General features: G+C 36.8%; 12 protein-coding genes and 1 long non-coding RNA gene across 22 annotated transcripts in view; 6 read left to right on the plus strand and 7 right to left on the minus strand.

Annotated features, from left to right (window-relative positions):
* The window catches only part of magi2b (membrane associated guanylate kinase, WW and PDZ domain containing 2b), a 144,832-nt gene extending 115,389 nt beyond the window's left edge, over positions 1-29,443 (minus strand). The window contains exon 1 of the mRNA XM_048157920.1: positions 28,702-29,443. Coding sequence (XP_048013877.1) covers positions 28,702-28,999 — 298 coding nt within the window. The 5' untranslated portion in view covers positions 29,000-29,443. The remainder of the gene's footprint in view (positions 1-28,701) is intronic.
* Positions 29,444-36,078: 6,635 nt separating this feature from the next.
* Positions 36,079-48,766, minus strand: gnaia (guanine nucleotide binding protein (G protein), alpha inhibiting activity polypeptide a). The gene is made up of 9 exons (XM_048158447.1): positions 48,284-48,766; positions 43,350-43,392; positions 39,837-39,978; positions 39,548-39,705; positions 38,193-38,321; positions 37,935-38,064; positions 37,679-37,832; positions 37,201-37,408; positions 36,079-37,104 (listed from the first exon to the last, which is right to left on the minus strand). Exons 1-8 carry the CDS (start codon positions 48,399-48,401, stop codon positions 37,218-37,220), a joined length of 1,065 nt encoding a protein of 354 aa, XP_048014404.1. The 5' UTR covers positions 48,402-48,766; the 3' UTR covers positions 36,079-37,104; positions 37,201-37,217.
* Positions 48,767-63,989: 15,223 nt separating this feature from the next.
* Positions 63,990-69,154, plus strand: chrm2b (cholinergic receptor, muscarinic 2b). Of its 3 annotated transcripts, none has more exons than XM_048158778.1 (2): positions 63,990-64,924; positions 68,341-69,154. In XM_048158778.1, the coding sequence occupies exons 1-2, from the start codon at positions 64,102-64,104 to the stop codon at positions 68,949-68,951; spliced, it is 1,434 nt and encodes a 477-aa protein (XP_048014735.1). In that variant the 5' UTR covers positions 63,990-64,101; the 3' UTR covers positions 68,952-69,154. The 3 variants fall into 3 exon arrangements, with proteins under 3 accessions (XP_048014735.1, XP_048014734.1, XP_048014733.1); XM_048158777.1 differs by having other exon boundaries at positions 68,374-69,154; XM_048158776.1 differs by having other exon boundaries at positions 63,990-64,862; positions 68,294-69,154.
* Positions 69,155-71,059: 1,905 nt separating this feature from the next.
* Positions 71,060-73,272, minus strand: fbxl14a (F-box and leucine-rich repeat protein 14a). The gene has a single exon (XM_048158747.1). It carries the CDS (start codon positions 72,845-72,847, stop codon positions 71,612-71,614), a length of 1,236 nt encoding a protein of 411 aa, XP_048014704.1. The 5' UTR covers positions 72,848-73,272; the 3' UTR covers positions 71,060-71,611.
* A 2,903-nt stretch (positions 73,273-76,175) lies between these two features.
* On the minus strand, positions 76,176-96,850 carry prr5a (proline rich 5a (renal)). Of its 2 annotated transcripts, none has more exons than XM_048159320.1 (10): positions 96,781-96,850; positions 86,631-86,811; positions 81,938-82,048; positions 81,774-81,854; positions 79,690-79,738; positions 79,510-79,567; positions 79,287-79,378; positions 79,061-79,201; positions 78,672-78,810; positions 76,176-77,063 (listed from the first exon to the last, which is right to left on the minus strand). In XM_048159320.1, the coding sequence occupies exons 2-10, from the start codon at positions 86,789-86,791 to the stop codon at positions 76,525-76,527; spliced, it is 1,371 nt and encodes a 456-aa protein (XP_048015277.1). In that variant the 5' UTR covers positions 86,792-86,811; positions 96,781-96,850; the 3' UTR covers positions 76,176-76,524. The 2 variants fall into 2 exon arrangements, with proteins under 2 accessions (XP_048015277.1, XP_048015275.1); XM_048159318.1 differs by lacking the exon at positions 96,781-96,850 and adding an exon at positions 91,037-91,293 and having other exon boundaries at positions 76,179-77,063.
* On the plus strand, positions 76,660-77,251 carry LOC125247818. Its single transcript, XR_007180182.1, has 2 exons — positions 76,660-76,801; positions 76,889-77,251. It is a non-coding gene; the product is annotated as an uncharacterized LOC125247818 (long non-coding RNA).
* Positions 95,722-101,871, plus strand: rad52 (RAD52 homolog, DNA repair protein). 2 transcript variants are annotated; one of them, XM_048159316.1, is made up of 11 exons: positions 95,723-96,116; positions 96,266-96,367; positions 96,454-96,547; positions 96,661-96,728; positions 96,811-96,929; positions 98,467-98,542; positions 98,635-98,912; positions 98,996-99,183; positions 99,299-99,376; positions 101,133-101,378; positions 101,671-101,871. In XM_048159316.1, the coding sequence occupies exons 1-11, from the start codon at positions 96,057-96,059 to the stop codon at positions 101,733-101,735; spliced, it is 1,374 nt and encodes a 457-aa protein (XP_048015273.1). In that variant the 5' UTR covers positions 95,723-96,056; the 3' UTR covers positions 101,736-101,871. The 2 variants fall into 2 exon arrangements, with proteins under 2 accessions (XP_048015274.1, XP_048015273.1); XM_048159317.1 differs by lacking the exon at positions 99,299-99,376 and having other exon boundaries at positions 95,722-96,116.
* A 104-nt stretch (positions 101,872-101,975) lies between these two features.
* On the minus strand, positions 101,976-126,773 carry wnk1a (WNK lysine deficient protein kinase 1a). The gene is made up of 24 exons (XM_048159315.1): positions 126,053-126,773; positions 123,096-124,219; positions 116,418-116,590; positions 116,095-116,315; positions 114,510-114,667; positions 113,308-113,396; positions 111,690-111,909; positions 111,190-111,472; positions 110,952-111,082; positions 110,761-110,829; positions 110,537-110,641; positions 109,134-109,213; positions 108,901-109,045; positions 108,564-108,680; positions 107,697-107,810; positions 107,549-107,603; positions 107,323-107,463; positions 106,491-107,236; positions 105,857-105,958; positions 105,327-105,766; positions 104,945-105,144; positions 104,757-104,852; positions 104,507-104,658; positions 101,976-103,826 (listed from the first exon to the last, which is right to left on the minus strand). Exons 2-24 carry the CDS (start codon positions 123,804-123,806, stop codon positions 103,539-103,541), a joined length of 4,836 nt encoding a protein of 1,611 aa, XP_048015272.1. The 5' UTR covers positions 123,807-124,219; positions 126,053-126,773; the 3' UTR covers positions 101,976-103,538.
* Positions 126,774-129,558: 2,785 nt separating this feature from the next.
* Positions 129,559-164,945, plus strand: erc1a (ELKS/RAB6-interacting/CAST family member 1a). 3 transcript variants are annotated; one of them, XR_007180001.1, is made up of 19 exons: positions 129,559-129,739; positions 131,059-131,899; positions 136,898-137,275; positions 138,494-138,568; positions 141,926-142,081; positions 142,165-142,332; positions 142,412-142,579; positions 144,135-144,272; positions 144,462-144,602; positions 145,524-145,664; positions 148,606-148,799; positions 149,115-149,126; positions 150,084-150,171; positions 150,293-150,424; positions 151,683-151,843; positions 155,527-155,674; positions 155,962-156,063; positions 159,447-159,613; positions 163,880-164,945. XR_007180001.1 is itself a non-coding variant. In XM_048158123.1 (19 exons), exons 2-18 carry the CDS (start codon positions 131,213-131,215, stop codon positions 156,815-156,817), a joined length of 2,916 nt encoding a protein of 971 aa, XP_048014080.1. In that variant the 5' UTR covers positions 129,559-129,739; positions 131,059-131,212; the 3' UTR covers positions 156,818-156,847; positions 159,447-159,584. The 3 variants fall into 3 exon arrangements, 2 of the variants coding, with proteins under 2 accessions (XP_048014080.1, XP_048014081.1); XM_048158123.1 differs by lacking the exon at positions 163,880-164,945 and adding an exon at positions 156,791-156,847 and having other exon boundaries at positions 159,447-159,584; XM_048158124.1 differs by lacking the exons at positions 149,115-149,126; positions 163,880-164,945 and adding an exon at positions 156,791-156,847 and having other exon boundaries at positions 159,447-159,584.
* tmem60 (transmembrane protein 60) lies at positions 151,685-176,605 on the minus strand. 4 transcript variants are annotated; one of them, XR_007180003.1, is made up of 8 exons: positions 175,297-175,749; positions 175,055-175,134; positions 167,793-167,939; positions 167,655-167,705; positions 167,480-167,561; positions 157,466-157,525; positions 155,122-155,235; positions 151,685-151,820 (listed from the first exon to the last, which is right to left on the minus strand). XR_007180003.1 is itself a non-coding variant. In XM_048158126.1 (2 exons), the coding sequence occupies exon 2, from the start codon at positions 175,710-175,712 to the stop codon at positions 175,308-175,310; it is 405 nt and encodes a 134-aa protein (XP_048014083.1). In that variant the 5' UTR covers positions 175,713-175,749; positions 176,442-176,605; the 3' UTR covers positions 174,176-175,307. The 4 variants fall into 4 exon arrangements, 1 of the variants encoding a protein (XP_048014083.1); XR_007180002.1 differs by lacking the exons at positions 151,685-151,820; positions 155,122-155,235 and having other exon boundaries at positions 157,143-157,525; positions 175,055-175,749; XR_007180004.1 differs by lacking the exons at positions 157,466-157,525; positions 167,480-167,561; positions 167,655-167,705; positions 167,793-167,939.
* Positions 168,949-174,677, plus strand: fgl2b (fibrinogen-like 2b). Its single transcript, XM_048158122.1, has 2 exons — positions 168,949-172,131; positions 173,204-174,677. Exons 1-2 carry the CDS (start codon positions 168,978-168,980, stop codon positions 173,905-173,907), a joined length of 3,858 nt encoding a protein of 1,285 aa, XP_048014079.1. The 5' UTR covers positions 168,949-168,977; the 3' UTR covers positions 173,908-174,677.
* A 10,293-nt stretch (positions 176,606-186,898) lies between the features above and the next one.
* The window catches only part of immp2l (inner mitochondrial membrane peptidase subunit 2), a 124,019-nt gene continuing 22,559 nt past the window's right edge, over positions 186,899-288,358 (minus strand). The window contains exons 4-6 of the mRNA XM_048158132.1: positions 200,135-200,200; positions 197,764-197,866; positions 186,899-187,315 (exon numbers count right to left, since the gene is read on the minus strand). Coding sequence (XP_048014089.1) covers positions 187,172-187,315; positions 197,764-197,866; positions 200,135-200,200 — 313 coding nt within the window. The 3' untranslated portion in view covers positions 186,899-187,171. The remainder of the gene's footprint in view (positions 187,316-197,763; positions 197,867-200,134; positions 200,201-288,358) is intronic.
* lrrn3a (leucine rich repeat neuronal 3a) lies at positions 205,863-217,930 on the plus strand. The gene is made up of 2 exons (XM_048158131.1): positions 205,863-206,218; positions 214,391-217,930. The coding sequence occupies exon 2, from the start codon at positions 214,746-214,748 to the stop codon at positions 216,813-216,815; it is 2,070 nt and encodes a 689-aa protein (XP_048014088.1). The 5' UTR covers positions 205,863-206,218; positions 214,391-214,745; the 3' UTR covers positions 216,816-217,930.

Here is a 288,358-nt window from a genome sequence, read left to right on the forward strand (position 1 = left end):
ATAACAAAAGGAAACATCTCACATGTAGACTTCTCCAGTCAGCAATCCTAAATAAATATCTCACTTGTCATCATCCATAATTATAATGGCTCTCTCCTCCCCCTCTTTCCCATAAAACAACTGTATCCCAATCGTAATTCCAGCGGTCCAGATGATGTGCTCCTCTGTCACTAGCATGGATCTACTCACCCCTTCCAAAATCCTTTTTGCTATTCCCCTTTATGCGTTCAGTCCCATTTTTTAACTAGTCCTTTTTATATCAATGGATGCAGCAGTGATGGAGTCTCCTGTTCTGCAGCTAATTTAATCCAGAGGAGAAAGGGAATGCAGGAGGAGGAGGAAAAGAAGAGACGGAGTCGTCGACAGTCAGGAGACAACAGAGAGAGGGAAAAAAGGTTCTGCAAGCGGAGAGCCTATCACAATGAAGCCTGTATTCTCATTTGCTGGACAGATAGTGAGGTCTGATATCGCCCCCTGACCGCAAACAGCGGTACTGCAATGGTTGAGAGTGAGTGTGCGTGATACAGATGCTTTTGGACACACCACCAAAAAGGCCAGCTTGTTCACACCAGATGCTTCCTGCTAGTTGGCATCGTGTGAACTTGTTGACCTTGTGAACACATCAGTGTCAAGAGTGAAGACGGCAAGTAGCAGCGTGCACTTTAAGAGCACAATGACCAGCCAAGTCTAGCTGGAAATGAATAAGCTATTTAAAAATGACTTAAGCTGTTATGTTGGAGTCTCAATAGCAGTACCCTAAAATTGGTAAGTTATACCCTTTGTCTACAGAGTAACATTTGTTAAGAAGTTATATTAAAGTAATATATTTACAAAAATATATCTTTTGTTACAAGCAAAGTTATATTGCTTAACTAAACATGAATCATTATATTAAAGGGATAGTTCACCCAAAAATGAAAATTTGATGTTTATCTGCTTACCCCCAGGACATCCAAGATGTAGGTGACTTTGTTTCTTCAGTAGAACACAAATGATGATTTTTAACTCCAACCGCTGCTGTCTGTCAGCCGTATAATGCGTGTCAATAGGAACTTCGTCTATAAGAGTCAAAAAAACACGCACAGACAAATCCAAATTAAACCCTGCGGCTCGTGACGACACATTGATGTCCTAAGACACGAAATGATCGGTTTGTGCGAGAAACCGAACAGTATTTATATAATATTTTACCTCTAAAACACCACTATGTCCAACTGCCTTGAGCATCCAGTGTGTGAGGTCTAGATGCACTCTGATGCCGGAGGTGATCGCTCGCACTCATAGATATACACGCGAAAGATCATTTCTGTCATCTGAGCGCGTTTTCAGACCTCACCAACCGATGCTCAAGGCAGTTGGACATAGTGGTGTATTAGAGGTAAAAAATGATATAAATACTGTTCGGTTTCTCACATAAATTGATTGTTTCGTGTCTTAGGACATCAATGTGTCGTCACGAGCCGCAGGGTTTAATTTGGATTTGTCTGTGCGTGTTTTTTTGACTCTTATAGACGAAGTTCCTATTGACACGCATTATACGGCTGACAGACAGCAGCGGTTGGAGTTAAAAATCATCATTTGTGTTCTACTGAAGAAACAAAGTCACCTACATCTTGGATGTCCTGGGGGTAAGCAGATAAACATCAAATTTTCATTTTTGGGTGAACTATCCCTTTAAACATCATATGTTTATATACATGCCTTATTGTATATGGGTCATTGACGAATAAGGGTTTTAAAAGTGTAAACACAATGGAGAAATAATTAATTTTGACGTTTTATTAAGTGTTAACAATGACATTATGTGGTTTTTATAATCAATTATCATTGTTTTTGTTATTTTTTACAAGATGGACAAAATTTGTCACCAAAAAAGTCATTTGGTTTAACCAAAATTTCAGTTTTACCGAATGACGATATTTTCAAACAATGCTAACAGGCTGATATCTAGCTATCTAGCAAAAAGACAATTAAACATTTTATATTTAGTGCAAGTTTTTAAAATATTACAACATTTTCCATGTTTTACAGCTGTAATACCGAATGTTTCGGGACATGCGTATGAGCAAGTGAAAACATGAATGGTTAAATTCATATAATTATAGTTAGAAATAGTTAAGAGAGAGTTAGTTACTTTGCTTCATGACCATATGGTCCTTTGCAGGTGTCTGAATGATGTCACATCCTGTCACATGATACTGACCACATGACTTGATCCAAAATGGTCCCTTTATATTGGTTACTGAATTGAATGACATCAATGAAATTCATTTTTCCGGACATTCTTTCTCATGACCCATATATAGGCATGTTCTGGAGTCACGCTAAATCTTAAGATGTTTTAAAGACCCCATAAAATCTAAAATAATTTTTTGGTGATTTTAAGCCATGTTTAGTAAGTACATTATATTGTTTTTGTTAATATAAAAATATTTAAAATAACAAAAATTATCATTAGAAGCATAAAGAAGCAGAAAAAAATAATGGAATTTTATTAGACTGTTTTTGCTAATGTACAATAAATTGACAAAAAACTTCTAGCAAATATTAAAATTAGATAATTTTTTTAATAATATTCATTATTTTACTGTCTCTAGAGTGTTATTTATTGAAAACTGAGTTATCTTTTACATTTAGGCATATACATTCAATAAACACCAGCAATAAATACTAGCTAGAAGACTAATGGCAAGTAGTGAACAGTATTGGGTAAGTTAAAAAATACGTAAATTAAAACTTAATTTAAAAAATGTAATCAATTACTAGCTACTAATTACATCTTCAACAGAGTAATTAGATTACTGTACTAATCACTCTATTAAATCAACTCTTTTTTTGGTCATCAAAAAGCTTGAAATTCTGATTGTTTGGAATGTGAGGATGAAAATTATACAGCAGACAGGAGTAACAATAACCCATAGTTATGGTGAAGCAGAGGTGACCTTGATATAACCCTTTAGAAATGAAATTCGTGTGGGTGAATGAAAAAACAGCAGCATCCAAGATGGTATGTGAAAAATCTGCACGCAACGGCTGCGGAGAAAATTATTAAGTGCCGAAATTGGGTTGAGGAATGCACAGGAGGCGTTTCAACTGATCTCAGATCACTTATCTGTGTTGCTCGGCCTGTGAAAAAACAGCCATATCTGCTGAGAATACATCTTCATGACTCAGTCAATATTACAAGGAGAGAGTCTGAGGTCACAGCTGAGATTTTGTGGAGGAGGACGAACCTTTGACTCATGAGAGAACACTGTCACTTCATTTGTCAGCACGACGGATGACACAGTGGGCAAAGGCATGACGTGAGGGTGAGAGCGAGTCGGACAGCTGTTAAAAACACTCTCTCTTTCTCACGCTCTCACTTTCTCTCAATCCCAGAGGACGCCGCTTTGTGTCATCTCTCAGCCACTTCTCCACAAGTGATGACAGATGCTTGTTGATTAACCGGTCAATAAATTCAAAGACACACGTACATAAACAAACAGGCACAGAGATGAGATGGGACATGGTGATCGTGCGTGATCGGGTTTAGTCTCATGTGACCTAAAGGGGTCTGTATGGAGGCCCGTTTAAAAAAATGTAAAAAATTATTCTGAGATAATATTTTAAATTAAAAAACAGTCACATTTAGAGACACAAAGTCACAATTACTACTGGAAGTACTCAATTGTGAGATATAAATTTAGATATAAAGATATAAAGTCAAAATTACAAGATTTGGTCACACTGTGAGATATAAAGTCACATTCATAGTCACATTTGAGATATTCCTGCTGGTTTCACAGAGAGGGCTTAGATTAAGCCAGGATTAGGCCTTAGTTCAAATAAGGTATTTAAGTAGCTTTTATAAACATACCCTAGAAAAAACATTACTGGTGTGCATCTTAAGACAAAACAATGACTCTGACATATTTTAAAATATGTCAGTATAAGTTGCTTTTAGTTAAAACAGCTCAAATATGCATTTTAGTCTAGGACTAGGACTTAAGCCTTGTCTGTGAAACCGGGGGTTAATGTCACAATTCTGAGAAACTAAGTCATAATCATGAGATAAGTCACATATTATAAAGTCACAATTACAGGAAATTCATATTTATGAAAATTAAAAACACATTGTGATATAAAAACTCATTAGCAAAACAGTCACATTTTGAGATGACATTTAACCCTTAAATGCATGACTGTTTCGCCAATCATTCTTACATATTCGGGTCTTTATCGACCCAGATCTATATCTAACACGTAAGGATCTCTACCTGTCGCGATAATATAAAACTCTTCTGATATTACAGTAACAATTACAGAAGAATAAAATAAAGCATATTTTGTTAACTTTTGGAGCTTGAAAGGGCTCTGTTTGAGCAGATGTTTTATGCCATCACCACTGTCCTCGTCAGAGCTCATTTCCCAGTAAATTCAGCAAATAATAGGCTAGTTTTATGTTTGAGGTCACGAATATGAGCCCTTTTGCGATCTCAAACGTATTCTCAAAACTATATAATTTTCAACATCTTCAAAATCAATATTTCGATTGCTAACAGCTTCACCAGATCCATCCAGTGACAGTCATATTTGATTGCGTTCAGTACTTGCTCTGCAGTAAATCACTGAGCCATTTCATGTTTTTCTTATTATTTCGTTTTCTGTCTGAATGAGTCGTCACTTCAGCATTGTGTTTCAGACATTGCCACCTTGTGGAATAAAGGTGAATTGCACTTATTCCGTCATCTAAGATTCAATTATTGTTGGGCAGAAAAAATATACTTACACTCATACACACCTCGGGTCGTTTGCGACCCTATACAACTTTTACAAAAAATGAATACAAAAATAGGCATTCTTTTATATTTTTATGATTTTTTTCTTGTCATATTTTTTATAATGAATTGATTGAGGAATACCAAGAAGGTTGATGTCTAACTTTAAAAAAATGAACGAGGAGGAGGGTAGTGAATGACGTCCCGGGTCACTAAAGACCCGAGGTATGCATTTAAGGGTTAAAGTCACAATTATGAGAAACAAAGTCTCAATTGTGAGATATTGTTGTGTTATGAGACATAGTCACATTTTGAGATATAGTAACAATTACAAGAAACTAAGTCATAATTACAAGATATAAAGTCACAATGTGTGATATAAAGTCACAATCACGATAAACAAGTCACAATTACGCAATATAAAGTCACATACTGAGATTTAAAGTCACAATTATGAGAAACAAAGTCTCAATTGTGAGATACTGTTGTGTTGCGACAGTCACATTTTGAGATACAGGTAAAATTACAAGATATAAAGTTACATTGTGAGATATAAAGTAACAATTATGATAAACCAAGTCACAATCATGTGATATAAAATCACATATTGAGATTTAAAGTCACAATTATTTATCAATTGTGAGATATAGCCGTGTTGTGAGATTACATTTGCAAGTTGCAATTACAAGAAACTAAAATAATTACATGGTATAGTCACAATTACGAGAAACTAAGTCATAATTACAAGGTATAAAGTCACAATTACGAGAAACTAAGAAACTAGTCACATATTGAGATTTAAAGTCATAATTATGAGAAACAAAGTCTCTATTGTGAGATATAGTCGTGTTGCAAGATATAGTCACATTTTGAGGTATTCAGTTGCAATTACAAGAAACTAAGTCATAATTATGAGATACATATTAAGATTTAAAGTCAGAATCATGAGAAACAAAGTTACAATTACAAGAAACCAAGTCATAATTATGAGATATAGTCACACTGTGAGATATAAAGTCACAATTACAAGAAATTAAAACACAACTACCTTTATTTTTAACTCTGAGGCAGAAACAAGCTTTCATAGGTCTGACCCACAATTTCCTCCATACGATATGGTTAATACTCTCTGATAAGGTGGGAATATGTCACCATATTGATTTGTTCTCACTGGAGAGGAGGTTAATAAAACATTCCAATGAGTTTCAGCAGTTTCTTTTTGACAGCATAATCACAGCTGACACCACTGCCCTCGCTGAGGACAGCTGAGCACCGTATCGATCGCCTGAAAGTTTTCCTCCCGTGGAAAGTTGTTTGGTGCTAGAGGCCTTCGGCTCAAATAGACTGATGCGGAGAGCCGTGATAAAGCTCTGGACATAGAGAGGGAAACCACGTGTGATGCCAGCCAAGAATCAATATCTCCTATTCGCTGCCACCGACTCCTACGAGAGGTCAGATTCTACATCTTCTTTGAGTAGATACAAACAACACACAATATTCCTCTCGCAACTCTTTGTTTCTTTCTTCAGAGGTAGAGATAGCCAATCACTGTGCTTCTTACCTCTGTTTATTTCATTTTAGAAAGCCGAGTAGCCTGGCACATTAAGCCATGGTGCTTAATTGAGTGACATGGGTTTGAATCTGGCTCTTTTTGCTATCTATATCAATATAAAAAAGAAACAAAAAGGCCAAATAAAATGTCTCAATTCATCTTGTGTGGCAAAAAAAAAAAAAAAAAAAAAATATATATATTTATATATATATATATATATATATATATATATATATATATATATATATATATCTATCTATCACAAAGCACACTGGAGCACAGTGTACTTCTTTGGCACAATCAGTGTCGCCACGACCTCGTCACTGTGCCCCCTCACCTCTGGTCGACCACCCCACTGATTTTAATTTGTGAGCAAGGCAGGCTAATGGCCTTGGAAGATCTCCCACTCTGAAGTTCCAGATGGGGCGTGGATGGTCTAACGTAAACTTAGGCGTCTCTACTGGAAGCAAAAGGAAGGGGGAAAGGGGGAATCTATCACATACCTGCTTAAAAAAGACTGTTTTCTTTTCGGTTCATTCTAAGCAAAAATATTTTTTTGTTCAGGTTCCAGACCAAAATAAAAGAACAGAATGTTGTTTGCTTTATAATGAAAGTATTATGCTAATAATCTTAGAAAATAAAAATCAATCACTGCTGTAACCTAAACATATTATTTGCGTAGCTATTAGGGGTGTGACGAGACGGGTATCTCATGAGACGAGACGAGACGAGATTGAGTTCACGAGAACAAGACAAGACTTTTGCACACTATTTTTAAGAAATCCTCAATACATGACTAGAAAAAATATTCTGCAGGTGCATTTGAAATGTTTAAACTAATCATCTTGTAATGAATGTCATTTCAGTTCTACTTTCTGAGTATGAATTATCATATGCGGTAAAAGACAACAATACTCAAGTAATGTAAAAGGTTTTGCCACTAACTCAACTGACTGACTTCTCTTCTGTATGATTTCAGTCTCTTCAGATCTTACTGTACATGATTTATGAGCTTCTACAACTTTTGACCTCTTAACTGAACTACTTTCCACAAACTGATCATAAAAACAGTATAAATAAAAAAGGAAACACTTTACAATAAGGTCTCATTTATTAACATTAATGTATTAACCAACATCAACTAACAATGAGCAATATATTTGCTACAGTATTTATTAATCTTATGTTAGTTAATAAAAATAGTCATTCATTGTTAGTTCATGATAGTTCACAGTGCATTAACTAATGTTAACAAATGAAACCTTACTGTTTGTGCTTAATAAGATTAAGAGAAAACTGTTATTCATTTTTTATGGTAACACTTTACAATAAGTGCAACCATAATCGCACCCTTTCAATATTCAAAGTGCAAATAAGACCAAATTTTTCTTTGATACAGAGCTGAGAGATGTTTACAACTACACTGCCCAGCCTAAAATAGCTTTCATATTGAGAGCATTCATCAGGGAGCCGCTTTCAAAATGCGGGGTATTCGGTTGTTAAGTCTGACGTCACGCGGCAGCGCTTCTGGGTCCAAACACTCGATCTCATACCACAAGAAAACAACAAATGGTGCTAATATACTCACACGATGTGGTGTAATACTACAAAAAATATATAATTATAACCTTTATCTCCATACCAAAATTCCAGATCTTTTATAAATCGTTAAAATATTAATGTCTGTGATGCTGTGAGCACGGAGACTGTTGTGTAGACTGTAAGTATTTAAAGTGTTTAACTTTTTAAAATGATTGATGTATAATATGAGGCTTGGACCCGGACACGGCGTTCCTTACGTCATGGCTTAACAATCGGATTGAAATCGCGTTTGAATGCGCGCTCGCGTTTACTTTCACTTTCACGATCGCGCGTAACTCTGTAAATATGGAGCGGCGGCGACCGTTATCCAACTGAATTAAATTATTTTTATTTAAATACAAAGCAAAACGACAGTGGAGGCGTAATGTAAACTTAGCGGTAGCATATTCTTTCCTAATCATCTTAACACTCTGTCATGGCAACATCACGAGACTATTTTTCGCCTCAATGAGAAATCTTGTCACATTTTAATCTCGTGTCACACCCCTAGTAGCTATGTAACATATTTAAAGCAGAACTAAGTAACTTTTTTTACCTTCATAAATAGTTTTCTAAGTCCTTACGATGGTTAATTGACTTGTAGTGGTGTGTTTGAGGCGTGCACTAACCCCCTCTGGCACGTCTACGCCAGAATAGAGCACTTGCACTTCGACCTGACACAATCTCTCCTCATGTTCAAGTTCACGCGAGAGTGACAAAATGCTTTACGGTAATTCAAAAATAATGTATATTATTATGACTTTATAAGACAATTTCGACAATTACCCACCTCCATCGAGTGTACTGTATTTGCAAATTACCCACCTCCTCTTTCTTGTACTGTATTTGCAAAACTACTGCGCTGGTGAGCGTTGTAGTCCAGAGCTGCGCTTGGAGTATTTACGACAGTGTGATTCACTGAAGGTAACTGTAGGGGGAACTTTGCAAATCTTACTGAGTTCCGCTTTAAATGGTCTGGGATTTTCAAAGTGTGAGGCGTGCCTCCCAAGGGTGGCGTCAGAGGGGAAGTGCGCAGAGTGGTAAAAAAAAAAAAAAACATTTAATGATTAATAATTTAAATCAATACATTATAGCCGAAACAATACTTTAAAAAGTGAAAAGAAGCAGGTTTTTGGACAAGAGATGTTATGTTTCCGCTCCTGTTTTCGATCAGATCACCTAGAAAGTTTTCAGTCTAAAGGGTTAGTTCACCCAAAAATGAAAATTCTGTCATTAATTACTCACCCTCATGTCGTTCCACACCTCACTGAGGCATCGGATTTTATCAAAAATATCTTAATTTGTGTTCTGAAGATGAACGAAGGTCTTACGGGTGTGGAACGACATGAGGGTGAGTACTTCTTTTTCATGTTTGGGTGAACTAGGGCTGTGACGGTGGCAAATTTTTACTACCATGGTGGTAAATCACCAACAACCGCCGGTGTTGCGGTGGTGGGGTCCGAAAGGGGGCGGGGTTTGGTTTATATATTATGACAGAGAAACGTGGTGTATATATATATATATATATATATATATATACACACAGGATCGTAAAAGAAAATCCATCATAATCAATAATTACCCATCATTTTAATTTTTATATTTTAATGATAAGACATTTAATAGCTTCTGATTTCGTCCACATTTTCATTTTTATTCACGAACTTACAGGATAAGCAAATAGGCATAGGCTATGCATTTATTTATATTATGAGAAGAAAGTTGTACAAAGACTGTCACTTTTCAGTTTTCATCTTGACTTGTCATGGATTGTGAGTGAATGCGATCATCCTTTCCTCTTTACTACTGTACAGAACGATATAAACATGAATGAAAATAAAAAATATATTGAAAGATACAGTAGCTTACCGAAATCTGTATCACGTCAGTCATCAGTGTTGCAAACAATGTCACGTAACATTATACCTCAGAAAAGCCATTCGTTGACCATAAACTTATAGTCAGCAAGAAAAATAACAAAACTTAATTATGTAAGGAAGCATAAGTAACTTCATTATTATAAAATTGACTTAAACTGGGTGCTCGTCTGTGTGTAACCAAGCGCATCGTTTTCATTTTGTTCTGGAGACTGAACTCGCGCTCTGCTGCCACACTGGAGCGCACTCACCACCTACTGGACAGGGGTGGGAATTACAGTTACAAGCTACATAATATGTCAAAATGACGGACGGGCTGCAGATTTTTTCTGTCACTGATAAAAAAATTACATCAATGACGGAAAATTTTAGGTTAACACGACCTCTGAGATTATATATATAACACTACCACCGGTGACACTCCACGACCGCGGTGGCGCGGTTGTCATGCCTACCGTCACAGCCCTAGGGTGAACTAACCCTTTAAGGATGCAGTAAGCAAATACACTTAAACAGTCAGTCCAAAACAACCCTAATGCAGAGAAAACCCGGTCGATGTCATCAGAGATTGGCTTCAAAGCATAATCTTTGTTCTATTCTGTGATTGTGATGAAACAGACTGAATGGCGGCTCAAAACACCCAACCTCTGCATAAGCATAATGATATGCAAACTACACTTGGGTAAAGTTGGTTTTATATTCGAACATTCAGACTTTTGATAAATTCAGACTTTCCAATAAATGTGCAATAAATTAATGTTTGCGAATTTTAAGCAGCGACCTAATATTGACAACCAACGATTGTCAACTTACAACATTTTTCACAGTCGATCAAAATAGGCGAGTATTGTTTTAATGGCATATTTACTTGTGAATGTCCACTGAATGTCCAATGTAGTGTGATTAACAAGGCTATTGAATACTGATGTCCGAATGTGCGAATATAAAACCAACTTTACCCAAGTGCAAACTACTCGGTTGGATAAAGCAAACCAGTGTCGCGCTAGTAAAGTTTTGATGGATGACGACTGTAATCAAGGTAAAGACGATTACGGTGGCATACAGGAGTTGAGAATTAGGCACACAAGAAGAGAGTCCGTTATTGATGTGCAAACAAACAATGTGTCTGTGGTGCTCTTGGTCCACTGATCGCCACTGAATATTGAATTAGTAAAAATTGGGGGGGCACCATTATGTACATTGTGTCAAAAGGGAGGCCCACACTTCTCTTTGACTTTGAAAACCCCTGGTCTACAGCGACAGAACCATCAACATAAGAGTGCGTCTGGCATGCCACCAGTTGACGAACACCCCGTTTATATATAAAACTATATATTGTATACATAAAATTATTTTATTTACAAGTTTCGTGCTGGTTCTTTTTCGTTTGATTCACTGCACATGTTTCTAGTAGTCTACACTATTTAGATCAATCAATATTCAGAAACAAGTGCAGTTATTTTAATTTTTATTTTTTTCTGTTGATTAAAATAAAAGATTGCTTGGTAATATTATTTATAATATGAGAAAAATCATTGCCTACCACTACCACTGCATTTCTTTTTTCTTTTTCTTTTTTTTTATTCTTTGTAGAACAAAGTGAATAAAATGGTTTAACTTCTCTGAGGGGGTACCAACATCCATCCCCCAGCCCCGGAACGTGGCCCCCCAAAAAAATTTACATGCCACCTTATTTTGTGCACTCTGGTGCCGACCTTGGGCACAATGTAGCTTGAAAGCCTACAATCAGCAAAAGGATGGAAAAATGACCCAGACAGCTGCATTTGAAATCATAAGGCATGACATCCTTTTGTCTTTTTGACTCAAACAATCCACATTAACAACTAGGAATCCAAAACGCATAGCCAGAGCTATCAATCTCTTCCCTTTGTTCAATGAAGAAAAGAGAAAACTGCTAATTATGGTTCTGAGATCTCGGTCTGACTCACTATGTTTGTCCTGTGAAGATGATTCATATTACAAAATCACTCGCACCTCTAACTGTAACAACCCAAAGGCAGCAAAATTATGTTTATGTGTTGACACATAGCTATATACAACAATTGCTATATACAAAGTGCTGGAACCAACAACTAAAATCTGATAACTATGTCCATGTTATGACCTATATAACCAATGCAAAAAATAAATAAATAAAAAAACTAAAACCAACCATTTTAAAGGCTACAAGTAAATTTAGGCATCACAACATTATAATGTACAGTATGAAAAATGGATATTCATTTTGAGATTTGCTGAAGATTACATTAAATTTTTTTAAATTTAAAGGTGCAGTAAGCGATTTCTTAGAAGCACTGCTGATATTTGAAATCGACACCCAAACAAACACACCCCTCCCTTCATTGCTCCGCCCCCTAAATAAACACGCAATTCAACACAGGCAACAAATAACAGCTGGCGCATCGTTATGTATGAATGAATCAGCCGTTTCTCAACAACAACTGCATACAACAGTATATCTTGATTCTATGAAACATAGCAAAAACCAATGTTACTTACATATCGAGCAGAAACAAAGCAACTTCAGCATCCATTTTTTCAGGCCTTCTCGCTCTCTAACGTCTCTCCATCGTTGGAAAGCTTTTCAAATATTAAAAATGTTCTCTTTGACAAAATCTCAACTATCTCCGTTTCTACAGTCTTTCTTCAAATCTTCCTCTTGCTCACTCTCTCTCCTCCCCCATCATGAGTGTATACGCACCCTACTGCCACACCTAAAAGAGTGTTTATAGGTGCTATGATCCCCTTTGTTTTTTTCTCCTATTTATACACAGCCAGGACTATGCACACACACAGAACAGACATCTAGCAAATATTCACAAAATTGTTTGTTTAGGTGTTGATTTAAATTTTCAACAGCGTTTCTCAGAAATCACTTACTGCACCTTTAAATGAGCGTTAAATGGCAGTAAAGGTAATCTAAAGTTTAAAAAAGTGGTTAAAAAAACCCATTGAATTGAATGAGGGACAGAATCAGAGGTGGGTTCTTTTTTGTAAGCAACCTTAAAGGTCCCGTTTTTCGTGGTTTTTTGAAGCTTTGATTGTGTTTATAGTGTGCAATATAACATGTGTTCATGTTTCGCGTGTAAAAAAAAAAACAGTATTTTTCTGTAAATTTATTTATCTGTATACCGCTGTTTCCACTGTCATAAAAACGGGCTGATGACTTCCTTGTTCTATGAAGTCCCTCCTTCAGAAATACGTAACGAGTTCTGATTGTGCCAGCAGTTCCTGTGTTGTGATTCGACAGCAGCTTAGCGCTCCTTGCCCGGAAAGGTCACGCCTCTTACCATAACGTGGAGATGCACGCGCTCAGTGTTATTGTAAACATGTCTTTAATTTTATCCTATCAATTTGAGCCGGAATCAGACCCGGTGATTGGACTGCGGGATGAAAATAACAGCGTTTCGACGACATGGCGACAAACACACTCTACAAACGCAACTCTTGTGTATTCCTGTGGGCGGAGGTTAGTCAAAAAACTGTTTTAGTGACGTCATTAAAGAAGGAAGTAGAGGGATGTAGTCCAAACTGGCCGTTCGATGTAGGCGACTTCTGTTAAATAAAATATCTCGCTTGGCATTGAACTTTGAGCTTTAAAATTGTACAGATTTTATTTATACTCTAACAACAACATTACACACTAACTAAAGTTTGAAACATGGGATCATTTAAGTTTTAGTACTCCAGACCAGAACACAACCAGCATCTGACAATAGACACAACAGGAAGATAAAGATTTCATTTATGTCATACTGAAAAGTGTATCCTGTAAAAGTGATGAGAAAATGTCTATGATGTCTGTACCCCATCAAAGACTTTGGTCGGAATTAGCCTTTTTGAAAATGAATGAGCTTTTTCCTTTCCACTGACTCTACAAAAGATCTTGATGAGCTCAGGTTGGTTCATCTAAATATAGAAATTGAGTCTTTGTGCGTCACTTCAAGGTTTCCATTCCTTAAATTACGACAGTGAGAAATTTGGCCTGGAACTTGAAGTGGTTAAAATCGAGATACCAAAAAAAAAAAAAACAACCAACCCATTTTCGGAAAGTATTATTAGTGTTGATTCCTATTGCTCATACTTTTGTTTTCTTTAAATCCCTAAATCAAAAGTATTAAAATTCTTAGCGAACTTCTAAGTGATTTTAGCCTGGTAGACAATATATGTTCTATGTTCACTGCTTTTGTTTGTCAAGCATTGCTCGGATGACTGGCCCTTGATTCATAAAACCAGGCCCAGAATATAAATGCAATGATGTCACGTCAAATATGCGTCTTCGTCATGCAGAATCATCTGGGACCCTGTCCCACCCAAACGGTGCTGCAATCTCCCACCATCTGCTGGATGAAGGTCTGTTATTTTTCCTCGAAAAACATCTTGAATTTGCATGTTGCAATATGTGACTTCTCTATGACCAACACTACTGGCCTAATTTCATGCCATTGACACAATTCTCCCTTCTCCCAAAGCATCTATAGTTTATGGTGTTCTTTTACTGTGTATATAGTGTCTGTATAGCATGATTTATCTGTCTATCTTTCTTTGGTGAGGTGTGAAATAGATACTTTGGTATCAAGTTCAATACAAGTTAATGGGTTAGTTCACCCAAATATTAAAATTCTGTCATTATTTACTCACCCTCATGTCGTTCCAAACCCGTAAGACTTTCATTCATCTTCAGAACACAAATGAAGATCTTTTTAATGAAATCTGAGAGCTTTGTGTCCATCCATTGACAACCTACGCAACTACCACTTTCAAGCCCCAGAAAGGTAGTAAAGACATCATTAAAGTAATCCACGTGACTCCAGTGGTTTAACCTCAATTTTATGAAGCGACGGGAGTACTCTGTTTGCAAAAATTTTACCACTTTATTTACAAAATATCAATCTCCAACACGCGTTCATGCAACAATGTCTGCTCATGTTGATTCCGGTTTTATTACAAGTAGGGTTTCTTGTCCAGAACCTGTAGTGTTTTCTGAAAAGTACTGGATTCAAAAACGGTTCTGGTGTGATGGGTGGGCGAAGTGCGAGGAGCGTATCCTTTAATAGAGACGTCTCACCTCATGAATATTGAAAAGCCCTCGCGGTACTCATATAGGCTATGACAGATATCAACGCACAAAGCTGCACGATTAATCTTTAAAAGATTGCGTTCTTGATTTCATCACCCATGTGACCTAATTCCTAAATGACAACGATTCGCCCGTGTATATTAAACCTTTGACAAAAATAAAATTGTGACATTCAAATCTCCGTTCGCACTTCCGCTGATCTAGAGAGAGCAGTGGTCATGTTTAGATAAAAACAGCTTCACAAACAATCTTTTCAAACACACAGTATCATGATTTTTGTTACAAATATTCCAATTATCACAGAAGTATACAAAAGTTTATTATTCAGATATAAACGCTAATGTCTACGTTACCGATCAAAATAGAATAAATCACCTTTTGAAAGTAACTTGGTGCTTCAAATAACGACTGTATTGGTTGCATTGTTACAACACTAGGTGGCGACAAATTAATTAATGTTAACTAATGAAAGTGTTAGCGAATTTGTTGAGATTAGCAGTCTGTTAAACTCATTTTACAAGTATAATAAACACAAAAAGGACTGTTTGAGTTAAGTATTGTGCATTTTTCCCCTTTCTACTATTTTTTATTGGTTGTTTAATAATTTTAATGGAACCGGAATCGGAAATGGAATCATTAGACAGAACCGGAAACGAAACCAGAACCAGATCATTTCTTACGATTCCCAACCCTAATTACGAGCTCGGTCACGTTCTCTTTTTGCTTGCAGACTCTCCTGTTTTTTTTTTAAAAAAAGGTGATTCCCGTGTGTTTGAGATTTAGTTGCTCCATGTCAAACTTTCTCGCTCACTGTGACAACTAACCTATGCCACTCCCACATAATACACGCGTCAAAGTTGCCAGAGCAACTTTTCTTTATTTACGGATATGAAGAGACACGCATGGGCAAGTAGGGTTGCAAAATTCCGGGAATTTTCAAAGCTGGAAACTTTCCATGGGAATTAACGGGAATAAATGGGAATTAACGGGAATATATGGGAATTAACGGGAATTAATGGGAATAAACAGAGAATTTGCAAAATTACAGGTTAGCCTATAACAGGGTACTTAAATGTAGTTGAAAAGAACATCTTGCTGCATAGTTTTGGTTAAACAACCATATTTAATGCAATTTTAGTTCAATTTTTACCCTGCACATTCCTCAATCACAGTCAAATGACTTATTGCAGGGCTATTGAGGCCATGCCCCCTGCATGCTCTGTGCATTCCCCCAGTCCATAACATGCACATTTGATCAGAAATACAGAAAAAAACAGTAATATTGTGAAACATCAATACAATTTAAAATAATGGTTTTCTATTTTGATATACATAAAAATATAATTTATTCCTGTGATAAAGCTGATTTCAGCATCATTACTCCAGTCTTCAGTGTCACATGATCCTTCAGTTATCAATGTTTGAAACAGTTGTGCTGCTTAATATTTTTTATAACCTGTGATACTTTTTCAGGATTCTATAAAAATTTAAAGAACAGAATTTTTTAATAGAAATCTTTTGTTACAATATACACTACCATTCAAAATTTGGGGGGTCAGTTGATTACTTTTATTCAAGGATGTGTCAGATTGATAAACAAAAAGTGATATTAAAGTGATATTGTTAGAAAAGATTTTGAATAAATTCTGTCTTCTTAACTTTTTGTTAATCAGTGAATCCTGAAAATAGTATTACAGGTTCCAAAAAATATTCAGCAGCACAACTGTTTCCAACAATGTTAAAAACTGAGTATCAGATCAGAATATTAGAATGATTTCTGAAGAATCATGTGACACTGAAATAAATAACACATAACAATTGCTGCAATAAAAATATATTTATTTTACATATTTACTAAATTAGAATTAATTGAATGCGAAAAATAAATAACTGTTATTTCATGTTATGACCAAATAAAATTAAACATTTTTTTATTTGGTTTTTATATGATACTTTTTATATAAATATTATAAATTTAAATAAATTTCCCAAAATTTCCAATAAATTCCCATAAATTCCCATAAATTCCCATGAATTCCTGTAAAGTTTCCAAATTGGAATATTTCCAAAATTCCCCAGCTTAAGTTTCCATGGAAAGTTTCCGGAAATTTACCGGAAACTTTCCGCCCCTTTGCAACCCTATGGGCAAGTGACATACGCAATTTCTCGCAAAAACCATCCCGCCAGGTCTAAAATATAAATGCTTATAATAGTCTTACCATTGTGAATCAGGGTAAGACAAAACAAGTTTTGGAAGAAGGATTGATGATGATTTGACTCATTTAAATTTTGTTAAATTTTGAACAAACAAAAAAAAGTTACATATTGTCCTTTTAAATGGCTCAATTTGAAATAAAGCAGTGTGTAACTTTTTACTGAATGATAGCCGGAATATATTTTCCACGCCCATCCCGTCCAACATAACCAAAGACAAAAACAACAACAGTTTGAATTTCAAGTAAATAAATAAATACGCTCTGGGGGTCAATTCTGGATCTCTGTGACAAGGCGCACGCTCTGGGGCATTGAACAAGACATTAAAGCCTACAGCCACATAGCGATTACCGCACAAATAGACCTTTCTTTGCCAGCCTCTATGACTTCAGGCTCTTAAAGCATCGTCTTTGTTTTGTATCCCGCTGTTGAGTAATTCCACACAAGCAGGCTACACCTCTTTAATTTGCCTATGCATCTCTAATCCAAAAACAAACACTTTGCTCATCTTCATGTTCTCCACAGCAAAAATACGGAAACTGTGGGCTGCAGAGCAAACACTGAATGCAAACAGTTCATACACAATGTATTACATTGATACGCTTTAAGACAGTACTACACGGTATACTGAAATTAAAGCTGATTTCAAAAGTCTAGCATTTATAGTAGGCCACGGACATTTATTTATTTTGCAGACACTGTATTTTAGATCCTGTAGCTAAAAAATTAGTCTGAATGCTGTATGTACTCTCTTGACTAAGAATATTTCTCATTTAAAAGCAAAGAAAATCTCATTTTCTATTCATTTTTATTTGATTATTTATTATTATTAAGATTTGACGCACTTCTCACTGATTCAAACATTACAATATGAAGAGTTTTTTGTGTGTGTGTGTGTGTGTCCGTATCAATGAATTTATTTAAAAATACAATAAAAACTAAATTTACACATAAAATTACTTAAATTAGCATGTCATGTGGTGCAACTCCCCCCCCCCAAAAAAACATTATTTTATAAGAAAATAATGATTAATTGAAGTTGTAAGCAAAAAATATTTAGTTTTACTTAACACAACATTTTTAGAGTCATTAAAATGCTGAAAAAAAAAATGTTTTTCAAAACCACATAAAACCAACCTGTTTTAAACTACATTTTTCAAAGATCTTTCCTTTACCATAGACACACCATTGACCCCCCTAAAACAAATTACAGAAGGGCATATACAGGATGCTGCAAAGTAACATCAGCATTTTTGTTACAATATTAAAAGTGAAAAGACCTTGGCCTGTATTCAGTTGAATTAATGTAAAACTGAGCAACAAAACTGCATGTGCATGGCAATAATGTGTGCATCTCAAGATAATGAACACAACAGGCGAAAGAACAGTGAATGAGAAACTTGTGCATTAAAGAAAATGAAATCTGCTCTTTTTATAAGGCTATCCGGCAAAGCAAGATCTCTGGTCCCTGCAGTGTAGAGAGCACAGAGCCGAAATTAACTGCAGTACCGTTCACTTCATGACAGATGGCCAAGCGTTTTTATGCACAGATCTAAAGGATAAGAACCCACATCATAATTAATTATTTACTAAATATGTTTTTCTCATGCGGATAATCAAAGTAAGGCAGTCAGTGTGAGAAACAGTTTCATAAAAACGAAAATCTTGCTTTTACGCTCTCCAGCGCCCGCGTTTGTCATGTTAACATTCAACGCAGCTGTCTTTGACATCTTGTGCGCTTGTAGTCGTGACTTAATAATGGATCAAAGGAGCTTCTGTGCCCTGATTGGTCGAGGGTGTATCCACTTCAAAATGGCAATCACAACATCAGCCTAAAGTATATCATTCTGTCTGATGGGAACCTTGAGGTTCTGTCCGGTTGATTGCAATCAGTCACTCTGGTAAGCACATTAAAACCATCATAATCCCAAATAGCAGCCTAGAGGGATGTCAGATGGATCTGCTTTTCAAATTAGGTGGCACTTGTGCTCCACTTGCTTAGTGAGTGGAAGACTGCAGAATATAATGCTCTGTGCTGCTAGTGGCTTTATGGAGTATTTTTTTCCGTTTTCATGATTAATCGGATGTGGAGCCGAAAGGTGCGTTTCATCCTTTAGGTCTAGACAAAATTGCCAAAATAGCTGGAATGTTACACCGCATAACGTGCGAAAGCTGAACAGCATTTACAGCTCTCTTAGGGAACCGTTTCCAGATTTGCAACCCGCCAAACGGTACAGTCTGCATCTAATAAATATGTAGTGTTATTATTACAGCGAGGAGGACAAATGGCAGATACTTAAAAACAGCTCTTTATGTTAACAGGGATAGATCACACAAGAATTGAAAATTATTTCATCATGTACTCATAAAACCTGTATGATGTTCCTTCTGTTTAACACAAAAAGAGATGTTTAGCAGAATGTTCACTCTGCACTTTTCCATACAATATTCCTGTATTTGCAAATATGGCATGTACAAGTCATTGGCTCTTGTTTGTTCTGTAACCGACTGCAACATGCTAAATTTGAGTATGCACTAAGGCTGTCAAACGTTATACCGTTACCAGTCGGAACTAAAAAAAAGTTGACGTACCAGCATTTCTCTAGTACAGGTAGTACTGAGTACTGGGTATATTCAGTACCCACTGTACTGCTCTCATTCGCGTTTGTTCTCATTCAAAGGTTTCTATTTACAGTGTGTTCTATTTATGTGTTATGTGTGCGTTCACACAGAACGCGTCTTTGCGTCTAAAAACGCGAAACGCAGTGCTAGGGAATGGTTTTTAAAAAAGAGCTGCACAGAACGCGAGACGACCTTTGAGACGTGATGCAATAACGACAATAACGGAAATAATAGAAATAGGCAAACTGCAGAATTTACAGATACAAGTTTTGACATGGAAAAAAAGAAAATAAGATAATAATGAGCGCCTCCTCCACCATGTTGCCATTATATAAAACAATTGTCATGCCAACTCGCAACGCTTTCCCCGCCTCCAAGTTCTTCTGATTGGTCCACTGTTTTGGAACTGACATTGATGAGCGGTGCTGCGTGTAAAAGTTGAAATTCTTTTAACTTGACACGGCGTCTTAAAAACGCGGCGCTCATGTGTGAGGCGCTGCAAAAGACGCGAGACGCGAGCGTAACGGCCATGCACGTCCGTCAAGCGCGTTTACATAGAAAAACAATGGGAAAGTAGTTCCAAAAAAGTGGACCAATCAGAAGAACTTGGAGGCGGGGAAAGCGTTGCGAGTTGGCATGACAATTGTTTTATATAATGGCAACATGGCGGAGGAGGCGCTCATTATTATCTTATTTTCTTTTTTTCCATGTCAAAACATTGGAATAGAAAAACGCGTTCTGTGTGAACGGCCCCTTAGTGATTATAAAGGGAGGCTCCTCACTTGCTTTCAGTTTATTACCCATTCACAATCTGCATACAAGTTTAGTTTTTCATGCTGCTAAGTAAACTACAAAGTTTGTTGATTGACAGCCATATTTAAACACACGACTGAATCGGAAACTGCGATGACTGACGGTGATAACAAATGATCGAGACAAAATAGGACAATTTTTTAAAAAGTACTTAAAGGATTAGTCCACTTTTAAATACACTTTTCCTGATAAATTTTCTCACCTCCATGTCATCCAAGATATCCATGTCTTTCTTTCGTCAGTCGAAAAGAAATGAAGGTTTTTGAGGAAAACATTCCAGGATTATTCTCCTTATGGTGGATTTCAATGGCTACCAACAGATTGAAGGTCCAAATGTCAGTTTTAGATCAGCTTCAAGGGCTTTAAACGATACCAGATGAGTAATAAGGGTCTTATCTAGCGAAACGATCGGTCATTTTCGAAAACAATACAATCGTTTATGCTTTATAAACAAAATATCGCCTTGAACGTACTTTCCGCTTCAGCATTCTTCATAACGCTTACGCTGAATGTCCTACGCCTTCCCTATTCAAGTTACGGTAAAAAACGAAACTGGCGCCGCGTTCGTTCCGTAAGTAGAATAGGGAAGGCGTAGAACATTCAGTGTAAGCGTTATGAAGAATGCGGAAGCGGAAAGTACGTTCAAGGCGATATTTTGTTTATAAAGCATAAACGGTTGTATTGTTTTCGAAAATGACCGATCGTTTCGCTAGATAAGACCCTTATTACTCATCTGGTATCGTTTAAAGCCTTTGAAGCTGCACTGAAACTGTAATATGGACCTTCAATCTGTTGGTAGCCACTGAAATCCACTATAAGGAGAAAAATCCTGGAATGTTTTCCTCAAAAACCTTCATTTCTTTTCGACTGACGAAAGAAAGACATGGATATCTTGGATGACATGGGGGTAAATTTATCAGGAAAAGTGTATTTATAAGTGGACTAATCCTTTAATTCAACAGTTTTTCTCTGGTAAGTTACCGAAATTGGTATCGAGAAAAATTTTACTGGTATTGGTATCGTTTAATGAAAACATGTTTGGGTCATAAGTCGATTGGACCACTTTTATGGTGTTTTTTTTTTTCTTTTCCACTTTTGAAGTTTGACAGCCATTTGGTCAACATTTACTTTCACTGTATGGCAAGGAACAGTGTGAACATTCAGCCTATCATCTCTTTTTTTTAAGTTTGACTGCAGAAAGAAAATCACACATTTTCAATGTTGGGTTAATTATTCCTTTAAGAAGTCCAAAAAAATGAAACTATAATTTATGGAATAGGCCACTTAAAAAATAAATAAATAAATAAATAAATAAAAACAGCTGTCAAATGCCATTTGAGCATACTGAGGTAGACAAGTAAATAATATTTTCAAATGCCTCTAGAAATAAGAGACTGTGAGACGCAGGTTCAGTGACTTCGCCAGAAGCAGGTGGGCAACATTTTCCTTTTCACAGAAATAGTTTTGTCAAAAATTAAATGGTTTAACCAATGCAGATGGCAATGCATTGAAGGCTGTCAATAAACTGTGCATTTTAGGGGAGAGTGGGGTAAGATGTGCCACCTCTTACTTAAACTGTCCTCTCTACTTAACAGCGTTATCATCGTTAACTAAAACTATTAAAAACATTTTGGCTTAAAAAGCTGAAATAAAATATAAAAATTAGATGAAAAACCTAAACTAAAAGGGAATTACAAATGTTGAAATAAGTTGAAGCACTAAAATTACTAACTGAAAAAACTAAAACAAATAAAAAAAAAAGATAATTTAAATAAAATTAAAAAAAAAAATTTAAATTTAAATTTAAAATAAAAAAAATAAAAATTTAAATTTAAAATTTAAAAAAATAAAATTTAAAAAAGAAATTTACTAACAATTAAACTAAAATTAAAATGAAAACTGAAAATATAACAATGAAAAGCTTATTCAAAATATTAATAAAAACTAATAGTATATAAATAATTCTAAAATAACACTGCAATGTAAGGGTAAAGTAAATAAAAAAAATAATACACTTCAATATGTTGTCTGATATCAACTGTACATAATTTAAATTAAAAAATTTATAATAAGAAACATTATAATATGCATGCACAATAATACATAGTTTTATAAATACATTTTTATACCTAAATAACCTTATCTACCGTGTAGAAAATCTTAGCATAACATTTAGCTTTTTTCACGTCTTAGTCTGGATGCAGGTGACGGGTTCTTTCTAAATATGATCAACATTATGCACAGTTTGCTAGATTAAGGGGTGACACATCTTACCCCACTCTTATGTGTACTCTTTATAGATGTAAAGGAAAGGGAGATCATAAGAGATGGGAAATGGTGATGAAATATTGAAAAACAGAGATGAAAGAAGATGACTTATTTAAAAATGACTAAATGCAAGATGAAATACCAAATCTATCTCACATCACTAAGGAAAATGCCAAGCATTATGACAGAATAATGACTGTCATGGATAAATTACACTTCAAAGCAAAATAAGTTAAACCCCCGAGGCTGCAGAAATCTGCTCAGAGTCATGTTCGTGTTAATCAGTTTGCAAATCCATTTGTGCAAAATTAATGTTATATAACCAATTATTGCACTTCACAACTGAAAAATAATGAGATTATATTGCTGATATTTAAAAACTGACAGCGCATCAAAAGAGTCTGGGAAAACTGAAGGTCGCAGCACCGGATCGTTCGATGCGTTGAGAGCGAAGTAGAGTAGTGGCACAGGATTACGAGACCACAAAACCAAATATCTGCCCCAGAAGATTAAATGAAAACATTAAAGACGACTTCTAAAATAAGACTGCAACAGACGTGCTTTATTCCAAATGAAACGTGGTGCTGCGCATAAATGTGATGGTATGAAGGCAGCCTAGTTGACTATTTAGCTTGATATTTATATAACTGTCAGAATTGGGTCATTATGACAAGTAACTTGGGCATCAAAGTCCCTGTAACCGCCAAGCCACAAAAGCGAGTCCTGGACATGCACCAAGACACACCAATACAAACACACCATCTCCTCCATCACATCAAAGCAGGATGGACTGATTGAGACTAAAAAACATGTAGCAGCAGTTGGCCCACCAAATCCCACAGCATATGATGCACATGCGTATAATACAGACTATTTCCAACTGTATCTGTTCATATAATGTCAATTATTATTTTACCTTAATAAGTCTTAAAGGATTAGTTCACTTCAGAATTAAAATTTCCTGATCATTTACTCACCCCCATGTCATCCAAGATGTTTATGTCTTTCTTTCTTCAGTCGAAAAGAAATTAAGGTTTTTGAGGAAAACATTCCAGGATTTTTCTCCATATAATGGACTTCAATGGGGTTCAATGGGTTGAAGGTCCAAATTGCAGTTTCAGTGCAGCTTCAAAGGGCTCTACACGATCCCAGATGAGGAATAAGGGTCTTATCTAACGAAACGATAGGTCATTTTCTAAAAAAAAAAAAATTAAATTCATATACTTTTTAACCACAAATGCTCATCTTGCCCTAGAGGTGCGCATTCGTGAGGCTCTATTAGCACAGCAGTTCACTCCGTCTCACCCAGAAAATCAAACATAAAAAAAATGCGACACAAAATACAAATATATACATTGTGTTCAAAATAAGAAGTTCTCACATTCTGTCATTTTTTGACTGTCCCGGAGATATTTAACTCTGTAAAGAAAGTACACAAAGTACTTTTTTGGGATTTACTGGCATTGTATTTCATGTCACGTTTTTGTTCATCGTAATTTCTCACAACTTGTGTGCTTTTTTTGGGCGAGATGGTGTGAACTGTGGTGAATGAATGTTCATTTTTGGGGGGTTTGGACCCTGCTGACCTTACCACTGTATAGAGAAAAACTGCTGTAAAATTATTTAGGTTTAGAACAACATGAGGGTGAGTAAATGATGAAAGAACTTTCATTTTTGAGTGAACTATCCCTTTAAATACCTGTTTTTTTAGCTTAGTAGGACAATCAAACACCAATGAAAGTCGGTGCCAATAGCCTTGTGGGCAGAGCACAACATATAGCGCAGTTCGTGGACCTTTCCCGATCCCGTCCCCCTTTCTCTCTCCAACTTCGCTTCCTGTTTGAATACTGAAAACGAGAGAATCTTCTAATTAAATCACAAAGACCCATGTTTAAATCCCAAATTTGGATATTCACAATGTATATTAGTTAGCGTTCAAAAGCCGCCCCACAAGTCAACAGGCCTACAATGAGAAATCATGGTGCATCCTATCACCAGTCCATTCCTGCATTCAAATAACTCACTGTACCAAATTTCAATCATTAAATTAAATGTATTCAGCTAGCTTCTGTTCTTATGGCCTTTTACAATATAAGCACACTATAAAACGCCTTTCGGACAAGTTACCCAAACCCTGATCTTCAGCAGCCAATCAATATTTACTCAGTCACTCCACTGATCTGGATCTCCCTAGACACAAGCATTGCTTGCATCAAGATATTTTTTGCTTTCACTTGGGAACTGGGGATGCTTTCCAAAGCGCTGGCCCGGGGGCTGAAGTTTGCTTCAAACAAGAGCGAAAAACACTGCAAATGTACTGTAAGCATTGTTGAAAACTTAGCACTGTAGACCTGAAGACAGCTGCATGCCCTCGAATCCCATCACTGTAGTCAACATCTGTGTTAGAGATAACATCACTCCTCCCATTTACACAGCAAGTCCCATCTTCTGTTCACCACCAAATGCCATTGTTTTTAAGAGCTGCCACCATATGGCAAGCCATTTTAACATTAATTCATGAACACTACTGGACTAGTATCTTTTTCAATATCCCAGTTGCTTCTATTATATATTACTTTACTAGTACATATTTACACATAATACACTAGTGTTTACCCCACTGTTATTAGTAACATACAGTACAAACCTTTTCAGTAAACTCTGAGGGCAAAAACAAAGCAAAAAATTGATTTTAGGTCATAACGTCCAGCCTTAATCCTAACATCTATTCAACTGATACCAGTGTTATTTTACTATTATTTCTATACTATTATACTTCATTTTAATATTTTGAAGAAGCTTCTATTTTTATATTCAGTTTTCATCATTTTAATTTAATTTAAGTAATTCTGTTATGTGTTTGGTCTTCTTTTTTTTGTTTTTTATGTTATTTATGTTTTTTTTTTTTTATCTCAGTTTTAGTTTTTAGTTATTTCCAGTTAGTAATTTTAGTGCTTCAACTCAAGTTTGTTCTTAAGGTAAAATTTTTAAATTTACATGTCTAATATTTATATATTTTATATATTAAATCATTCTGGGCAAACAATTAATCGTGATTAATCGCATCCAAAATAAAACTTTGTGTTTACATAATATATGTGTATTGGCTGTGTAAAATTATTATGCATATATAAATACACACACATGCATGTATATATTTAATGGTGCGTTCACACCAGACGCGAATGAAGCGTTAAGCACGAGTGATTTACATGTTAAGTCAATGCAAAGATGCGAATAGACATCCTGCGGTGCAATTCACGCGAATGACGCGGTGTGAATTGAGCGCTTCGGGCATTTGACGCACATAACGTGTGAATCGCGCAAGTTGAAAAATCTGAACTTTGATGAAAATTTGCACCGCGTTAACCAATCAGGAGCTTGCTCTAGTAGTGACGTGATTACGACGTAGCGAACAGAGGCAGAAATCCGAAACAACAATGGAGGACAAAATCATTGTCGCTGTACGATACATCTTTGTACTTTTATAGAAACATGAATAAAAAGGATCTTGCTTGGAAGAAAGTGAGTGAGGAGGTCGGACAATCTGGTAAGTTGTTAAAAACGCTCTTTACTCAATTTGAGCTATATATATATACATATTGAGACTACAAGCTATCTAAAGCCGGTAAATTGAGCTTATTCACCGTATTTTACAACTACTTTCCCGCTGTAGAGTTGATGTGTTTATTCAGAGGAAGTGTGCAGAAACGAGACTGGAGCCGCCTGGCAGAAACCCCTCTCATGACACGTATTCACGTCTGTTGTGAAGCAAATTTCACGCGCGAATGAAGCGAGTAAACTCAAAATGTTCAAGCGCTCAACTACGCGCGAATAGCGCGTTTTATTCACGCAAGTTGCGTCTGGTGTGAACGCCCCATAAGAAAAATTGGTTATATTTATATAAAAAATATTTATATATAATATAAATTATATAAATATATGTACAGTATATGCATGCAAATATTTCTTAAAATATATACATGTATGTGTGTGTATTTAAATAAGTAAACACAGCACACACACATATATTATGTAAACACAAACTTTTATTTTGGATACGTTTAATCGCTTGCCCAGCATTAATATTTAAATATATTTTATTTATTTTAAGCTTTATTTCAATTAACAAAAACAGTTTTAGTTTATGATAATAACCCTGACTGGTACTCGGAAAACTTGTATAACTATTCAAATAGTTATTGATGTATTCAATACAACTCATGGTGTAGATACTTGGAAAATATTTGTTATTTGAAACACAGATTCACAAAAAAAATAAATTCCCAGTGACAATGGACTAGTTAACAGTCACAATGATAGTGACTAATAACAAAAGAATAATAAATATTAGTATGCCATATGTATGTATTAGTGATAGGGTACAACAGGGCTAAAGGTGCTGCGGGGACTGTGATTTTCTTTCCCCCTAAACCACTAGATGGCACAAAAACTTGCTGCAGCACTTTTCTAAACATTCGTTTTTAAAAATTTCAAGCAACAGTTTTTCAATAACGGAAGAATATGTAAAAGTATGGTATTTGGGGTAAAAAGCGCCCCTGCTGTTGGGGCAAAAGGCACAATAATTAACATGATAATGAATAGCTGGCTGACTTTTTCATTTCTTGACATGACATGTTTAGATTCACATAGCAAATATCATATATCAAATTGGGTATTCATCTTAGAGATAATACCCATATTTATAATGAAACAATCATATTTTAAAATATATTAATCATATCATAATAAAATATAATTTATTGTTACTACTGTAAATCTATATTAAATAGCCTATTATAGTTAATGCTTTCAGAATCTTTACTTTTTAAAATAATTTTATTTCTGTATTTTTAAAATCTATTTTTTATATTTTATATATAAAAATATATATCACATAGGCCTATTTTAATGACAGTATATTTATTGAACAAAAATGAATTCTTTTATTTATCAAAATAAACAGAAAATAGTACAAACTTTGCTAAAGTTATTCTTTTGAGCAAGTATTAACCTAATCATTATTAAAAAAAAAAAAAAAACATTATTTTAGCTAAAGTATTTGTATAAATACTGTGTGCCTTTTACCCCATGTGTGGAGTAAAAGGCCCCCCTCACCACCTCATACATTTATAAGATTTTTAAACAAAATTAACCACTTTATGATTTTTTTTTTTTCACACAAAATATGTTTCTCCATCAATGTCCAATACAAACATTTATATTTTTCCTGCAATCATATACTTTGAGAGTAGTGAAAAGCACAATTTTTCTTAACGAGTGCCTTTAGCCCCGTTGTACCATACAAGTCACTACTGGAATAAGACCTACTAGCGTCTAAAAAATAGTTGCTACTAAGATTGAAAATAATTGTAGTCAACACTCGATTACTCACAAGTCAATTAAAAGAATAGGTACTAGTCAAATAGTGATAATTGATAATACTAATACAAGTACTAGTAACAGCAGCTACTAGTTAGTGCTAAGAATGAATGATTAAACGGCTTGCCACAGCCACCGTGCAATTTACGAGATCAATGAAATTGCCTTCAAATATTCGCCCAGTTCGCCCATGGCGGACCCGCGGGCCAAAACATCTCCAATACAGGACAGAACAATCTCCGCCCCCTCGTGCATGATTCCACGGTGCTCAGAATCCAAACAAAGCACACATTTTATTGACATGTTTATGTGACAATCCACTACACTGTAACTTCTGTTGCCACGAGCGACAATGGAACGTTCGCGGCTACAATCGATAACCACCCCGATTTCGCGCGCCGTATCCGAATGCACCTTTGTGTGTAAACAGGATTTCTGCTGAAATAATGTGCAGACAGCAGCCCCAGACAGCGGAGGGGTCGCACACTCGCTTTCACGTAGAGACGGCGGCGCGCTGATGTTTATCCTCACCTTGCTTCACGCACTTCAGCCTGAACGGGTCTTTGCAGTGCTTGATCACGGCCAGCACATCCCTGATGGTGAGCCCTGCCACCGGCGTATCGTTGACCTCCAAGAGCAGCTCGTCCTGGGACAGCTTGCCGCTCTGGACGGCCACCTTACCCTGCTTCACCTCCCCAAAATAAGGGAAATTGCCGTTCTCGGCGCCCCCTTTCAAGTCGAACCCCAGCTCGCCCTCCTTATTCCTGGTGAGCACCGCTTCGTGGACTTTGTTCGTCCAGTGGTTCTTCTTCTTCAGACTCTTTGACATCGCTGACAATTGACGACTCGCCTACCAGTGTGCGTCTGCTGGATGGCACCTCATCCCTGCCCCAGTGTGGCGTATCGCGTGTCCGCGCCTGTCCCGAGGCGCGCTCAGATCCTCCGCGGCTGGCCGCTGCTCATAGTATCCATGTTGCATGCAGTGGAGTTGCGCTGAGAGCTGCAGCAGCAGTACGCAACTGTATGGAGGAGCACGCTCGCTTACACGCTGACTGCCGAGTGACCCGGATGTGATGTCTGCGAGGAGGCAGGAATGCTTGTGCATTCCTTAGAGCGGGCTTCACGTAAAAGTGTGTCTTCGACGAAAAGGGAAGCGAGGTGTGGAATGAAAGGTGGCTTAAACTGAATGTTTATGTTGTTCTATTGCAGAGTTTATGGAATAGATTTGATTCAAGAACAAATTTTTCGATTCATAAAGGGGGAAAAAGTGCAATGTATAATTGGACGCTGTATGTTTGGTTTTTTTTTTCAATAAAAGATTATTTTATTATTTTATTTTAATAAAAGTTATTATTATTATAATTATTAAAGGGATAATTTGCCCAAAAAATGAAAAATTTGTCATCATTTACTCATCCTCATGTTGTTCCAAGCCTGTGTGAGTTTCTTTCTTCTGTTGAACACAAAAGAAGATATTTTGAAGAATGTTGGTAACCCAACAGTTGATGGTAGCCATTGACTTCCATAGTATTTTTTTTCCTGCTATGGAAGTCAATACCGTCAACTGTCTGGTTACCAAGTGTCTCATAGCAGCTGCCGGGCAAACGCAGAGTAGCACTACAACAACTTTCAACTCACAAATGTATCTAATATGATAAAAAAGGTCTGCTTTACCCCACATACGCTTGACCGGAAGAAGCTGAAGCGGCGACTGTGGCATAATAAAAGCTCCACTGCTCTTGAGCCGTGTGTCACGCTCGTCTCTCATTAGCCTCGTTTCTGCTCGCACAGCACTCGGACCTGCTCTGCTTCATACTACAGTAACATTAATAATCTCATGCCTGAGTCCAATCCCGATTCTTTTCCACCGGCTGTAAACATAAAGACAACACCTCACATGATTCCGCGTAATCAAGGCATCATCAAGCTACATCTTTGTTTTGAATAAGCGACCTCTAGTGGTGAAAATGTACATATTGTGCCTTTAATCTCATAATAGGTTCCCTTTACGTTACATGTTCCTTGCCCATTTTTAGTGTTTATCTTGGTGGTTGTGGCTTGGGGTATGTTTCTTGTATTGTAAATTTGCAATAAATATAAGAATAAATTAAACTATTATTTTAGTTGTATGATTGGCCAGATCTTCACATTTTCTGTTTCTCTATGTTTTTTAAAGAAATCAGTTGAGTGACTCTCTCACATAAAATAAGTATAATAAAAAAAAAAGACATACATTTTCTGGAGAAAATGTGAGTGGTGCTTGCCATGGAAAAACTCAGCACTAGGCAGTTACGGTGCTCAGTGTAAATGAGTACACCCCCTTTGAAAAGTAACATTTTAAACAGTATCTCAATGAACACAAAAACAATTTCCAAAATGTTGACTAAGTTTAATCTAAGACCAAGTTTAATCTGTTTAATTTATAACATGAAAGTAAGGTTAATAATATAACTTAGATTACACATTTTTCAGTTTTACTCAAATTAGGGTGATGCAAAAATGAGTACACCCCACAACAAAAACTACTACATCTAGTACTTTGTATGACCTCCATGATTTTTAATGACAGCATCAAGTCTTCTAGGCATGGAATGAACAAGTTGGCGACATTTTGCAACATCGATCTTTTTCCATTCTTCAAGAATGACCTCTTTTAGAGACTGGATGCTAGATGGAGAGTGAAGCTCAACTTGTCTCTTCAGATTTCCCCATAGGTGTTCGATTGGGTTCAGATCAGGAGCTACTGAATCACTTTCACCCTGTTCTTCTTAGGAAATCCAACAGTGGTCTTAGATGTGTGTTTAGGATCATTGTCATGTTGGAAAAGTGCACGACGGCCAAGGGTACGGAGTGATGGTAGCATCTTCTCTTTCAGTATAGAGCAGTACATCTGTGAATTCATGATGCCATCAATGAAACGACACCAGCAGCACTCATGCAGCCCCACATAAGGACACTGCCACCACGATTCACTGTAGGCACCATGCATTTTTCTTTGTATTCCTCATCTTTGCGACGCCATACAGTTTTGAAGCCATCAGTTCCAAAAACATTTATCTTGGTCTCATCACTGCAGAGTATAGAGTCCCAGTATCTTCATCATTGTCAGAATGGGCCCTGGCAAACTCTAGACGGGCTTTTTTGTGCCTGAGCTTTAGGAAAGGTTTCTTTCGTGGACGGCACCCATGCACGCCATTCCTCTGCAGTGTACGCCGTATTGTGTCACAGGAAATAGTCACCCCAGTTTGGCTTTCTACTTCAGTTCCATCTTTTTAAAATTTTTGTACCACTTTTGCTACAGTATTCTGACTGATAAGTAAATCTTTGCTGAAATTCTTGTAGCCTTCACCTTTCTGGTGTAAAGAAATTATTTTCTTTCTTAGGTCTTGTGACATTTCTCTTCCATGTGGTGCCATTGCTGACAGCATGAAATGGGAAGGGGTTTTAACACTCTTTTATTGTCAACTGTCTGCTGGACACCTTTGTAATGAATAATTAGACTCACCTGTGGTTGAATTCTTGTTAAATTAGACATTTGTAGTCTAAAATTTAGCTTTGCTCCAGAGACTTTCAGTGGGGTGTACTCATTTTTGCAGTTTAGCAGTTTGACAGGAGATCCGAATCACTGATTCGATTCATAAAGCTCCGAAGCAGTGTTCTGAAATCGGCCCATCGCTATATTGTTGAAAAGTCGTTATTTTGTTTTTTTGGCGCACAAAAATATTCTCGTCTCTTTATAATATTAAGATAGAACCACTGAACTCAGATTAACTGTTTTAAATATGTTTTTAGTACCTTTATGGATCTTGAGAGAGGAAGTACCATCAGGCCTCACTGAGCCATCGGATTTCATCAAAAATATCTTAATTTGTCTTCCGAAGATGAACGAAGCTCTACGGGTGTAGAACGACATGAGGGTGAGTAATAAATCATATTATTTGAATTTTTGGGTGAACTAAACCTTTAAATACACATGAATTTTAAAAAAATTAATGATGTGCACAGATAAATCATTTATAATAAATACTCCAGTATTCCATTAAAAAATAAGAATGGTCAGTTTTGTGACTTTAACAAAATCTGTTGAGACTCACTGGCATGTAATACTCCTAAAGACACTCACTGGTCGCCACCTACTGGTGTACTATGTAACCTGCAGAAAGAGTCACTGAATGAATCAGTGAACGAATCTTTTTGGTGAATGGACTCAAAATATTCAATTTATTTGTAAGAATAAAATACCCACACTTGTCTCAAAGCACATAACATTAAAATAATGATGAACAGAAACAACTTAAAGAGCACTGACCTGTACCACTTCCACCTGCCTGCTGCAGATTCATTTCGGCATTGACAGTGTTGTCCTTGATCCGCATAAATTCGAGTCACGAACCCGTCACGTGTTTTCATCTCTTATAAATTACAGTAGCCTAGTTATGTCGTGAACGCAGCATAAGCTCGTTGTTTTGGTTCAGGAGGAACCGTAAAAGATGGCTGCTGTTTGCGGTGCTCAGTGACTGATGTCTGCGCGAGCAGTATCAAAGTCCCTTTAAGACAAGTCATTTCACTCGGCGGCCATCTTTGAAACGCCTCTCGGGCATCCTGGGTATCATGCCCTATCTCTTTGAATGGGGAAACATCAAATTCTCCAAAACTGTTTGCCAACCTTACGATTACATTTCATATTTGAAATCACCAATGAAATCTGACAACAGCTGTCTTATAAATGTTTTATCCAAACGCTCGAATCATGACAAAAAAACTATTTTTTAGGCTGGATCAATCTAATGCGCATGCGCAGACCGAAATGCGCGTCTCTTCAGCCATGTTTCAGAGGCGCGCGTCTGACTGTTTCTATAGAAACCGGTGCTTCTAATGGCTTGCTGCAGTGACGCGATGACTTTACCAGTCGGCGATTGGCTCTTATTTAGAAGGCGGGACTTATTCCGCCATATTGCGCGTTACACTTTCTCCCATTCAAAACAATACGAGTCTTGTGTTATTCTATAGTCTTTGGCAGTATAAAAATACGTTAACAGGCCGGTAGTACATCGTATCGTTGCATTCGGACTGAAAAGATAATGGCAACAAAGGTTTTTCGTTGTCGTTTTTTATTTCTGTCAAAGAATATAAGTGACCTAAAATCAGCTTCCTACCCAGAAAGAGTATTTTTGGCCAAAAATGCTTCTCTGTTCTCTCACTAGTTTTTTAAACACACTTCATATTCTATGAGTTTGAAATAAGTCTAAACTTAAATAAAACTGCTCTAATGACCTTTAGATAAGGTTACAAAATAGATGAGATACAGCAACATTTATCAAAACGAGATCATGCAGATTATATGCAGATTAAACTGGATAATGTGTTCAGTAAATGTTGTCTGGATCAGGATTACAAGGATTTCTCCAACCATAAATGGTCTATATTTATTGCTAGACTTATTATTGACAACAGTTTTATAGACATATTTTACAACCAGGATATAAGAGCTATAATAAAACCTTAAAAAAAGTACATGTTCAATCTACATCTAATGTCCATTAGTTAAAATCCATTATATAGTATTATTACCACACAAAGGAACTTATTCAGCAATAAATAAATGCCCATAAATTCATCCTAAAAGCTATTGTGCCTTGGCATATGCAATATTCAGAAATAATTACACCCATTTGGCATCCACAAAGTAAACGGAGTGGATTAAAGTTGCTAAAATAGTCAGGCTCGTCTATAATGTTAATGTTATGTGGTTGATCAAGTAGACAGCTGTTACAAGGCCCTGATGCTGTCTGATCAGGATATTCGAGGTCCGGTGTAGTAAATTATGGATTCTTTTGATCAGGTTTTCCATCTCTTTCTACTTTATTAGCTGTCTGTTTTATCTCCCCGCAGGAGGCCTGAGAGATTAGTCAAATCACTTACATTTAAATCCCAATCTTACACTAAAATAGAGCCTGGGCAACATGGACATGTGGATGATCTAATGGAGCGAGTCAGTAGGTTAAAGTCACCATAAAATCAAAATTTACATTTTTTTTTTTTTTTACGGAATATTGTAGCATTAATTATACATGATTTAGCCATGCACATCATTGTTTTAAATGCATGTGCTCTTGCAATCTTTTAATCTTGCAGTGACATCTCTTCTCTTCTCTGAACAACCTGTCACCCACATAACATCCACCAGTAGCAAACCACAACCATCCGATCAATTAACCAATTAATAATGGAATAATGATGCAATATGTTAAGAAATGAAAAACATAATGGAGATATAATTAATTTTGAAGTTTTATTAAGTGTTATCAATGAGATTATGTGGTTTTTATAATCAATTAACACTGCTTTTGTCATTTTTTACAAAATTTGTCACCAAAAAAGTCATTTGGTTTAACCAAAATTTCGATTTTACCAAATGACACTTTTGGTTATACCAAATGACGATATTTGCAAACAATGCTAACAGGCTGATATCTAGCTAGCTAGCAAAAGGACAATCAAACATTTTATATTTAGTAAAAGTTTTTAAAATATTACATTTTCCATGTTTTATAGCAGTTGTACCGAATGACCTGATGTTTCAGGACATGTGTATGTGCGAAAAGTGAAAACATGAATTTTTCTAATAAGAGAGCATTAGTTACTTTGCTTCATGACCATGTGGTCCTTTGAAGGCGTCTGAATGATGTCACATCCTGTCACATGATATTGACCGCATGACTTGATCCAAAATGGTCCCTTTATATTTGTTACTCCGAATGACATCAATGAAATTCATTTTTCCGGACATTCTTTCTCATAACAAAGCAATGACTTCTACACATAATTTTAATATCATTTTGCACCATGTTAATATATGATGTTATAAAATCATGCCAGAATAAAAATATATACATTTATTACATTTTAAGATATTTTAATCACAAATTAAATGACTGTATTGGCCTTTGGATGGTTAAACCGAGTGACCTTTTGACACTTCAAAATCTTTAAAATACCTTTATTTGTAGCAAAATATAATTAAAACCTTTTTGATTCAATAAAAGAGATCTAATTGTACAACCTTACATACTTTGGATATCATATCTTTGCTTTTTATTATTATTAAGGCCTTTGGACAAAAAAAAAATGACCTGTCACGTCACGTCATTGATACACACACACACACACACACACACACACACACACACACACACACGGTTGTTTTATATTTATATATGTATTCGGTAACGTTAAAATGTCTCATTTCTTAACATATTGCCTTAACTAACATGAACAATATATTCTTACAGCATGTATTAACATTTGTCAACATTAGTAAATAAAAATATCCACATTTGTGTTAGTTCAGTGCATTAGTGAATGTTGCAGTTAAAATTAACTAAGATTAATAAATGCTGTAGAAGTATTGTTCATTGTTAATTTTAACAAATGAAACCTTATTCTAAAGCGTTACCATAGATAGATAAACACCAATGAAAATAAACTTGAGACAAAAACCACATTACAACTTATCATATATAAAATATATTATACATAATTAAATGTATATGACAAAAATTCATAATTTATAATACGTTTATATTATATAATCAAGTCATTCAAATAATTTGCCTGCCTGTTAAACCATAACTAAAGGCCAATGGGAGCCACACTTCTGCCTTCTCTTGTCATCGCCACAAGAGTGCAGTGTGCATCTGTGTTTCAACAACCTTCTGTGATGCAAGAGCTTAGTTTTTCTTATGGGGGAAATATTCATTTATGATTTCTCATACACTTCATATACAAAAGCACTCTTACAAATGTGTTTTTGGTTTAATAAAAAGAGGAGAGTTATAATTTATATAATGTTATGGAATGGGCTATTCTCATTTTAAAAGTGAAAAGAAAAACTCTTCAAGCCAGAACTCTCATTTCAGGATGCCGTTATTTCAACAGCATTTTTATTAGCAAAATAGTGGATATCAGTCAACATTTGTTCTACAATAAGAACCTACATTTAAGGGATGTGAATTTTAAATCCATTTTAATTGACCATGTTACTATCAGAAAAGACATTTGTGCTTCTACTGAAGGCTTCTATGAGACATTACATTGTACAGGTAGTTAAATCATTTGTTATGTAACATAGGGATGTGGACCTAGTGCAAAAATTAAAAGTGTTACATGAATTCTAAGGAGAAATTCTTTGGTCCCTATTAATGTATTCAAAAATGGTTCCCTTTGATCAGTAAAATGCCTATTAATGCAAAATGTTGACCTTTTTCTGAGTTCTCCATTAAAACAGTTCATGATTTGCAGGTGCAGAGGAACAATTCATCAGCAAATTTCAGGGCTCACCACAGTTTTTCCATCATTCCAATCGCAGGCAAATCTCACATAACATGTGCTGGTAATGACGGCTGTACTCGGATAAGCAGAAGGTTCTAGCATGTTTAGATTTTCCCCCATTCACAATTCACAGCTCTGAGATCACCCACAGTTGTTTGGTCTTAGCTTTCAATGATCTAGACTACTATTGAACAGATGATAGCCGTGTGGATAAATATCAACTGGCTCATATTTAACTTGGTTGAAGAGAGGGGGAAAAGCACTGCAACATTAACTGCAAGGCACATGACCTTAATATTCAGAGTAGAGAGAGAATAATGATCCCAAAAACCCTTTGAATGAAAAATACCATTTAAAAAAGACCTGTAAAGTCAACATCTAAAAATGGTGAAAAATTCCAGCAACAATTACAGTTATACAAATATTTTACATAAAATGTTTTTTTTTTTTTTCCTAAAACGCCCTAAAAAAAAAAAAAAAATCTAAAATGTTCAGAGAACATAAATATAAAGTTAAGTAACCCATTTAACATTCAGGTTCATGGTTGACCTTCCTCCTGCTCCGGTTCTCCCAAAGGTCTCACGTCAGGCCACTCGCGTCACACTGCGAAAGGATCAAAAGGGAACGTTGGATGGATGAATAAACAGTTTTACCAAAATCATACAAATGAAGTCATTAAGTTCCTATGTTTCTGCTCACCAGTGTGATGGCTCGTTTTAGAAGAGCCCACAGTCCTTAAGGTTGTTTTTGATGATGACGTCAGTGACGGCGTCAAAGACGAACTGCACGTTCTTGGTATCGGTGGCGCAGGTGAAGTGGGAGTAGATCTCTTTGGTGTCCTTCCTCTTATTCAGGTCCTCAAACTGACACTGAATGTAAGCGGCTGCGTCCTCATACGTGCTGGATCCTTGTAGAGAGTTTCACACAATTAATATGTTGTAGTGTTGTCAAAAGTCGGTACTGGAGTTTTAAAAATGTGACAAGACCAGCATTTCCCCTAGCATTTTAAGCGCTTGAGTGGATTCTCTGATTGGCCATTGTGTTCATGTGCTCAACAGATATGTCTCATATTTTTTACTATTGTTGAATTAGATTCTTATTTTTCTATCACATTAAATATTCTAGAAAAACAAAAAAAACATTCATATATAGGATTGAGAGATTAATATATCCATACCAGAATACTCTGGGAAACAAATAGTAAGCGGGCTTTTTTTGATCTTATCATCAAACAGATCCTTTTTGTTGAGAAACAGGATGATGGAGGTGTCCGTGAACCACTTGTTGTTGCAGATGCTGTCAAACAGCTTCATACTCTCATGCATTCGGTTCTACAAGAGAAGAAACCAAGTACTGTTTGAGAGGAACTTTAAAAGGCAAAGTTTCTGTTTCGTGATGCTGACACTGAAAAGAGGTCTTGTTTAAGCGCTCACCATTTCCTCATCTTCAGCCAGGACAAGGTCGTAATCGCTGAGAGACACGCAGAAGATGATGGCGGTCACTCCCTCAAAGCAGTGGATCCATTTCTTCCTCTCGGATCTCTGGCCGCCCACATCAAACATTCTGAAAGAAGAAGAGATGTGGGTGGTGAGATGCACTTTGGGACAGTCAGACTGAACACACAATGATTTTTCAAGGAACTGTGGTGTATGTATGTATTATATATGTGCAGTTACAATGTCTATACTCACTTGAAGTGAAGGTCCTTGAAAGTGAAGTGGGTCTCCACAATACCAGTAGTCTTCACCCTGGTTCTCAGGACATCTTGCTGAGTTGGGACATAGGAAGGACTGGATATTCTGTCTAGGTCATTCAGATAGCTATAGAGAGAAAATACAGATTAATAATTACTATTATATATAAAAATCAGTTATGCATAATGACTTCACAAATGACTTAAAGGTGAAATATAAGTCTTTAATCGAAAAAATAAGTTGACTTCACAGAAAAGTGTAAATACTATTGTACTTTTGCTTGGTTTAAGTATCCTAACCATACAATTACAGTAACATTGGCTCAACCAATAGCACAAGTTTGGGGCGGTCCTATCTGTTTGTCTAACCAATGACAAACTAGTTCAGGAAACCTGTACTGATTTGTAATTTTAAATGAAAAGAATTAAAATCACATGAAGTTTAATTAATCCAGCTCAAAGTTGCTCATTTATCTTAACTTCAGCATATGCTTTGTTCAGACTTTTGAAAAGGTTATACACTACCATTCAAAAGTTTAGGGTCAACAATACGCAATTAATTGTACAAAAGTGACAGTAAAGACGTTTAAGGTTATAAAAGGTTTCATTTCAAATAAATGTTCTTTTGAACTTTCCACAAAAATATTAAGCAAACTGTTTTCAATATTGATAATAATGAGAAATGTTTCTTGAGCAGAAAATCAGCATATTAGAGTGATTTCTGAAGGATCATGTGACACTGAAGACTGGAGTACTGGTGTTGCAAATTCAGCTTTGCCATCACAGGAATAAATTAAATTTTAAAATATATTCAAATGAGTTATTTTAACAATTTTAATAATGTTTCATAATTTTACTGTTTTTACCGTATTTTTTAATAAATAAATGCAGCCTTGGTGAGCAGAAGAGACTTCTTTTGACCGACCTGAAACGTGTGAAAGGTAGCATTAAATTTATTCAAAATTTGAATTTCAAAATGGTTTATCTTTGTAGCCAACGGCCAGACACATCGCATTTTTATTATGCCATAGAATTATTCATCTGGGTTGTATGCAAAAGGTAAGGGTTTACTGCAAACTTTGAGAACACAGGACAAATTTGCATTTTTGAAAAGTTTGCATAAAGCATATTTGAATCATGGGCCATAATGGATGGAATAATGTCAATAATAACTCAGCTCAATGTAAAAGTAATGTCTGCACGCAGTACACGAACCAATGACGTGGTCAGTGGCCACAATGGAAACGGAGCAGCATTATGTGGGGAGCGCAAAGGTCATTATGTGGGAAACGGCTGTGCAAGGGAGAAAATATGCCAAAAAACTAAGAGAGAGAGAGAGAGAGATAAACTCACTATGAGGCAGAGTCATTGAGCTGGTACTCTCTGGAGCGACTGAAACAAGCCTGCACGCCTCCATCCTTCCACAGCCGCTGGATGATTCCAGACAGCTCGCTCGTCATGTATCCTTCATCCGCGGAGCCGGCCAGAACAAACAGCTGCCTTGCGTCATCCTGCAAAACAGCCAATCAAATGCATCGTTCTCTTGATTTCCTTTTGATACTTTGGCATTACATAAATAAGTGGCCTGGAATATATTTGGCAGGCATTTAACCCCACTTTACATAATAACAGCAGCACTTACAGCCCGCCCAGCATCCGCAAAGTCAATCTTCAGGCGGCCCATGGCCCTTATGATGGCGATGATGGACTGGATGGTGTTGCTGTAGACCACGGCTCTGTACTGTTTGCACTCTTCCTCTGAGTAGCCTGCTTCATGGATGATTCTGTGGGAGAAAGTCAATTCCATTAATTGAAGTAATAAAGCTAATAGTTCTTGGAATGAATATTGTGAATACAGTCCTGGCTGAAGAGGTTGGAAGCATTCTGCTGCACGCCGTGCCAAACAACGCCCATTAAATGTAAAGATATATTATTATTTTTGCCCTATAGATTGCTGCATGGGTGATGCACTTTTGTTGGCCAAAACCCAGAAACGAGTTAGCATATTAGCACTTGCAGTTCCATCATACCCATCAGTTTGAATGGGTTTTTGGATAAATGCCTGAAAAAAAGGTGTGGTTAACAAGCTCAAGATATTTTCACGTTTGATTTTATAACATAAAATACATCAGTAATACCCCCTTGTGATTTTTTTTTTTAAAAGGATTTTAATTGTGAATAGTCCATTTTTACAGCCTCATTGTGTTTATAATCTCACTCTAACAAACTATTCTAACTCAAAGTTTCAGGGAAGATGTTTTTTAAAGGGATAGAAATGAAAATTATCCCATGATTTACTCACCCTCAAGCAATCCTAGGTGTATAAGACTTTCTTCTTTCAGAGACAAACACAATTGGAGAAATGTTTAAGAATATCATGGCTCTTCCAAACTATGTAATGACAGTGAATGGGGGGGCCTGATTTTGAAGCCAAAAAAAGTGCATCCATCCATTGTATATGTAATCCATACGGCTTCAGGGGGTTAATAAAGGCCTTCTGAAGCAAAGCAATGGGTTTTTGTAAGAAAAAAAATCCATATTTAAAACTTAATCTAAAATAACTAGCTTACGGCAGACGTCGTACCCATACTGCGCAAGTTGACTTGAGCCTCAAGGGTAACTCCCTGAAGCGATGTATGACACAGGATGTAGCAGTATCGTAAGCTTAGATGCCTCTCGCGGTTCAAACAAATAGGGCTGGGCAACAAACTCAAGCTCCTCTTCTCTTATATTGAAATCCTTCCACATTTCTCTTTAAAATTTTATCATTATGTCATGCATCGGGTCGGAAGCTAGTTAATAAAGTTAATAAATCTACCTATCTATCTAATCTATCCATCTATCCATCTATCTATCTATCTATAAAGACTTCAGATGCAAATGCCTCTAAATGCCATCTGAAATTTTCTTCTAAAATGAGCATTTTTATCAAGCTTGTATGTTTATGTTCAGTTATTTAACTTTAATGGCAATGAAAAAGACCTATTAATTGCCATTAAAGTCAAATTACTCAACCTAAACATACAAGCTTGATAAAAATGCTTATTTTAGATGAAAATTTCAGATGACACTTAGAGGCTTTTGCATCTTAAGTCATATATATATATATATATATATATATATATATATATATATATATATATATATATATATATATATATTTATTTATTTATTTATTTATTTATTTTATTTTTTATTTTTTTTACAGTTTTTTGCTTCAAAATCACGCTCCCTACTCACTACCATTATAAAGTTTGGTAGAGCCAGGATATTTTTAAATATATCTCAGAGTGTGTTTGTCTGAAAGAAGAGAGTCATATACACCTAGGATGGCTTGAGGGTGAGTAAATCATGGGATAATTTTCATTTTTGGGTGAACTAACCCTTTAAATAAAGATTGAAAAGTTGCCGAAAGCTTAATGGTGGTGACGTTGAAGTCATGTAACCGTGGTGTAGTTTGTTTATTAAAGGGGACCTATTATGCCCCCTTTTACAAGATGTAAAATTAGTCTCTGATGTCCCCAGAGTGTGTATGTGAATTTTAGCTTAAAATACCCCACAGATAATTTATAGCATGTTAAAATTGCCACTTTTTGGGGTTGAGCTGCTGCGCTCTGGCCTAAGAGGGCGGAGCTTCAAGAGCTCATTCTCCGGTGTCAGGAGTCAGTCAGGATGCAGTAACTGCGAATATATGCTACACGGAGATAGAACAGGTATAGTTTAGTTTAATTACGGTTATAACTTATATTGTCTTCTTGTTTTTATCCACTATATTAGTACAAGCTTGTTTACCGATGAGTTTTATAACGTTTATTGTACTTCACACAAAATATGAAGTGTCCGTTTTCACTCAAGAAAAATCACTGTAAGAGCTTAATAAAACACAGTGCAAGTTTGCTTTAAAATATTATCCATAAACTCTCTCTCTCTCTCTCTCCCTTGCATTATTATCAACATACATAGTGAAATCCACAGAAAAACTCATTAATCAAACTAACAGTAATCAAATATATATATAGACCTTATGCCTATTTGGGTGGTGCTTAATAAACTGGTAAACTTTGTAAATCAACTCCGATGAACTGTAATAAAGTGCTCTCACCTTCATTACTGCCGTATCCGGTATCACTCTGGAGACTGTAAGCTAGATCTACTGATTATCCTTGAGTAACAACTTTTTAGTATAACCTCGGTTTTGTATTGTCCCTTTGTATTGTCATTCGATCACAAAGCAGTCCGGTGTGAAATTATTTGCGCAGACATAAATGAATTTCGGGAGAGTTGAGGGAAGCATTTTCTTCAAAAACAAAATGAATCCACCTCATCTTAAGCGCCTCAGATTTATTCTCAGATTTAACTCGGATTAATCCATCCAGCTACAGAACACCTAAAACGTTTGGGAGACATTCTCGTCAGTGCAGCAATGGCGGACTGTGTACAATTGGCTGTGAACTCGCTCAGGGCGGTTCTATGCTAAAACGTCAGTGTCTGTCAACATTCATGGGCGGGGCCAGGGACGTCACATTGCCAGGGATCTGGAAACGGCTTGTTCTGAGACACTGCTTATGATTTATTGGGATTAAAATAAAAAAAAAGGAGTGGTTGGATTTTTATCATTATAGAGTGGTTATGTATACACACTGCCAATACACATTTATATCCAAACACCATGCAAAAGTGAGTTTTGCATAATAGGTTCCTTTAACTATTTTAAGCTTTTTACTTCTAACAAACTGTATTTATGCTTTAAAGTTCATAAAAGTTGTGTTCATGTGAAGATTAGAATGATGAACAAAAGAATCATGTGTAAGAATCAAACTTTTGTTGGGCACAGAGCTTATTTTCTGCAATAATCCAAAAGACAATAGAAAAATCCTATTGGGTTTTTGTTCAGGGAGCCAGACTGAGTGTCATCTCTGCAGCACTCTATTGCTTAATTCTAATGGCTTTGAGGATGTTTAAAATATTACATGGTTATAATAGTCTGACAAAAGCAGGGAAGTCCCTTAATAAGTCATGTTCATAATCGAATGATTATGTAATGCATTGAACGTTTAATTTTTATGAACGCTGCTATCTCTTACATCTCACATGATTTTTAAATGTTATGAAACTAGTATGACATTATGAGGACACATTTGGGGGTGAAACTTACTTCATCTGTTTGACAATTGTACTCTTCCCAGATTCACCAGCCCCTGCGAGAGAGAGAAAGAAAGAGAGTGTGTTAGCCAGATGGACACACACCCAAACATTCCAGATCTTTCCCTGCTCCGTAAAAGAATATGAGGATCTGATTCTGAACGTTCAAGCATTTGTGGCTTTTGCCAGCTCAGCAAAAGTATTTCTTGTCAGTGTCAGATTGAGCAGGAAAATTCATTTGGTTTTGCCACAAGTAATAACTGGGTGGAGAGAAGACCTTATCAACTTAAACCTTGAAAGGAAAAAAAGACTGTTTTACTGAAATTATATTGTCATGATTCATCCTTACGATATGATAAAAACAAGTGAAACCAAAGGGAAGTGGGAAAAACTGATGTCATGTGAAATGGCCCAAACCAACAAAACAGTCAATGAAACCTAGACAAATGTATACTCATTAAGTGGATATTTCACTCCCCTGTATGTTAACAAGTGTAGGTGTTAATCTTAATGGATTAATTAAAAGTCACCTCACCGTAATGGGATTACAGACAAACTTTTGAAAACCGATTAGCTACATGTCTAGATAAGCTTGTCAGCGCAGGTTCGATTGCGGGTGACAGACAGCAAATATAAAGACTAAAAACTTTAGAAACAGTTAAAGTTTCAAAGTGGGGTCCATGGGCCCCCAGGAGGCCACAAGAGGGTCGAAGAAAATTTGTAAGGAAAATAGGTGGATTTTAGGCCTTTCAACAGTGTTAATAATTAGTGTCAATGTATTTAATACATTATTAATAAACTTTTAAAAATTATATACTGTTCAAAAGTTTGGGTTAGGTAAGATTTTTAAATGTTTTTGTAATAAGTCTTATCAATGCTGCATTTATTTTATCAAAAATAGAGTAAAAATAGTTAGATTGGGAAACACCATTCAAATGTAAAATATCTTTTTATTCTAATATATTTTTATAATGTAATCTAGCTGAATTTTCAGCATCATTACTCCAGTCTTCAGTGTCACATGATCCTTCAGAAATCATTCTGATATGCTGATTTGATGCTCAAGAAATATTTCTTAGTATTAATGTTGAAAAAAGTTGTGCTGCTTAATATTTTTGTGGAAACCGTGATACTTTTTTTCAGGATTCTTTGATGAATAGAAAATTCAAACAGCATTTTTGTTTTATATGGAAATCTGTTGTAACATTATATCCCTGGCATCAAAATGTTAAAAAATTCCTAACTTAGAGTTTTTAATTAAAATTTCTTCATTTCAGAATCAGCCTAGTTGGTCTTTAATTTACCTACGGTCAGGCAAATCTCAACACTCCCATACAGCTCTTCCGTGAGACTAGAGTTCATCCGTTCACTGAGCGAACATTTCAATTAACCATCTCAGTTGTGGTTAGAGGACGTCCCTGTGGGAGGACATCTCTTTCTCTGAGTCCCAGAGCAAAAACACAGCAATTAGGCCACATCAGCATCTCTCACACTGATTCAAACCCTACTGCGAGGAGACCGAACACAAGAGCGCTGCATTTACCCCAGAGACCCCCACACGAGTTGATGAGAGGCTTGTGGTACTTAATGTTCATCCACACCATTTATCGTCCTCAAACAAAGAGCGTAATGTTTCCTGAGAAGCAAATATCAAAGTGTTCAACAGATAGATGAGGAACAGTTCCAGCATGTCAAACATATTTATCATTTATTCGTCAAATTCAGTCATTTCATTAGGAATCCACGAGTGACTCTTGAGATTTTTCATGTAATGAAATGTGATTAAAGGAGAATTTCACACAATGAAAAATTTCTGCAAATTTCACAGTGGGTTCAAGTTTTCTTGCAAATTCCCAATATTCACCAACGTCGTGGACGTGCGGTGCTTCATAGATCGCTACATTTTTGATAGCTGGCATTGAACTTCTGGCAAAATTTTGCAAATGTGACCAATATTACCAACAAGACTGTGGACATATTTGTGAAATCTCTCAGAAATGATGCTGACAAACTATTTAAACTGTCAAATGTGTAGCGATATATGCTCACAGTTGTTTGTCAATGTGGTGAATCTGAGTGAATAACTTGAACCAGATGCAATGAGGAAATGTTTCGTCTTTACATTAAATTCCAGATCACACAAATTTATCTTGAAATAACCTTAGAAGTGATTTGATTGTGCAGGCCAAACTCCTTGCTAGGGCTGCCCGACATTTCCTTTTAGCATCGATATCGCAATCTGCGCATATGCGAGAGTCACATTGCAGGATGGGCAACGTCAAGTATAGGGATCGTAGTTGATCCATTCGGACCAGGAACCACGGTTCGAAATGCATGATAAATTAATTGCAAAGAATGAATGTTTTAGTTTCTGTTAGTTTAAACATTCAAGCTCAAGAAGACACAAAAAATAACTCCATTCTGAACTCGCATGCCGTTTTCTGTGCGCACACACAGAGATGACACCGAATTCTGTTCTCTATTTGTTCTTGAACAGACACATACATGCAAAATTATGTCAAAATGCACTTCCCTGTGAATATCCTCATAAACACTGTTGCTTATGGCTTAGGTGAACGTAAACAATTGAGAAATAAAACAGATGAGCATCATTATATTTGATCCGTGCATTGTAATTACCATTTAGACGCTTCAAAAATTTCATAAAGAGATCATAAAAATAATTGAGGGGTTTAGACCAAATTTCCTGAAGAGACTCACTTTATTTGATAAACAGATTGAATTTAGGCTTTTATTCACATATAAACATTGATCAGCGAACATAAGCTCTGATGAATGAGAACAAACCTTATTGGTCCTTGCGGAGGCTTAAATGTGCTACATAACACAAGAATGAACCTCATTGGTTCTCGCACGTCAAGCGAACATGCTTGAGCTACCGTTTACCATATCTGATGTGTGCATTGATGAATGTTTATGTGAATAAAAGCCTAAATTCAATCTGTTCATCAAAGCTATCGTTTCGTGTCAATTTAGAAAATTTGGTAGAAATAAATTTGGTAGAAAATTTGGAAAGACCTTAGATTTCATTAAAATATCTTCATTTGTTTCTCGAAGATGAACGAAATGGTTTAGAACTACATGAGAGTGAGTAAACGTCAGAATTTTCATTTTTGGGTGAACTAACCCTTCAACCAATAATACTGATGACAGCTTTATCCTAAGATGCATCATTACAAGTTTCTGGTGCCACATAGTGAACGTGACTCCCAAAGCACTGGTTTCACCTTTTGTTTGGTCTCCTGCGGCTGCGTTTATGGTGCTGTAATTTGAACTGGCTCTTCAGTTTCTGGGCAACCAACAACACTGCCTGAGACACATGACCAACACACTCTAAACCATGAAGCAGTGCTCATTCTTTACTGAATTATCACATTTTGATACGCGTTTCTGGCACTTGCTGCGACAAAATTATTCAAATAACCACCAATGAAAGTGCTTTCTCTTCTCAGCAGTGAATTTATTCTTAGTAACAATCCTGGAAGTCAACATTTGTCCCCTTCTATAGTCTAAACAGGAAGTCCAGCCTGTTTTACAGCAGGCGTTAGGACATATGCTGTCGATCCGCGATGCCAAAAAGCAAACAAACCCAAGAAAGCAGCACAGAGAGGGCGTGTAATGAATCAGCACTTAGGGGGAATCCAGTTAACTAGATAATTACATGCTAATTTTCCCTAAAGTTTGATGGTGTAAGGGCAGGTTTTATGCCCTCTAACAATTTACACAGCAAGAAGAGACCAATGGGAAAATGTTTGTACAATGAACAGATAATTAAACTGGCAAATCTAAATGAAATGTTGACTATTATCGTTTGCGGAAGAAAAAGCAAGGGAAACTGACACAGTAAACTTTCCAGCTATTCAAAATGAACAAACTGCATGCAAACAGCACCAAGTGCTGCTCTTCAGGTCTCGGAGACAAATATTATGTTTAAGCTGAACACGCCATCGATAAACAAGAAAGGCAAACAAATGTTCAAATCACCACGAGCGAATAAATTGTTCATCTTCATTACTCAATGCCCTGAAAAATGCCTGCACATAAAAATAATGGAAAAGTACAGAAGAAACATATGCAAAACAGGAATCGGAAACTGAAGAACAAGTGGCCTCTATGTAAATCGCAATGAATTTACATGTCTACTGCTAATGTAAAAGAAAGAATACTGTGTTTTTATGCGTGAAATTGTAGGAAATACATTATGAATATTTTGTTAAAATCAACAATTTCTGCTAATTTAATATTTCTTTAAATCTATTCTAGAGTGTTTAAGAACTTGGTGTTTGAAAACCTATTTAAATAATAACTCAAATATATATAATTCATTTAGATTTAAGAGTTTTCAGACTTATATGATGTTTATGAGACCACTTTTTAAGCCCATCATCCTCTCCAGTTTACTCCAAGCACCCAGCAGGACCCTCCATATACACAAGCTCATTTATCATAATTGGATGAGGGTTACGGTAATCTATCAGATCCATCTCAGTAAATCAGGCAGTGGGGATTAAATTAGATTAAACTAGGCTTTTGTTGGCTGGATTAGCCGTTTGCGTCTAACTGGCCACGAATATGCAAACGAGCACTTTTAAGAAGTCCAGGCCAAAGTAAAAGAACAAAAGCAGCCAAATAAAACAATTTACGCAATTATCTAATCTCTAATGTATAGATATGTAAACTACATTATTAAAAACAGTGTTAAATGATTCGAGTGATATAAGTGAGTGGATTAGCTTCATATGCTAGCCGAGACACCAGCGCGGTAACTATTGACAGAAAAGTTTCCCAGCGTTCATAAATATGCACTTGACTGCTTTATTCTCGACTCAAAGCTTATTTAAATGTCAAATCCAGTGCTAATGTATCTCATATTTGTTGTTAAGTTAAATTTACAGGGCGTTTTCCCTAACGGAGCGGCTAACTCACCCAGCAGCAGCAGCTTGACCTCTCGCGACGCTTTCTCTCCATCATCCCGCAGGTTTTTGTCAATCATTTTACTCCTCTCCTGGGCGCTCTTGTCGTCCGAGCTCAGGGTGCACCCCATCTTTTTGGAGTTTAAAACGCTTTCAAACTATATAAAAAGTCGAAGAGGCGAAAAAAAAAAATGGAGGAAATAAATATCATGCACAGTGGTTCAAATGAGGAGCCACCGCGACGTCTCACGCCCAACTCTTTCACACGCGCACAGCCTCTTAAAACTGGATTTTTCCAGGCGCTGGAGTTTCTAAAGTTTAAAAAAATAAAAACGGAGGGTGTCAGTAATCAATCGAATGCCTTGACGGCCATGGTTGATTAAAAATAAAGTGAAAACGCAGTCATTAATGCTCAGCCTCACGCTCGGCTTCTCCCACTGCTGTTAAAGTGTCGAAAAGATCGACGGAGTTTCCTGTTTCTTTTCATACATAAATCCCCCCTCCGCGGCCGCGCGCCCGGAGAGCACGCTCCCGCACACATGCGCGCAATGCAAGGGTGCGCGCAAATTGAACCCAAGTACTTGTGAAGTCAGAAAAATTCGGGAAAATAACTATTTTTTTCCCATTATTTTATTACATTTCTGGAAATCTTAATACGCTTTAAAAACACTTATTCATAATATTTTATTTTATTTATATGTAATTTTAAAATTAATTTACAGTGTTTGTATATTAATAATGATATATTATTTAATACATTTTCTGAAAATACTTATTCATAATATTTTATTTATTTATTTATTTTACATTATTATGTTGTTATTTATATGTTAATTAATATATATATATATATGCAATTTGTATGTATTTACATAATTTATATATAAATAATTATATATTATTTATAATTTTATAATTTCTGAAAAAGCCACTTTAAAATACCTTATTATTCATAATATTTTATGTATTTATTTGTATTTTGTATTTACATTATTAGTTTCTTTTCATACATAAATCCCCCCTCCGCGGCCGCGCGCCCGGAGAGCACGCTCCCGCACACATGCGCGCAATGCAAGGGTGCGCGCAAATTGAACCCAAGTACTTGTGAAGTCAGAAAAATTCGGGAAAATAACTATTTTTTTCCCATTATTTTATTACATTTCTGGAAATCTTAATACGCTTTAAAAACACTTATTCGTAATATTTTATTTTATTTATATGTAATTTTAAAATTAATTTACAGTGTTTGTATATTAATAATGATATATTATTTAATACATTTTCTGAAAATACTTATTCATAATATTTTATTTATTTATTTATTTTACATTATTATGTTGTTATTTATATGTTACTTAGTATATATATATGCAATTTTTATGTATTTACATAATTTATATATAAATAATTATATATTATTTATAATTTTATAATTTCTGAAAAAGCCACTTTAAAATACTTTATTATTCATAATATTTTATGTATTTATTTGTATTTTGTATTTACATTATTGCATGTTATTATTTATATGTTAATATGACATTTCTGAATTTTATTTATTTGTCATTTTTAATATTTACATTATTTATATATAAATAATTATATATGATTTATAATTTTATAATTTCTGAAAAGCCACTTTAAAATACTTATTCATAATATTTTATTTATATGTAATTTCAAAATTTATTCACAGTATTTATATATTAATAATGATATATTATTTAATTAATTTTCTGAAAAGCCTAATATGCTTTAAAAATACTTATTCATAATATTTTATGTATTTATTTGTAATGTTTTATTTACATATTACATGTTATTATTTATGTTAATTAGTATATATGACATTTCTGAATTTGATTTATTTGTATTTTTTAATAATATTGACATTATATAATTATATATTTTTATAATTTCTGAAAAGCCTCTTTAAAATACTTATTCATAATATTTTATTTATATGTAATTTCAAAATGTATTTACAGTATTTATATATTAATAATTATATATTATTTAATTAATTTTCTGAAAAGCCTAATATGCTTTGAAAATACTTATTCATTATATTTTATGTATTTATCTGTAATTTTTTATTTTTATTATTACATGTTCTTATTTATATAATAATTAGTATATATGAAATTTCTGAATTTTATTTATTTGTAATTTTTAATAATATTGACATTATTTATATATAAATAATTATATATTATTTATAATATTATATATTATATTATATATTATTTATAATTTTTCTTAATTTATTACCATCATTTATATATTATTTTATATTATATTATATTTATATATCATATATAATTTAATGAAATGTCTGAAAAGCTCATGCTTTAATAATACTTCACAATATTTCATTAATTTGTTATTGATTTACATTATATATATATATATATATAGCAATAAAATAGCCCTTTAATATCCTCACAATAGTGTGTCAAATGTGTATTGTAGAATATTTTTTCACAACATAGGTAATTATTGTCTGCATAGGTTGGTGAATAATTTATAGAGGAAATGGCTCCATTTGGTGAGATGAATGAGGCCACATCTGGTTGGTCAGGTCACGGGTCTAACCATATTCAAATAGATTCAGATTTAGGAGATTTTCTTATAGGAGGCACAAAACCATACAGAAAATCAAAAGATGATCTCATTTTGAAATATTATCATAGCCAGCCTTATTATTTTACATACTATTTAAATTTCAAATGTCATGACTATGCAAACCAACTAGCAAGTTCCCCCCGTATCCGTGACTAGTGTATTTTCCTAAAGAACCACAATGGAAGACAAGGAACACTCGAGCCATTTAAAATGAGGGTAGTCATCATGGCGACTGAACATTCATTACACTGATTTATAGTGTCATTCATTGTTGGGTCTTTAGAATATATATATTATGTTTATTTAATTTTGTGCAACTTGAATTACACACTATAGGCAACAACAAAAACACTCTAAAACATTGTCAGACGGTCATTGGAAATGCTACTATTTACCTTGCACTGAGACTTTACATGTATCTTATAGGGTTGGTTATTTATCTAAAAAACATGAACGCATAAACTGAGGATGATATGAATGTGTTAATAATATAACCCAAGTGTATAAATGTCTATTAATACAACAATCATAAACATACTTTGCATGAATAGTGTGCATGCATAGTCTACTAGTCCAAAGTTATTTCTAAAAACAAAACAAGCTTGCATTTTGTTATGTCTTTTAATTAAATAATACACTAGGCACATTAAAATTAATAAAGGGACAAAACACATATTTTGCACTGGAAATGGCAGGGTGCTGTAATCTAGTATGCACCTTTATGTTATAAAGTGGTGAGATGAGACAATAGGGATAATTGATCTTTCTCCAGCGTGGTGAGACTTGTTATGCTTGGGGACTGATTGCTTGCTGTGCGACTTGAATGCAGAGACACTGCTGAAACAGGACCTGGGGGGATATAAGTGTGCGTAAGTGTGTGTTTGTGATTATATCGAAGGTGCTTTATGGGTTTGCTTACCTTTGCAATCTATTTTATTTAAATGAATTATTAATTTATAGACTAAATGCAAGCTTTATTTGTTAGGATTTTGCTTATTTACGTTTGTTATGTGTCAAAACCTTGGATTTTACAAGAAAGAGAATTTGCAGTAATTGAGATGTATTTTAGATGGCAGACAGACAGTGAGGATGCAATGTTACCCTGCTCCGCAGCACCACCAAGTGGCTGTACAATGCAACAGCATGGATTACTTAGAAAAAAAACACAGAAACAAATATTTCAAACTATTCAGGGCACTAATTCATTTAGACATGACTTGAATAAACTTGAACGCGCTAATATACATGTAAGAAAATATTTTTCTACTTGATAGCTACATCACTTGACATTTTTAGAGTAATTTTAAATTAAATTAAAACTTTTTTATTCAAATAAAAATATGCACTGCCCACTACACACAATAGCTTAGTAACTTAATGTCTTCCTATGGTCTGGTGGCAGTAGGGAATTTATTAACAGGACCTAAGGCTGGCTTTTGTCTTTTGGTACTTGTGATGAGATGTTTGACAGCAAACTCTGACAGCAAAAGTTTCCACTGGGCAGCTGGTACTGCTCACAGCAGCCTGAAGCCAGACGATTCTATTGAAAACTGCACCAAGAGAGAAAGGACAGTTCTGTGGAGGGGCTTTATTTTGCACTCCAGCCTGTTACTGTTATTAGATAAATAAACAGACAGGTAGATTTGTTTTTTTGCTGCGGCACCCAGGGAGAGATTGGGGGGTTAGGTGCATTGCTCAAGAGCACCTCAGTTGTGGAAGAGAACGCTGTTCATTCATTCCCCCCACCTACGTTTCCTGCCAGTACTGAGGCTCAAACCCACGACCTTCGGATTGTTAGTACAATTCTCTAACCATTAGGCCACAACTGTCCCAAACTGATTCTAAAACTACAAAGAAAAACACCCAATAACGCATGTAGGGGCCGAATTAGCCCAATTCCAAATGAGTATTAATATGCAAAAAAGATCCCTGAAATTCTTGATGCATCTAAAGCCGCATTTCCACAGCAGGAACTTTCCCCAGGAACTCGGTGTGTTTTGAACGCAGGGACTAGTGTCTAAATGAAGTTCCAGATAAAAAATTTCCTCCTCAGAAAGTCCCTGCTCACGAGGCAGTACTTTTTTTAAAGTTCTGGAACTTTCAGGGGTGGGACTTGGGCGCTGAACATGCTGATTGGTTGACTGCACGCAGCTTTTTATTTCAACCACCACTTTTAAAAGTCTGTTGCGGTGCGTGCAGTAAGAGTTGTTTGCTATTCAAATCAACAATGGAGTTTAAAAAATACAACCGATGGACCGACGACGAGGTTCAGGCTTTATTAAAGGTCCCGTTTTTCGTGTTTTTTTGAAGCTTTGATTGTGTTTATAGTGTGCAATATAACATGTGTTCATGTTTCGCGTGTAAAAAAACACAGTATTTTTCACATAATTTACTTATCTGTATACCGCTGTTTCCACTGTCATAAAAACGGGCTGATGACTTCCTTGTTCTATGAAGTCCCTCCTTCAGAAATACGTAACGAGTTCTGATTGTGCCAGCGGTTCCTGTGTTGTGATTCGACAGCAGCTTAGCGCTCCTTGCCCGGAAAGGTCACGCCTCTTACCATAACTTGGAGATGCACGCGCTCAGTGTTATTGTAAACGTCTTTAATTTTACCCTATCAATTTGAGCCGGAATCAGACCCGGTGATTGGACTGCGGGATGAAAATAACAGCGTTTCGACGACATGGCGACAAACACACTCTACAAACGCAACTCTTGTGTATTCCTGTGGGCGGAGGTTAGTCAAAAAACTGTTTTAGTGACGTCATTAAAGAAGGAAGTAGAGGGATGTAGTCCAAACTGGCCGTTCGATGTAGGCGACTTCTGTTAAATAAAATATCTCGCTTGGCATTGAACTTTGAGCTTTAAAATTTTACAGATTTTATTTATACTCTAACAACAACATTACACACTAACTAAAGTTTGAAACATGGGATCACGAAGAACGGGACCTTTAAGCATCAACACGACAGCCAGTGCCACAGTTCCTCAACAAGCCGTCCATACCGACGTGATGAATACGATCCTCAACTGGATGGAACTGAAATAAATACTTTGATTGTTGCGATCCTATCAGACTTATGATAGCAACCTTAATCGCCCCCCCCGACTAAGCCTGGTTTCTCCCAAGGTTTTTTTCTCCATTTTAACACCTATTTGCCACTTGTTTGCCACCTGATGTCACCTGATGGAGTTTGGGTTCCTTGTCGCTGTCGCCTTTGGCTTACTTAGTTGGGGACACTTGACATTTGACTTGACATTTGATATTCAACAGTATTCTTGACATTTATTCAACAGTGCTTCTGATCTGCCTGCATTGACACTATTCTTTAAGAGCTGCTGTGCAGCCAAAATTATGTACCAGTTATCAATGTAAAGCTGCTTTGACACAATCTGCATTGTAAAAAGCGCTATATAAATAAAGGTGACTATACTGAGGACAAAATCCAGCAGGAACTGGAAAGTCGTGCGCAGTACGTCACTGGACTAATCTTAATGGTACTTTAGACCATGCTAGAGCACACAGCAACAGGTCTGGGGGAAAAAAGTTCAAATTGTTCTGGGTAATTTCGGTGGAAACAAGGCTATTGCTCTGCCATGACACTTTAAGCTCAACTTTGACTAGTTGCAGATCATGCCCTATAGAGGGCGCAACAGGATAAAAAATCTTTGAAGTCTACTTTTACTCTCTGTTTCCAACAATTAAAATGACAAATAAATGCAAAATACGAGAGCGCTCAACAAGATTTGTTTGATAATACCATCTGGATGCTCGATATTGAACAGGTGAATGCACGTTTTAAAAAGCTTATTTGTTCGCCGTTTTAAATTAATGCACTGCCGCATTGTAACGCACTGACAGTATAGCTCGAACATCACATGCAGATTGCACGCACACAGAAAGATTCAGTAGCACAGAAATGTATTGTCAACACTGTTTTGTGATGCATCAATAAAATAGCTTAGAAACTGAAAAGTTCTAGCATACATTTTTTTTATTAACTAAAACACAAAGCTTCACTATTATTAGAGAGACACTGCCAGAATTAATTCACACGCAATCGCTCTCACTATGCATTCATATAAATGTAATCTTTAATGTGCTACTTTATCTGTATCTGATATAGAACGAGCAGAAATATGTGAGAAATATAACGCCCTAAAGACAAAATTGATAAAAAATATGCTGTTATATATAGGAGCAATAGGCTTGTGGGCAGCTCTGTCAAATGCCAAAGCTGTGCACAAGGCAGGGTTGCCAGGTTTTCGTAACAAAACCCACCCAATTGCTACACTAAACTAGCCCAATCACATTTCAGGAGGGGTCCCCTGATAAAAATCACATTCCAGGGGCTAAATATCATGTTATTTGTGGTCGCTTCAACCCACGGACATGAAAAACAACACGTGGCAACAATGTTAAAGTAGCCCAATTCCACAGGAAAACTGCAGACTTAGCAACACTGGCACAAGGCACCCCGTGTTCGAGTCTTATTTGTTCATTAAAGGGTTAGTTCACCCAAAAATGAATATTCTGTCATTTATTACTCACCCTCATGTCATTCCACACCCGTAAGTCCTTTGTTCATCTTCAGAACACAAATTAAGATATTTTTGATATAATCCGATGGTTCAGTGAAGCCAATGCACAGCAAGTTAATTTAGACTGTTTATCTGTTGTCACAAAATGTTAATGTGTGTTAAACAAACTGCTTTTTTTTCTGTATAATGGTGGAAAATTTGCATTTTTGTAGTCAAGACTTTTAAAGTACTTTAAACTGTGCACAAGGCTGGGTTAATAAAGCTGTGCACAAGGCAGGGTTGCCAGGTTTTCATAACAAAACCCGCCCAATTGCTACTCAAAACTAGCCCAAAACTAGCCCAATCAGATTTCAGGAGGGGTCCCCTGATAAAAATCACATTCCAGGGGCTAAATATCATGTTATTTTTGGGGTCGCTTCAACCCACGGACATGAAAAACAACACACGGCAACAATGTAAAGGAAACCCAATTCCACAGGAAAACTGCAGACTTAGCAACACTGGCACAAGGCACCCCGTGTTCGAGTCTTATTTGTTCATTAAAGGGTTAGTTCACCCAAAAATTAAAATTCTGTCATTTATTACTCACCCTCATGTCGTTCCACACCCGTAAGACCTTCGTTCATCTTCAGAACACAAATTAAGATATTTTTGATGAAATCCGATGTCTCAGTGAGGCCTCCATTGACAGCAAGTTAATTAACACTTTCAGATGCCCAGAAATCTACCAAAGACATTTTTAAAACAGTTCATGTGACTACAGTGGTTCAACTTTAATATTATGAAGCGACAAGAATACTTTTTGTGCGCCAAAAAAGCAAAATAACGACTTTATTCAACAATATCTAGTGATGGGCGATTTCCAAACACTGGTTCATGAAGCTTTACGAATCTTTTGTTTCGAATCAGCGGTTCAGAGCGTGTATCAAACTGCCAAAGTCACGTGATTTCAGTAAACGAGGCTTCGTTACATCATAAGTGTTTCAAAATTTCAATGGTTCACGTGACTTTGGCAGTTTGATACACGCTCTGAACCGCTGATTCGAAACAAAAGATTCGTAAAGCTTCATGAACCAGTGTTTGGAAATCGCCCATCACTAGATATTGTTGAATAAAGTCGTTATTTTGCTTTTTTGGCGCACAAAAAGTATTCTCATTGCTTCATAACATTAAGGTTGAACCACTGCAGTCACATGAACTTTTTAAATATGTCTTTAGTAGCTTTCTGGACATTTAAAAGTCTAAATTAACTTGCTCACAATGCAGGCCTCAATATGATATTATCAAAAATATCTTAATTTGTGTTCAGAAGATGAACGAAGGTTTTACGGGTGTAGAACGACATGAGGGTGAGTAATTAATGACAGAATTTTCATTTTTGGGTGAACTAACCCTTTAAGGATGTCATCAGCGATTAGTTGACGTTGACTCGATTCGACTTTAATCACATAAATGTCAACTTAAAAAAATCTGAACTCGTTCAAACCCCAGTATCAAATGGTCACACGTGTTATAATTTGTTACACTTTTTATTTAAGTTTGTTATAATATTTTCTTCTATTATTCCAAGCTTTAGCAATATTGTATTATTTACAGTCATGCCGATAAAGCAATTTAGAATTGAACTGAATTAGATAGATAGATAGATAGATAGATAGATAGATAGATAGATAGATAGATAGATAGATAGATAGATAGATAGATAGATAGATAGATAGATAGATAGATAGATAGATAGATAGATAGAAAAAAAACACGTTCTACCATGTTCCCTGTAGTTCTCTGGCTTCTCATCTAGGTGTGTTTAGAGCCCACCCTCGTTTACACACTAACAGAGTTCATGTACAGTCACTGGCACAGAGAGCAACAGGCGCACAGCTCACTCTGATCCTCACAGAAGACGGATGCTGCTGACAATCATCTGCTCTGATAGGAGTCATGACTGGACATTTGACTGCAGAAATGAGGTATTAGGTATTTTATTTTTTACAACTTACACGGTTGGCTATGTTTAAGGTGTGCATTTGTTCTCAAAGGTTATACATTGTCGTGTGTTTTAAATTATATTATTTAAACAGTTTATGAATTACAATATATCTTGGTTTAATATTTTTGTTGCCTTTTACATTTTTTTTGTATTTCATAATTGTTTTAATGTTTAAAATTAAGTAAAAGTCTTTAATAGGCTGTTCAGTGGCAGGTTTTATTGAGACAACTTGCCCCTATATACTGTGTATATACTTTAACATGCTATTGGGGCATGTTGTCACAAAAGGTCAATACACGTTAAATGAACTGTATTTCTTTTCTGGAGAACAACAGTGAAAATGCTGATGTTTCATGAATTTTTGTGTAATTTATAATTGTTTTATTGTGTGACTTCCAATGTGACAACTTACCCCTATATAAATTTGCCATTAGGGAATGCTGTCACAAAATGTTAATGTGTGTTAAACAAACTGCTTTTTTTCCGTATAATGGTGGAAATATTTGCATTTTTGTAGTCAAGACTTTTAAAGTACTTTAAACTGACTTTCAAAAACAAACCCACCTTGAGAAAAATAACTGGAGTAACATCTAGCCCCTCTCTGCCTTACATACACTAACCAATCCAAGGTACAAATTTTAACACCGGTGCTAAGATTGCTGTTCTTTGTCACAGCGCTGAGATATTTCCCACATGGCTGTGCTGTATGCCCCTGGCTTTCTAACAAGAACTTGTGGCACAAGCTAGAAAGGTGAAGATGGGTGTCTGAAGTCAGTACGTATAATCTTAAGATAAATAAAGAATAAATATTTATGTTTTCACAATTTAATGCCTTCCATCTTGATAGCTTGCTCTGTCCTCTCTGTTTTTGTCAAGCAACATCATGTCACAGTGAGAAGTGAGCAAATGTGACAGACAGCACATCAGTATTATTATTATTCTCACTTAAAACAGCAGCTTCAGTAATATGTTGATTCATATTCACATTATTCATTTATTAGATTAGGTCATAATGTCATTTGTCCTTCAAAGAGAATATACAACACACACCACCACACATCTTCAGCTTTACTCTTCATCCTGAGAGTGATGATGACCAGACCCCACACTTAACAAACAGGATAACCGACAGAAGATCATTAACTTTTGAGCACAGTAGTAAAAACAAGCCTCATGTCCTCAGTCATTCTAAATTTATTTAAACTTTTATTAACAGAGTACATATTTGCCCTGTAGCTCACCTATATGAACAACATATAACATCTGTTTGCATTATATTAAATTACACAGCTCCACCCAATATGACTTCACAAAGCATTACTTAATTAGCAGCTATACAGTGCATTAGTTCCCGCCCCCTTTTTCAGCAGTGCTGGTTTCAGAAGTATGTTTTCCATTCTTTGTTAAAGAGTTATAAGTCATGAACCAATCTAATCAGCTAAGAGGTGAATCACAACACCACAAACTTTGATTTGAAGCAAAAAAGTTTTTGAAAATCGGACAAAAAGACAAAGGTACAAGATTGTGTACTTAATGGCTTTGAGGGAAAGAACTACAATCCCATGATGCATTGCGAATAGCATGATCGAATTAAAAATGACGGAGAAATATAAAACTCATTTACATATATATATACAAACATTTCAGTATTTTGAGAGCGTAGGGAAATTGACTCGATAACGTCATTCGCAGTGGTTCATGGTAGTGGGCGGAGCTAAAGAGCTATTTTGGCATTTGTTGCTTTTTTCTACTCTCTGATTGGTGTAATTTTCTGTACAGCATCATGGGAAATGTATTTTTTCACCAGGAATTCTGCTGTTAAAACAATTATTTTTTTAAAATAAGCTGAAATAATGCGGGCTGACAGCTTCAGCAAAAGCAAATACCATGGTTTAAAAACCTTGTAGCTCACAGTGGTCTGTTTTTAAAAGTTATCGTTCAAAATCATTTACTTATGGAGAAAATGAATGCATTAGCAACCTCAACAACCAATCAGAACACATTAGCAACTACCTAGCAACCATCCAGGGGTGCATTTCACAAAAGCATCGTTAGCCAACTAACATCGCAAGTTCCGTTGTTACTAACGTAGTTCAACGATTTGGTGTTTCCCGAAACCACAGTTCAAACGAACATTCGCAAACTGTATCGCAAACTTGTGGTTGGAACAGAAGCATAGTTTCTTGTTTTTATGACATGTATGAGAATTAGTCCTCAGATGTCATGTCTGTAATTTATAGCAGAAAATCTAGCATTAATTAGATCTCAAATGGATTCATTTAAAGAAGTTATTACTCCACCACATGCGTGATATCACTAACAAACGTGACTGAACCACAAGTTTGCGACAATACAGTTTCAGGAAATGGTTGTGACTAGCTAGTTGATTTGCTCAACGATGGTAAAGAGGAAAAGATGATCAGTTCACGATCCGCTGCCGCTTCGTTTGAACTGAGCAAACTGTCGCGACACATTAAAGAGCGCCAAAACTGTATTTATTGTTTGAATATTGTAATAAAATTGACACACTCTAAAAAATGCTGGGTTAAAAACAATCCAAGTTGGGTTAAATATGGACAAACCCAGCATGTTGGGTTAAAGGGCACCTATTTCACAAGATGTAATATAAGTCTCTGGTCTGGACAAGTTTCAGCTTAAAATACCCCACAAATTTGCCCCTATTTGGGGGTGAGCAAAAACATGCCTTTTACTATATTACTATATTGCTTGCTAAAAAAATAAATCCAAAATTGGTTGAAAAAAATGGCTGAGTGAAAACAACCCAATCCCTGGATTTGTCCATATTTAACCCAGCATTTTTTAGAGTGCAGAATTTGAAAGCCGAGACTTTGTTTCATATCAAAAGTAACAAATCACAAAGCTTATTGAAATTTTTGCTGCCTTCACGTGCTCTCGGAATTGTCTTAAATCCGAGTTTAGGTTAAAAAAAAAAAAAATGCACATGAAATGCACAAGTCCCTTTAAGACAAGTCATTTCACTCAGTGGCCATCTTTGAAACGCCTCTCGGGCAGCTCCTATCTCTTTGAATGGGGAAACATCAAATTCTCCAAAGCTGTTTGCCAAGCTTTCGATTAAATGTCATATTTGTAATCACCAATTAAATCTGACAACAACTGTCTCATACATTTATTTTTTTTTTTTCGTTTCATGACAAAAAAAACGGTATTTTTCAAGCTGGATCAAGCTACTGCGCATGCGCAGACCTAAATGCGCGCCTCTTGTGCCTCATTTCGGAGGCGCGTGTCTGACTGTTTCTATAGGAACCAGAGCTTCTAACAGCAGCAAAACAATACAAGTGACGTGTCTTGAACAAAGACTACAGAATAACACAAGATGTGTCACTCGTATTGTTTTGAATGGGAGAAAGTGCAACGCGCAATATGGCGGAAGTCATGCCTTCAAAATAAAAGCCTTGATTGATAAAGTCATCGCGTCACTGCAGTGACTGTTAAAAGCTCCAGTTTCTATAGAAACAGTCAGACGCGCGCCTCCGAAATGAGGCACAAGAGACGCGCATTTAGGACTGTGCGTGCACATTAGCTTGATCCAGCCAGAAAAATATAGTTTTTTGTCATGATTCGAGCGTTTAGAAACAAAATTTATGAGACTGTTGTTGTCAGATTTCATTGGTGATTTCAAATATGAAATTTAATCGAAAGCTTTGGAGAATTTGATGTTTCCCCCATTCAAAGAGATAGGAGCTGTACTTGAATGCCCGAGAAGCATTTCAAAGATGGCCGCTGAGTGAAATTACATGAAATGGGACTTTGGTCTTGAACGCCCTCCCACTTTGAAACTTGAATGCAATGAGCTCGTAATCACGACTTCAGAAGTGGGAATTATCAAATTTCAGTATTATCAGATGGAAGGTGCTTCAAAGCTTTGTTAATTCATCTACTGAAAACAGCATCGATTCATGGGATTTAAATCATTATTGGTTCTTCAAAAGGAGAATGGATTAAAATCACAAAATCTATATTTTTTACCCAGCCCTACCAAAAAAACACCCAGCAACAGTAACATGCTAAAACCACCAAGAACGCACTAGAAACCTCTAAAACTCTTAAGCAAGCACATACTTAAATGTTTTAATAACACAATAGCAACATTTTTACTTCAAAAAATGTAAAATCTAGTTGTTCAGTTTTTGGTACTGATCCAAACTGAAGCAGAACAGTACATGCTGTCCTGCTAAAGGTATTAAGCTTATTGCTCCTAAGAGGCCTTCCTGGTTACAGTAAATAAAACAGAGTCCTTCCTTCCATCTAGCTACATTAAAATATCTGAGATTATATCACAGTTAGTAATGTTTTCCCTGCAGTATTATCAATCCCATCAATGTGATGCTGTTCTCCTTTGCCTTAATGGAAATCTGGCAGCATAAACAATTCAGATGAACTCTCTGTTTGAGAATGATGTTTGGCAAACAGACTCCATCTGCAAAGATACACACTAGTTCTCTCTCCACATGCCATGTCATATTCTGAACCATAAAGACAGGAGTGGTCTTTGCACAGGGTTTTTGTGCATTTTAAAGAAAGCACTTAACAATTTATTGTATTTTTATTACAGTAAAAGATGGAAGAAATATGCATTCCCCAAAAAGTATTTGAACCAATGTTAATGAAAACTATACTATTTAAATATAATTGGTAAAGCTGGAATGAAACTAAAATACATATTTATGACTGCAACTGCAAATAAAAAGACTCCAAAAATAATATTATTTATAGTTTTTGATACAAAATATATTTAAAATTGAAAAGACAAACTGAAAATAAATAGAAATAAAATCAAAATTCAAAACATTGGCCTGGACCCAAAATGGTTCTGAAAAATGATGTGAGAAAAACAAAATCTTAATTTGTTTGCAGAGGTTTTATATTCTGCTGCTATGCAGTTTCTACAGTTCATAGTGGTTTTATAGACCCTTATAAGGCCATTATAGACCCTTTTAGTGCCAAAGTCACAATTACGTCATGCCGTTAGCTGGAGGCAGCCAATACAAACCAGCTAGTCTGCGGTTTTCCCATGGATTTGGGCTACTTTAAAACTGTTGCCGCAGGTTGTTTTTCAAGTCCGTGGGTTGCAATGACCCCAATTATGTGATATCTAGCCCCTGAAATGCAAATTTTACCAGGGTAGCCCACCAAATAAACTCGGATTTTACCCCCGGAACACATTTTTTCTTGGGCGAACCCCCTGAAACACGATTTTTGCTAGTTTTGTTGTCAAAACCTGGCAACCCTGGCCTGTCAGCTATTTATTGTCACTACATAAAGATCTTAAAATGTCATCTTGTTGTGTTTTTGGATGCCAGAATTGATAGAGTACAGGCTCCAATTTGAAATTTTATCGTATTTTATCGCAAAAAAACCCGACAACAGCTGTGGTTAAATGAAATAAAATGAACGGACTGGACAGAAATGATCATCAAAAATGTTTCCTTGACACTTCATGTCAAGGTTAAATCAATAATTGTCTTTTTTTGGTATGGATTATAGTTTGGTTACATGTCTAAAGATTTCCCATGCATGCCCATCTAATCAGAAATTGGGGAACAAGTTAAGATCTTAGATCAACGCTAACTTTTTTAGCGCATATGTTAGCTAACTTTGTTAGTCGTACAACTGGCAGTTAGGTAAATGCTAGCTAATGACCAGAGACTAAACATAAAGGAAACTGTTTGTTTCGTCTCCCTTTCTACAGTGCAGTGGAGGTAATCCTGTCAGATCGTCCATCCACTGAGTGAGCGTGTACGGGTCGGCCAATCTGGTTCTGTCCGTTAAAGTTAACTTTTTCATATAACAATCGTGGTCCCGGACAGTGAGTAACCTTACATATTCAGATAAAATCATATTTTCTCCAGTCATTGTTAAACAACAAGTTAACAAAACTTGCTAGCTAGCATTAGTAAAGTGATCAGGGGAGTTGTTCTGCCTCCACCTAAGCTCCGCCCACAAAAAAATCACAATCACAATGTGCTCTCTGTAAGTTTTTGACTGTACTAAAGCATAAAAATACCATAATATGTTTGCAGATATTTATTAAACATGCTCAGTTCGCATACTCGTTTCTCTGAAAACCAATGCTACAGCCAGTTATTTTACTTTGAAATTTGCGTTCTGTGTCGGAATTTCTGTTTTTGTTTCGGGTTGCCAGTTGGCGGAAAAAACATGCAGCGAATTGCAGCCATGGAAACCAGCGAACAAACAGGGTCAGAGATCGCAGATTCTACCCGATATAAAAAACCTCAGCGTCCATCTAAAAATCTCTATGAATGGGAGCATATTAAAACGCGATATCAACTCATCATAAATCAATAAAATCAACTAATTATCATACAGTGTAAGTCTCCTCTCCTTCCAATGTCAATTGAGCTCGCTCCTGTTGCGTGTCCTCAAACTGGCAACCTGCGAGAGCGTCGAGTCTGAGGAGGAGGGGGCGGGGCAAACAATATTTTGAATTTGGACTGCAGAACCCATTTCACATTTCAACCACTAGCTGTCAACTGAAAAATAGTATATTAGGCAGTTGCGTACAGACCCAATTAAAAATGTAGAAAAGTGAAAGCTCATCAGTAAATATACATAATTCTATTCTTTATTTTCTACCCTTAGGTTCTGATGTGCATGTCCTGTGACAAGGAAAAATGGAGACTTCCAACTTAACTCTTTCTCCAAGCCTCAGCCATGCTAACAAGACTAACTTTTTCCTAGACAGTCCATTCTCACCTGTCAAGCTTGTTTTCATCATTCTCGGACTGAGCACTTTAAGCCTGATCACAATTATTGGCAATGTGCTGGTCATGCTCTCTATCAAGGTCAACAGGAACCTCCAGACGGTCAACAACTACTTCCTGTTCAGTCTAGCATGTGCTGACCTGTTCATCGGCGTTTTCTCCATGAACCTGTACACTGTGTACATTGTGACTGGCCGCTGGCCTTTAGGAGCTTTGGTTTGTGACCTCTGGTTGGCTCTGGACTACGTGGTGAGCAACGCCTCTGTTATGAACCTCCTCATCATCAGCTTTGACCGATATTTCTGCGTCACCAAGCCTCTCAGCTATCCGGTCAAAAGGACCCACAAGATGGCAGGCATGATGATCGCAGGAGCTTGGATCCTGTCGTTCATCCTCTGGGCTCCAGCCATCCTGTTCTGGCAGTTCATAACAGGCAGCCGGACGGTTCCTGAAGGCGAGTGCTACATCCAGTTTTTCTCCAATGCTGTGGTCACCTTCGGCACCGCCATCGCTGCCTTCTACCTGCCGGTCGTCACTATGACCGTACTATACTGGCAGATCTCCAAAGCCAGCCGCAGTCGTGTTCGAAGCAGAGACAATCGGAGAGTGTCTAGGGTCAGTAATGATGGAGGCCAGGCTGGACCCACAAATGAGAGCAATAAGGAGAGGAAGTCAATCCAAGGAGGAGAGGAAATGGTTCCTCGGAGACAGAGTGCTTCAGATGTCACTACAGGTCTGTATACTTTTTTCTTCCATTGAACACAATGGGAGATTTTTTGAAGAATGTTCACACTGCTCTTTATACAATGTAGACAGGGGCTGTTGAGCTCCAAAGAGACAAAAGATAAGCATAAAAATAGTCTATTCGAGGAGTTTCCAAACTTGTCATGTCACGACCAGTGCTTGAGGTGGGCAGGTACTTCTCTTTTTTTTCTTTAGTGTACCGTCAGTTTTCCTTACATGAGGAAGTCCACCACGCCCTACCTTCTTCAGGAACGTGCTTTGAACCGAGTACCAGCACTTTTATTTTTCCCCTTCAAGCACTCGTCATGACATACTAAACCCGTGAGACTTTCGTTAACACAAATGAAGATATTTTTAATGAAATCTGAGAGCTTTCTGTCCCTCCATTGACAGTCTATGCAACTACCACTTTAACGCTTCAAAAAGTTCATAAAGAGATTGTAAAACTAATCCACATGAATTAAGTGGTTTAGTCCAAATTTTCTGAGGAGACACAATCGCTTTATATGATAAACAGATTTAATTTAGGCTTTTATTCACATATAAATATTCATCAACTCACACATCAGTTGTGGTAAACAGAAGCTCAAGCATGTTTGCAATGTGGTTCATTCTCGTGTGTTACGCAGCACGTTTGAGATTCCTCAAGAACCAATGAGGTTTGTTCTCGCTCATCATGCAGGTTCGGTTGAGCTTCTGTTTATGTTTATGTTTTTATCCCAGTACTATGTAGTTGCTAGAGTGTTTTGGGACCCGCCAAAGCGTTAGCTGGAGGCGGCAAATACAGACCAGCTATTTTGTCACAGTGTTGCCAAGTCTGCGCTTTTCCCATGGAATTGGGCTACGTTAACACTGTATCCGCGGGTTGCAACGACCCCAATAACATTATATTTAGCCCCCGAAATGCCAATTTTACCAGAGGGAGAACTGCCAAAAAAACATAGATTTTACCCCCTGGAATGCGATTTTTACCGGGTGAACCCCCCTGAAATGCAGTTGGGCTAGTTTTGAGTAGCAATTGACCAGCTATTTATTGTCAGCTACACAAGGATCTTAAAGGTGCCCTAGAATTAAAAAATGAATTTACCTTGGCATAGTTAAACAAGAGTTCAGTACATGGAAATGACATACTTGACATGACATGACTTCTTATATAAACCTCATTTGTTTAAAAGACCTCAGAAGAACAGGCGAATCTCAACATAACACTGACTGTTACGTAACAGTCGGGATCATTAATATGTACGACCCCAATATTTGCATATGCCAGCCCATGTTCAAGGCATTAGACAAGGGCAGCCAGTATTAATGTCTGGATGTGCACAGCTGAATCATCAGACTAGGTAAGAAAGCAAGGACAATAGTGAAAAATGGCAGATGGAGCAATAATAACTGACATGATCCATGATATCATGATATTTTTAGTGATATTTGTAAATTGTCTTTCTAAATGTTTCGTTAGCATGTTGCTAATGTACTGTTAATGTGGTTAAAGTTACCATTGTTTCTTACTGTATTCACGGAGACAAGACTGTCGTTATTTTCATTTTTAAACACTTGCAGTCTGTATAATTCATAAACACAACTTCATTCTTTATAAATCTCTCCAACAGTGTAGCATTAGCCCGTTAGCCACGGAGCACAGCCTCAAACTCATTCAGAATCAAATGTAAACATCCAAATAAATACTATACTTACGTGATTAGACTTGCTGCATGACGAACACTTTGTAAAGATTCATTTTGAGGGTTATATTAGCTGTGTGAACTTTGTTTATGCTGGTTAAGGCAAGCGCGAGCTCCGGGGGAGGGGAGCATGAGATTTAAAGGGGCCGCGCACTGAATCAGCGCATATTTAATGATGCCCCAAAATAGGCAATTAAAAAAATGAATGAAAAAAAAGCTATGGGGTATTTTGAGCTGAAACTTTACAGACACATTCAGGGGACACCTTAGACTTATATTACATCTTTTAAAAAGACGCTCTACGGCACCTTTAAAATGTCATTTTGGGTGCCAGAATTGATAGTGTACAGGCTCCAATTTGAAATTTTATCGCATTTTGCCAGGAAAAAAAACGATGACAGCTGTGGTTAAACGAAGTAAAACGAACGGACTGGACAGAAACGATCAATGAGGTTCATTCTTGTGCGTTACGCTGCATGTGTAAGCTTCCACAAGAACCAATGAGGTTTGTTCTCACTCGTCAAGCAGGTTCGCTTGAGCTTCTGTTTATGTTCGCTGCATGATCAATGTTTATATGTGAATAAAAGGCTAAATTCAATCTGTTCATCATACAAAGCGGTAGTGTCTCATCAAAAAATTTGGACTAAACCACTCAATTCATATGGATTAGTTTTATATGGATTAGAACTCTTTATGAACTTTTTGAAATGACAACGTGGTAGTTGCGTAAACTGTCAATGGAGGGACAGAAAGCTTTCAGATTTCATTAAAAATATCTTCATTTGTTTCTCGAAGATGAACGACAGTCTTAAGAGTTTGGAACGACATGAGGGTGAGTAATTAACAACAAAATTTGCATTTTGGGTGAACTAACCCTTTAACTAAAACTATTATAAATGTTGAAATCAGCTTTTGCTGCATAACATTTTTGTGGAAATGGTTATACTTTTTTCAGGATTCTTTGATGAATAGAAAGTTCAATGAACAGCATTTATTTGCATTTATTAAATAGAAATCTTTTGTAACATTATAAATGTCTTCACTGTCACTTTTGATCAATTTATTGCATCCTTGATGAATAAAAGTATTAATTTCTCTCTTTTTTGAATGGTATCATTGTTTCCACAAAAATGTTATACAGCAAAAACTTTTCAGCATTGATAATTAGAGTTAGAAGAAATGTTTCTTGAGCAGCAAATCAGCAAATTAGAATGATTTCTGAAGGATCATGTGACACTGAAGACTGGAGTAATGATGCTGAAAATTCAGCTTTGATCACAGGAATAAATTACATTTTAAAATATATTTAAATAGAATTTTTTTTTTTTTTTAAATTGTAATGATATTTCATAATATTACTGCAGCCTTAGTAAGCAGAAGAGACTTCTTACAAAAACATTAAAAATTGTAATGTTTCCAAACTTTTGACAGGTACAGTATATATATGTATATGTATGTGTGTGTGTTTCTTGTTTGTTCAAAATTGGAATAATTGAGTAATCTCTAATATCTTGACAGTAATATTAGTAAATGTGTTCAAAATAATATCTAAACATTAAAACATTACCTAATCTAACATTTTTTTTTGTGTTCAAGACTGCAATTTCAGATTCTGAGACATATGAACTACTTTTATGGTCTTTTTTTGGAACTTGGCAGCAGTCAAAAACAAGTATTGTGTTATCTGAACCAAATACAGTAAATCTTGTCACTATAAAAGATCTCACTGAAAATACATTGTACCCACCTGCAGGAGAAGAGCAGGAGAGCGAGAATGACTCTATATCTGGAAGTGTGCTGGCTTCTTCAAACCAGCGGGATGAGGAGGCCGCATCCATAAGCACTAACGGTGACATCCGAAGCCGTCAGACCCAATCAGCTCCGTTGGCCACAGGAAGTTGGGTCAGATTTACTTGCTTCAGAACAACATCCCAAAAGGACCTGCAAAACACCTATAAACCCAACAATGGAGGTCAGGACATGACCAACGGGAAGGAAAGGCTGAGCCTGGTGTCGCAGAAGATTCTCATGCCACGTTATCAGAAGAGAAAGTGTTTATCCTCACGGGAGAAGAAGGTAACAAGGACCATTATGGCCATTCTGGTGGCGTTTGCAGCCACATGGACCCCCTACAATGTCATGGTACTCATCAACACTTTTTGCTCGGCCTGTATTCCAAACACAATGTGGATCTTTGGCTACTGGCTCTGCTACATAAACAGTACGGTTAACCCCGCTTGCTATGCCCTGTGCAATGTCACCTTCAAGAACACCTTCAAACAGCTGCTGACATGCAAGTACAGGAATATTAATGCCACCAGAAAACATTAAGACAAGTTGTATGCACTTTCATGGAGAATATCCTGAAGTCTGGTGGTTTGCATCTATAGACCTTATTCACAGCAGCGCCATCTTTGATTTTTGTACGGGAATGAAAGCGAGGCTGAAAGGGATGGACACATCTCTTAAAGGGTTAGTTCACCCAAAAATAAAAATTCTGTCATTAATTACTCATCCTCGTGTCGTTCCACACCCGTAAGACCTTCGTTCATCTTCAGAAACACAAATTAAGATATTTTTGATAAAATCTGATGGTTCAGTGAGGCATTGACAGCAAGATAATTAACACTTTCAATGTCCAGAAAGCTACTAAAGACATATTTAAAACAGTTCATGTGACTACAGTGGTTCAATGAGCGGCGAGAATACTTTTTATGTGCCAAAAAATCTAAATAACGACTTTATTCAACAATATCTAGTGATGGCCGATTTCAAAACACTGTTTCATGAAGCTTCAGAGCTTTACGAATCAAATCAGTGGTTCGAAGCGCCAAAGTCACATGATTTCAGTAAACGAGGCTTTGTTACGTCATAAGTGTTTCGAAATTTCAATAGTTCACGTGACTTTGGCAGTTTGATACGCGCTCCGAACCACTGATTCAAAACAAAAGATTCATAAAGCTTCGAAGCTTCATGAAGCAGTGTTTTGAAATCGTCCATCACTATATTGTTGAATAAAGTCGTTATTTTGGGGGTTTTTTGCCGCACAAAAAAACTCTGGACAATATGAACTCTGGAAAATTATAAGTGATCTAAGAGCTTTAAAACACTGCAAGTTTAATCCTCACAGCCTCGATTTCATTCCTGCTCTGAATAAGGTCACTTCCTGGGTTTGAAAATACCAGGCCAAGCTGTTGAAACATTCACATGTTACTTCAGCAGCCAAATTAGAAAGACTACAGAAAAGAAGTGGTTAACTGTTTAATAGTGTTTTAATTCTTGCATTATTACGTTTAGGGTCAGTTTTTTTAATGCATTAAATTGATCATAAGTCTTTACATTGTTATATATGTAAAATGAAATAAATTTTGAATATCCTGTTCATCAAAGAATCCTGAAAAAAATGGAATTTATCATTTATAATAATATGTTTTTTGAGCAGCAAATGAATTAAATGAATTCAGAAGGATCATGTGACACTGAAGACTGGAGTAATGATGCTTTTGAAATATATTAAAACTGAAGACTTTAAATTGTAATGATATTTCAAAATATTACGGTTGTTGAAGAGAACTTCATTACAATACACATATTTCTTAAGAGAATCACATGTTCTCTATATATCAATGTGACTTCATTTTCCAGTCATTTAAGCATGCCAATAATGGTGTTTCAATATTATATATAATCTGTGTTTTAGGATTCACACATTTTTGACTAATAAATTTCCATGACTTTTACAGCTATTTGTCATTGCAAATTTCTAAAGAAATGCTTTAAAAACCAATAGATTTTGCAAATTCTAGCTGGTGCAGTACGTTTTTTTTTCTGATTGTGATTAGTCTGTGCTTGGCAAGTATAATGATTATTTAGTTATTTATGTGACCCTGGACCACAAAACCAGTCATAAGTCACACAGGTATATTTGTAGCAATAGCCAACAATACATTGGGTCAAAATTACAGATTTTTCTTTTATGCCAAAAATCATTAGGATATCAAGCAAAGATCATGTTCCATGAAGATATTTTGTAAATTTCCTGTCGTAAATATATCAAAAGATTATTTTTGTAAGAAGTATGCATTTCTAAGGACTTAATTTGGACAAGTTTAAAGGCGATTTTCTCAATATTTTGATTTTTTGCACCCTCAGATTCCAGATTTTCAAATATTGTCCTATCCTAACAAAAAAAAATATTTGATCCTTATGACTGGTTTTGTGGTCCTGGGTCACATATTTATAAGCATTTTTACTTGCTATTAAATGTATAAACATATTCAATTATGTTACTTCATGTATATGCACTAAGTTTTTTAGGTGTTATTAATCTATGTGTGGTAGAAATTTAGTGAAATTATGGAAAGAAATTGAAAGCAAAAAGAATGTATCAGTGTTGTAATGATTTGGAGAACGTGATTAAAAAAATAACAGGAAAACAATTTAGTTAAAAACAATTTTAGCTTTAATCATTTATCATAGGAAAATAAACAGACATCTTGTAGGTCATTAACAAGCAAACTGGCCTTTTTTTTTTTTTTTTTTAAACAAAGTTTAAATTGCATATGTTCCATTTTACCAGGGAGGAATCACATGAAACGAACAAGCTTGTCCACACACATGGTAAACTTTTTTTTTTCTTTCCTCTCTCCAATTTACAGTATAATGCTGGTATTTCAGGATAAATACTCAAAGGCAGTGACAAAATGCGTTTGTCAGTGGAAATGAGAATAAGAGACATTTTACCTCAATATGAAGCTCTAAAACAAAGTACAGAAAAACAAAGGCATTCAAGGGAACCATCATAATTCAGACTATACCATTAGGAAGGCTGTTCAGTGTTTTATTGCTGATTCAATTTGAACTACATCAAGCCCCTTTTCCAAACAGGCTTAGTAACAAAGTACATGATGCTGCGACTGTGCGTCTTAATAATATAATACACGTCTCTAGAAAAACAAGACATCACTGGCGACACTGAGGTAGCGTAAACGTTACGAGGCGTAGCAGGGCAGGATCTCAGAGGCGTCTCCTAAACCCTTGACCTCGGTCATTTGCCAAAGTCCCAAGTTCAACACCTTAAGGCAGGGCAGCTGCGTGATTCTCTCCAGTCCCCTTTTGGTTATTTTGGTGCAGCCGTACAGGTCGATCCCGGTCAGCTGCGTCAGATGATCCGCAATGAGCTCGAGGCCCTTGTCCGTGATCCGGACGCACTGGCCGATGTTCAGCGTCTTCAGTTCGTGCATCTGCCGGACCATCCTGTTGATCCCGTCGTCGCTGATGTGGCACGAGCAAAGCGACAGGGATTTGAGCTGGTACAGGCCCTGCGCGATGTAAGCCAGGCTCTGGTCGCCCACTTTGTCGCAAAACGACACGTCCAGCCCGTACAGCCTCAAAGCGCCCATGGAAAGATGCATGATGCCCGTATCGCTGATGTTATCGCACGAGCGCAAGTTAAGAGTCCAGAGTTGGGTCATGTGTGACAGGTGGATCATGCCGGCGTCGGAAATCCCGCCGCAGAAGCTCAAGTTCAGGACTTTCAGCTTGTTTAGGCCCTTGGAAATGTGTTTAAGCGACAGATCGGTGAGTTTCTGACAGTCCTGCAAGGTGAGGTGCTCCAAACTCAAGCAGCCCTCCGCGGCGCTGCGCGTCATGCCGGCCAGGTGCCCGATGCCCACGTCCGAAACGTGCCGGCAGCTTCTCAAGTTCAGGCTTTTGAGGTTATGAAGGCCCCAAGCGATGAGCAACAACCCCGTGTTGGTGATATTACTACACCCACCGAGATCCAACAGTTCCAGGTTCTTCAGATACTGCGCAATCCTGCCCAAACTGGAGTCGGTGATCTGTTTGCAAAGGCTGAGGTTGAGGATCCTCAGTGAGGGGATGTCCTGCACGAAAGCATGACCGAGGCCGTTATCCGTCAGGTTGTAGCATCCACTCAAGTTAAGGCTCTCGATGTTGGGCATGCCCTGAATAACATAGCTAAGGCTGCGCCTCAGGCTGAGGATCTGGACTTTCTTGATCCCTCTGGTTTGGAGGCTGGGGAAGAGCGATGGGTTTGCTCTTCTCAGATGGAGTTTGGCTTCTACTCCCCTCCAGACGGATTTGTGGTACGAGGCGTCTCTCCACGCCGTGCACACTTGCGCGACTCTGCCTTTGCCTTTAACGTCCAGGTAGTTGAATATCATCGCTAAGATCTCCGGGAAAAGGCTCGAGACGTGGATCTCCATTTCTAAGAGCAGCTCGTTAGCTTAGCGAAGTTACTAGTCTGGTTTTCTGCCGGCGAGGACCGCATGTACATAAAAATGCCGGGGGAAATGTCCGAACGAAGTAAACACGCAACAAAAATAAAAAACGAACGCGCTTTGTTGCATTTAAAACTTGCTGAGAGATTCATTCGCTTGGAATAACCAGCTTACGTCGCTGTATTTGCACCGCCAGGTCTTTGTAACGGCTGTTTCCAGATCGCGACACATGTTTAGTAAACATAAATGTAAATCCATGAAAAAGCTCGACGAAAAGACTTTGAAAAACGAAACGTTAATGGTTGGAGAAAACAAACGATTTCGCATGAATACAAATCAGCCATTTGACGAAAACTATGGAGTCCGGTTTCCGGTAGCCTTTGTCTTCATCCTTTCAAAACGGGGAGGGTGACTGTTCACCGGGCTGTTTTTATTGTATGGAAAAAAAACATTTGTTTATGTTCAAAATGTCTGAAATGTATCTAAAAAGGTATTGTTTTTCCCTGAAAACATATAAATCATTACCTTTGCTCGAATTAATTCAAATTCTGTTTATTTTCAAACAACAACAACCCCTCTATTCGTAATGGTATGTCCGACTCATTTCCGCGAATCGGTTCTTTTGAGCAGTTTCAAAGAATCAGTTCACAAAAATGATACGTCGAGACACAAATACTTCTGTACGTCTCGTCTATGACATTTTACATTCATAAAACATAGAAATGACGTTTTATAATCACTTTTATTCATAAAAGCAGACATTCAGCTAATAAAAATAACTTAAGTCTCAAGGTTTTGGCACGTCTAGATAATTTAAATAATTAAAACGTGAACACCAAATCTGTTTTGTGTTGATAAAAGTAAACACACAAAATTAGGTGCTCATAACTGATATTCGGGTACTAAAATAACGTCAAATCCTTGTTTCACTCCAAATGCTTATATGAGCTCACTAGTTTTTAAGATTTTGACGGTCTCGGTTCAAAATGTAATCGTTCAGATGGGTTTTATGAAGCGTTTCAAGTGATTTACTAAAACGATTCGGCTCAAAAGAATGATTCATTCACGAATCAAACCTTGCTTCCGGCTCAACTTCACTGACCCGTCCGTAAACAAATACAAGCTCCAGTTATCTGTGAATACGAAATCAAACGTGAGTTTTTCACGCTTATGCCTGAACCTAACCTGTTCATCTTAACGAACGAGTGATTTAAGTAAATTATAACGAAAGCAACAATGAAATATGAGCCTGACCAGTATAAAACCCAGCCATAGCTACTCTTGTACTTTGAAACAGTCATAAACATGAAGCATAAAAGCATTTTACTACAAATTCAGTCTTGTTGAGGTTGTCCACAGCAGCACACATGAAAGCTGATAACAAATTCAGTATGAAACAAAGCACAGACTTCAGAAATAACAGTGCAAAGTATTAAAGTACCACTGTAAACCTTTTAAATTTCTAAAAATGTTCCTTGTGTAAAAAATCTATGTAAGATATGCTCAATTTCTTTCTATAAAACTACAGAGAAACTGACCAATTTATAACCCAAGTCAAAAAGCTTCCATACATAAAAATAAGAGAAACAAAAATCACAAACTCTTTTCCTTATCATTTTTCATACATTGAGGTGTTTATGCATCCTTTCTGTTTTATATTCTGGAATATACATTTATCCAATTATGCTTAAGGTTATTTAACCCATTCAATTAACTCTTGAATTCTAAAGAAATCAGACAAAAGTCTTTTTAAATTAAGCAAATGTTATATAAAATTACCTTACAAAAAAGCATATTATAGCCAATAAGTGAAATGTTCAATTTCAGTTTCATCTTACACAATTTTTCTGTATTTGTACTATTTTATCAACTAGCTAAAAGGGAGTTTTTGTTAACACATTCAATTAGCAAACCCTGTTTGCTCTCTGGCAGCTCATTATCATCACATAAAAAAAGCAACAAGCTTGAGAACGTACAATGTTCTGCACTGTATTATCATTAGCAATAGTTATTCTCACAAATTAAGAGACTAATTTCATTTTATACCATTAAGAGTGCAGGTTAGATTGGCAATGACTTAGAAGCACTAAATGTAGTTCATTTAAAGCCCTATGACAATAAATAGTGCATGAGATCAAGAGTGACAACAATGGAAGAGATTTCTACATTTAGTGATACTGTCGCCTCATAACACAATACGTTAAGTGTAGCTCACTTAAGATGCGGTCACATTTTGCGAGCAAAAAAGGTCAATTGTTTAATATTAATAATGTATAGATGTATGAAGCACAGCTCACACAGAAGTCACTTTCAGTTTCAAACCAAGCAGCTTTCTGTTGGTCAACGCGGCGAATTTGCGTGACCAACTTGAGAATCTGTTGAGAAATCTGCGTGGGGAAATCTTTTGTGAAATTACCACAAAAATCACGTGGATTCCTATTGAAATGTCTGGAATTTGCTCGCGAAAATTCACCAAACAACAGTAAATGTGACTGCACCTTTAAACATAAAATGAGAGACAGTAAAATGCCTTTAGTGCCGTCAACTCGATAAATCGCATCTAAGATAAAAGTTTGTTTACATAATATATGAGTATATATAATATTATATTTAAATACATAATATGTGTGTGTATATTATATTTAAACAAACTTATCTTAGAAGCGATTAATTGCGATTAATCAATGTGACAATCTAGTACTGTCAAATCGATTAATCGCGATTGATCGCTTATAAGATAAAAGTTTGTTTAAATAATATATACACATATTATGTATTTAAATATAGTATTATATACACATATATATTATGTAAACAAACTTTTATCTTCGAAGTGATTAATTGCGATTAATCAATGTGACAGTCTAGTACTGTCAAATCGATTAATCGCGATTGATCGCTTCTAAGATAAAAGTTTGTTTAAATATAATATATACACACATTATGTATTTAAATATTATATATACAATCATATATATATTATGTAAACAAACTTATCTTAGAAGCGATTAATTGCGATTAATCAATGTGACAATCTAGTACTGTCAATTCGATTAATCGCGATTGATCGCTTCTAAGATAAAAGTTTGTTTAAATAATATACACATATATTATGTATTTAAATATTATATATACAATCATATATATATAATGTAAACAAACTTATCTTAGAAGCGATTAATTGCGATTAATCAATGTGACAATCTAGTACTGTCAAATCGATTAATCGCGATTAATCGCATCTAAGATAAAAGTTTGTTTAAATAATATATACACACATATTATGTATTTAAATATTATATATACAATCATATATATATTATGTAAACAAACTTTTATCTTAGAAGCGATTAATCATGATTAATCGATTTGACAGTACTAAATTCATTAAAATGGACACATTCCATGTCTAATGTCAATGAAAAACTATGTAGAAAAATTCAAAAATCCACCCACAGGTTTAGAACATTATTAAAACAATCGCTTTAAACTGAGTCCTCTCCCATTTTTCCCACAAAACAGCCCTGGCTTTTGCGCAAAGCTGGAATGAAATTCCAGTTTTAAAAATACACAACGTACAGAGCTACTTCACAAGTTCACAGAAAATAGTAGTAGTTTATAATCAATCATCTGAAATGGATTCTTCACAGCAATTCATTCCATCAGCTAGTTTTCCTGCTTGTTCCAAAAGAATCGGAGCGGCAGTGGGAAAAGTCAATGAAGATTCCGTCAGGATCCGATTCCAGCGAGTCCAGCCCCTGCATTACGATCGTCTCCGGACTAGAGGAGCAGCTTGGGGGTGACGAAAGGCCTTTGTCCACCTCGGATGAAGCCACCTGGGCATCTGGTGGGTGCAGACACCCTGCGGAGGTGTGGATGAAGACGGGCGGAGAAATTAGAGCGGGCTGTCCCGTGGCCCCTCGCACCACACCGGACAGGGTGAGATCACTATCCAGTGAGAGTCTTGGGGTCGAGCTGGTCTCTATTCCCACAGACAGGGCTGAATAACCCTGGTGCTCTATGCAGGAAGTGACATCGCATGCGGAGTGACGCCGGATGCCCACGCTGCCTACAGAGCTCACTTCAGAGTCGTACTCAGCCACGGGGGTCAGCATGGGGATGTTGTAGCTCTTGGAGCGCACTACTGGGTTACTGGAGGGCAGGTCTGCAGACTTGGACCAGCAATACTGCAAACGCCTCTCTGGAAAGATTTTTAAGAAATTAGTAATACTGCTTTTATACTGGAGTAGTACAGTTCTGACTTACTTAAAATGTATCAGTGGCTGAATCACATACAGTATGATCAGAGCAGTAAATGTTTATGGGTGGAGAACATGACTGCAAGATTTTTAAAGGGACAGTTCATCTATTTATTAAATGCAAGTTTTTTTTTAAAAAACAAACACATTTTTTAAATTTTTTTTATATTATTATTGTTTCATTATGCTTTTGATGGAATTCATGAGATTAATCACAATAATTTTACTGACACCAGCCCTAGTTTTTAACAGTATTTATTCCCAAGTGTTTCTCTCTCCTCTTTGAGACATAATTTGTATTTGTGTATTTTTTATGGAGTTTCTCCTCGCCACTGTTACCTATGATATTTATTGTGAAAAGTGACTTACAAATAATTGAATTGAAAATATTTCTCTAAGGTTTATACAGCGAACATCTATCAGTGATCAGCGATCTATCAGTGTGTAAAAAAACAAAAACAAATACAAAATAAATATATTCCAAAAAATTTTTTTTTAAATTTAACAAATTATTTCATTTTGGAAACATCTTTATGATATCAAGCTTAATATTTTTAGCTTAATCTCACACAGTATAAATGAGTCATAATAAATTAAAACATACACACAACATACACCACATACAACATTTTTTTGATATTTAAATCTACTGCTTTATCATAATTTATGATTAAATGATGATAAAATACATACTATATTACATACAATACAAAAAATACTGTGCTAAAATTTTCAAATTAATTTTTTTTTCCCATTGTTTTTTCATGAATGATTTCTGATATGCTAATAATAATTTCTAATATCATGTGACAATTAAGACTGGAGTAATGATGCTGAAAATTCAGCTTTGCATCACAGGAATAAATTACATTTTAAAACATATTCAAATAGAAAACAGTTGTTTTAAGTTGCAGAAACATTTAACAATGTTACATTTCTTACTGTATTTTACATTTTGATTTATTTTTCCCTTTGTTCTGTTTTGTTTTTCTTTCTTTAGTGCATTTAGTGTATAAATATTTTTTTGCCTGATAGTCTTTTTTTGTATATTGTATGATTATATATAATTTATACTGTCACCATTGTAATTATTTGTTCATCCTAAACCGAATAAAAGCAAGAAAGAGAAAAAAAGAGGAAGAAACCAATATTAAACTATGGAAGCTTGTTTCTGCCACTGAATAACAAATAAAATAGGTAATTGTGAGTTTTTTTAATCTCACAATTACATCTTGCTTTTCTGACTTTTTTCTCAGAATTGCATGATATAAAGTCACAATTGTGAGATATATATTCGAAATTCTGAAAAAAAAAGATCTGAAAAAAGTTTTTTTTTATCAGAAATGGACTTTATAAGTCTCAGTTGCAAGTTTTTATCTCACAATTGCAAGAAAAAAGTCTGAATTGCAATATATAAACTTGCAATTGCGAGAAAAAAGTCAGAAAGTTGCAATTATCTTTTACATTTTTTTATTCTGTGGCGGAAACAAGCTTCCATATTAAACAGACTAAATGTTGGGTCTGGAATGCTGGTTTCTGTACTCTCTCACCAATCACACAGGAGCAGTGAGAGGCGCCACACTCATGCGAACACAGTCCCTGCGTGCTCAGGTACGGCGACACCACCTTCTGAATGAGAGACTCCAGCTTCAGGTATTCTTCACTCACACCTTTGGATTCATGAACCCCCTGTAAGATATGTAGGAGATTCACTTTGACTCTATTGCTTTTGAAAAATTAAATTAACAGTCATTTTAGTTGAGACACACAAGGCTTATGATTAATGTCTCATTCTATATGACACAATTGCTTACACCACAAATGACCCGTCTTGAAGTCACCATGTTATCATTTCTGGGTGCAGCTCATGACGGTATGGCTGGACCTTTCACATGATCTAAGAGGATTTTGAAAAGGGAATGCTTGCAGCCCTGCGTACCTGTAACACCAAAAGCATCTGGACGATGGAGGGAGGGACACGGGCTCGTGGTCTGGACAGAGCCTCCTCCAGCTTCACGTTAAGGGTGATGGTGTTTCGAAAGTGCAGCAGGGCCAGCTGACGCACTGATGGCTCCTTCCCCTGAACATGAACATGCACACAGATTCACAAACCACTGCCGTCTCTGATGTCTGACCAGTTATTTCGCAGTATGACTGGACTGTACCTGGACGGGGTGGAAGATGGCTTGAAGCATAGTGAGAACATCACAAAAGAAAAAGTCCCATGTCTCAGCCAAAGAGTCCAATAACTTCTGACCTATTTTCAGGCAGACAAGAAAGAGTTGGTATTGTTTGTGTACCAAGTGAAATGCTGTGTAATGTTGCAATTCTGTAAATGAAATTCAAACATTAAAAACAGACATTGTTTTTAATGTTTGGATGGTATACCTTCATAAAACCTTATTTTGTCCCGTAAAATGACCATGCCTTTTGTTAAAAGTTGATTCTGATAATGAGGAAAAACAGAAAGAAATATTATTATTATTTTTTTAATCATTAGTTTTTTTTAAATGTATATATTAGAACAAACACATCTCTGGAAAAACAGAATTTTAAAACGTTTCTCACCTGGAGGTATTCTGTAAAGAACGAGCCCAGCTCCGTTTTCAATAGCTGCCTGATAAAATAAAATATAGAATTTTAAACACATAAATGTTTCAAAAGAGAAATAATTCTTACATATGATGTATAGGAAAATAAAGCAATTTAACTGTCAAGAATGTGTTCAAATATTTCATCCCAAAAAGTAATGAAAATAGCAACTATATGTATTTGGGTCATTGACGAATAAGGTTTTTAAACCATAATGGAGATATAATTAATTTTGAAGTTAAAGTTTTATTAAGTGTTGACAATGAGATTATGTGGTTTTTATGATCAATTAACACTGCTTTTGTCAGTTTTTTACAAGATGAAAAAAAATTGTCAGCAAAAAAGTCATTCGGTTTAACCAAATTTTTGGTTTTACCAAATGACACTTTTGGTTACACCGAATGACGATATTTTCAATCAATGCTAACAAGCTGATATCTAGCTAGCAAAAGGACAATCAAACATTTTATATTTAGTACAAGTTTTTAAAATATTACAACATTTTCCATGTTTTATAGCGGTTGCACCAAATGACCTGATGTTTCGGGACATGCGTATATGAACAAGTGAAAACATTAATTTTTCAAATAGTTAAAACAGAGTTAGTTACTTTGCTTCAATGTGACCCTTTGCAGGTGTCTGAATGATGTCACATCCTGTCACATGATATTGACCGCATGACTTGATCCAAAATGGTCCCTTTATATCGGTTACTCCGAATGACATCAATGAAATTCATTTTTCCGGACATTATTTCTCATAACAAAACAACGACTTCTACATATAATTTTAATACCATTTTGCACCATGTTGATATATGATGATATAAAATCATGACGGAATAAAAAATATATACATTTTAAGATATTTTAATCACAAATGAAATGGGTGTATTGGCCTTTGGACACTTCAAAATCTTTAAAATACCTTTATATGTAGCAAAATATAATTAAAACCTTTTGGATTCAATAAAATACTTTGGATGTCATTTCTTAAGGCCTTTGGACAAAAAAAAAAAAAAAAAGACCCGTCACGTCACTGACCCATTTATATTATATACAATTTTAACACCAAAAATTATATACAGTATACACTAAAGTTAAAAAGTCTGGGGGATTTTTTTTTTTTTATAGTTTTTGAAAGAGGTCTCTTCGGCAGCATTTATTTGATTAAAAATATAGTAAAACAGTAATATTGTGAAGTATTTTTACAATTTAAAATAACTGTTTTGAATATTTCAGCATATTTTAGCATAATTACTCCAGTTTTTAGAGTCACATGATCCTTCAGAAATCATTCTGATGCTGCTCAAGAATATGTTCAAAACAGTTGTGCTGCTTAATATTTTTTTTCAGGACTCTTTGATGATTAGAAAGTAGAGATATAGAGAAAATAATAAGAATCACAAACAGTAAAACAATGCAGATGCATTACAGTAATGAGAATGAGGGGGGAATGTGCTTATTTATGATATATAGAATAATATCACAAATTCAATGTAAAATTGCAATATAATTTCTTATTTTTTACTTTTGATTTTGGGGTGAAATATGTTCTGGGTATGTTTTCCTGGTAACACTTTACAATAAGGTTCATTAGTTAAACAATGTATTAACTAACATGAACTAACCATAAACAATACATTTGTTATTGTATTTACTAATCTTCGTTAATATTAGTTAATGAAAATACAGTTGTTCATAGTTTATTAACTAATGTTAACATGATTTTAATACTATATTAATTAGTAAATGTTGAAATTACCATTACCTACTGTAGTTAACTAATGTTAACTAATGAACCTTATTGTAAAGTGTTACCGTTTTCCTTAGTTGGGATGTTATTGCTTCACAATTTATCTTGTAATAGTTTCATAATAGCGGACTGAGGCTCTGCGTCCTCTCACAACTGTTCTGTGCTGATAATGTGAAGCCTCAGATCACAGCTGCCAGCGTGTAAAAGTGTACTTTTTACACACTGCTAACAGTTACCATTATAGTGTAATAAATAATTCACAAAAATGTATAAAAATGAACAAAAGATCAGTCATTTTGCCTCACCTCACGCCTTCATTGAGCGTATATAGTTCGTTGTCTGCCAGTCCTTTCTTTTGAAATACAGCAATGACTGCGTTGTGAATGCTGCAATAAATCGCAGAGATGTGAAATAACATCTCAGTTTATGACACTTATTGACACGCGCTGGGCACAAAACACGCACTAACCTGTTCCATGTGGCATTAGGGCCTGATCCTCTCTCCTCCAATGAAGCCTTTTCATTTTTCCCCAGCTGACTTAGATTTGGAGAACTCACTAACTTCAACCGGTACAGAGTCCTCATGGTTGAAACAGAGGGATAAAAACACAGTACAGTTAGTCCAGAACAGCAACAACAAGTGAGAGAAGGGGAGGAGCTAGAAAGATGCGGCTACAGACATGGAAGGGGAGGAAACTACTGTTTGACCGTTGAGAAACCGATTTCCTTCCTCCTAACATTACATTCCCATCCTTTCCTCAGTCTCTCTCTCTGTCAAACACACACGCACACCCACCCACAAGGATAAACAAATCTTGTTTAATAGTTAAGCAACACAAAAACTCCTTTCTTTCACATTCCCAGTGCAAGGGAGTGACAGCCTGCTCCTCCTGTGCAGTGTGAGGTTTTAAAATACCTCAAATCATGAGCTTTGTTCATGGAATTACTTTTCTAAGCACTGAAACTTATGATTTGTGCCTAGAGGATGATTAAAAAAAACAGAATATATTATTATTCTTATCTTATATTAATATTATTGTATTATTCCTATATTTATATATGTATATTCAAAAATAAAAGTAGGATAAATTTTATATAACATAGTATAAGAATAAAAGTATAGCTGCAAGCAGCAATTAAGGGGCCAAGCACAAAGAAGGCACAATATCATGCTAGCATGGCTGGGAGCATCAGACCAACTGCAACAATGAGCAATTAAAGACCTATAAAGATGATTTTGGACAAAATGGCTGAAAAACCAAATACAGTCACTAGGAATATGATTTAATGGTCTATCACTTTTGACCAATGACACATATAAAATTTGGTGTCAATATGCCAAAGCATTGCAAAGTTTTTTTTTTTTTAAGAGGAAATCAAAATGGCACACAGGAAGTTCGGCCTCCTATGGCACAAGTGGTATCTCTGTTCTCGGCATGACCCAAGACATCTATAGACCCTTTTACTGTTTGTACACAATGATGACGTAGCAACATATATGCGTGCATTTTGGCAACAAAACTATGGCGAGAATCAGCAGTGTGTCAAGCTACGCGAGCAGATTAATCAACACAGACAGAGAAAGTTATTTTAAAAAGTTGACTTTATCAAATGGTATCCGGCTACCAGATCCGTGTCCTATAGTGGAGTGGATAGAAGACGTTAACAGATGGCCAGATATATATATACAGGTGCTGGTCATATAATTAGAATATTGTGAAATAGTTCATTTTTTTATTGTAAATTATTTTAAAAAATGAAACTTTCATATATTCTAGATTCCCTACATGTAAAGTAAAACATTTCAAAAGTTTTTTTTTTTTTTTTTTTTTAAATTTTGATGATTAGAGCGTACAGCTCATGAAAGTCCAAAATCCAGTATCTCAGATCAATCAAAAAATGGATTTTCAAAACAGAAAAGTTCAAGTTCTATAAAGTATGTTCATTTGTACACTCAATACTTGGTCGGCAGCACATATTACAGCAAATGACTTGCTCCTAGCACAAATTACAGCATCAGTGAAGTGTGGCATGGAAGTGATCAGCCTGTGGCACTGCTGAGGCACTATTGAGCCTTCAGATCATCTGTATATTGTTGGATCGACTGTTTCTCATCTTTCTCTTGAAAATATCCCATAGATTCAGGTCAGGCATGTTGGCTGGTCAATAAAGCACAGTAATATCATGGTCAGCAAACCACTTGGAAGTGATTTTTGCACTGTGGGCAGGTGCTAAAGTCCTGCTGAAAAAGGAAATTAGCATCTCCATAAAGCTTGTCAGCAGATGGAAGCATAAACTGCTCCAAAGTCTCATGGAAGATGGCTGCATTGACTTTGCACTTGATAAAACACAATGGACCAACACCAGCAGATGTCACGGCCCCCCAAATCATTACTGACTTCAGAAACTTCCCACTAGACTTCAAGCAGCTTGGATTCTGTGCCTCTCCAGTCTTCCTTCAGACTCTGGTACCATGATTTCAACATGAAATGCAAAATTTACTTTTATCTGAAAAGAGGACTTTCGACCACTGTTCACTGTCCAGTTCTTTTTCTCCTTAGCCCAGGTAAGATGCTTCTGACGTTGTTTCTGTTTCAGAAGTGGCTTTTTTCAGAAGTCCTTTTCCTGAAGATGTCCGAGTGTGGTGACTCTTGATGCGCTGACTCTGGCTTCATTCTACTCATTGTGAAGCTCTCCCAAGTGTTTGAATCGGCTTTACTTGACAGTATTCTCAAGCTTGTGGTCATCCCTGTTGCTTGTGCACCTTTGCCTACCCAATTTCTTCCTTCCAGTCAACTTTGCATTTAATATGCTTTGATATATCACTCTGTAAACAGCCATCTGTGACTTACTCTCTTTGTGGAGGGTGTCAATGATTGTCTCCTGGACCATTGCCAAGTCAGCAGTCTTCCCCATTAGTGTGGTTTCAAAGAACAAGAGATACCCGGAATTTATACTGTAGGGATGGTCATTTAATGAAACACAAATGTAAATATTCTAATATTTTCAGATACTGGATTTTGGACTTTCATGACCTGTACGCTCTAATCAACAAATTAAAAAAAAAAAAAACTTTTGAAATGTTTTACTTTACATGTAGTGAATCTAGTATAAATGAAAGTTTCATTTTTTAAAATAATTTACAATAAAAAAAATGAACTTTTTCACGATATTCTAATTATATGACCAGCACCTGTACGTATTTAGTTGAGAAACCGAGCGTGTACACCCGAGAGAAATTACGAGCATATAAATCATATCTAACACGTTAGAATCACTGGGGAACAACACCACTTCCGTTGCCAAAATGCGCGCGCAACTATTTGATCACGTGGGCTGTAAAAGGGTCTATTACTAGGCATGCTGCACCAAATCTAAAGAGACCAGTCTCGTGATTTTTGGTTAAACTGGTCATTTTTCATATCTCCTGACCACTAGGTAGCACAGTGGCAAAACACTGCACATTAGGGCTGGGCGATATATATCGCATGCGATTGTCACGCGCATTTCGTCAGTAAAGACGGTTTCCTGATTACTGCTAAATCGCCATCATCTGCTTTCAAATGGAGTGGCATTTAATAGACAGAGCCGTAGTGAGGTCTGATCGCGCTCTGACAACGACAGTGATGTCTAGCACTCATTGAAGTATATGCGCGAGACATCACTGCCGTTGTCTGAGCACGATCAGACCTCACGAATCGAGTGATGAACACAGTTGGACATAGTGGTGTATTAGAGGTAAAACATGATATAAATACTGTTCGGTTTATCGTAAAAACCAACCCTTTCGTGTCTTAGGACATTAATGTGTCGTCATGAGCCACAGGGTTTAATTTGGATTTGTCTGTCGTGATTTATTTACTCTTATAGTCCAAGTTCCCGCTGAGTTGCATTATACCACTGACAGACGGCAACGGTTGCAGTTAAAAATCATCATTTGTGTTCTACTGAAGAAACAAAGTCACCTACATCTTGGATGCTCTGGGGGTAAGCAGATAAACATCAAATTTTCATTTTTGGGTGAACTATCCCTTTAATATGCTAAAGCATTGTGGAGATCAGTCTCACAGAAAAAAAAAAATCTGACAAAACAGTTTGGAAGTTCAAAAAAGTAGTGTTTTTTTCCCCTAAAAATTCAAAATGATGTTACAGGGTGCAATCGAATTGTCTTGAGCCAAGGAATCAGAGGAAACATTTTGTTTCTAGCCTTTACAGTTCAAAAGTTATTAGCATAAACTTGAGTGCAACTTTGGACAGTTGGTGGCGCTAGAGGGACTGCAAAATTGCTCTGGTTAATATTCAGACTGTCCTCTATCTGTGTGCCAAATTTCATAATTTTCCCACAAATGGTTCAATGGGCTGCTATAGACTACAATAGCAGAAAAAGAAAAAAAAAAGAATAAGAAAATGGATACAATAGGTGTGTACGCACCTTCGGTGCTTGGCCCCTAATCATATAACTGGTATTATTATATTTATTACAAAATTAAATAACATTAAATTAATAAAATCAAAACATTACTTTATATTTTATATATATTTATTTTCTTAATATAAAAAATAAAAATATAATAAATATAAATAATCATCTTTTCATATATATATATATATATATATATATATATATATGTAATACATATATATTTATTTTATTACTTTGTTATGTATATATTATATACATATGTTTATTTTGTTACTTTTTTATACATGTGTATATATATATATATATATATATATATATATATATATATATATATATATATATATATATATTTTTTTTCATAGCATGTACATGTATATGCTGTGGTGGTGACTGTACTCTATTGACTTTAGCCTGGAGAATTTTGATCCATTTCCCACTGGTCCTGACTGCACTCATTGAATTTACATTAATATCGGTCTGGTTCCTGGAACTGAGTAATCTATGTTATGTCATGTCTCCTGTGGCATCATACTGCTGCTAAATAAATGTACACAAAATGGGTCCCTCAGCAGGTAGTAAATTGAGGAATGTCACACATTGTGGATTTTTTTTGAATATGGCTTATTTAGAGTATAAGTTACAAGGAAAAACACAGGACATCATAAACAAATAACAGGATATGAGTATGTATAGCAGGATGTGAGCGTGTAAATAGTTCCGTTCACAACATCAGTTGTACCTCCTGAATGGATGACTGCTCCCATCCATGTGAAGATGGTGTGGCAGAGCAAACAGGGCAGAGAAGCTGAACGTGGATGATCTAGGGGCGGGTCGATCAATGTGGGCTCCGCTCAAGTTCTCCAGCATTGTTATCGAAAGACTGCCAGATCCTCCTTTCATTCAGAACATCTCTGGTCCTTCTGATAACACAAAAGGATGAAGAAAGAGACAAAATGAGAGCGCGTTGTGGTATTTGCTACTACTTGCATCTTAAAGGATTAGTTCACCCAAAAATGAAAATTCTGTAATCATTTACTCTCCCTCATGTTGTTCTTTTCTTCTGCAGAACACAAAATAATTAATCATTTCTATTGTGTACTGGTCGCTCTTTTCCAAGCAATTACAATGAACAGAAAATTTGCAAAAAATGTTGCAAAAAATCAATTAAGCATAAAAGAAGTTCATACAACTTGTGAGCCATATTCCACCATATTCTTCTTAAATGCAATTGCTTTGTGTGAAAAACACTGAAATTTTAGTCATTATTCACCAACATTCTTCCCCTTCAGTGAGCTGTTAACAACTGCAACTGAGTCAAACTCGAAAATCGGATCAGTCAGATTCATGAAAAAAAAATCTGTAGTTCAATGGACATCACTATTTAAAGGATTAGTTCACTTTCACATGAAAATTAGACCAAGCTTTATTCACCCTCAAGCCATCCTAGGTGTATATGACTTTCTTCTTTCTGATGAACACAATCTGAGATATTTTAATAAACATCCTGACGCATCTGAGGTTTATAATGGCAGTGAACAGGGATCATGAGTATGAAGCTGAAGAAAGTGTCTCTATCCACATCCATCCATCATCATGTACTCCACACAGCTCCGGGGGTTAAGAAAGGCCTTCTGAAGCGAAACAAGTTATGAAGTAAAATATCTAGCTTCTGCCAGAGCACCTTTCATATTCTACTTATGAAAAAAAGTGTAAAACTCTCACAGTTCAAAACGCTTACGCTATGTCTTACGCCTTCCCTATTCAACTTGAAAAAGCTTAAAGCCCAAAGTATACTTCGGCCATCCGCGTTCGTGCACCGTCCGCATGACGTAATTTTCGTCATCTGGAGGGCTTGTGCACCATCTGCGTGGTCTCGAAATTTGGGCTGCACGCAGACGGTGCGCGTGCAACAGCGCATGCGCAAGCAGAACAGAAGGGTCCACTAGGTGGCAATACGCACAGAGCACAGTGCAATGGTGGATGCACTATTTTTCTTCTCAGTGCTGCCCTCCGATGTCTGGTAGAGTATAGAAAAAAATTTGTACTGCGTATGTGTCGAACTCGGTATACTTTGAAAGATGCGTAGACACGACTGCGTGCGGGATGCGTCTGGGCACGGAAAGTGAAGTATACCTAGGCCTTAACTGAAATGACGTCAGTTCTGTTTTTTTTCGTAAGTTGAATACGAAAGGCGGTCGGGCGGAAGCTAAATATTTTACTTCATAACTTGTTAAATATGGATTTTTTTTTTACACAAATGCTTCACTTCAGAAGTTCTTTATTAACCCCCTGGAGCCGTGTGGAGTATGTTTATGATGGATGGATGCACTTTCTTTAGCTCATACTTGTTGGTCCCGTTCACTGCCATTATAGAGCTCGGATGCATCAGGATATTTATTAATATTTATCCGATTGTGTTCATCAGAAAGAAGAAAGTCACATACACCTAGGATGCGTGCTTACTGCATGACAACTAACATGGAGGCACCGGTGCGACCACTTGCACTTAAAATTCTTCTGCATTTTTGGGCATACAGATAAAAGTAATACATCTTTTGAATATGTGAAGAGTCTACTTTTATTTGTGTGCACTCACAATAACAACAAAACATTGTGCTTTTGTAAAATAATGAACGCAAACAGGGTGCGCTTTCTGCCGTCTCTCTTTGTGAACTTCAGCGCGCCCCCAAAAAAGAAAGAACCGAAACTCCATGTAAATTTGCATGAAAAATATATCTATAGAAAGCAAAATGTATGCTTTTAAAAGAACCTATTCAAATGGAAAACAAACATTCTCATGTTATGTAATCCGTATGTAACTGTGGAGATGATGAGTCCATCAACTTCATCACTGCAGCCGAAAAACACTATTTATCAATAAATTATTCAAATGTTAAAGCAGTCTCCTTGCTGTTTTTCCCCCACCCATTCATAATCATTACTTCTGCCGGTGCGCTGAGGCAAGCTTTATGTGTGCGCTTGAATGCTGATGAGGCTATAGACATTAAACACTCTTTATTATGATTTATATGGTTTAATAATAAACTTAAAAATAACGACTACTGGTCGACCAGAAAAATATTTAGTCCAGGGCAGCCCTACTGTTGATCCATCTGAATTTGTTCACCAATCGGACTGATTGGATTCTGAAATTAAAGGTGCAGTATGTAATAATTTTGTCCACTAGAGGCCTATTCAAAACAAAGGTGTAGCTTGATGATGCCAAGTTTGAAGAGCGGAATCTTGGGACATGTGGTCTCCATCTCAACGGACGGTGCAAAAGAATTGGGATAGGACTAGGGAAGAAATCATGTTCATGGATGCGATTATTAACGTTACTGTAGTATGAAGCAGAGCAGGACCGAGTGTTGTGGAAGCTGAACGAGGCCGCTGGAGCGATTGCGCAACACACGCCGCGAGCAGCAGAACTTTTATTATGCCACAGTCGCCGGCACCACTTCCGCTTTTCCAGTCATGAGTATGAGGTAACGCAGCTCTGTTTATCATATTAGATACATTTGAGTGTGTTGAAAATTATGTTACTCTGTGCGTTCGCTCGGTGACTGCTGTGAGACACTGTTACACACAGCAGTAAGATAGATCGATTTTAGAATATCATATTAAATGCTGGATGGCTTGTGTTGATAAATAGCATGCAATTAATTTTAAAACGTATTGTATAATGGAGAAAATGCTGTATTACTGTTACTAAAAATAAAGCTGCATCTGATTATGCTATGTTAGCTACTTGACAAAATAGTGTTTTTCTCTGAGGCATGGTAAAGCATGGTACTCGCAAAAAAATCAAGAAAATTAGATTTAAACAATAAGACTAAACGTGTTGAGCTATATAACAATAATTAGTTTTCTGTCTATAAATATATCAAAACAGTTGTTTCCTTGTCTATTAAAACATGTAATATATTAAAGCGTCTTTGGTGTTTCCATGGTTTCTACAAAATAAAAGCGGAAACCGAGGGTAATGCGGGTATGACGCAATTAACAGGCGACTCCTCACACGTCCCAGAGCCTTGGTTAAAATTGCAATTTTCTCACAATTTACAAATAGTTGGAAACATTTGGGATATTGTAAGTACTCAAATTAACAAAATATATAACACTGATGAAGCTCCAGCCTCCATTCAATGTAACTGCAAAGAAAAAAGCGACCTGCAAAAGAAATAAAGTCATAAAGACTGGAACGAGATAAAGGTAAGTAAATGATGAAAGAATTTTTAATTTTCGGTGAACTACCCCTTTAAATTTCACAACTCCCTGATGCAAGCATTTGGTAAACAGTCAGATAATAAGGTCATGTTATAACCCACTTATACAACACAGATACAGTAAAAACTCCTTTTTAACCATTAAAGATGCTTCAAGATTTACAAATGTCAGTTTCATTTTGTAAAAGGAAGGATCGATGTGCTTGTTTACGCTATTCATTCTCCATGTGTTCCTCAGCAACACAATTCAACTCGCGCCCCCTAATGGACCATTTGGGAAGCTTCCCAAAAGAAATAGGCTACTACAACAAAAGACTTGTCTTATTGCATCAGGCTGTCATCATTTGCTCACGCGGCCGTAAGAGCTTTTTAGGAGCTCTTAAAAAAATACACACACACATCTCCAACATCCTCGACCTAAATACGTGACTTTGCTTTATGTTCCACTTTCCCTGAAGCATCATGTCAGTTTCCCTTTGTTCACTGAACGTGCCAGGACACGAGCCACGATGTATTACAGGAGCAGGAGGAGTCCATTTCCCTTTCTAAAGTGTAGACAGGTAAAAGCGACGGTAAAACGACGACGTCTGGGTAAACCTGAGAAGGCTATTTGAGAGGAAGGGCATCACTTCCCATCCTGGACTAACAGATATCGCTGTTAAAACTCGATACGAATCAAACAACTCAACTGACCGTGTTTCAATGCATCAATTTCTATTGGTTACATATTCCATCCGTAGCTATAAGTTATTCATGGCGGGGTTGACGCACTGGGTACTCAATGTACCTTATGGTGAACATGGCACTTTTGTTATTTACAAACAGCGCAACAATGCACCATTCATCCAGGGGAAAACGCAATATAACATAAAAACACTCCACGCAAACAGTAGTGCGTTGTAACAATGTTTCAACTCACCGTCATGTGTGTTCCGCGTGCAAAGTGAATAAGAGCAGTCAGGGATATTTAAGTAACTTCAATGAGGACGAAAGCAATAAATATGATGGACTACACTTCAGGAGAAACTAATCCATAAATGCGGATGTGGGCTTATGCGGGGTTAATGGATCATTCCTGTGGCATCCCCAATACTCGCCCCTCCTATTCGCTTCCCGAGTTGCAGACTGTCTGACCAGACGGCAGTCGAGACTGTGGGCGCGTTCACGCCCGAGCACGTGTGCGCGCGCCATTGTGCGAAGGGTCAAGATATGCTTGAAACAAAACGATAGAGGTGTTAGAATGTAAAGTATCTATTTTAGGGTTGATATGATATTAATATTAATAAAGGATTTACGAGCTCAATTTAAGAGCTCAGCAGGAAGCCATATATAATAAAATCCATATTCAATCCAATCAGTCACTGTGTGATGCTAACCAGACTGCAATCTTTACTCGGATGCCTAATTTAGATAATCCCTGCTGAGTTGAGGGATGACAGGGATATAATTTAGCACACCAGCGGTTTATCTTAAAGAGGCCGAGCAGAATTTAAATGAATTGGATTTGAATTCAATTTTGCTTGTTATTCTGTTATAGACACATAGTCATGACATTCATTTGTAGTCCAAACGGAAGGCTACTTCGTCATAGGTTGCCTCCTGTATTTTTTATTATTTTAATTTTTAAATTTTAAAAGAACAGTAATGTTTTTAATGAATAGGTTAAGTGAATGATTCAGTGCATCGTTCATCCATAACACACAAAAATAAATTTATTTGACAATTTATTCGGACAGAAAGGGCCATTGAAGAGCGAACAAATCTTTTTGATGAACGAATTTAAAGTTGTGATGAAACAGAAGTAGCGGCAGATCTTTTCTTCTGTATTGTGATGTACATATGCACTGTAAACCCAAATAAGTTGGGCTAACTCAAAAAAATTGAGGTAATCAGTTTACATCAAATTTTTTGAGTTAAGATGTTCCCAATTTTAAGTAAGCAGAACTATCAAGTTCTGGAAACAACAAGAGTACAGGTGTTTCTAAAGCATGTAGTGCCATCTGATGTTAAAAACTAAGCTCAGAATCGATTCGAGAGAGAATCGCGATACGTTGGAAAATACCAAAATCGCTCCAGATTTGTATTGTGAATCGAGAATCAATGTATTGTCCCAGCCCTATTAATTTGATGTCGTATACCAGTCAGTCTGCACAGCGCCGCTTCAAATCGAACACATCTTAAATCTCCTGTGGTCAGGTGTTACAGCGGCCAAGTTATACAAATCGTAGCTCTCAGAAAATTACGAGTTTACAGGTTGTGAATACAAGTTCTACAAACACATGAAGGCTTTTTACACTTCAGAATAGTTACGGTAATTACAAGGCGTGAACGCACCTTCACATTTTTGCACTATCTTCGGAACACAAATTGAGATATTTTTGATGAAAACTGAGGGTATCTGATCTGCACATAGGCAGCAACGATATTGCACCTTTTAAGGCATCTACGCTAATATTAGTCTTTCTGTTTATCCCGAGGTTTACCGTAGTCAACCGGATCCAGGCCGTATCCAGGTGAGACCGAGGACCTACGCCTTGACACTAGGGCTGGGCGATATATCGCATGCAATTGTCACGCGCATTTCGTCAGTAAAGCCGGTTCCCTGATTACCGCTAAATCGCCATCACCTGCTTTCAAATGGAGCGGCATTTAATAGACAGAGCCGTAGTTCACTGACAAGCAGTGTTGGGCACGTTACTTTAAAAAAAGTAATTAGTTATAGTTACTAATTACTTCTCACAAATAGTAACGGAGTTAGTAACTGAGTTACATCATTATAAAAGTAACTAATTACCAGGGAAAGTAACTATTGCGTTACTTAAAATTTTTTTTTTTTTAAATATGTCAAATAACTTGAATGCCCCAATATTAAATATAAATCTAAGAATAAATTATTCTTGATCCGACTCGTGACTCATGATCCGCTCTTCCTCGCGACATGAAATTTCTCTGTACTGTACTATACGTGTTGGTAGCCATTAAAGAAAATGTAGTTTCATATATATGTTTAAATAGTCCTATGTTATGTTTTAAATTCATTTACTTGATTATGAAAAGTGAACACCATGAGTAAGATGCATCATAAGATGCGCAATATATCGGGAGACATGGAGTGGGTCAGACATGATTTTGACCACTTCTTTAAGTTTTGTTTTATAGAAAGCCTCTCTTTAAAGTGAATTTCGTTTTGTAAAAATTGTATCTTAATTTTAATCAATGTTTCATCAATCAATTGCCTGGATTTAATAAATAAGAAGCAAATATAGCAGACTCATGGCAGGGCGGGCGCGATCACTGGCGCGTGAACTGGAGCGCGTCTTACAGGCTACAGAACCGAAACTCAGAGGCTGCTTGCCTCGCAGACATGAGAAATATATCTATAGAAAGCTTGAAATATCTAAAAACGAAAAGAAATAGGCTACTCTGATTATGTAGCCTAATCCGAATGAAATGTGCATTCTCTCTCTAGGCGCGTCCAGTATATGCGGAGATGATGAGAATCAGCAATGTCAACTTCATCTTCGCAGCAGACACTGATTCAGAAAACATTACTTTATTAATAAACAATTCAAATGTCTCCTTGCTGTTTTGGTCACATTCATAATTATTACTTTTGCCGGTTCTTTATGGCAAGCCTTATGTGCGCTTGAGTGCCTTGAGTGATTATCCTATATTACATAAACGCTCATTATTATGGTTTATTCTCTCCAGTATTTAAGAAATTAAATTAATATAAATGTGATTAGTCAACTAATGGCTTAAATGAATAGCTACTAGTCGACTAGAACAACTTATTTCCCATTTTTTCGATCCAGCATGTCACAAAGGGTATTCTGGTTTGAGCTCGCGCTCAGCTCGCATGCTCATAGACACACACACAGAGCATCGAACAATATTATCAGTTTAAAATTATATTTGAGTATGACTAACCCCAACACACACCAGAGAAAAAAACTTTGCAGGTCCTATGGCTAAGAGAGAGCCTACTCAGATGAAAACCGCTTCAGTGAGCTCAGTTATAGTAACGCTGCATTTTTTTTGCCAGTAACGGTAACGGCGTTGTAACAGGAGAAAAAGTAATTCGTTTGATTACTCGTTACTGAAAAAAGTAACGGCCGTTTATTTATAACGCCGTTATTCCCATCACTGCTGACAAGCTACGCAATATCGCGTTCATTATCGAAGGCGATTCATCTGCGATAATGAACGCGATATTGCGTAGCTTGTCAGTGAACTACGGCTCTGTCTATTAAATGCCGCTCCATTTGAAAGCAGGTGATGGCGATTTAGCAGTAATCAGGGAACCGGCTTTACTGACGAAATGCGCGTGAAAATCGCATGCGATATATCGCCCAGCCCTACTTGACACGACCACAATGCAACCCTGAAGTATCAGGGTTGACCTGATACAGATCCTCAACAAACCGTCCATACCGGCGTGATGAATACGATCCTCAACTGGATGGAACTGAAATAAATATTTTGAATGTTGCGATCCAATCGGACTTATGATAGCAACCTGAATCGTAACAAAGCACTGTTCGCCAGAGGAGAACTGGCCCCCCGACTAAGCCTGGTTTCTCCCAAGGTTTTTTTCTCCTCCTTAACACCTATTTGCCACCGGTTTGCTACCTGATGTCACCTGATGGAGTTTGGGTTCCTTGCCGCTGTCGCCTTTGGCTTGCTTGGTTGGGGACACTTGACATTTGACTTGAATTTTGATATTCAACAGTGCTTTGATCTGCCTGCATTGACACCATTTTCTTTAAGAGCTGCTGTGCAGCCAAACTATGTACCAGTTATCACTGTAAAGCTGCTTTGACACAATCTGCATTGTAAAAAGCGCTATATAAATAAAGGTGACTTGACTAAGGTTCAGAAAGGTACTAAAGACTTTGTTAAAACCGTCGACGTGACTACAGTGGTTCAACCTTAATATTATGAAGCGATGAGAATACTTTTTTTGCTCTGCAACGAAAATAGCGTAGCAGTAGCAGTATGGCAGGGGACAGACGAATTTGTTGAATAAAGTCGCTATTTTTGTTTTATTTTTGCGCACATAAAATTAAGGTTGAACCACTGTAGTCACGTTGACGGTTTTAACGAAGTCTTTAGTACCTTTCTGGACATCAAAAGGTGCAATGTAATTGCTGCCTATGTGTGGATCAGATACCCTCGGATTTCATCAAAAATATCTTAATTTGTGTTCTGAAGATAAATGGTCTTACGGGTTTGGGACGACATGAGGGTGAGTAATTAATGATAGAAATTTCATTTTTGGGTGAACTAATCCTTTAAAAAAACAGGAAGATGAATGAGAACTTGCAGGGGCAGGATTTTAGCAGATTTAATAATTGGAGAAGTCCTGCATACATCACCAGAGAGATGAAACATTACTAGATGCATTTAAAACGCATGCATTTAAAAAAAACATTTCAAATAAATGCTTTTTTATTTTGCTGTTATTTTTTTGTTTATGTTAATATTTATTTTCATTTTGTGATGGTGAACGCGGAGAACACAATAATCTTGTATCTGTGACAAACAGCCGGATGTTTAAAACATTCATTCACTGAATTTCTACATGCCGTTCTTTATGACGTGTTACGCACGAGTGAGTGGGCGGGGCGGCGTAAACGTCATGGCGCGGGAATTTTCAAACGCACAAACAAGACCAGAGAATTCTACTGTTCGGCGTTCGGCTTTTATATTAGAACGTTGCCATTATAACATTGACTGAACGCTTACCAATTCAATTTGTCGGCTCCTCGACAGAAAGTTGGGTAGATAGATAGTAGCGCACTATGGGCGTACACTAGCGCGTAATGTTGGGTTATACTTCCTGTTATGATAGCGACCTCCATTCACATTATACATATCCAGCATCGTTTAAAAGAGAATATTGACGGCTTTTGATACTTGGCGATCAGAAAACACTCATGGATCACTGCAGTAGGAGGCAAGAGGAGAGGAAACCAGCCAGCACGTGTTTTGGTCAGGTATGTGTTTTAGGGGGGGCAGATTTTAACACTTTGTAATGGTCATTTTGACATTATGTGATTAGCTACAGAAACACACCATTCATAATGTATTATAATAATACATGCAGAGTTTAGAATGTATTTGTAACTGTTTCTATTTGTTGTAGTATGCATACACTGCAGAGGAGTATCAGGCAGTCCAGAATGCTTTACGGCAGAAACTAGGACCTGAATATATAAGCACTAGACAGGCTGGAGGAGGACAAAAGGTGAGAAATAATAGGCTTCTTGTACACATATCAATATTTAGCCTTGCACATTTAATATATAGTTGATTAACTTGCTGTTTTTGCAGGTGTGCTATATCGAAGGTCACAAAGTTATAAGTCTGGCCAATGAAATGTTTGGGTATAATGGATGGTCACACTCAATATCTCAGCAAAATGTTGGTAAGGACACCATCACAATTTCAATGATGTCTTCTCAAACATTTTTATTAATGCCACATTCAAATCAGGTTGAAACTTGTATTTAAAGGGGTTGTGGTCATCTTGTGTTACAGACTTTGTGGACCTTATCAATGGGAAATTTTATGTTGGAGTCAGTGCCTTTGTGAAGGTTCAATTAAAGGTAAGCGTTCTGACGGGATAGACACACAGCATTGTGAGGAGCATATATGTACCATTCTGTTTCTTCAATGTCTTTTCTATAGGATGGCTCGTTCCATGAGGATGTAGGATATGGGGTGAGTGAAGGCCTCAAATCCAAAGCTCTGTCCCTGGAAAAAGCAAGAAAAGAAGCCGTCACAGATGGACTGAAACGAGCACTCAAGTAATTATTCCTACCTCTACATACACTTGATTCTGATTAGTCATTTGTAGCATTCTGTGGTCATTATTTTAATTAGATTTTGTGTGAAAAAAAACTAATTTTATTCAGCAAGGATGCATTAAAGACATTTATAATGTTACAAAAGATTTCTGTTTCAAATAAATGCTATTTCTATTCACCAGAGAATCCTGAAAAAATGTATCATGGTTTCTACAAAAAATATTAAGCAGTTTTCAACATTGATGATAAATAGAAATGTTTCTTGAGCAGCAAATCAGCATATTAGAATGATTTCTGAAGGATCATGTGACACTGAAGACTGGAGTAATGATGCTGAAAATTCAGCTTTGCATCACCGGAATAAATTAAATTTGAAAATATATTCAAATAGGAAACTCTCATTTGAAATTATCAATTTTGCAGTATATTACTGTTTTTACTGTTTTTTTGATAAATTAAATGCTGGCTTTGTGAGCATAAGAAACATTCATGTGTATCTTCCACATTACTCTGCACTTTCTTCTTATCAAAATCATAATTTCATGTCCACAAATGAGTTTATTTTGATAAGAATCCATATAAGAAGTATGATTAAAAAATACTCTGTTTATTATCTCAAAATAAATCCCTTTAAAGGGTTAGTTCACCCAAAAATTAAAATTCTGTCATTTATTACTTGCCCTCATGCCGCTCCACACCCGTAAGACCGTTAATCTTCGGAACGCAAATTGAGATATCTTTGTTGAAATCGGATGGCTCAGTCAGGCCTGCATAGGGACCAATGACATTTCCTCTCTCAAGATCCATTAATGTACTAAAAACATATTTAAATCAGTTCATGTGAGTACAGTGGTTCAATATTAATATTATAAAGCGACGAGAATATTTTTGGTGCGTCAAAAAACCCCAAAATAATGACTTATATAGTGATGGCCGATTTCAAAACACTGCTTCAGGAAGCTTCGGAGCACAAATGAATCAGCGTGTCGAAGCATGATTCGTATTGCGTGTCAAACTGCTGAAATCACGTGACTTTGGCGCTCCGAACTGCTGATTCGACACGCTGATTCATAACGCTCCAAAGCTTCCTGAAGCAGTGTTTTGAAATCGGCCATCACTATATAAGTCATTATTTTGGGTTTTTTTGACGCACCAAAAATATTCTCGTCGCTTTATAATATTAATATTGAACCACTGTACTCACATGAACTGATTTAAATATGTTTTTAGTACATTAATGGATGTACTCACTGAGCCATCCGATTTCAACTAAAATATCTTAATTTGTGTTCAGAAGATGAATGAAGGTCTTACGGGTGTGGAACGGCATGAGGGTGAGTAATTAATGACATTATTTTCATTTTTGGGTGAACTAACCCTTTAAGGTGACATAAAACCCCTCCACTTCACATCAGGCTCCCGATCACCCTGTCAAGATTTATTTTGCGCTAATGACTGTCGGACTACATTACGCCTTGTATAATTTTAATTGAATTAATCATTTTAATTTTTTTTTTTTTTTTTTTCTTACAATAAGATGTTTTGGAAACGCTCTTGGAAATTGTATTCTGAATAAGGAGTATCTCATAGCCATCAATAAAATACCAAAGCAGGTAAGAAGTATATAGTCATAAACATTTGGGCCAAATTTGTGACTTACTTTAATGGGTTTTCTTAATTTATAGTGTGTTTCCTGTTATCGCAGCCACCTCCTCCTTTAGACCCGGACAAAACCAAACGCAGCGATGGCGAGCCGTCTGTGGAAAAGGCCAGGTTCGACAGCCTGGTCCGCGCCAACAGCAGGGAATTTATCAAACAGGCGGAACCAGCCAACATCCCCTTTGAGCGAACGGGAAGTCGCCCTGTACAAGGAGGGCATGAGAGCGGCACAGGATCCAGGACTTCATTGACAAACATGGCAGCACATTCTGGCAACACGTCAGCTCACCAGGATTCTGAAAACAGGCCCAGCAACACCTCAAGGTGAATTTATTTGGTGCTAATTTGGCGACTACAACACTAGCCAGCTGCACTTGTGATAAATCTGCTTCTCTCCATGTTGTTAGGTCAGCAGCTGACATGGCTGACCTGTCCTCGTCTGATCCTCCACTGGACTCCAAGCAGCAGAGGAAGCTGAGACAGCAGCAGCTGCAGCAAAAGTTCAGACAGGAAATGGAGGCAAAGAAGTTGCTACAGGAGCAAAAAACCCAGCCGTCAAACGCTTGCACTGAGCTGGCGCTGCAGTCTAAGCAAGGTGTGATGGAAAATTTAAGGGTTCATGTTTTAGCCATGAGTATAAAACATTCAAGCCTTTGCCTGCAGGAGTGTCAGGTGTGTAGCGTTGTCCATCGGTGGGTTTATCGTTTTAGGACAGGCTGTATGTCCTGTTAACCACAGTACACCAAACGGACACCTGGTGACAACTAAACAGGAGGAGTATCCTGCTGGTAAGGAATATTTTTAAAAAACACAAGTTCATGGTCGGTGTTGGGGAAAGTTACTTTTAAAAGTAATACATTACAATATTGCGTTACTCCCTAAAAAAGTAACTAATCGTGTTAGTTACTTTTTATGGAAAGTAATGCGTTACATTACTTTTGCGTTACTTTTTCCTCATCTGAGTTGGGCTGTTTGTTTTTATAACAACAAAAAAGTTATATTTTTGGCAAATGTAAAGGCCTTTTCACACCAAAAGTGAAATGAAAAAGCCTCGGGATGAAGGAAATGCACGTTCACACCTGTACAGTAGAGGGCGCAGCTCAAACAAACAAGCCTTTCAGCTGTGCTGCCGTTCTGCAATACAGAAAAATATGACACAGGAGTAGTAGTAAATGAGTAAATGTATGCTCACATTTAGTCTAGAACTAGTCTACACAACGCCTCGGCACTCCTGATTTATCTCAACACGGGGACAGAAGAACTTTACTGCATTACTTTACTAGTTTCTTGAAAAAGTAATCTGATTACATAACTCATAATGCGTTTGCGTTACCCCATATATTGGTAGTTATTCTCAATCTTTTTGACTTGAAGGTCCCCACTGTCCAACACAATTTTCAAACCAACCCCATTTAGGGTAAGATATTTCCACCAGTATTTCTGCTATAATTATGACCAAGTGTTTTTTTTTTTTTTTAATCTTTTCTTTTTTATAAACCAAAACTGGGAAACAAACCAAAACATTTAAAAGAAAAGATTCATGTTATGTTTTTTTTTTTTTTTTTTTTTTTTATATTTTATTATAAATATTAGTACTATTAATAATATTTTATTTTTAATAATTAAGTCATCCTGCACCCTTGAAGTTTGCTGAGGCCCCCTAGTGGAGAGCCACTTTGCTAGGGGGGTCATGGAAAATAAAGTTTTTCTTTGAAAGGCATTTGTATGGCTGCCAGTGGTAACATAACTTAACATATTAAATGTATTTAACAATGATTTTCCAACATTTACAGATTAGATTGACATTATTGTGGTTTCACTGGTCAGAAATCAGGAAATTGATTGATTCTGACAATTTTAACAGTAGGAAATAAATAGAAATACTTATTTGATTTGGCTTTAGTATAGTGACAACATAAAAGACAATTATTTAATTTGCAAACATTTGTATATTCAAATATTTGGTTGACTTTATATTTTAGGAAGGGTGTGGCCAGTATTTCCATTAATTTCTCTCTCTCTTTTAAAGGGTTTTAAAATGATACAAGAATGAGTAAATGACAGAATTTAAATTTTTCCTCAATAGGTCTCACTAAACTTCTGTAAAACTTAAAGGGTTGGTTCACCCAAAAATGAAATTTCTGTCATTATTTACCCTCATGTCATTCTAAATCTGTAGAACCCAGAAGCCTTCACTACGTCAACTGCGTTACTTTTTGTGTGCGAAAACAAAAATATTATCGTCACTTCATAACGTTAAGGTTGAACCACTGTAGTCACTTGGACTATTTTAACAATGTTTTTACTACCTTTCTGGGCCTTGAAAAGTGCAATGACATTGCTGCCTATGGGTGGTTCAGAAACTTCTGATTCCATCAAAAGTACCTTAATTTGTGTTCCGAAGATGAACGAAGGTCTTGGAATGACATAACTGAGTAATTAATGACAGTTTTCATTATGGGTTGAACTAACCCTTTAAGGACTGAGGTTTTAATACAAGAACAAGGTTGTTAGACTGTGTGATAAAAATGTCTCACTTCTCAGATGACCCGGAATTATGGGACTTCACGCTGGATGGTATCGATATGCTCGACGATCCCGCAGCAGGCTCCACAGCACCTCCTCGTCCCACCACACCGAGCCAGCACAAGATGACGACACGCAGCAAGACCCCACAGAGAGCCCAGTACCTGAGACCACCAGCTCAACCTCAAGGGCATGTTGTTCCTCAAGGCCAGGGAGGATATGACCAATTCAGATCCTCTGAGATGAGAACTACAGCAGGAGCAGGTACAATCTGACTCGTGTTCACTTAATAAATACATACTCACTGACGAGAACTTTGTAATAAGGCAAGTATATGCATGCCCAGTTCTGGTTTTGCCTCTTCACTCATGCAAACATCACATGTCCCCATTAATATAAATAGCCAGGGACTTGACACTCTCAGAGCTAGCAGCCTGTGGCCCACAATTCCAGAACCAGCTGGTGCTTGTTGACTTTGCCTGTTCATTAAGAGAAAATTACTTCAGCTTCTTTAAATTATGGACCTGTGGTAATTGTGTTGTAATTGTTAATGAAGGTGGACAACAGAGCCCATATAGACACGGCCAGATGATGAAGAAACGAAGATTGGAGACACAATGAATTTATTTATTTTCTTTTTTTTTTTAAACTGAAATGTTTGTCACGTGGTCTGTTTTTGACTGATAAACCTAATTTGTAATATATTTTATGATTTTTTTTTTAAGAATAAAAATCTGTGGAAAGGATTGAAACACGATTCCCAGTTTATTGTACAACTTTTGTCTATTTTTTACTGGTAGCTGATGGCAGGAGAACTACTAAAATTCTGGAAAAAAAAAAAAAAAAAAAAAAAGCACAATGTAGTGGGAGGAGAAAAAGTCCAAAATGTTTTATTAAGCATTTGAATATATATACATTTTTTTTTTTTTTTACAAGACTGATACATAAAATCATAGATATTCACCAAAAGGACCCTGGCTGAAACGAATTGACAGAAAACATCAGCAGCAGCAATTTTTGACCCCACAAATTTAATGCTGTTTTCTATGGGAACAAGTGTGAGATGTGGATTGTGAATACATGCAGTTTTCAGTTGTGACGGGAGTGTGTGACTGTGATTAGTGGCGTTTCAACAGTTTTCCTGTATCTAAACGTGGTTCTGGTCAATTACAGAGTATTTGGATCTGTGCAGTCAAGTATCAAAAGTAAAAAATAATCCTCCCCAGTCGGTTAAACCTTTAAACGGCGCGTATTCTGCATTGCAGTAACATTTACCTTCTCTAGAGAAGTCAAGCGGATCATTTCAGAGATGACGGGACGTCACTTCCACAAACGATTGGCACTCAATTTGTGGTATAGAAAAAATGTTTTTTTGGGGGGAAATGTGTATATATATGAAAAACAAAAACAGTTATGCAGTGCTGTAGTTTAATACTGTACTTCTGCTGCTGCAGTCATGTTAAACCTTTTCTCAACAAAGTTGGTCACCAAAAAAAAAAGTTTGCCCAAAATCAAGTATTTCACAGACTACAGCACATTTGGATGGGCTATGATGTTTGTGTGACATTTTAAAGACAGGGGAAGACATAATCCTGTGGTTTAAGGCTAACGTCTTTCAAAATGAAAGCAACATGTGATTGGATGAAGAAATATGCTTTCATTAATATGCATACAGGATTCCCACCCCCTCAAGGCCCATCTATATCCAAATTAAGTCTTCTATCCACTTACATACAAAAAAGGATGTGGGCAGGGAGTAGTGGTGACTGTCTATATAAGATACACTGTATTATTGTAAGTTCAATGTAAATGATATAAAAAAAGGTCACGAATGAACAAATGCTATGAAATACGTGCAAGTACGAAGAGCTATAAAACCCTACTTTTACCTCCCTCAATTGCACATCCTCCTCCTTTCATTTCAAACTCCAACTTAAGTAAATGAAGACAGAAGACTGTCTCAAACACAGTTACTTCCAACAGTCCTACCTTCTTTATCAGTCTTCCAACATTCTTGACTCGTTTGTAGGATACGTACAGTCGGCGCCCATTTAGACTTGTGTTGGTGGTGTAGTCTTTCAATCTCTCCATCCATTCGCTAACATGTCAGCATCTCACTGGTCACGCTGCCTGACTTTATTATAATAAGGACGGTATCCGTATTATAAGGCTATATATCTGATGTTTAAGACAACTTAAACCCTTTCTGTGCCTTTTTATCAAATGTACACATTCATCTATCAGTCTTTTAAACAGCAGGTTAGGTCAAATTTGAGTAACCCGAGTCACATTATATGGACCTGGAAGTCTTTCCAATGTAAACTGTCAGATAAAACATGTCCACTTAAAAGGACTAGGCCCGATAATCTCAACCCCACAAGGCACAGCTTCTCTCTTCCTTGTACCAACCCTTCAACAGCTGTTTCAGCTCGCCTGAGTGGTGCGCAGATTGGTTGACCCGCAGCCGTTTCCAGATTGGTGAGCTCCTGAGGGAATGAGGAAGCCGGGTTGTAGTCCTGCAGGGGGAGCGGTGGAAGACACCGGACCCACCTGAGCCCATTGAGGCATGCTGTAGGTGGGACAGGTGTAGCCAAACTGTTGATTGTTCACACACAGTGAACCCTTCCGTCCAGTTGTGGGGTTGACGTTGGATGGCATGTGACCACCCATGGAACAAAGCTGACCTGGTGCAGAGTATTTACGTTGCATCATCTGAGGAGGAAGACCGTTGGGTTTGATTAGTACTGGTTATTTATTATAAAACAAATAGTTTTGATCTTGATTGGTTAATACAGCACTCTAACCATGCTAAAATGCACAACATGATGCAAAACACCTGTTCTTCTAGCTATTCATAGTTATCAGTCACATGAGGCATTTAGACCATTTAGACATCCATAGAACTGCAAGTTTCAGGCAATATTTAGATCACCTCTCAAAAGGTACACTGCAAAAAGAGCCACAAAACGGTATTTTTTTGTAAGAATCTTTAAAAAAAAAAAAAAAGACCAAATTTGAAAAGTCTTTGTTTCATACCAAAAGTAACCTCCATCTTGTCTGTCTGCACGTTGTCAGTGTCCTCTTTGCTCGGCGATGTATTTTTTACTGCATAAGAGCATGATGTGTGGCGTGAGAGTGCCATGGCTTGTTGGACGTAGCAACAGTAACTAAGGGGGGTGGGTCTTTGCAAAGGGTGATTTGTGCAGAGATATTTATCTTTTAATTTGGGGGCAATGTCCCAAGTCACCATTAATTTCTGACCCTGCTGATTATGCATGTACTCTTTTAATCATTCGCCGATAAACTATCAAAATTATGGTCACTATATTTCTTACTGACTTAGAGTTAACGTGCATCATGGGCTTGTGCGTTCTTTTTTGGCCTTTCTTTACCTGTGGCATCTTGTTCTTGGCATCCCTGGCCCAGTTATCAACCAACTGATGGAGGTCATCAGTGAATGTGCCCTTGCGTGGGAGATTAGTAGCAGGTGCTTGGTCCTGGTCATGGCTCTGTCCGTTCTCTTCTCTTACTGGACTTGTGATCCCTACAAGTTACAATCAATATTCACCAATTAGAAGAACTTGAGCATTTTGAGAAGAAAAAAAGATGCATTAATTCTCTAACTAAAATGTTGAGTCATACCTTGCACATGAACATTTGAGCTTGGTACCGATTCAGAAGTTGAAGTCTTCCCAGGGTCAGACTGATTGACTGAACTTTGACCAGCTTGCTTGTTCCCTGGACAAAACCAAACAACAGTTTTCAAGCCATTTGTTCACAAAGCCTGAACAGGATGTTACAGTTGGAAGTAAACCACTTAGTTCTGATACCTTGTTGAAAAGAACCAGCCTGAGTGCCACTACCACTTCTTGACCTATTCCCCTTGCCCTTAGCGGGTCTCCGCCTTCCTGCAGCGATGGCCACGGTGGGAGGGACCACCACAGAGGGCGGGGTTTTGCCCAGACGTGTAAAGAGTTCCTCAATTTCCTTTTTCTGTTTATTCTGTAATGCCTGGATCTCAACCAAATGTCTGCAAAAAGAAATTCAAGATGATCATGAATTGATGACGACAACAAATTGCTTTTATTCCTTTTGTAATTTGCTTTGGATAAAATCCTCTGCTAAATGCATAAATGTATATATAAAAATCACATGATTATCTTTAATGAGTCAAACATGAACAAATGAGGTCACAAAAAAAGATCAAGGTACCTCTCCCTGAGCTTGTTCATCTCTTGTTTAAGGCCCTCATCTTCTGATTCAGAGTCATTGTCACTGCTGAGGTAGTGATTGGTGATGGACATGCTGGAAGCAGTCATTTTAGACTCTTTAGTTGTGTCTGGTCCCTCGGTAGAGCTTACAAAGAAGGTCTTTCCTTCTGCTGGGGCCACTGAGAACCGGCCCACTTTGATGTCAGTGCTGGAGGTCACCTGAAAGCGGCCAACTGTAGTGATCGATGAAATGGGTTCAGGGCTGACCCTGAGTGGGGTCTGAGATTTATGAACTGTGTTTTCAGGGCTTGAGAGAGATGATGGTGATGAGGAGGATGACGACGATGATGATGATGATGTTGTTGAAGAAGGGGTGATGGAGGAAGATGAGACTACGACTACTGGAACAGTGCCTGGGTCTTGATCACTGGCCACAGAAACCTGAAATGTAGACAGAGGACAAGCATGAACTTGCTGTTTAAATCTTTCAGGCATTAAAATATGAACCCTAGTGCACACTGAGAAGGCTACCTGAAATCGGCCAAGTTTGAAAGCTTTTTCCAGTGATGTTGTCACTGGCTCTTTCTCCTCAGTGCTTGTCTGTCCATCTGGTTGATCTACAGCTATGGAGGTCTTTAAAAGAGAATGCAAAAAAGTATATGAATGTATACATCTTAATCTTTGTTTTGGGCAGTCAAACTACAATATTTTACAACCTGAAGTAACCTTACCTTTTCATAAGGTTTAAGGGATTGTTCACCCCAAAATTAAAATTCTGTCATTTACTCGCCCTCATTTTTTTCTAAACCTATACGAGTTTCTTTGTTCTGTTGAACACAAAAACAGTTGCTGGTCCCCATTGTCTACCATAGTACTACGGAAGTTAATGAGGGCCAGAAACTATTTGATTAACAACATTCTTCAAAATATCTTTTTTTTGTGTTCATCAGAAGAAAGAAATTATTAACATTTGATTTCATACTCCCCCAAAATCTAAAACACAGTTCAGCGCTTCCGTGTTCTACGTCAGAACGCCAACATTAATTTAATAGTTTTAGAGAGAGAAAAAAACAAAACAACAACGGTATGAATTGCATTTTTAATGTATAAGCATTATGTCATCCAAACAAATATAGAAAATAGCTTAATTAGCAACTTTCCCCACCTGTGGCCTTTGTGGTGACAGGTCTGCAGATGAAGCCTGGGCATAGCTTGTAGATGTCCCAACAGAGGCAAAAGCACCAGGTGCAAAGTTCCCACTGGAACTGAGAGACAAACTGGGAGGCGTCACACTGGAGACCAAGCCAGGGGTGTTAGTGCTGATAGTGTTGGGTGGGGAGGATGTAGGCTCTCCAGATCCATCAGGTTGGGTGGAGGAGCTCTGGGAGGAGTCCTTGAAAAGGGAACGCAACTTCTGGTCTAAAGCGTGAATGTCTTCAATTCCAGGTGGCTTCCCCTGTACATCACTCTCACCATCTCCTGTCCCAGTTGGTTGCGTCATGGGGACAGAAGAGGGGCCGACTTGCACCTGCTGGATGGCAGCCTGAGTTTGATCCAAGCCACTGCTCTCAGCCTGCTGACCCACAATGTTTTGAGGAGTCTGGGAAGGGGAGGGAAGTGACAGTCGACGTGGTGCTGGTGATTCACTTGGGGCTGGAGAAGGAGATGTCCTCCCTGTACTGGTTTGGAGAGTGGTAGATGGTGTAGGAGTGGTTACTTGAGTGGTGACCGCTATCAGAGTTGCAGTAGCTGCTGGTACAGGGCTCTGAAATAATGACTGAGAAGTAGGAGGAATACAGCTCTCTGGGGCAAGACCTCCAGGTGTGGCTGGTATCACAGAAATCTGGGTTGAACCAGGGGCAAAGTTGGCTTGTTCTTGCTGAACACTGCTGGCTGATGTGGGATCAGATGCTGGAAATGAGAATGCACGGATAAAATCAGTCTGAATGTTCGAAAAATGTTTAAGCAAACTTTTTCTGCAGATGTGTAAATCAGACCTGGGACGGAGTCTTCAAATGATGTGTTTGCAGAAGAAGGTCCGAACAAAGGTTCCCGAAGTCGTGCTTCAGGAACTGGACTAACTATGAAACGCCGGCCTGCTGAATGTACAACCTGTGCTGCTACGCTAGGTGGCAAACCTGTTAAATGTGAAATTTGACAAATGTCAATGATACAAGATGGGGGCAGATAAAATGTAAAAACATCACTACAAAGTACACTTACCAGGCACACTGGATGTTGAAATTTCAGGTACTTGCTGGACTGAATTATTGATCGCCTGAAGTGAGAAGTGTTACGGTGAGAATTTCATTTGTAGTCCTCAAATTATTTCTTAAATTTGTTCTTACAGTCTGAAAATCAAAGTACATACCTGAGCTTGGCTGTTTTTCATAGCTTTTCCTTTCTGATCTGCCATCTGAATGACCTCTCGAACCTGATCTATGAAGTACTCCCGCTCGCTCTCCAAGATAAAATCACTTTCGACCTAATACAAAATGAAGAGAAGTTACACACAACTTGGGAAAACTACCCTAATCCACTATTTGGGGAGAAAAAAAAAATCCTTTCACAATAAAGTAATTTTAAATCATCACTATGATGAAACGTCCAACTCAGGGGTCTGTTCTATTCTGTAGTTATCATCCCTTTTTAATTTCACTGACTTTACCTTCCACGATCATTCGCACAGGACATTTTTTTCGTTTCACTGTACTTGTTATCCACTGTGAACATGCACTAGATGGACATCTTTGACCACTCTGCTCACGTTCTGGTGTCTCACATATGTGCGCACATTTGTAAGATGCTGTGTCATGTTAAAATAAGTGTTAAAGAGTGTACTGAGTAGGGCTGGGCGATATATCGCATGCGATTCTCACGCGCATTTCGTCAGTAAAGCCGGTTCCCCGATTACCGCTAAATCGCCATCACCTGCTTTCAAATGGAGCGCCTTTTAATAGACAGAGCCGTAGTTCACGGACAAGCCACGCAAAATCGCGTTCAGTATCGAAGATGAATCGACTTATATCAATATATAAGTCGATATATCGCCCAGCCCTAGTACTGAGACACATGCTCTGGGTTTTTGCCTTTGCAAAAAAATTTCACATTAAAATAAAAGTCTTGCATCTTAAATACAGCCTAATACATATCAAATCAATAATAAAAATTGTTATTTCAAATGGAGGTCTATGCCAATTCCCAGGCCAATCCACTATACTGAAAGAGAAAAATGTACCATAATTTCAGCAATTTCTACAGGATTATCTCCATCCAAATCAAACTTGAATGTGACCATCTTCCTGTTGTGGGTTTCCAGCTGACATTCAGCAACTCTGTCACCAATATTAGAAATCTACAAAAAAAAAAAAAAAAAAAAAAATCAATTATATTTTTACTTATACTTTTTTTTTTTTATATATATATATATATATATATATATATATATATATATATATATATATATATATATATATATATATATATATATATATATATATATATATATATATATATACACACACACACACACACACCACTGTTCAAAACAAATATTAGATTTGAGCGTAACTTACATTCAGCACATTGAGCTTGCCCTTGGCCATCTTTTCGTGGCGTGAGCGGCTGCGTACAGAGCGGCGTTGGGGTCGTTTCATAGAGCGACCCTCGTGCCTGCCCTCGTTCCCATCGCTCAGACCAGATGCAGCATCAGAGTGGCCACTGAAGGAACCAAAAACATCATTGGTTCAACTTCTCTCTAATGGAAGGTCAATATTAATACACATGAATTATTAAAAAGATGTTTCACCTTTCCGTGGAGGCTGGAACCAGAGATGTTTGAGGTTGTGTCTGCTCTACTGGCTGTGGTTGGGAAACACTCAGTGGTGCCTGTAATAGAGAATCGAATTAGATTTTTAGAATCCAGGTGACTTTCAATCACATTCACCTATAACACACAATTCACATGGAAGAGAATGTCTTTGTCCAGACAAAATGGCTTGTTGTAAATTGGTTTGTGGTAACTCAAGCTGACAAGGCTTTGGTGGGAGGGGGTGTTGAAGGTGAAGTAACAGGAAGATAGACTAGTGTTCAGAGAGTTTTTCAATGGTTGGTGCCAATATCTAGAGAGGAGGGTGGCCAATGGCCATTATAATGTCTGCACACACACACACACAATTTATTGACAAGTAAATGTACAGTAAAAAGTTTGGGGTTAGTAAGATTTTTGAATACTTTTATTCAGCAAGAATGCATTGAATTAATCAAAAGTGAAAGTAATGGCATGTATAATGTTTAAAATAAATGCTGTTCTTTTGAACTTACTAAAGGAATCCTGAAAAAAAAAAATCCATAAATACTAAGCAGCACAACTGCTTACAACAGAAATATTTCTTGAGCATATTAGAATGATTTCCAAAGGATATGACACTGTTTTTACTGTATTTTTAATCAAATAAATGCAGACTTGGTAAGCATAAGTGACTTAAAAAAAAATGTACCAATCCCAAACTTTTGAATGGTAGAGTACACTAAATTACTGACATTAAAAGAATGTTTATTTTTCCACAATATTTCCTCAAAATTCACTGAAAACTGAGCTTGTTTCAAAATTTAACAACATACCTGTCCAAGAAAAGTTTTTTCTTTAGCATTTTAAATATTTTGAGCAAATATTGTGTAAAAGAAGTGTAAATATAATATTTAGCTATTTTGTGTACCATTACAAAACTGTTTTTTCTATAGGGTGAATTCAGGTTGATTGGGACACTTTTTCCAATTCATCTCAGTAGCAAAAAAGTGTCCCAGTCACCCTGAATTCACCCTACATTATATCTTTTATATGTACAAGCATAATATCAGCCCTCAGCACTGTAGATATTGTTAGCAGCACTAAAAACCCACATCGGCAAACTGCTAATTCACACACCACAGTGTTAGGCACAGCTAGTACCTGACAGGCCTGATATAGAAAATAGAGTTGTTCAGCATTTGGAGGTGGTGAGAAAACAGGAGGGCTGAGTTGACATGCCCATATCTGACAAACATGTAAGAGCAGCCAGCATGCAAGAAAGGGATGGAGAAGTAAAGAACAGTAGGATTAATGCCCACAAGTTGGATGTTGTAAGTAAAGCACAGCACATTCATCAAGCAACATGAAGGCCAATGGAAGATGTAAGATCAGCCGCCAGAGGGCGCTATTCATGATGTTACCTGTAAGACTTGCGGGGGTACGCTGCCATCCTGAGGTGACTGATGGTACTGCAGGGGGACGGTAGGCTGAACAGCAGGGGGCAGAGAGGCCGCCTGTCCCATCACCTAAGAGGGGAGTTCATGTATACATTGAAAGGGCTTTTATAACTCTGGTTTATGTTTAACAAACAACAGATCCATAGAGCAACATGTTTTTGTCATGTCATAGATCATGTGAAGTGTACCTGGGGTGTGGACGCAGTTCCAGTCTGGGGGATGGGGACTGGGTTCAAAGTACTGCTCAGCTGCTGAGACTGATGTGGAGAAGAAATTTAGTAAGACAGACATAAAATCAAAGAATACAGTGTTTTGCTTTCAGATGAACATAATTAGCTCTGTTCGAAAACCAAGACATGTAACAAAATAGATGGCTCACCATGCTTTGTGGATGGGTCATGGTGTGCTGTGGCTGCGGATCAGGCTGTACGGTGCTGAAAGATGTGCCTGGCTGGGCAGGAAGAGCCTCAGGGACAGTCACTGAACCTTGAGGGTCCACAAAACCTACATCTGTGAAACATACATTGTCGTTACATATTGTGTAAAATGCTTTGGCAATGTTGTATGTGAACACAATTATGTCAATGAAGAGCAAATGACAGTTTTTCAACACTAACTGGAAGCAGAGGTGCCAGGCTGCTGCAGTTGCTGGTGCTGGTCTGCTTCTGGTTCCTCAGGCTCCGTGATGACTGAGGCCAGAGCGGGATCAGGGGGCTTGGCTGTGGGGTAAGTATCCGGTCCAGGCTGTGAGGAATTATTCTCCTGCTCCATCTTCTTCTTTTCTTGTTCCTCTCTCACAAGTTTTCTCTGCTCTCTCTTACGGGAGATCAGGGACACTCTGTCCTTAATGGCCTTTGCGATGGTCTTGTGATCACCCTCACAAACATAGCCCGAGTCGACCTGGAGGAAGAAAAATATATGCATAATTAAACTTCAAGGACAACAATTAGTCATTATTATAAGGCGACCAGGGGGGATTTTATGTCTGTGAACGTCTGTGGAATTACTATAAATATTGATAATTACATGAAAGTCCACAAATTAACCATTTAAAGATTCAAAAAATAAGGTTTGAATCTTTAGTTAGGTTACAGAACAGAAATCCAAGTATCTTTACCATTTCTTGGGCAACATCATCTGGGACGTCTTTATTTAAGTCAAAGGAAAATTCAATGGCTTCGTTCTCTTTGTATTTCCCTTTAAGTTTCTTTACATCCTCAATGCGCAGCAACAACTTTATGGCCACCAACTCGCCATCATCCTCCTCAGCCAGTTCTACACGAACCCCAGTCTCCTCCTGGAAAAAGGCATGACTTAAGAGGTCCTTGATGCAATACCTAAAAAAAAGAAAAGAAAATGGAGATGAATCGATATAACACAAAATCTAATTTATAAAACTTAGGACCTGCACAAATAACATTAATAACATATGCCCATATAGAAGAAACCTACGCAATAGAGATTATTAGATTATCTAATTAAACACATTTAAATGCAAGTTGAAAATAATCAAGTTTTATTAAATAAATGTTTTATTCAAAATATACATGTGTATTATCTACTGAATGTGTTGACTGTTTTAACACGTGAAGTGTCTTAGTAATCCTTCCTGTGATGATGAGACCCAGAGAGAAGCGAGAGTTTACGTTGAATTAAATGCCAGATTCAGCTTGTTGTATGACCAAAACAACAATAAATCAGAAATAAAATTTCATGCATAAAGTAGGACTATTAATTATAAACCAGAAAATACACTAGGACTCTTATTTTTAAATGTATATGCTTTACTACTTCCAGTTGCTCATTCAAAAAGATGAGGGAGATAAAATATGCACTCTAGAACATTACAATATAAACTCCATAAAGTAAACATTGTCATTATCCATTAACAATAGCTCATAAGCAATTGAAACAAATGAAATAAATGTGCGGTAGTCACTGATTGCAAACTACTTTGAAACGGCAAGCCTGTACAACACGCAAAAATTATGCGTTTTTACATTTCATTACATACGTATTTCATTAAATCATAGCCTTTAAAGTTTAATAATCACATAAAATCATATCGCAACTCGTGTTTTTCCATTCCAAAATTGAAGACGTCTTACAATGAGCCTGTTTTCATGCATACCAATATGCTGATAACTAACAAAAATCATCTTACTGAAATGACTCATTTTGCAGGTTTACATGCAAACCAATGAACAAACCAATAAACACCTCACTCAGTTTATTCCCCTAGTCGTGGCTTCAATACGTAATGTTCTTGTATCTGATATTTCATTTGTTATGCGAGTTGCGATGTTAAATAAAACATTAAAACCCCCCAATATTCCAAAATGTCAGAGGGAAATTTGTACAAACACTTCCCCCTTTGGCTGCATAAGATAAGCTGTGACTTTACTCTGAAAAAGGAAAATGGGTTAACGCATTTCCATGACTTCACAGATTGTCAGCTAATTAAGAATAATTGGCATAAGAATGTGCATGTAAACACAAAAATACTTAAGAAATTTTTATATAATTAATCACGTGGTAATAACAGACCTCAGTCAGGATAGACACCCGATTTCACGACACAAACAAAAATGAAGATGCAGCCTGTTCAATATAATACTGTGGTGTAACCAATATAACACTGAAAATACACTTTACCACAAATTTGCAGTGGACAAGAATAAAAAGGTTGTGAAAACTAAACTAAGACATTGTGACAACTGCACTCTCATGCTCACCTTTCATCTTTATTCTGACGTATACAACCCTCAATGATCTCCTTCACTTCAGGAATTGCCACTTTGTCGAAACTGCCAGGCTTCACCCCCTGTAAACACGACACAGGAAAAAATCAAATTACACTAATGTAGAAAAGTGTCTTTAAAGAGGTCATGAATTGAGAAATCAAAATTTCCTTGATCTTTTGACATATAAGAGATCATTCTACTATAAAAAATATCCTTTAAGTTTTAGAATTCAAAAATTCAGAACTTAAAAGCTTCAGTGAGTAAGATCTTGTTTATCATCAGTAAGACATGTTTAAAAACATTTTTTTAAACACGACACTGCAAACTACTACTATGAATGTTTTTCACTTTATCAAAAAGAATAGAATAAGAACGACAGTGTGACAAACAATGGTATATTCATTCATAATTCTGTTAACAAGAAACACCGCAAGTTGTCAATTATAACTGTGGTAACTCCAAGTAGTTAAAACTTTATTTGCCACAACCAATACTTATAAAGTCATTATTTTAGGTTGTTTTTGTGTGCACAAAATGTATTCCTTTCGCTTCATAACATTAAGTTCGAACCACTGTAGTCACATGGACTATTCTCACGATGTCTTTACTAACTTTCTTGGCCTTGAAAGTGGTTATAACATTGCAGTCTATCGGAGGCCAGAAAGCTCACAGAAAGCATCAAAAATATCGTAATTTGTGTTCCAAAGATGAACGAAGGTCTTATAGGTTTGGAACGACATGAGAGTGAGTACTAATTAATGACAGAATTTTCCTTTTTGGGTGAACTAACCCTTTAGGTCTTTGCTTAGGTATATGAAGACTCGATTAATCATCAAATTAAATGACAGATTCACCAAAATAATCGTTAGAGCCCTTTAACTTGAGGCTGGATTTTCTCAAGGCTTCTACATTGGAATATCTCAAGACTAAATTTTGCATATATTATTGTGTGGTACCACTTACCATAGGTAACATTTTGTTTAATATCATTTTGGTTTTGTGAGAGGTCATAACTTCAGCATTTACTGGTAGAGGTAAAAAAACAACAACTTACCACTGTGTGAGAAAAAAAGCAGAAAGGAAACACCCCCATAGAGGGCAAAAAAGGGATAAAAAGACTAAAATAGTGCAGCAAACAAGGGGGAGGATGAGTGTGCGGGGCTCTCTCCTCCGCCAGTGAAGTGTGGACTTACGCTGGTAACTCTGCGATAGATCTGAGCTGCATTCTGACACTCGGAGTACGGGTACTCAGAAGTAGCCATCTCCAGCATACACATCCCAAAGGCATACACATCCACCGACTCGTCATACTTCTCTTCATACATCTCAGGCGCCATGAACTCAGGGGTACCTTAAATTAAAAGAATGGTTCAGAACTCTCTCAGTACCCTATTACACCCTCTCAGTGAAGAGTTGAGAGGAAGACGATGCTGTTGCTGAAGACCGCTTGGGCACAACCTGCGAGAAAAGAGAGAGGTAGAGGGAAGGAGAGCAAAAAGGGGATAGAAAGTAAAAAAAAAAAAAAAAAAAAAAAAAAGAGGGGAAACTGTCCTCAGTTAGACTGCAATGATAATAAGCCCAAGTTTCTCAGTGTAAGACCTTTAAGGGCAGGAATGCATTCGAGAAACACCAAACTGGTGCACAGGACTCACTCAAAGGCCTGGACTGACCACATGACTCTAAACAAGGTAGCCTGAATTCAAGCAATGTATTTGTAGTTGTTAGCCTAAACAGGATGTTTGAAACCAGTACATGGTCAGAGGGCCTTACGCTTTTACTCACAAGACCAAACTGAAGCACTAGCTATGGATAACATAAACCTTTCAAAAACGTCCTACCTTTAGGTTAACCTGTGAAGAGAAAAGGTTTAGCATTTCAAATGTTACACACTCCATAGCTTACTGAAAAGTGAGGTTCTGTGCACCAAGTGAACTAGTAACCAAGTTACCCATTGACAAAGGTCTCACACGGACAAACTTCACATATTTATAATGGATTCAGACTAATGTGTCACATAATACTGGTGGACTTACCAGGCTCATTTCTGCGTACTTACTGTCTGTACTGCAGTACATTAAATAATCCTTAAAGTAGAATAAGGGGAGACCTGAAATTAGAGCCTAAGGCTTCCAAAACAAAACAAAAACACAAAGATCTCAAAGCTAAAAGTATGAGGGAGATGAGCAGAGAGTTTAAGGCTTTGAGCTCCAGACATTGACACACTGAAAGAAAACAAGCATTTCCTTATGGGGGGAAAAAATGAACAGATTCATTAGCATCATCATCATTAAATCATGGTTGACTGAAGAAACAGACCACAAATTTCCGAACCAGAGCAAAAGATCACTCACGGTACCTGCCAGCCCAGGGCTCAGCTCTAGCTCTAGTGTTATCCCATGATCAGATCAGGTTTCCCTGCAGACGAGTCACAAAATATCTACAACTGCTCCACAACTACTCACTTTGTCTGAGGGTACCTGAAATTGTGGCAGTAAAGACAGAAGAACAGACAGAAACTACATTTGATCTAAAGGAGGGTGTCAAGAGACAACTTCCATAATGCGGGAGCCCTGGTTTGCTGCGGTTTGAGCGGTCAGGGAAACGCTGTGGTCTGCTTTCTCACCACTGTTATTAAAACGCGCTTTGAAAAGAAGCAGAGGAAGAAAAGAAACACGGAATGAAGGATTTGCTTTTCCCTCAACCACAAATCTGAGTTGGCCACTTCAAATGGATTTCGATTCGGAGGCGGTAACGCAAGTTGCAAATACTTAGCCGTACCTATGACGCTCTTGGCAAAGGAGGCCCTCTTGAGGGTAGCCAAGCCCAAGTCTCCAATCTTGACTGATCCAGTAGGTCCGGTGATGAAGATGTTGTCGCACTTGAGGTCCCGGTGGATGATGGGAGGCGACCTTGTATGAAGGAAGTGGAGCCCCTTCAGAATCTGCCGGCACCAGCTTCGCAGGACTTTGATCTTCATCTCCTTAAACCTTTTTAGATACCTAAAAGGGCACCGAAAACAAGTAAATCATAGCAGGTGGGCTCGATGACGAACATGGTTTAAAAAAAAAAAAAATCTTACAGGAACAAATAAGAGCACTTACGTCTTGAGAGTCCCAGATGTCATGAGTTCAGTCACCAGGACAATACACTTCCTCCCTTTCAAGGATGACTCCCAGGAGTCGTAGAAGCGTACTATGTTGGGATGCTGAAGACCCTTAAGCATTCCGGCTTCCTCTTTAAAACGCTGCCGCTCTGACTTGGACAACTTGCGATCCTGAAAAAGAATTGTATGTTTTACAACATTAACATTGTCAGCAGAGAGGCAACAAAACGATATTGCAACAAAATTTCACAAAGCAAAATTGGTCCATTGTCTACGGTCACGGTCTTAAAAAAAAAAAAAAAAAAAAAAAAAAAAAAAATCACGTTTCAAATGTTCAAACCAAGCAGCATTCTGTTGTTCAATGTGGCAAATTTGCGTAAACAAATTTGATGTGAAATCTGCGTAGGGAAATATTTCGCTCTTTTTCGCACGATTGCACAGATTCATACTGAAATTACTGGATTTTGCTCGCAAAATTTTGCCCAGAAACAGTCAGTTTGGACACACCTTAAATCAGGGGTGCTAAATCCTGTTCCTGGAGATTTACCTACCTGCAGAGCTCAGACCCAACACACCTGACTGCAATTATCAAGTGCTCCTTGAAGATCTTAATTAGCTGTTCAGTTAATTTTTTTTTTTTTTAAACTTGTGAGAAGTGAAACTGATAAACAATGGCAGAAAAAGTCCTTTTGAAAAAAAAGAAGGATTTATTCAGAGTATTTTACTTATTAAACTTCTAAAGAAATGAATGATAAATATGTGCTGTCAAAGCAGTTAAGAAGTTTGATTTTTTTCTTTATTTAATTTAATTAAACAAAAGTAGACATAAAAAGCTACATAAAACTGCAGTGCTTTAACCAGATTTATATTCACCAGCCTCCCCAACTGCTTTAAGCATGTTTAATACCTCTTTGACTTTTCTTTGATAAAAAAAAAAGTTGTCTTGAATTGTGGTTTCACCAAGGAGGAAATACTGCTGCTGCAAAAACCTCATTTGCAGTCAAAGTAGATGGTGCAGAACTAATAATATCATCTACAATGAAACTGCAAAGTACTTGCCTCAAACTGCTGTGTGTGTCCAACTACAGTTAAAACAATGGACTCAATTCAAATGGCAATTCTTAGTTGACCTACATTTGGTGTGGTCAGCTGCCATCTCTGGAATGAGAAACATTTAGCCGTGAGTTTGCCTTTGTCAAGCCCAGCGGGGATGGCCATTCACCCTAAACTAGGGTTAAAACTTCCATACCTGCTCACATATACGCAATTAACACAATTAGAGGTCTTTAGCACAACGCCTTAATGGGGTGAAGCCTGGTAAAAAGCCAATTCAGTACTGACTGATGTGGGTTAGAGGAAGGGGGGCTCCGCTTTGCACCCCACCCTATGACAGACCTACTTTCTCTCTCTTCCTCTTTGGCTATTCCAAATATGTGGTGCACTCTGTGGCCTGTAGGACAAGGCCAGCAAAGCGTGGGAGAGTTTCCCCAGAGGAGGGGCGGCCTGCACACTAAACTCCAGCGTGAGGATAAAACTCCTGGCATGAATCCGGCTCACGTGTAAAGGCACATACCACTTCAGGCGGAAGATAAGGAATTAGGATTAGTGAGATGATCTGAAACTCAAATTACTAGTGCTGTCAATCGATTAAAAATATTAACTAATTAATCACACATTTTTCTATAATTAACCACAATTAATGGCACATTAGTTTTTAATATATATTTTTTATATTGTAATACGTTTACATTGAATCTCCAAAATAATGTAGAAACAACATAAAGACATTATTTTTAAATATTTGTTTATTAGCATCTTTTTATGAAGCGTGCCAGAAATATAATAAAAGATCCATTTCACCCTGGCAATCATCTCTTCACTCTGCTGCCATCTGGAAGACGTGATCGATCTCTTAGGACATGCAGCTCCAGATTTTTGAATAGTTTCTACCCACATGACATCAAGGAACTGAATTCTAGTTAAAACCGGAGGGCTGTTTTTATTAAATTACGGGTTTGTGCAATAATGTTTTAATTAATATATATTTTTATTGATTATTTTTATTCAACTTTGTACTTCTTGCTTATATTTTGTTTGTATACATGTTGATGTGCCACCGAGAAGCAAAAAATTTCGTTGCATAACTTTGCAATGACAAATAAATTATTCTATTCTAAGCACTATGTATGAAGGCCTGTATCACCAATACCAGTACTGATACGGATGTCTCTATTAGATTAATTTTTTTCTCAATTTTAGCCATTAACAATAGCCATTCCACATTACAGTATAATTAATAGGCAATTTAAAAATGTAATAAGCTTTAAATATATACACATCTTCTCATACCATTGTAATAAATGTCACATTTAGCTGTGCCTTTAATATATCAGGGCTCAACGCTAAGGTTTTTTGTACTGACCCAGTCAGGCTGGTTCAGATTTTTACCTGCTCTACTAAAATGCATTTTATGCAAGTTATTGTTTTTGTTGGACATTCATACGCTCATCTATCAGCCTGTATTGTTAATCAGTGATCACATGGGGGTCACGTGCTTTGTGAACATTTTTGTTTTTGTTAGGATCTGAATGGGCTTATTTCCTATCTAAAATTGCTATAATGTTACATTAAGGAAGTAAAAGAAAATTTTACGCATTACACCGGCACTATACTAGTCTCGTTGATTTGAATCTGGAACCAGGCCTGGTCTTAAAGTGAAGATATTTAAAGATGGTCAGGGTGTCAGTGCCATTAACTAAGATTAATAAATGCTGTAGAAGTATTGCTCATTGTTAGTTCATGTTCATTTTACCATTTACCACTATTAAGTTTGGTTAATATTATTGAATGCACTGTATTACCTAACAAATGAAAAATGATACAATACATATTCATGCATCAGTTATTTGGTAACGCTTTACAATAAGGTTCAAGTAATATTTATTATAAAACTATTTAATGCAAATAATTATTTAACTTTAAGATAATAAAATATTCATAAACGTACCAAGTACAAATCATATTAACTGGGAAAAGAAATCTTTAAAAAGTTTAAGGTTACTGCAGAAGGCTAAATGGATTTACAGAGGTCCATTAAAGGGATCAAATGCAGGGTGAAAGGCAAATGCAGGACAACTGGGGTGAAACTCAAGCAGTTGCTTGAAAGTCAGTAATATGCACTTGCAGTGATGACTTAGTTAACTCGCTAAATAGTTTAACTAGAGTATTGGTATATTGAATTAGACACTTAGAGGGAACTTCTGTAAAAAAAGAGAAGCATCTGACATCCATTTTCATTTTCTTTTTGTGGTGACCTACATATTGTTCAAATGTGTTTAGCATGTGAGAAAGGAAAGGAGAGAAATGTAGGAGGGGGATATCCCTGAGTTTAGCATAAGACAGATGGCCTTCTGGGGGAGATCTACAGGCCCTTCCCTTTTCTGCAACAGTGTGAACTTGCAGCCTGGAACACATACCGTTGTGTCGCACAAGACAGGCCGATAGATACAAATAGAGACAGAGACATGAAATGCGAGAAAGTGATGCAAAGAGAGGCTGAACGCTAGAGAGAGAGGCTTTTGTTTCAAATCAGTATATGAGCTGGCTACGCCTGAGGGGCATGAAGAGGAGAACAGCAGCTCACGTGGTTCTGCCTCGTCATCGCTCTGCAAAAGAAGAGGCAGCAGGGGGTGGAGAACAGCAGCAAAGTCAAGCCTTGGCAGTACAGCTCACCATACTTTACACAGATTACAACTGCTTTGGTGGTTGAACTTGACCCACTTTTAAATTCACACCTCTATGTGGCGCATCAAAACAAAAAGCTGCTCCTTCATGATAATAATAAAATGAAGGATACATCTAAATGCAAAAAGACTTTTTTAGAAGTGGGTCACACAACTTATGAGCCAATTATTTTCCGACAGAGGTGCTTTCGCTATGTAGTCTGCCAGCGTCAGCATGCTCTGTGCAAGCACACCTCACCGCAATTACTCATGCTTTTATCACATCATAAACCAATAAAAGTGGAATGATTGCAAAGACCTATTCCTTGTGTAATTATTCCATAGCATACGGTGCAAAAGCTCATGTTTCTCACGATTCATAAAATATTAAATTTACAATAAGTTGAGATTTTATTTTAAAAAGCTGTAGACTGCAATTTATAGAAGAATGTTTCTGTCTCAAATTAAAAAATAAAAAAGGTATTGAGAAAATAGTGAAGTTACATTTAAAATGAGATATAGTCACACCATGATGAAATATACACTACTATTCAACATTTACAAAAGAAATAATGGTCTTATTCAGTAAGGATGCACTAAATTGATCTAAAGTTACAGTAGTAAATACATTTATAATTTTACAAATACTTGATCTCACAGATTATTATTGCTGGGCATTGACACAAATTTCATGATCGATTCTATTTCAATTCACAAGCTTACGATTTGAATAAATTTTGATTTCATATTGATTAATTGGGGCCTATCAGGTACAGTACATGGCAAATTTCTTCAAGGAAAACATCTCTCAACTAATGCTATAACTATACAGGGAACCTCAGTTGGTTTTTATAATTACGTTATAATACATTTTTGATATAAACATTTAAATGGCAGCTGTCATAAAAACATGACAGATTTATTCAAACATCAAATATTGAAAAACAGGTTAAGTAAAAAAATACAATGATTCTGCAATATAGTGCATATATTTAGCTCTCTAGACTACATTTTTCTAGCTGACTAATGAGTTTATGGTTACTGAATGGCTTTTCTGAGGTAAAGTAACATTTTCTTTTGAATGTGTAAATTCAAAAGACTGCAAGATGCAAATTGCAATTCCAGGAAACAAAAGCCACACTGTAAGATATAAAGTTACAATTCAACTTTTTTTCTCTCTGAAGAGAATCAGGCTTCCACATCAACTAGACCGTCTCAAAGTACACTTTAAATAAACACTATGATTTACGGCATATGTCACACCACTTACAATACACACCTGGTGGTCTAAAATAACCCAATTAGGAAATGAGAATTTTCTATTCAAGGATGATACTACAATGCCGGGGCTACGGCCAAAGATGACAACAGCTTTAAAAATACTGGCCAAATGCCAGTTGGGTTAAGTGTCAGGGGTGTGTATTGAGATGCTTCAGAGGTGAGACGCACCAAAGGTGTGACAAAAGGACTAGTAAAAGTGCCTTCCTTTTTGTAGAGAGATTAGAATGCAAAATTAAATATGAACAATCCAAACTGATGACATGCCTTGGAAAGGTGTAGGTGGAACATTTTAGTTAAAATCAAACTAGTCATAAGATTGTCATTACAAGGTGCTGTACCGGAAAGACCTCAAGCCAGCTTTGTAGGTTTAAGAGAATGAGATAATATTTAATCTAGGCCTAAATGAGCAGATCAGATAGTGATTTACCATCATCAGCGGAGAGATCAAGAGTGCTATCAAAGTCAAGTGTTGCACTTTGTTATCCTAGCTGAAAAGCTGTGACATCCTGTATTTTACTCACCAAGACACAAATGAAATGGTGCTTTCAGGTTTTTCAGGTAGATCTAACAGTACTATCGATCAGTAGATTAGGTACATAAATCGAATAAAGTAATCAAATGTAAAAAAGCACTGCATAGTCTTCACTGTATAAATTAAATATAGATGCATCCTTATTAATGTTACAAAATGTATTCAGTCAAGAGCAGTGATTTTTTTTTTTTTTTTAGTCTTTTGCTGTTTGATTAAAAAAAACAACAGGAATATTAGGCTGCTGTCACTTTAAGACAATGCATGGATCTATGCTGATACTGCTACACATGCATTGTCTTTCTCAACTGTTTACGCTCACTTAAGACATAACCGACTATACTCGCCAAGACAGGCCTTTTGACAATTTTGAGTGAAATTGTCCATTCAAGATTTAATTAGTCCATTCATTGGCTAATTAAAGACATTCTTTAGTCGCCTAGTGTGAAACTTGGGTGCATATGCGAGTAATTTACTTTTTTGGAGACAAATTTTGTCCATTTTGTAACAAAATGACAAAAGCAGTGTTAATTGATTATAAAAACCACATATATCTTTGTTAACACTTAATAAAACTTCAAAATTAATTATATCTCCATTAGTTTTTTTTTTTACACTTTTAAAAATCGTATTCCTCAATGACCCGTATATCTATTGTTAAAATACTTAATAATTTGATGTCATTCACAATACTTCATGGGATTGTAGTCCTTTCCCTCACTAAAGCCACTGATTACAGTCCTATTTTCATCCTATTTTCAAATACCTTTTTTTTTTTTTGGTTCAAATCAAAGTTTGTAATGTTGCGATTCACCTCGTAGCTGGTTGGATTGGTTCGTGGGTTAAGACTCTCTTAAAATCCCCATGGGAAAAATGTATGGAAAAAGCGGCCAGCTGAAAAAAGTGGGTGGGGACTAATGCACTCTATAGGACAATTCACACTGCACCGACAGACGCAGACCAACAGTAACAATCACCAGATAACAGCAAGTCACTTCTCAGACATTCTAATTCGATTCAGCATGTTCAATCGGCAAAAACAAGCTCCGACAGGGCTGATGAAGTGTCTGTTGCCATCTGTCGGTGCGGTGTGAATTGGCCTTATTAAAGGAAACAACTAGTTTTACAAACACAAGAAACATACCTGTAACTCGCACCATGCCACCTCCACCGTGGTTTCAGTATCCAGACCCTTGTATACAGTCTTGAAAGAGCCACGGCCTATCTCAATGTCAAACTTCAAGAAACGGCCATCCGGCGACGTTCCGACTGCATTTGTCTCAACTTCCTCAATGTCCTCCTGCTCCTTCTTAGCATCCCGTAACTCTGCCTCAGCTCGTGCCTTCTCTTTACTTTCTTCATCGTCCTCTTTCTCATCCTCTCGTTTCGTGTCAACACTATCTCCAGACTTCGGCTCCGCAGCCAAACACGGTGCTTCTGCGGAAAGAAGCGGTCTGGCATTTGCAATCAACACTGGCTTGGACTCTACTGAAGTCTCAACACCATCAGCCACTTTCTGTTCTGGTGCAACCAACACTTTAGCTTGTGTGGCCACAGATGCGGCTTTGGTTTCCAGGGCAGGAGGTTCACAAACAAGAGCATGGGTGTCCGTTGAGATGGTTAGGATTGCGTTCTTGCTGGGCAGCTCCAACGCTGTGGCATTGGAGTCGTTGATGACGCTGCGACGGAAAAAACGATGCTCTCCCTTCAGCAGTTCCCGCTCCATTGTGTGGTGGCGACGCCGGACCTCGACACCTAGACGCTCACCCACCAGCGTGTCTGAGCTGGTGCCGTTGACATTCTTCGAAGGAGGAGAAAGGAACTTGACCATCTTGTCGCTAAGATTTTCTGACATTTCTCCAACCAGTGGAGTGAAAAGTCGGGTTAAACTTTATATGCTATCCATGCATGGGAAAAAAAGGAGTATAATGAGAAGAGGTCACTTCAAACCAAGTGGAAATTTACCAAACCTCCCTCCTCTCAAAACAGCACTTCAGATAAAGTCAATGCTCTTGCAAACTAAAGTGTTAGAGAGGAGCACAGGAAGTGCTTGGTGATAAAAGTAACGCAGGATCCATGCACAGATCAAAATACGTTGATGATAAAAAGGAGACCTCACATCCAGCTCATCCATCCTGTGAAAAACTGTGGGGTGTATTCAATCCACATAGGGGGTCTCCTGAGGGGGGCAGGGTAATAGCCCACTGATAAATGTGATGATGACAGGGTCGTGCCAGGCAACAAAGTTTAACCCTTGCGTCCGATTCACTGAAAGACACAAAATATAGTTTAACCAAGGTTGGTTAGCCAGAGTTAACAAATTTACACTCAACTTAAAAGTCTGCTTGTACACAAGGCAATGGCTTTTCCACAACCAGGCAAATATAAACCAGTTCAAATGAGGTTAAAGGATTAGTTCACTTTCAAATAAAATTTTCCTGATAATTTACTCCCCCCCCCCCCCATGTCATCCAAGATGTTCATGTCTTTCTTTCTTCAGTTGAAAAGAAATTAAGGTTTTTGATGAAAACATTCCAGGATTATTCTCCTTATAGTGGACTTCAATGGACTCCAAATGGTTGAAGGTCAAAATTACACTTTCAGTGCAGCTTCAAAGGGCTTTAAACGATACCAGATGAGGAATAAGGGTCTTATCTAGCAAAAAGATTGGTCATTTAAAAAAAAAAAAAAAAATGTAAATATGCTTTATATAAACAAATGATCACCTTTATAAGTGCTTCCGCTTTCCATATTCTTCAAAAAGCTTACGCTGTATGTCCTACGCCTTCCCTATTCTACTTACGGAAATAGACAGGCGTAGATAGGCGTAGGATATACAGCGTAAGCTTTTTGAAGAATACAGAAATGCGTTTTTTGGTAGAAGCACTTAGAAGGCAATCATTTGTTTATATAAAGCATATATATTTACATTTTTTTCGAAAATGACCGATTGTTTCTCTAGATAAGACCCTTATTCCTTGTCTGGTATTGTTTAAAGCCCTTTGAAGCTGCACTGAAACTGTAATTTTGACCTTCAACCGTTTGGAGTCCACTGAAGTCCACTATAAGGAGAATAATCCTGGAATGTTTTCCTCAAAAATCTTCATTTCTTTTCGAATGAAGATAGACAGACATGGACCTCTTGGGTGAGTAAATTATCAGGAAAATTTTATTTGAAAGTGAACTAATCCTTTAAGAGTTTACTCTCACTTTCTAAAAAGCAAGGATGTTACGTTTAAACCTGTTAACATAAAAATAGACCAGTCATACTGAAACTTTGTGATAAAGACAGAGTAGGAGGAAGTAACTCTTTGATTTTTCACATTTAACCATCAAGGCAAATTCTCGTTACATTTCCTAACTAGCTAATTTATATCCTATTTAAATGTAAACAACAAAGGTATTCTGCATTTTTGTATATTTAAACAAACCATTTGAAGTAAATCCTTCAAGACAAACAGTATCTGTCTTCAGTACAGTGAACATATGTTGCGGGATTAGTAACGTTAAATTAGATTCACCCTCACCATGTGTGAACACCAAACAGTTTCAAATGAAATAAAATCAATATGTTGAAATAAAATCGTTTACTTTTCTTTCGATGAACATGAAAAGGCTAACTGAAGAATGTACTAGCGGTGACTTAAGATGTCAAGCCTCAAATTCACATTTTTTAATCATTATGTCAGTTTCTTTTAGTTATCATAAGACTCCAGAAGAATGGGAATATAGCCCAGCAGTACTGTGGGCTAGTTTTATAATACTTTTATGGTGACTTGCGTCATTTTTAAGGTTGAAAGAACCCGTCTCCATTCACATTCATGGAGAAAAAAAAAACCCGAACAGCAAATTTTCGTAATTTCTCTTTAGTACTTCACAGAAGAAATAAAGTCACACGGTATTAAACCGACGACTAAATGAATGAGCAAACTATTTTAATTTTTAGATTAACTATCCCTTTAAATGAGTCTTATATCTTGAGTTGACCAAAAACGAGCTAGAACCAAAGGTTAACCGCTAGTAAATAAATAAATACTAGTCACGACCCCGTTTAGTTTGACTAAAGGCCGTTTTATCACCACATTTAAGACAAAAACTTACCATAATGTTAAGCGTCGTCGTCATCTTCAGTTATCGGTGAATACCAACGGCCAACTCCAGGTTTAACCGGTAATTCCCCAAACGCGCGTGCTCAGTATTTGAAATAACGTTTAACCGGCGGAAACCATGTGAGAAACTAAATGTCTATCGCTTCACGGATTTTTAGACAGTAAAAATGCGACAAAATGCCTAAACGTCGGTTACTGTGCCTCCGCTCTAAGCCGTCTCGAGCGATACTGCGAAGTTCTTATGTCAAACACTACAACAGCGCGTGCCGCTTCCGCTAATGGTTGCTCGCGAGACTGCAGAGCAGGTTCTCTTTGTTATTCCCTTTCAACTGACCTCGATTCATCTTCCTTGTACACTCATCTACTGCATGACGTCGTGCGTGCAAACGATGCAGTTCAAGTTGACGTTACAATATTTACATCTACAGGACGCAAAGCTAGAATAGAAAAATCCTGGAGACTATATCCATTTATGCCGACACGAAAACTTGGCTTTGGGTGCAGAACGCTCGCGAGCGCTTTGTGGCTCTATTGTTGATCCCGCACAGATGTAACGTTAGACGATTTGCACGCGCTGGATTCAAGGCTGCGCAATCTGCATGCCATCGATACTTTACATTTTCTGCATCGCACAAATACATGCTACATGAACAAACCGGTTCGTGATCAACAACAATAACCCGGACTGTGTCCACTCCCCCTGCTTGTCTTTATTCGAATAATCTCTTACAGTTAGAAAATAGCGCCGCCTGCTGAAGAATCAAGCGCATGTATTAAAACCGCGTTTTAAAGGAACAGTACACTCGAAAATGACAATTCTGTCAAAATTGACTAAACATGCATAACATTGTTTGTTCAGTCAGTGGAACACAAAATGAGAAGTTTGGTTTAATGCAAGCCTCAGTCACCATCCATTGAATCCTTTTTCATAGTGAATGGGGACTCTTCTTATTCTAAGTGTACTTCTTAAAGGGATAGTTCACACAAAAATGAACAATGTGTCATTATTTACTTACCCTCAAGCTGTTCCAAACCTGTATGAATGTCTTTCTTCTGCTGAACACTATTGATATTTTGAAGAATATGGGTATAACCAAACAGTTGATGGACCGCATTGACTTCCATAGTATGAAAACAATACATTGGAAGTCAATGGTGCCCATCAACTGTTTGGTTACTAACAATCTACAAAATATCTTCTTTTGTGTTCAGCACAACAAAGAAATATATACAGGTTTGGAACAACTTGATATTATCATATTTGATACATTCCTAAAGCCTCTAAATGATCAATTTGATCAAAATCCACTGAAATACCTTTTTTACACAATCTTCTACATACCTTCTGCCATCTGATTGACATATGATTATCCATCCATCCATTTTCTTTTTTTTTTTAGAAAAAAATGTTCAAAAATAAGTGTCAAATATGAAACAGGCTTTTGAAGAATGTTTATTTTATCTCTCAAACATCATTGTATTGAATTTAAATATCACCTTAATAAAATATTATTGGTGTACAGTGACATTTTTTTAATGCATTTTAATTTAAAGCTACAATATGTCAATTTTTCACCACTAGAAGTCGCTTATTCAAAACAAAGGTGTAGCTTGATGATGCCTTGATTATGTTATCTTTATGTTTACAGCCGGTGGAAAAGAATCGGGATTGGACTCAGGCATGAGATTATTAATGTTACTGTAGTATGAAGCAGAGCAGGTCCGAGTGCTGTGCGAGCAGAAACGAGGCTAATGAGAGACGAGTGCGACACACGTCTCGAGAGAAGCAGAACTTTTATTATGTAACAGTCGCTGCTTCTGCTTCTTCCGGTCAGGCGTATGTGGGGTAAAGCAGCACTGTTTTATCATATTAGATACATTTGTTGAAAGTTGTTTCTACTCTGCATTCGCTCAGCAGATACTTTGAGTACTATAAAACTAGATCGATATTAGGCATGATAAAACATGGTACTCGCAGTAAATCAAGAAAACGAGATTTAAACAATAAGACTTACTGTGTTGAGCTATATAACAATGTTATATTAAAATTAGATTTCTGTCAATGAATGTATCCAGACAGTTGCTGAGCTGTCTAATAAAACATATAGTATATTAAAGTGTCTTTGGTGTTTCCATGGTTTCTACAAAATAAAAACGGAAATCGAGGGTAACACAGGTGTCATTGATAAGCGATGCACAGACACGTCCCAAGTCCTGGTTAAAATTGCTTATTTCTCTGAATTTAAACATTCTTGGAAGCATTTGGTATAATGTACAGTGGCATGAAAAAGTATGTGAACCCCTTGCAGAATCTGTGAAAATGAGAATTATTTTAATAAAATAAGAGGGATAATAAAAAATTGCATGTTATTTTTTGTTTAGTACTGTCCTGAGTAAGATATTTTACATAAAAGATGTTTACATATAATCCACAAGACAAAAAAAAAAAAGCTGAATTTATTAAAATAACCCCATTCAAAAGTTTGTGAACCATTGATTCTCAATACTGTGTGTGGTTACCTGATGATCCACGACTGTTTTTTTGTTTTGTGATGGTTGTTCATGAGCTATATATATATATATATATATATATATATATATATATATATATATATATATATATATATATATATATATATAATTATAAATGTATAACATTGTTCTAGTGTTTTTGGGATATTTTAATGCAAAAATCTTTTACATATTGTGCCTTTTTAAGTATGATGCAAAACATAAAATAGCCTACATTATGCAAACTTTTTTCCTTTTTTTTACATTTACTTTTAATATTTTGTATCGTGTGCATGATTTATAAATTATGGGAATGAAATAGTAAATTGTGCTCACGCTTAAGTAAATCGCCGGAATGAATTAGTAAATCGTGCGCACGATTTAGCCTACTATTTTTTTCTCGCGTGTCATGTCCGGGGCTCCGTAATTTTGTCTAAAGGTTCAATAAAGTGTTTCAAAAATTTTTGACTCACAATAATACACTTAGCACCATATTTCACAGAAAAAAGAAAACCAGGTTTGGTACAATATGAGTGTGAGTAAATGCTGAAAGATTTGTCCATTTTGTGGGAACACTGTCCCTTTAAGAGGAATCAAACCCCACCAACTGGTTATTATCTCTGTTCTCTGTCTATAAACTGACTGGGAGGTGATAAAGTGTAGCTTAGAAATTTACATGGTTTGAGGCAGGATGACTATTCAGAGATGCAAATAAAGATAATATACAAGTAAAGGCCATATTATGGCATATACAAAAAAAAAAAAAACAGAATAGAACAGTAGATTCAAATTACAAAATAAAGAATGACAAAATAAATAAATATTTGTATATATATTATATATATATAATTTGATATATAAATGAAAATGTACACTACATAAAGTGAATATCGACAATTGAACGTCAATTTTTATTTTATTTTATTTATTTATTTATAATAAAATGACCTTCGTAGCATGGCGTTGGCATTTCAGAGGCGAGTGTTGTGAGCGCGCAGCGTAGGCGTTACGTCACTGAAGTCCTCCAGCTCTGGGAAGATGCTGGTGTGTGTCTGCAAATAATAAAATCATAAAGCAATACAAAGAAAAATAGGCCGCTTCCTCTCTATCACACATCACTTGGACAGACGGTCGTTACATATCGGATGAAATAGACCAGCCATACAAGGTAAAGTGAATTTTGGAAGAAAAAAAAAACCTATTGTGGTTTATAATAAAAATAGTGAATGCTTGTATATGGTTACGGTTATTCAATATCTACATATATTGATTTTTAAATATCGCCTCTCATTTACTGTCGCATTTGCTGGACAGCTATTACTAACAAAAGAGGAGGCAAATGTGTTAAGCCATGCAATGGTGGAGAAGAAGGACACTGAGGGAGGATGCTCAGGATTGTGGCTGAGCGATTGCAGGGCTGAATTTTACGGAATATTAGGTTTAATATATCCGTAATATAAATTGTATACGAATTGTAGTCTGTAATTTTGCGCATTTGCAAGTCTCATTGACATGGTGTGTGGGAAATGCCGACGCTTCTGGTTGGTTTGTCAACGCTGTGAGCAGCCTTCACCTAAATAGAACAACATTATTGAATCGACAGCGATGGACATTGAATATGTGTTTAGAGTATAAACCATTAGCCGAGTATCCCATAATAATGTTGGTAAAACTGTTGTCATTAAATGTTTGATAACCTTGGAGTGTGAGCCTACATTAAAACCCCACCTTTCCTTCGATTCACTCATTCGGTGTGTAAATGGGAGATGCATTATTACATAGCTTGTGAATTATTTTTGTAGGCTATATGAGAGGAACTGTCTATAGCACGATCCAGATTACTATTAAGATATATAATAATAATGATATGAACAATAGTAATGTTAACGTGTAAGTGTTGTGGGGGAAAAAAGCTTAAAATCACTGACTAAACATAGCTTTTTTAAATATCTGTTGTTTGTTGAAACCGCTGTAAAAATCTTGTTGTTGATTGTTTTGTACATTTTAAAGGACATTTTTTAAACATTCTGTCCATTTAGAATATTTGAAGTCTGAATATGAACAATTGTAGCTATAATTATATCTAAGTATACATACTAAAGCAAAGCATAGCTGTTAATAATGCACAAGATATCATAACACAAACGCTAACACTATATTTGATTATACAGCTCTCTGTGGTTTACCATACTGGTAAATTTCGACTAGTTTTAGTGATTTTAGTGTTTTTAATCAAAAACCACTGCAAAACTAGCCTCTGAAACAGAGAATAGAGATATAAGCCCATTAAACCCATCCCAATATAAGCCTAGAATAAATTTATGGAAATACATCAACTCTAGATACAATTACGATTCATATATTGGTGGAAAACCCCCACATTTATGCCCCTATTTGATCAATGTTTTGTGGTAGAGATATATGATATAATGAAATAATATAATGATGTGTGTTTTGAGGGTTTTGCATTTTTATTTTATTTTACAGGCCACCATAGTTGCTCCATTTGAAAGAAAGGTACTGAAGACTGGCCTTTGCTCGACAGATGACATTTCTTATACTTGAGATGACCTGGCCTGGCTATTAGCACATTTCCTCACATAAATTTGTTTTGGTGGGTAAATTTACCAAATTTACCAAAATGTACGGAAGTTCGCGCTCGGTGAGCAAAATGGACAGTAATCACGGCGGGGGTAGAAACAACCAGGGCAACTCGGGTCGCTCGCCGCGACTGCCTCGGTCACCCCGCATGGGCCACCGTCGCACCAACAGCATGGGGGGCAGCGGCGGAGGCCCGGGCGGCTCTGGAGGCAAGACGTTGTCCATGGAGAACATTCAATCTCTAAATGCAGCCTATGCTACGTCAGGGCCGATGTACATGAGCGACAACGAGGTCGCAATCGGCACCTCCTCTGACCTCCCAAAGAGCGGAGTAGCGACGGGACGCTTTGGAGGAAGCATTCCCTATGGGGTCCGGGGAACGGTCACAGGCAGCACACCTGACATGGCCATGGTGCCGGCAGTGTCGACCGACTCTATGGGCTTTGGAGGGGAGATCCATGCAGCTTCAACCGTTCCTCACTCCCTACGTCAAGCAAGGGACAACACCATCATGGAGCTCCAAGCCCAGCTCAAGGAGGTGCTGAGGGAGAACGAGCTCCTTCGGAAGGAGATCGAGGTGAAAGAGAGCAAGCTCAGCTCCTCCATGAGCTCCATCAAAAGCTTCTGGAGCCCGGAGCTGAAGAAGGAACGTGCACTGCGCAAAGACGAGGCGTCCAAAATAGTAGTGTGGAAGGAGCAGTACCGTGCAGTACAAGATGAGACACAGGTGGGTAAATCTGGCAAGATATGCTTGTTTTTTTTAAGTATAAACAGTGTTGGGGAAAGTTCCTTTTAAAGGTAATGCATTACAATTTATGTTACTCCCTAAAAAGTAACTAATTGCGTTAGTTACTTTTTATGGAAAGCATTACTTTTGCGTTACATTTTTTCACTAGGCTTGCTTGTTTGTTTTTAAAGTTATATTTTTGGCAAATGTAAAGGCCCTTTCACACCAAAAGTGAAATTAATAAGCTTCAGGGTGATCACAAATGTGATGTTTATCTAAATTAATTTTTGCTTATTATTATGGTTGAATTGGAACATCGAAGATCAGCAGCAAAGAAACTGGTGAATAAAGTGAGATTAAATACATAAAGTATATTTGTTTAATTTAATATATTTAATTATTGCAGGTTTGTGCAATATTCTGAGTTTGCATTTTACTGTTGTTATTCATTTTGAGGAATACTGACTCTGTTTTTGTGCAAGTGAGATGAGTAAATGCTTTCATTTAGTCTAGAACTACAATATCCGTTATGTTTACACACAACACCTCTGCACGTACTCTCGATTTCTCTCAACATGGGGACAGGAGATCTGCCAGTCAATACATGGGAAAACAAAGTAACTTGCGTTACTTATTTTAAAAAGTAACTCGGATATTGTGTTGTAAATTTAAAAGTAATGCGTTACTTTACTAGTTACTTGAAAAAAGTAATCTGATTACATATCTCAAGTTACTTGTAATGCGTTACGCCCAACACTGAGTATAAGTGATATTTTATTGCTGATCAGAGAGTTGTTTTGTGGCTTCAGTGGTATTTAGATTTAAAGCATGTGCTTAAAGGAATCTAGATTTAAATTAGTATCCTAGATCAGTACTAAAAAGGCACTGTATATCTATAAAAGTGTACTTCCATCTAAAAAATAGATTTACACTGATACATTTTGGATAAGTGCAAACTAATTTGCATACTTCTTCACTATTCTCTGCCAAAACACAGCGAGGTGTAGTGTACTATGAGTACTAGGTACTTCATCAACCAAAAAAAGGGCAGAATTTTTGCATACTACCATACAACTCTATATACTTAAAGCAGAAATGGTAATAGTAATATGGCAGTATGCTATTCTGAATTCAACAAAAGTGTGGAACTTAAATGTGGACTAGATACAGGTAAATAATACTAAAATAAATGCACATCAGGTGTATTTAAAATGCCATTTATTTCAAATGGAAAACCACTGCTTCTGTATAATAAAAAAATGTAACGTTTAATTTGAGACCACATTGCTTGTATAAAATGCACTAGAGTACATATTGTATAGTACATTTGGGAAACAACCTATTCAATTTATCAGCACATAATATATATATATATAGTCACAATACCCATTACTATTTTGCAATATATAATATGCATACTGTGCATGCAGTATGCATGTTTTAGCATGCACAGAATGACCAGTGACTCCCTACATTTGCCAAAATATGCATTATACAAAGCACACTGTGCTTGGTAGTGTAAAATCTCTATTATCAGACATGATTTTTCATCTTTTTTTTAATCATTATTGAAGATTTTTTTTTCTTTTAACAAAAAACATGCAAAATTTTGCAGTTTTTTATTTGAACAGGACATCACTAGCTTAATGTGACCACAGCGTAGCATTCTTCTGTTAAAATTTTTTATCTTCAGAATGCATATTGTCATGCATGCTATTTTTAAAATAGCAAGCAGTATACAGTATATACAGCTCAGTATGAGTGCAATAGTTTTCCATTCCAAACACTGCCCTGAAATGCATGCGTCAGGTAGAACTGACCAGCTTAAACTAGTTAAGACCAGCAAACCATCTTAGGCTGGGTATAACTATTTATAGACACATTTTTATCGCATCAGTGCATTTTCATAGATTTATAGGTGCGAGAACTGAGATCCAGCTCATCTTCAAACGAGAAGGAAAAGTCTACCTCCGCTGTGAGGTGACGCTAATGGCCAATCCTGAAATGGACATCCTGGTCCTGCTGTGTGCGGCTCACTGCACTGCCTGAATTCCTGCAAGCCACAATATGCTCGATGAGCAATACATCTGAGCTAATTAAGACTGAAACTCTGTTTTCAGATATTCAGTGATCCTTTTAAATGTACGTTGAGATACTAAGATGGGTTTTTGTAGCAGTGACAGTGGCATAGTCCTCCATCTATGTTCCGTTTGAAACACTCCCCTTATTTGAATGATTAGCTTCAACCATGATTCACTGCAACATGGCTGTCATGACAGATTCCCAGACGATGGGGCGTACAGCACTAAGCTAATGACAGCTTGGTTATTCACTAGCATAATCAGCATTATCACGCTCCTCACACTGTTCGCTTGAGATTGAAATTAACACATGAATCATCAGAGAGCTCTGACTCTTAGTTTGTGTTATTTGGTGATTCTTGGCGAGTCGTTTTGTGCCTGTTGGGCTTAATGAGATCTTACCATTATTATGGCACAGTTGTGTATGTGTGTGTCTGATTAAGAAAATGTATCATTACTGTTGTTTAGTCGCCTTTTGGCTGCTATCAAGTTTGGAACATTTTTGCTTCAGCGTGGATGAATTTGGAGTAAAGAAGAGTGTGAGAGATGACAAAATGAACACACACTCACCACCTTTACAGCTAATGTCGAGGACAAGTGCATGATGGATTGTGGATAAAAGCTTCTTAAAGTCATAGATCACCACAAAATGAAAATTGACACTTGTTTGATACCTATGCAACTTACTTTCTTCTGTGTAATACAAAAGGAAAGTTTAAAGAATTGTACTGGTTGCCGTTTAGATGGTTAGTGAATTGGGACAAAAATATTTCTCTGTTCCACATATATCTTGGAAAAAAAATATTTCAAGTCTTCTGAAGCCGTATGATTGCTTTGTGTGTGAAAGAGATTGAAATTTAAGCTGTTATTCACTGAAAATCCACTCTAGAGCTCCTTGACAAATTAATGAATCTTTCTTTTTAGTCAGATCTTTTTGATGAATCACTTGATCCAGTTCACAGTAAAGGATTAGTTCACTTCAGAATTAAAATTTCTGGATAATTTACTCACCCCCATGTCATCCAAGATGTTTATGTCTTTCTTTCTTCAGTTGAAAAGAAATGAAGGTTTTTGATGAAAACATTCCAGGATTTTTCTCCATATAGTGGACCTCAATGGGGATCAACGGGTTGAAGGTCCAAATTACAGTTTCAGTGCGGCTTCAAAGAGCTCTACACGATCCCAGACGAGGAATAAGGGTCTTATCTAGTGAAACAATTGGTCATTTTCTAAAAAAAAAAATTATATAATTTTTAAGCACAAATGCTCTACTTGCACTAGCTCTGTGATGTGCCACGCATGACGTAATCACGTTGGAATGGACATGTGACGTAGGCGGAAGTACCGCGGTACAGTGAAAAACTCCATCTCAAAATCATCCAACATTACATACCTTTTTTGAAAAGGTCATTTGGCTTAGTATTTACATGTTTGCTTTGTAAACACTTGCTCGGTACTTCCGCCTACGTCACACGTGACCTTTCCAATGTGGTGAACCCTGAAAGGTTTTCCTCAAAAACCTTAATTTCTTTTCGACTGAAGAAAGAAAGACAAACATCTTGGATGACATGGTGGTGAGTAAATTATCAGGAAATTTTAATTCTGAAGTGAACTAATCCTTTAATTATTTGTTCAGAAATAAGACTGACCCGGTTGTTGAGTTCAACTCACTGAATCAGTAAGCAAGGTTAACAGACCACTGGAGGGGAAAATTATCAGTGAGTATCGAATAAAATTTTTTAAAATTTTTGTTCCTCACACAAGCTGGCCAGACCAGTGTTATTTATCATTATTTATTTACTATTTAGTGCTGTTAAACGATTAATCGAGATTAATCACATCCAAAATAAAAGTTTGCGTTTACACAATATATGTTTGTGTATTTATTATGTATATGTAAATACACACACATGCATGTATATATTTAACAAAAATGTATTATATTTTTATATAAAATATAAATACCTATATAAATGTAAATATTTCTTAAATATATGTGTATGTATTTACATATACATAATAAATATATACAGTACACACACATATTGTGTACACACAAACTTATTTTGGATGCGATTAATCGCGATTAATCGTTTGACAGCACTAATACTAGTATAATTTTTATTAATATTTAGAATTTTATATTAGATTTTATTTTATATTTAGAGTTTTCATTTTAATTTGAGTAATTTTATGTGCTTTTGTCATTTTTGTAATTTAAAAATGATTATTTATTATTTTATTTATTTAGTCTTAGTGATTTTAGTACTTCAACTTAAAGTTCATTTAAGATTTTTAGGTTTAATTTTTTCATTTAATATTTTTTTTTATTATATTTCAGCTTTATCTCAATCACTGAAAACAATTATTATATTTTAGTTGTAGTTAACAATGATAACACTGATATGGACATCTTTCAAGCCTGAAAACCTCAGTCAAGGGTCATCTTTCAAGCCTGAAAACCTCAGTCTTTATTAAATGTAACTGCATGGAAAAGAGCAGGATGTTACAGGCGGGACTAAAACCTGCATCATCCACACGAGCACCACAGCACAACTTCTCAGGAGAATATGCACTAAATATTGCTCCATCTGAGCTGTATTTATCAATTCAAGTTGTAGTAGTATAGTTACAAATGAGATGTTTACATCACAACTGTTCTCAGTAATTACTCATGTTACTGCTTGTATGAAAGATGATACTATAGATTGAACCGTATTCGCTGACAAATAAAGAGATGGTTTCTGTGGGATGCTTTTATAAATAATAGAATTATAGCTGATGTGAAGCCGATAATTTTGATTTCTCGGCTGTTAACTTATATCAGTTCCAAAATCTACCAACAGTCACTAAACTATTTCTGTTTTTAAATATTTTTGAATGAATTGTAAGTAAATTATTCTCTTGTCCATCACAGCACCTGCAGACAACCGTGCAGGCGCTGCAGGCCGAGCTGCGCATCCAGCGTGACTTGAACCAGCTGCTCCAGCCACCTGGGGAGCCGCTGGCCTGTGAGCCCAGCGAGGAGCAGGAAAGGCAGGCTCGAGAGCTGTTCTTGCTCCGCCGTACCTTAGAGGAGATGGAGGTTCGCATGGAGACCCAGCGGCAGACGCTAGCTGCTCGTGATGACTCTGTCAAAAAGCTCCTGGAGATGCTGCACAGCAAGGGACCCTCGGCTAAAGCCAGTGAAGAGGATCACGAGCGCACACGTCGCCTCGCAGATGCTGAGATGCACGCGCACCACCTGGAGAACCTTCTAGAACAGCGTGATAAAGAGCTAGCGGCTTTGAGAGAGGTGTGTGATAACTGGAGTTAAAAATACAAATGACAAAATATGAAAATGATATAAACCTGTTACATATGGCACTTTACATGAATAGGAAAAAAAATGGTAAACTATTGTTTAAAAAAATAGAATTGTTTTTTTTTCAAAATTACATTCAAATTACATATAAAAATAATTTATATATATATATATATATATATATATATATATATTTATTATTTTATTTATTTTTATATATTTATATTATGCAATTTAATGTTAAGTCATTACCTTGATATAATCTTTTATATTCAGATTGAAAATTATTTTTAATTTTAATTTCCAAAAAGTACTGTCTAGCTCTTTGCGCAAAACCCTGTTACTAGATGATTTTCCCTTATTACAATAATGGAATATTCATTCAAATTAACATATTTTCTATTTTCTAGATTTATACACATATTTTATTTGTCTGCATTCGTCAAGCTCAACCACTGAATCCTATTAACCCAAGTTATTATAAGACAAAATTATCAAACAAATAATTTTCTTTTATTTTATATATAATTTTCTTATATATATATATACACACACACAAATTTGGCAACCCTGTTACTTGCAACAAATATTCACTTTGGTGTAGTATTATGTTTTTATTTTATTTTAGAAAATAAGTTTCTTTAACTTTGATATTTATATATGTATATGTATAATTGTAGTTCATTTTGACAAAATATAATTTGATTAACTTGGGTAACACGGTTGCAAAAATGACAATCCTCATATGAAATGAATAGCAAATAAAACGTCTTATATAATATTTAGCCTGACTTCCTGAGCTTGACGACCAACATTTTCTGAAGGTTAAGCACCTCCGTTCACTGAACATGTGCTGAAAAGAAAAAAAAGAAGACAGTTTCAGACAATATTTTTCTAAAGTGCCATATACAATCAACTGACTGCAGTGAATTAAAGCAGAAAGCCTAATACAATGCACCATTATACAAAATTCAGTCACATAATGACGGCAGCTATTCTCCTCAAAGCACAAAAAACTAGGATACTTAATTGAACTAGATAGCAGGAGACCCTATTTGTATTTATAATAGAGTACAGCTCCTGCAATGTGATGGAGAATTCAGCCAAAACTAAACAGTGCTGCTCTCCCTCAAGGTATGATGACATATCTGAGAGCTCTATTTCTGGCACTGGTGTGAAGGAAGTGCAACCATGTGTCTTTAATTCCAGGAGCTGCATCGCCGCCTCGAGGGGACGCCAGAGACTACGAAAACCAAAGCTCTTCAGACTGTAATTGAGATGAAGGTATAGCTCCTATTTTAATTAACGTGTTAATTTGTTTACATATGATGACAGGAACCACATCAAAATAATTGTACTTCTTTAAAGCATGACAAAAATATATTAAAACATTATTTAAATTTAAATGGTTTAATATATACTTTACATTAATACTTTTAATTTGACATTATTACGAAACGCACTTTTTAACAGTGTAATTAAGCGTGAAGCTCTTAAGAAACATATGTACTTAAGTACACTTAAAGAGTTAGTTCACCCAAAAATGAAAATTATGTCATTAATGACTCACCCTCATGTTGTTCCAAACCCGTAAGACCTCCGTTCATCTTCAGAACACAGTTTAAGATATTTTAGATTTAGTCCGAGAGCTTTCTGTCCCTCCATTGAAAATGTATGTACGGTTTACTGTCCATGTCCAGAAAGGTAATAAAAACATCATCAAAGTAGTCCATGTGACATCAGTGGGTTAGTTAGAAGTTTTTGAAGCATCGAAAATACATTTTGGTCCAAAAATAACAAAAACTACGACTTTATTCAGCATTGTCTTCTCTTCCGGGTCTGTTGTCAATCCGGGTTCATGACTCCGCAGTGACGCTGCTGACGTGTTATCTGGTGCGCCATGGAATCAATTCAATGGAAAGGTTTCCAGAAGAGAAGACAATGCTGAATAAAGTCGTAGTTTTTGTTATTTTTGGACCAAAATGTATTTTCGATGCTTCAAAAAATTCTAACTAACCCACTGAACCCACTACTTTGATGATGTTTTTATTACCTTTCTGGACATGGACAGTATACCGTACAAACACTTTCAATGGAGGGACAGAAAGCTCTCGGACTAAATCTAAAATATCTTAAACTGTGTTCTGAAGATGAAAGGAGGTCTTACGGGTTTGGAACAACATGAGGGTGAGTCATTAATGACATAATTTTCATTTTTGGGTGAACTAACCCTTTAAGTACACTTAAAGGGTTAGTTCACCCAAAAATGAAAATTATCCCATGATTTACTGACCCTCAAGCCATCCTAGGTGTATATGACTATCTTCTTTCAGACAAACACAATCAGAGATTTTGAAGCCCCAAAAAATGCATCAATCCATAATAATAAAAATCCATCCCGCTCCAGGGGGTTAATAAATGGCTTCTAAAGTGAAGTGATGGGTTTTTGTAAGAAAAATATCTACTTTTAAAAGTTTATTAACTATAATAACTAACTTCCGGCAGACATCGATATCCGGCAGACAACTTCCATATGCATCGATATACGGTGGAAGAGTAACCTCTGACTCGACGCATGACACACTGACGAACACGGAAGTGCAGAGGATAGAGCAAAACAAAACACCGGTCACGAATTAGAAGTCTAAAACAAATGAAATGTGTGAAATTTTAAAGAGAAATATCAGAGGATTTAGATATAAGAGAAGAGGAGCTTGAGTTTGTTGCCCAGCCCTATTTCTTTAAACCGCGAGAGGTGTTGAAGCTTACGATACTCCTACATCCTGCCTCATACATCGCGCCAGGGGTTACTTTTAAAGGTGCTATAGAGGATGTTTTCAACGACTGAGAAACCAAAGACTGTTACTGAGTTTTTGAAATGAGCGCATGCGTAAGAACAACCCTCCTCCTTCACAGCTCATTTTGAGGGAACGCCTCCCAAAACTCGTGCACGAGTATTGGAACACGAGTGTTTACCACCGGCATTCGCTATGTCGTGTTAGTGGATTCATTATGTCGGACTCACCGCAGGTAACTCATAATCTGCAGTTGTTACTCCTGTCTCCGGACAAAAACATTGCATGCGGCGCCTGTGGAGTGTGGAAAGTTACTGGAGCGCGCAGCCGCGCACATCTTTCACAAGGAACGTAATGGCAGTGATTGACAAGCTAGAGGGCCAATCGTTTACGCGATGATCGCGTAAACGATTGGCTGATGTTTTTAAGGCCCTACCTCGTGCACAGATGATGTATATTAATATTATTCCTTTCAGTGCACCTAATAAATAGTCTTTTATCAGTTAGTAAAGACAGTTTCAAGTAATATTGCAAAAATGTATCAAACAAAACATCCTCTGTAGCACCTTTAAGGTGCAAGTTGACTTGTGCAGTATGCATACGGCGGTCTGATGGAAGCTAGTTATTTTTGTTTCTAAAGTTTTCAATATGGATATTTTTCTTACAAAAACCCATTGCTTCTCTTCAGAAGGCCTTTATTAACACCCTGGAGCCATATGGATTATTTTTATGATGGATGGATGCATTTTTTGTGCTTCAAAAGCGCGCCCCCCATTCATTACCATTATAAACCTTGGAGGACTAAGGATAATTTTAAATATATCTCCGATTGTGTTCATCTGAAAGAAGATAAGTCTTACACATAGAATTAATTCCTTAAAATATAGCGCTTTTCTGGGCACTCAAAGCGCTTTTACATATTGAAGGGGGAATCTCCTCAACCGCCACCAATGTGCAGCATCCACCTGGATGATGCGATGGCAGCCATATTGCGCCAGAACGCCCACCACACACCAGCTTATTGGTGGAGAGTGATGAAGCCAATCAGTGTATGGGGATGATTAGAAGGCCATGATGGACAGAGGCCAATGGGCAAATTTGGCCAGGATGTCGGGGTTACACCCCTACTCTTTTCGAAGGACATCCATTTTAACGACCACAGAGAGTCAGGACCTTGGTTTAACGTCTCATCTGAAGGACGGTGCTTTTTGACAGTATAGTGTCCCCATCACCATACTGGGGCGTTAGGACCCACACAGACCACAGGGTGAGCGCCCCCTGCTGGCCTCACTAACACCTCTTCCAGCAGCAGTCTAGTTTTCCCAGGAGGTCTTCCATCCAGGTACTAACCAGGCTCAGCCCTGCTTAGCGTCAGTGGGCAACCAGTCTTGGGCTACAGGGTGATATGGCTGCTGAGTAAATCATGGGATAATTTTCATTTTTGGATGAACTAACCCTTTAAGTGGCCTTTTGTTTCAATAATATTATATTATCTGCAAATACAGTTTTTTAAAAACATACTTATAGGATCTGAAGTCCACTACAAGTGCACATTCAGTAAAATTAAGAGCACTTTTTCACAAGAATGGTTCAGCAAAAGATGAAAATTGTGTCATTTACTCACCCTCATGTTGTTTCAGGCCTGTATGATTTTCTTTCTTCTGTCGATGATATTAGGCAGGATGTATGTTTCATACAATGAAAGTAAACGGTGACCGAAAATGGCACATCAGAAAAGTAGCATTAAAGTAAACCTTGCATATTTTGCATATTCAAATTTGGCACATTGTGATTGGTTGACATTATTGACATCAAGCCTATAACCTCATTTTGACACGTGTCTCAGGATTCTCAGATCGGTTCTCTAGAGCGGGGCCTCAGGGAGCTTGAGGATCAGGTCATGATGCTTCGATCCAGTAGCATGCTCAGCTGTGAAGAACGGCAGGAGGAGGCCAAGCAGATGGAGGTCTACCGCAACCACACCAAGTTCATGAAGAACAAGGTACTGCATGGTCTGCTTTAGAAGAACACATCAGGATTAATCTCACATATGAATAACAAATGTTGAATAATTCTTTTATGTAGATGGACCAAGTTAAGCAAGACCTTTCCAGGAAGGACACCCAGCTCCTCGGCTTGCAGACCAAGCTAGAAACCCTGACTAACCAGTTCTCTGACAGCAAACAGCATATTGAGGTGCTCAAAGAGTCTCTGACTGCCAAAGAACAACGTGCTGCTATTCTACAGACAGAGGTAGTAGAGCACACCAGTGGTTAGTCTTCAGCCATCACACCGTCAGATTCTCTGACCACTGCACACAACTGCTTTGCAGGTGGATGCTCTGAGGTTGCGTCTGGAGGAGAAGGAGACCATGTTAAACAAAAAGAGTAAGCAAATCCAGGAAATGTCTGAAGAAAAGAGCACACTCAACGGAGAAATCCATGATCTGAAGGACATGCTGGATGTCAAGGAGCGTAAAGTCAACGTCCTTCAGAAAAAAGTGAGGGCATGATTCACCAATGCAATGTGTCTTTATTTTACTTTTCATTACAGGAAACCGTTGATGACAACGAACAAAATGTTCTCTTATTACACGTGTCAGAATTCACCAATCCACTATGTTTAAAAATACTCAAGTTACAAAATACATAAAAAATACATCTATGAGAACCTAATGAACAATTAATACTGTTAAATTGATAAAGATCATTAGAAAATCAGATAGAGACTGATTAAAGTAAAAAAAAAAAAAAAAAAAAAAAATATATATATATATATATATATATATATATATATATATATATATATATATATATATATGTGTGTGTGTGTGTGTGTGTGTGTGTATATAATTCTAAAAATAATAAATAATAGTAAAAACAAACAACAATTTTAATATATAAAAAATAAAATTAAGAAAATAAGTTAAAAGAATATATATATATATATATATATATATATATATATATATATATATATATATATATATATATGTAATTAAAAAAGTAAATAATAATTAAAAAATAAATAATAGAAGAAAATAAATAAAAATAATTTAAAATAAAAAATAAAATAAAGAAAATAAAAAATAAATAATTAAAAAAGTAAATAATAGAAGAAAATAAACACAACAATAATATATACAAAAAACTGAGAAAATAAGTTAAAAGAAAAATGATATACTGTTAAACTGATAAAGATCATTCAGACAATGTGATTTAAAGTTTAAAAAAAAAAAAAAAAAAAAAAATATTATATATATATATATATATATATAGATATATATATATAGATAGATAGATAGATAGATAGATAATTATAAAAGTAAATAATAGTAAAAAAATAAACACAACAACAATAATAATAAATACAAAAAAATTGGAGTAAATAAGTTAAAAGAAAAATTATTAAAAATAAACAAACAACCAAAACAACCAAACAACAATATTACTAAAAATAATAAAACACAAAGAAAAATAAATAAATTAATAAAAATACAAATGACGGTTTATTCAACTTATTGTCTCCTAGGCTAATAATCTTGTTCCCTATATAACTTTAACAAAGAACATTAAGAAAGAACAAAAATAAGAAAATCCCGAGAAATATGACTTCCAAAATACAACGATTTAACAATAATTTCCACCAAATTTCCAAATAATCACAGTTATTACAGTTATTGCTACTGTAAAACCATAGTAAATTAATATAGGGTTTATTATAACAACAAGAACTGTATTAATGGTATTTTTGCATGAACAAATTGTAGATAATTTTGTGAATGTGCACATCAAAGCATTTTTTACATTAAATTGATTTTACGTTCAAAGTCCAAATGATGCAGGTCTATAAATATGTCTCATACATGTAGGTGAGTTGCTAAAGTATAAAAACATTTTTTATACTTTGACCATGAATTACTAAATTAATTATTTTCTCAAAATGGTAGCTGTGGGGTAAAGTGTGTTAGATGTTTCGGGGTAAGCTGTGCTAGTTCAAACGCAGGAAATACTATTAAAAATACTCTGAAAAAATTCACTACAAAACTGTTTCAGATTGAAAACCTGCAGGAGCAGCTGAGGGATAAAGAGAAGCAGATGAGCAGCCTTAGAGAGAGGGTGAAGTCCCTACAGACAGACACCTCTAATACAGACACGGCCCTCACTACACTGGAGGACTCACTGGCTGAGAAGGTGAGGATCACCTCTAGAGGACGCTATAACACACCACCAGACTACAGGACAAATCGTTGGTGCACTTCCAAATGGCATCAGCATGGTCGTAATCTAGAGTCGGAACATCTGTGCTTAGTTATAAACATTTCATGTTCGTTGTATATGCTGTCTTTTTGGCACTGTTTTAATGTGTCCACTTCTAAACAGGAACGTATTATTGAGCGTCTGAAGGAGCAACGTGACCGCGAGGAGCGAGAGAAAGCAGAGGAGCTGGATAACAGTAAAAAAGAGCTGAGGGAGTTAAAGGAGAAAGTCAGCATGCTGCAGGGAGATCTGTCAGACCGAGAGGTTAGAGATCAACAAACAGAAAAGCCATTAAAAGCACATTACATGATTATGACTTATTATTTATTTATCTTGCTGTAGAATAACATGCACCTGTAAAAATATTTTATGTTAAATTTACTTGAGAGCAAAATTGTTTAAGATATAACTTGTTTGCATACAGTCTATCTTGAATTAAGTTTCTTACCCCATTGGTAAACAGATTTGAATATAAATCTATTTACAAAATAGCAATATACAAAATATAGTGAGGTATAATGAGGTTGAGAAAAAGAAATTTAATTCTAGATATATTCTCTGAAAACAAGTTTTAATATCATGCAATTTTGCTCTCAAGTAAATCTTAAAATATTTAATATTAGACAATAAAAAAATTATTTATAGTTTTTATTAATATTTTGAATTAACTTTTATTTTTATATTTTATGTTTTCATTTTAATTTTAGTTACATTTTTAGTAATTAATTTTTTTTAATATTACTATTTTTATTTTTATTTTGGTTTCAGTTTTAGTTTTAATTTATATCCAGTAAGTGATTTTAATTTTAACGAACTTATTTCAGTTAGTTGCCAAGACAACAATTCTGATATTTGTTTAATTTTAGTATTCAATGTATTATTTATATTTCAATATTTCGGTTGACAAAAATATTTTTAATAGTTTTAGTCTTAGTTAACGATAATAACCCTGGTATGTTGTTGAAAAACAAGATAAATGACTGATTAAGACAATTATTTTACATTTATTACAAAAAGAAGGCCAGTCTGGATTTCTATAATATGTGTAATGAAATATTTTTCATCAACCTCGAAACATACTTACAAGCATATATCCTATGTGACATGAGATTCTAAAGGAACATGTATGCTAAAAGTGTTTGTATGTTTGTATACTTTGGACCTCAATGCTAAGTTTGGTTTCAGACATCTCTGCTGGACCTCAAAGAGCATGCATCGTCGCTGGCCTCATCTGGCCTGAAGAAAGACTCCAAACTCAAAAGCCTAGAGATCGCCCTTGAGCAGAGGAGGGAGGAATGCACTAAGCTCGAGAACCAACTGAAGAAGGTGAGCGAGAGCGTCCTAATTTGCTGGATCTCAATATTTGCATACTATCCACTTGAGAAAAGATTGTAAATGTCCTAAATCACATTACGTTAGTAATGTGTAAACCAAAGTTCTTTAAATGGGATACTTTTTACAAATGTGATTTCCAGGCCTGGAGAAGTCTTAAAAAGGTCATGGAAATTAGATAACATAAAATGGTTTGGTAAATTTTTTTGCTCTTCTGTAAAATATTTAATTGGCTAGATATTGCTTTTGTAAGTGTTTTTGTGGAGATAAATTGTAGTGTAAAACTATATTATATATTTATGTTTTGGAAAAAAATATTTCCAACAAATATATCACCCTTGTTTGTCATTCTAAACTTTATTTATTCTGTGGAAATAAGATATTTTGAAGAATGTTGTTAACTAAAAAGCTTCAGTTCCCATTGACTTCTATTGTATGGACCAAAAAATACAATGGAAGTTAACAGGAACCCAAACAACACAACTTGCTTCTTTACTACCATAGTACGATACATGTTGAACAAATCAACTAGCTAGTCACAACTGTTTACCATATTGTGGCAAACCAAAAAATGTTTTTGTCCATGATTTCACGCAGGTGGTGGAGTAATAACTTGAAATGAATCCGTTTGAGATCGAATTAATGCAAGATTTTCTGCTATAAATTACGGACATGACATCTGAGGATTAATTCTCATTTTTCTCAGTTATTTTGCTTTATTTCCAGATTCAATCATAGGCTCGTTCTTACGTACCAGAGCACGTACGTACATGCGCACTCTTCAAAAACATTGCTTAAAATCTCTTGACAAACTAAAATATGTAAATGACATCTGTATATATTCAAAATAAATGATATACATTGTACTTAATGTCAGCTTGCTTGTTTTGCTCAAGATAACGATTTATCAAGTCCACATGTCATAAAAAACAAGAAACTATGCTTCTAACCACAGCTCGAGAGCTGTTGTTCCAACCACACAAGTTTTTGGTTAACAACAACTTCAAAATATCTTGTTTTGAGTTCTGCAGAAGAAATAAAGGCATACAGGTTTGGAATGAAATGAGGGTGAGTAAATGATGGCAGGATTTGCATTTACTCCTTTAAATCTGTTTATTCAAAAGATTGATACATTATATAGTAATGGAATTTCACCCAGCAATCTACAATTTCTAATAAACTTAAAAGGTCACGGAAATAGTTTGCTAAAAAAATGTGGGAACATAGTGCATAGTACAAACCCGATTCCAAAAAAGTTGGGACACTGTACAAATTGTGAATAAAAAAGAAATGCAATAATTTACAAATCTCATAAACTTATATTTTATTCACAATAGAATATAGATAACATATCAAATGTTGAAAGTGAGACATTTTGAAATGTCATGCCAAATATTAGCTCATTTTGGATTTCATGAGAGCTACACATTCCAAAAAAGTTGGGACAGGTAGCAATAAGAGGCCAGAAAAGTTAAATGTACATATAAGGAACAGCTGGAGGACCAATTTACAACTTATTAGGTCAAGTGGCAACATGATTGGGTATAAAAATAGCCTCTCAGAGTGGCAGTGTCTCTCAGAAGTCAAGATGGGCAGAGGATCACCAATTCCCCCAATGCTGCGGCGAAAAATAGTGGAGCAATATCAGAAAGGAGTTTCTCAGAGAAAAATTGCAAAGAGTTTGGAGTTATCATCATCTACAGTGCATAATATCATCCAAAGATTCAGAGACTCTGGAACAATCTCTGTGCGTAAGGGTCAAGGCCGGAAAACCATACTGGATGCCCGTGATCTTCGGGCCCTTAGACGGCATTGCATCACATACAGGAATGCTACTGTAATGGAAATCACAACATGGGCTCAGGAATACTTACAGAAAACATTGTCAGTGAACACAATCCACCGTGCCAGCCGTTGCCGGCTAAAAGTCTATAGGTCAAAAAAGAAGCCATATCTAAACATGATCCAGAACAGCAGGCATTTTCTCTGGGCCAAGGCTCATTTAAAATGGACTGTGGCAAAGTGGAAAACTGTTCTGTGGTCAGACGAATCAAAATTTGAAGTTCTTTTTGGAAAACTGGGATGCCATGTCATCCGGACTAAAGAGGACAAGGACAACCCAAGTTGTTATCAGCGCTCAGTTCAGAAGCCTGCATCTCTGATGGTATGGGGTTGCATGAGTCGGTGTGACATGGGCAGCTTACACATCTGGAAAGGCACCATCAATGCTGAAAGGTATATCCAAGTTCTAGAACAACATATGCTCCCATTCAGACGTCATCTCTTTCAGGGAAGACCTTGCATTTTCCAACATGACAATGCCAGACCACATACTGCATCAATTACAACATCATGGCTGCGCAGAAGAAGGATCCGGGTACTGAAATGGCCAGCCTGCAGTCCAGATCTTTCACCCATAGAAAACATTTGGTGCATCATAAAGAGGAAGATGCGACAAAGAAGACCTAAGACAGTTGAGCAACTAGAAGCCTGTATTAGACAAGAATGGGACAACATTCCTATTCCTAAACCTGAGCAACTTGTCTCCTCAGTCCCCAGACGTTTGCAGACTGTTATAAAAAGAAGAGGGGATGCCACACAGTGGTAAACATGGCCTTGTCCCAACTTTTTTGAGATGTGTTGATGCCATGAAATTTAAAATCAACTTATTTTTCCCTTAAAATGATACATTTTCTCAGTTTAAGCATTTGATATGTCATCTATGTTGTATTCTGAATAAAATATTGAAATTTGAAACTTCCACATCATTGCATTCTGTTTTTATTCACAATTTGTACAGTGTCCCAACTTTTTTGGAATCGGGTTTGTACAAGAATGCGAATGTAGCCATTGTAAACAAATGGGAGAGTAAGCATGGACTTATATATTTGAGTTTGTGTAAATTGTGGGTGTTTATATCACGGTCATCTATTAGGCCCAGAGTGCCGCAGCCAATTCACAGGCCAATGCAGAGATATCTGAGCGGATTTCATCACTCGAGGCTGATGTAGCCAGACACAGAGAGGACTCTGCCAAAGCCCAGGCTGAAGTTGATCGTCTATTGGACATCCTGCGTCAGATGGAGAATGAGAAGAACGACAAGGACAGAAAAATCAGTGAGCTGGAGAGGTCAGTCTATTTCCCTGCTCACCATGGCTTGCTCTCTCCTCTTCTTTAAATGTGATTATCTGTTGCATTGGTGTCGCAGTCAAAACATGTTACGTCTTTATCCGTTTTTGCTGCCATGTTTAAGCATCACCGTCAAAACGTTTTCAGTGTCTGCGTTTGACGAGGCTGATGTTTTGACTGGGCTTCTCCCCCCCCCCCCCCCGAGTTTTTGCGTTGAAGCACTGATCAAGTACTTTTTCTCACGCTAAGTGGCCTTTGAACTTCTGCTTTTTGTCTCCCTCTTTTTCACTTTTTCACCTGGAAATGTGTACCTAGTGTGGCTTCCAGGTTAGTAGATACATGTGTACTTCCACACACATAAATGGGCCTCAAGAATTAAAGTTAACCCTTTTAAAGATCCCATGAAATACATGTTTTGTAGCTTTTAGTCATGTGATAGTGAACACTTAAAGTTTAAAAAGACAAAAAAAGCTTTTAGCAGACATACAAATTTATAATTTACAGATCATATTTTTCTAGGAATGCACCAATCTTAAAATTTTGGCCGATCATTATTTTCATGTTATGAATGATAACCGATAAATTCAATACTATTTTGTTTAAATAAATTAAAAAGAAAACACTAAAAACTAAGATCAGTCATTTTACATGCTACAAGTGAATTTAGGAATCCCAAAATTACAACTTAAAGTATGAAAAATTGTTATTCATTTTGAGATTTGCTAAAGATGACATTTAACAGTGATATTAAATTATTTAAAGATTAACTTTATGAAAAGTTAAATATCTGATCATTAAATATCAGATAATTTTTAAAAAATGTCTGATAACCGATGTTACCGATATAACCGATATATTGTGTATCCCTAATTTCTAATCACATGATCTCTAGAATGACCTAGAAAGTAGCAAATCATAGTTCATAGATGGCATAAATAAAGCCATTTGCCTTTTTTCAAATAAAGTGATGAGCCCTTCAATATGTCCCATGAAAAGTTGTTCATCAAGTGATTTCATGGAGTTTTAAGTGCAAAAATAGAAAGAAAGGGAATGTATTTTGCTTCTCCATATAATCTCTGTTTTAGTATATGAATAGCACAAGGGAGTTACTATACATGTGATCAGGCTTGGTGATATTATTATTGACCAATAATAAAACCAGCTCTTTTTTTAGAGCTATTAAATAGTTAGTGTTATAAACCTCTCAGCCCGCTCTACCCAAAAACTCTTAAACTCTTAATTTTACTATTAAACCCTCACAACCACTTCATGTTTATGTTTCAGGCAAATGAAAGAGCAGAGTAAGAAGTCCTCTGGCAAACACAAGGAGCCACCAGGGAAGGGCAGAAATGTCAACGATGGCCCACAGCAGGTGAGACTTACAGAGGGATAGTTATGACAAAGCTCCTGTGTTTTGACAGATCCCTGTATATTTCCAACATTGTCAAACTGTGCTGGTGTCCTTATGATGAGCTGAACCCTGTCTACCCCAGGAGTCCCTGCGGCAGAAGGCAGAGCGCATCGAGGAGCTGGAGGAGGCTCTCAGAGAGAGCGTTCAAATCACTGCCGAGAGGGAGATGGTTCTGGCACAGGAGGAGGCCGCACGAACCCACCAGGAGAAACAGGTCAACACTACAATACTTACTAGCAAAATTATAAATGTTCAGAATTGACTAAGAAATGTGTTACGTCAATAACTAGTCGACTATTTTTAACTTGATATGCTGTCTTAAAAATGCTCTTGAAACAAGATGCTCAAAATTAGGGCGATGGGGGAGTTCAAAACTACTAAAAATCAAGATATTTCTTATTTGTTTCTACAATGAAGAAGCAGGACTTTATTAAAGTGTGATTTCTAGACCTAGAAAAGTTATGTAAAGTAATAAAACCTTAAAACTTCATTGGCATTTTATAATGAATACACATTTTTCTAGTTATGCCAAGCTCTTATACATTTTATCAGGTAGAATCCTTATCCAGTAAATCACAAGAAAACTGAAAATGTCATGGCTTTTGAATATTATTATGGACAATGTGGAATCTAAAAGGTTGTGAACCACTGTGCTAGCATGCCAATCAAAGCACCTCCACTAAAATGTCAAAGCTAGAAAAATAAGAAAATGACATCCTTATTGGAGAAACCAGCTCATACCAGGTTAAGTTGGTCAAGCTGGTTTTTGCAACATGGTAGCCGGTTTCTTGGTGGTCCAAGGTAGTCTACCAGCACCAACAAGTTTGACCAACATGTTCAACCAGGTCAAACTCTGCCCCACTAGCTTATAGACTATCTAGACCAGCTTGGACCAGCTAGAAAACATTTAATACCACCAGAAGCCAGTTTTACCTAGATTTTCCAGTAGAGATTAGCTGATTTCTAATCAAAACCTTTAGGATCAGTTTCAGGATCAGTCAGTGTTTAATGTTTTTGTCAATTGGTCATGATATTTTAGGTAAGGTGCAGTCATATTAATGAAAATCTGGCAAAATTTCACAAGCAAAAAAGATCCATTGTCAATTAAGCACAGCTCACACAGAAAATCACTTTCAAACCAAGCAGTGTTTTGTTGGTCAAAATGGCGAATTCACATGATGTGTGATCTCAGATATCTGATAACAGATTATTTTCTGTAACAAATGCATTTTCTGTAAAGCTGCTTTGAAACTTAAAAGAGCTATAAAGAGCTAAAAAAAAAAGTGAACTGAATTGAAATATGAATCTCCTGCATGAAGAAATCTTTCGCCCTTTCACATTTCCAACTGCATAATTCCTATTGAAATTACTGGATTTCGCCTGCAAAAATTTCCCAAACAATGGTTACAACGGGGACTGCATCTTTAGTCAGTCTGTGAAAGAGATTTACCTTTTGTTTATTTCTTAAAAAGATGGAAGAGTTGCTTGGAGCGATGGAGAAGGTGAAGCTGGAGCTTGAGTCCATGAAGGCCAAGATGTCTTCCACCCAACAGTCTTTGGCTGAGAAAGAAGCTCATCTGACCACACTGAGGGCAGAGAGGAGGCGACACCTGGAGGAAGTGCTGGAGATGAAGTACGCTACCAATTTTCTGTTTACATCTTACCATAATGGTGCTTGCAAAGAGTCTTACTGTAGTTTGCAAAGAAACTGAAAGAATGAAAAGGGCTTGCGAACATTTTGGGAAATTAGAGCACTCATTTTGCACAGGGAACCTGCAGGCCATATTGTTTTACGTGGGTTACACAAAAACAAACTGTTCCTTAATGACTTTATCTGTTTCATACATTAGTGCATCAAGACAGTGACTAAACAACCAACTTTGCATTGGCCTTCATAGCAGCACGAAAAAAAAAGTATAATTCAAATTTTTAATAGATTATATACAGAAAGCGGGCAACACAACAATAATAAAACACTTTAATCCTATCATAATGAATGAAACTGTCACTGCGAGTTTACATAATTTCATGTGGCTGAGCACAGCATGAGCTCACTGACTGTCCGTCCACAGAGTTCATCCATTATAATCAATAAAGCTGTCTACAATGCAGAATAAATCTCTTATTTATACCGCATCTAGTTTTGTTGCATCATTTGCTTAAAAGTAAATGTTCCAAAAGGTTTTTTTTTGCAGTGATGAAACATTTTGGGATCCCTGAAGAACCTTTCAATGAACAGTTCTTAACCATTAGCTGTGTTTCCACTGCAGGAACTTTCCCCAGGATCTAGGGACTTTGGGGTGGTACTCTGTGTGTTTTGACCACAGGGACCAGGGTCTAAAAAGAAGCTCCCCCTCAGAAAGTCCCTGCTCACGAGGTAGTACTTTTTCAAAGTTCTTTAACTTTCAGGGGTGGGACTTGGGTGCTGAACATGCTGCTTGGTTGAGTTCACAAAGCATTTTGATTGGTTGACTCCATACAGCATTTTATTTCAACCACAACTTTTAAAAGTCGCGGTGTATGCAGTAAGAGTTGTTTGTTGTTTGAATCAACATGGAGTTTAAAAATTACGACGGATGGACTGACAACATGGTTCAGGCTTAATTAAAAGCTTATATACAGAGGTTGAAATCCAGCGGGAACAGGAAAGTTGTGCGCAGTCCTACGTCCCTGGACTAATCTTCATGGTACTTTAGACCGTGATGGAAACAAAGACAGCAACAGGTCTGGGGGAAAAAATTTCCTGGGACAAATTGTTCTGGGTAATTTCGGTGGAAACGAGGCTATTTTTTAGGTTATTTTTTCATAATTTCTAATTAATAATTTAAAGGTGCCCTAGAATCAAAAATTGAATTTACCTTGGCATAGTTGAATAACAAGAGTTCAGTACATGGAAAAGACATACATTGAGTCTCAAACTCCATTGCTTCCTCCTTCTTATATAAATCTCATTTGTTTAAAAGACCTCCGAAGAACAGGCGAATCTCAACATAACACCGACTGTTACGTAACAGTCGGGATCATCAATATATACGCCCCCAATATTTGCATATGCCAGCTCATGTTCATTAGACAAGGGCAGCCAGTATTAACGTCTGGATGTGCACAGCTGAATCATCAGACTAGGTAAGCAAGCAAGGACAATAGCGAAAAATGGCAGATGGAGCAATAATAACTGACATGATTCATGATATCATGATATACTTAGTGATATTTGTGAATTGTCTTTATAAATGTTTCGTTAGCATGTTGCTAATGTACTGTTAAATGTGGTTAAAGTTACCATCGTTTCTTACTGTATTCACGGAGACAAGAGCCGTCGCTATTTTCATTTTTAAACACTTGCAGTCTGTATAATTCATAAACACAACTTCATTCTTTATAAATCTCTCCAACAGTGTGTAATGTTAGCTTTAGCCACGAAGCACAGCCTCAAACTCATTCAGAATCAAATGTAAACATCCAAATAAATACTATACTCACATGATCTGACGCACGCATGCAGTATGCATGACGAACATCATGTAAAGATCCATTTGAGGGTTATATTAGCTGTGTGAACTGTGTAAATGCACTGTATTGTAGTCGAGAGCTCGGGGGGGGGGGGGGTGGGGGGGAAGGAAGTGCACGATTTAAAGGGGCCATGCACTAAATCGGTGAATAGTTAATGATGCTTCAAAATAGGCAGTTGAAAAAATTAATTAAAAAACAATCTATGGGGTATTTTGAGCTGAAACTTCACAGACACATTCAGGGGACACCTTAGACTTATATTACATCTTGTAAAAACTGGTTCTAGGGCACCTTTAAAGAACCCTTTTCCGCTATAAAGAACCTTTAGCACAATGAAAATTTCCATGGATGTTAAAGGGTCTTCATGGTACCATCAATAGCCTCTTTTCCACCAAAATGACCCAGAACAATTTGTCCCAGGAACTTGTTTCCCCCAGACCTGTTGCTGTCTGGATTTCCATCGTGGGCTAAAGTACCGTGAAGATTAGGCAAATTAGTCCGGTGACGTAGTCCTGCATGTGACTTTCCAGTTCCCGCTGGATTTCATCCTCCGCATATAAGCTTAATTAAGCCTGAACCTCGTCGTCAGTTTTGATTGTTGATTCGAATAACAGACTTTTAAAAGTGGTGGTTGAAATAAAATGCTGCGTGGAGTCAACCAATCAAAATGCTGCATGAACTCAACCAATCAGCATGTTCAGCACCCAAGTCCCACCCCCGAAAGTTCCTGATCTTTGAAAAAGTACTACCTTGCGAGCAGGGACTTTTTGAGGGGGGAATTTTACCTGGAACTTCACCCTGGTCCCTGTGACCAAAACACACACAGTACCACCCCAAAGTCCCTAGTTCCTGGGGAAAGTTCCTGCATTGGAAAAAGTGACTAATGATAATAAAGAACCTTTCATTTTAAGTGTATTGGATGTTAGACCGTCTATAATAAAAATATTGATTTGATACAGTGGTATTTGACCTATTGGTTTTGAAAATGATTATTTAGTTGCATTCATAGTCTTCTTTATATATTCATTAATTGAAACTTTGAACTCATTCTACTAATGCATTCTTTGTCATGCATCAACATGTACAATATAGCGTTCGGGAACAGCAACAAAAAGCATATTGTAAAGATTTAAAGAATATTGCATCTTCATCTACCATTCATGCAGGAAACACATCTGCTATGTGTTATGCAATAAACTTAAGATGATCTAAATTGCTTTTCCAAATGAGATATTTAAATCATTAAATAACCATCTTTTTCATCAGATCTCATTCTGAGGTCACTCTGGCAAGCTGTAGTGTTAATAATATAAATCAATGAATACAGAGTAAACAGAGGTAAACATCATGACAGAAAAATAGGCTGTAAAACTTTAACTGAGTACATGTTTTTCATACCATGTAATTGTGCAGATCATAAATGCAGAGGATGATTCATTCTGCACGTGGCTTGTTCTGTTTGCTATTTCTGTCTCCATACTTCAGCCATGCTCCTGGGAATCTGTAGAAAAACTGAGAATAAACAAGCTATTTCAGTCTTTCTGAGACAATTACGCACAGTCATTTTGACAAAATCCGTATTCCACTGAGATGTTTTGTACTTGTGAAAGCAAACATCCTTTAACCTGCTCTGCTGAGGGTCGTAAGACACCTGGTCATTGTCAATGAGGTGTTGCTTTGAAGAGCACTTCCGTAAAGTGCTGTTTGACATTAGGCTTTGACTTCTAATCATGTAGATATAGATATGTTTTTAATTTAGTTAACGAAAATATTTTTATAACTTTAAATAATTGTAATTCACAGACAGGAGGCTCTGCTGGCAGCCATAAGTGAGAAAGATGCAAACATAGCCTTGCTGGAGCTGTCTTCATCCAAAAAAAAGAAGACACAAGAGGAAGTGGCTCAGCTGCGGAGGGAGAAGGATCGTTTGGTGCAGCAACTCAAACAGCAGGTACGGACTGCGTCACAAGGCTCCAAGCGTATCTGTTTGTCCTCAAGGTCAAGTTGTTTGTTTGCTTTAAATCAGTGATCATAGAGTTGCTGGGGAACTTAAAAGGCCTAGACAAAATACATCTTTGTTTTGACTGGTGGGTTTCTGAATGCAAACAAGGTCTATTGATGTGCTTGTTTTAATTGATCTCTTCTTCTTGACCCCTAATCAACCCCCCTAACCTTTTGCTTTCATCCTTTTCTACCCCCCTTTCTTTCCTTACATCTGTGCCTCCTCTTTTCTCCTAGACACAGAACCGTATGAAGCTCATGGCGGATAATTACGACGATGGCTACTTGAAAACACCACCTGACCAGACCAACCACAAACCTCCAAAATCACCCGATCAGGTCACAATCTGGTCCTCTACAAAGATCAGAAAAGTGTTAAAGGGACAGTTCACCCCAAAATGAAAATCTTGTCATCATTTACTCACCTTCATGACAATACAAACCCGTTTAACAACACGAGTAAATGATGACAAAATATTCATTTTTTGGTGAACTGGACCTTTGAGATTGTTTACTACTGTCATCAGCTTTTTTTCTTCTTCAGTGGATATTCAATATGGCTGAATATGAAATACTTGTACCGTTGCTGTATTTTGCTTATCCCATATTCATAGGAGCTTAATCTTAACAGCAAGCCAAACAAATACAAATTGGAGGTGTGGTCAGTTTCATACTTGTTAATAAAATATTAATATTTGAAACTGAGTTGGAAACGGACGCTCCATTGTCCATTTCCATTGCAGTCGCGTTATCGTAATTGAAACGGAGCTGCCCTCATCTCCAACGCAGACGCCATCATTTCCTTTTTACTGCCTTCATATTGATCATAACTTCTCAACCCTATGGATTTTATTCTTATTCATGACTGTAGAAATCGCCCCTAAGTGCAGATCCAGGATCAGTTTCCCTTAAACCTTGCGATACAATATTCAAACATCAAAGATGCTGAAAGCTGATCCTGCGTCTGTGCTTACGGGTTGCTTCTACTTGGATATATTCGCATACTAACCTGATCTTTTTTCCCATGCTGCACTTGGCTAAAACCCTGCCATCTCTTAACCAATAGGATGATGAGGAGGGCATTTGGGCATAGCCTCACTGGCAGCCATTTTGTTTTAGAAGGGTGAGCATTTCTTTGATGGACATGTAAAAGCCAATCTCAGCTGCCCTGTTCCTCCCCATGTGACATCAAACCCTGCCTGTCTCGCTGTGCCTGTTTGAGATTATTGACCATGTCATGGCAGTGCAAACATGCTTCTGAGGTATCCATTGGGATGTTTTTATTTGCAAATATTTTCAGTACTTTTTTATATTTCAAAGGATATTTGTTTTGATATAAAATCTACATATATAACTTATTTATAATTGCACTGCTATGAAATGGTCTACAAATCTCATTTCCTCTGGTTTTGTTTTTCCCCTCCCTTTTTTAAGCCTGTTATCTCTATGTATGGTTTTGTGGTTAAACATAATCCCAGATGGTGCATTAAGTCTATAAATTTTCCACACTCTCTCTGCCCTCACCAGATTCAATTCCTCCTCCTCCTCCTCCAAAAACAACAACAACAACAACAACAAAATTTTACATGTTAACCAAGCATTATTTACTTAGCAGGGTTACACAATCAATAAAATTCAACAAATACAAAATACGAAAAATACATTTTTTTATAAACTGGTAAGAAAAATGTACAGTGCAAAGTTAATTATGTTTATTACAAATATGAAATAATGTACATACCTGTACACAGTGAGGTGTGAGACCACATTGAGAATCTGTGATTCAAAATCTAATTTAAATCTGGAAACAAAAAAAAAGTGTATGCATTTGGTGTACTAAATATTGAGAAATTCAGAAATTTATATATTTCCGTGCAAAAGTTTGGGGTGAGAAAGATTTTTGAAAAGAAATTAATACTTTTATTCAGCAAGGATGCATTAAATTGATCAAAAGACAGTAAAAAATATCTTTTTAACTTTATATTCATTAAAGAATACTGAAAAAATTAACTGTTTTCAATGATAATAATAATACATGTTTTTTTGAGCAGCAAATCAGAACATCAGAATGATTTCTGAAGGATCATGTGACACTGAAGACTTATTAGTTATGCTGAAAATGCAGTCTTGCCATAACATCACAGGAATAGAAAACAGCTATTTTAAATTAAAAATTTTAAACTACTATTTTAAAACAGCTAAATTGTAGTAATATTTCACATGACCGTTTTGTTGTATTTTTGGTTAAATAAATGAAGACTTTGAATGGTATATATATATTTTAGGGCTGTCAATCGATTAAAAAAATAATCAATTGCACATTTTTCTGTAATTAATCACACCTAACATTAAAATGTACAATAATACATCATTTCACAGTGAATCTCCAAATTAATGTATAGACAACAAAAAGACGGTACATTTAAATATTTGCTTAATGGCATCTTTTATAAAGTACTATGAATGAAGGCCAGTTTCATCAATATCAATACTGATAGCTCTACTGAATGTATTTTTTCTCAATTTCTGTGGGATGAAATTAATAAAAGTTATTGTTTGTGTTGTTTATGACCCCTGTAATCCATAATAAATAAGGTTATGATGACACCAATTTTTAACCAGTGAAATTTCACAATTCCCTATTCCAATTTTTAGACCACAACAAAAACTACTAGCCTACTTAATAAAAAGTAGGTAAACAGTCAATAATAAGAACAAATATACAAATTACAAGCAATGGCACAAATAAATAGAATAGAACAAAGATTCAAATTAAATAAACTGTGCTTTAAGATTTTCAATGTCTAATCGTAATATTCAGGGAAGAAATACTGCAGAAATTAAATAAAGTAGTCAAATGTAAAATAACACTGCATAGTCTTTAATGTATGAATATAACATGGATTAATCATTATTAAAGCTACAAAAGTTATTCAGTCAAGAGCAATTTTATCTTTGTTATTCATTCTTTGATTGACATCAATGACACAGACAGCAGGTTTATCAGGCTGCTGTCACTTTAAGACCTGACGAACATGATATGGATCTGTCATTTTCTCCAAACTCTTTGCATTCAAAATATTTTTGTGTTCTCAAGAGAACTCAAATCGGTCTGTAAAGCGGATTTCTGTGCGGTTTCAAGTGTCGTGTATGTATGTACAGTTTTTAGCTGATGCGTGTTAAGCAAACGTTAACTGTGTGTACGTTTTAATTATTTATTTTTTATTAATAATAAAAATTTCTAAACCCTTCAGGCATTATTAAATATCGTATCAATTTGAGTTGGTCGAGCTAGAGGAGATTACTGCACATACCATTTTGCTGTCAGTTTACAGAAACATCAACTAAATAAATGAGGACTGCTCATTACTGTTTATCAGTATTTAACTAAACCAATGTTCACTGAAAGTTATGACCCAGAATGAGGGAAGATATCAACAAATAAACTAAAATCAAATTAAGAGACACAATAATATAATGAAATGAAACTACATGAAATCTTAGGGTTTTGGGGTAATGTCTTGTCTCGTCGTGTCTAAAAAGCATGTGTTTGCATGCCAAAATATCTTATGTCTTTTCAAAGCACCGTGCTGATAGAAATGATGTGCTTGCATTGAACAATATCAGCCCCAGCAAGCTAAAGTTTGCAGACGCATGAGAACAGACTGTATGTTTCTCATAATCCTTTGTTCTGTGGTAGTGACAGTCTCTCTGATCTGTAGATAAGATCTGGGCGGAGAGCTACAGTGCACAGGAGCTCTACACTGGCCACCTGATTATCCCGTACAACCACCCCAAAACCCTTTACTTACAGAATCACCTCAGCCCACATCTCATCACACCAGTTACCCAGGACCCACCGTCAGTGACGACACACACATTTTCACAGGTAACACTTATATATATGTTATATAAGTGATATAATGTATTTCTTTATGCATCCTGTAATTTATCATATATGGAGCCAGATTTACTAAATGGTAAATTAGCGCAAGAGCGCAATTCCACAGATGCACTGATGAGAGTGCCAAGTTTTGCACGTGATCTACTGCTGATGCACAAATTAAAGAACACAGACGCAGTCAAATCATTTACATAATGACCAACGCAATCTACCAAGAGCAGCACAAATTAGCGTTGGGTCACAAATAAGCAGAGCTGATGCTCATCAGGTGCGGGTCGACACAGGCGCAACTTACAGTTACACGTAATATACGGATAACGTCTTTCTCTGGCATTTCTCTGAAATTAAAGCAGTAACTTTTTTACCTTCATAAATAGTCTTCTAAGTCCTTACGATGGTTAATTGACTTGTAGTGGTGTGTTTGAGGCGAGCACTAACCCCCTCTGGCACATCTACGCCAGAAAACAGCACTTGCAAGTTGAGCTGCGCCGACCCAACACAATCTCGCCTCATGTTCACGCGAGAGTGACAAAATCCTTTACGGTAATTCAAAAACAATGTATACATTATGACTTTATAAGACAATTTCGAAAATTACCCACCTCCATCGAAATTTCTTGTACTGTAAAATATGTTAACGTTTTCCACTAGAATTTTTAACTTAAGCCAATTGGGAGAATTACATTAATTCAAAGCAATATTTTGAGTTGATCCAACATAATATTTTAAGTAAGGTGAAGACGTTTTTTTGCCACAATAAAAACACATTTCTAAGTAACAAGAACTTAATAATTGTCAACATGAATGCAACTATTTAAGTTGATCCAACATAATGTTTTATGTAAGGTGAAGACGCTTTTTTGCCACAATAAAACACATTTCTAAGTAACATGAACTTAATAATTGTCAACATGAATGCAACTATTTAAGTTGATCCAACATAATGTTTTAAGTAAGGTGAAGACGCTTTTTAGACACAAAACGCATTTCTAAGTAACATGAACTTAATAATTGTCAACATGAATGCAACTATTTAAGTTGATCCAACATAATGTTTTAATGTAAGGTGAAGACGCTTTTTGCCACAATAAAACACATTTCTAAGTAACATGAACTTAATAATTGTCAACATGAATGCAACTATTTAAGTTGATCCAACATAACGTTTTAAGTAAGGTGAAGACGCTTTTTAGACACAAAACGCATTTCTAAGTAACATGAACTTAATAATTGTCAACATGAATGCAACTATTTAAGTTGATCCAACATAATGTTTTAATGTAAGGTGAAGACGCTTTTTTGCCACAATAAAACACATTTCTAAGTAACATGAACTTAATAATTGTCAACATGAATGCAACTATTTAAGTTGATCCAACATAACGTTTTAAGTAAGGTGAAGACGCTTTTTAGACACAAAACGCATTTCTAAGTAACATGAACTTAATAATTGTCAACATGAATGCAACTATTTAAGTTGATCCAACATAATGTTTTATGTAAGGTGAAGACGCTTTTTTGCCACAATAAAACACATTTCTAAGTAACATGAACTTAATAATTGTCAACATGAATGCAACTATTTAAGTTGATCCAACATAACGTTTTAAGTAAGGTGAAGACGCTTTTTAGACACAAAACGCATTTCTAAGTAACATGAACTTAATAATTGTCAACATGAATGCAACTATTTAAGTTGATCCAACATAATGTTTTATGTAAGGTGAAGACGCTTTTTTGCCACAATAAAACACATTTCTAAGTAACATGAACTTAATAATTGTCAACATGAATGCAACTATTTAAGTTGATCCAACATAACGTTTTAAGTAAGGTGAAGATGCTTTTTGGACACAATAAAACACATTTCTAAGTAACATGAACTTACCAAGCACCGCTTGTCACCATGATGGTAAATCTCCAAAAACCCACATTAACAGAAACTCTTCTAAATTAGCATAACAAAACACTAATTACTGCTAAATCTCCCTTACCATTAATCTTGTGTAAAAAACAAGACACTTAATTTTAGCATTTACTCTCCCTTTCAAGTGCCATGGGCAAAGCATGATGGGAAATATAAATCCCAGCCCAGTTTCACTTAACTTAAGTTCGTCTAAATTAAAAGAAGTGTTCATACAACTCAAAACAATGAAACACATTTACACGTCATCAGATTGTATTTTACATTAACAGAACTTAAAATTAAATACATTTTTGATTAAATGAAAATGTTAAACTATGACAAGTCATGATAGTATATCGAATCAATAGGCATAATTTGTGTGTCATCCAAGCTCAATAAAATAACAAGTAAAAAGTCTAACAGCATTTCAGAACTTGATTTTTTATTTCACAACAATATAAATAAGTAATGACTAAAGGTCCCCTGAATTATTTTTTAGAGTGTAGTCCAGAGCTGCGCTTGGAGTATTTACGACAGTGTGATTCACTGAAGGAAACTGTAGGGGGAGCTTCGCAAATCTTACTGAGTTCCGCTTTAATACGAGTGAAAAAATATATTCTCCCTTCTACCATGCGCTCTCTGTTCTCTGCGGTGTCTCCTCCTAGCAGCAACAGTTGCTGCCATGTCACAAAATGGGTTAAGACATGCTTTTTTGGGGCGGTAAATAATGGCGCAAATACCAGTAAATTGACTAGCGCAAACATTAGTAAATCGGGTTGGGTGATTCATTTAAATACTCTCCTTCCATAAATTTTGCATCTGAAAGGTAAACTCCTACAAATGCATATGCAATAAGGTCAGCCGCAAAAACAACTCAGTCCACACCTTTTCAGCACTGAATTTGCACAACTTGTCTTTAGTAAATCCCAACAGTAGTTTTTTAATGCCAAAAGAGGGTTTGCGCTGCCGCAAACTGTTAGTAAATCTGGCCCATGTTGTCTAAAATTGGCAAATCTGAAAGTAATATAATTTTTAATTGTTATGTCAGACCTTCTTAAGCCGCTTTTCCATCGTTGGCTGAATGGTTTTAAGAACGGTAAGGAGCGGTTCCAGTTAAATTCCCAATTGAGCTTGGTTCGGCACGGCACAATTACAAACCATTCTCGGCCCAGGATTCTCAGCATGGTTGGTGCTGGTAGAATGCGTGAAGTGACGGCACCACTCAGGATTGGTCAGTTTCTCTGAAGTTGGCCAAGCGTGATATTTGAGCGAAGTTAACGCAAGTTAAAGGATTAGTTCACTTTAAATGAAAATTATTTAATGATTTACTCCCTCTCGAGGCATCCTAGGTGTATATGACTTTCTTCTTTCTGATGAACACAATCGGAGTTATATTAATAAATATCCTGACACAACCAAGCTTTATAATGGTTTAAAGAGTTTAAAAGTGGAAAATGAAACCATATCTGTACCGGCTGGGCTGGATCGGCATGGAATGGAACAATTAAGCAACCAGAATGGTTTGGCCCGACGGTGGAACAGCAGCTTTAGAGAATACTTTTATAACTTTCTAGGTGTGCATAATTCAATCAAAAAACTTTTATGCTTTGATAACTCTTACTTATGCCATAACAAGTTGAGATGCTAAGTCAAAATTATGACAAAAACTATTGACAGAAGTTAACAATGACTAAAAATTTGACATTGACAAAACACATTTAAGAAATAGTTGAAATTCTGACATAAAAAGTTGAAATTAAGATAAACAGCTATAATTATGACAAAAATGTTTATTCATAATTGACTTAACTCTCACAATTTTGACTTTTTTGTAATAATTTCAATATTTTATCTCATAATTATGACTTGGTGTCTCATAAATTTGACTTTTTGTGTACAAGTTCACCTTTTATAAGTTTTATGATTTACCAAAAATTATTCTTTTTTATATGGCGGAAATGGGCTTCTGATGTGACAAAAAAAAAGTGTTCATTTAGTAAAAAAAATTAATTTAATAAAACAAACAATGCAATAAAAAATGTAAAAGTAATCAAGCCCCTAACCTGCACCATTGTAAGAAATTATTTTAAATATTTAAGAATTTTAAATATTAAAATGTTTTAATATTATTATTTTTTAATTTGTATATATTGTATTTTGTAAATATTATTTTTGAAATATTATGATATTACAAATATCATGCAGCTTTATTTGCAATTATCAAATTTAAACAATTTTCAAATTAAAGTTCAAGTATATATATATATATATATATATATATATATATATATATGTTTTTCATATGATTTGATTCATATACTCATATAAATCTTTTTGGCTTTTAGTGGGAGCCTGGGATGGTGAGTCAGTGTGGAGCTGCAGTTAGGATCCTTGGACCCTGCTCTGGACCTAAACTGGCCATGATCGAACCCTCCAGCTTCCTCCACTGTCTCTCTGCCCTCACCTCTCACCTGAACTAAACCGGAGCCCTCAAAGAGCCTGTAACAGTCTATAGTCTTAATACTGGTGCAGCATTGAAAATATGCAGTGTTAGTTGAGTCGTGAATGCAATTTTAATTTCGTTCTCTTGATATGTCATCATGGTTGAGTAAAAAACAGATTTAGAATGTTAACCTGATCAATGGGTGGTGCTATATAAACATAACTGAATGCCAAACTGTTGTTAAACAATTAAAAAAGTGTTATGCTAATTTAACTGCACTCAATATTAAGACTATTGGACCCTTGATCTATTCTGAGTTTAGGTATCGTCTTGCACTGGTTATACTTCATCGGATGACCCTTCCCCTTTACCGAAAACCTATAGGACACCTTCAAGAGCATGATGTAAACATTTATAGATAGTGATGTCTATTTGTCACACCTGATACCAAGTCAGTGGAAAAAAGAAAATCAGGTTCTATATGTCCTTTAATTCCAATTAACAGCTGCTACATGGAATAGACATAAAATATATATGAAAACAGTTTGCCGTGCTCATGAAGGAGTCCATCAAGGGGTGCGTGCAAGAAATTACGGTTCTCGCTTACTGAGACTATAGTTGTTTTCTAGCAGCTCTTAGACAGGACATTGTAGGCTCCCAAATATCTTCATATCATATCCTGATAACCAGTTTCTGAGAGCTCATTGCTGGTTTTATGTACTCTCATAAACATGGATATCATTGTGTGTCTCTCTCTCTCTCAAAGTGGATTTTTTATGTTGCATTTGTGGCCTATTGTCTTCGTGTATTAAAATTACAATAAAAAAATGGATAGTCCAATAAAAAAACAAAACAAAGACAAAACAATTCAAATGAAAAGAAGAGATGATCAAATCAGACAAAAGACACGGGTATGGGTGTTCTGAATTTGTATAAATGTGTATGTATATAAATATGTATTATCAGTGTTTTCACTCTCTGAAGTTTTTTTTTTACTGCTTGTGTTGGCATATACAGTTTGCCATTAAGCAAAATATATATACACAGTTTTTTGTGTATTCTGGACCAATTAAATTTCACAGTGGGCGTGGCTACAGCAACTTAGTTTTCCAACATTTTCAAAAACCTAGCTGTCTGGTTTACAAGCTTTAAACTGTTTATTTTGAGATTTGATGGTATTTTTTTTGCAGCTGTTATGCATCAGTGCCCATTTTTTCCTTTCAACGGAAATTGATAAATGGAATATAAAGGAAATTCAGAAATGAAAAAATTTGTATGTGCTACTCTGTACATGTGACACGATCTATACTGTGTCCCACAGCGAGAAAGTCATTGACTGGCAGAGTAACTTAACATGTTTTAAATCGCAGCTGACTTAACATGGACTACATGTCATGTTTTAATCATTTGCAGCTTAAAAAATTGTCTACACTAAATTATTTAGACCCACCCTGCCATCTTAGTGCTACAGTAGTTGTTCACCCCAAAATTAAGGGATTAGTTCACTTCAGAATTAAAATTTCCTGATAATTTACTCACCCCCATGTCATCCAAGATGTTTATGTCTTTCTTTCTTCAGTTGAAAAGAAATCATGGTTTTTGAGGAAAACACTCCAGGATTTTTCTCCATATAGTGGACTTCAATGGGGACCAATGGGTTGAAGGTCCAAATTGCAGTTTCGGTGCAGCTTCAAAGGGCTCTACACAATCCCACGATCTAGCAAAGCAATCGGTCATTTTCTAAAAAAATATATAAAAATTATATACTTTTTAACCACAAATGCTCATCTTGCAGTGCTCTGCGATGTGCCACGCATTACGTAATCATGTTGGAAAGGACACATGTGGCGTAGGTGGAAGCACTAATCCAGTGTCTACAAAGCGAACGCGCAAAGACTAAGTCAAACGCCCTTTATAAAAAAAGGTAAAACAACGATGTCGGATGATTTTAAATTTGGAGGAGAAAATGAAATGGAGTTTATCGCTTTGTAAACACTGGATCGGTACTTCCACCTACGTCATGCGTGACCTTTACAAAGTGATAACATCATGCGTGGCGGATTGTAGAGCAGTGCAAGACAAGCATTTGTGGTTAAAAATAATATAATGTTTTTTTTTTATTTTTATAAAATGACCAATCGTTTTGCTAGATAAGACACTTATTCCTCATCTGGGATCGTGTAGAGCCCTTTGAAGCTGCACTGAAACTGCAATTTGGACGTTCAACCTGTTGGTGCCCATTGAAGTCCACTATATGGAGAAAAATCCTGGAATGTTTTTCTTAAAAACCTTAAAAAGAAAGAAAGACAGTCATAAACATCTTGGATGACATGGGGGTGAGTAATTTATCAGGAAATTTTAATTCTGAAGTGAACTAATCCTTCAAGATTCTGTAATTATTTGGACTTTTTGTGAGAATAAGTTTTATCCCTTGTGATTTCTCATACTGCACGTCTGACACATTACTGATCCCAAAATTTGATTCGCCATATTTATTACATTACAATTAATGTAATTTCAGACTCTAATGCAGATTGAAGGGTTGAAACCCTGAACGCGTACAATAAAACTGTTTAATTTGATTCAAAGATATTCATCACTGAGAAACAAAAAGCCTGAGAAGTCGACTGTCTCATTGCATGCAACAATGAGAGGAATCCTTACAAGCATTAGCCAACGGTTTAATTAAGTCAAGGCTTTTGTAATGCAAACAATCGGTCTTGACGTTATCTGTTGTTGATGCACTATAACCATCAACTCCAGATGTCCCTTCTCCAGTTTTAAAATCTGGATAAAAGCGGTCAAATCACTAGCATTGCGTTTCCCACAGAATTTGCCTCATTAGTGTTATATAACTGTTAGAAAAGAGTCTGAGTGCACTTGTCTGTTCTTTTATCACAATTACATAACCAGTAGTACATCATGCAAATGTGTCAGAGTAACAGTCACTAATGTGGTACCCGAACCCAACCGGCAGGTCAAATGTTTGTGCAAGATGGTTTATGGAAAAATTTCACTGTTTACACAGACACCGATGGGCTGAACCATCCCAGAAGGATTTGAAACTGTGACATCATAAAGGGCACCACACAATAACAGTCCTGTCCATAAATGGTAAGGCTTTTGATTAGTAGTAATAAAACTGGGAGTTGGCTCGTAATACATCCACTGCTGAGCACTATATAAAAAAATACTTTAAAGACTATCAATTCTGTTTGGACACAGGTTGACGTTGTAAACATTGGTGAGGGGATTTTTGTTTTTAATGAAATTAGAGAGACTTGGACTCAACGTTTTCCACTCTTGTCTAACGTTTGGACGACTATGGCTCCATTGTTTATATGGTTGTTACAACATTTCTTGTAATGACATTTTCAGTTTGATGTGGGGTTGCCACATCTCTTTAACATAAACATTCGAGTTGCAATTGCTAACAAAGGACGCGTGTCATTACATGTGCTCTTTCAGAAGGAAATGTTCACTGTCTGGATGCAGGCATTACCAAAATGCTTTCAATGCAACTTAGTTTGGTCGGTCCATCTGGGTAACGCCCTTGGGCAGCTGTTTGTTATCATGCAATCTACCTGAATGGGGAAAGACCCATATCTTGTCAAAATTACATATATTAAATAAGGAATAATGTCTGACAACAATATCATACATCTCTATATAAATACCGTAATCACAGACACTCCTGTCCAGGTGGGATTAGACTTCTCAGAGGATGCCTGAAAAACAGAGGTTTTGTGAGGAAAATACAAGCTTCTTCAATTCAGACTGGTTTAAATGAAAGTATGAAAGAAACACAAACATACCTAGGGAAATAGTCTCATCTGAATAGGCCTTCGCAGCTCCGAATCTTCTGTGGCTTGGGTGCATATGTCTATGTGTGTGGGGCTTGCTGCTTTGTTGGCAGGATGTTGAGAAGCTGCTGCCATCATAATTCTCACACATATGCATATCTGCACATGTGAGAAAGGAAATTACATATGCAGAGAATGCACTGTGTTCTAGATTAAAGACTGATCATAACTGTGATGGTTTAGATTAAGTGTCAGGGTCAGCCAACACAAATGACTTTGACAAATCACATTCTGCTTCTCAGTTCTGATGTGTTTTAAAAGCTTAAAATAATGTAAGACAAAAATATGTGTGCTGTTATTGCTGGTATTTCATCCTTCTCGTGAGAAAAAAAGTGCAACTCAAACCTAAACTGTATTTGCATGATCTAAGTCATACAATACCATACGATTTTCAAATTTATCAAACAGTAAGTAAACATAAGGGTAATCATTTTATAGACACCAGTAGACAAACAAAATATGCATAAAACAAAGAGATTGTTTGCCATTTAAATATCATTTAGTAATCAAGTATTTTTTTTTTAATCTTGTTTTGCCTTTAAAATCAGAAAATCCTTACAACAAGATAAATTTAACTGAGAAGCAATATTGCATAAGATATTAATGCTGTATCTTGCCAGTGCAGTAAGACAAAATACACAAAATACATTCTCTGAGCAAGCAAGTATTATGCAGTGTTAAATGTATTCTGATTCAAAAAATGTTAGACATTTTAAATAGGAAACAAAAAAGATTACTTAAAAACTTTTTTGCATTAATATTATTTCTCAATAGACACTATATAAAAAGCTCACTTTGCTTCTTATCACCAATTATGTTATCATCACAATAATGAATCATCAAAAAAAAAAAAATGTCAAGGTTTTTTTTTTTTGGTATATGCACAGTATTGTCAATAATCATTACCTTTTTAATGAGCAACTAAGACAGTATTAAGGCAAATTGAGTATATTCTGTGCTGATCATTCTGCAAAGAGGCTGTAACTTTGAGACTCTTTGTTAAGAGTAATCACAGAGCATCGCCCCTCTCTGAGCTCTCATAGTTCTATAAAGGGAGGTGGTCCTCCAGTCCCTCTTGTTCATTCTCTCTCACACTCTTCGACACATTGAACAGACCTGCTCACCATACAGGACACAATGTGGCTCACTGTGTTTTACACATGGGGAAGCCTCTTAGCATTTTCTGTGTGTGACATCTGCCCAGAAACCTCAGAGGACGCTGCTTCATGTGTAAAGCTGAAGCCCCTTGGGCACTGCGGGGACGAGGACAACTTGTGCCCTTATCAACTCACCCTTCCTCCTCTCTCCATCCAGCTTCCCAGGCCTTTTAGGGAGCTGGAAAAAATGGCCAAGGAGCTGCAGAACCTAAAGGAAGAGGTGAACCAGCTGAGGAGGGATTGCCAAGAATGTAAGGACAGGCATAGTATTGAAAGGGGTGAATGGAAGGACCACAGCGAAGAAGAGGAAAAGAGACCTCAAAGTCAAAGGCATAACACCAGCGTCAAGGAGACACAAAGTCATAGTGGAGAACAGGTGGTCCAGATCTTCACTTCAACACTACCGCAAAGAGACACATCAGAAGGTGAAGGAACCGTCAAGGGTGGTGTGAAGAGGCTCCATCATTCCATTCTGGAAAGTCAGAGATGGAACATTAATCCGAGGATTGATCTAAACCAAGGCGCCACAGATCAGAGGTCTCAGATGAGCAGGGAAGTAAAAATATTTAGCCCCTCACTTTACGAGATACCAGAGGACATATCTGAGGTCAATCTGGTGGTCTCACCTACACCTGAGGAGAAGGAACTCAAGTCTAAGCGAAGTGAATTAATAGAACCGTCCCTTCCTAGAAAAAAGGACGATGTACAGTCCGCAACCCCTGGGAGATTGCAGTCAAAGAATCTCAGGGATGGACATGTGAAGAACATTAGTAGCATCCTGGCGGCGAGAAGAAGAGTAAAGAATGTGCCTGATCCGAACAGGTTAAGCGGCATTTCAAGGGATGCTAACACTAAGACAATGGATTTAAACACATCAGCTGGGAACAGAAGGGTTGTAAAGTTTCCTGGAGTGGGTGGACCATTGAGGCCAAAGGGATCCTACATAAACAGTAGAGTTATCAAGGTTAACAATGAAGAAAGACTGAAGAACCCTGCTTTGGTGAGAAAGACTAATCCACAAGCGGGGGACATGACGGTCAAGACTGAGCCAGAAGAGGCTGGATTTTCCCCAGCAAGAAGTGGCATTATGAGGGTAAAAGAAACAAGTCCTCATATAGCAAACACAAAATCTGGGGCAGTCAGTGGACTGATCCCATCAACAGATGACCAAAACAAACAAGACATCAGTAGGGTTTCTGGTTTCAGAACAGATGATGGACATGGCCTGAAAGATGCAAGCCAAGTGACTATAGTTAGGGAGGACAATTTGAGAAAGGTAAACAAGACCGAGATTACAAGGCTTCCAACAAAACCGGGTAAAGAAAACCCAGGAGATGTGATTCACATAGCCACAAATAAGTCAGCCTCTAGTGTTATGAAACAAGCAGAACAGCCAAACATATTTAAAGAGGAACAGCAGCATGTGGGACTGAGTGAAAGTCTGGTAGTTATTAGTAGCAGGGCAGAGACTAGTTTCAAAGTGGATAGAGAGGACTTGCCTTTCCGAGGCAGACAGGTGGAAAATGAAAAACATGTAAACCCAAACGCAGAAACTAATAATGGACAAATTGATTCCACAATTTTGGATAAAGTTGACAGCACTTTTAATGAAAGGACAGTTAATCCACTGTTTCCAGATCTTAACGATAAGATACAGCCAGGAACATTCATTGAAGGGCCAAAAGAGGAAATTGGTATTAACTCACTGAGTGCAGGGACTGTAAAGGACACCCCGAGCCACAGCAAAGCCATCTTGCTGGAAAAAGATCTGGTGAAGCCTACTCTTGTCCCAACTGTAAAGAGTAAATCGATAGATAGTACACCAAGTATGACCAGTAGGGTTCAACCACCTGTGGTAGGCCAGGGGATAAGGAGAATTTCAATAACTCCACTCAAAGCAAAAGTTGAAGAGGAACAGCCAAAGAATAACAAGAACATCAGCAAGATACATGAAGTAAGTCAAGACAACATAAGGTATGTGATGTCAAACCCCCCAAGAAGCCCTGAGATACATCCAGTAACTTCACCTAAGGACCTCAAACTAAGACAACCTATTTTTATGAACAAAATGTCAGCAAACAGGACTGTTGGAGTTCCTTCGAAGCTATCCATCCCAGTCAGAAACATCAATATTGCCAGGAAAAATGGCACTGGAATTATAAAACAAAGTTATTTAAGGAAGAAGCCAATCTCTCAAACTGAGACAAAAATAAACAGTGGCTTGAAGACAAAGGTGACTCAATTCTTTAGTCCCACTGATGCAACATCTACTGTAGAACAAGATCAAACAGAAGAAATCAAACACACCCCGCAGGTGATGAGGTCAAAATCACAATCAGAGTCTCAAAATGCAGGTGATGTACAAGATTTGTATAAGGTTCAAGAAGATAAGAACCGAATTGGAGACAACAGTGAGACTGTGTTGATACCAAACATTGGGAACCAAGCAGAGGATTCTAAAACTCAAAGTGGAGCATCAAATTCACATATTGGTGGGAAAGAAAGCAAGACATTTAGTTTGGGAACTGCTGATACCAGCAGTCAACAGCTATTTGAAGTGGACAAGACCAGCAGTGGGAAAAAAAGGCCAACTGCATCCACCTTAAGGAAAGAGTTATCTAAGAAACCAGTAACAACTCAATTCACAACCTCGACAGTCTCCTTTACGGACACAGACCATGAAGATGGTAAAAAAAACATTCGTACAGTGACAAACACACATGTTGAAATGGCTAAAAATGTCAGTCAGGATACACCCATAAGCTTCGAAAATATCGGAGCAACAAGAGAACTGGAACTTATTAAACTTAATAAAGACAGAGTGGAACAAAACTCTGGGGACATATCCAACCCAAATAGTGCGGACAAAGCCCAAGGTTACAGTGAAGGGACATACGCAATTCCAGTTGTTTTGGAAACGCTTACAAATGTTGAAGAAATTAAGGGCTCAAAGCTTTTCTCACTCAGCCCTGAGGACACAGCTAAGGGATTTAAATCACATGCAGTCAATGATGAGGTAACAGAGCGAGAGCAAGTAGAGAACAAAAACAACAGCACCTGTCTCAGTGATTGTAACACTACGTCAACCCAACAGTCTACAACCCAGACCAGGCCTCTATTGGACTCTGGAAGAGGTAGGGAATTTCTTACCCAACCCATGTTGTTCATTTTTAAGTTTCTCTCCTAGTTGAAGGAGTATTTACTCTTAATTCAAAATGAATAAAGCACTCCAGAGTGTTTAGAGTATGGATTAGAGTATGTTTATTTCTTGACACAAAGTTTAGAGTATGGTAGAATAAGTCACTATGACTCTTTGTATAGATTACCCTCAAGGTTTCAGGAGAGTGCAAACAGGGACAAAAATAACTACCGGTAAAAGCAACCTAGATAATCATTTTCTGGAAATAATACAGTATGAAAGTCTCCTCTAACACATGTTCTGTGACCCTGCACTTTATCTTGATAGTGTGATAGGATTCCAAAATTCTCCATAGCAGGGATAAGAGGATATGGATTCTCATCTGAGTAGCAGATGTTTTGGTTTTTGTGAAGAGGACCAGCTGTAGGCGTCTTATTCTGTGTGATGTATCAGGATGTGGTGTCTTTGTTGAGCTTAAGGAAAGGCTCAAAGTCAAAGACTTTTCAGCAATGCGTAATTGATGCATGTAGAGTTCAGTACCATCCCTTGTCTAAATTTACATGTCCAGTGATTGGAGAACAAAATTTGGCACAGCGCTGCTCAGTGTAAGCTCTTAAAACCATGAATAAATATATCCAGGTGGTCCACATTTTTATGTATAAAACAGCCTTTGCATATCTCTTAGATTAAACATTAAGTACTGTCTGCCGAGTGCAGCTTTGTAATTGGGGTGTGACGACAAAGACAGATAGAAAAAATTTCAGTGCATCTTGCCCTGTTTTCGTTTTTTTTTTTTTTTAAATATGATCCAGATTTTCAGCTCAGTGTTTATTTTTTTTCAGTTTTAACTCAATTGAATGGATTTGTATTGCGTTTTACACAATAAATATGGTTTCAAAGCAGCTTCACAAATAAAAGCCCCTTGCGGGCTTCTCTAGATGACAATGGCAAGGAAATACTCTGTTTAAGTAAATGTAAGCATGCGGATTTAGGTTGTTTACGCATTGCAATAGCATATTTTATCAACAGAGGGTGACGTAACCTAAAATAATTTTTATTGCCTACAGAAAAAGGACCTGCACAAGACTGTGCCGATTACATTACGAAATCAAGAAGGAATGGTGTATACAGAGTAACGCCACAGCCGAAAAACAGCACGTTTCCCGTTTTCTGTGACATGGAGTCCTCTGGCGGAGGCTGGACATTGATCCAGCATCGCTTTGATGGGAGCACAAGTTTCAATCGCACCTGGAACGAGTACAAGAACGGATTTGGTAAACTAATAGAAGAGTTTTGGCTTGGCAATGACAAGATTCACTTGCTGACAAAGGCGAAAAACATGTCATTGCGAATAGAAATCGAAGACTATGAGGGTGTCAGAGAATATGCCCATTATGACCACTTCTATGTGGCCAATGAAAGCCAACAATACCGTCTGTCCATTAGTGGCTACTCCGGTACAGCAGGTAATGCTATGCAGTTTAATAAGAAATACAATCATGACCAGAAGCTTTTCACCACTCCGGATAGAGACAATGACCAGTATCCCTCCGGAAACTGCGGCGCCTATTACAGCTCAGGCTGGTGGTTTGATGCATGCATGTCTGCAAACTTAAACGGCAAATATTATCAATCAAAGTACAAAGGGGTACGTAATGGGATATTTTGGGGTACGTGGCACAACATTACAATGGAATATTATCCAACCAAAGACAGACAAGCTTTTAAGACTGTTAGAATGATGATAAGACCTAAAAAATATGCAAATTAATATTTACCTACCAATCCTAAAACCTACCAATTAAATTAAATTAAGCTGTGCAAGTGCAAAACGGCAAATGCTTAAAGTAAATCGCTACTCTTGTGTTACTGATTTAGTAATAGAAAAATTGTAATGTCAAAACTTGAATAAACATGACAAATGTTTCTGTATCTGTTGTTTTTTGAACTGTACACATATGGATTAGCATACACAACTGAGCCCTTTTGTGTTGCTTTGAAAATGCTGTATTGCTATTTACAGATTCAGCTTCCGTTTGTTTTTTTTTTTGTATATTGTATTTTTTTTTTTTACTTGCAAACACCAAAATGTTTGTAAATCTGGGCCAATCCATGACTGTTTAAATGGATATATTCACAATATATCGTCATTTTTTTATACAAATATAATATTTTACCAGCTGAATAAAATAATTTGTAATTTTTATATTATTTTCATTGTATTCATTGTTCATTTTCAAACATTGTAATTGTTTTTATGTAAATTGTAAACCCCAGAAAAGTACCTTGTACAGATAATTCTTTCTAATAAAAGGAAATTTCAATTTCAGTTAAAAAGGAGGATCATAATTACTTAAAATTAACTAATAAATAAATAACTAAAATATCAATAATAAAATATAACTATAAAGCAAGCAATAATACAAATTTAGCAAATTTCCAATCTCAAAAACAGTTTCTGCTGAATTGTAACACTTCTGTGTGATCTTGGAAACATCTGTAAATAAAACTATGAACTTATGGACTGAACATCGTCGTAAAGAAAATAAATATGTATCTTATAATTACAAGGATGTTGTTATTACTTTTTTATTATCATTTACACACTCCATACAAGAGAAAATTAAATTCCGTAAACATGTATTATGTGAGTTTTGCAATGCAAAAAATAAGTGTATGATAAAGAAAGACTTATAATCTCTAAATTATACACCATTAGAACATGTCTTTTTTGTTAGCGAACCATATTGTGTTACAGTACTGGTTGAAAAAACAGTGTGTATGCAGCACGTTAACAGTTATTTTTCAAATTTCCATTATGGTATGCCGCTAATGATCTCAGTGTTTCACTAAAATGCAATAAATATTCTGAGCAACATTCACAATCAGTTATTTCTGTCACCTGAGTGGAAACTCACCACTGAGATAAAATTCGTAAACCTCCCTGCCTGCATCATTGTGAACACGAAACGTAGGCTATTCAGCTTCACCCTTGAGCCTGAAAGAAACAAGCAATTCCTGATAAAGAGCTTTAAATAGCTGTACATTCTTATTGTCCGTTATATATATATTCCCTTCTTTATGAATAACATCTACTTTCAAGATGATTTTACTCCTGAAGAATACAGTAAAGACTTTTCTGGTGGCTTTCAAAGAGTACCGTTCATATGTTCAGTCTCTTCTGAAGTGGAAAACGTTGTAGCCCAGCTCCACCATGGCTCCGATGAGCAGCACCCAAAGAGGGATGCAAACCGAGCTCACCAAGATGTCCGTCAGGTGCTGTAATTTGGCACAGAGAATCAGGCAAAATGCCATTTTAAGCAGCATGGCCACGAGATACCACACGCGCTTCTTCAAGTTCTCCGCCCCGTTGTGAGGGTCGAACCCAGGCTTGCAGCGGCCTGCCATTTTGACAATGAGCATGAGGAGGAGAATAAGATCAAAGGTCCAGACAGGAAGGAAGATGAGGAACCAGTTCCAGTCGATTTTCTTGTCCAACTTGAGGACCAGCATAATGAGGAAGATAAGCGTGAAGATCCATGTCAGGAGGACTCTTTGAGCAAGGGACATGTTCATTTGAAACGCTGGCCTGAGGGCACAGCAATAGGCTGATCTGAGAGAGAGAAAAACAATCATCAGAAGTACATGCCAATCAATCATTCAGTTCATTTCATCTTGTGGAGTTGCAGCTTTGGAAATCATGCTGCTAAAGGGGACATTTCAATTTAATAACATTTCAAATTAATAACATTGTAAAATTATATTAAAAATAATGTATTAATAATAATAATGAACTAATATATTATTAATCATTAAAAGTAATATGCACTTTTTGCACGTTTTTTATTCAGTGGTTTAACAGATGTTAAACGGCATTATATTTATTAAAAAGAAGCATTTTCACTAAGAGTCATAGGAGATTATATGCATATTCACAAAAAGGCTATGATTCGGTTTAATATTAGTTTAACAATAAATCATTCATTATCACCAAAATAAAATACAGCAAATGGCCAGTGTTCAACGATTTATTCAAATGTAAACTGTTTTAGTTACAGTTAACAAACGTACCCAGCAAGCTGTACTTGACATGTAAGGCACACAGATGTGCTGTCTCACTAATAAACTAATATTTCTTTTATTTATATATATTTTATGTCAACTGTCCCATCCTGACACTTTGTCAAAATAAAGGAGCTTTTCATTACTAGCACGAAACTAGCATAGACAGACCGGACTGCCTTTTTCCCATTGTATAAGAGCAAAACACATGAAAAGAAAAAACGCATTGGAAAAAAAACTTACCAATTATGAAGACAACCTGGCTGGCCTTTTAGTTAGAAAGATGAAATATCCCTTTCTCCACTGTATGAACACTGCTACAGATCAGACGTTTTCAAAACAACTTCTCTTGAAGGACTAAGTTGGAGTGTGCGCAGCGCCACCTACCTGATTGGAGGACGCGCATCACACAGCCCAAGGAGTGTTCAGTATTCAATTTTATATATATATATATATAATATATATATATATATATATATATATATACACACAGTACAGTTCAAAAGTTTGGAACCACTAAGATTTTTAATGTTTTTAAAAGAAGTTTCGTCTGCTCACCAAGGCTACATTTATTTAATTAAAAATACAGTAAAAAACTGTAATATTGTGAAATATTATTACAATTTAAAATAACTGTTTTCTATTTGAATATATTTCACAAAGTAATTTATTTCTGTGATACAAAGCTGAATTTTCAGCATCATTACTCCAGTCTTCAGTGTCACATGATCCTTCAGAAATCATTCTAATATGCTGATCTGCTGCTCAAGAAACATTTAATGTGTACAATTGTACAAAATATTTGTGTACAATATTTTTTTTCAGGATTATTTTATGAATAGAAAGTTCAAAAGAACAGTGTTTATCTGAAATCTAATCTTTTGTAACATTATAAATGTCTTTACTGCCACTTTTGATTGATTTAATGCATCCTTGCTGAATAAAAGTATTCATTTCTTTAATTTCTTTTCAAAAAAATACAAATAAAAATTCTTACTGACCCCAAACTTTTGAACGGTAGTGTATAATGCTACAGAAGCTTTGTATTTCAGATAAATGCTGTTCTTTTGAACTTTCTATTCATCAAGGAATCCTGAAAAAAAAAAGTACACAACTGTTTTCAACATTGAAAATAATCATAAATGTTTCTTGAGCAGCAAATCAGCATATTAGAATGATTTCTGAAGGATCATGTGACACCTGAAGACTGGAGTAACGATGCTGAAAATTCAGCTTTGCATCACAGGAATAAATTACTTTGTCAAATATATTTAAATAGTACACAGTTATTTTAAATTGTAATAATATTTCACAATATTACTGTTTTTTACTGTATTTTTAATTAAATAAATGTAGCCTTGGTGAGCAGACGCAACTTCTTTTAAAAACATTAAAAATCTTAGTGGTTCCAAACTTTTGGACTGTACTGTATATATATATATATATATATATATATATATATATATATATATATATATATGTAGACTTCAGATGCAAAAGCCTCTAAGTGCTTTCTGAAATTTTCTTCTAAAATGAGCATTTTTATCAAGTTTGTATGTTTATGTTCAGTTATTTCACTTTAATGCCAATGAAAATGACCTATTAATTGCCATTTAAAGTGAAATTACTAAACCTAAACATACAAGCTTGATAAAAATGCTCATTTTAGAAGAAAATTTCAGACAAAATTTCATATATATATATATATATATCTTACAAACTATTTCAAAAATCTTCAGAAATCTTCAGTTTATAAGCACATATTTAAACGCATTTATTTATTGTAATAATTGTTCCTGGCTTCTTGTTGGTCTAAGATGGTCTATAAGCCCTTTAAAACAAAAATTCGAATTTTCCTTCTGAAAAAGAAAAGAAAACACAACACTGAGCAGGAGAAAAAAAACAAACAAACATTTGAATAGTACGACTTGTAAGAGTGTTACTAAAAACACCACTGATGTGTCTTTATTCAGCCTCAAGATGGCACTGTTTCACTATTTTGAGTTGTTGAACAGATTCTGACACTAGCAAACTGCTCCATTGAGGCTCTAAAGATGAATTTGCCTCTAAAACCAGAGGTGTAAAGTACTTGAGTAAATGTAATTAGTTACTGTACTTAAGTATCTTTTTGGCTACTTTGTCTATCAAAGATATTGGCAACCTTTACTCTCTACTTGACTACATTTTTGAGCAAGTAAATGTCCTTTTTACTCCACTACATTTGTGATGAGTAATGCAATTACAAATTACATTTTTCATGGCAGCTAACTTTTTCTGCAGCAGTTTGTTTCTGATACAAAGAAGCGATATTGTCATCTAAGGGCATTGAAGATACTATATCTTATGCATTTTGCCTTTACTCACCCAAAACTTGTCAACAAGGATAAGCATTAGCAGGTAGTTGCTGATCGCAGATGTTTGATTTATTAGATGAGGAAATGACTGCAGCTGGCGATGAGGCTCAAACCAGCACATACAGTAGACTTTGACTATTTCATTTTACTTAACATTGTTTTATATATCTGCTATATTGACAAGACCATTCTGAAGGATTTTGGTTTACTTATGGCCTTTCTGTGCACTTGAGCTTAACTGAGACTTGAGAGTTTGTAGACGTCTAAAAGGTTGTTGTTTTGACCTTGATTTATTGCAACATTGAGGTTCAGTTTTATTTTGACTTTAGAAAATAAACTTGATTTCTCATCTTACAAATCAATTGTTTCTTATTTTCACTGGCATGTCTCAGGACTAGTGCATCTCTAAGCCTATATTCAGATAGAGTGAAATACTTAAGTACTGTTAAAATCAGATACTTTAAGACTTTTACTCAAGTCGTATTGGAATTGGTTACTTGTAACTTATAGTGGAGTCATTTTTAATGTAAGGTATCAGTACTTTTACTCAAGTATGGTTTTCAGGTACTCTTTACAATATACATGAATCAATATCCCACTAAATAATATGAATTGCATGTTGCTTTAAAGTCACCATGAAATCAAAATCAATTCTTGTTTTTATGGAATATTGCAGCATATATTATAAATTATTTAACTGTGCACATCATTTAAAAATAAAATATAAAATTATGTACCCTCATAATCTGTAATCCAAATAACTTCCCCTCCCTCATGCAGCAACATCTCTTCTCTGATGTTAACTGGCGTGAGGGCAGGATCAACCTGTCACTCACATGCAGGCTTGGCCTGGAAGGGTTACTTTAAAAATGTAGGCTATTCCGTTACAGTTACAAATTACTTCATAAAATAAGTATTCAGTAATGTAATCCAAGTACCACAATATGAAAGTAATGTAATCTGATTACTTTTGGATTACATATAGAAAGAAAGAAAGAAAGAAAGAAAGAAAGAAAGAAAGAAAGAAAGAAAGAAAGTGAAATTTGGGGGAGGAGGGATCAACTTTACTGTAAATAAATTGCATTTTTAAATGTAATTTTAATTATTTCTTCTCAATTTCTGCAAGTTTTTAAATGTTACATACTTTTGAATGGGTCTTAAAGGGTTAGTTCACCCAAAAATGAAAATAATGTCATTTATTACTTACCCTCATGCCGTTCCACACCCGTAAGACCTTCGTTAATCTTCAGAACACAAATTAAGATATTTTAGTTGAAATACGATGGCTCCGTGAGGCCTCCATAGGGAGCAATGACATTTCCTCTCTCAAGATCCATAAAGGTACTAAAAACATATTTAAATCGGTTCATGTGAGTACAGTGGCTCAATATTAATATTATAAAGCGATAAGAATATTTTTGGAGCGCCAAAAAAACAAAATAACGACTTGTATAGTGATGGCCGATTTCAAAACACTGCTTCAGGAAGATTCGGAGCATAAATGAATCAGTGTGTCGAATCATGATTCGGATCGCGTGTCAAACTGCCAACGGCTGAAATCACGTGACTTTGGCGCTCCGAACAGCAGATTCGACACACTGATTCATTTGTGCTCCGAATCTTCCTAAAGCAGTGTTTTGAAATCGGCCATCACTAAAGTCGTTATTTAGTTTTTTTTTTGTCGCTCCAAAAATATTCTCGTCGCTCTATAATATTAATATTGAACCACTGAACTCACATGAACCGATTTAAATATGTTAATGGATCTTGAGAGAGGAAGTGTCCATTGCTCCCTATGCAGGCCTCACAGAGCCATAGGATTTCAACCAAAATATCTTAATTTGTGTTCTGAAGATCAACGAAGGTCTTACGGGTGTGGAACGGCATGAGGGTAAGTAATAAATGACAGAATTTGCATTTTTGGGTGAACTAACCCTTTAACACCGTACAACCATGTTGTTTGCATTTTCTTGTTTGAAAAAAATAAATAAATAAAAAATAACTGCAGCGAAATTTCCATGAATTGAAAGCGTTTTTCCCTGCGGGCAGCATCGTTTCATCTAGCAGCAGTGATTCAATCTGCGTCTGAGGAGATTGTAGACGGGTGTTATTTGCGCATGCACCAGCGGGTGGCTCACGCGAGTCATCACTGGCAACAGAACCAGGAACTACTGTATAATCAAGCAGCGCTTAATATGGTGTTATTATGGCAAAATAGTGACTTATTTAGTTTTAAATGAAACCATTGTAATCCTCATAGTATTCCACCTTTTTTCAAAATGTAACTGTAATCTGATTACTACGTTTTTTGACGTAACTGTAACGAATTACAGTTACTGGATTTTTGTATCCTGATTATGTAACGCCGTTACATGTATTCCGTTACTCCCCAACCCTCCTCACATGAGATCAACCAATAGCAAACCACAACCATCCAATCACTTCCCTATGAACAAAATCAAGTCCCGTCCCACATTTTTTCTTGTTCCATTTTACAATAATAGTGAATAAAAGACTATGACATCTTCTGTTTCATGCCGACTTTAATTTCAACCCACATTAACACCCTTATAAATGCAACATTTGTCAATTTTCCTTGCTCTTTAATTGCTGTGCTATGAAAGAACAGAAGGTTCTCACCCACGGGGTGAAAGAAAACTTTTCAGATTTCTCTTGGCTTGATGCCACACCTGAGATAACCATCAAAATCCACTAATTTCCCATATATTATTACAATCACTTATTTTCAAAAATACCCTTTAGCGTCCAGACAAAAAGGTGTAAGGTGTGCACTGATAGCGCACAAAAAGCCTCATGCATGCTGAATCAGTTAATGAGCTTATTACCCTTTGCAAATGTGCTGTTGTGGCTGCCATTACTGAGGCCTTGAGGGGATGTCAGCACAAAAGCCAGGTAATAATACAGCGGCTTCTTTGCTCTGTGTTGCTTATCAGTGAAACCACACAACTGCAAGCTGCCTTGAGGCCTGAGCTGAGGACAGTGTTTTAATTGGGTCAGTCTGAATCTGCAGCCTGTTGCCATCACATGAGTGAATAGAGAGCTGGAAAAAGCAACCCTCTGCCTTTTTTATGGGGATGCAAAAGGTGTTCAGCCTACACACACACACACATACACACACACACACACGTCTGGAACAGTCTACTACTCCATTATGAAGATTTACCGTAGTTCTTGCATAGTAAACACAGTTTTTATGTACTATTTGTAGCTGGATGGTAACCTGCAGGTTAATGCCTCATTACCATGATTAGATCAATGTAACTATACTAGAAGTGTCAATGTATTTTTTTGTTGTTGTTTTTTGATGAAAATTATAAAATGAAGTACATTCCCTTATTTCCATAATGCTATAAATATATATTTAGTAGGATGATTTACGATCCAGGAACATGTTGTACTTGGTGAGGTCATGTTCACTGTTATAGATTACTGATTTTACCTGATTTTAGTAATATTGTGAAATATTATTACAATTTAAAATAACATGTTTCTCCAATCTTCAGTGTCACAAATATCATGCTGATTTGGCGCTCAGTTATTATCAGTTTTTATATGTACACAGTTATTAATAATTGTTTTTGCTGCTTAATATTTGTAAAAATATGTATCATGATTTCCACAAAAGATAAAGCAGTAAAAACTGTTTTTAACACTGATAATAAATAAGAACCATGTCAGGGAAAGTTACTTTTCTAGGTACCCCAACGGAAGGGTCACGAAAAAGTGGTAGGGTTTGGAATCAGGGTACCATTCACAACTTCTGACAATGGAAACGGCAAAAATTGCATACCGTACCGTTTACATTACTTTTGCGTTACTTATTCTCACCTGGGCTGGGCTTGCTTGTTAGTTTTTAATAACAAAAAGGTCCATTCACACCAAAAGTGAAATGAATAATCCTCACCTGTACAGTAGAGGGCGCTGCTCAAACAAACCTTTCAGCTGTGTTGTCATTCTGGAGTACAGAAGAATAAAAAGCAGGAGAAGAAAGTTTAAAGGCCTGCTCAGAGACAGTGGCTGCGTCCGAAAACTGGAAAATGCTGCCTTCTGAGGACACATTTCAAGGTAGTAAGGCATCAAGGCACGTCCGAATCCAATGTTAGTTTCACTTCCTGTCTCACGAGATATACCTTCCTCAGATCGATTTTTGAAGGAAGCATAGATGTATCCTTAGCTGCCTTTGATATCCCACAATCCTGTGCTTTCCATTCTGTGACAGTTGAGCTAGAAAAATAAAGATGGCGTCCGAAAGTTGCGTTTGCTGCTCAGTTTGTGTATAAATGTACGATTTTGACCAACATATTTCAATTTTGATATCATTTCTATCGAGAAATTACTACTTTAGTAATTAAATCTTTGTTTAGTTCTCACCAAAGCTCGCGCTATATTGCTGTAGATCATTAAACTGTTACGCTGCCTCAGAAGTCTGTCCGAACTCAGTTTTGTGAGGTACCTTCATGCACAAACGCTGCCGTACAAGTCATTCTCTTATAAGACAGCGAGGCAGCAAGACAGCAGCCTGTATATTATAGGGAGATGAGAGGGTCTGTATCTCTTACCATTGGAGAAAGCGTAACGGCTAACATAAATGAGTCCTACCTGTCGCAACATTCCCTAGTATGCCTTCTCTTAAAAAATACATTTTAGCTATAAGACCCTTATTTCTCGTCTGGTATCATTTAAAGCCCTTTGAAGCTGCACTGAAACGGTAATTTTGACCTTCAACCGTTTGGAGGCCATTGAAGTCCACTATAAGGAGAATAATCCTGGAATGTTTTCATCAAAAACCTTGATTTCTTTTCGACTGAAGAAAGAAAGACATGAACATCTTGGATGACATGGGGGTGAGTAAATTATCAGGAAAATTTTATTTGAAAGTGAACTAATCCTTTAAAGTATATTTGCAGTATTTAACATATTTAATTATTGCAGGTTTGCATAATATTCTGAGTTTGCATTTTTTGCAGTTTTTCTTCATTTGTTTTTGTTCAAGTGTTGTTGTGAGTAAATGCCTGCTCACATTTAGTCAAGATCTACAAACAGCGCACACAACGCCTCTGCATTTACTCAAGATTTCTCTCAACATGGGGAGAGGAGAGATGTCAGTGTATAAATGTGAAAGCAATGTACTTATTTGAAAAAGTAACTCAGATATTAAAGTAATGCGTTACTTTACTAGTTACTTGAAAAAAGTAATCCGATTACGTAAGTCAAGTTACTTGTAATGCGTTACCCCCAACACTAATAACTGAACACAAATCAGAATATCAGAATGATTTCTGAAGGATCATGTGACACTGAAGACTGGAGTAATGATGCTGAAAATTTTGCTATGCCATCACAGAAATAAATAACACAGAAAACAGTTTAATTTTTTTAAATTATTATTTGTTTTAACTGTATTTATTATTACTATTTCAAATAAATGCAGCCTTGGTGAGCATAAGAGACTTTTTCAAAAACGTTAAAAATCTTAATAATTTCAAACTTTTGCCTGATAATTTATAGTCTTTTCTGGAAAGATAATAAGAACTGTTATCATTTTAAAATGACACAACATCATACAGTGACTCTGAGGGTCGAGAAAAGATTATCCTTATCTTGGCTTTGCATAATTCGTTTCTGCAGTTTGTCTGGTACAACTTTATGCATTGACTTTGAATATGAATACATTTCAAATTAAGGTAAAGATAGAGTCCTTTATATTCCGGTGCCAAGCACAGCTGCACAGTATATATTAAAAATATTCCCTATAGTAGTGCGTCACACATATAACTGTAGCCTTTTAATCTATTCTTGAGTGTATTTTACTAACACAGTAAACATTTAATGAAACCAGTTTGGCATTCTATCCTGAACATATGGCATGAAAACATTCAATGTCTATGAAAAGAAAATTTAAAGGGACAGTTCACAATTTACTCACCCTCATGTAATTCCAAACCTGTATGATTTTATTTCTTCTATGGAACACAAAAAGAAATATTTTTTTGTTTCAAAATGTCCAAGCAGTTCTTTTCCACACAATGAAAGTGAATAGGAACTCCGGCTGTCTCCCCATTCACTTTTATTGTTAGAAGTGTTCAGAGCTGTTGGGAATAATCAAGCTGAAATTTCCTACTTCTGACCTCAAAGAATTCTAGACAATTCTAAATTCTTCCACCTCCTATTGAAAACAACCAATGGAAAGTTGCTGTGGTCGGAAAATTACGTTCAATGATCTCTCTGGGTTAATTCACCATATTTACCATGAGTTTGTATGTTGGATGTTCCAGTTATCGTTTTCAAGCAGGATGTGGGAGAATTCCAAATTCCGAGTTATCTGGAATGTGGCATGAGCCCATAAAAAACACATGATGTGAACTACATGCGAGTATCCACAGTACAAAACAACTTAATGCGAAAGAAACACAATTCAGCTTGCATTTACATCAACATGTGAAGGTGCACATCTCTTTGACTCTGTAAGGTAAATTCAATTTGGGGCTTCAATTTCCTCTTGTGAGTATGTAATGCGGTTGTCATGTTCAATGAGAAATTGCTTCCCCTCTGAAGAGCTTTGTGGGCACTGAAATAGGCTGCTATGACATGCTCGTTCTCCGTGTCCTTCTAGAGAAGATTAAAAGCTTGATATTGAAATCATGCTTCGTCACCAATGCAAGACATCTTATTTACTCCGAATGGGCAAGGAACGCAGAATGTCAGATGTGAAAAACACGTTTCTGCCGTGTATGCGCACACACCGTTTCGACTCAAGGATCCTCAAGCCCCGCTTGGCTGCGGCTCCATTATCTTTGGTTCCGGCAGTATCCTAAGATTTGTGCCTATTCCCCGGCGTACTTCAGCCCTAGGGCTGTCTGTGTTGATTTATGTTTGACAGCCATTGAACTCATCACAGCCTTGTGCGAATATCCGTATTGACCTGTGGCCACTCACATTAAATCCTATCGAGTTTAGTCTTGCATGATGCCCGACCTCCTCGAGGAAGGCTGTCTTATGGGGCAATCGGAAAATTCATAGCTATAGCATTTAAGTGCAAATCTATCTTAGGCAGCACAGGATCAATACAAAAATGCAGCCATTTGTGCTTTTACATTGGATCTGTGCATATGAAAATACTTCATCTACAGCACAAAAACAGGTGGGTATAGCAGATATGACAAAAGCAGAGGTTTAATTTGACTTAATGAATGCATTGCCGTAAAATTGCAATTGCAAATATCTGCCATAAAGATTATAACCACACCAAGATTTTATGAGTTTAAATCTCATGAGCATTTTATTTTATTAGCCACTTTTTAAGCACACACCAGTCGCAGGTAAAGTTGCCTTATTTTACTTATAAACTCATTGAGAAGTAATCTTTAATATAAATATGTATTTGGATAAAAATAAATATTCATATTTTATTAAGACTATGACTGCTTCACCCAGCAGTTCTGTGTATCACTACACAACACCCTTAGCAACCACTCTTAGCAACGTTCTCAATTGATATTGTTCATTGAAGCTTAGTGTATTATGTAGAAGAGTATTGTGAGAAAGAGTGATTTTATTACATCAGATTTAGCATTTTTCTTCAGGTCAGTCCTATGTTCATAATAAAAAATCTGTTTAAACGTCTTGTGTATTATCTTGTCCTTTTAACATTTAAGGGGTTTTCCCGTGACTGACAGTGCTAGTCAAAGCATTTTTCAGTTGCATCTTGTTCCGTGTTCTTTTCATTGTAAAAGTCTTCGCTACTGACTGACACAATCATAAAGACAGTCTTTGCCGCCATCTAATGGCGTAATAATGTAACTTCTGTTGTTGTTCACGGTCAGGGACTATTTTTTTCCGGCAGAAGGAAGGCTTTAGTGAAAGTTTACTTCATGAAAGTTGCATTGATACATATTTTTGGCTTTAATATTTGTATTGTGTGGTAAGCGTTTTATAAAAGCAATAAGGTACTCGAGGCTAGTGCTGTATCCTGAATAAGTCACGGCTGAAGGGGTTGCAGGCACTCCGCTTTGATTTTCTTAATATTTTGATTTTTTTTTTGAAAATATGAAGCAGTACAACTGTTTCAACATAGATAATAATGATATATTAGAATCATTCATATTAGAATAAATTCTAAAGGATCATGTGACAGTAAAGACTAGAGTAATAATCTTTTTATTTTTGACGATTTGACGAATTAATTTAAAAATGAAAAAGTTTAACTTGCAGATAGATAATGCTGTTCTATCTGTGATATATATATATAGATATATATATATATATATATATATATATATATATATATATATATACACCTTTAGAAATAAACCATTTGGCAAATGATTGTATGAGAATGTGCTTTATTACTAAAAACTATGTGTATAACAGATTTAGCCTTTATCTGTGTGTCATTTGATCATCAGCCTGGCACAGACCTGACAAAAGGGTCAAGAATATGTACAACTGACAATATCTGCCTAAACTGGGGTTAAATACTGGATAGTCTTTCTTGGGCTCTGATTTGACCCACATGATTTCCTCAAGAACATTTCTACAGACCACAGCACATGACTTTACATTTACTGTACATGAGGGTTGACATGGTTGTCCTTCATTTCAGTCATCATTACTGTCCTCTGTTGCTCCATCCCAGTTTAACAGTGGTCTTCTTTCTGAGGGGACAGACGGCTCGATCCGCTGCCACCGACTGGGCGGCCAGATGATGTGAGATGCCCGACCGTGGACAAGACCGAGAGACACCTGTGGAGATAAGAATCATCAAGCTAAACTACCACAAAAAGCTCTATAAAATCAAACAAAATGGACAATTTCTTAAGGAGAAAGTAGCTTTTGATAGTCTGTCGTTTAACAAAGATCAACTGGAACAAGAATTAGATGCTTTTCTCATCTGGTGAATACAAAGCAATATATTTCTAGCTAGAAGAGAACAGGAACCTCATTGCTTTTTATAGCCAGAAGGACATGGGAGGCATTCCAACAAGCTCCCAAAAACTTTGATTTGGAGGGTATTGTAAATACCTGCAGGGTTTGGAGGGACTTGAAGGGGTGATAATGTACTCACCTGCAGGAGATGATACAGACCTCACAAATCTTTAACAGCATGACAAGACCACAATATAAGGTTAAAATACTACAGAGAAGCTCTGAGAAGAATCTTACTGGGAATCCTACCAGTCCAGTGTTTTTTTTAATATAACTTATTTACAATTATAGTTTTTATTAATATTCAGTTATAGTCATCATAGCGACACCAGCTGGCAACAGGAAGTGACATGTTTAACAAACTTTTATGGACTCCTAGCAACATATTAAAGCATTAGCAAGTGTTAAATAGGCTAGCAACATGCTAGAAACACTTAGCTAAGTGCTTAAGCATGCTATTAATGCAATGAAACAGGAAGTTGCTGTAACTTGTAAAAGGCATGCAATGTCCAATCTGCCCCAAACTTAATATTTGATAAGAGTCCTGGCCTGTAGACATCTACACGCCAAAATTTAGTTACAGTCATAGCGCCACCAGCTGGTTATTTTAGTTTTAGTTTAGAACACTGTGGCGACCAGGGCGGGTGAGAGCCGTGAGGGAACGGCGCGAGGCCGGTGGCGCGAGAGTTAACGCGCTCGGGAGGCGCACCAGCCTTGAGTCTCTCACGGAGGAGCTCCGGAAGCATAAAAGGAGGAGCGATTACAGTGAAGGACGAGAGAGGACCAGGCCTGGACCTTATTTTATGTTTGTGTGGCCGGCAGACGTCCGTGGTGGTCTGCCGGCATTACTTTCCTTTGGTTTTTGGTTTATTTATATATTAAAGTTTGTTAAATGTTCGCCGGTTCCTACCTCCTTCTTCCCACATCTACGAACCCTGTTACGAACACAAATGTGCAAATCTTACTATTACGCCCATACATGGTAAAGATAAACTAACAGAAACTGATGAATCATAATAAACTTTTCATTTTGACAAACATATGGCATGCACAGGAAGAGGGAAAGCTGCTTGTAATTGACCATTGCATTTAATCATTCTTTTAACTAAATAAATATAGTGTGATACGACATTTCTTCTTCTTCTTATTATTGTTTAATTTCTGATCACAATTCAAAGCAGGTAGGCACATTTCACTACTTGTCTATATAGTTTTGCATAACCTGTTAACTTTAAGTTTACTGTAAAGCAAATGTTCTGTTCGAAATATACTTTATTTTATACAAAATGTATGTTTTTCAAAATAATTTAGACTCTAAAATTGCTATAAAATCAAAACTATATGTATAGCCAAACTGTGTTCCAAATTTGAAGTTGATATCACAAAAATGAGATTTTGTTTAGGCGCTATACCAAAAATATCCACTGGGTGTTTTTTAAAGGTGCCCTTTGCATATGCCAGCTCATGTTCAAGGCATTACACAAGCCAGTATTAACTTCTGAATCTGTGCACAGCTGAATCATCAGACTAGGTAAGCAAGCAAGAACAATATTGAAAAATGGCAGATGGAGCGATAATAACTGACATGATTCATGATAACATGATATTTTTAGTGATATTTGTAAATTGTCTTTCTAAATGTTTCGTTAGCATGTTGCTAATGTACTGTTAAATGTGGTTAAAGTTACCATCGTTTCTTACTGTATTCACGGAGACAAGACTGTCGTTATTTTAATTTTTTAAACACTTTACAGTCTGTATAATTCATAAACACAACTTCATTCTTTATAAATCTCTCCAACAGTGTGTAATGTTAGCTTTAGCCACGGAGCACTATCAAACTCATTCAGAATCAAATGTAAACATCCAAATAAATACTATACTTGTGTGATTAGACATGCTGCATGATGAACACTTTGTAAAGATCCATTTTGAGGGTTATATTAGCTGTGTGAACTTTGTTTATGCTGTTTAAGGCAAGCGCGAGCTCCGTGGGTGAAGAGCACAAGAATTTAAAGGGGCCGCAGCCTGAATCGGTGCATAGTTAATGATGCCCCAAAATAGGCAGTTAAAAAATGAATTAAAAAAAAAATCTATGGGGTATTTTGAGCTGAAACTTCACAGACACATTCAGGGGACACCTTAGACTTATATTACATCTTTTAAAAAGACGTTCTACGGCACCTTTAAAACAATTTGGACTTCTAAATTGCTACAAAATTAAAGCTATATGTCTAACCAAACTGTGTTCCAAATTTGAAGTTGATATCATACATAATTATGATTCCTATGAGATTTTGTTTAGGCGCTATACCAAAAATAGCCACTTTTTTGAGTTTTCCTGTCACAAATAAATACATTTGTGTCACAATATCACTTCTATCACAAAACAGTCTTGAAGAGTCTCAGACCTTTCCAACGATATTTGTCTATCAAAATTAGAATAAGAATTGATAATAAAATAGTGCAGTAAATTTTGTATTATGATCATATCCTTGATTCAGTCTTAAAAGGATTTCTCATCCAAAAATGTTATATTTTCTTTATTCTGTGGAACAAAAAAAGAAGATATTTAAAGAATGTAAAAAAAACTTTAATTTAAGTAGGCCTAACTGTTTTTGTGCCCTTATGAAAGTCAATGGGGTACAAGACTGTACAAAAAGGAGACAGTCCTATAAGGGTGAGTAAATTATGACAAAATGTTCATTTTGGCTGAACTATACCTTTAAGTCCACAAATTGGATGTCTGAGTCGAATCCGTGTGACATTTTGCAGTGTTTTGTGGGCAAAATAAACAGTCTCAGACAGTCAGGATTTTGTGACCTGACTTTCAATCAGTGCTTTGTGAAACGTTGGAGTCTTTCAGTATTTCAGAATAAAAATATCCCAACATTAGAAGCCTACACAGCATTAAAGATCAATCTAAATTCTCTGAAAGATTTAAATGTTGCCTTGAAAAGTGCATTAAGTGAAAAAAATCACACACACACACACATAAACACACATCTTGCTGCATAATACATCAAGTCAAGGTAACGGCGCAGTATGTACTGACACAAGTGAAAGCAATTGCCTGAAACATCCAACAAGAATATTTGCTTAGTGATATATGACTTGATGGTTTTTCTCCAAATACATCTCACACCCCTCCCTTACATGTTCTGGCCTGGTCTTTGGGGAGAACCAAAAGCGTTTTGGGTAATGGATGTGAAACAATAATAAAGGGGACCTAGGAAGTATGTGGCTCAGTGAGAAACATATTCATTTGCTTTCTGACAAGAAGCATCATTAAAAATCCGCCCGAGGACAAACACTTGAAAACCTCAGCGAGTACAAAACCATTGAATCTGAAGGTATGCAACAGTCATGCTGAGTCAGTGACTGGACCATTTGTTTTTCTTTCTCAGTCCAACCCAACATTTAAAACATTTCAAGGACGAATCTGAGCAACAGATCTTGATACATTGCGAATGACTGTTGTGAGTTATGTATGTCACAGTCTGAGTTGAGATGGGAGAAGGAATCACTCCTCTGTTTAATAATGTATCTGAGGAGCCGTGCAGCAAAGAAGCATCTTCAAAGAACCAATAATACCTCAATCTATATACATTACAGACGGAGGTATTCAAGCACATCAAGGCTGTTAACAGAAGTCCCCAGAAAGTGGCAATCTTTGTCTTTTTTTTTGTTGAATTTTTTATAACCACATCTATTTGTGGCTAAATCTGCCTACGGTGGTGGCTTCCAGAAAAGATCCTTTGAAACTGCAGCCTGAAGGACAGTTTTCATCGGTAAACAATGGAATCAGACATATATATAACATCTAAGGAGGTACATGAAAAAAACGAATGCTTCTGAATGCTTGTTTTGCATGTTTTATGTTTAACTTTTATATACGTTATTTACAGTACCATTCAAAAGTTTGTGGTCAGTAAGATTCTGAAAAAAGTTCATGACTGCATTTATTTGATCAAAAATACAGTAAAGCCATAATATTGTTTAACATGTTAAAACTGTTTTTCAGTATCATTACTCCATTCTTCAGTCTCACGTGATCTTTCAGAAATTATTCTATTCTTATGCTACTTAAAAAACATTTATACGGAGCCCCTGAAGGGACATGGTGGTAGAAAAAAAAATGGGAAGGAAGGACATTTTTCGTGGTGGTGGAAAAAAAATTGGGATGGGAGGAATTTTTTTTTTTTCAAATCTTTTGCGTTCCCTCGCAAAGATGTTTTGCGTTCCCTCGCAAAAATTTTTCGCGTTCCCTCGCAAAAATGTTTCGCGTTCCCTCGCAAAAATGTTTCGCGTTCCCTCGCAAAGATTGCGTTCCCTCGCAAAGATTGCGTTCCCTCGCAAAGATTGCGTTCCCTCGCAAAGATTGCGTTCCCTCGCAAAGATGTTTCGCGTTCCCTCGCAAAAATGTTTCGCGTTCCCTCGCAAAAATGTTTCGCGTTCCCTCGCAAAAATGTTTCGCGTTCCCTCGCAAAAATGTTTCGCGTTCCCTCGCAAAGATTGCGTTCCCTCGCAAAGATGTTTCGCATTCCCTCGCAAAGATTGCGTTCCCTCGCAAAGATTACGTTCCCTCGCAAAGATGTTTCGCGTTCCCTCGCAAAGATGTTTCGCGTTCCCTCGCAAAGATTACGTTCCCTCGCAAAGATGTTTCGCGTTCCCTCGCAAAGATGTTTTGCGTTCCCTCACAAAAATGTTTCGCGTTCCCTCGCAAAGATGTTTCGCGTTCACTCGCAAAGATGTTTTGCGTTCCCTCACAAAAATGTTTCGCGTTCCCTCGCAAAAATGTTTCGCGTTCCCTCGCAAAGATTGCGTTCCCTCGCAAAGATGTTTCGCATTCCCTCGCAAAGATTGCGTTCCCTCGCAAAGATTACGTTCCCTCGCAAAGATGTTTCGCGTTCCCTCGCAAAGATGTTTCGCGTTCCCTCGCAAAGATTACGTTCCCTCGCAAAGATGTTTCGCGTTCCCTCGCAAAGATGTTTTGCGTTCCCTCACAAAAATGTTTGGCGTTCCCTCGCAAAGATGTTTCGCGTTCCCTCGCAAAGATGTTTCGCGTTCCCTCGCAAAGATGTTTCGCGTTCCCTCGCAAGGATGTTTTGCGTTCCCTCACAAAAATGTTTCGCGTTCCCTCGCAAAGATGTTTCGCGTTCCCTCACAAAAATGTTTTGCGTTCCCTCGCAAAGATTGCGTTCCCTCGCAAAGATGTTTTGCGTTCCCTCGCAAAGATGTTTTGCGTTCCCTCACAAAAATGTTTTGCGTTCCCTCACAAAGATGTTTTGCGTTCCCTCACAAAAATGTTTCGCGTTCCCTCGCAAAGATTGCGTTACCTCACAAAAATGTTTTGCGTTCCCTCGCAAAGATTGCGTTCCCTCGCAAAGATGTTTTGCGTTCCCTCACAAAGATGTTTTGCGTTCCCTCACAAAAATGTTTCGCGTTCCCTCGCAAAGATGTTTTGCGTTCCCTCACAAAAATGTTTTGCGTTCCCTCGCAAAGATTGCGTTCCCTCGCAAAGATGTTTTGCGTTCCCTCGCAAAGATGTTTTGCGTTCCCTCACAAAAATGTTTTGCGTTCCCTCACAAAGATGTTTTGCGTTCCCTCACAAAAATGTTTCGCGTTCCCTCGCAAAGATTGCGTTACCTCGCAAAGATCTTTTGCGTTCCCTCGCAAAGATGTTTCACGTTCCCTCGCAAAGATTGCGTTCCCTCGCAGATGTTTTGCGTTCCCTCGCAAAGATGTTTTGCGTTCCCTCGCAAAGATGTTTCGCGTTCCCTCGCAAAGATTGCGTTCCCTCGCAAAGATGTTTTGTGTTCCCTTGTAAAGATTGCGTTCCCTCGCAAAGATTGCGTTCCCTCGCAAAGATGTTTTGCGTTCCCTCGCAAAGATGTTTTGCGTTCCCTCACAAAAATGTTTTGCGTTCCCTCGCAAAGATTGCGTTCCCTCGCAAAGATGTTTCACGTTCCCTCGCAAAGATTGCGTTCCCTCGCAGATGTTTTGCGTTCCCTCGCAAAGATTGTGTTCCCTCGCAAAGATGTTTTGCGTTCCCTCGCAAAGATTTTTCGCGTTCCCTCGCAAAGATTGCGTTCCCTCGCAAAGATTGCGTTCCCTCGCAAAGATGTTTTGTGTTCCCTCGTAAAGTTTGCATTCCCTCGCAAAGATTGCGTTCCCTCGCAAAGATTGCGTTCCCTCGCAAAGATGTTTTGCGTTCCCTCGCAAAGATGTTTCGCGTTCCCTCGCAAAGATTGCGTTCCCTCGCAAAGATTACGTTCCCTCGCAAAGATGTTTTGCTTTCCCTCGCAAAAATGTTTCGCGTTCCCTCGCAAAGATTGCGTTCCCTCGCAAAGATGTTTTGCGTTCCCTCACAAAAATGTTTCGCGTTCCCTCGTAAAGATGTTTCAAATTCCCTCGCAAATATTGCGTTCCCTCGCAAAGATGTTTTGCGTTCCCTCGCAAAGATGTTTTGCGTTCCCTCACAAAAATGTTTTGCGTTCCCTCGCAAAGATGTTTTGCGTTCCCTCGCAAAGATGTTTTGCGTTCCCTCGCAAAAATTTTTTGCGTTCCCTCGCAAAGATGTTTTGCGTTCCCTCGCAAAGATGTTTTGCGTTCCCCTCGCAAAGATGTTTTGCGTTCCCTCGCAAAGATGTTTTGCGTTCCCTCGCAAAGATGTTTTGCGTTCCCCTCGCAAAGATGTTTTGCGTTCCCTCGCAAAGATGTTTCGCGTTCCCTCGCAAAGATGTTTCGCGTTCCCTCGCAAAGATGTTTCGCGTTCCCTCGCAAAGATTGCGTTCCCTCGCAAAGTTTGCGTTCCCTCGCAAAGTTTGCATTCCCTCGCAAAGATTGCGTTCCCTCGCAAAGATTGCGTTCCCTCGCAACGATGTTTTGCGTTCCCTCGCAAAGATGTTTTGCGTTCCCTCGTAAAGTTTGCATTCCCTCGCAAAGTTTGCATTCCCTCGCAAAGATTGCGTTCCCTCGCAACGATGTTTTGCGTTCCCTCGCAAAGATGTTCTGCGTTCCCTCGCAAAGATGTTTTGCATTCCCTCGCAAAGATGTTTCGCGTTCCCTCACAAAGATTGCGTTCCCTCGCAAAGATCTTTTGCGTTCCCTCGCAAAGATGATTCACGTTCCCTCACAAAGATTGCGTTCCCTCGCAAAGATCTTTTGCGTTCCCTCGCAAAGATGTTTTGCGTTCCCTCGCAAAGATGTTTCGCGTTCCCTCACAAAGATTGCGTTCCCTCGCAAAGATGTTTTGCGTTCCCTCGCAAAGATGTTTCGCGTTCCCTCACAAAGATTGTGTTCCCTCGCAAAGATTGCGTTCCCTCGCAAAGATTGCGTTCCCTCGCAGATGTTTTGCGTTCCCTCGCAAAGATTGCGTTCTCTCGCAAAGATGTTTTGCGTTCCCTCGCAAAGATTGCGTTCCCTCGCAAAGATGTTTTGCGTTCCCTCGCAAAGATGTTTTGCGTTCCCTCGTAAAGTTTGCATTCCCTCGCAAAGATGTTTTGCGTTCCCTCGCAAAGTTTGCGTTCCCTCGCAAAGATGTTTTGCGTTCCCTCACAAAAATGTTTTGCGCTCCCTCGCAAAGATGTTTCAAATTCCCTCGCAAATATTGCGTTCCCTCGCAAAGATGTTTTGCGTTCCCTCGCAAAGATGTTTTGCGCTCCCTCGCAAAGATGTTTTGCGTTCCCTCGCAAAAATGTTTTGCGTTCCCTCGCAAAGATTGCATTCCCTCGCAAAGATTGCGCTCCCTCGCAAAGATTGCGTTCCCTCGCAACGATGTTTTGCGTTCCCTCGCAAAGATGTTTTGCGTTCCCTCGCAAAGATGTTTCGTGTTCCCTCACAAAGATTGCGTTCCCTCGCAAAGATGTTTCGCGTTCCCTCACAAAGATTGCGTTCCCTCACAAAGATGTTTTGCGTTCCCTCGCAAAGATGTTTCGCGTTCCCTCACAAAGATTGCGTTCCCTCGCAAAGATGTTTTGCGTTCCCTCGCAAAGATGTTTTGCGTTCCCTCGCAAAGATGTTTTGCGTTCCCTCACAAAAATGTTTTGCGTTCCCTCGCAAAGATTGCGTTCCCTCGCAAAGATGTTTTGCGTTCCCTCGCAAAAATGTTTTGCGTTCCCTCGCAAAGATGTTTTGCGTTCCCCTCGCAAAGATGTTTTGCGTTCCCTCGCAAAGATGTTTTGCGTTCCCTCGCAAAGATGTTTCGCGTTCCCTCGCAAAGATTGCGTTCCCTCGCAAAGATGTTTTGCGTTCCCTCGTAAAGTTTGCATTCCCTCGCAAAGTTTGCATTCCCTCGCAAAGATTGCGTTCCCTCGCAAAGATGTTTCGCGTTCCCTCGCAAAGATTGCGTTCCCTCGCAAAGATCTTTTGCGTTCCCTCGCAAAGATGTTTTGCGTTCCCTCACAAAGATTGCGTTCCCTCGCAAAGATGTTTTGCGTTCCCTCGCAAAGATGTTTCGCGTTCCCTCACAAAGATTGCGTTCCCTCGCAAAGATGTTTTGCGTTCCCTCGCAAAGATGTTTCGCGTTCCCTCACAAAGATTGCGTTCCCTCGCAAAGATGTTTTGCGTTCCCTCGCAAAGATGTTTCGCGTTCCCTCACAAAGATTGCGTTCCCTCGCAAAGATCTTTTGCGTTCCCTCGCAAAGATGTTTCACGTTCCCTCGCAAAGATTGCATTCCCTCGCAGATGTTTTGCGTTCCCTCGCAAAGATTGCGTTCCCTCGCAAAGATGTTTTGCGTTCCCTCGCAAAGATTGCGTTCCCTCGCAAAGATGTTTTGCGTTCCCTCGCAAAACTTTTGCGTTCCCACGCAAAGATGTTTGCGTTCCCTCGCAAAGTTATAATCGTTCCCTTGCTGTGAGCTCGGACAAACACTTCCTCTTTAATGTCCCGCTGGCTGGCAGTAGTGTTTCAGTTAGTAACATACGTTAATAATGTACACAAATAATGCGCGGCTCATAGAGTTTGAACTGGTTGGACTCAAAAATGAAGAAATGCAGTCAGTGCTTATGTCAAGCAGTTCAGTTGGCAATATATTCACAGATTCGAGCTTCCCGGATTAATAACGTGAGCTAAATATTGTTAAAACACAAATGCAGCTACTTCCAATCATAGTAACCTAGACAACAAGCTACAACAACCCAATTTCCCTCAAATGAACTTTATAATAAATTGGTCTCTATGAGCAGGCGGCGGAGATACACGTCTGAAGGGATAAAGAAAAGTGCAAAACCCGAAACCCTTTTGCTCATTTTATATTATGAAAACTCTGTACATTTATTATTATTATTTTTGATGTTTAAAACAGTTGTGCTGCTTAATGTTTTTGTGGAAGATGTGATAAATTTTTTTTCAGGATTCTCTGATTAATAAGAAGTTCAAAAGAACAAGATTTATTGCAACATTTTAAACATCTTTATTGTCAGTTTTGATAAAATGAATGCATCCTTGTATAATAAAAGTATTAAAGGCCCACTGAAGAGCCTTGAAAACTAAGCGCGTCTCTGTGTGGACTGGCTCCTAATCTCTAACCACTTCTCCTCCTAATCCCTTCATATTCCTTAAAAATATAGCATTCTGTGCAGAATTCAAATGGGTCTGATATGTTTTGTGGTCCGCGCTGACTCGCACATATCATCCACTCTGTCTTAATCGCTCCCTATCCCCTATATAGTGCACTATGTGCCATTCACCATGTAGAAAATAGTATTTTTGTGAACAAGTGACCAATTTGCGAGGGAACGAGAGCATTTGATTGGACAGAAAATCTGATGAGAAGCTGAAGTGCAGCATTATGTCATTAAAATCGTTGATCCATATTGGTGGATGTGAGAGACTAAGTTTTGAACGCTTTTATCTTCTAAATGCGAATTTTGACATTATTTTGGCGCACACTAGCTTATAGATAACCTTAAGGCTAACATATTCATACCAAAAGTCAAAAAAACGTAAAGGGATAGTTCACCCACAAATTAAAATACTATCATAATTTACTCCTCCTCAAACCTGTATGAATTTCTTTATTCTGCTGAACACATATTTGGAAGAATGTCAGTAACCAAACAGATCTCGCCCCCCATTGGCTACTATACTAAGAAAAGTAAATGCTATGGTAGTCAATGGGGGGCAAGATCTGTTTGGTTACTGACATTCTTCCAAATATCTTTTTTATACAGTATATATACCCTATACAGTATATAACTTGTTTCTCTCCTTCAATGTTGACTGAGATTTTGTTCTTAGCAAGCACCAATTAATTGATTACCGGTCCAAATGTGTTGCTGTCGAAACTGTGGCCGTGATGGTCTCCCTCGATCCACAGATGTCCATCTGGAACTCTTACATAACGGTTTTTATATCCCAGCGTTCTGTTAAAGGAAAAAAATGATGCGTTAACACACTAATGGATTCTGATTGCTCTTAATGCAGGAAAACACCAGGCTATTTTTCATTTTTCGTTGTTTATGTTAGGGTTGACCAGCTTCATGTATCCACCAATCCTGCATTTGGCTCTTGGCTCGCTCTCTAAAGCTAAGATCAATAATTAAATGTTCTCACAGCTGCTGCAGTCTTTGTTTTATATTTAAGATGACTTTCTGACATAGCAATAGCTCATATCCATTGCAGGCAGTGCTGTGAGCGCTTTAGAGCGAGAACGTGGAGGAGATTTTAGGATTTTTAATGGCAGTTTTTCTACCTCAGTCATCATAGAACTAATTTAACTTTGTCTTCATATGAATCATCTTGAAATCAAACTCTCGAAGTCATTAGGCCTGGGATTTCCTCAACCGAATCCCAAGATCACCTTGAGATGTAATGTTGTTGGCCATAAATAGTTTGATGAGACATTAATGTTTAATGATACTTACAGCTAAATGGCGCAGTTGTGCGATACAAGCATTTAAAGAGGACCAAGCCTCAGTTGGCATGTATAATAAGCTCAAACAGATCCTTCTAGCAGTTTGTCTGCTGGTACAAAGGCCTGTTAGTCTGTGTAAACAGTTTTCAGGCAACATTTAAGTGGCAACAAAACAATATTCTGCCATTTCAACCCAAGAATCAATCATGATGCCATCTAGACCACATCAAACTTGTACAGTACAGTGCATCCAGAAAGTATTCACAGCACTTCACTTTTTCCACATTTTGTTTTGTTACAGCCTTATTCCAAAAGGGATTAAAATCATTATTTTCTACAAACAATTCCCCGTAATGACAACGTGAAAGAAGTTTGTTTGAAATCTTTGCAAATTTATTTAAAATAAAAAACGGAAAAAAAACATGTACTTAAGTATTCACAGCCTTTGCCATGACACTCAAAATTGAGCTCAGGTGCATCCTGTTTCCACTGATCATCCTTGAGATGTTTCTACAACTTGATTGGAGTCCACCTGTGGGAAATTCAGTTGATTGGACATGATTTGGAAAGGCACACACCTGTCTATATAAGGTCCCACAGTTAACAGTGCATGTCAGAGCACAAACCAAGCCATGAAGTTCAAGGAATTGACTGTAGTCCTCCGAGACAGGATTGTATCGAGGCACAGATCTGGGGAAGGGTACAGAAAAATTTCTGCAGCATTGAAGGTCCCAATGAGCACAGTGGCCTCCATCATCCGTAAATGGAAGAAGTTTGGAACCACCAGGACTCTTCGCGGGCTGCCCAGCCAAACTGAGCGATCGGGGGAGAAGGGCCTTAGTCAGGGAGGTGACCAAGAACCCGATGGTCACTGACAGAGTTCCAGCATTTCTCTGTGGAGAGAGGAGAACCTTCCAGAAGAACAACCATCTCTGCAGAACTCCACCAATCAGGCCTGTATGGTAGAGTGGCCAGACGGAAGCCACTCCTCAGTAAAAGGCACATGACAGCCCGCCTGGAGGACTCTCAGACCATGAGAAACAAAATTCTCTGGTCTGATGAAACAAAGATTGAACTCTTTGGCCTGAATAGCAAGCATCGCGTCTGGAGGAAACCAGGCACCACTCAACACCTGGCCAATACCATCCCTACAGTGAAGCATGGTGGTGGCAGTTTTTCAGAGGAAGGAACTGGGAGACAAGTCAGGATCAAGGGAAAGATGAATGCAGCAATGTACAGAGACATCCTTGATAACTTGCTCCAGAGTGTTCTCGACCTCAGACCTGGGGCAAAGGTTCATCTTCCAACAGGACAACCACCGTAAGCACACAGCCAAGATAACAAAGGAGTGGCAATGGGACACTCTGTGAATGTCTTTGAGTGGCCCAGCCAGAGCCCAGACTTGATTGAGCATCTCTGGAGAGATCTGAAAATGGCTGTACACGATGCTCCCCATCTAACCTGATGGAGCTTGAGAGGTCCTGCAAAGAAGAATGGGAGAAACTGCAAAAAAATAGATGTGCCAAGCCAAGCTTGTAGCATCATACTCAAAAAGACTTGAGGCTTTTATTTTTAATAAATTTGCAAAGGTTTCAAAGAAACTTCTTTCACGTTGTCATTATGGGGTATTGTTTGGAGAATTTAGGAAAATAATGAATTTAATCCCTTTTGGAATAAGGCTGTAACATAAAGTGGAAAAACTGAAACACTGTGAATACGTTCCGGATGCACTGTAGATTCATTTCTAACTCCACCAACAACCTTCAAACAAACTTACTTGATGAAGTCACCCTCGATTCCAATGACCCGTTTGATGATCTTCTGCTGGGGGTTCTTCGGGCTCCTACAGAAGGATTGAACAGATATGAGATGGTACGGCTGGCTACAGCATTTGCATACTGATGACAGAACTTCTCTTGGTTTATTTGAGGATGCTGCTGAGCTCAGTGGATTATGGGGCATTAGGGACAGTTTTCGGAGACCAGATGGGTCTTATCTGCTGGAGTAAGTGAAGAAAAGACTCTATGAAATGTCAAAACTCTTTATTTTTGGGGGGCGCAATATTATTGGATCATATTTCACTTGATTCAGTTTGATAATCATTTGAGACATTGTCTAAAGTTTTAAATGTAGGCAAAGAAAAAATACTTTGTTCTTTCAAAATTCTTGAATTTTATGCATTTACTCTTCTATGAATTTTGGCTTTTTTTGTGTGTGTGTTACAGAATTTCCAGCCTGCCCAAAACTTTACATCTCATAATGTGACTTCATATGTGGCAAATTTATTTCATAATTGCAATTTTAAATCTCATAGCGTGAATTTATAACTCACAATGTGACTTGATTATTTCATTTTAATTTTTGCTCAAACAGGCTTCCATAGTTTCCAATAGTGAATTTCCAAATTTTTTCCATAACCTTTCCAATTATGTGTGATTACTGAATACAGATTTCTCAAAACCAGTATTGCTAATAAAAACAAAAAATATTTTTGATAATTTCAGTTAATTCAACAAAAGTTGTTAATAAATATTAGATGAAAAACTTAAATGAGAAATATTGCCTTGGCAACTTACTAAAATAAAATAAAGTTGTAGTACTAAAATAACTAAAACTTAAATAAAGCATAAAAATAAAGAAAATAACAATAAAAAATGTCAAGTTTTCAAAATTTACTAAAACTAAAATGAAAACTAAATTTTAAAAAACTAAGATAATTAAAAATATTAATAAATACTACAATAATATATCAATAATATTAAAATAACACTTCAAAACTATATTATAACATAGATCTATCACATCATAATCATAATACATTGCACAGTCCAATACAATTCCTTTTCCATGACCCTTTAAAGTTATAAATAATTTTTTTCAGGCCTGTCAATCACAAGTTCCCTAACTTCCAAGTTTTCTGATCCCACGCAGCTTCACTTATGTTGAGGTCAGTTTTGAAAGTTTTGTCCCATCAATTTTGACCTGAACCATCTGTCAAAAGTACCGACTTCTGTATAAGTCTGCACTGAAATTTTAAAAATGTGACGATACCAGTATTTCCCCCTAGCATTTTGAGTGCTGTTGACACCTCTGATTGGCCATTGTGTTCATGTGCTCAACAGATATGTCTGTGATTGACTACAATGATCAACACTTTAAAAACGTTATAAATAGACATCACTGACGCTCTTCGCCGCTCTTTGAAAGTAGGCGTCTATCAACACATCCGTCTATGAGTGGATATATTAGGGATCCAATGATAGACGCCTGCTTTTCAAAACAATTTGGTACCAAAATCGGTAGTTTAGACAACCCTAGATCCATCATTACCCACAATGACCTTGACCGTAACCGAGCCACAACCTCGTCTTTAGGGAGACTGCAAACTTCTCATCTCATCCACTTCTGAAACCTTCTGCCACTGGTTGTCACTCCATGCTTTATGGAATTTCGTGTACGGTAATCTTTTCTGCTTGTTGCCTTTCCGCAAGAACGCTTTCTCAGCTGCAACACACCCTGTAAGACTTCTTATAAGATGACTTCTCACGGTTGAAGTGTGTACTTTGGTGCCAAACGTCTCTCAAATGCTGAGCAAGCACTTAAGTGAGAAATTGCCTACTTTCTTTGTGACAGTTTGAACACCATGTCTTGAAAATAGGCACCTATGAACTAAACCTGTTACTGTTTATATCAGTAAGACAGTTTGTGTTATCTTTTATTGAATAAAGTTTATTTGTGTTCACTCTAATGCTAGTTTTTAAAGTCACCATGAAATCAGAATGGACAACTCTTGTTTTTTATGGAATATTCTTTATTATTTATTATATATTATTTATCCTTGTACATCATTATTGTTTTTAATTCATGTTCCCTTGTAATCTTAAAATAAGTTCCCTTTCCTCTTGCCGTGACATCTCTTCTCTTTTCTGATGATGTGTTTAATGAAGGCGGGATCAACCTGTCACTCACATGAGATCAACCAATAGCAAACCACAACCATCTAATCAATTAACGATGGACAAAATCAAGTCCCACCCTAAATTTTTTCTCGTTCGAGAAGTTGCTTTACTTAGATATAGGGAAGAAATGACTATCACTATCACAACTTCTGTTTCATGCCAACTTTAACTACAGATTTAGATTTTAGAGTAGTGGGGTCCCAAAAAGAGACTACCCTTTATGCCATAACTTTTCTGTTTTAAAATGTATTTGTTTATTTAAATTAAAATTTATTTTCAGATTAAAAAAAAGAAAGAAAATTCAATGAACGCCAGCTTCCTGTCAGAACCTATGCGGTGTTGAAGCTGCAGACAGCTCTAGCGCAGCCTCCATCCGTCATACACACACACACACACACACACAAACACACACACCTCCTCTGCAACAGCCCTGACGCTCAGCCTGATTTGTGTTTTTCATTACTTCTGCAGGCCTGAATGTTGTTGCTGTTTATCTCAAGTGTTACATACGGCATGATGGGAGAATATATTCTGATTTGTCAAGTAAGATTTTGCAGCAACTGCAAGAGCCCAGCTGAGTGTGTGTTAAGAGTGACTTATCTAAAGGCTTCCAAAAATTGATTATATCTTCACAAAAACTTATGTCCAGACTGGAAAAATGTGCAAAAAATGAGAAAGCTCTCATTATGCAGAGCTTTCCAATAATTGTTTAAAAGTGCTTCAATAAATGTTTTAAACACATTTAGAATTATTCCAGTGGTTATTAAAGGGTTAGTTCACCCAAAAATGAAAATTCTGTCATTAATTACTCACCCTCATGTCGTTCCACACCCGTAAGACCTTCGTTCATCTTCAGAACACAAATTAAGATATTTTTGATAAAATCCGATGGTTCAGTGAGGCATTGACAGCAAGTTAATTAACACTTTCAGATTCCCAGAAAGCAACTAAAGACATATTTAAAACAGGTCATGTGACTACAGTGGTTCAACCTTAATATTATGAAGACTTTTTGTGCGGCAAAAAAACAACTTTATTCAACAATATCTAGTGATGGGCGATTTCAAAACACTGCTTCATGAAGCACGAAGCTTTACGAATCTTTTGTTTCGAATCAGTTCAGAGCGTGTATCAAACTGCCAAAGTCACGTGATTTCGGTAAACAAGGCTTCATTACGTCATAAGTATTTTGAAATTTCAATAGTTCACCACTGGGGGGCATGACTTTGGCAGTTTGATACACGCTCCGAACCACTGATTCGAAACAAAAGATTCGTGAAGCTTCATGAAGTGGTGTTTTGAAATCGCCCATCACTAGATATTGTTGAATAAAGTCATTATTTATTCTTTTTACAAAAAGTATTCTCGTCAATTCATAACATTAAAGGCCCCGATATACTTCAAACTAAATCGACATTCAGGAAAAGTTCGCTTCAGGTGCAAAACACCTTCGTACTACTATTGGTCCGTGATGATAACGTAATAGGAGGTGTGCACTGAGACTCCGCCTTCAGTCTTCTCTGACTCATTTGATCTGTTGAGTTCGTTGAGGTAAGATCTCCGCGGGTGAAAACATGAACACACTGACTGGATAGCCGCTTTATAGTACAAAATGAAGTTGTGCTTTTAATGAAATGAGGCACTGACACTGTTTTTTTGATACTGTAAAGCTGCTTGCTTTTAAGCAATCTATTGAATAAACATCTATTCTATATGCTATATTAATAAACAACGTGACTGGAGTGCTAATTTGCAGAGCTCCTGCTAACATACCAATGTTATGATCAGCTTTTCTTATGCTTTCTATAAAAAAATGCTTGCTGTTTTCTCATTTTTGTTGTGTTTATTTTGTTACTGAGAAGAAAGTGCATGGCACATATTTACATATTCATCTAAACGTCGATCTCAGCAGTGTGGGTGGGTCAGATGTTCGTTTACCGTATATCGCAGCTCACGCATTTCGAACTTCGTTTTACACCTAAACGAAGAACGAAAAAGAACTTTGTTTGAAGTATATCGGGGCCTTAAGGTTGCACCACTGTAGTCACATGAACTGTTTCAAATATGTCTTTAGTAGCTGTTAATTATTGCTGGCAATAGGGCCTCACTGAGCCATCGGATTTTTATGAAAAATATCTTAAAGGTGCCATCGAATTGAAAATTGAATTTACCTCGGCATAGTTGAATAACAAGAGTTCAGTACATGGAAATGACATACAGTGAGTCTCAAACACCATTGTTTCCTCCTTATGTAAATCTTATTTGTTTAAAAGACCTCCGAAGAACAGGCGAATCTCAACATAACACCGACTGTTACGTAACAGTCAGGATCATTAATATGTACGCCCCCAATATTTGCATATGCCAGCTCATGTTCAAGGCATTAGACAAGGGCAGGACATTTGGATCTGTGCACAGCTGAATCATCAGACTAGGTAAGCAAGCAAGAACAATAGCGAAAAATGGCAGATGGAGCAATAATAACTGACATGATTCATGATAACATGATATTTTTAGTGATATTTGTAAATTGTCTTTCTAAATGTTTCGTTAGCATGTTGCTAATGTACTGTTAAATGTGGTTAAAGTTACCATCATTTCTTACTGTATTCACGGAGACAAGACTGTTGTTATTTTCATTTTTTAAACACTTGTACAGTCTGTATAATGCATAAACACAACTTCATTCTTTATAAATCTCTCCAACAGTGTAGCATTAGCCGTTAGCCACGGAGCACTATCAAACTCATTCAGAATCAAATGTAAACATCCAAATAAATACCATACTTATGCGATTAGACATGCTGCATGATGAAGACTTTGTAAAGATCCATTTTGAGGGTTATATTAGCTGTGTGAACTTTGTTTATGCAATGATAGAGTCGAGAGCTCGGGAGGGGGCGGAGAGCGCAAGCAATTAAAGGGGCCGCAGCCTGAATCGGCGCATTTCTAATTATGCCTCAAAATAGGCAGTTAAAAAAATTAATTTAAAAAATCTATGGGGTATTTTGAGCTGCAACTTCACAGACACATTCAGGGGACACCTTAGACTTATATTACATCTTGTGAAAAAACGTTCGATGGCACCTTTAATTTGTGGTCCGAAGATGAACGAAGGTCTTACGGGTGTAGAACGACATGAGGGTGAGTAATAAATGACACAATTTTCATTTTTGGGTGAACTAACCCTTTAAATGGTGGTTAAACAGCAGGGAAACAATGCTAAATGCATATATATATATATATATATATATATATATATATATATATATATATATATCATGGTGACTTTAATGCATCTCACTTAATGCAAAGCAAAACCACTTGAGAACCACTGATTTGGTCGACAGCATTTGAATATTCAAATAGCGCATCTTTATCAGAGACGTAGCCTCACGGGCACAGCGCAGCGACAAATAGAGATTAAGTTGACAAGGCAAAGATAGAGAGAAAGTGGGAGTATGAAAATATTATTAAAATGGAGCGACGTAGTAGGCCCGCCCCCTGATAGCTCATATATGTATGAGGGAGCCCTCACCTGACTGACAGCTCGGCTTGACCAATCAGCTTGCAACAAACGCGCGAACGACAGGCAGAAATTTGCCTGTCCCTGGGGAGACTGGGTGGAGGGTGCGCGCACGAGCATGTGTGTATCATTAGGAGCGCGGCACAGAGAGCTGGATGGATACGCGCTTCTCTGGTCCTTAGTCCGCGGTGTGCTCAGCATCTTTTCCAGCAGAGCCGTATGGAGAGAGACTCCACATCTCTCACACACTCAAATAAAGCTAAAATTCACTCGGACCTTAACCACGATAATAACCCCACAAGTCTGGAGCTCGAGCCCGCGATTGAGAGGAAAGGAATACATTATGCGTTTGAAACAAGGACTCTCATTCTCTCCGGTAAGCGCGACTCTCTCACGCTCTCATGACTCATGTGCATCCTGTAATGGGGGGTTTTAATAGCGAGCCATTGCAGAGGTCTAAACCTAACATACTGTACTGTATACGCTCTCTGAATGTTTAAATGAGTATCAGAATCACTTCTAAATGTATCTTTATCATCCGTTTCAAATGTTTTTGATGAGAAAGCTCTGCGCATCCGCGTTAGAAATGTCGTAATCTCACGCAGAGACTCTACAGGTATCAAGGGGAGGAATAACTGAGAATGTGACCAAGAGAAAATTATTGATTTTTGGCACCGCAAGGGGTTTTAGACACCCATAAATTTCCCAGTGGGAGTAATATAAATGACCACAATGTATTCTGTAACCAATTTGAAAATATATATTAATATTATAATATAATTCTGAAGAAAAGCTTAGTAAAAGTTATCATAAATGTTTCAAAATTGAGGATTCAGGCAGCAACTTTCAGTCAAACTTGCACATACTCACCTGGATGTTACCTAAACGTTACCTTAACGTTAAAGCAAATCTTTAGAATTATTTCTGGACAGTTAGCTTTGTTTATGCACAGTCAACCATCATGAAATGGTCTCATGCATCTTGCTGTATCACGGTGTGTAAAATGTGTGACGATCATCACGCTTTACAGTGAAAAGTAACAAAAATATGTTAAGCTACAGCTTGTATAGCACCTCACTTTAACAGGGTGGAAAGACGTCATTTAATTCTGCTGTAAAGACGACCTACTGTTTAACCCTGCAGCCTAAAATAGAACAAAATAAAACATGTCTCATCTAAACTGAGTGTAAGGTTGTAATGCAGCAATATAAAACAAATCGGCTATGAACCTGAGTTTACTTTAGCATAGTTCATGATTAACTCTATAGGACATTCATGGATTTTATAGTAGTGGTTACAAAGTTTCTGTTTTTGGTTTGGAATCAAAATGCAGTAATAAAGGTTAAAAAGGGACATGGAATGAACTGAAAAGGGACATATAGTCTAAGCACCTCTGATTTATGGCATATGCTCCTGCCTCTTGTGTATGAACAAGGTGTAGATGGGAGCAAAGAGATGAGAGTGAAAGAAATCAATAGGGACAATAGAAGAAAAAATGCTAACATGTCTTGAGACAGGGCTGAAGAATATGCGACAGAAATAGCTGATATATCTATAGGGATTCTGTCAGCATTGCTGAGGCATAATTAATTGCTGTCATGCGGTGTGTTCGCCGGCAGTGTGGAGCAGGTGAGAGATGCAGGACTATATAACACACACACACTCTCGGTGCCTGTGTCAGCGTAGTATCTTAGCTAATTATACTTCACACCAGGCGTTTGAAGTGACACCATGTAGTGTGATAGGAAACAATGCTGATATATTACAGCACGCTGGGGAAAAAATACTCACGTAGCTCATGAAATGAAAACTTGCTTACCTTGTTGTATAGTATGTGAACAGAACAGAATCAAAGAATAGAATATAATAGAGCAAAAAATGGAACAGAATGAAACAAACAGGATAGAATGGAACAGAATAGTGCAGAACAAAACCGAATAGAATTGAAAACAACACAAGAAAAAAGCAGAAGAAATACAAGAAAATAACAAAATAAAATAAAATAAAAAAAGAGAACAAAAAAGTAGAGGAGAATAGAATATATTAAAACCAGAAGAAATAGAACAGAATAAAAAAAAAAAAAAAAGCAAAGTAGAGTAGAACTGAGCACAGCAGAACAGAACGGAACATAAATTAGAACTGAATAGAACAGAATATAGAACAGTGCGGAATAGAAAACACAATATAACTGAATAATCAGAATAAAATGGAATTAAACATAGCAGAACAGAATAGAACAAATTAGAAAAGAGTAGAAAATAATTTTAGGACTGAGTAGAGTAGAATAGAATAGAATAGTATAGAACATAACAGAATTGAATACCACAGATCAGAAAAAAAATGCATACAACAGAGAAATTAAAATAGAACACAATAGAATATAGTAGAAATAAAGTGAATAGAATAATGCAGAATGAAATAGAAGAGAATACAATAAATTAGAAGGATCAGAACAAAATAGAGTAGAAAAGAATATATTAAAAAAAAGAATGAACTAGAATGGGGTGATAGAAAACATAATAGAGTAGAACAGAATAGAAGAACAGTATAGAATATAAAACACTGTAGAATTGATAAATAAAACAAAATAAAATACTCAACAGAACGGAATTGAACAGCAACAAATTAAAATAGAAAACAATTAGTAAAAGAGCACAAAAGAATAACAGAATTGAGTAGAGTATAATATAATCGATAGAACAGAATGTAATAGAACACAACAGAATTGAATAACAGATCAGGAAAAAAAACAGATACATTAAAATAAAACAATAGAATACAGCAGAAATAAACTGAATAGAATAATGCAGAATGAAATGGAAGATAATATTAGAAATCAGAACAAAATAGAGTAAATCAAACAGATATTATAGAATATAAAACACTATAGAATTGATAACAGAACAGAATAAAATACAACTCAACAGAACACAATTGAACAGAACAGAATAGATCAAATTAGAAAAGAACACAAAAGAATAGTAGAATTGAGTAGAGTAGAACAGAATAGAACAGTACAGAATAGAAAAAAAAAAAAAATGTTTTCAGAATCTTAACCAGCAGGTATATTTACAGTGTGATCACTAGTTGTACGTGGTGTAATACTGGACAAGTCAACTTACAGAGATTGTTAACTAAAAACAAAAGACAATTTCTATAGATCAGCTACAGAATTCTGTAAATAAATTAAACCCAAAGTGGAAGGTGAGATGAAAAACAGTTAAAGGTTCCCTCTTTGTTCCAACAGCTAATATTTTTGTTATTGGACCAGTAACCACGCAGGCGGACTCAACTGGTCAAGGGCTTAACATATAGTACATTAACTTCACCGTCATTAGAGTCTGCCGCTGCTGTGTTTTTAAGTATTCTGCCCGCCGCGCACGTTTTTCGCTCTTGCTTTCACTCACTGTGCGGTATGAAACAAACCCTGAGCAGCCCCCTCAGATCCACTCCACTCCTTAAACACAAACCAGAGGGGAAGGCGTTTCGCAGTCTGCGTTATGCCATCGTAATGTGACAAGGTGTCACCTCCAATTCGTGATGTCTCCCCACACACGCTTCACTAGGAGTGCGCTCCTCCGCTGCCGAAGTAAGGCGAGATTTCTATTCATTCCAGCCTTGTGAATAAAACATAGCGCAGCAGGGCCACTTTATGTGGTGTCTGTTGCATTAGACGAGAGAATGGAAAGCCAGGAGAGAGTATGTGTGTCTATGTGTGTTAGTTTCATGAGCACTTTCTCTAAAGAAGGCGAATCATAAATATTTCAGGAAAAGTGGTTGGACTTCTGACTCTAGGAAAGGACTGGTTTGTAAACAAAAATGTGTGATTCATGCATATAGACAGAGGAACTGCTGTTGGACTTGTTCAGACAAAACACACTACAAACTTCCAAAAAACAAAACAAAAAAACTGAGTACTAAACACAAACAACTTTTTTAGCCAGTTCCCTTCAGCCAATCAGAACATACTTCATATTTAATATATAGCGGGATTTTGACAGATTTCATTGTGGGAAGGGCAACCACTCCACTTGTCTGTATTTGTTTGGTAATTCCAACATTACATCCAGCTTTGGCTTCTTTTGGAAACGTTTTAGGGTACGTTTACACGACAACGATGTACTAAAAATGGAAACGTTTTTCGTTTTGCGATTGTCAAACATTGTCAAAACGATTACAGTTCACACGGATCTGCGAAAACAACTAAAAACGTTGTATTATTCATGCCTGGTCAGTAGGTGGCGATGTCTCTTTGTAAAGAAACAATACATGCCTATAGACTGAACATGATTAGGACTGCACAACGATTAATCGCGATTAATCGTTTGCAAAATAAAAGTCTGTGTTACGTAATATATGTGTGTGTTCTGTGTATAATAATTATGTATATATAAATACATGCACATACATGTATAAATTTAAAAAATATATACATGTATAAATAAATATACATATTTATATATATTTTATATTACGTATAAATATAAATATTTTATATATAAATATAATTTTTTTCTTAAATATATAAAGTATGTGCATGTATTTATATATACATAATTATTATACACAGAACACACACATATATTACGTAACACAGACTTTTATTTTGCAAACGATTAATCGCGATTAATCGTTGTGCAGCCCTACATGTAATACGCCCTTACATGTGCATGACGTCACCGTTTTCACAAATTTGCGTTTTTTGTAATTTACACTATGCATTTTATAAATAATCAGTTATTTTATTCTTCTGAAAGTAGTTCATAGTATTACATTTACTTTCAGGATTATACATCTTATATTTATTCTAATGGTGGACAGAAAAAGAACATGTCAACTTAATAAAAAAGTAAATATTTCCCAGATAATAAATATCTTATACACATTTATTTTTGATTAAGATAACACCACGTCTTATAAGATTCGAGGATTCCACAATTAATCACTAATAAAATCATGTCATATAAGCATTTAATTTACATTATATACATCTTGCTAGATACTGTGTGCATACTTAAAGCATGTGTCGACCAATGAAGCAAGTAAACGGTGCAGAAATACTCTGCCCCTTTGACCCTTTCCAGCATTCAGCTATAGAAGCACTCTCTATTTCAAATCCATATTTCACATAATGAAGTGAGCACAACACTCCTGAACCGCAGCTGAGGGCTCTCTTAGTTAAGAAGGACACATACGTGAACAAATAAAATTAGCATGTGAGGGCATCTTCATAGCAAAGCTCTTAATAGTAAATTGACAGAAATGGGAGAGATGGAGAGAGTAAGCAAGATGTGTGTCCTTGTGAGTGTATCACGACTTGTTCACGCTTATGTTGAGCTCAGTGCATCCGCGCTGCACTTGTCATAGCAACAAAGAGTCATGAAATGCATGTTCTCTACAGATAATGGCAGTTTATTATCCGTTAAATAATTCAGCTATTTTAGAAAAATAGCCCTGTTGGGGAAGCTGCTTTAAATCAAGAGACATAAATTTGACCAGTTAAAGTCAAAGGCATATATTTATGACTTCATATAAATTTAATTATGAGATATGCAAACAACTTGAACCGAGTCATTTCTTTTTGATCTGATCTTTAATGAACCGATTCATTGAAACCAATCAGACTCGATTGACTGGAAAGCTGTGCGCAATACAATGTAACAAAAACAGTGATTTTTTTATACTTATTGCTTGTTAGTCTCTCCTTAACATGTCAAGACACCACCTAATTCTCATACATCAGACAGTAAGCAGCTACTGAAACAAGTTTACAAGCTCATAATTTGTATGGTCGTTAGGATGAATGGTGATCTTTGCACAATCCTGGCAAAAAGCGGAATACAGGACCAAACAGATGGCTATGCAAGGAGAGAGGAGAAAAAAAAAATGCTCCCACCTGCTTGTGTTGACTCACTGCCATAGTCGGACTAACATAAGCACACTGTCCTACAGGGGTTCTTTTGCAAACCTGCTCCTATAGTGATACTGACAGCTTCATCTACCACAGCCAGGCGGCTTTGTGCTTTCTGTCCTCAAGGTTGCAAACCAATCATAATTTCAATGTATGGAGTAAGATCTAGCAAATATACACTGAGGTTTTCTGTGTAAGCACCTGAGTTTGTATACTTATATTAGCTGTCAATCAGAATTATTGAACATAAACCTTATCACAAAACACAGTCCACAGCAATCCATTTTTGTAATCGAGTTATCAGTCTGTCCAAGAGTGCTGCATTTTTAAGACACACAATCAATTTGAAAAAATGTCATTTATATTTAATGCAATTGAAAAACTATGGAAGCTTATTTCCGCCATGGAATAAAAAAAGGATAATTGCGACTTTTTATCTCACAATTTTGACTTTTTTTCTCAGAAGTCGCAATTTTGAGTGATAAAGTCACAATTGTGTGATATAAAGTTGCATTTGCGTTTTATAAAGTCACGATTGTGAGATACGCAATTGTGAGTTTATATCTCGCAATTCTGACTTTATAACTCACAGTTGCGAGATTATATCACACAATTCTGACTTTATAACTCACAGTTGCGAGTTTATATCAGGCAATTCTGACTTTATAACTCACAGATGCGAGATTATATCACACAATTCTGACTTTATAACTCACAGTTGCGAGATTATATCACGCAATTCTGACTTTATAACTCACAGTTGCGAGATTATATCACACAATTCTGACTTTATAACTCACAGTTGCGAGTTTATATCACGCAATTCTGACTTTATAACTCACAGTTGCGAGATTATATCACGCAATTCTGACTTTATAACTCACAGTTGCGAGATTATATCACACAATTCTGACTTTATAACTCACAGTTGCGAGTTTATATCACGCAATTCTGACTTTATAACTCACAGTTGCGAGTTTATATCACGCAATTCTGACTTTATAACTCACAGTTGCGAGTTTATATCACGCAATTCTGACTTTATAACTCACAGTTGCGAGATTATATCACAATTCTGACTTTATAACTCACAGTTGCGAGATTATATCACGCAATTCTGACTTTATAACTCACAGTTGCGAGTTTATATCACGCAATTCTGACTTTATAACTCACAGTTGCGAGATTATATCACGCAATTCTGACTTTATAACTCACAGTTGCGAGATTATATCACACAATTCTGACTTTATAACTCACAGTTGCGAGTTTATATCACGCAATTCTGACTTTATAACTCACAGTTGCGAGTTTATATCACGCAATTCTGACTTTATAACTCACAGTTGCGAGTTTATATCACGCAATTCTGACTTTATAACTCACAGTTGCGAGATTATATCACACAATTCTGACTTTATAACTCACAGTTGCGAGATTATATCACGCAATTCTGACTTTATAACTCACAGTTGCGAGATTATATCACGCAATTCTGACTTTATAACTCACAGTTGCGAGATTATATCACACAATTCTGACTTTATAACTCACAGTTGCGAGTTTATATCACGCAATTCTGACTTTATAACTCACAGTTGTGAGTTTATATCACGCAATTCCGAGAAAAAAAGTCAGAATTGTGAGATAGAAACTCACAATTACCTTTTTTATTTTTTAGTCAGTGGTGGAAACAAGCATCCATACACAGACCGCCACTGCTCATGCCACCGAAATTGCACACATTTCATGCACACAGAGCCGCTCGCTGTTTAATAAATTTCAAATATAGTTTTACTCAACCATACAATAGGTACAAAGCAGTTCACAGGCACATTTTAAAGCATCTTAATTAACTGACTTTGCCCACTGGCAGCTGCCACTGAGAGACAAAATACAGTGGTTATCACAGAGCCCTTTGGGATAGCACTTCATTGTGGAATAATTGCCCCTCTGTGCATTCAGCTGGCTTTAATGTCTATTTATGAGACAATAAAAACCAATGTTAGCAATGCCCTTAGTATGCTTAGATTACAAGTTCGAAAGAAATGTACAACAAATTAAATGTGTTATGTATGACAGGAATCACAGTTGTTAAATTGGCTTTCATATAAATGCAGTTAAAGCAAGTTATTATATACATAAAGCATCACAGTGTAGAAATGAAAGCATGTTACAACAGATTTAAGCATCTGGCCTGTCAGTCGCCAAATAAACCACATTTTTTCACACCTCATCTTACAAAATGATCTATGACAGAAATAAGATGACATTACATACTGATGCTCTTATATGCACAGCCCATGCGGAGTAAAACACTTCTGTCTTAAGCTAAACAGTCAGAACTGTGGTGATCTATGCAAATTTTCTTAACACCTGCCCTCACGTACATAAAAGCCCCCTGGCATTTTAATATATTACGAGAAAATTCCCAGTGGTCACATGATATATGTAAGAAGGGTAGGCATATGAGGTCAAACCAGCAATAATGTATTAAATGATGGCACAAAAAAGCAATAATACATTCACTTACACGGCCTAAATATATCGTCATGCTCCTAAATGCCAATATGGCTCTTCTTGACGTTAATGTGACACCATATTCATTACCTCTCTCCTGTCTCTTATTTTCCTCAGATGGGAAGTGACGAGTGTGACTGATTGAACATAATAACGATGGCAGACAAGTGGTCCATCCCCCACAGGAACCTGAGCTCACCCTGCAAATTTCCACTTTCCCAATTTTTCCATTACCCTAAGGATACGCTGACCTTCACATATACAGTCTGCATGACAAGCCAAAGCAGGGTAAATTAAAAGGTTGCAACTCTCTGCCAAGGACGACAACAGGCAAAGTCGCAGCTTTGGCGGACTTGCCATCAGCAGAAATACACTGTGTTGTCATAACAAATGATTCTGTATTTGTGAATTTAACGCCTCTAACACCAGACCCCACAAGGACCAATTACAAGCTGAAGAGAGTAGGACCAAGATGAAAGATTTGCTGTTTGCAGTTTGTTTGCTGGCAGGACTTGTGCTGACTAAATCAGTTCAGGCCTCTGAGATGAGGGCTGTGTGCCTCAAGCTGTGCAAATGTGAAGTCCGACCCTGGTTCTCTCCTTCGTCCATGTATAACGAGGCTCCGACTGTGGACTGTAATGATCTAGGACTTCTGTCTCTGCCGGGGAGATTGCCCTTAGACACGCAAGTACTTCTAACACAGGCCAACAACATCGCAAAGATCAACAGTCCCATGGACTATCTGGTAAACCTAACCGAGGTAGACCTATCTCGAAACAACATTTCCTCATTGAGTGATGTCTATCTAGGTCACCTTCCACAACTTCTGTCTTTGCACCTAGAGGAGAACTGGCTAAGCAGTCTTCATGATAATTGCTTTGCACACTTCCCAAACTTACAAGAGCTCTATGTTAACCATAACCTACTCTCCTTGATCAGTGCAGAGGCTTTCCAAGGGCTTAACATGCTCTTGAGGCTCCATCTTAATTCAAACCAGCTGAGGGCCATAAGAACAGAGTGGTTCCAGGATCTTTCCCAGCTAGAAATCTTGATGATAGGAGAGAATCCAATTGCCAGAATACAAGACATGAATTTCAAGCCCCTTATCAATCTCCGCAGTCTTGTGCTAACCAGAATGAACCTCACTGAAATCCCTGACAGTGCCCTGGTTGGCCTCGATAAGCTGGAAAGTGTGTCATTCTATGATAATATGTTTCCAAAAGTACCTCAAGCTGCTCTCAGACAAGTGCGGAACCTCAAGTTTCTGGACCTTAACAAGAATCCTATCGAGAGGATCAAAAGGGGTGACTTTGTGGACATGATCCATCTGAAAGAACTTGGTATTAACAGCATGCCAGAGTTAGTTTCGATCGACAGCTTTGCCATGCATAATCTACCAGAACTGACCAAAATCGAAGTCACGAACAACCCCCGACTTTCCTACATCCATCCAAATGCATTCTCCAAACTCCCAAGGATAGAGTCCTTGATGCTAAATAGCAATGCGCTCCGGGCGCTTCATCATGTCACGGTGGAATCCTTGCCTAACCTTCAGGAGGTGAGCATGCACACCAACCCCATTTACTGTGACTGTGTCATCCGCTGGATCAATATGAACATGACCAAGGTCCGGTTCATGGAACCGGATGCCCTCTTATGCGCAGGGCCCTCAGAGTTTGAAGGTCGTCTTGTCAGGCATGTGCACTTCCGTGAAATGGCAGACATCTGCCTGCCACTAATTTCCCCGGAAAGCCTTCCCGATCAGGTTAACGTGGGTAGCGGGCATTCTGTGTCTTTGCACTGCAGGGCGTTTGCCGATCCTGAACCTGAGATCTACTGGGTCACGCCTTCAGGCGACAAGATCTTGCCTCAGATGGTTTCCAAGAAGTATCACCTGCATCCTGAGGGAACGTTTGACATTTATGGCATCACAGAGAATGAGGCTGGGCAGTACACCTGCGTGGCCCACAACCTCATAGGTGCTGACATGAGATCCGTCTCGGTAGTTGTAAACGGGTACTTTCCACTGCCGGCAAATGAATCCCTGCACATCCAAGTCAAAGGGACTGAGCCACATTCGGTGAGGATTTCTTGGGTGCCACCCAAGGGCAGTCTTGTGTCGAATATTAAGTGGTCGACCACATCCCAGCGCCGCTCCTTGTTCACTGCACACGTGTTGTCTGATGTAAAAACATTCAACCTCACACACTTGCACCCACTGACGCAGTACGAGGTGTGTGTGGAAATTACGGACCTGCAAAGCAGACATTTGAAAAACTGCATGAATGTCAGCACCACTGAGGTTTTAACAGGAAAAACTGATGATGGTATCGATGACGGACTGATAATCAGCATCACCGCGCTGCTCCTGATCGTGTCTGCAGTGGCCTGTTCGTTCATTTGCATGTTGCAGAGGAGTGATCACTTTTACAGGAAATTACGAAATCAGCAGTCTGAGATGTTACCTTCACACATTAAACCAATCTGGGGGTCAAGGGCTAAAGCCAATGATCCAGAAACAGACTTGATAAACTCAATTTGAGAGAAGAGCAATGTTTTGGGATGCACTGGACACTGGACTGTGTGTCTAATATCGCTCTCAATCTGATACAGACTCACACCACTGGATCATTATTAAATGGATTTCAATGTGGTTTGTGGTTCAAGACATTTCTTGCTAAATCTGACATTGATTACCAAAAAGCCACTAATTGTTTAAATGTCACACTACACAGGGGAGCATGAAGAGAAATACTCTTTTCATGCAGGATCAAAGAACAGCACATGAAAGGTTGGACCTGACTGTTTACACAGAGTGTAAAGCCTCAGTGGCCAAGTCTTTTTATTGTGGGCTTGTAGCAACACTACTTGTGCTGTATCATCGGTAAAATAAACAATGTCAAGTTTATGATGGTCTACGCTTTGTAGAATAGATCATAACACTTTGTGATAAAATACATTTATACAGAAAATGCCAACTTGTTTTCATTGCAAGTGTTTTTTACTCTTTAAAAATGCCTTCATTTGAAGATTTGGTGCGTTGACCAACAGAAAGCTGGTTGGTTTGAAAGTGACTCCTGAAAGCTGTGCTTCAAACATTGCTATTGACTATAGACAATGGACCTTTTTTGCACACAAAATTTCACAGAAATTTCGCTAATGTACAGGACAGTTAATTAACTGAGAAAAAAACGTATCACAAATTAATAGTCATAGAGTGCACAGATTTTATATTAGATATATATTCCTCCTGGTCCACATGGACTTAAACTTGGTTCTCGCCTGTGTGTAATCAAACGCATTAAGTGAGACTGATGCAGAGGCAATTGTCATTACATTTTGCATCTTTGCCTCAGACAGACGACTTGTCGTTGCAGTTTTATTTTTGCTCTGGAGGCTGAACCCGTGCTCTGCTGCCACGTTGGAGCGCATTCGCCACCAACTGGACAGGGGTGGGAATTACAGTTAAAAGTTACAATAGATGTAATCTGTCAAAATGACGGAGGACCTTCAGATTTTGTGTCACCGCTACAAAAATTCAGTCAATGAAAGAAAATTTTTGGTTAAAGGGTTACTTCAGGATTTAGCATTAAGCTTTGTATTAGTAGAATACCACTAGTATTTTCGAATTACTGTGCTTTCCCCCTTCATATCAGCCCGAGATGAGAGATTTATGCATTTTTATTCTGTAAAAAAGCCTCCGATGACGCAAAAATCGCCATTTTGCGTCATCTGAGGCTTTTTTGGCCAGAGGCATAAAACTACAGCCAGTAATAGCAGGTAGTTCCGCATTTTTTCACCACGCCCATACATATGCGCTTTTGAGGTTACTCACGGACATAGATCAAAGATTTTATCAAAAGTGGGTGTCAATTATATTTTTAAGCTTAACATATTTTGTTATAGTCTGCACTACATCAGTGGTTCATCTCGCAAATGTATCGGTCTCTGCAGTCATCTCAACCAATACAGCAACAGGCTTTTGTGGTAACGTTAGCATAAATAGATAAATAGACTAACTCAGTTTTACAGAACAGTGGCTTTACTTTGATAACAGTCAACTTATATGTAATTGTCTATCTAACGTTACTTTGCTAAGTTTGCAGTTTTACTGCTACCTATGTGCTACCTACAACACTACATATAGGCTGACGTTACTGTGTTATCAGTCTAGTATCAGCGAGTCTTACCTCTAGGCGAATACGCTTAGTACCAGATGCCCAGGCTGTTCGTCCTCTGGGAAAGTGAATATCGATCGCGGTGTCCTTCAGAATGGTTCTCTTCATTGCAAGGATATTTGGTTCGTAGTCCTCGTGCTTGAAATGGAGACTACATATTCTGCGGTTTTTTAAGTTTTCTATAACGGTGTCATCTCCAAACTTCGGGTGTTTGATGGCCCGCAGCCACTGTTTACATCGCTCCAAATCTTTAACTTAATCGGAAAATGATGGAAACTTACTTGTCCTTTCCTGGTTTTGGGTGTACATCCAGGTACAAAGCAATTTAGCACCATTTCGCTGTAAATGTATGAACTAACTCACGATTTATAGAATTAATATGTAACAAAGCAAGCCTACTTGTTTGAATTTTCCTGGTAATTCCGCCTGTAACCGATAGGCGTGGTTTGGGCGTGGCCTCGCAGGGGCAGCAAAACAAGTGCATTCTGGGAGTTAATGTCTTTCATCCACATTAGTCAAAAATACATTTTCTGCCTTTTCTCAGTCTAGAAAGCTCCAAATTCAAAAATAATTTCACATTTCTACTACATAAATGACCAATTTTAAATACACATTCATCTTTCCAGGGGTGAAGAACCCCTTTAACACGACCTCTTATATACGCGGCCTCTTGTATATACACCTCTCTATATATATATATAAACACAATTACAGAGGCTGCCCAAGAAATTGCATGTGCTTGGGAAGGTGAAACATGAGAAAAAAGTGGAAAATGAAAAAGTGGAGTTTTTCTGCGTGGATGGGGTTTTGGGGGAAAAAAATTCCACAAAACTCATTGACTTTAAGTCACATTATCTTCTCTTTCATTAAAAATCCAATAGGAATTCCAAGACTAAACTCCCACAGGTGATGAATTGCCGTCACAGAACGAATGATGTGGGGGATTTATTAGACTTGCATGGTCATATATCACAGGGGGTTTTAGCACCCAACACAGAGTTGGGCCATTTGTCACCTACACAGGAGCTAAATTATGCGGCATTATAGCGGTAGGTACCGAATAGGTCAGCAGGAATGTGCTGCATCTGGTCTCTCCATTTCACCGTCAGCCTGGTGACACACGGTGAACATTATGGACACAGCAACACTTGCAGTTCACACTGAGAGGTCAAGCAATGAGTCAAAAAACAAAAGAATAAAGTGGAGGGGAATATAACCTACCTAAACTTGTGATCTCATGTGGCAGTGTCGGCATGTGCCATAATATTTCTTTGACATGTTCAATTCAATAATTATTAAAACCAAAATACCAAAAATTAAGACATTTGAACTAGTATCTAGAATATTTACATCTAAAATATTTTAAGAAAACATATTGTATTTCATATTGTGTTTCATATTGTCAAAAAACTAAAAATAACATTAAAATATTTGAACAGTATTTTAAAATATTTAAATAAGAACATATTAACACTGTTTCAGTCCGTACACATCATTTGTATTAAACTCCAAATAAAAAGACTAGCAATTTTTTAAATAAATGCATTACAACTATAGTTCACTGGGATAAGTTAAGTACAATGGATCTGATTACCCATCATTTAAATAAACATAATTGACATAATCTAAATAACTTTCTTGACATATAAATGACATTTCAAGATAAAGCTGTGTTCCATTCAAAGTCAGATATATAGGATCTATATATAGGAACTTCTAACTATAAAGGCAGACTATAGCTCAATCTTTGGAAAATGATGTAAAATTATCAGTAAAAAAGTTACACTGTACATCTGTATCATCAACTTGAGACTCATTTAATCAACCATAACTTTCATCTAGAACAAGGACACTATAGACTAGCATTTGCCCCATCAAGAAAATCTATTCACACTCCATTAATTTACAACCATAACGTCGCAATTAATATAAGATATGACACGTTGTGTATGTAAAGGAAGACGAATTACCTCTTAATTAAGTGATGTGCTCAGCAACTGAGAAAATTAGCAAATGGGACAGTTCTTCAGGAACATCAGTTCAATTAATCTTGATTATCTCACCTATCACAGCGTTTATGTCCATCTTTCCATATGGTCACGCCATGATCATGCGACTGAAAATAACTTTATTAATTGGCTAATACGGTGAACTTGATACATCAATTTCAAGCTCCACCTGGGTTGATCACTATACATCTCCATTACAAAGCTTTTGTTATGAAATAAGTGAATTATCAAATCAGCATGTTAGAATGATTTCCTAAGGATCATGTGATTAGATAACAGTAGATAATAAATAATTAATAAAAATTATGCAGAAATATGCTTAATATATGAAATATATGGAAATAAGTATATGATTGTGTGCACATACTATATTACAACATATATTAGCATGTGATTATTTGATTAATCAGCATATATAATTAATTGGATAAAAAATAAGTCATAAACATCAACCTTTGCCTTATACTGTAAAAGATTTTAATGAGGAAAGATATGAAGACATGACTGTGCCTCTTGGCAGGACTGAGACACCGTGCTTAGTGCTCTACTTTGATGGCACATTTTGTAATGAATAATTTACCTGGTTCTAATGACCCTGTAAGCCGGGGCGTTCAAGCAGCGCCATCGTTCTGAACGAGGTGATTACAGCAGTGAGCCAATGTGAGACGCCAAGATTAGAGAAAAAAAAATGAGCACAGTTCAGGGGGAGGTTAGTGAGAGCCTAGCAGCAAACATCTACCGTATTAGTATTCAACCAAGCTAACAAGTTTTTTTTGGCATTGGCACTAAACAGGTGTTTCATCTTTGTTCAATGAAAATTGAAACACCTTTTAATATAAAAACTGAATTAAACCACAGATGACTGTATTATATAACATAGATGTGTTGGCATCTGTGCAAAGATGGCTATGAAATGAAAGAGACGGACATGTCTGGACACAGACATCTGCAACAACACTACAGTAACACAGTAAAAACACAATCAATTCAAAGAGAAATAATCACTGGGAGCCACAAACTATGTGCCAGGTTAAAGGGTTAGTTCACCCAAAAATGAATTTTATGTCTTTAATTATTCACCCTCGTGTCGTTCCAAACCGTAAGACCTTCATTCATCTTCGGAACACAAATTAAGATATTTGTAGGGCTGTAACGATATGCGATATGAAACCGAAATCGCGATACGCAGGTCCACGAACCTGTATCGCGATGTGAGAAGGCAGAATCGCGACACACCCCTTCCAACTCCCAGAGTTATCCTTCCTGTCCAGATCCAATGCTACCACATTTTTAAATTACTATAAGTATTAGGGGTGTAACGATTTATCGTAAATGGTGTGTCTCAATCAGCTCTCTAGTTCAGTAAGTGTTTCGGGCACACATTGAATCTTGCAAGCAGGTTTAAACGTTTCTCATGTCAGTCTCTTGCATGGTCGCGTGAGAAACGTCGTGGCTTTCTTTCACCGCAGTGCACAGCAACGGCTGTGCTCACAGAAAAGCAAAAGACGCTTGCGATGCTTTGCTTTAAGAAGTTCTGTGGGGCCGTTCACATATTGCGTCTTTTCCGCGTGCAAGTCAGTTATTATTTTCAAATGTAGCCGCGCGGCAGGCGCGCTCATAAAGGGATCAACGCGGTCGCGACGCGCGTGCAATTCTCAACTTCTCAGAATGCCGCAAGCGCACCGCAGGTCGTGTGACAAGAATCAACCGATCAGCTATGGCCTTTCCGTAACAAAACATCAAAAGCTCAGCCGAACAGCTGATCATAGCTGTACATGGTGGTTTTTATATCTTATCTCCATCAATATATCTCGTAGTAGAACTAATGCAAGGGCTAGAAATCATTTATCCTTTGCAGAAACATCCTGATCCTCTTAGAGAGCTCAGTTCATGGTTGCATAGCAACGACCGACGCCACGGGAGCGCAAGCGCTTTGGAAAGAAGGAGAAGCGGTGCGGCCGCGCCTTCCACGCGTTTTTAGACGCGACATGTGAACGGCCCCTATTCATAATTCTAAGTTCATGTTAAATTTAACATTTTTTTTCAGTGACAGACAGCCCTATTCAACTGTTAATTTGAATACAGAAGGTTTTTATTAAAATTTTATATTTATTTATTTTATTGAAATGTGATCTTGTATGTACAACAAGGAAAATTATTGAAATTTGTTCATGTTTTTTTTAATAAATCTTGTTTGAATTTCAGTTTCATTTTGTTCAAAATATCGTGATACGTATCGTATCGTGAACTCCGTATCGAGATACGTATCGTATCGTGACCTGAGCGTATCGTTACACCCCTAGATATTTGTGATGAAATTTGAGCGCTTTCTGATCTCCCTATAGCAATGTTATAACAAATTTCAAGGCCCAGAAAGGTAGTAAAGACATATTTAAAACAGTTCATGTGACTACAGTGGTTCAACCTTAAAGTGCATATCGCAGGTTTAACATTTTTTTTCGAGATGAATATATAACCTTGTACATAAATACCATATAAAAAGGTACTGCAGGGTTTAAAAATGTTTTGCGAGACATAAGGGCATTCATTTAGTAGATAAAGTGACGGTCTCTGTAAAAAACGCTTTTTTTTCAGCGTCGCGTCATTTTACGTCACTACAGGGAGATGTTCGTCGTAATGGTAAATTATTGTGTTTGTGGAGGTTGTACAAACTTCAGCCTGTCAGGACATCGAGTACAGAGGTTTACTAACAAGAAAAACTACGCTGCTATCTTCTGTGCCGGGGTTTGTTTTGTGCAGGTGAAGAGACGGGACTTCACTTCTGCATCTGCGTCGAAAAACGCGTTTATTTTAGACTGGAGGATTATCATCCCGGCGATATGATGGAGTTCAACATTGTAATACTTCTGTAAATGATTATATTAAATGAATAAACTTACACACGCTATGCTTCTTCACCGTTTTTACTTGAATCAATTTCAACACTGATGAATACAAATTATGTACACATGCATACAGTCTCACACTCACACAAAACAGTTTTGAATGATGTGCAGGTAATGTAAATACTCCAATTTCATGCATGCCATGTATGTAAACTTATATATACATTCAAGTTCACACAACTACATAATCACGGCGTCATATACATCCTCACACTATCAGTGAATGGGCACGGAATAAACTCTTAACACAGAATTAATGAATAAAGGATAACATGAAACACTATATGTTTGGCCGCCGGCGGGAGACATATCACGGATCGGTCAGAGATGCAGCTCGATGAAGACTTACGGTGCACATTTTAAGTTTTGTGTTTGATTATTACATTTGCTAACTACCAAATCAGTCGTGATGAGAAACCACTATATCACGTAACGTTAGTGTGGACGGATATTAACGCGTGTGACATACGCTTGATCAAAGTTTATTCGTTTCGGTTATTAGTAATCAGTTAGGCCTACTCCTAGATGACCAATAGCTTTGCTATTGCCTGATTCATGATAATAATCTGTACAATATTGTGATCTGAGCACATGTCGTTACCTAAAGTTATATCTATAAGCTAACACCGGTCTCTGTCCTGTTCTCCACTGCTTCTCCTCACACAACAGCTCAATTTGTCTCTTTTGACCGTTATTCTGTCTAATTCTGGCCTGTCCCTGCTCTCTTGACCACATAGCAGGCTAATTGTATAGCTGTGATTAGTTATACGAGTATAAATAAGCATTTACAATTTCCTCAGCATCCGAACTGTCATTGCGATCCATTGTTTTCCTATAGTTTATATTGATCGCGCTCCCTTCAGTGACGTCACATCCGATTTGGCATTTTTCAGATGCGGAAGTAAAATTTTCTCACAAAAAACGACTCCAGAAGCCTATGTAGCGTATTTATGCGTGTTTTTTCAAGAAAATCTATTTCATACATTATTTTTCTATACATTGAATCACTAAAGCTCGAGAATACGAGAATACTTTTGTGCACAAAAAACAAACAAAAATAATGACTTTATTCAACAATTTCTTCTCTTCCCTGTCAGTCGGCCAATACTGAGCTGCCGTTCTGACGTAGAACCCGGAAGCACTGCACTGTGTTTACTATGTAAACAGCATAGGAGAATGACAGAACATTGTTGAATAAAGTCGTTATTTTTGTTTTGTTTTTGCACACAAAATGTATTCTCGTCGCTTCATAACATTAAGGTTACAGTATTTGACTGTAAATTGACTGTAAATACAGTATTTGACTGTAAATTCAAGTTAAATCCATAAAACCTAAAATGTTGCTATATTTTTATGGTAAAATTCTGGCAACCACATTTGCTGTTTTTTTTTTTACCTTAAATTTAACTGAATTATTTTGATGGTGTGTTTAAATCACTTTAGTCAGAGCAAGCTGGTGATGTTTTTTTCATTTTTACAAAAAATAGGTGACTACAGTGATTCAACCTTAAAGTTATGAAGCGACGAGAATACTTTTGTGCACAAAAACAAACAAAAATAATGACTTTATTCAACAATTTCTTCTCTTCCCTGTCAGTCGGCCAATACCGAGCTGGCGTTCTGACGTAGAACACGGAAGTGCTGCACTGTGTTTACTATGTAAACAGCATAGGAGAATGACAGAACATTGTTGAATAAAGTCGTTATTTTTGTTTTGTTTTTGCACACAAAAAGTATTCTCGTCGCTTCATAACATTAAGGTTGAACCACTGTAGTCACATGGACTATTTTAACAATGTCTTTACTACTTTTCTGGACTTTGAAAGTGGTAATTAAGGGGTCAGAGAGCTCTTGGATTTTATCAAAAATATCTTAATTTGTGTTCCGAAGATGAATGAAAGCCTTACAGGTGTAGAACGACATGAGGGTTAGTAATTAATTAAACATTATTTTCATTTTTGGGTGAACTAACCCTTTAAGATCTGACAAATGCACACTGCACTTTTATTCATCAAAAACCAAATCAATCAAAAAGCAAAGCCTTTTATCTAGGCAAATAAAATATTCAGTGAATTATCAATACCTTCCTTATTCCATGATTCGCCCGGGGAATCCAATTTACAGCTCATGTTACTGCATATAAAAAGACACATTCAATGACAAGTTTTTGGATAATATGTGCCCAAAACACATCCAATGTTCTTTCACTCATTGCCTTCATTCAGGGAACCTTGACAGCTGCCAGCAGGGGCCGATGTGATAAATCTCTAGCATTAAAATGTCAAATTATGTCAATGAGACGTCAAGACTGATTAACAGCGATTAGCAGTGTCATAGCTGTTCCTTCTAAACAGATGGTAGCGTTTTTACCTTCACCTAAAGCTGCATATTAGAGGCGGGGTTATTGTGATTTTAAAAATGTTAGTATAATTTTTCACAGATAGTCAGAAGTCTAAATGAATGAATAAATAAGACCTTTCGACTGAAAACAAAAAATTCTGAAAAGTCTTTAAGCGGATTTACAGCAAATGTTACATTCAAGTCCTCCTTGGAAGTTTGTATTTACGAGTTGGGAAGTTGTAAACGATCAAAAAATGATCACGATTTAACGGTGAAAGACTGTTAATTGGTTAACAAAGTTTCTGTACTATATACGGTAAATAACTGTAATATATCTTACCATACATTTAATGTAATTTTACAGTAAAATACCATTAAATTAACAGTTTTTGGAATTGAAATAATTGAAATCATTGTATAATTTACAATAAAAAAGGTAAATTGACATTCCCAGAATTCTCTGGCACTTCACATTTGATGTATTTTCGTTAAAATAACTGTTTCTTCTTAGTTTTTTCTAATCAGTTATGTACATTAGGGCTTTATGTTACATCTAATGTTGTTAAATTAATGTTTATTGCATTTTTTATGTTGTGTGTTACCATGATGGTGTTTAGTGTTTGTGTGAATGACACTGTGCACCTTCTATATATTAGTATATATATTAGTAAATTATACAGTATTACCACTGTGTTTGGTGGTTGTCAGTGTATTGTAAAGGTACAAAACAGATATTAGTTCTTCAATAGGATCATAAATGAACTTATCAGTTAATGAAATACAGTATTCTGTAAGTTTAATCCATAAAACCTAAAATGTTGCTATATTTTATGGTAAAATTTTGGCAACCACACTTGCCGTTTTTTTTTTTTTACCTTAAATTTAACTGAATTATTTTGATGGTGTGTTTAAATCACTTTGGTCAGAGCAAGATGGTGATGTTTTTTTTTCTTTTTCATTTTTTACAAAAAATACAGAAAGATTTTTTTAACTGTAGTTGTACAAAATGATGAATAAAGAATAAGTATCAGGTGATTTTTTGAGAAATGTATAGTTGCTATAAACTAAATTGTTCTATATATCATTATTTTTGTATTATTTTTATAGTATTTATATACTATTATAGTTTTATTAATATTTTGAATTAGCATTTATTTATATACTTTCAGATATTTCTTTTTTCACTTTTATTAGTGATATTACTATTTAGGTTTCATTTATTTTTATTTAAGTTTTTATTTATTTCCAGTTATTAATTTTAATGCTTCATTTTAAACTTCTTTCAGTCATTTTAGTTTAGTTTTTGTCTAATATTTTATTTTATAGCTTTATTTTATGAACAAAAATTATTTTTAATAGTTTTAGTTTTAATTAGCAATAGTAAGCCTATCTATTTTGTACATGCTAGTTTTACTGTCAATGAAAAAAAAATCATTACGATTTTTCCTGCAACTTCATATTTCAGCAAATATCCTGTTGTTTTATATTTCAGTTACTAAAACCATTTTTTGCATTGCTACTTTTAACAAATTCTTTTCTATGTGCAGAAAGAATGGTGAGTTTTTACAAACTCATTTTTTTTTTTTTTGACATCCTTCAGAAACGATAAGAAAAACAACATGAAGGCTGATATTTATGCAATGCATAACCATTTAAATTATTGATGACATTTTAAGGGTCTGAAAAATGAAGGCTTTCAACAAGAAGATTGAACAAACAATGGCCAATGGACATAGTTTAAATATTTCATGCTGGAATATAAAACAATCATTGCTGTGCAGTCGCCTGTTAGCCAAACTCACCAGGAAAAATCATGTTTCAGTGATAGAATCCACCGTCTGACCTTGATTTAAGCATTCAAACTCAAATTATGCAACTAAAAACCTTGATAACAGACAAGAAATAAAGAAAAAACATGTTGCCCGAATTCAATTCAGCATTTCTAGCTTTTTCTAAACAAAATAATCATCCTCATCACGGAAAACAATGACTAAGGTCATGTTTTTCAAGGTATCATAGTCATAATACAGATCCACTTCATGCACCCCTTCACATAATAACATTATACACCACTCTACTTCCTAATAAAACAAGCACACATTTCATTTTAGGTGTGCTCGAATTTCAGTGCTGCTCCAATATATCAGCAGATCTCTTCTGCTTAAAGAGGAAACTCAAAAGTGGTTGGATGAGGATTTTTTCTTTCATTTGGATGAGGATTTATGAACGGACCTGTATGATTTGATTGTATACGTAAAGGGCTGTTGTTGCTTGCCAGATTAAAGCACAGTAGCTCTGAACAGAACATACTCCATCACCTGTGAAAAAACTATGACAGCAAAAGAGAACTATGAGAAATTCAGGCTTAAAAATCACACCGAGATACAGGGTGACAGATATGGCTGAGTAATTCTGGCTTCTGTTCTAAAGCAACGGTGAAGTTGATGTCTGGCAGTGCTGATATACAGATGGCTAAAGCCTCCATGTGCCAGTCCATCAGTGTGATATAAGAATAAAGAATATAAGATTTTTTCTTAAAGCACATATAGCTATGTGCATATCTACTGTTATAAGGTATGCACCGATATGAATATTTTGGCCGATACCGATAACCGATAATTCTTTATATCTGAAAGCTGATAACCGATAATGGCCGATAAATCTAAGTCATAATTTTTATATCATTTTTGAGAGCCTGATTACAAAAACAAAAGTCTCACCATTAAAAGCCATGTCTCAAGCACACAATTATAATGTTCTCATTATAATATTATGTAGCATATGACAGACTTGCACTGTATTTTCAGATTTCAATCATAATTCAAGCAATTCAAAACCATAATGGTGGACAATGTGCATCTGAAGTGTCTCAGCTGAAGGAAATAATCCATTATTTATCGGCTTTAATATATCGGCTAAATTTTCCTATTGGGCAGATAACGGTAACATTAAAAATAAACATATATCGTCCGATGCCGATATGGTGGCCGATATATATTGCGCATCCCTACTTTTAACCCTCTGGTGCTCTTTGGTCATTTTTGACTGAAAATGTTTTACGTTTTTTTTTTTATTTTTTTTTTTTACTTCATCGGAATGGGAAACGAATTTCATTTAGTGGAAATGTTTGGTACTGCGCCCAAACAAAATCTTACTGAAAGCTCATTCTTTGAGATATCAAGCTCAAATTTGGAACACAATTTTAGATTTATGCCTTAGATTTTCTCTTAGTTTTAGAATCAAACAAGTTTTGGAAAATATTTATTTTATATAAAAATTTAAAATAGTATTTTTGTGCAATTTAGACTTTTATAACTTTAAGTTCACTTTTTTCATTCAAGATTTATGAAAGTTTAAGTTGGTAATTTCATGTTAAGGTCTATGCTTAAAAAGTTGTTAACAGGTAATAAATGGATTATAACTACTGCATAAATATAATTTAGTATTGAACTAAAATATAGTACATTAATTCATTAAAATAAAAAAATCTAATTTTTTGAAGAAAATTAAAATGTAAAACGGAAGCATTATTATTATTATTATTAATATTATTAATAGTATTAAATTAATTAGACATTTCATATGTGACTATTTGATCAATTGTAAGTCACTAATCAATTATGTAATGTTTTCTATTAATTTCTTTTACAAATGTATAATGAACATTTTGCACTACTTTTGAAAAATGCAAAACAGAAGCATTATTATAAACATTAACAACAACATTTAACATTAACCCCTTAATAAATATATAAATTATGATAGTTAAAGAGAAAAAAAGTTATAGAATTTTACATTTCTGAAAATGTAAAATGTCAATATATATATTTTTTTATATTTTATATAAAATATACATTTTACAAAACATGTTTTACTCTAAAACTGTAAGAAAATCAAATCCAAAAATCTGAACAAGTTGTGTTCAAAATTTTAGGTTGATATCTCAAAAAATGAGCTTTCAGTAAGATTTTGTTTGGGTGCAGTACCAAATTTTTTCACTAGATGACATCCAAGCTGACCATATAAGGGCACCTCCATTTCCATATATGGTGTGAGTGATCTGGACCATATATTTCCATAATTTTCACTCAATGTATGAAGTAGACTATTCAGATGTAGTATGGCCAGTCTGGCAGAATTTGATATGAATTCAACCTCTAATAAACACATAAAAAACACAGATATGTGCGTTATAGCTCGCCGCCGCATCACAAAAGGTGAAATCAAGTAATTTTTTTCTGTATATTTAAAACATTTTCTGACTGAATGAATGGATGTTATCTTTTGAACTCTTTGCATGAAAACAAACTGAGGTTTCTACCAATCTTTCATGATTTTCCGTGTTCATCGCTATTTCAAAATAAAGGTCTGAACACGCCTTATGAGTATGAAAATTTTGATAAATTACTGCTCCTCTGTAAAAAATCGTAAAAGATTGTAAACTTTCAAATGATATATAATTTGTCAATATTACTTTAGGTTTTTACTAAGATATTATTGTTTTAAAAATATAGTGGCAAATGTGACAAATTAATTGAACGATTGTAGCACACTAAATAACTAAGTAATTTTATTTTGCAAATAATGTGTAAAGTATTCAATAAAATTGTATTCAATTTGAAAAATGCAAAACAGAAGCATAACTTTTTATTATTATTATTATTATTATTATAAGAATCCCAAATTTTCGACTTGTGGAACCCACTGTATATAGGTTTTATCCAATCTTTCTTGGGTTCATTCTGACGACCAAGTCCCTTAATCACAAAACACAAGGCCAGGACACTGTCAGGAGAGATCTGCAGGATAAAGCCAGGCTCTCTAGGCTCTAACGTCACCTGGGGCGAGGATGTTCCCAGGGCTGTAAGCCTCAACCCAGACAAAGATCAACTTCAAAAGGAAAATCTCTATTAAAACTACTCTAGTCTTAAACTAGACAAGAAGTCTGTGAAGCTGAAGTTCACAATGAACGTTTCTGATTTGACAAGTGTTCAGAGCACAGACACATACTGAGAACATGCAGACGTTACACAAGTGAACTCGAGCCAACTCCCAATCTGGGCACAGATCTGGGCATTAATATTACAATATGATTTGAGCGAATGAATTATTGATGAAAATATAAATGGTGTCTACAAGCGCAAACTGTTCTACCCTCTTTGGCAGTTTATGGTGAGTCAAGACGGTTTTCCTCGTAACAATGTCACTGCAGAGAGTGGAGGACATTACTGTGTTTTTAATATGAGAAACTTGGGAGCACATTTATAGATACATTAACATAATACATCTACATTTTCTGCAATCAATCCGTGAGGAATCATGAGACGTTGTCCCATTACCAAGAGCCATATGCCCATTAACACAAAAAATTGAATTATACCAATAAGATGGTAAAGGTGTTGACAATTATAGCTGTCAAGGTGACCTCAATAAGTGTGTTTCCAGAAAAAAGCAATTATACTGACAACCACTAAAAAAATTATGATAGAACTTGATTTCATCAATCAGGAATTGATCGGAAAAAGACATTACATATCAGAATGGAGTCGGAACCTGAATAGTAAAACAACACTCTTTGGGTATTGGTTAACCTTATCCAAGAGCCTGCATAAAATTCAGAAAGATGTGAAGCAAGTTATGACATTTTGACTGATGAAGCATTCTCAAAAAGACCAGGAAAATGCATTAAAAAAGGAAATAGGGTCATTTTTGATTGCATGTCAACAAGTATTTTAAATCAATAGGCATCATGGACCTTAGACTTTCATGCCATTAATCAAGAATAACTGAAAACAGAATGATATTAAAAGGAGCCACAAACATATGTGCTGTAGGAACACTATTCTTAATAAAATACAACACACTGAAAGGACTATTTTGGATTAAAACTTTAAAATTCCACAGAGCTTTTATTCGAATCTCCTCCAGACGCCCACAAAATCTCTTGTGCACATGTACGATTGCTTTCACGGGTAGCCCACTTGCTTATATATATAGATATTTCTGTACCTTCCTATACAGTGTGTCTGAACTGGACTTCCTCTCCCACATAAATCCCTCGTAAGCATAAGAAGAACACATTTATCTACTTTTCTCAGACCTGTACTTACATTCGAACATGAAATAAAAAAATAAAAAAGGTACCGAAGCAACAGAACAGCACTTATCTCCCAGAAAACAAGACACGGTGTGGACAGGAACTCTTGAATGTAAACAACCTTATAAGAAGCATATTTGAATAGATACAGCGGTAGAGTTTATTTAAATGAATGCAAATGCAAATGCAGCACTCTTGATTAACTGGTTGACTGATGGGTATTTGCAGTAGAAGCTCTCAGCAGTCATCTGACAAATAAAGCACTTTACATTCTCATTAATTTAAATTCGGTCCAATATTTTATGTAGCAGATTTAAGGTCAACTGCCTTACAAATATTACAGGCTAAGTACCAGTTAAACTCTACTGATAGCATCTACGGAAAAAAGGGTAAAAATACAATAATGAAAATAATCAACATTGAATTTCAATATTGATTCCTCGTGTCTGCGTGCTTTGCACATGAATGCTTGTGAAAATACAAACCCGATTCCAAAAAAGTTGGGACACTGTACAAATTGTGAATAAAAAAGGAATGCAATAATTTACAAATCTCATAAACTTATATTTTATTCACAATAGTATATAGATAACATATCAAATGTTGAAAGTGAGACATTTTGAAATGTCATGGCAAATATTGGATCATTTTGGATTTCATGAGAGCTACACATTCCAAAAAAGTTGGGACAGGTAGCAATAAGAGGCCGGAAAAGTTAAATGTACATATAAGGAACAGCTGGAGGACCAATTTGCAACTTATTAGGTCAACTGGCAACATGATTGGGTATAAAAAGAGCCTCTCAGAGTGGCAGTGTCTCTCAGAAGTCAAGATTAGCCGAGGATGACCAATTCCCCCAATGCTGCGGCGAAAAATAGTGGAGCAATATCAGAAAGGAGTTTCTCAGAGAAAAATTGCAAAGAGTTTGAAGTTATCATCATCTACAGTGAATAATATCGTCCAAAGATTCAGAGAATCTGGAACAATCTCTGCGCGTAAGGGTCAAGGCCGGAAAACCATACTGAATGCCCGTGATCTTCGGGCCCTTAGACGGCACTGCATCACATACAGGAATGCTACTGTAATGGAAATCACAACATGGGCTCAGGAATACTTACAGAAAACATTGTTGGTGAACACAATCCACTGTGCCATTCGCCATTGCCGGCTAAAACTCTATAGGTCAAAAAAGAAGCCATATCTAAACATGATCCAGAACAGCAGGCATTTTCTCTGGGCCGACGCTCATTTAAAATGGACTGTGGCAAAGTGGAAAACTGTTCTGTGGTCAGACAAATCAAAATTTTAAGTTCTTTTTGGAAAACTGGGACGCCATGTCATCCGGACTAAAGAGGACAAGGACAACCCAAGTTGTTATCAGTGCTCAGTTCAGAAGCCTGCATCTCTGATGGTATGGGGTTGCATGAGTGCGTGTGGCATGGGCAGCTTACACATCTGAAAAGGCACCATCAATGCTGAAAGGTGTCACGATCACCAGTGAGAGTGCCCTATCAGCCACTAGAGGGCACTCCATCCCGGACTCTCATTTCCACCCATTGCATTCACTACATTACCCATAACGCACTCCCCGGACTCATTATCACCATGTCATTGCACCCAGCTGTTTTGAGTTCTCTCATCAGTGTCTGTCTATTTATACCCTGTTTGTTTCTGCTTTTGTCATGGAGTTTTCAGTTCTGGTCACCCGTTTCTTTGTTTGTTTTCTGGTTTTCTGTTTTTGACTGCTTTGTGGATTTTGACCCCTGCCTGTTTCTGGATACGACTTTGGATTACCCATTAAACTCTACTGCACTTGGATCTGTCTGTTGTCTCCGTGATTCGAACGTGACAGAAAACTCCATCTTAACTAGATCCAGCAGAATGGGGATTCGAATCACTCCTCCGGCTACTGTGAGGGAGCGGATGGATCGGCTTGAGAATTTAATCACCCTGAAACAACAGGGCAATGAGGTGGGTGGTTTTGCCCAATTGTTTTGGACCCTGGCGGTAGGGCTGGGATATAATGATGCGGCCTTAATGGACCTTTTGAATGAGTGCCTGGATAACTCGCTACCTCTGTGGGAGATGGATGGACTGGGAGACCTGGACTTTTGGGGGTTCGTCCACTACCTCCAACGTCGGAGTAGGGGGCCTGCACCGAGTCAACTAGGGCACGCTCCAGCCAGTGAATCCGTCCCTGAAGTCACTGAGGAGGTGGGCACTGAGCCTCCGCTTCACCCAGGTAAAAGGAGGAGGAGGAGAAGGAAGAGGGCTTCCTTCATCCTTCAAGGCCCGGAGGCCTCTCCAGCCAGTGAGTCCGCTCCAGCCGGTGAGTCCACTACAGAGCCCGCTCCAGCCTGTGAGCCCACTCCAGAGCCCGCTCCAGTCAGTGAGTCCGCTCCAGTCAGTGAGTCCGCTCCAGTCAGTGAGTCCGCTCCAGCCAGTGAGTCTACTACAGAGCCCGCTCCAGCCAGTGAGTCTACTACAGAGCCCGCTCCAGCCAGTGAGTCTACTACAGAGCCCGCTCCAGCCAGTGAGTCTACTACAGAGCCCGCTCCAGCCAGTGAGTCTACTACAGAGCCCGCTCCAGCCAGTGAGTCTACTACAGAGCCCGCTCCAGCCAGTGAGTCTACTACAGAGCCCGTTCCAGCCAGTGAGTCCACTCCAGAGCCCGCTCCAGCCAGTGAGTCCGCTCCAGCCAGTGAGTCCACTCCAGAGCCCGCTCCAGCCAGTGAGTCCACTACAGAGCCCGCTCCAGCCAGTGAGTCCGCTCCAGCCAGTGAGTCCACTCCAGAGCCCGCTCCAGCCAGTGAGTCCACTACAGAGCCCGCTCCAGCCAGTGAGTCCACTCCAGAGCCCGCTCCAGCCAGTGAGTCCACTCCAGAGCCCGCTCCAGCCAGTGAGTCCGCTCCAGCCAGTGAGTCCACTCCAGAGCCCGCTCCAGTCAGTGAGTCCACTACAGAGCCCGCTCCAGCCTGTGAGCCCGTTCCAGCCAGTGAGTCCACTCCAGAGCCCGCTCCAGCCAGTGAGTCCACTCCAGAGCCCGCTCCAGCCAGTGAGTCCGCTCCAGCCAGTGAGTCCACTCCAGAGCCCGCTCCAGCCAGTGAGTCCACTACAGAGCCCGCTCCAGCCAGTGAGTCCGCTCCAGCCAGTGAGTCCACTCCAGAGCCCGCTCCAGCCAGTGAGTCCACTACAGAGCCCGCTCCAGCCAGTGAGTCCACTCCAGAGCCCGCTCCAGCCAGTGAGTCCACTCCAGAGCCCGCTCCAGCCAGTGAGTCCGCTCCAGCCAGTGAGTCCACTCCAGAGCCCGCTCCAGCCAGTGAGTCCACTACAGAGCCCGCTCCAGCCTGTGAGCCCGTTCCAGCCAGTGAGTCCACTCCAGAGCCCGCTCCAGCCAGTGAGTCCGCTCCAGCCAGTGAGTCCGCTCCAGAGCCCGCTCCAGCCAGTGAGTCCGCTCCAGCCAGTGAGTCCGCTCCAGTACGGCATGCTCTCCCTATCAGTCCGGTGATGGCCAAGAGGGCTGTCCTCACGTTCTATGTTTTGGCAGTCTTGCGTGCCTGGAGGATGCTCCCAGAGCAGCCCCAGCCTGAGCACGCTGCCCTCCCAGAGCAGCCCCAGCCTGAGCACGCTGCCGTCCCAGAGAAGCCCCAGCCAGAGCACGCTGCCGTCCCAGAGCAGCCCCAGCCTGAGCACGCTGCCGTCCCAGAGCAGCCCCAGCCTGAGCACGCTGCCGTCCCAGAGCAGCCCCAGCCTGAGCACGCTGCCGTCCCAGAGCAGCCCCAGCCTGAGCACGCTGCCGTCCCAGAGCAGCCCCAGCCTGAGCACGCTGCCGTCCCAGAGCAGCCCCAGCCTGAGCACGCTGCCATCCCAGAGCAGCCCCAGCCTGAGCACGCTGCCGTCCCAGAGCAGCCCCAGCCTGAGCACATTGCCGTCCCTGAGCAGTTCCAGTCTGAACACGTTGCCGTCCCAGAGCAGTTCCAGTCTGAGCACGCTGCCGTCCCTGAGTCCTCCGCTCTCCCTGATACGGCCACGGAGACCGTTACCGAGCTGTCCGCTCCCCTTGATACGGCCACGGAGGCCGTCACCGAGCTGTCCGCTCTCCCTGATACAGCCACGGAGGCCGTCACTGGCATTCAGCCAGGACTGTAGAACCGCTGGAACCAACCTGGTCAGTTCCACCAGCACCGCCCTGGCACTCAGCCAGGATTCCAGAGGCGCTGGCACTAGCCTGGTCAGTTCCTCCAGCACCACCCTGGCACCCAGCCAGGACTCTAGAACCGCTAGAACCAGCCTGGTCAGTTCCTCCAGCACCACCCTGGCTATCAGTGGGGGACCCTGGATCTGGCCCGCCATCCCTCCCCCTGATCCTCCTCCTGTCCACCTCCCTCCTGAGTTTTTGTGTTTTTGTTTGTTTTGGACTGGTGGAGCGTCTGGTAGCCGCTCCTTTGAGGGGGGGTAATGTCACGATCACCAGTGAGAGTGCCCTATCAGCCACTAGAGGGCACTCCATCCCGGACTCTCATTTCCACCCATTGCATTCACTACATTACCCATAACGCACTCCCCGGACTCATTATCACCATGTCATTGCACCCAGCTGTTTTGAGTTCTCTCATCAGTGTCTGTCTATTTATACCCTGTTTGTTTCTGCTTTTGTCATGGAGTTTTCAGTTCTGGTCACCCGTTTCTTTGTTTGTTTTCTGGTTTTTGACCCCTGCCTGTTTCTGGATACGACTTTGGATTACCCATTAAACTCTACTGCACTTGGATCTGTCTGTTGTCTCCGTGATTCGAACGTGACAGAAAACTCCATCTTAACTAGATCCAGCAGTTTTCTGGATTTTGACCCCTGCCTGTTTCTGGATACGACTTTGGATTACCCATTAAACTCTACTGCACTTGGATCTGTCTGTTGTCTCCGTGATTCGAACGTGACAAAAGGTATATCCAAGTTCTAGAACAACATATGCTCCCATCCAGACGTCGTCTCTTTCAGGGAAGACCTTGCATTTTCCAACATGACAATGCCAGACCACATACTGCATCAATTACAACATCATGGCTGCATAGAAGAAGGATCCGGGTACTGAAATGAAATTTGAGTGCATGGAAACAAAGTCCCAGATAGATAGTGCACACGTGTCAAACGTGTTGTTCCACACTCACTGCCAAAGAAGTATACTTTGAAAGATGAGCGGAACACAGAAAATGAAGTATACCTGGGCCTTCGGCTGCTGCGGATAGCACCTGAAACAAGTTGTCCAAACCATGACAATGTTTTCTATTAAGTGCTTCAAACACCCATGCTAAAACTTGTTTACCTGTAAGCAGAATTTAACATGGCTTGCCTTGTCAGGGGCTTTGACAGATGCATGTGGTGTTTAATGCATGAGACATTTTCCCCAGCACATAACTTACGTTTCAGGTTATATAAATGTAACGCACCAAAACATTTAATGAACAAAATATTCATTTTGTGATACAGATCCTTTCATCCACGAAATTAGGTGGCCCTTAAAATAGATATAAACTGAGAAGTCAGAATTGCAAGATGTTAACTCAGAATTCTGAGGTAAAACGTCAGAGTTGAGAGAGATAAGGTCCGAACTGTGTGTTTTAAACTCACAATCTTCAGAAAAATTCTTAATCACAAGATGTTAACGAAAAATTATGCGATACACATGGAAATAAAAAAAATACGTTCAGAATTGTGATATAAAAAGTCACTGCATGGAATAAAAAAGTAACTTTTTATCTGCATTTGTCTTGCATTTCACACAATTCCAAGTTTATAACTCGCTATTATGACTTTCTCTCAATTGCGAGTTTAAATATAAACTCAAAATTGAGATATAAACTCACAATTGCAAGAAAAGTCAGAATTGTGAGATTAAAACTCACAAATTCGAGAAAAAAAGTCAGAATTGTGAGATATAAACTTGCAATTGTGAGAAAAAAGTAAGAATTGCGAGATTAAAAACAATTGTGAGAAAAAAGTCAGAATTGCAAGACAAACTCACAATTGTGAGATATAAACTTGCAATTGTGAGAAAAAAAGTCAGAATTGCAGTAAAAGTCCCAATTACCTTTTTATGTTGTTTATTCTGTGGCTTCTGTTTATTCTCGTTTCATTTAGTGATTTAAACTTCTGCCTTCAAACTTTAGGCATGCAGTTGTTGTTTTATTATGTAATATTTATATTTTATACCGGTTTTGCACATATCTGTACTGGAAAATAAATGAAGAAAAACCATGTTTACAGAAATGAACTTACATTGCAAGTCCCACAACGACTGATCCTAAGACTTCCATTGTAAATGCATTATCGTCAACAGTTTTTTTTGGCAGCAAAAAAACAATTGTACTACTATGCAGCTACGCCTCAACCAAGGGCTATAAAACCTGTGCACATCATTTATTAAAACCTTCATAAATGTGACATGAACGCTTCATGATTCATTTGAAAACAAATGTTGCGCTTCACAGAAAGGATGTTTTGATTCTGACTGCCTTTCGATCATTTTTGGCAGCAGACGGTATTAACAAAACACATGACGACTGACACGACTCATCTTTGTGTTTAAGTCCTACGCTGATACTCTCTGGCTGGTGTCAGTGCATCCAGACTGTGGCTGTTCTTTCAGGCCGCTGAAAGATGTTTCACCTGCTTTGCTCTCCGCCTGACTTCTAGAGCCTTCCGTCTGGCGCTTATCTTTCCCCTGCCACGCTCAGTCATTTTCTGTCAATCCTTTCATCCATCTTCTAGTGCTCCCTACATCCCGGCAGCTGGGCTGGGAACATGGCACACGGCCCGCGCGGTGCTGCTTCAGACATACTTGTGTTCTGTACTGAAATCCTCCCCACCCCTCACATTACTGCTTTCTCCTCAAGAGAGAGGAACGATAGAGAACGAGAGAGGTGAAAGATGGATATGAAGCAGAGACAGGAGGGTTTTTACGAGAGAAGGGGGCAGAAATTAAGTGGCTATTAACTGGCGTGGAATAGTAGTTTATAGATGTGCCAAAAGATTGTAGGTTCGAAACCCCTTTTTTGCTAGTTTCATCCTGACGCAGTTATCATTTTCATGTCCTGCACCACGTTGTTTAAACAGCAAATGCATTTGCACCCATTTGTGGCCACGCTGGTCTGAAAACAAGGCGTGTTCAGGTGCATTGTTGGCGTGTTGCTATTTTGAGGAAACTGAAATAGACTACCAACTGAAACCTGGTCTGAAGTCAATGGAGCATTTTTTTTTTTGTTTTGTTATTAAAGAGTGCATTAGTAATATGCGCCTATAAGCGGTTGCACAACACGTGTACACTCTGCCTATTACACACAGGGACACGCAGCAGCACACAAACATACCAAATATTAAAAATAAAAGGATTATAATATAAAAGATTATTATTGTGTGCATAAAAGAAAATACTTTGGTGGAAGCCGGCTTGTCCCGTAGATGGTCTGCTCGCGCACTTTAAGCTCGCACAGGAGCAGATCCATTTTCTGTCTAGAGAAGCGTTCAGTTTTTCTGCTTGCAAATTCCTTCATGTAAATAGCGAATCTGCCATGTCATGAGTGCAACTGGCTTTTAAAGGGAATGGGAGATGAGACTCTGATTGGTTTATTGCACATTACTCCCAAAACACGGCAATTACTTATTAAGAAAATAGGGACAACCTGTTTAGACCATGTGCCGGGCACGCCGATCATTTTTCCCATCGTTAAACTAGCAAAAGTGGATTCAGACATGCCCTAAGTGCACTTGCGGCGTGCACTTTAGACTATGCGCTTAGATCGTTAAAATAGGTGCCCTTGATGTTATAAGTGACTGAAATATGATTGCCTGCTGGCGGCCATGTTTTTTATATCCAAGTCATATTAGAGGATATGTTAGGACATCCACCAAAGAAGATGCATACCAATTTTCAACTTCATGGATCATACGGTTGCAGATTTATAATCGTTTTTTTGTAGTTGTAGCGCCCCATATTGGCGGAATTTTATACAACTTGGTCTATGTCCTCAGAATGTCCTGTTTTCTTTGTGTTAAGCTTTGTTAAGCTTGGACATTGTGTTCATCAGCTATAGGTCAACTAGTAAAAATGGGCATTGCCTGACCAATTAATTAACTTATAACTTTGAAATGCTTCGACTTTTAGCCAGCACTGTCCATTAGCTGCTGTGTACCTATTTTAGTGAAGATCTGACCAACGACCTAGGAGGAGTTTGAAAAAGTAGGTTTTTAGGAAAGCTCAAAATGACGGAAAACGTTTGTAGATGGATATGAAATCGTAGATATACATTTTGTAAGGCTTTTGTAGGGATTTTGTTTCTCACCCTCAGCTTGGACCCCTAAATAAGATATTCTAATAGCACTTATAATATTGTGCATCATTACTAAAATAAGTTGCGAACAGGTTTTGAGTTGACATGGAAATGGAAATTGTGTTTTAAGTGAGATCTAACATCATAGTTCTGTTTCCATAGTCATTTGAAGGGCCGAAATACGCAATGGGCTCAGATTGGTTAGCTGGCCCAGTATATTGTGATTCGCTGAGGCATCCGGAAATGCCACGCCCCTTACCATTAGTTATATGTGCTTCAGTGAAAATGTAAATAATGATGTCTATATTGTTGTATCAAATTGACCCAGATAGCAGTAATGATGAAGAGGGTCAAGCAGAACCTCTGCAAGCACGGCTTTTAAAGAACGTTTATGAATCGTAAGTATTTCCGTTTGTATTTGCGTCACTTGTAAATGTTACTGCTGTTTATGTTAGCTTTCAATATACGGTTTTATCCTGATTAAAGCTTTACTGTAGCCAAATACATGACTGTGTAGTAGCATTTTTGTAAAGGTATCATTTAATTCATAGCATGAACAACTGTTTGTCTATGAACATAGAAATTTTGGTGTTTGTTGGAGAAGTATGCAATATAATTTAGCTAACTGGCTAGCGACGCCAAACCGCGTTGGTCTTTGTTTACGTCCTTGATGCAACCAAAAAATAGCTATTAGCTAATAGCCAACCCAGGAAGAAGCTTGTTGTAGTCCAAACCGGTAATTTTTGTAGGCATTAAACTGCCATAACATTAAAAGACAATATCTCCATTTGCATTGAACTTTCAGCGCTGTAACTTTGCAGATACTGTTTATGCTCAAGCAGCTAACTAAGTTAAAAAAGTGAAATCGCAATGAACCACCCCTTTAAGTTTTAGTATTAAAAGCAAAGCGAAGCATGAATAAAACAGTGAAGTTGGCATCTTCTCCCCAGAGTCACCACATATTTACAGCGCTAGTACTCACTGTGTTATTTACCTTAATTAAGCAAACAGACCACAGTAGAGAACCAAAAAATAGACATGAAGTGGGTGGAAGTAAACTCTTAATAAAAGTATCAAAACAGCTTTAGATAACAGCCTCTGCTAAATGACTAATTACTACTGCTAATGATGTTAACATTTCTAAATGTTCATCTCATCTTCAAAAGGGAGTAGTATTCAATGCATTTTGCATGTTACATCATATTCCCTTGAACAAAATCCTTCTTGTTTTCCACAGAGAGCATCTTTTAGTTGAGTCATGCTAGTCCGTAGCATTCTTGACATCGGCGCTTAGTCATGCATATCACGTAATGTTGAACTGTGACTACCGGCATACCGCTTCATGACGGCCCTTCAAAAGAGAACTAAAATCACCACGCGTGACGCCGCATATGTGTGTGTTACTGTGTTTTCAAATGCACCTCTCAAGGGATCCACAGATGTTAGTGCTAAATTATGCTCTTCTGGTACTTGACAGCATTTTAAATTCCAACAAAGCAATGAACTTAAAAGCCAAGTCAGTTTTAAATGGATCCTACTGAGTTTGCATTTCCATTTAAGTAAACTTAAACATCACTAAAAGCAAAAGCTACAATTATATTCCATGTAAACTATGCAGACTTCATCCACAAATTATGTACAACAATTGCATTACAAAGTTGAATAAAATATATAATCCTTTACCACATACTGTAACTGTATGTTGAAAACTATTTTAGTTTTTTTGTGCCTCTGCTCTACTAAATTTGCTGTGGCCTGAATACTGTATTCATACTCAAATCCATTCTATAATCTTTCCATTTAGCAGTGCTAATATTGTGCGCTCAACATTTTTGAGCACGCTATTTAAAAAGCTGGAGCCTTGCAAACTTGAGATAATTATGTACACATTAGGTCTATAGTCAGCAGTTTAGGACATCAGTATCAGCCGAGAACCATGTGTGGCTTCACATTTTTCAACAGGCTATATTAAAATGAGATTAAACTTCAAGTAAAAAAGCTGTATATCTGGCAGAGAGATGTCATTTATTTTAAGCTAGGCGCACAAAAAAATCTGTGACCATATTGACTAATACAGTTTTTTTTTACAGTTTTTATTATCACTGTAATACTTTATTTTCTTCTAATTAAAAAAAAAACAAATACAGTTCACTAAACACACATTAAGAAATTATATGGGGTAAGTTGTCACAACAGAACTTGCCATTAAATACCTTATTATAATGGGTTTTCAGAAAAACAGAAACAGTAAAAAAGTTCTGAAATACAAAAAAATTAATTAAACCATTGTTGTGGTCAACCTACATTGTAAGTCATAATTTCTTTATATAAATTTGAAACATGTGACAACTTGCCCCAACTTGATATTTATAAAGTATACCCTTGTCCTGAGAACAGTCAAAGACTATAGAATAACACAAGACGTGTCACTCGTATTGTTTTGAATGGGAGAAAGTGTAACGCGCAATATGGCGGAATAAGTCCCGCCTTCTAAATAAGAGCCAATCGCCGACTGGTAAAGTCATCGCGTCACTTCAGCGGCCGTTAGAATCACCGGTTTCTATAGAAACAGTCAGACGCGCGCCTCCAAAGAGACGCGCATTTAGGTCTGCGCATGCGCATTAGCTTGATCCAGCCTGAAAAATAGTTTTTTTGTCATGATTCGAGCGTTTAGAAACTACATTTATGAGCCGGTTGTTGTTAGATTTCATTGGTGATTTCAAATATGAAATTTAATCGTAAGGTTGGCGAACAGTTTTGGAGAATTTGATGTTTCCCCATTCAAAGAGATTGCATGATGCCCAGGATGTCCGAGAGGCGTTTCAAAGATGGCCGCCGAGTGAAATGACTTGTCTTAAAGGGACTTTGGAACAGTTCAACCTTTATTGTACAGTTAACCCTTACTTTAATATATATCAACATTACTGTACTACAACATTGCTTACTGTAATGTATGTTCACTTGTTTTCCCAACAACTAATCTATTTGCATCGAGACTATGTGAATAACTTAGCATTAGCGTAGCATTGCTAAAACTGGGCAGGATTTTCTATTTCCCAGCATGCTTTACACTATGTGGGAAGAGCAAATGTTGAAATAAGTGTTGTTTTATGTTTTTGAACAAGATGAGAAAAGCTGGAGACATGTTTGTGTTTAATGTTCATCAAGAGACATTTACATTTAGCATGCTAACATGCGCTATTGGTTGCTAAAGTTTAGCTGGAAGCGATTCAGTTGTATTAATTGGAGTATGTCTAATTTTATTGCATTTTACTCAATTCGGTTAGGTTACTGCTACACATATTAGATCTGAAATGTTTCCTCTGGCTCATTATAATCACGTTTACTTGCAAATTTTGTTTTTCATAAACGACAAAGGTACCTGACTGACAACTCCTGACAAGGACGCTATGTACTAGCCTATATATGAACATCTCTGCCGCCTAATCCGACTGTGCGGCGAGATCGCCCCGTCCTATTAGATATCTCGCTCTCAGTTCATTCCTTCTCATTCCTAGAACCGTCCATCCTCGAGAGCTGCAGTTAAGATGATGAAAAGCAGAAAGGAAAATGAAAAGTCATTGTAATGAAAGATAAACAAAAGACTTCTGCAGAGACCAAAGATGCAGGCCAGGCCCGATTGGAAGAGAACAGAGAGGAAAAGCTGTGGTTAAACAAACTCTCTCTCCCCAGAGAAACAAAGAGGAACTTCAATTAACCCCTGTGAGGGTCCTTTACTGGTACTGCATCAAGTGCACCTCAGCCATTAATTAAATACAACCATTGCTACAGCAACAATAAAATTGGTCTCAGTTCAGCAGCGAGGGGCAACTTCAACAGCACATCCAGAGAAACAGCAGATGAAGTCATATAAAACATCACCTGGCGCTTCGCTAGAATAAATGTTTTATTCTAAGGATTAAAGAACAAAGGAACATTTCTGAACACATTGGGTCTTCAGGTCTACACATTCATTAAAAATAGCCTGGAAAATAGGGTAAACTGAAAAAATGATTCGCAAATCTCTCCAGAAACAAAACTAAAATGTGATGTGTATTGTTGTATATTGTACACTATTATGCCAAAAGCATGTAGACACTTATTAGGTAACAAGAGATTCAATTTCAGTGATACTGTCAATTTGCTTACACAAGAAAGAAATTGTCTCTCATATAATGCTGTAATGCTGTACATGGAAAATTCTGTTATATATCATGAAAGCAGATTATTATGAATATTAGTAATCAAATCTGATCATTAAAAATGGGTGTCCACATACTTTTGGCCATTGTGTATGACATCTATGCATTCAAATATTTTTCTATTGTTAATTGTTAGGTTCCATCTGTTCTTTTGCAGCTCATATGCCAGCTTCTATTTTTAAAATCGAAAATAAATACTGCATTAAATGTTCCCAGATCGCCTACATTCCTAAAGATTTTGTAGATCCATCCAAAATATTTTAGCACTGTGATTTCAAACAGACTGATGCAGGTGCTGTTTCATTATCAAATAAGGCAGAAAGAAATCCATACATGTTGATACATAATGCATACAACAATGATGCATATAAATGGACGCATATTTCATTTAAGAATATCACACAGGCAGATATTTAGATGTGTTTACATGTTTTAAATTATTTGGTTCTTGTTTCTTTATTATTAATAAATATTTACAGGTAAAGTAGCTTATAATGTATATATAATAATACAAATGCATACTTCTTGACTTTGTAGTACAGTGATAATTTATTAATATCACAAATCTGAAATTAATTAAAATAATGGTAACTCTTTACAATAAGGTTCATTAGTTAACATGAACTAATAATGAACTGCACTTATACAGCATTTAATAATCTTTGTTAATGTTAATTTCAACATATACTAATACATTATTAAAATCTTGTTAACATTAGTTAATGCACTGTGAACTAACATAAACAATGAACAGCTGTATTTTCATTAACTAACGTTATCGAAGATTAGTAAATACAGTAACAAATGTATTGTTCATGGTTAGTTCATGTTAGTTATTACATTAACTAAAGAAACTTATTGTAAAGTGTTACCAAAATAATTTATATTTTTATAATGTATATAATTTATATATACTGATTTATATACAAAATAATTTGCGTTGGTAATTGTAAAAAATATTTTCATGATTTTTTATCACAACATTTTTTCTTTTGTCAAACCAACTTAAATAATTTATGTGGTTCAGATAACATAATATTTTGAGTTTCTGTTGATTAAACCAATCACCTTCATTTTATCAAATTAGTTCTTCATTGTTGAACTCAATTTTTTTAATTTCAATGAACTCAAAATTTTAAGGCAACCAGGTAACTTACTTTTTAAGTTAAACCAACAATTTTTTTTTACAGTTTATCTGTTATAAAAAAAAAGAAAAAAAGAAATATTGATCAATCTCTACTTATATTCAGTACAACAGCCTGAATGGAAGAGTGAAATTGCTTCTAAAAACAAGTTAATGTTGAGTAAGTTACCCTGAGCTAGTAGTTTGTATACTTTTTTCTCCGCCAACGAAAACAATTTCAATTGCAATACAGTTAAACCAATCAAATTTGAGGACCAGTCCAGAACTAACTGTTGTATATACATAATATAAAATTCCTAATCAAAATGTAATTCTTAAAGGTGCCCTAGAACTTCTTTTTAAAAGATGTAATATAAGTCTAAGGTGTCCCCTGAATGTGTCTGTGAAGTTTCAACTCAAAATACCCCATAGATTTTTTTTAATTAATTTTTTTAACTGCCTATTTTGGGGCATCATTAACTACGCCCTGATATATAGGTTGCGGCCCCTTTAAATCTCGCACTCCCCCGCCCCACGGAGCTCACGCTTGCCTTGAACAGCATAAAGTTCACACAGCTAATATAACCCTCAAAATGGATCTTTACAAGATGTTCGTCATGCATGCTGCATGCATACATCGGATCATGCGAGTATAGTATTTATTTGGATGCTTACATTTGATTCTGAATGAGTTTGATAGTACTCTTTGGCTAAAGCTAACATTACACACTGTTGGAGAGATTTATAAAGAATGAAGTTGTGTTTATGAATTATACAGACTGCAAGTGTTCAAAAATGAAAATAACGACAGTCTTGTCTCCGTGAATACAGTAAGAAACGATGGTAACTTTAACTACATTTAACAGTACATTAGCAACATGCTAACGAAACATTTAGAAAGACAATTTACAAATATCACTAAAATATCATGTAATCATGGATCATGTCAGTTATTATTGCTCCATCTGCCATTTTTCGCAATTGTCCTTGCTTGTTTACCTAGTCTGATGATTCAGCTGTGCACAGATCCAGACGTTAATACTGGCTGCCCTTGTCTAATGCTTGAACATGAGCTGGCATATGCAAATATTGGGGAGTACATATTAATGATCCCGACTGTTACGTAACAGTCTGTGTTATGTTGAGATTCGCCTGTTCCTCGGAGGTCGTTTAAACAAATGAGATTTATATAAGAAGGAGGAAACAATGGAGTTTGAGACTCACTGTATGTCATTTCCATGTACTGAACTCTTGTTATTCAACTATGCCAAGGTAAATTCAATATTTAATTCTAGGGCACCTTTAAATCTTATAAGATAAATTGAAATCATCTGGCAGTGCACAGCTGTAACACTGACTGACATCCAAGCAAAGATTGTGATCTTATATCTGACAATCAAACGTCCTTCCAGTTTGGCATCTTCTCAGATAAACATCTCGATCGATCGAGGCTCATGCTGAGGTGAACACCCAAGTAAGGGCATCAAAGAGACATCAGCCCAAGCTACAAAAATAACACATAACAGATAACACAGTTACATGCACAAACATACACATACATCCTCATTCCAACGTTAAGCCATGCACACACCATGTTGTGCTCTCCAGTTAATTAATTCCTCTAAGGAATCTAAGGACTCTAAGGACCGCCCGTGCCTCGGTAACACAGTGCATAGAGCTCTCGGATTTATCACCCAGCTTCAAAATACTTGTACTCCTAATGCATCTGGAGAAATAGGCCACTTGACTCACGTCAACTGCTACGAACTTAATTAGACAGTTCATAAAGCCTGGTAAGCTTCAGCTTTCGCACGCCGCCCGGCTCCATCGGAAAACATGACAACGGACTATTTTTAACTTTTAAAGACAACAGCTGTGTAACTGAGGGTCTCATTAAACACCGCGTGCTCTATTAAAATAAAACTGTGTAGGCTTCAATGTTTCAAAAAAAATCATCATGATCTATCTGACAACTTAATTAAAGTTTCTGCAGGTGTTATGATCACTAGTCACATATTCATTTTTCTCCATATAAACATAAGCAGAACTTATGAAGAGGTCTGTTATGATATTTTCAAAACTCTTGGCAACTTTTACTTCTACTGTTCCATTAGCAGATCTGAAACAGTCTTCATCAAATTTGAATGACCCAAACCTTTTTACTCTCTGCAAAGTGCCTGTTTTTATAGATACAGTGAACTCCAAACTCTTCTGCAGACCAAGTTTGAATTTTCTGGCATGAAAAACATGCACAACAAGATTTTAAAACAGAACAATGCATCTCTGTGAACTTCTTTAAACTAAGTCTGAAATATCACACTGTGACCATCCATAGTTGTTGTATTCAGAAGCTATAGAAAGATTTTTATTCCCCCGGTTTCACAGACAAGGCTTAAGCTAGTCCTAGACTGAAATGCATGTTTGAGCTTTTTTAACTGAAAGCAACTTGCTCTGACATATCTCAAAATATGTCAATGCCATTGTTTTGTCTCATTGTTTTTTTCTAGTGTAAGTTAATAAAAGATACTTAAATGCCCTAATTGAACTAAGGTCTAATCCTGGCTTAGTCTAAGCACTGTCTGTGAAACCGGGCCTTAATTCCATCAGGTATTTACTGTAAACTTTGCCAGAGAACGACAAAATTGCATCAAGTACAAATATTTGAATAAAAACAATACCAAGATTATAAAAAAGCAACAATACCAGTTTTTCTACAGTACTGGACAAGCGCAAAAAGAAACTGTACAGCAGTCCTGCTTCTCAAACAGTATTATATATAATAATAATCATACAATGAAGACTAAATCAATAACTTAATTGATATATATATATATATATATATATATATATATATATATATATATATATATATATATATACACACATACATACATACATACATACATACATACACACACACACAACCACACACAAATCTTTTATTTCGAATCAGTTAAACGGGGCTTTGGAATTTCAATAGTTCATGTGATTTTGGCAGTTTGATACGAGATCTGATCTACTGATTCAAAACAAAATATTCGTAAAGCTTTGAAGCTTCATGAAGCAGTGTTTTGAAATCAGCATCACTAGATATTGTTGAATAAAGTCATTATTATTGTTCATCTTGTAAAGATCCATTTGAGGGTTATATTAGCTGTGTGAACTTTGTTTATGCACTGTTTTATAGTCGCGAGCCCGGGGGGCAGGGAGCGCGAGATTTAAAGGGGTCGCAGCCTGAATTGGTGCATAGTTATTGATGCCTCAAAATAGGCAGTTTAAAAAATTAATTAAAAAAAAATCTATGGGGTATTTTGAGCTGAAACTTCACAGACACATTCAGGGGACACCTTAGACTTATATTACATCTTGTGAAAGAACGTTCTAGGGCACCTTTAACGCATGCTTTTTACAGCAAATAAAATCATCATACACATTCACAGTGTGAAGCTACTCCATGATCCTTCAGTAAATCAGTCCATTATAGTATTTAGGACAAATAAAAATACATCTAAACATCCTAAACTGAGAGTGACAGCATTTGAAGATATAACTTGTGAGGTGAAATAAGTTAAAATCTTTTACAACTTTGTGAAAAATGACTATAAATGACTACTGTGCTTGATTAGAGCTTAAGCCCTTATTGTGGCCTTTAAAAAGCTGACGTTTCAGCCTGTCTCTGGGAAATAGAGGCCGCCTTAGTGTTTGGCCTGATTTCTCAGTGGGTTTAATTACAGCCTTAGGTCTGTTAGGCCCAGTGTAATCTGTCCTAGCTCAGGGTAAATACTTCATCTAAAACTGCATCTACACACACACGCACACATCTTCAGCCTGAAGTGGTGAGTAAATTGAAATAAATTGGGGATTTTTCATTTTGCTTGGCACTGAAAATCATCCAGTAGCCAATGCTGGCTCTTTGTCAGTAAAAATCAATACGTTAATGACGGCGGTCATCCATTCGCACGGATCGCTTAGTGAATGAGGGTTAGAAGCTTGCAAATGCATACGAGGTTCATTCAGTGTTGCTTGAATAGCGCTGGGATCATGTAGCCATTCACATACAAGTGAGAAAGCTCTTGCTCTATTCTATATTCGCCTATATATACGCCTGCACAATTGAAGACATGGGCATGTGGACATATGCGCACATTCATAAACGCTCCTTTTTTTTTCTGACTGACCTTTTTTGTTTTAATGCAATCCTCATTTGAATGACCTCGATGATGATTCTTAAATCCTAAGATTGATGTTTTAGTTTATTCTGGTTTAGATGATGCAGGAATAAACTTCACTAAATATTGTGTGTAGTGTAGTCACCTCAGTTCAATGTAAGTTTTAATAAATCAGTCACTATTCTATTTCAACAGTAGAAACAATTATATAATTATTTTATTAACTCAAACTAAAAACTCAAAAGTCAAAACTAAAATTAAAAGTAGTTGACAGCATTAGTTGAGATATATAATTCCCTCAAGAAAAACTGACCTGTGCCAGAATTATATCCAAATTAATTTGTATTTAATCAGTTTAAAGGAGGGATCAAATTGAGATCTTGTGAATTGGAATCAAATTAATTTCAAATTGGAAGCAAATCAAGAACTTAGGAATGTGAATCAAATTGAATCTAATTTAAATCAGAATTAGAATTGAATCGAGAGCTTGTAAATTGGAACCACATCTAATCATATTTAAATCAGAATTGAATTGAGATCTTGTGAAACAGAATTAATCAGATTTAAACTAAAAACTTAAAACTAATATTTTAGTTGGGAGATTTTTTAAATCTCCTTATGAAAAACCTGAAATATCTCCATATACCTGAAATATCTCCAAATGAATATAAATTTAAACCATCCAAGATTGAGAACTTATGAATCTGAATCAATCTGAAACCAGAATCAGAACTGAATTGAAAGCTTGTGAATTGCAGTTGAATTAAAGTGAAATCAGAATCAGAACTGAATTGAGAGCTCATGAATTGTAATCCAATCAAATCAAACTGAAAAGTGAATCAGAATTGAATTGAGAGCTTGTGAATTGCAATTGAATCAAAGTGAAATCAGAATCAGAACTGAATTGAGAGCTCATGAATTGTAATCCAATCAAATCAAACTGAAAAGTGAATGAGAATTGAATTGAGAGCTTGTGAATTGCAATTGAATCAAAGTGAAATCAGAATCAGAACTGAATTGAGAGCTCATGAATTGTAATCCAATCAAATCAAACTGAAAAGTGAATCAGAATTGAATTGAGAGCTTGTGAATTGCAATTGAATCAAAGTGAAATCAGAATCAGAACTGAATTGAGAGCTCATGAATTGTAATCCAATCAAATCAAACTGAAAAGTGAATCAGAATTGAATTGAGAGCTTGTGAATTGCAATTGAATCAAAGTGAAATCAGAATCAGAACTAAATTTAAAAGAGAGTTCATGAACTGTAATCAAATCAATTCAAATGTAAAATTGAATGAAAATCTAACTGAGAAATAAATTGTAATCAGAATCAGAGCTAAATTGAGAGCTTGTGAATTGTAATCAAATCAAGTCAAATTGAAAAGTGAATGAAAAAATCTAATTGAGAAATAAATTGTAATCAGAATCAGAACTGAATTGAGAGCTTATGAATTGTAATCCAATCAAATCTAACTGAAAAGTGAATCAGAACTGAATTGAGAGCTTGTAAATTGCAGCTGAATCAAAGTGAAATCAGAATCAAAACTGAATTAAGAGCTCATGAATTGTAATCTAATCAAAATCAAATTTAAAATTGAATCAAAATCTAATTGAGAAATAAATTGTAATCAGAATCAGAACTGAATTGAGAGCTTATGAATTGTAATCCAATCAAGTCAAATTGAAAAGTGAATCAAAACTGAACTGAGAGCTTGTGAATTGCAATTGAATCAAAGTGAAATCAGAATCAGAACTGAACTGAGAGCTTGTGAATTGCAACTGAATCAAACTGAAAGTGAATTGAATGAATTACAATTTAATCAAAGTGAAATTAGAATAAGAACTTAATTGAAACCTTGTGAATAAGAATAAAATTGCATCAAATTTGAATCAGAATCAGAATTGAATTGAGACCTTGTGAATCAGAATCAATTCAAACTGAAATGGGAATCAGAATTGAATTGAGCTTGTGAACTGGAATCTGTACTATCAATACCGAGTCCAACTATTTAGCATGGCACCACACTGTAATAACTACACAGTGTGAATCCAAAAACATCTAATTTGAAACCCATGCAACATCTAACTGTCCTTTGGGTAAATCATTTACAATCAAATGTCCAGAAACCTGAAAACAACAAGTCGAATGATACCTCTGAGGAACAGGGCGCCGTTCACCCATGTCAGAACAAGACGAACAGACACGTCGACCAATCAGCGTGATGAGGTGAAACGAGAGGCGCCACGAGACCAACAAAGTCATCGCCTCCATAAAAGACGAGTCATTTACAAGAACGAACATCAGTCACTGTCGTGTGGGCAGGCCGGGCTGCATTGTAATGTCAGAGTGATGTCTGACTTCTGGTGGAAAGCCACATTGGCACTGACAGAGCTCACATTGAAACTGACAGTGTGTGTTAGGCCATCAGAACACCGGAGGTTGTCGAGCTGACAGTCTAGGTGCTTCTGCAGTTTCACCCACTTAGATCAGTCTTGACAAAACTCTTTTGTCATATATGTAGCATCCGCACAGCATTTTGATGTAATTTTAGAAATATAGAATCTATATTGAAGCAATATCAACAGTTCTGACAACATAATATTTCTGACAGGCCTTTTTTTTTTATTCATACAAATGGAACTGAATGTCACATGAATGGAACTGAAACAAATCATTACATTCACTTATGATGTGTTAATCCAGAAGTTTTTAAGCTTTTTGATACCAATGACCCCCAAATATGATTCCTTTGTTAGAGACCCCCTTCCTAAAATATAATAAGCATGATATTATGAAGTCAATATGTTGGTTGCAAAATTAAATGATTATTAATTAATCTATGGCTTCTATTTGTGACTGTACCAAAGCCAAAATAAATGATTACATTTATAATATATTTACATTGTAAAATGAATTCAAATTTAAATATTTTTTTTAAAGGAATTAATAATTTATTAAGCAAGGATACATTAAATTGATCAAAAGTGACAGTCTATTTTTTTTTTAAAACTATCTATTCATAGAAGAATCCTGAAAAAATGTATCATGGTTTCCACATAAATAATAAGCAACATTAATAATAATCAACATTAATAATAATACGAAATGTCACCTAAGCAGCAAATCAGCATATTAGAATGATTTCTGAAGGATCATGTGACACAAATCAAATTTAAATTGGAATCAAATCAAGAACTTTGGAATCAGAATCAAATCGAATCTTAATTTAAATCTAAACCAAATCTAATTGAGAAATAAATTGTAATCAGAATAAGAACTGAATTGAGAGCTCGTGAATTGTAATCGAATCAAATCAAATTTAAAATCGAAGACTGGAGAAATGATGCTGAAAATTCAGCTGTCATCATAGAAACGAATTGCATTTTAAAATATATTCAAAAACAGATACAGTAATATTTCACAATATTACTGTTTAACTGTATTTTCGATCAAATAAATAAGAATAAAATAAGAGACTTCTTGCAAAAAATTCTTACAGACCTCAAACGTTTGAACAGTAGTGTATATATTTCTCCATTTGATTTAAAAATGTACACTGATCGACACTTGATACCTGATTTTTAATACTTGCAAAATATTGAGCTAATCAACAATACATAAGCAGTTTGAAGTTGTAGGTAGACCATATAACACTTAACAACCTGGGAGATAATGAAACATTTATATTTGAGGAAAATGAGTGTGATTTTGTAGAGCAACTAAAACTATATTTGATTTCATGCTCACTTTAACTTCAACAAATATTGGCAATTCGAAATGCAAAGAACAGAATCGCTAAAACATACGTTACAGAGGCTGAAATATCCAGGCTAGCCTATTCTGAAAGAATATGAATATATGTGGGACGCCTAGCCTTGAACACAAGTCTCCTTGGCAACTGCACACCTGTGGAGAGACTAAAGAGAGAGAAAGACAGGGATTGAATCACTGCCAAGACAGTGAACAGTGATCTGGAAAGGGAGGATGCTATGCAGACAGAAAAACAAGGACTGTCCTTTAGTTTATTGCATATAGATGTAGATGAATTCAGAGGCAGGAAAAATTAAAGTCTAGGCTACATTTGACAAGAAGGTCGCATAAATGAATGACTTAAAGGTGCCCTAGAATCAAAATTTGAATTTACCTCGGCATAGTTAAATAACAAGAGTTCAGTACATGGAAAAGACATACATTGAGTTTCAAACCCCATTGCTTCCTCCTTCTTATGTAAATCTCATTTGTTTAAAAGACTTCTGGAAAACACGCGGATCTCAACATAACACCGACTGTTACGTAAAAGTCGGGATCATTAATATGTATGACTCCAATATTTGCATATGCCAGCCCATGTTCAAGGCATTAGACAAGGAAATGCAGTATTGACGTCTGGATCTGTGCACAGACAAGGTAAGCCAGCAAGAAAAACAGCGAAAAATGGCAGATGGAGCAATAATAACTGACATGATCCATGATAGCATGATATTTTTAGTGATATTTGTAAATTGTCTTTCTAAATGTTTCGTTAGCATGTTGCTAATGTACTGTTAAATGTGGTTAAAGTTACCATCGTTTCTTACTGTATTCACAGAGACAAGAGCCGTCGCTATTTTCATTTTTAAACATGTGCAGTCTGTATAATTCATAAACACAACTTCATTCTTTATAAATCTCTCCAACAGTGTGTAATGTTAGCTTTAGCCACAGAGCACAGCCTCAAACTCACACAGAATCAAACGTAAACATCAAAATAAATACTTTACTCACATAATTCGAAGCATGCATATAGCATGCATGACAAACATCTTGTAAAGATCCATTTGAGGGTTATATTAGCTGTGTGAACTTTGTTTATGCACTGTAATATAGTCGAGAGCTCGTGTGGCAGGGAGCAGGTGAATTAAAGGGGCGGCGCGCTGCCAAAATCAGTGTATAGTTAATGATGCCCCAAAATAGGCAAAAAAAAAATCTATGGGGTATTTTGAGCTGAAACTTCACAGACACATTCAGGAGACACCTTAGGCTTATATTACATCTTGTGAAAAAGCATTCTTGGGCACCTTTAACATAATGTCATGATCACAATCATAATCCCAATGTTTTATGGTACTTTAGCAAACTGTTGAGTACAATATATTCTAATTAAAAAAGCATTTGTTTAACTGAGGAGCTATCTAACTTCACTGGTAGCTTTATTAGATAATGGTGAACTGAGAAAACGTGCTGATAGGACTTTCATACACTGCATATAGAAATCCCATTGAGTTCTGACAGGGATTTAAAACAATAAACATGATTTAGTCAAATTCCCAGTAGGATCTTTTAACTGGAACGCCTCCTCAAGTTGGAGTTCTAACTCAGGGGAATGCAACAACCCTGATTCAGAATCCAAAATGGCTGCTCAGCACATCAACACTACAGTACATGAGTGATTATTTAGCTTATTAACACTTCTGTTTGTCTGTGTCTCAAACTCAGTAGTGCATATAGTACTACCCAACCTCTATCTGTTGATATGATACTTAGACATTTTCTGTGCAAAATATTGTTTGTATTATTAAAGAGCAAGCACAACAAAGGTTTGCCTGGATGCGTCCATCTTGGTTTTCCGACTTGGGTCAACTTGGTTGTGATGTAATTCCCAGCTCGGACATCCGACTTCCGAGGAAATGTGGAACACAGCATTATAAATAATATACAGAAAGACAACGTATTACTATGAATGGGAGAAAGTGCAACGCGCAATATGGTGGAGTAAGTCCCGCCTTCTAAAGAAAAGAGCCAATCGCCGATTGGTACAGTCATTACATCAGTGCAGGTACCGTTAGAAGCTACGGTTGCTATAGAAACAGTCAGACGTGCGCTTCCCATAGAGACGCACACTCAGGACTGCGCATGCGCATTAGCTTGATCCAGCCTGAAAATGCCGTTTTTAGTCATGATTTGAGTGTTTAGAAAAGAGAGACAGTTGTTGTCAGATTTCATTGGTGATTTCAAATATGAAATTTAATCGAAAGCTGGCCGAACAGCTTTGGAGAATTTGATGTTTCCCCATTCAAAGAGATAGGAGCTGCACTTGCATGCCCGAGAGGCATTTCAAAGATGGCCGCCGAGTGAAATAACTTGCCCTAAAGGGACTCCCTACATACTACAGGCAGTTGCCTTCTAAGACAGCATCCTAACCAAATGACAGATTTGAAATACTCCACCAAGGCGACAACACAACAGGCTGCACAAATAGCACTCCTCATGGAAATCACACAGGCGACTCTACTAACAATTGATTCCAATGGAGCTTTTTGTTAGCATGTTGCTACAGCATGCTAAAAGCACAGTACTCTAATAAGCATGAAAACGCAAATCTGAAGTAAAATTGTAGTTTAAGCAGGTTTATCAACACCGTTCAGTGTTTTTCTCGACTCTATCCACATTTACAAAGTACAAAAGAGGAACAAAAGCAATTAATTTAAAATGGATATTTTTAAATATATCTATATAAATATAAGATGGCTTGAGGGTGAGAAAATCATGGGATATTTTTCATTTTTGGGTGAATTATCCTTTTAAGGGTCCATTTACACGACACCATTTTCAACTAAAAATGAAAAACTTTTAATTAATGTTTTTTGCCATTCATTTACATGAAAACTGTGATTTGGAGGCCTGAAAATGTGCAAGTTTTTTGATAATTATACTGCTATCGTCTCTGTGTAAACTACAAAAATGCGAATTTGGGAAAACGGTGACGTCATGCGCATTACGTGTTCAGCATATAGGCGCGTAGTGTTTCTTTAGTCATTTTCGCGTATCCGTGTTAATGGGGATCGTTTTGACATTGGTTTCATACATTATGTACATGAAAAATGCAAAGGAAAAACGTTCCCGTTTTTATATTTCGCAACCGGTTCAAGCTAGTCATGCAAACAGAAAGAAGCCGATTGGTTTGAAGTGAATTCTGTGTGAGTTGTGCGTCATACATATCGCTACACCATTGTAAACAGAAAAGCTTTTTGCAGGTGATATTTCAATGAAATTTCACTAATATGACCAGACCTTTAGAACTAATGGTTCTGGGTATCAAATTAAAGTGTGTACATGTTAAAAAAATTAAGATATATTTTGTTCTAGTGGCCGCAGGTCCACTTTAGATTTTATTAACATTGTTTCTGAATGGAGGTACCACTTACAACTAAATTAACAACTAAACTAACAGGCTGTTTGGAAGGTCCTGCATTAGCTGCATTAGTTTATGAAAACACATACCAGTAAACTGTACTGAACTGAAGTGAATGCCAAGAAGTCTCTTGAGAATTGCATTGCGAAATCATTTGAATTTTTATAAGTGCAGTCAGGCTTGCACAATCTTTCATCAGGCATTTCTCTGAAAAATGTTGAATTATAGTACAATGACTTATCTAAGTGTGTAATTCTCACTTAGGCAACCATTTTACTTCCAAAACCAAGCTTTGAATAGAGAAACGACAAAGCCTGGAGGGGAAAAAAAGCATTAGAGAAAAGAAATGCATCAACAGGAACACATTTCGATTTGCATTGTGTTAATATGTCAAGTAATAAGAGTGGCAGTAAACAAACGTGGCCATTCACACAATGCTCTTTTCATTTATATAATTAATCACTAATTACAAAACAAAAGGCTTTCAGTATTCATTAGATAACAGCAGAGAGACTGTATGAAAGGTGACGTATCGGGTTAAAATGCCCTGATAAGAAATTACAGTCTGCAATGCTAATTTTGAAACCCCCGTGTGATGGCAAAAGTCTAGCTGCGATGTTGCCATGACAGCTAAAAGGCAAATGGAAGAACTAATTAATGAGCTCAACGGCCGAAAACCGTAATAAATTACAAAGATGAATTACATCTCCTGAGGAGAAGACATATAGCAGCACTCACGGCATTGGATAGTGCTGGGGAAAATCTTGGAAACTTACGAATGCATATAATGAAAGTGAGGAAAAATCAGAAATTAGGATTTAGCAGTTTTTTTCCCAATTATTTTTGGGTGCATTATGTATAAGAATTGAGGCTGGTGGTAAAGGATTCAACTTTTTTTTTTCTCTACTGCTTTTTTTTTTATTGTTGTTGTTGTTGTAAAAAATAAAGTGTATATATATATATAAAAAAATTCTCAATTTTCTTTTCAAAAGCCAGTAAGGTCAAAGAAAGAGAAACTACAAACAAACAACAGATTGAGGTGAATCTTCCACAAGTCTCTTTTTATCCGGGAGTGCAGAGAGTCAGTCAAACAAACCAGGACTTCAAATCCCCCATAAAACGTTTCAATTAAAAGTTACGCTGTGCTAAATTAGGTGAGACACTTTCTGTGACATTTGCTGTAGGTGACAATAAATGCGTCAATCATGTTGTTTTTCTTCTCTCGTAATGTTTAGGGTACAGCTGATGGAAAACAGAGCACATTTAGCATTTTCTCTGAGTGTCATTGTGTTTTCTCTTTAATCGTTTCATCCATTTGGAAGATGGAATGAACTGTTTGCTTAAAAACTAGAGTAACTTTAACTATTGCCATTAACATTTTTCAAGAAAGTCTGTATTTCCTAAATATGAAATGACAATCATATTTTAAAAGGCACAGTTCACTCACTCTCATGCTGTTTAAAAACTTTTTTATTCTTCTGTAAAACACAAAAATAGATATTTTGAGAAATGTTCAAGCTGCTGTTCTGTATAATGAAAGCGGATGGGGACTGGGTCTGCCAAGACAAAAAAGCACCATAAAAGTACCTTAAATTTGGTCAATATAACTTGTGACTATAAAAATTATCATTTTTGTATAGGGAAAAGACTGTAAAAATGCTACGGTAAAAACCTGTTAAATGGTACGTTCCCTTAAAAAAAACTTTACCACAAGTGTCTTTAAGGTGGTTGTCAGAAAGGTATTTTAACATTATTTCAGTTAATGAAATATATGTTTGTTTGTTTTTACTGTGAATTTAATTTCAATTTGTAAAACTTAAAATGTTGCTACCGTATTTTTTATGGTAGAGTTCAGGCAACCACACAGCTGACTTTTTTTTATTTATTTTTTTTATTGTAAATTTCACAGATTTTGTTTTACAGTTTTGTTACAGTGTACGGTTACATTTTTGGGTCCCTTTAAATATGTTTAACAGATATATTTTAATTTATAAACATAGTTTTTTAACTATTACAGTGACTGTTGGCATCTAAAACCCTGAGTATTAACTCTTTCCCCTCCAGCGTTTTTTTTGCCAGCCAGTGCCACATTTTCACAAAACTTTCATGGCCCCCAGAATATTTTGTGGTATGAATATCTGAGCATACGATATATATAAAGAAAGAACTCTGCTTTTAAACAACAACAACAAAAAAACATTTTAATCTAGCTTCATGTATTCTTTTTTTTTTTATTGTCACTTGAATGTGGGTAAGTTTCATAAAAAAAAAACAATATTTTGAACAAAAAGCTGAGAAAATCGCAAAGACTTTGTCCGGATTCAGAATGATAATCAAAACATAGACAGAGTAGATTGATTCTATCAACACCCCCAAAGCTTCACAGTCCTTTACCCATAGGTTCAACATGTTAATTTATATGCTGTTGAATGTTTGTTGATTGCGTAAGCTTACATGTGTGTGCGTATATAAGCAATCTTTCATCTTCAAAGAAAACATGGATTAGGCAGCTGACTTGTTGCCTCGCTGCCTTATCAGGCAATGTCTTTGCAGGCAGCGTTTGCACATGAAGGTACCTCACAAAACTCACATGAGACTTCTGAGGCAGCGTAACGGTTTAATGATCTACAGCAAAATAGCAAGCTTTGGTGATAATTAAGCATATATTTAATTACTACAATACTACTTTCTACAAACTGACCACCAACCGCAACTTTTTCTTTATTTTTTAGCTCAGCTGTCACAGAATGGAATGCACAGGATTGTGGGATATCAAAGACAGCAAGGGATACATATATGCTGCCTTCAAAAATCAATCAGATGAGAGTATGCCTCTACCTTGGAATACATTGCAATAGTTGTCACAAATGACAGAAAGTCTCTTCAGGGGTGGGGAAAGAGTTAAACTATAATATACACACTAAGAAGTGTCCTCACTTCAGCATGATGAGGACAGAACAGATGGAGTGGATGGGCAGCAGAACAGAATGACCCAATCCACAGAAAGCTAGCAGTCAAATAACAGCCTGCTGAGAGAGAGAGAGAGTGCATGAAAGCAGATACAGTATGTGCTACACAGGCCCACTTAGGCTCTCTAAGATCATTCCTCTCAGACGTTAGGTTTTACCGATCCTGGTTAAATTGGGTCTTTCAGCTGCTCGCTGGAGAGCACTTCGATCTCTTCCAGTCTGATCTTAATTCGGCAACCAAAGAAAACAACAACGGAAAGAGAATGCAAGCAAGCGAGACCTCCGATAAGGGCACCACCTTCAGTGAAAGTGTATTTTAAAATAATTGGTTGTTACTATCACAATTGCTAGTTTTGGTCTGGTTCAGTGGATTGCGAGTGAACTTTGCACTAGGCCTGTGCAATATAGCGGATATGTACAATATTCTGCTGCCCATGAGTTGTGCTTAATTCGAACCATGAACACAAGCACTTAAACTGCGTCTGTTTAAAATGTTGATTCATTTGGAAGGTTTGATTCAAATTTAAGTTGGTTCACTCAAAAGTGTTCATGTTCATGGAAATCTACATGTGACATTTTGTATGCTTTAAAGGGTTAGTTCACCCAAAAATGAAAATTCTGTCATTTATTTCTCACCTTCATGTCGTTCCACACCTGTAAGACCTTTGTTCATCTTTAGAACACAAATTAAGATATTTTTGATGAAGTCTGAGAGGTTTCTGTCTCTCCATAGAGATCCAACGCAACTACCACTCCAAGGTCCAGAAAGGTAGGAAAAAGACATCATTAAAGTACTCCATGTGACTCCAGTGGCTTCAACTCAATTTTATGAAGTGATGTGAACATAATTCACCACTTTACTTACAAAAATATTGATCTGCAACGCGCATTCACGAGAGCTTCAAGACTCATGCATGTTGTGTTCAGACTTGCACATCAACTCAATGCACATGCGCGAGTGTTCACGAGTTTCACGAGAGCTTCAAGACGCATGCGTGTTGTGTTCAGACTTGCGTTCACATCAACTCAACGCACATGCGCGAGTGTTCACGAGTTTCACGAGAGCTTCAAGACGCATGCGTGTTGTGTTCAGACTTGCGCATCAACTCAACGCACATGCGCGAGTGTTCACGAGAGTTTCACGAGAGCTTAAAGACGCATGCGTGTTGTGTTCAGACTTGCGCATCAACTGAGCGCACATGTGCGTGTGTTTACGAGAGTTTCACGAGAGCTTCAAGACGCATGCGTGTTGTGTTCAGACTTGCGCATCAACTCAACGCACATGCGCGAGTGTTCACGAGAGTTTCACGAGAGCTTCAAGACGCATGCGTGTTGTGTTTAGACTTGCGCAGCAACTCAACGCACATGCCCGAGTGTTCACGTGAGTTTTACGAGAGCTTCAAGACGCATGCGTGTTGTGTTCAGACTTGCGCATCAACTCAACGCACATGCGTGAGTGTTCACGAGTTTCAAGAGCTTCAAGATGCATGCGTGTTGTGTTCAGACTTGCACATCAACGCAACGCACATGCGTGAGTGTTCACGAGTTTCACGAGAGCTTCAAGACGCATGCGTGTTGTGTTCAGACTTGCGCATCAACTCAACGCACATGCGCAAGTGTTCACGAGAGTTTCACGAGAGCTTAAAGACGCATGCGTGTTGTGTTCAGACTTGCGCATCAACTCAACGCACATGCGCGAGTGTTCACGAGAGTTTCACGAGAGCTTAAAGACGCATGCGTGTTGTGTTCAGACTTGCGCATCAACTCAACGCACATGCGCGAGTGTTCACGAGAGTTCACGAGAGCTTCAAGACGCATGCGTGTTGTGTTTAGACTTGCGCAGCAACTCAACGCACATGCCCGAGTGTTCACGTGAGTTTTACGAGAGCTTCAAGGCACATGCGTGTTGTGTTCAGACTTGCGCATCAACTCAACGCACAAGTGTTCACAAGAGCTTCAAGATGCATGCGTGTTGTGTTCAGACTTGCACATCAACGCAACGCACATGCGTGAGTGTTCACTAGAGTTTCACAAGAGCTTCAAGACGCATGCGTGTTGTGTTCAGACTAGTGCATCAACTCAACGCACATGTGCGAGTGCTTATGTGAGCATCACGACGCATGAGTTTTGCGTTCACGCGAGAGCTGACATTGTTGCGTGAACGCTTTGGATAATATTATTTTGTAAATAAAGTGGAGTCACATGGAGTACTTGATGTCTTTTTCCTATCTTTCTGGACCTTGGAGTGGTAGTTGCGTTGGATCTCTCTGGAGAGACAGAAACCTCAGACTTCATCGAAGATGAACAAAGGTTTTAAGGGTGTGGAACGACACGAGTAATAAATGACAGAATTTTCATATTTGGGTGAACTATCCCTTTAAGTATAACTATATGTAGGTAAATATTGCTGTCAAGTATATTGTTCTACTGGTGCATAATCAAAAGTGATTCAATATTTTATACGCAGACATCAAAAATACAGTAAAACAAAATTTATTCCTGTGATGTCAAAACTGAATTTTTAGCATCATTACTTCAGTCTTTAGTGTCGCATGATCCTTCAGAAATCATTCTAATATGCTGATTTGCTGCTCACGAAACATTATTCTTATTCTTATTATTATCAATGCTAAAAACAGTTCTACTGCTTAATATTTCTGACATATGAATTGAAATATTTACTGTCTTTACTTAATCTCACTTTTTATCAATTTTATGCATCCTTGCTGAATAAGGTATTCATTTCTTTAAAAAAAATCTTACTGACCCTCAAATTATCAAATGGTAGTATATATACATAATGACACCCTGTTTAAGCCATTTAAAAGAAAATACAAATATGGATTAAATATTGCTGAAAGGTTAAAATAAAAATAATTTTTTAGTTATATCGTCCAGTCCATCTTTGCACCTTCAGACCATTTTTTGGAGCGGAAACTCTCTAGACTAAGAAGTTTAGCAAGTTCTTTCCTTTTTTCCCCCCACTAAAACCAAGTTCTCACAAAGCTCAAAAGACAATATGGCTCTGAGAATTGGGGTTAATAAAAGCTGGGTGGATGAGATATGAAGATATTTAACTTCTTTGAAGATATTTACCTTCCATCTGCTCTTGCTTCAACCATGGGGAGATTCAGCCCAAGAATATTTGATTTAATTCAGGCCATTAATAGCATTTCATCACATTACATATCCTGCAGTGAGGCACATGGAATCCATTACATGTGGAAATGACTTATCTTTGAGTGCTCCAACTATACACTAATACACTGTGCGTGCATCCTTTATATCCTTAATGAAGGATACAATTATGAAAGATCATGAAAACAGCATTTAAAAAATAATAACAATAATACAATAACATAGACCGATCAATCATGCACAATAAGAACAAGGACTTTTACTGTAGCAAGAAAGAATTAGCTCATCTATTTCATGTTGTCTTTAACTGCAATACTGGTGTAGACACTGTATGTTTAATTCCCCATGAAGCAAAATACACCATGTCTGAAAGAAACCAGATCTTGGACCCAAAGAGAAGGAGAATCACTATAAATCACTGTTATGAGTGCCTTGGATTAAACGTTTAGGACAAAACTGTATTAATACTAATTAAATGCTAAGAGGTGAGGGAGGTGTGAATCATGAGAAATCAAACATAAGTGTTGAATATGCTAACTACACCACTAAAATTGACTTTAATACATCCATAAATGTAATCTTTAACAGCTCGTGCAAAGGATTATGTCGTCAGACTGTAAGTCAGAAGTTTAGAATATGACATTTATCTATAGAAGAAGAGCAAAAGCAAGATGTTGCATTAAAGGAATAGTTCACCCAAAAATGAATATTCTGTCATCATTTACTCCCCCTCAAGTTGTTCCAAACCTGTATAAATATCTTTGTTTGGCTGAACACAAAGGAAGATATTTGGAAGAATCAAGCAGATATTGTCCCCCACTGACTAACATAGTATTTTTTTCCCCTATGGTAGTCAATGGGGGGCGAGATCTGTTTGGTTACTGACATCTTCCAAATATCTTCCTTTGTGTACAGCAGAACAAAGACATTCATACAGGTTTGGAACAACTTGAGGGTGAGTAAATGATGACAGAATTTTCATTTTTGGGTGAACTATCCCTTTAAAGGATTAGTCCACTTTTAAATAAACTTTTCCTGATAATTTACTCACCCCCATGTCATCCAAGATGTCCATGTCTTTCTTTCTTCAGTCGAAAAGAAATTAAAGTTTTTGATGAAAACATTCCAGGATTTTTTTTTACATATAGTAGACTTCAATGGGCACCAAACAGTTGAAGGTCAAAATTAGTTTCACTGCAGCTTCAAATTGTTCCACACGATCCCAGATGAGAAATAAGGGTCTTATCTAGAGAAACCATCACTCATTTTCTAAAAAAAAAAAAAAATTTTTTTATACATTTTAACCATAAATGCTCATCTTGAACTAGCTCTCTTCTTCTTCTTCTCTATTTGAATTCCAGCAGTGTAGACACTGCTAAGTGTATTACTGCCCTCCACAGGTCAAAGTTTGAACTAAATTGTCATATACAATATGCTAGTGCAATAGTATATAACAATTAGTTCAAACTTTGACCTGTGGAGGGCAGTAATACACTTAGCAGTGTCTACACTGCGGGAATTCTAATAGAGAAGAAGAAGAGAGCTAGTTCAAGATGAGCATTTATGGTTAAAACTTTTATAATTTTTCATTTTTTTCAGAAAATGAGCAATGGTTTCACTAGATAAGACCCTTATTTCTCATCTGGGATCATGTAGAACAATTTGAAGCTGCAGTGAAACTAATTTTGACCTTCAACTGTTTGGTGCCCATTGAAGTCTACTATATGGAGAAAAATCCTGGAATGTTTTCATCAAAAACTTTAACTTCTTTTCGACTCAAGAAAGAAAGACATGGACATCTTGGATGACATGGGGGTGGGTAAATTATCAGGAAAATTTTATTTAAAAGTGGACTAATCCTTTAAGACTTCTATGTAAATGACCTCTGATATGACTGGCTAACCTCTTTGACACTGAAACTGTTTAATGTTGGTCTGACGTGATCAGGATGCTAGGGTGTTGCTATTCATTTGCTAGGGTACTTGGGGTGGTTGCCAGGGTGTTGCTATATGGTTGCTAGGGTATTCGGGGTGGTTTGCAAAGGTTACATAGTAACATCAAATGTTATTTCAAAAGGTAAAGATAAAAGGTAAAAGGTATTTCTTGGTGAGACCCCTGTAAAGGCAGGAACACACCAAGTTTTTGTTCGTCGGCCGTCTAAGTTTGCTGTGTTTTCCGTACCGCCGGCTGAAGTTGGTCCTCGTCTGCTTTTTTTTTGGCCGATTCGACATGTTGAATCGCTGTCAGAGCTTATCGGTCAGTCGGGCCATCTGATCATTCTGGTTGGCTGTTCAGCTACTGCCACCTGCTGGTACGGAAAGGCATTTCATCTTACGCAGGCGCAGAATGGACGTGCTACTTGGACGTCGGCTGTCGAGCTTCGTTTGGTGTGTCAGGCCAACTTTGTACCCAGACGCTGCCGACGTGAGCCAACCTCGCAGTCTGCCACTAGTTCATCACCGTCGGCTTGGTGTGTTCCTGCCTTAAGACATTTAAAAGCAGAGCGACTCACTCACCTTCACATATACACACACCTACACAGATGTGGTAGGTGTGGTTCCTTCACAGTGAGGAATGATGTAAGGTAAGGGAGTGAGGAACATCAGCGCTCAGGTTGGATAAGCAAATAGCCCTGGCTTGTTAGTCTTTGATGTCCTCCCTGGCTGGTGGGAGTCTGAGAACATGACGGCCTTGAATTCAAGGATTACTAAATAAACATTCAGTAAATGAGGATTTAATCACATAGAGACTTAATCACAATTTTCTCCAGGTAGATGTTACCTCCTTCCTGCTGCTCTGAGGCTGTCATTTGTGACACTCTGAGACTCAGCTTTCCTTCATCTAAACTTTTGTACATCCCAAAAAAGTGCCAAATGTGAGTTTCAAATGACTTGCTAGTGCCCAGCTGGTCTCAGATGTGGACAGAAGCTCTGATGCTACTTAAACGGCTGTTTGCTTTGAAGGAACATCATGCTCCATCACATCCAGATCCATTATTTTAAGCCAAGACACTAGTTTTCTTTTCTGCTCACCCTTTTTCTCTCATTTGTGGAACTGGATGTACTGTAGTAGACATCAATATGAGGCAGAGTGATGGGAAATGCCTGATACGATCAGGAGTACAGAGAGAGAGAGAGAGAGACTGCTGTGCTGTACAGGAGATATCAAGGCAAGGAAGAGAATTAGAGACGAAGAGAGACAGAGGGTGACCAGAATGAATCCAGCAGATAAGAGTGACAAGGCAGGAATGAGATATTGAGCATTGATATTTAGGAAATTGAAGAAGAATAGTAAAAAAAATATTCAAGCAAACAAAGAATCAAAATGAACTACACACACACACATTACTAAATTAAGTTACATTAAATAGGTTGGAATAGTATTTATTATTATCTTTAATTATGTTTTCAGTTTTTAATTTAAATTCAGTTTCAATTTTAGTAATTTTGTTATATGCTTTTATCATTTTTATTGATTTTTTATATTTCTATTTAGCTTTAATTTATATTTATTTCAATTTTAGTTTTAATAAATTTTGTACTTCAACAAACTTATATATACTGTATAATGCATAAACACAACATTCTTTATAAATCTCTCCTACAGTGTGTAATGTTAGCTTTAGCCACACAGCATAGCCTCAAACTCATTCAGAATCAAATGTAAACATCCAAATAAATACTATACTTACATGATCCGATGTATGCAAGCAGCATGCATGACGAACATCTTGTAATGATCCATTTTGAGGGTTATATTAGCTGTGTGAACTGTGTTTATGCTGTTCAAGGCAAGCGCGAGCTCCGGGGGAGGGGGAGCACGAGAATTAAAGGGGCCGCAACCTATATATCGGTGCATAGTTAATGATGCCCCAAAATAGGCAGTTAAAAAAATAAATTAAAAAAAATCTATGGGGTATTTTGAGCTGAAACTTCACAGACACATTCAGGGGACACCTTAGACTTGTATTACATCTTTTAAAAAGAAGTTCTAGGGCACCTTTAATAATCCCCATAAATCATAAACAGTCTCTCCAAATGCACGGTTCCAGATTTCCCATGGGTGGGTCTTCCCCCTACTCTTATGTAAGCCCCACCTATGACCAGTGATGATCTTCCGTTAGCATAGATAACGCCATGAGTGAGCCACAGAGTCCACCATTTCTGTTTCTTCGCTGTAGCAGCTGGAGATGTACAATGTCTACACCAAAAAACATTACAAATGTTCTGTTTTTGGACATACCAACAAACACAAGTATCTCGGCATCTGAGTCACTGAGGACACTGTAGTTGAATTTAATTTATGAAAGAAATGTATGTGCCAAAGAAATTTGGTAAAGTATTTTATATTTGCGAAAAACATTTTACGCCGGACTGCTTCACAAACGAGGGTCAGTTCAACGCAGGACAGCACATGTTAGTCAATGAGTTGAATCAACTCGACAGCAACTACATAAATTTATCCACTAACCGTTCAGAAACGTCCAGTTTCATTCTAATAGTTGTAACTTCTTCCTGAGTCTCTCCATCAGTGATCGACTCCAGTTTGAACAATGTAAGGCTGAGCACCATTACTGACAATTTCTGACATTTTGGCTGCGTGAGATTCTCCAGTTTTGTTGTTGAGTATCTGAAGCACAAGCTGTTAAAGCTCTGCCCTCTTCTGGAAAAGGGGCCGGAAACAGGCCAGAAACATGGTCATTTGCATTTAATGAGCTTTAACAGCTCATGCTTTGGATACTCAACAACAAAGCTGAAGAATCTCACGAAGCCAAAATGACGATTGTCAGTAACGGTGTTCAGCCTTACATTGTTCAAACCGGAGTCGGACACTGATGAAGAGACTCAGGAAGAAGTTACAATTTTTAGTTGCTGTGGAGTTGATTCAACTCATCGACTAGCATGTGCGCTCATGTTAATCTTTTGTGCAAAAGCGTTGAATTGACCCTTGTTTGTGAAGCAGTCCGGCGTAAAATGATAGCATGGTAACAACACTCTACCACAACAACTCTTCCTCTTCTCTAAAGCAGCCCAACATGGCCTTACCCCCTTTGTTGCGTGTTTCCGGGGGCAGGGTTTATGTACATTTTAGGGTTAATGATGTCACTAACCCAGGAAGCAGCTTGTTGTAGTCCCTACCAGCCTTAAAAAGTGATTTTTGTAAAAGAAAATATCTCCCTTTGTATTGAACTTTGAGCTTTATAACTTTGCAGATGTTGTTTATGCTACAGCAACATTACACACTAACTAAAGTTAAAAAAGTGAAATCATAATCAAGGACCCCTTTAAAGAAAATGAGAGTACTTTTTTGTGGTAATCAACATTATGCCACAAATGCTGTTGAACTTATTCATATAATGTAGCCTTTAATGCACATAAACTTTGGCTTTAGCCCTTCAGGGGGTTTCCAAATTGAAAGTCCGAGCCTGAAACCCGGTCTGAAACTTGGAAACAGAATTTTAGCCTAAAAACACCCCGTCAAGACAGACAGAAGAAGCCATAATTAAATAGCAATCCCATCTGTTAAAATCAGCATGAAAAAGCCAATGATAGTAGGATTCTCAACCTTTGATACCGCAACAGATGCTCTCCCCTGAGAGGAAGAGACTGGCCCAGAAAAGCAGTCTTCCTCCGCTTTAGTTTCCGCTTCTATCAGTCCGGCTCTATTTGATAGTTATTCAATGTCTCGCTTGTTTGCACCACATCTGCCTCCTGCCACCCCCTCAAAATCAATACTAAGAAACTGTGTCTTATAGATGATTAAAGCGAGTTGCCGACTGCAGATATGTCATCCTTGAAAAGCCAAATCAGTCTTACCCAGCAATACAGTTGCACAATGTTTTCTTGATTAATTGCTTGTCTGAAATTGTCGATAGGCATCGTTATTTGCCATTATTACGTTCATCAACTTTTCACATCAGGAGCCTATTTAAACTGTCTGAAAGACACACTGGGACCTGAATCAAGAAAGAGAGCAGTTCAATCGTTGGCAAAACATGGAAAATTCATTGCGATTTTAATATCCGTGCGGTTTTGCTTCTTAAAGACAACATCAAATGGCATTCACAATCCATTTGACTTTTGTAATGTGATGTTTTTTTAGTGAGCGGCCTGCAGAGATGGCATTTTAGGGAATCGACATGCTCCCATCATGATGGCTAAAGTAGACAAAAAACTAAGAATACAATGCTTGTATCTTTTGAAGATTGCATTGTAATAAGTTCAGTTGAAAAAACACAAATATGTGTGTTTTCAGTGTTTTTAATCCCAATTGGAGTGTTGAAACATTAGATTAGCTATATGGTAAAGTATACTAACAAGCAGGGTTTTTATAAAAACTATTTTTATAACATTCAGGTGTCCCCTGAATGTGTCTGTAAAGTTTCAGCTCAAAATACCCCATAGTTTTTTTTTTATTAATTTTTTTAACTGCCTATTTTGGGGCATCATTAAATATGTGCCGATTTATGCTGTGCGGCCCCTTTAAATGCTCGCGCTCTCCGCCCCTGAGCTCGCGCTTGCCTTAAACAGTGCCTAAACAAAGTTTACACAGCTAATATAACCCTCAAATGGATCTTTACAAAGTGTTCGTCATGCATGCGGCATGCATGCATCGGATTATGTGAGTATTGTATATTGTTATATTGTTTACTTCTGATTCTGAATGAGTTTGATAGTGCTCCGTGGCTAACGGCTAATGCTACACTGTTGGAGAGATTTATAAAGAATGAAGTTGTGTTTATGAATTATACAGACTGCAAGTGTTTAAAAATGAAAATAGCGACGGCTCTTGTCTCCATGAATACAGTAATAAACGATGGTAACTTTAACCACATTTAACAGTACATTAGCAACATGCTAACAAAACATTTAGAAAGACAGTTTACAAATATCACTAAAAATATCATGTTATCATGGATCATGTCAGTTATTATTGCTCCATCTGCCATTTTTCGCTATTGTCCTTGCTTGCTTACCTAGTCTGATGATTTGGCTGTGCTGCTCCAGACGTTACTGCCTGCCCTTGTCTAATTGCTTTTAATAATGTTGGGAACATGGGCTGGCATATGCAAATATTGGGGGCGTACACCCCAACTGTTACGTAACAGTGTGTGTTATGTTATATTTATATAAGAAGGAGGAAACAATGGAGTTTGAGACTCACTGTATGTCATTTCCATGTACTGAACTCTTGTTATTTAACTATGCCAAGACAAATTAAATTTTTCATTCGAGGGCACCTTTAATTTCAACTTTTTGAAAAATCTGTGGTAAGTCAAGTTTTGGCTATATAAGTAGAAAAGAAAACATAAACAAAGCAGCAGCGTAGCCAGAAAAGTGACTCTGGGTGTGCATCAGAAAAACTGGGTGTGCCATATTTATTGTCCGATTAATGTGCAACCGGACAAAGTAAACTGTTGTAGGGGGGTCTGGGAGCATCCTCCCCCATTTTCATGATTTTAACGAAGCATTCTGGTGCACTCTGACAAGAAAATAATTGGAAAAAACAACATTTGCTTTAAGTAAAAACAAAACAAACAAAAAGATTATTGACGGCTGGGCATTGACACAAATTTCACCATTGGATTTGATTTTGATTCTGAAGCTTGTGGTTTGATTTCGATTTGATTTCCTTGATTCATTATTGACTAATTTGGGGCCCATCAGGTACAGCAAATTTCCTCAAAGAAAAAAATCTCTCTCAACACTGTAAACTATACAGGGAACCACAGCTGGTAGCCTACATCACTATAATATTAAAGATTAATGTATTTGTAAGCTACTTACATATAAATGACACAGTTTTTATAATAACGTTATAATAAAAAAAAAATTATGACAATTATATTTCTACTAATTTTTATATAGACCTAAACATTTAAATGGTGGCTGTCATAAAACAGATTTATACATTCAATATTGAAGTACATGTTAAGCACAAATACAATGAATATGCAATAGTGCATATATTTAGCAAAATGCTCCTCTCAAAGTTCATTTTTGTAGCTGACTGATGCGTTTTTGGACATTGAAGGGCTTTTCTGAGGTAAATGTGACGGTAAATTTAACATTATAACAATATGTTTTAATGACACCTTTCCACAGTTGAAACATGAACATGAAAGATGACATGATACGGATTTTGGTAAGTTCTACTATATCTTTCAACATACCTTTGGATGTTTCTTCATGTTTATTACATGTGGAAGAGATGGTCTGTTCACACCCGTTCTGCATGAACTGAAGCGCTTAGCGCTACACGCCACAGAGAGCCAAGAATGATCGCGACAGCTTGAGAGACGTCTATGGTCTCACTCCAGTCTATGGGAAAGTAGCCCATTTTCGATACTTGTGAGGTTTGTTGTGCTTGCAATTTCACCTGGACCCACTTTGGGTGGCACCGGCACACCCTGGCACACCCGAGGCTATGCCACTGTTTCAAATTACATTACTGTTATAAAACCTTTTTTTTTTTTATAAAAACTTTTTTGTCAGCATTAGTCTAGCAACTGCCAATTTCAAACTATTGAAAAATCTTTTGTAAGTCGATTTTTCATTACATAACCAGAAAAGAAAACTCATTTCATAAGCAAAGAATGTAATTAGCCTACATTACATAACTGTTCAAAAACCTTTTTTTTTTTTATAAAAACCTAGTATTTGTGCAGCATTAGCTTAACATTTTAACATCAGACAATTAAAAAAATCAGTTGTAAGTCAGTTGGATTCATAAGCAAAAAAGAAAACTCATTTCATAGGCAAAGAATGTACTGTAATTAGCCTACATTACATAACTGTTCAAATACCTATTATTTTTTATAAAAACCTAACCTAGTATTTTTGCAAATATCAGCCTAATGAAAAATCTGTTGCAAGTCGAGTTTTGGCATCATAAGCAGAAAAATAAACTTATTTCAGAGGCAAAGAATGTAATTACATTACATAACTGTTCCAAAATCTATTATTTTTATAAAAACCTAGTATTTTTGCAGCGTTAGCTTAGCATCTTGCTAACGTCAAACTGCATGGAAGCTCACTAGTTTTTGGAGCATAGTTTGTTTTCATAGCATCAAGCTGTGTAGTGTTGCTCTGTGCCTACTATGTGCCTGCCTTTCTGAAAGAAGGAGGTCTCAACTTATAACCCCAGCTGTTGGTGTGTCCTCACCACCCATAATGCTCTCCTACCTGTTCGCGGTTTTAATTATGCTAAGTGCTAAACGCGTCAACCTTCAGCCGCATGCAGAAAGATGTCACTTTTATAAATTGCACCCTCCCTCCTCTGTCACTGGTTCTTGTCACAGTTTTAATTAAACAGAGAGAAAGAGAGACTTATGGCCAGCGAGCAGATTTGATTGGGGTTTGAAGGCCGTAGGGGATCAAGACAAAATTGTCATTTGGCGTGAGGAAAAAAATCAGCATACAGATATGGGTAAATTCACGCACAACTCCGTTCGCACAACATGAAGACAGTCAGTTCGGATATTAATACGTCATGTGGTTGAGATTTTATTTGAAGAGTTTACGTGAGCGTGTTTAGAACATGAAACAGCACTTCAACCTATTTTTTCCTTTATGTGATGTATTTTTGATACTGGATTTTAAAGGGGTCATGAACTGAGAAATCAAATTTTCCTTGAGCTTTTGACATATAAGAGCTCATCATACTATAAGAATATCCTGTAAGTTTTAGAGCTGAAAACTTCCTTGTTAGTCCAATAAAAGCTTTAATTGACACCAGACCCAGAAAACGACAGGATTTACAAAGTGGGGATCTATGACCATGTCTGTGATTGGCTACAATGTTCATCACTGCAACCTTGCCACGATCTAAATGTAATGCAACACTTCACGATTAGTTAACCTTAGAGCTGTAATAGTACAAACGCGCTAAAAGAGAGAGTAATACTTGGATATTTTCATATGCAAATATGTCAGCCAATCACAAATGGGCATTTACACTGAAGTCTCACAGCAGACACGCCCCTTAAAACGGAGCGTTCAAATCAGAGGCTAAAATCAGGGTAGGAAAAAATGCCTTTTATTCATGAATTATGACAATTTTGGATGTAAAAAGCATACTAACTAAATGCACCCCAGGAAACATTATAAAACAATAAACCAACGCAGTTCACGCCCCCTTTAAAAAGAAAAAAGTGGGTTGGAAATTGATTGGATTATATAAAGTGCAAGGATGGAGCCAAAACAAATGCCTAAATAGATATTTGGCTGTTGATTAACATTATCCAATAGTCTGTGCGGCCTCAGTGACATAAGTAGAACTGGATGGTTGTTTAATTTTGATTAAAAATTCTTCAGAATAATTTTTTTTTATTTTAACCAGGTTGTTTTTGTTAACTAAATCTATTAAAACTGATTTTCGTTAATTGAAATAAAATAAAATCAAAGAGAAATGTTAGATAAACTACTTAAAGGGACCTATTATGCCACTTTTTTGCAAGATGTAATATAAGTCTCTGGAGTCTCCAGAATGTGTCTGTGAAGTTTTAGCTCAAAATACCTAATAGGTCCCCTTTAAAAAAATGCAGAAATCAAGGTTACAGTGAGGCGCTTATTAAAGGTGCCATCGAACGTTTTTTTACAAGATGTAATATAAGTCTAAGGTGTCCCCTGAATGTGTCTGTGAAGTTTCAGCTCAAAATACCCCATAGATTTTTTTTAATTAATTTTTTTATCTGCCTATTTTGAGGCATAATTAGAAATGCGCCGATTCAGGCTGCGGCCCCTTTAAATGCTCGCGCTTTCCGCCCCCTCCTGAGCTCTCGACTCTATCACTGCATAAACAAAGTTCACACAGCTAATATAACCCTCAAAATGGATCTTTACAAAGTGTTCGTCATGCAGCATGTCTAATTGCGTAAGTATAGTGTTTATTTGGATGTTTACATTTGATTCTGAATGAGTTTGATAGTGCTCTGTGGCTAAAGCTAACATTACTCACTGTTGGAGAGATTTATAAAGAATTAAGTTGTGTTTATGAATTATACAGACTGCAAGTGTTTAAAAAATGAAAATAACGACAGTCTTGTCTCCGTTAATACAGTAAGAAACGATGGTAACTTTAACCACATTTAACAGTACATTAGCAACATGCTAACGAAACATTTAGAAAGACGGTTTACAAATATCACTAAAAATATCATGATATCATGGATCATGTCAGTTATTATTGCTCCATTTGCCATTTTTCGCTATTGTTCTTGCTTGTTTACCTAGTCTGATGATTCAGCTGTGCACATCCAGACGTCCTGCCCTTGTCTGATGGCTTGAACATGAGCTGGCATATGCAAATATTGGGGGCGTACATATTAATGATCCCGACTGTTACGTAACAGTCGGTGTTATGTTGAGATTCGCCTGTTCTTCGGAGGTCTTTTAAACAAATGAGATTTATATAAGGAGGAGTAAACAATGGAGTTTGAGACTCACTGTATGTCATTTCCATGTACTGAACTCTTGTTATTCAACTATGCCGAGGTAAATTCAATTTTCAATTCGATGGCACCTTTAATGTAAGTTAAAAGGGACAATTTTTGAAAGAATAAAAAGCAGAAATATGAATTTTATAGCTGTTTAAATAGTCAACTTTACAGTCATTTTATGGTTTTAGGGTTTATGGCATTATATTGTCATGGCTAAACGGATATAATTTTACACGGCAAAAGTTTTTTCACACTAAAATTATTTTAACACACATAATGTTTGCTTTTTGTGGTTTTATTATTGAGACAGTGGCTATTTCAGAACCTCAATTTTTGCTTTTTTAAAGATAACAAAGGACAAGTGGAAATTAATTTTCACATAAATTAATAAATAATCATAATTATGCCACAAATGCTGTTGATTTAGCTTAATGTACCCAGAATATTCCTTTAAATGTATCTAAGAAGAACAAAGCAACAGTAGCTTAAAGACCCCATGATATTTCTATTTGACCAACAGATTCAAAGACAGCAGGAAAAACTGATTGAGTTAAAACTCCTGCCCTCATACATAATCAGAAACCATACGACACACGTCACCCCCCAACAGAGACGTCTCGGCATCATTCTCTCCCTAGAGCAGTATTCCTCTTGCCTCCCGCTGTCCAGCCCTGATGAGCTCTCAGTGGTGGGGCCAAATAAGATGGCAGAAAACAGAGCACTGAGAAGGCATGTGTGCTTAAATATAACACGGCATGTGCTGGAGTGACAAGAGATAATAGTTTCCACTGACGATTTCTGTTCCTGTCACACTACACTGCAGTCTGGATAACATTCATCACCATTTGCAGCATGGAGACAATAGACTGGATGATGTATAATGCATGTTTTAATAGAGTTATAATCCTCTACTGCCTTTGCAGTAGCATATTATTACTGAGAACAACAAAAGACTAATGAGAGACAAGCAAATCAGAGATTTACATACTGGTTTACAGCTAAGATTTTTACATTTATATATATATATATATATATATATATATATATATATATATATATATATATATATATATATATATTAGCAAATCTCAACATTAATATCCATTTTTTATAGTGTACATTTATAAAGTTGTGATGCCTAAATTCACAATTTTTTTTAGTAGTATAAGTGTATTATTGTCCATTTGTCAGGTTATCAGCCATAACATTTTATTTTATTTTTTTTTTTTTTTTCACAAAATAGGATTGAATTTTAAAATCATCCATTAGTCGGGTTGTCAGCCATAACATTTTATTTTTATTTATTTAAACACAATAGTAGAACATTTTAGTATCGTTTAGTATTAGTCAGGTTATAACATTTGATTTTTATTTATTTAGACAAAATAGTATTGAATTTTAAAGTGATAGTTCCCTCAAAAATGAAAATTATGTCATTAATTACTAACCCTCATGTCGTTCCACACCCGTAAGACCTTCGTTCATCTTCAGAACATAAGATATTAAGAAAATTAAGATATTTTTGATGAAGGAGTTGTTTGATGTTTCTGTGTTTTGAAAGTGATAATAACGTTGCAGTCTATGGGGGTGTTAGAAAGCTTTTGGATTTCATCAAAAATATCTTAATTTGTGTTCCAAAGATGAACTAAGGTCTTACGGGTTTGAAATGACATGAGTAATTAACGACCCTTTAACCCTTAAATGCATACCTCGGGTCTTTAGTGACCCAGGACGTCATTCACTACCCTCCTCCTCGTTCATTTTTTAAAGTTAGACATCAACCTTCTTGGTATTCCTCAATCAATTGATTATAAAAAATATAAGAAAAAAATCATAACATTTTAAAAGAATGCCTATTTTTGTATTCATTTTTTGTAAAAATTGTATAGGGTCGCAAACGACCCGAGGTGTGTATGAGTGAACATATATTTTTTCTGCACAACAATAATTGAATCTTAGATGACGGAATAAGTGCAATTCACCTTTATTCCACAAGGTGGCAATGTCTGATACACAATGCTGAAGTGACGACTCATTCAGACAGAAAACGAAATAATAAGAGAAACATGAAATGGCTCAGTGATTTACTGCAGAGCAAGTACTGAACGCAATCAAATATGACTGTAACTGTCACTGGATGGATCTGGTGAAGCTGTTAGCGATCGAAATATTGATTTTGAAGATGTTGAAAATTATATAGTTTTGAGAATACGTTTGAGATCGCGAAAGGGCTAATATTCGTGACCTCAAACATAAAACTAGCCCATTATTTGCTGAATTTACTGGGAAATGAGCTCTGACGAGGACAGTGATGATGGCATAAAACATCTGCTCAAACGGAGCCCTTTCAAGATCCAAAAGGTAACAAAATATGCTTTATTTTATTCTTCTGTAATTGTTACTCTATAATCAGAAGAGTTTTATATTATCGCGACAGGTAGAGATCCTTCCGTGTTAGATATAGATCTGGGTCGATAAAGACCCGAATATGTAAGAATGATTGGCGAAACAGTCATGCATTTAAGGGTTAAATGTCATCCTTATGTTTTCGGCTATAACATTTCATTTTTTTTTTTATTTATTCAGACAAAATCGTACCACATTTTAATATCATCCATCCATGATGCTAACGGTCTAATCAGATTCAATGAACTATGCTAAGCTATGCTAAAAGTGGTACCGTCAGACCCGGAGATCGGCTGAATGGATTCGAAAACGGTAAAACTCAACTGTTTAACTCTAGGGGAGTTGGAAAATGAGCCAATTTAAAAAAAAAAAAGAGTGTTCCTTTAAGTTGCTAAACTATTTTACTGATTAATTCATCAGAGCAGTGGTGACAAAACGTTTCTGTGCGAGTGTGTGCTCGTACTATACAGTACGTGTGTACGTTGTCATTGTAATGTCGTTGTTTCTTTTGCGGTTGTAAGCTGTAAGGACCTATTGAAAAATAACTGAAATCATTTGCCGAAGTGATATGGAACTGTAATGCGGTCAAGACCTGCTAGAACTACTTTAGCCGGGAGTTTCCCTGGAAATAATTTCACACCTTAGAACGTTGGTCAACCAATCAGATTCGAGCATTCAACAGCCCCCTAGTATAAATTAAAAATAACTTAACTAAATGTGAACAAGCAAAAGTTGCCACTTCAATGCTAGGGTGGTTGATATAGGTGGCTACCTATTAGGTCAAGTTAAAAGATCCCTAGATCTGGCTCACTTCTCTAAGGGATTTTTTTCTTATCATTTAGAAAAGTACGGCACACTTCTCAACAATCCTCATGATTTGAGGCATCATTCACAAATCCGTAGTGCACATACATAAGCCTAAGCATGAGCAATAGTAACAGAGATGCTTGCCTATTTAAAAACTGGACAAGGTCTTAAGAAAAAAGTACAAAAGTTTTTGCAACAAAGCTTTATGAGCAATATCCTGTTTTTTTCTGCTGTATTTCACACTCTGAGCTGTGAGAAAGTTAATTGACCTTTTCAATAATATGCGCCACTTTTAACATATAAAGGTCTGCTAACTTTAATGTTTATACCATTTTATGAGAAACCTCCCGCAAACAACTTTATGCAGAACCTGGAAATGCCTTAATGCTAATACTTATTAATCCATTTTACAGCGAACCACTTACACCCCGGCATTAAGCTTCAGCGGCTTTGCAGTCTGCGTCCTGTTCAATAGCTGTGGTTTATGACGGCACTTCATATCGATTTCTGAGGTGAAACTGGAGATTTAATTACAAAAAAATACATTAAGTGTCTTTTTCCAATAACCTCCAATGCACGCTGGCCGTCAGAACTGCTGCTTTCCGTGGCCTTGTGGTGTTAACTATTATTGAGCTTATTACATCACTGTTTCCAGTCCATTCTGTCCACTTCAGAAACACGCTGTGATTGGTTTACAGTTGGAAAGTTTCTAATCAGCGCCGTTCCAGAACTGACCTCCACAAGATGTGCGGAGTCAGGAGCGTAAGGGCCATCTTTCTTCCTCTAAGCTATTAGTCAAAGTCACGTTAGCCCATATTTCACCGTTGGCCTCCACCAGCTGGCCTGAACAGCAGTCTTCTTTGGAAAAAAGAACGGATGAACGAGCGCAAATCAATTAGTTAATTAGCGAGGGAGGTCGGGCTGGATGTATTTGTGTTGAACGTCAGGTGCGGTTGGGAATAACGCCTGCTAAAGGGGAAAACCGTCATGGGAAAGTGGGAATGTACTGGCAGCGGAGTGAACAAATCTTCTCAGGTCTCTCTTTACTTCATGAAATGATACTTGACATTTTTAATTAATGATATGGTAACTGAAGTTAGAGATGCATTCATTGAAATATTTGAATTTTCAAATCAAACTTTTGTAATGAAATGAATAGAATTTAGCAGTTTCACTGAGATCATACTGGTCAGATATTTGTTAATTATTAATAATATATTATTAATAATTAATATTTATACATTTATTCAACTTGTGTATTAATATTAATATTATTTTACTAATATATTATAAATAAATAAATAAATAAATAGATCTAATTAATTTAAAATGATGCAATATAATTTATATATATTTATATACTGTACGCTTATAAATTTTTCATTTATTCATGTTTATTATGAATAATGTTATATACATACAGTATGTTATATATAACTTATAAATTAATTACATTTAAATAAATAATTCTAATTAATGTTAAAATTGTTATATTAGTGCTGTCAAACCGATTAATTGTGATTAATCGCATATATGAGTGTGTATGTGTGTATATTACACAAACACATTATATATTATTAAATGTTTATGTTAGATGCGATTAAACGTGATTAATCAATTTGACAACATTAATAATTTATACTGTATGTGCTATATGCATTTTAGAATTATTATTATTATTAATATTTAATTATAAATAATGTAATGTTATTATAATTTAAATTATAATGTATTAGGGCTGCAATGATTAATCACGATTAATCGTTTGCAAAATAAAAGTCTGTGTTTACGTAATATATATGTGTGTGTTCGGTGTATAATAATTATGTATATATAAATACACACACATACAGGTATAAAGTTTAGAAATATATGCATGTATTATAAATATATACATTTATATATATTTTATATTACATATAAACATAAATATTTTATATATAAATATAACATTTTTCTTAAATATATACATGAATGTGTGTGTACAGTATTTATATATACATAATTATTATACACAGAACACACACATATATATTACGTAAACACAGACTTTTATTTTGCAAACGATTAATCGCAATTAATCGTTGCAGCCCTATAATGTAATATAAATTATATATTATATATTACAATTTATATTTTACATATTAATTTAACATTTTATTTTTTATAAATGGAGGTCGAATTGTAATATTGCATTTTTCATAAAAATAAATAAATAAATAAACAGCTGATATTAAAATTCCATGCTATTTTGTTTAAAAAAAAAAAAAAACATGTTTATCATTTTATTATTATATTTTATTATTATAAATGCAGCCCCAGTCCATTAAAGTGATCAAAATTAACAGTTGTAGTGCAACCTAAAATCTCAACATCTAAACTACATGATCAAATAAAACACAAATACAAAACATCTAGTCCGGAGTGTGCAAAAGTAAAAATGTGCATTTTACACTATGTTGGCACTATGTTGGAAGCTGATATATCACAATGTAAACTTTACCTTTACTACACTTTAAACTTTACTAAACCACATACTACTATTCCACTATTATATAGCCTACATCAAACCAAGAGAAGCAGCAACTGAGCCCTTATCAAATGTTTTGGCAAGTCGAAAAAGTAGTAATGCAACAGAGATGCCTGAGCATTAGCTTTTCACTCCAAAAGCAAGAACCTCAGGCGGTGTGCAACTTTAATTTAATCTAAAACCTAATGAAGAGACTTTCTGTCCACAAAGATAATGCACTAATTAAATTCAACGCATGCAAAGTAATAACCATTTGAGATAATTCCATTGCCGAGGAAGACGTTTGGAGTCCCAGCAGATGAAAAATGGCAATAAATAAATTACCCATAATTAAATATGTTGCGCATATTGACTAGAAATTAGGAAGTGAGCAGCGATCAAGACACATACTGCAGTACAGGCGTGGATGTTCTTGCCTTCCCTCAACAGGTTACCCTAGCAACAACCTGAGAGTTGAAAAAGATGAATGTGGAGAGGGAAACAGTACAGACACACTCATGCTTGAAAAAAAAAACACCAATGATATATTAGAAAGACTTGAGGGAGATTTTAATACACACACACACACACACACACACACATACACAAATATATTTAAAACATAAGTTGTGTTGTGTGTGTGTGTGTGTGTGTATGAGCAATATCACACGAGTTGCCGTGCGATACGGCTGTATATCAGCATGGCTGTGATTCGGCCATAGGTAATCACAGCGTGCTGATATACAGCAATATCGCACAGCTACAAGTGTGATATTGCGATTATACAACAGTTCGATGGCACAAGTGTGTAAATAAATAAGAAACAACAACAAAGTGTCTTTAAAACCCTTTTGTGAGGAACTGCATCCTTCCGCCACGGATTCAAATCTCAAGTTGACAGTTTAACAGCTGAGCCCAAGCCTCCATTATTAATGCTAAAATGTCACTTTAGAACTAGTAGCGAAGGAACGAAGGAGTCACATCATTGAAACTCACTGTAATATGTAGAGTATTATGAGAGAGATCATCTGAGTGAGTATATTACCTACATCTAGCTGATATTCTTCAGGTCATCTTATATATATAACCACAAAATCAGTTTGAATGTCTGCTGCATGAGGAAAGCAATATCTTTTGTCTTTGTCCTTTTAACATTTAAGACACCCCCATGACAGCGCTAGTCAATTCATTTGTCAGATGCATCTCGTAAAAACAACATCCTTGTTTCACACAGTCCATTTCAATATAAAAGTCTTTGTGACTGACTGACTCACTCATAAAGACAGTCTTTGCCGCCATCTAATGGCGTATTAACGTAATTTTCACTGAAGTCAAAATCACTAACGGACTCTACGGCATGTCATTTATATAAAGTATTATTTATTGAACAACTATATTAAAAATCAACAACAATAGCCATTATTACAGTATAAAAAGCAAATGCAGTGCTCTAGTTAGTACGGGATTTAATTTCAATGTAAATATAAAGTTATGAAACTTAATAAAGGCCTTAAGCCAAATCTACACAGCAAAATCCCCAGAGTTAAATCAACTCTCCTCAGAGTACATATGGTCCCTCTCTAAATAGTGTTAAAATAACACTGAAGCAGAGTTAAATTTAATGAGATAATAAAGCAATTAATTAAGTAATGATTGCGCATTAGTGATGAACACCTGCTGTTAACAAGCAGAATCACTGAAGAAATAAGAAAAAACACAAGAACAACAAGTGACTTAAGTCACAGCCTTATTAATTGCTTAATTATCTCATTAAATTTAACTCTGCTTCAGTGTTATTTTAACACTATTTAGAGAGGGACCATATGTACTCTGAGCAGAGTTGATTTAACTCTGGGGATTTTGCTGTGTATTAGCTCTGCAACAAGTAATACATTAATAAGACCAAAGATTGCCCATTTGATATAACCAAAACGAATTATACCTCATGTTTAAACACACGCAAATTCCAGAAGGATTGGCCGAGATGCAGCTGTTCTCTGCGGATACATGAGCACTGAGCGGTCGCTGACGGCCTGGAGCTCACATCTCCGAAAGCATCTAAATAAGTTTTCAAATAGGCGCTATGTTTACATATAAATCACATATCTGAGGTCTAAACAACTATATTTATTTAAGCTTGATTTTGGTAAAATGCTAATAATATAATGACACATGCAAGTGCCTGACCATAAAGCCACAATATCAAAATTTTAACAACACAGTGTTGAATTATTAAAAAAAAAAAAATACAACAATTTTCCATTTCTTGAAAAGCATTTTTGGAGATATGAGGTTTCTGCCCGACAGCGATGATATAAAATCTTCAATGCAGCCTCAGACTCCCAATGTCATAGGACAATGATGGGATCCATCATCTCTGCTAAAATGCATGATCTCTCATTTAGCTTTCCAAATTTTGACTCACCTCCCAGGCTTGTGCTAAATTTGGAAATGGGTTAACTCTATCTGGGGGGGCCATTGTCACTGCTTCAGGCATCCAAATTACGATTGCAAGTTGGATAAACGTTCAGCGCCACTTGTGGATTTGATTGCGGTCATGATTGCATAATGGAGCAGGTGGATTCTGATTCCCTCATCCACTGTTGGTTCATTTGTTTCCATGGGGATCACCACTGCAAACAACACCATGAGCGTGATGAGCCACTGCCATGACGTGTCTTTAGTATGGAGGCTCACGAGGCAAAGCGTGAATCACGTATAGCACCACCTATAGCATAATGAAAGGTTTGTGACGCTAATAATGGTTTATAAATATAGGGTCTAGACGGGAGGAGAGCATTCTGCATTCTCAAGATGGCTTGAGTGTTGTATAGTTCCTCTCTCTCTCGTACACACGATCTTTTCACTCAGGGCAGGATTGAAAAAAAGGCTCTAAGCTATATTTGAGTGCAGAGAAAAATGTCTTTGGAAGTAAAAGAAACATCAATCTTTATCCGAGTCTCTGGGTAGAGCGAGTGTTTTTTTCTGAGATAGCTGTGAGGTAACGACAGAAGAAGAGGGTGCAAGCTCTCACAGACAGAAAGTCTGTTGATGCACAAGAAAGACTCAACAACAAGCGTGACTCCACGGCTGTACCTCTGAGATTAAAACCTTTTTTCTCAGATGCTCTATGTCTGATGAAGGTCACGTGACCCGAGTGTCACAGTTTCATTAATCATAAGCCACACCAGTGCACAGGGTTTTTTTTCTTCAGGGCTTCACAAGGCCAGTAGTTCAGGGCCCGTATGTATAAAACTTCTCAGAAATGCTCTTAAGGATTATCTTAAGCTTTGACTTAAGTGTCAAAAAATGTAGGACTTTTCTAAGAGTAGGAGACTTTTATAAAGAAGCTAAAAGCAACTTTTAGTAAAGTCTAAGACTTTAAGTGCTTTAAGATTCTTAAGTGCTGACTTAAGTGTTGTGAACTAAGGACTACAATGATGTCAACTCAAAATGGCCGCCCTTAACCTCTGAATCAGCCAATAGCGAGCCTGCAAGGGTGAAGTCACAGCAGCACGACACCAATCATTTAATGTTATTATATATATATATATATAAAAAAAAACATTTAAAAAGACACTGAAACGTTGTAATATTTACATTTATTTTTTAAAAAATAGCTTTGCATTGTGAAAAATTATCACAAATTAGTATTGATGGTGTGGAATCTTTTTCTATTGATATACGTCTCCTCATCTACAGTTTGAGCAATGATGTGAACACAACAACAGGAAAGCCCACAGGCAACAACAAAAAAAAAAAATGGCTTGCTTTTGCCGCATGGTTTGATGGTCATTTGGAAAGTCAATGAACATACATATAGCAGTGGCCAAATGTGATGTCCAGCCTAGGAAAACTGACATCTTCAAGCTTAATTCAATTTTTAAAAAAGATGTAAGCATATTGTGTAGCTGTGCTTGTTTCAGTTGTTTTATGTGTGATAATGAAATGAAACATGAAATTGTGCAGACATTATTTTTGGCCAGGCTATCATACAAATACATTATGAACACATGTAAAAACAAGAGGACCAATGAAATATTAAAAACTGATTATGTTGTAGTCAATGTGTGTTTTTTTCTGAAACCTGTAGCTGTAGTTTGTTTTGTTTTTTTGCCAAAATTTTGTCAGATAAATAAATTACGGAAGAGGATTAGGGCCAAGCAATAAAACAATAAAATAAAACCATCTCGAGATTAAAGTTGTTAAAGGTCCCGTTTTTCGTGGTTTTTTGAAGCTTTGATTGTGTTTATAGTGTGCAATATAACATGTGTTCATGTTTCGTGTGTAAAAAAAACACAGTATTTTTCACATAATTTACTTATCTGTATACCGCTGTTTCCACTGTCATAAAAACGGACTGATGACTTCCTTGTTCTATGAAGTCCCTCCTTCAGAAATACGTAACGAGTTCTGATTGTGCCAGCGGTTCCTGTGTTGTGATTCGATAGAGATGGCTCTGAGCGCACCTTGCCCGGAAAGGTCACGCCTCTTACCATAACGTGTGCTGCACATAGTTTTACATGTGGATTATAATTTTCGGGAACCGAGTTAAACATAAATTGTAACCATTGTCATTATTTTGTTTTTTTGGTGCACAAGAATTATTCTTGACGCTTTATAATATTAAGACAGAACCACTGTACTCACATGAACTGTTTCAAATGTGTTTTTAGTACCTTTATGGACCTTGAGAGTTTGAATGGCTTTGCTCTCAAAAGAGGCCTCACTGAGCCATCGGATTTCATCAACAATATCTTAATTTGTGTTCTGAAGATGAACAAAGGTCTTACGGGTGTAGAACGAGATGAGGGAGAGTAATAAATGACAGAAATCATCACCAATGTCATCACCGATGCACTGCTGCATATATATAATGTGGAACAATAAGTACACTAATAATTTTTAGGTTTCTATTTAAAAAAATAATATAACAAAATGAAAAAATAAAAGAAATATTTACAATGATAATTGCAATAATATATTGATATTCTACTTAATTGTACTTCATAATTTACTGTAACATAAATCCATTCACAATTTTGCTGGCAAATGAGAGCAAACATTACAAAGCAATATTGATTTGTTTTATTCTTCCAAGAGGGTTTTCAACAAAATGTTAGCCAGTGGGATAACGTTACTTTATCGACATATTTAAATTGCCATAATTCACAGCAAAAATTTTCAATACCACCACAAATGGTTACATTTGTAAGAGCATGTCTGTATTCTCTCTCACACTGGTCCTGGACCATCTGAGTATATTTACTGTTGAGCCCTATTCTTCTTTTTTTGCATTATTCTCAGGGCTTATGAAAATATGAATCGTCTCTAAACGTCCCAAATTTTCCAAACCAAAAGGTCTGAAAAGCACGGAAATGAATTTCGGAATTCATTAAAATCCCCACTATCTCTTGGCCTTAACCTCTATTGTGAATGTCCAAGACCAGACAGTAATTCCCCTAAAGAATATCTTTCTTATTAGAAGCTTAGCATGTTGACACATTGTCTTAATCTGCCATGGCCAGCTCCCCCGTCTCCCTCGCACTCATTACCATGACTCCTCTAAAGCGCTGACCTCCCAAGTGTGACAGGGAATTTAATACCAGCTGCCATTGGGGAAATGAATTGTAACACTCCTGATACTGATAATAAAGTGAACAGTAGGTGAGCACGGGACCGCAAATGCCTGGACCGGAGTGAATCAGTGTGACCTGACTGTAATGAGTGTTCTCTAACTGCTGAGGGACAGAAATATGTTGCTGCCATGGCGACGGCTGCACCGTGCATTGTGATGACACAGCTGTTTGTGTTCCGAAGAAAATGTGAGTCGTGCGATTCGAGAAATAGTTTTACGAATAGCAATGACTTGGCAAACAAGGATGACAAATCAGGCATTTTTGTGTTGTTTGATATGCAAACTATATAGAATAACAAAAGGGTGAAAATCTTGAAATAACCTAGGGACATTTTCAACTATAATATAATATAATATATATATATATATATATATATATATATATATATAAATAATATTATATATAATATATATATATATATATATATATATATAAAATATAATAAATGGCTCATATTAAAATTCTATTCCATTTTGTTTACATAAAAGATAAAACACTAAAAACTATAACAATACAATATAATAATATATGACATTAAAATTCTTATGTTAATAGCACTAAAAATATAACAATATAATATAATATAATATAATATAATAAATGGCTGATATTGAAATTCTATATTATTTTGTCTACGTAAATGAAAAATAAAACATTAAACTTTAACACTATAATTTAATAATATATGACATTAAAAATCTGATGTTAAAATTTTAAACTATTTTCTCTATGTAAATAACACTAAAATTAAAATATAATATAATTCTGATATTAAAATTCTATTTTATTTTGTCTACATAAAAATTAAAACACTAAAAACTATAACAATATAATAATATATGACATTAAAAATCTGCTGTTAAAATTTTAAACTATTTTCTCAATGTAAATAACACTAAAATTGAAATATAATATAATTCTGATATTAAAATTCTATTTTATTTTGTCTACATAAAAATTAAAACACTAAAAACTATAACAATATAATAATATATGACATTAAAAATCTGCTGTTAAAATTTTAAACTATTTTCTCGATGTAAATAACACTAAAATTAAAATATAATATAATTCTGATATTAAAATTCTATTTTATTTTGTCTACATAAATAAAAATTAAAACATTAAAATTATAACAATATAATAATATATGACATTAAAAATCTGCTGTTAAAATTTTAAACTATTTTCTCGATGTAAATAACACTAAAATTAAAATATAATATAATTCTGATATTAAAATTCTATTTTATTTTGTCTACATAAATAAAAATTAAAACATTAAAATTATAACAATATAATAATATAGGACATATATTAAAAATCTGGTGTTAAAATTTTATACTACTTTGTCTATGTAAATAACACTAAAATTATAATATAATATAAATATTTTAAATAATTATTAAAAATTATTACATGTAAAATATACGCATCAAAGCAGAGAAAAAAGTATGCCAGTTTGATACACCTTGACATCTGTAAGACAAATTTCCCATCTGCTACATCCAGATCTTCCAGCCTTATTATGTCCTGAATATGTCAAGGGACTAACATCTCCCACTGATGTGGGCAGAGCACAGTTCATGTAGGAGATGAGGGGAACGTACAATGCCAGTGGTAATTCATTTTATAGGACGGATCCTATTGGCGGTGAGAGCCAGGGAAGCCTCTTTGATGTCCGTCCAACAGCTCAAAAAGGGGAAAGAAATATCTGCTCCAATCAAAGGCAAAATAACCAACAGGCATGATGACAGACCACTAACAGTTTGCAACTATAGATATATTTACATGAGTGTAGCTAATGTAGTTTTCTGTTGAGATTAAACATTATATAATAATCAAATTAAATAGGGCACTGCAGAAGTCTCTGTATTGTTAACTGCAGTTCTTAGATGTAAAAACAGCTGCAGAGGTACATTGCCCTAATATAATATAAATGCGCAATATCACACTTGTAGCCGTGCGATACAACTGTACATCAGCACGGCTGTGATTCGGCCATAGGTAATTTGGTAATAGGTGATCGGTGTTTTGAAATCGGCCCATATAGATAAAAAGTCATTATTTTGTTTTTTTGGTGCACAAAAAGTATTCTTGTTGCTTTATAATATTAAGGTAGAACCACTTAACTCACATGAACTCACTGAGCCATCAGATTTCATCAACAATATCTTAATTTGTGTTCTGAAGATGAATGAAGGTGTTACAGGTGTGGAACGACATGAGGGTGAGTAATAAATGACATTATTTTCATTTTTGGGTGAACTAACCCTTTAAACCAAGTCAAAATGAATTATACCTCATGTTTAAACACTAGGCCATCTACATAATGTAAGAGCCAGTGGCCAAACTCCCAAAGGACTGGCCGAGATGAAGCTGTTCTCTGCGGGTACTTGAGCACTGAATGGTCGCTGATTGCCTGGAGCTCGCATCTCCGAAAGAGTTTAAACAAATTTTCAAATAGGCGCTATGTTTACATATAAATCGCATATCTGAGCTCAAAACAACTACATTCTCACCTAAAAAAACTCTTAAAACTACATTCCATTACAAAATAACAGTAGTATCTACCAAAATATGGTGGGTTTGCTCGTCCGCCGTGACACTCGCTGTGAGAATGCTGACAGCGGAGTGATTCAAACGATGAAATGG

The sequence above is a fragment of the Megalobrama amblycephala genome, linkage group LG15, assembly GCF_018812025.1.
Source record: "Megalobrama amblycephala isolate DHTTF-2021 linkage group LG15, ASM1881202v1, whole genome shotgun sequence".
NCBI classification, from domain to species: Eukaryota; Metazoa; Chordata; class Actinopteri; order Cypriniformes; family Xenocyprididae; genus Megalobrama; species Megalobrama amblycephala.

Coding starts and splice junctions, on each gene's coding strand:
- prr5a (XM_048159320.1), bottom strand. CDS start 86,791: ATGAAAGGAGGATCTGGCAGTCTTTCGATAACAATGCTGGAGAACTTG. Junction 82,049..86,630: donor AGCAGTCATCCATTCAGGAG/GTACAACTGATG, acceptor TTCAACCATGAG/GACTCTGTACCGGTTGAAGT. Junction 79,379..79,509: donor CAAAATAAGGTTTTATGAAG/GTATACCATCCA, acceptor GCCTGAAAATAG/GTCAGAAGTTATTGGACTCT.
- erc1a (XM_048158123.1), top strand. CDS start 131,213: ATGTACGGAAGTTCGCGCTCGGTGAGCAAAATGGACAGTAATCACGGC. Junction 137,276..138,493: donor AGCTAGCGGCTTTGAGAGAG/GTGTGTGATAAC, acceptor CTTTAATTCCAG/GAGCTGCATCGCCGCCTCGA. Junction 138,569..141,925: donor AGACTGTAATTGAGATGAAG/GTATAGCTCCTA, acceptor CACGTGTCTCAG/GATTCTCAGATCGGTTCTCT.
- fgl2b (XM_048158122.1), top strand. CDS start 168,978: ATGTGGCTCACTGTGTTTTACACATGGGGAAGCCTCTTAGCATTTTCT. Junction 172,132..173,203: donor TCTATTGGACTCTGGAAGAG/GTAGGGAATTTC, acceptor TATTGCCTACAG/AAAAAGGACCTGCACAAGAC.
- lrrn3a (XM_048158131.1), top strand. CDS start 214,746: ATGAAAGATTTGCTGTTTGCAGTTTGTTTGCTGGCAGGACTTGTGCTG.
- gnaia (XM_048158447.1), bottom strand. CDS start 48,401: ATGGGGTGCACCCTGAGCTCGGACGACAAGAGCGCCCAGGAGAGGAGT. Junction 38,065..38,192: donor TTCAAGGACCTTCACTTCAA/GTGAGTATAGAC, acceptor TTCTTCTTTCAG/AATGTTTGATGTGGGCGGCC. Junction 37,833..37,934: donor TGGCTGAAGATGAGGAAATG/GTGAGCGCTTAA, acceptor CTTCTCTTGTAG/AACCGAATGCATGAGAGTAT.
- tmem60 (XM_048158126.1), bottom strand. CDS start 175,712: ATGAACATGTCCCTTGCTCAAAGAGTCCTCCTGACATGGATCTTCACG.
- rad52 (XM_048159316.1), top strand. CDS start 96,057: ATGGATCACTGCAGTAGGAGGCAAGAGGAGAGGAAACCAGCCAGCACG. Junction 96,729..96,810: donor TTGTGAAGGTTCAATTAAAG/GTAAGCGTTCTG, acceptor TCTTTTCTATAG/GATGGCTCGTTCCATGAGGA. Junction 99,184..99,298: donor GGCGCTGCAGTCTAAGCAAG/GTGTGATGGAAA, acceptor TTATCGTTTTAG/GACAGGCTGTATGTCCTGTT.
- fbxl14a (XM_048158747.1), bottom strand. CDS start 72,847: ATGGAGATCCACGTCTCGAGCCTTTTCCCGGAGATCTTAGCGATGATA.
- chrm2b (XM_048158778.1), top strand. CDS start 64,102: ATGGAGACTTCCAACTTAACTCTTTCTCCAAGCCTCAGCCATGCTAAC. Junction 64,925..68,340: donor TGCTTCAGATGTCACTACAG/GTCTGTATACTT, acceptor TCACTATAAAAG/ATCTCACTGAAAATACATTG.
- wnk1a (XM_048159315.1), bottom strand. CDS start 123,806: ATGTCAGAAAATCTTAGCGACAAGATGGTCAAGTTCCTTTCTCCTCCT. Junction 116,591..123,095: donor TGGCATGGTGCGAGTTACAG/GTATGTTTCTTG, acceptor ATTCTTTTTCAG/GATCGCAAGTTGTCCAAGTC. Junction 110,830..110,951: donor TGACCCATCCACAAAGCATG/GTGAGCCATCTA, acceptor TCTCCACATCAG/TCTCAGCAGCTGAGCAGTAC.